A 288,358-nucleotide genomic window follows, 5' to 3' on the forward strand; every position below is an offset into this window, starting at 1 on the left:
CCATGGGCGCTCCCCGGTGGCTATGGGTTGCAGAAGGCCCAACGGAAGGTGCCGAGGGGACTTACTCTGGGCACAAACGGAGCATGCCGCTACATATGCGGCGATGTCGGAACGTAGGGAAGGCCACCAGAACAGACGTGAAACAGCCCAGGACAGCTGATTCTTTCCAGGATGCCCCGCGGTCTTGGAGTTATGGTAGGTTCGCAACAACCGAGTGCGCAACTCCTCAGGCACAAAACATCTGCCGTTGGGTCTCCCAGAGGGAGCACCAGATTGAGCCGCCAAAATCTGCTCACCCAGGGGAGAGGTCAGGCTGGTGCGAATGGCGGCCAGGATCTGATTCGGAGGTATGACCGAAGTCGGAATCGACTCCTCCCTGGACAGCTCGGAGTACTGCCGTGATAAGGCATCCGCCCTGATGTTCTTGGAACCGGGTAGGTAGGAGACCACGTAATTAAAACGTGACAAGAACAGAGCCCATCTGGCCTGACGTGGTGTCAATCTCTTGGCCTCAGAAAGGTAGGTCAGATTCTTGTGGTCCGTCAGGATGAGAACCGGAACCACCGAACCCTCGAGCAAGTGCCTCCATTCTTTAAGGGCCTGCACGATGGCCAATAACTCCCTGTCACCAATCTGATAGTTGCACTCCGCGGAAGACAGTTTCCGGGAGTAAAACCCACAAGGAAGCAGAGGACCCTCTGGTGTTCTACGCTGAGACAGAAGGGCGCCTACTCCCGTCTCAGACGCGTCCACCTCGAGGACAAAGGGCAACCCAGGGTTGGGATGCGACAGAATCGGAGCCGACACAAAGGCGGACTTTAGGGCCTCAAAAGCTCGGATGGCCTCGAGCGGCCAGACCTGGGAATTACTGCCCTTCCTGGTCAGATCCGTGAGAGGCTTGGCCAGCATGGAAAAGTCCCTGATGAACTTCCGATAATAATTGGCGAAGCCCAAAAAGCGCTGCAGGGAACGAAGACCACTGGGCTGGGGCCACTGTAAGACAGCCGAAACCTTCTCAGGATCCATGGAGAACCCCTCAGCGGAAATGATGTAACCTAAGAAGGTTACCTGGGATCGGTGAAATTCGCATTTCTCAAGCTTACCGAACAGCTTGTTCTCTCGTAACCGTTGCAACACTCGTCTGACATCCAGAATGTGGGCCTCCATGGATTCAGAATATACCAAGATGTCATCCAAATAGACTACCACACACTGCTGCAACAGGTCACGGAAAACATCGTTGATGAATTCCTGAAAGACTGCGGGCGCATTGCACAACCCAAAGGGCATAACCAAGGATTCGTAATGACCGGTCCTGGTGTTAAACGCGGTCTTCCACTCATCGCCCGCCTTGATCCTTACCAGGTTATATGCCGCCCTCAGGTCGAGTTTGGTAAAGACCGTGGCCCCTTTAAGGCGATCGAACAGCTCGGAAATCAAGGGTATCGGGTAAGCGTTCTTGATCGTGATGCGATTGAGACCCCTGTAATCGATGCAAGGCCTCAACTCACCTCCCTTCTTTTTCACAAAGAAAAATCCAGCCCCTGCCGGGGACGAAGATTTGCGAATGTGTCCGCGTGAAAGCGCCTCCCTCACGTACTCCTCCATGGCCTCATTCTCCGCTACCGACAGTGGATAGACTTTGCCACGAGGAGGAACGGCACCAGATTGTAACTCTATGGCACAATCGTATGGGCGGTGCGGAGGTAGGGCAACCGCGCGCACCTTATCGAATACATCCCGGTACTCCTCGTATTCAGGAGGCAACAGAGAGTCCGAGGAAGTACACAGCAACTTGACAGACCCATGGATGCAACTAGCCCCACACTGCGGTGACCACGAGAGGATCTCGACCGATCTCCAATCGAAAGTCGGATTATGCTTCTGGAGCCAGGGGTACCCCAAGACCACCGAGTAGTGTGGAGACGAAATAACCTGGAGGCAGACCGACTCTCTGTGAACGGCACCAATGGCTATCCCCACTGGAAGGGTCTCATGAGTCACGTGTGGCGGCAGAAGGGGTCTGCCGTCTATCGCCTCAAGAGCCAGTGGGGAACCTCGAGCCTGCAGAGGAATGGAATTGGCGGCAGCGAACACACTATCAATGAACAAACCACCAGCACCAGAGTCCACCAACGCCTGGGTCGTCACCGAGCCCCCGACCCAGGAGAGGACAACAGTGATCAGTGGTTTGTCAACACGGGAAACCGGGGACGAGGAGACTCCACCCAAGATCTGCCCCCGACAGGATCTCAGGGTACGAGCGTTTCCCGGACGGTTCGGACATGCCAACCGAAAATGCCCACCGAGACCACAGTACATGCATCGGCCCTCGCGTCTTCGGAGTGCCCTCTCCCCCTCGGACAGGCGAGCAAACCCCAGCTGCATGGGTTCACCCCCAGACAAGTCATCCCCAGGAGGCGTGGGAGGAGAGGGAGGCACGGGTGGGACAGCAAACGTAGGCACCAATCTGTTAGAAGACCTCCGCAGGTTCTCCTTAAAGGAAGGTCTCTCCCTGAGTCTGGTGTCAATCAAAATCAGGAAAGAAATAAGAGACTCGAGCTCAACTGGTAGGTCCTTAGCTGCAACCTCATCCTTCAAGGCATCCGAGAGACCATGAGAGAAAGCAGCGACCAGAGCCTCATTATTCCAGCCCACCTCTGCTGCCAGGGTACGAAACTCAATGGCGTATTCAGCTACGGATCGTGAACCCTGTCTGATGGACATAAGGAGCTTCGCAGCAGAGGCAGCACGAGCCGGCACATCGAATACCTTCCGAAGAGAAGCAACAAAACCGGAAAACTCGGCAACCACCGGATTGTTGTTCTCCCATAAAGGGCTGGCCCAGGCCAAGGCCTTGTCCGAGAGCAGCGAGATCAAGAAGCCCACCTTTGATCTCTCAGTAGGAAAGGCATGTGGCAGCAACTCGAAATAAATGCCCACCTGGTTAAGGAAACCTCGGCACTGAGTTGGCTCTCCCCCAAAGCGCTGTGGAAGAGGGGCAGAACCGGTCATACCCCGAAACACCGCAGGCGCAACAACAGGTGTCGGGGTAGACTCTGGCGCAACAACCGGAGCGGCAGTAGGAGCGAGCCCAGGAGCGACAACCGACCCATCGGCAACGGGAGCGAAATGAGCCGTGCGTTCAAGCAGGGTTTGCAACGCCACAGCGAACCGACCCAACAGGTGATCCTGCTGATCAAGTCTGGCAACCAGCGTGGGTAGCGAGGATGGCCCTGTACCGTCAGAATTCATGGCTTGGTCCTAATGTCACGGAACCATGAACCAGACGTACAACAAGAGATAAATGAAAATAAGAAGGCTTTATTGAAAATAAAGCTGTAAAGCAAAAGTCCAAACGGATGGTGAAACCGAGCAGAGTCTTTGCGAAGCCAGAGGTCAGGAACCAGAAGGGTAGTCAGACGAAGCCAGGATCAGGAACCAGCAGGGTAGTCAGACGAAGCCAGGATCAGGAACCAGCAGGGTAGTCAGACGAAGCCAGGATCAGGAACCAGCAGGGTAGTCAGACGAAGCCAGGATCAGGAACCAGAAGCAGCAGCAGTCTTAGAAGCATGTGAACACAAGAGGACCAAGCAAGGAACTGAAGCCACAGACCTCCTATATATATGAGCTAGGCATCCAGCTCCTCCCAGGGGAAGGAGGAGCCGCAGGGTGGAAGGCTACAAGAAACCCAGGACCCAAGATGGCCGCCAGCACATGTCAAACGAAGGAGAGCAGCAAGCAGGTAAGACCATGACACTATGCCCATCAGTGAATACCTTAGGGTGTGTACTTTCAGAAATGGGGTCATTTGTGGGGTGTTTGTACTGTCTGGGCATTATAGAACCTCAGGAAACATGACAGGTGCTCAGAAAGTCAGAGCTGCTTCAAAAAGCGGAAATTCACATTTTTGTACCATAGTTTGTAAACGCTATAACTTTTACCCAAACCATTTTTTTTTTACCCAAACATTTTTTTTTTATCAAAGACATGTAGAACTATAAATTTAGAGCAAAATTTCTATATGGATGTCGTTTTTTTTGCAAAATTTTACAACTGAAAGTGAAAAATGTCATTTTTTTGCAAAAAAATCGTTAAATTTCGATTAATAACAAAAAAAGTAAAAATGTCAGCAGCAATGAAATACCACCAAATGAAAGCTCTATTAGTGAGAAGAAAAGGAGGTAAAATTCATTTGGGTGGTAAGTTGCATGACCGAGCAATAAATGGTGAAAGTAGTGTAGGTCAGAAGTGTAAAAAGTGGCCTGGTCTTTCAGGGTGTTTAAGCACTGGGGGCTGAGGTGGTTAAGTAATTAAAAAAAAAAAGTAAAATAGGAAAAAATAAATAATATAGACATATTTGGTATTGCCGCATCCGTGACGGCCGGCTCGATAAACATATCACATGATCCACCCTGTCCGATAAACACCATAAAAAATTAAAAAATAAAACTGTATAAAAAAAAGCCTTTTTTGTCACCTTACATCACATAAAATGAAACACGAAGTGATCAAAAAGGTGTGTGTCCAACAAAATGGTACCAATAAAGCAGTCACCTCATTCTGCAAAAAATGAGCCCCTACATAAGAAAATCGCTCAAAAATTTTTGAAAAATATAGCTCTCAGAACATGAAGACATTAAAACATAATTTTTTGTTTCAAAAATGCTATTATTGTGTTAAAGTGAAATAAATAAATAAATAAATTTAGACATATTAGGTATCGCCGCGTCCGTAACCACCATCTCTATAAAAATATCACATGACCTAACCCCTCAGGTGAACGACGTAAAAAAAAAAAAGTATAGAAACAGTGCTACAAAAAAGCTATTTTTTGTCACCTTACAACACAAAAAGTGTAATACCAAGCGATCAAAAAGTCATATGCATCCTAAAATAGTACCAATCAAACCGTCATCTCATACCGCAAAAAATGAGCCCCTACATAAGACATCTGCCCAAAAAAAAAATTTTAAAAAAAATATGGCTTTCAGAATGTGGAAAACAAACAAAAAAAAAAAGTTGTCATATTTGGTATTGTCGCGTCCGTAACAACCTGGTCTATAAAAAATAGCACATAATCTAACCTGTCAGATTAACATTGTAAATAACAAAAAAAAGCGGTGCCAAAACAGCTATTTTTTGTTACCTTGCCTCACAAAAAGTGTAATATAAACATAGTAACATAGCATATAAGGCCGAAAAAAGACATTTGTCCATCCAGTTCGGCCTGTTATCCTGCAAGTTGATGCAGAGGAAGGCAAAAAAAACCCTGTGAGGTAGAAGCCAATTTTCCTCACTTTAGGGGAATAAAAAATTCCTTCCCGACTCCAATCAGGCAATCAGAATAAATCCCTGGATCAACGGCTCCTCTCTAGTAGCTATAGCCTGTATTATTAAAACACTTCAGAAATACATCCAGGCCCCTCTTAAACTCTTTTAGTGAACTCACCATCACCACCTCCTCAGGCAGAGAGTTCCATAGTCTCACTGCTCTTACCGTAAAGAATCCTTTTCTATGTTTGTGTACAAACCTTCTTTCCTCCAGACGCAGAGGATGTCCCCTCGTCACAGTCACGGGGATAAATAGATGATGGGATAGATCTCTGTACTGACCCCTCATATATTTATACATAGTAATTAGATCTCCCCTCAGTCGTCTTTTTTCTAAAGTGAATAACCCTAATTTTGATAATCTTTCAGGGTACTGTAGTTGCCCCATTCCAGTTATTACTTTAGTTGCCCTCCTCTGGACCCTCTCCAGCCTGCTATGTCTGCCTTGTTCACAGGAGCCCAGAACTGTACACAGTACTCCATGTGTGGTCTGACTAGCGATTTGTAAAGTGGTAGGACTATGTTCTTATCACGGGCATCTATGCCCCTTTTGATGCAACCCATTATCTTATTGGCCTTGGCAGCAGCTGCCTGACACTGTTTTTTACAGTTTAGTTTGCTGTTCACTAAAATTCCTAGATTTTTTTCCATGTCAGTGTTACAGAGTGTTTTACCATTTAGTATGTACAGGTGACTTGCATTATTCCTTCCCATGTCCATAACTTTACATTTGTCAGTGTTAAACCTCATCTGCCACTTATCTGCCCAAGCCTCCAATCTATCCAGATCCCTCTGTAGTAGTATACTGTCCTCTTCAGTGTTAATTACTTTACACAGATTAGTGTCATCTGCGAAAATTCATATTTTACTATGCAAGCCTTCTACAAAATCATTAATAAATATATTGAAGAGAATAGGGCCCAATACTGACCCCTGAGGTACCCGACTAGTGACAGTGACCCAATCTGAGTGTGTACCATTAATAACCACCCTCTGTTTTCTATCACTCAGCCAGTTACTTACCCACATACAGACATTTTCTCCCAGTCCGAGCATTCTCATTTTATATACTAACCTTTTATGTGGTACAGTGTCAAATGCTTTGGAGAAGTCCAGATATACGACATCCATTGATTCGCCGCCGTCAAGTCTAGAACTTACCTCCTCATAGAAACTGATTAAATTAGTTTGGCATGACCGATCCCTCATGAAGCCATGTTGATATGGCGTTATTTGCTTATTTCCGTTGAGATGCTCTAAGCTAGCATCTCTTAGAAAACCTTCAAACAGTTTACCCACAACAGATTTTAATCTTACCGGCCTATAGTTTCCAGGCTCTGTTTTTGGACCCTTTTTGAATATTGGCACCACATTTGCTATGCACCAATCTCTGTCAGTATAGAGTCTGCAAATATCAGAAATGAGGATCTGTCAATGACATTACTTAATTCCCTTAGGATGTGACCAGTCCAGCAAAATCTGCCTTACAAAAAACCACTTGGCGCTCCTTTCCTTCTGCGCCCTGCCGTGTGCCCTTACAGCAGTTTACGACCACATATGGGGTGTTTCTGTAAACTACAGAATCAGGACAATAAATATTGATTTTTGTTTGGCTGTGAACCCTTGCTTTGTTACTGGAAAAATGGATTAAAATGGAAAATTTGCCAAAAAAGTTAAATTCTGAAATTTCATCTCCATTTTCCATTAATTCTTGTGGAACACCTAAAGGGTTAACAAAGTTTGTAAAATAAGTTTTGAATACTTTGAGAGGTGTAGTTTCTTAAATAGAGTCACTTTTTTGGAGTTTCTACTCCAGGGGTGCATCAGGGGGTCTTCAAAATCCGCCTTCCAAAAACCATCATGCATCAGGGGGGCTTCAAATGGGACATGGTGTCAAAAAACTAGTCCACCAAAATCTGCCTTCCAAAAACCATATGGCGTTCCTTTCCTTCTGCCCCCTGCCGTGTGGCCATACAGCAGTTTACGACCATATATGGGGTGTTTCTGTAAACTACAGAATCAGGGCAATAAATATTTACTTTTGTTTGGCTGTTAACCCTTGCTTTGTTAGCGAAAAAAATGATTAAAATGGAAAATCTGCCCCAAAAAGTGAAATTCTGAAATTTCATCTCCATTTTCCAAAGGGTTAACAACGTTTGTGAAATAAGTTTTGAATACCTCGAGGGGTGTAGTTTCTAAAATGGGGTCATTTTTGGGTGGTTTCTATTATGTAAGCCTCAAAAAAATGGACTCAATTTTACCACTATCATGAAGTACAATATGTGACGAGAAAACAATCTCATAAGGGCGTGAATAACTAAAAGCATTATAGAGATATTACCACATAAAGAGAAACATGTCAGATTTGCAAAAAATGGCTCTGTCAGGAAGGGGGAAATGGCTCGGGTGTGAAATGGTTAAAGAATTTAATTGTCTTGCACTGCTGAACATAAGAATTTGAAAACCTGAGAAACAGCAAGAATTCTGGCTCTCAAAGAACTGTTACTGTGCCTTTAAAAAGTCCACCTCTACTCCACTCATTAATCTAATTTAGTAGCACCTAACAACTGAGCTCTTTAAAGACACCTGTCCACCCCACAGTCAGACACCAACTGCTACCATGGGCAAGACCAAAGAGCTGTCAAAAGACACCAGAGACAAAATTGTGGACCTCCACAAAGCTGAAAAGGGCTACGGGGCAATTGCCAAGCAGCTTGGTGAAAATAGATCAACTGTTGGAGCAATTGTTAGAAAATGGAAGAGGCTAAAGACAACCGTCAGTCTCCCTCGGACTGGGGCTCCATGCAAGATCTCACCTCGTGGGGTATCACTGATGATATGAAAGGTGAGGAATCATGCCAGAACTACAAGGGAGGAGCTGGTCAATGACATGAAGAGGATAAAGAGATGATTCCACGGCACAAAAGACCAGCCTTTGTTGTCGAACAGGAACTTTTTTTTATTGTTATAGCAGGTGGTACCTGCTATAACACTAAAAAAAGTTCCTGTTCGACAACAAAGGCTGTTTTTTTGCGCCGTAGGATTATCTCTTTATCCTTTGGAATCATTTACCTCCTTGGGGACTCCAGGCATCCCAACGTGGAAGCGTTCATACCCCCCTGGCTGCATGACCATCCGACCTTTGGGTCTCACTACCCCTGACTAAGCCTATCATTAGCACACCCTGACAAGGTAAGCCTCCATTTCTGAGTCATCAACGTATTAGCTGCCTGACGTTATTACCCTATGGTGCGCCTGTTTAGTTTTTTCCTAGAAAAACACTGCCTGTTACACTGAATTACATGAAGAGAACTGAGTCGGTAGAACACTACGCCGTCATGGTTTTAAATCATGCATTGCCTGGAAGGTTCCCCTGCTCAAGTCATCACATGTCCAGGCCCGTCTGAAGTTTGCCAATGACCATCTGGATGATCCAGAGGAGGCATGGGAGAAAGTCATGTGTTCAGATTAGACCAAAGTAGAACTTTTTGGTCTAAGCTTCACTCGTCGTGTTTGGAGGAAAAAGAAGGATGAGTTGCATCCCAAGAACACCATCCCTACTGTGAAGCATGGGGGTGGTAACATCATGCTTTGGAGGTGCTTTTCTGCGAAGGGGACAGGACGACTGCACTGTATTAAAGGAGAGGATGAATGGGGCTATTTATTGTGAGATTTTGAGCAAAAACCTCCTTCCCTCAGTCAGAGCATTGAAGATGGGTCGTGGCTGGGTCTTCCAACATGACAACAACCCGAAGCACACAGCCAGGATAACCAAGGAGTGGCTCCGTAAGAAGCATATCAAGGTTCTGGAGTGGCCTAGCCAGTCTCCAGACCTAAATCCAATAGAACATCTTTGGAGGGAGCTGAAACTCTGTGTTGCTCAACAACAGCCCGAAACCTGACAGATCTAGTAGAGATCTGTGTGGAGGAGTGGGCCAAAATCCCTGTTGCAGTGTATGCAAACCTGGTCAAGAGCTACAGGAAACGTTTGACCTCTGTAATTGCAAACAAAGGCTTCTGTACCAAATATTAACACTGATTTTCTCAGGTGTTCAAATACTTATGTTCAGCAGTGCAAGACAAATTCTTTAAAAATCATATAATGTGATTTCCTTAATTTTTTTTATTTTTATTCTGTCTCTGAGTGGGAATGCACCTACAATGTGAATTTCAGACCCCTCCATGATTTCTAAGTGGGACAACTTGCAAAATCGCAGGGTGTTCAAATACTTCTGTTCCTCACTGTATACTTATCAATGTGGCCCAATAATGTCCACCAAGCACAATTATGTCCAGTTGCAGTCACTTCAAAAGACAGAGGATCAATAGAGATCCTCTGCCTTTTGATAACATCTCCGGCAGGTCTGGAGATGTTTAGCATTACAAAGACAGAGGAACAAATGGGTCCCCTGCCTTTGTATGCCACGGACCTCCAGCGCTGTAATTATAGCACCAGAGATTCGCAATAACTTCACAGGCAGGAGGATCAAAGCATTCCCCCGCCTGGAAGCACGCGCCGGGATGCGCGGGCTGGTGCGGTGACATCATATCACTGCGCCAGCCCACATGTACTTGTGCAGGAGCGAGAGCCACAGGGAAAAGAGAATCATCCCCAGGACGAGGAGCATTAAATGGCTGAGTAACCCTTCCCCTATACCACCACCAAGCATTAACCCCTACATTTCCCTGATATTTACCCCTGAACCACCAATCCATAATATTAACCCTCTGCTTACCATTCCCTATCTGTATGGCCCTGATCATTTACCCCTGCTGCCCTGATATTCCCACTGTCACCAATGATTAACCCCTGCAATCCCTGGTGATCCTACTATATTAATCCCCCTGCTATCCCTGCACATTCCTTGATCTCTGGCCTGCATTAACCCTTGCAGTGCCATCATCACCCTGGATTGTGTTTAACCCCTTGCTACAGTGTGTAGCCAGGTGGGTGGGCACTGCTACTTAACGCGTGCATGTAAGTGTGTTGTTTAGATTGAGTTTGGGGTGGAATTGGGATTGTGTCGTGTTAGCGTAGTTTAGGTGTATTGTAGTGTTGTTACTGTATAGCGATGTATGTCTATATGTATATATATTTATAACCATTGATATAAATATATGGATATAGCAGAATTTATAGACTGTAGACGTGTATTTGTTAAATAAATTATTTTATTGTTCAAAACACAGTTTATAGTCTGTTTGTAGTCGCCGCCGCAACATAGCACATGTAGTTCAGGAAAATAAGTATAGCAACAGGGAAGTTAGTATAGTAGTATTTATAGTATAAAAAGGTGAAGTCATCAATAGACTACTCACGCCTTTTTATGAATATTAATATTAACCAAAATATGAACAATTAATATTTCCTTTAACACACCCCAAAATAGTAAACCATCACCACACACCGAAAAAATAAAAATTATATACACTCACCTAAAGAATTATTAGGAACACCTGTTCTATTTCTCATTAATGCAATTATCTAGTCAACCAATCACATGGCAGTTGCTTCAATGCATTTAGGGGTGTGGTCCTGGTCAAGACAATCTCCTGAACTAAAAACTGAATGTCAGAATGGGAAAGAAAGGTGATTTAAGCAATTTTGAGCGTGGCATGGTTGTTGGTGCCAGACAGGCCGGTCTGAGTATTTCACAATCTGCTCAGTTACTGGGATTTTCACGCACAACCATTTCTAGGGGTTACAAAGAATGGTGTGAAAAGGGAAAAACATCCAGTATGCGGCAGTCCTGTGGGCAAAAATGCCTTGTGGATGCTAGAGGTCAGAGGAGAATGGGCCGACTGATTCAAGCTGATAGAAGAGCAACGTTGACTGAAATAACCACTCGTTACAACCGAGGTATGCAGCAAAGCATTTGTGAAGCCACAACACACACAACCTTGAGGCGGATGGGCTACAACAGCAGAAGACCCCACCGGGTACCACTCATCTCCACTACAAATAGGAAAAAGAGGCTACAATTTGCACGAGCTCACCAAAATGATACTGTTGAAGACTGGAAAAATGTTGCCTGGTGTGATGAGTCTCGATTTCTGTTGAGACATTCAAATGGTAGAGTCCGAATTTGGCGTAAACAGAATGAGAACATTGCATGGGATAGGCATAAGGCCATCCTTCATATAAGATAGGGCCGGGGGCTATCCATAGTATTCAGTATATTGGGCAGACTAGATGGGCCAAATGGTTCTTATCTGCCGACACATTCTATGTTTCTATTTTTCTATATCCATCCTCTGATGGCTACTTCCAGCAGGATAATGCACCATGTCACAAAGCTCGAATCATTTCAAATTGGTTTCTTGAACATGACAATGAGTTTACTGTACTAAAATGGCCCCACAGTCACCAGATCTCAACCCAATAGAGCATCTTTGGGATGTGGTGGAACGTGAGCTTCGTGCCCTGGATGTGCATCCCTCAAATCTCTATCAACTGCAAGATGCTATCCTATCAATATGGGCCAACATTTCTAAAGAATGCTATCAGCACCTTGTTGAATCAATGCCATGTAGAATTAAGGCAGTTCTGAAGGCAAAAGGGGGTCCAACACGTTTTGGGCCTAGCTCACTCACAGTGTCAGCAGCATCACCAGGTCCCAAAGCAGAATAAATACTGTGCCAAAATAGGCATTTTTTTTGGTCACCTTGCCCCCAAAAATGTAATATTGAATGATTAAAAACGGTACCAATAAAAACATCAGCTTTTCCTACAAAAAAAGAGCACCTACACATGACTTTTTTCCCCCCCAAAAATGCTTTATTATGTAAAACTGAAACAAAAAATTGAATAAAAGTTTTTGGTAATGTTGTGTCCGTAACAACTTACTCTTAAATTATCCCAGTGAAATCTGCAGTCCAAAATCCATATGGCGTTCTTTCCCATGCAGCAGTTTACGACCACAAAGGGGATGTTTCTGTAAACTGCAGAATCAGGGTAATAAATATGAAATTTTGTTTGGCTTTTAACCCTTGCTGCATTACAGGAATTTTTTTTTTTATAAAAATGGAAAATCTTTTATTTCACCTCCATTTTTCTTTAATACTTATGGAACACCAAAAGGGTTAAAAAAGTTTGTAAAATCAGTTTTCAATAATTTGAACAGAGTAGTTTCTAAAATGGAGACTTTTATGGGTGATTTCTACTATGTAACCCCACAAATTGACTTCATAACAAATTAGTACTTAAAAAAGCTGGTTTGGAAATTCTCTTTAAAAGTTTCAAAATTACTTTTAAAATTCAAAGCCTTTTAATATAGAGGGTGTTCTCCTTCTTGGGGGTGACTTCAATCTGACCTTGAACCCAAAACTTGACACCTCCTTGGGCAGGTCCTTAATATCGCTTTCAACGATTTCCAGGGTGTGGGCAACCCTACATAGAAAGAGACTAGTAGATGTCTGGAGGACTTTACACCTGAGAGACCGTGATTACACGAACTACTCTTTGGCCCATAACACCTACAGTAGGATTGATTTGTTTGCCATTTCTCACCATGCTTTAACTTTTCAACCTAAAGCTAACATTGGTTCTGCTTTGTGGTCTGATCACGCACCCATATCTCTTACCCTTGAACTACCTGACATGGTAGCCAAGGAGTGGACATGGCGCCTCAATGAAATCGTGCTGAGGGATGCGGTCTAGAGCCAGGCGATAAAGGAAACAATTAGAGACTTCATGACGACCTATTCTTCTGACACCACCGCTCCTCTCCTTTGCAGTGGGAAGCATTAAAATGCATGATTAGAGGCACACTCATACAACATGGGTCCAGATAGAAGAAGGAAAGGGAGGCACATACAGTACAGACCAAAAGTTTGGACACACCTTCTCATTCAAAGAGTTTTCTTTATTTTCATGACTATGAAGGCATCAAAACTATGAATTAACACATGTGGAATTATATACATACAAAAAAAGTGTGAAACAACTGAAAATATGTCATATTCTAGGTTCTTCAAAGTAGCCACCTTTTGCTTTGATTACTGCTTTGCACACTCTTGGCATTCTCTTGATGAGCTTCAAGAGGTAGTCACCTGAAATGGTCTTCCAACAGTCTTGAAGGAGTTCCCAGAGATGCTTAGCACTTGTTGGCCCTTTTGCCTTCACTCTGCGGTCCAGCTCACCCCAAACCATCTCGATTGGGTTCAGGTCCGGTGACTGTGGAGGCCAGGTCATCTGGCGCAGCACCCCATCACTCTCCTTCATGGTCAAATAGCCCTTACTTTCAAAGTTTTCCCAATTTTTCGGCTGACTGACTGACCTTCATTTCTTAAAGTAATGATGGCCACTCGTTTTTCTTTACTTAGCTGCTTTTTTCTTGCCATAATACAAATTCTAACAGTCTATTCAGTAGGACTATCAGCTGTGTATCCACCTGACTTCTCCTCAACGCCACTGATTGTCCCAAACCCATTTATAAGGCAAGAAATCCCACTTATTAAACCTGACAGGGCACACCTGTGAAGTGAAAACCATTTCAGCGGACTACCTCTTGAAGCTCATCAAGAGAATGCCAAGAGTGTGCAAAGCAGTAATCAAAGCAAAAGGTGGCTACTTTGAAGAACCTAGAATATGACATATTTTCAGTTGTTTCACACTTGTTTGTTATGTATATAATTCCACATGTGTTAATTCATAGTTTTGATGCCTTTAGTGTGAATCTACAATTTTAATAGTCATGAAAATAAAGAAAACTCTTTGAATGAGAAGGTGTGTCCAAACTTTTGGTCTGTACTGTATTTGGAGATTGTCAGATAGACTGCATGATTTGGAATCCTTGCATAAGCAATTCCTTACCCCTGCTCTCTTGGCTGAGTTGACTGAAGTGAGAGAATCTGGAAGCAGCTATAGACAAAAAATCCATTCTCTCTAAAGAACGCTTTCAAAGCTTCTTATATGACAAGGCCAATAAGTGTGGAAGCGCGCTCGCTAAACTGTTACACCCTAGGATAACACAATCCTATATCCCAGAGATCAAAGATCTTAATCGTTAACTATTGCATCATCCCACTCATATTGCAGACACTTTCCGATCTTATGAATCCCTGTATATCAAAGGGCAATTTGCTGATTTGTCTCACCAAGCGTTGGAAGAACGTATATCTTCCTACATGACTGAGACTGCGTTGCCAGTGATTTTGGTGGAGCGGAGTGATGAAATGTACCAATCCTTCACTGAATCAGAAATAGGGACAGTAGTCTCTTCCCTCAAAGGGAACAAAATTCCTGGACCAGACTGCTTTACAGACGTCTTTTTCAAAAGATACCATTATTACTCCCTTTCCTCACTAAAGTTTTCAATAGCATTTCTCCTTCATGCCCCTTTCCTAAACAGTCTTTAGAAGCTCATATAGTAGTTATACCCAAGCCAAACAAAGATGGCACTATATGCAGTAATTACAGGCCGATCGCCCTGAAAAACTGTGACATTAGGATATACTCAAAAATCCTAACAAAAAGACTAAGTAAAATCCTGCCTGGATGTATCAACAGAGACAAGTAGGTTTTGTTCCTGGCAGGGAAGCAAGGGACAACACTATTCGCACCATTACGCTGATTTCGCAGGCGCAGAAGCAACAGACCCCCATGTGCCTGATGTCAGTGGATGCTGAAAAAGCATTCGACAGGGTACATTGGCAATTTATGTTGGCTGCTTTGAAACAAGTAGGCTTGGGAAGTAGGTATGTGGAGATGGTGGCAGCATTGTATACCCACCCCACTGCTCGAATGAATGGCATCTTGGCCCCTGCATTCGAAATACAAAATGGCAGGCGCCAAGGATGCCCCCTATCCGCTCTGTTATACAACCTAACAATGGAACATTTAGCAGAGGCAATAAGGAATAACTCAGACGTTAGAGTTATACAGACCCCAAACGCTCAGCATAAGCTTGCGCTTTATGCTGACGACCTTTTTTTTTTTTTTCAATATCTTTTTTATTGAATTTTGTTAAGTTTTATATATAACAACAGGAGACAACAGTGAAGATTGTACAATAGTCTACCATTGAGGAATCGAATCAAGATCAGCATAAATGAGATTTTATGCTATCTCCAAAACATCCCTTCCCCCCAACCCCCTCCCCCCAGCTCCTTTCCCTCCCTCTCCTCCCCTCCCACCTGGTGCAGTTCCCTAACTTAGAATAATCCTGGCTACCTTGCATATCCAGCTGGAAGGCTAATAAAGAGTAGTATCAAGGCCAGATTAGACCACTTTCAGCTGACCCAGGTCGCCCTTCACATCCTCTAGCAAATACCAAGTAGTTGACTTAAAGGGATCCATTATTTGTCTATATTCTGAGCTCGGGATATAAGCCAGCAAAAATAACTTCCATGTGTGGTAAAGATGCTTTCCCAATGACTCTTTTTGCTTTATCGCTTCTAACCACTCTAGGTGAAATAAGTGACGCATTTGGGCAATCACCAGCTCCTGAGTTGGAATCTCTGGCGAGATCCATAACTGCAGCAGGCTCCTCTTGGCTACCATGATCAATCTATGCCCCACCTGAGGTAAAACGGGGAGACCAGCCCTCCTCTCTAATGACCGTTGATTAACAGTCTCCGTTTCTTTGTCAGAATGTAATATTGCCAGTGATGGTGTAATGTCACTGCAGTATTTACTAATCTTGCCTAATAGCTGGTTAATCTCTCCCCAAAACTTGACCAGCTTCGAGCATTCCCACAAGCCATGATATAAGTCGGTCTTGGGGGTTGAGCATTTTGGGCACGCCGTCAGTCTCCCAGGATTGGACTTGGATTTAGGCAAGTCGAACCCATAAATGGCATGGTGTAATATTTTTACGTGGGTCTTGTTGTGCCTTTTCATAGGTAAATGCATTGATATCCAATTCATTATTGTCAAAATGGATGTTCATTTCCTTTAAAAGCCATGATCGACTATAGTTGCAATTTTGTATTTCTTGAGTAGGCCAAATTAAGGTCACACAAAGGTTTATACTCTTCAGTGTTATCCTTCCCATGAATGTACCAGTCTGAGAAGAAGCCTCCTTGTCTACTTTTAAATTTATGACGGGAAAAAAAGATAAGCTCTATGCAGCTGGTGATTATTACCTATACAATTAGGCATTTATTAATGAAGCAAAATACATAATATGTATGTATTCATTTAATGAGCCTTAGTTAGTCCTTAGCATAAGACAATCAGTAGGACATATATATATATATATATATTTGTTTATATTATATTGTTATATGTTACGAAGACATGTATCCAGTATATTGTATATATTTCTCATTAGAAGAGTGTCTGTGAAGATGTGTGTTTTGTAACAATTAATCACATCTTTGGTATGTCAGAGGAGGTACTGATATCTCTGTGAGAAAACAATGCCATTTACGATCCATAAATTAGCAGTGTGAGAAACGTTTAAAGAGACGCCTAGAGGTCTGTCTCTAATTGCTACAAGTGTCAGAATTAATCCCTATAGCTTTGAATTAAAGCTTCTAAGGTCAAAATGTATATTCAGACTTACATAAGTTAACCCTTTATACTATGATGCAGATAGCTTATACAGCAGTGCCACCTAGGTACCAGTAGGTGACATTAAAACAAAAGTGCATTCTGGGTAGGGTTATGATGTCACATTTTATTAATGGTCACGCCCATCCGACAATGATTGGAAAGTTCCAACCTAGGAAGGTGTGTCTAACTGATAAGTTTGTCATCATAAACCATACACGGAGGGAGGAGATGAAGAAAAAGAGAGAAAAGGAGAGAGGAGACAAGTAAAGATCTCTAGAGGGGTCTATCAAGATGAAAGCCATGGTGAGGTGTGCTATGATGGACCACCCAGCTTTCCTAGGAGCAGAAGTGAGATTCCTACTAGGACTTGGTAAGAGATACAGAAAATGTATTTAGCATTCTATATTGATGTCTAGGATTAGACATGCCCATCCTGATGTCATGAGGTTTTCTCTGAACAGAAGTAATGTATATAACTTATGTTCATATTTTGATATCCTAACCTAATAATAGCTTGGTTATAATGTGACAAGTTATTTCCACTCACATGTATTGTTAAGCTTGTAATGCTTTATATTAATGCTATATATATTCATTTGCATGTATCATTATGTTTATTTACTTATATATGTTTATAACCTTGTAACCAATAAATCTGCATATTTTTATAATACCTGTGTATTATTGTATAATGCCGAACTACGTTTTATCATTAACGTCATCTCACGTCAAAAAGAACTTATTTATCTGAGGAAATAGTCGGACTCAGATGTGAATTGTATCAATTAGGTTGTCTACAATTCACCAGGTCATGATTTTAAGAATTTATGACAAATTTTATAAATTTAATTTTTTTATGGTTAATTATTTTTAGGACCATAATTAATAATTCTTAATTGAATTATTACCCCCGACAGTCTCCCTCCACTTTTCATTGATAATGGCCTTGCGCATAGCTGAGAGCCCTGTCCATACCTGGTCATGTATCTGCGCTATACCCAATTTTTGGCCCCACTTTTTGAAGATCCCTTTAGGGTCCTTGGTATTACACCTATCTCTCAACACATGGTGTAGCATAGACAAGGATCTTTTTGTTTTAATGCTCAAAAATGAATCAAAATCATTAGGATTTGGTCAAATCCCTAGCTAAATATCTGCAATAGTTCCTAACCTGGGTGTATTGAAGATATGACGATTTACCCAGCCTATCTTTTAGTTCTTGCAATGTCGCCCATCTACCCTCTGTCCCATGGAAAAGATCGCCTACTTTATTAACCCCCTTGAAAGTCCAATCCTTGAAGAGTGCGCTACTTCTACCTGGCACAAAAGAGGGATTAGCCCGAAAGGGAAGATATTTGGAAATTTGATAAGGAAGATGAAAGTGATTTCTGAGAACCTTCCAAGCTATAGTGGTATCTCTCACCACAAGAGTGTGTTTGACAGGCGCGGGTAACATAGATCTTAGAATGTAATAGAGCGACCAGGCCCCAGGGTCGCACCAACTGCCGTTCAAGAAGCAGATTTGAGTAAAACGACGTCCCATTGACCCAATCCAGGATATGTCTACTGACACAGTTCAGGTTATAGCCTCTAATATTCGGGAAGTTAAAGCCTCCCATTTCCCGTCTGAGCTTTAGTTTGTCTAATGATATTCTGGGCTTCTTCCCCTGCCAGATGAAACGGATGAACCTGCTTTCCAACTTTTTAATATCCGCATGTCGGATAAGAAGTGGGATCGTCTGAAGGGGGTAAAGAAGCTTGGACATGCTCATCATTTTGACCAGGTGACACCTGCCCGCTAAAGATAATGGTAGTCCCTGCCACCTATCCAGCTCATTTATTATTTTGGTGATAAGTGGGGGGAAATTCAGGCGGTACAGTGAATGTGGTTCTCTGCCTATTTTTATTCCTAAATATGTAATGTAACTCTGAGCCTTAGCAATACCTAAGTGAAGGGGTAGATGAAACCTTCCTTCGCCTTTCCGGGTTAAGATCAATAGCTTGCATTTTGATGTATTTATTTTATAACCCGAGTATGTCCCGAAAAGGGCCAGAGCTTACAATATTCGCTCAATGTGTTCCTGTGGCTTGGCTAAAAACAACACTACATCATCTGCAAATAGTGCAACTTTCAATTCCTTGCTTCCAATCCCTATCCCTTCATAAAGGTCCGAGTGACATAAGTACCTTGCTAACGGTTCGAGGGAAAGGTTGAACAAAAGGGGCAAAAGCGGACAACCTTGACGAGTCCCCTTCTGGAGTCTGAAGGGTCGAGATAGAAATCCCTGTGTATTAACCCTTGCATTGGGATGTTCAGTCGTGGCCAAAAGTTTTGAGAATGACACAAATATTAGTTTTCACAAAGTTTGCTGCTAAACTGCTTTTAGATCTTTGTTTCAGTGGTTTCTGTGATGTAGTGAAATATAAATTACACGCACTTCATACGTTTCAAAGGCTTTTATTGACAATTACATGACATTTATGCAAAAAGTCAGTATTTGCAGTGTTGGCCCTTCTTTTTCAGGACCTCTGCAATTCGACTGGGCATGCTCTCAATCAACTTCTGGGCCAATTCCTGACTGATAGCAACCCATTCTTTCATAATCACTTCTTGGAGTTTGTCAGAATTAGTGGGTTTTTGTTTGTCCACCCGCCTCTTGAGGATTGACCACAAGTTCTCAATGGGATTAAGATCTGGGGAGTTTCAATGTTTTGGTTCCCGAGCCACTTAGTTATCACTTTTGCCTTATGGCACGGTGCTCCATCGTGCTGGAAAATGCATTGTTCTTCACCAAACTGTTGTTGGAAGAAGTTGCTGTTGGAGGGTGTTTTGGTACCATTCTTTATTCATGGCTGTGTTTTTGGGCAAAATTGTGAGTGAGCCCACTCCCTTGGATGAGAAGCAACCCCACACATGAATGGTCTCAGGATGCTTTACTGTTGGCATGACACAGGACTGATGGTAGCGCTCACCGGACAAGCCTTTTTCCAGATGCCTCAAACAATCGGAAAGAGGCTTCATCAGAGAATATGACTTTGCCCCAGTCCTCAGCAGTCCATTCACCATACTTTCTGCAGAAGATCAATCTGTCCCTGATGTTTTTTTTTTTTTAGAGAAGTGGCTTCTTTGCTGCCCTTCTTGACACCAGGCCATCTTCCAAAAGTCTTCGCCTCACTGTGCGTGCAGATGCGCTCACACCTGCCTGCTGCCATTCCTGAGCAAGCTCTGCACTGGTGGCACTCCGATCCCGCAGCTGAATCCTCTTTAGGAGACGATCCTGGCGCTTGCTGGACTTTCTTGGACACCCTGAAGCCTTCTTAACAAGAATTGAACCTCTTTCCTTGAAGTTCTTGATGATCCTATAAATTGTTGATTGAGGTGCAATCTTAGTAGCCACAATATCCTTGCCTGTGAAGCCATTTTTATGCAACGCAATGATGGCTGCACGCGTTTCTTTGCAGGTCACCATGGTTAACAATGGAAGAACAATGATTTCAAGCATCACCCTCCTTTTAACATGTCAAGTCTGCCATTTTAACCCAATCAGCCTGACATAATGATCTCCAGCCTTGTGCTCGTCAACATTCTCACCTGAGTTAACAAGACGATTACTGAAATGATCTCAGCAGGTCCTTTAATGACAGCAATGAAATGCAGTGAAAAGGTTTTTTTGGGATTAAGTAAATTTTCATGGCAAAGAAGGACTATGCAATTCATCTGATCACTCTTCATAACATTCTGGAGTATATGCAAATTGCTATTATAAAAACTTAAGCAGCAACTTTTCCAATTTCCAATATTTATGTAATTCTCAAAACTTTTGGCCACGACTGTATTTATCTGCGATAAATAGACTCTAAATGCCCCTGAGAAGCCCATCCTGTCCAAGACTGCCTCCAGCCATGCCCACCGAACATTGTTAAATGCTTTCTCGGCATCCAGAGTGAGCATGGCTGGAGTCTCTCCCACCCTAGGCTGGTGATGCACCCTATCCAACACCGTTAGTACGTGCGGATGTTTGTTACCGCTGAACGTCCCTGCACAAAGCCGACCTGTTCTTTCCCGATCAGGGAAGGTAATATGAGTGCTAGACGGTCCGCCATAATTTTTGAAATGATCTTAGTGTCCACATTAATGAGCGAAATGGGCCTGTAAGAACCTGGTGAGAGGGGGTCTTTACCAGGTTTGGGCAATTATTTGATGTACGTGACATTCTCCTTATCTGGGGATGTGGTACCTTTTAGCACTTCGTTAAACAGTTTTAGCAAAACTGGGGAGACTTGACATATCAGGGCCTTGTAATATTCCCCGGTAAAGCCATCTGGACCAGGTGCTTTAGAATTACCGAGTTTTTTAATGACTGACTGAAGCTCTTCTAATCTGACCTCGCCATTGAGACTTTGTATTTGTTCTGAGTTAAGACGGGGTAATTTGACCCTGTCTAAGAGAGTAGTCGCTAGATCTGGTTTCGTATCATCTCGATATACAGTCAGGTCCATAAATATTGGGACATCGACACAATTCTAACATTTTTGGCTCTATACACCACCACAATGGATTTGAAATGAAACGAACAACATGTACTTTAACTGCAGACTGTCAGCTTTAATTTGAGTTTACATCCAAATCAGGTGAATGGTGAAGGAATTACAACAGTTTGCATATGTGCCTCCCACTTGTTAAGTGACTAAAAGTAATGGGACAATTGGCTTCTCAGCTATTCCTTGGCCAGGTGTGTGTTATTCCCTCATTATCCAATTATAATGAGCAGATAAAAGGTCCAGAGTTCATTTCAAGTGTGCCATTTGCATTTGGAATCTGTTTCTGTCAACTCTCAAGATGAGATCCAAAGAGCTGTCACTATCAGTGAAGCAAGCCATCATTAGGCTAAAAAAAGCAAAAAAAAAAACACACATCTGTGAGATAGCAAAAACATTAGGCGTGGCCAAAACAACTGTTTGGAGCATTCTTAAAAAGAAGGAACGCACCGGTGAGCTCAGCAACACAAAAAGACCCAGAAAACCACGGAAAATAACTGGTAGATGACCGAAGAATTCTTTCCCTGGTGAAGAAAACACCCTTCACAACAGTTGGCCAGATCAAGAATACTCTCCAGGAGGTAGGTGTATGTGTGTCAAAGTCAACAATCAAGAGAAGACTTCACCAGAGTGAATACAGAGGGTTCACCACAAGATGTAAACCATTGGTGAGCCTCAAAAACAGGAAGGCCAGATTAGAGTTTGACAAACGACATCTAAAAAAAGCCTTCACAGTTCTGGAACAACATCCTATGGACAGATGCGACCAAGATCAACTTGTACCAGAGTGTTGGGAAGAGAAGAGTATGGAGAAGGAAAAGAACTACTCATGATCCTAAGCATACCCACCTCATCAGTGAAGCATTGTGGTGGTAGTGTCATGGCGTGGGCATGTATGGCTGCCAATGGAACTGGTTCTCTTGTATTTATTGATGATGTGACTGCTGACAAAAGCAGGATGAATTCTGAAGTGTTTCAGGCAATATTATCTTCTCATATTCAGCCAAATGCTTCAGAACTCATTGGACGGCGCTTCACAGTGCAGATGGACAATTACCCAAAGCATACTGCAAAAGCAACCAAAGAGTTTTTTAAAGGGAAAGAAGTGGAATGTTATGCAATGGCCAAGTCAATCACCTGACCTGAATCCGATTGAGCATGCATTTCACTTGCTGAAGACAAAACTGAAGGGAAAATGCCCCAAGAACAAGCAGGATATGAAAACAGTTGCAGTAGAGGCCTGGCAGAGCATCACCAGGGATGAAACCCAGCGTCTGGTGATGTCTATGCGTTCCAGTCTTCAGGCTGTAATTGACTGCAGAGGATTTGCAACCAAGTATTAAAAAGTGAAAGTTTGATTTATGATTATTATGTCCCATTATTTTTGGTCCCTTAACAAGTGGGAGGCACATATGCAAACTGTTATAATTCCTACACCGTTCACCTGATTTGGATGTAAATACCCTCAAACGAAAGCTGACAGTCTGCAGTTAAAGCACATCTTGTTAGTTTTATTACAAATCCATTGTGGTGGTGTATAGAGCCAAAAATGTTAGAATTGTGTCGATGTCCCAATATTTATGGACCTGACTGTAGCTGCTCGTAATAGTCTCCTACTATTGAGTTTATGATGGCCGGATTAGTAGCGACTCCCCCTTTCGCCTCTTTTATCCCTAGTATTGACTGGGGGGCTCTTCTACCTTTTGCAAGATTAGCCATAAGCCCGACTTGTTCCTGAATTTATGTAGGGTCGCTGTGATGTTTGTGTTATGCAATAACTCCCTATCCTTCTCATTGGCCTCGAAGGCTCCCCTAGCTGTCAGCCATTTCTGATTATTCTCGGCAGTGGGAGATTGAATATAAGCTTGGTATGTTTGCCTGACTAACAAGTTGGTCTGCTCCAGGCGTACCCGGGCTTGCTTTTTCCTTCAAAATATATAGTCAGGTCCATAAATATTGGGACATGGACACAATTCTAACATTGTTGGCTCTATAAACCACCACAATGGATTTGAAATGAAACGAACAAGATGTGCTTTAACTGCAGACGGTGTAGGAATTACAACAGTTTGCATACGTGCCTCCCACTTGTTAAGGGACCAAAAGTAATGGGACAGAATAATAATCATTAATCAAACTTTCACTTTTTAATACTTGGTTGCAAATCCTTTAAAGTCAATTACAGTCTGAAGTCTGGAACACATAGACATCACCATACACTGGGTTTCATCCCTGGTGATGCTCTGCCAGGCCTCTACTGCAAATGTCTTCAGTTCCTGCTTGTTCTTGGGGCATTTTCCCTTCAGTTTTGTCTTCAGCAAGTGAAATGCCTGCTTAATCGGATTCAGGTCAGGTGATTGACTTAGCCATTGCATAACATTCCACTTCTTTCTCTTAAAAAACCCTTTGGTTGCTTTTGCAGTATGCTTTGGGTAATTGTCCATCTACACTGTGAAGCGCTGTCCAATGAGTACTGAAGCATTTGGCTGAATATGAGCAGATAATATTGCCCGAAACACTTCAGAATTCATCCTGCTGCTTTTGTCAGCAGTCACATAATCAATAAATACAAGAGAACCAGTTCCATTGGCAGCCATACATGCCCACGCCATGACACTACCACCACCATGCTTCACTGATGAGGTGGTATGCTTGGGATCATGATCAGTTCCTTTCCTTCTCCATACTCTTCTCTTCCTATCACTCTGGTACAAGTTGATCTTGGTCTCATCTGTCCATAGGATGTTGTTCCAGAACTGTGAAGGCTTTTTTAGATGTCGTTTGGCAAACTCTAATCTGGCCTTCCTGTTTTTGAGGCTCACCAATGGTTTACATCTTGTGGTGAACCCTCTGTATTCACTCTGGTGAAGTCTTTTCTTGATTGTTGACTTTGACACACATACACCTACCTCCTGGAGAGTGTTCTTGATCTGGCCAACTGTTGTGAAGGGTGTTTTCTTCACCAGGGAAAGAATTCCTCGGTCATCCACCACAGTAGTTTTCCGTGGTCTTCTGGTGTTGCTGAGCTCACCGGTGCGTTCCTTCTTTTTAAGAATGTTCCAAACTGTTGTTTTGGCCACGCCTAATGTTTTTGCTATCTCTCCGATGGGTTTGTTGTGTTTTTTCAGCCTAATGATGGCTTGCTTCACTGATAGTGACAGCTCTTTGGATCTCATCTTGAGAGTTGACAGAAACAGATTCCAAATGCGAATAGCACACTTGAAATGAACTCTGGACCTTTTATCTGCTCATTGAAGTTGGGATAATGAGGGAATAACACACACCTGGCCATGGGACAGCTGAGAAGCCAATCGTCCCATTACTTTTGGTTCCTTAACAAGTGGGAGGCACATATGCAAACTGTTGTAATTCCTACACCGTTCACCTGATTTGGATGTAAATACCCTCAAATTAAAGCTGACAGTCTGCAGTTACAGCACATCTTGCTTGTTTCATTTCAAATCCATTGTGGTGGTGTATAGAGCCAAAAATGTTAGAATTGTGTAGATGTCCCAATATTTATGGACCCGACTGTAACTCATGATCTTTCCCCTAATGACTACTTTAGAGGTATTCTAGAACAGCTCAGGTGAATCTTCATGTTCTTGATTATCACCTTTGAATTCTTCCCACCACCCTATCAGCTTATTAACGAAGTCTTCGCTGCCTACAAAATTTGAGGGGAACTTCCATAAATAATCCGAGCCTCTGGGATAAGTGTCCCTCAACTGGATCCAGACTGGGGAGTGGTCCGATATCACCATGTTGCCAATAGATGCCATTTCCACCAGGACCACTCCATCAACCTACCCATGACTCTGTCCTGCGGGTTAGAACTCGTCTGTAAGGGGTTACCCTGCTTTCTATCTTCCGCTGCCATCACAACAGAATTGAAATCTCCCCCTATAATTTTGTTTGGGCAGGGGTCAGTCAGTAATTGTACTTCTAGGTCATTAAAAAAAAAACAGCATTAATAACATTAGGGCCATAAATGCTGTAAACACTATATTGAGTGTCTTGAACTGATAGCAGAATCTGGAACCAATGGCCTCTAGTATCAGATGACGACCCCAAGACCTGGCAACTTATTGTTCAATAAGATTAGGACTCCTGCTTTCCTGTCAATCGAAGCCGACCCATGAACCTCTCTAACCCACAATTTGTTCATTCTTTCTAAATCCCCCATCGCTAGATGTGTCTCCTGAAAAAGCGCAATATCAGGATTAGCTCTCTTTAAGTGACGTAACACCATCCATCTCTTGTGGGGAGACCTCAAGCCCTTTACATTCCATGAAATCACCTTCATGTTTCAGTACCTATCAATCACCCAGAAATAGACTCAGCAAGATCCACACCAACTTTGTGATTCTGGGAGGACAGTAAAGAGAGAGGAAAAATAATAAAAGAAAACAGTCCCCAACACCTCAATGTAACCTACCCCCTCCTTCCCCTCGGTATTTAGAACGATGACCCCTCAAAGGTAAGTGTCAACCACGACGAATACCAACTCCCTTACCCCAAATTCTACCTTATTTTAGGCTTATTGCTTCCTTTTTTCTGAGTTGCAAAGACCCCTCCGCCCCCCACCTTCTACATTCTACTCATCTACTAGTTTAATTTACTTTTTGCTGCCGCCAATATCCTTGTGTCAGCGGCAGGTTTAATGCAGGTAACTATATGCTAACTGTTATATTAACACCAACCGTGGTAACTGATCGCTTAAGCGGACATAAAATCTTCCCACAAATAAGAGAAGGACAATGAGTAGCATTAAACATGAAAAAGCTAGCGTCTTTAGCTGGCGGTTTCTCTCTGCCCCTGCGACCTCGTTCCCTCTGAGGTAGGTGCTTCCATTCGGGGCTTCTAGTTCTCTCCCTCAACGGGGATTTGGCAGATCTATGATCTCCCGCGTCCCGAGGACCTTCTGATTCTAGTAGCGAATGCAACGATTCTGCAGCTGCTGATGGGTCTCGGAATGAGGTAGTTGTACCATCTGGAAGAGTCACTTTCAATGTGGCCGGGTATTGCAGTTGAAACCTGATTTGTGGTTGGAATAGAGTCGAGCATATGGCGCTAAACTCCCTTCTTTGTCTTGCGACTTGAGCTGAATAATCCGCAAAGAGTAGGATGACATGCCCTCTGATCTTCAAAGGCTTTTTCCTGGGCTCTGAAGGCCCTTAGTATGGACTCCTTGTCACTAAAGTCCAAGTAACGCATGATGACTTGACGGGGTCTCAGTATCAGGTCTTTACCACCCCTAGTAGGTGAACGCTGTAAATCTGGCGCCGGTCCGACACGGTGGGCCCTTTCTACTTTGTGCCTGCCATCTAGCCCCAGGGCCATCGGTAGTTCCCTCTCGCAGATGTCTTTGAAAAGCCTGCGGCTTGATAGATTCCGGTAGGCCTAAGAGCCTCAGGTTATTCCGTCTGGAGCGATTCTCCAAGTCCTCCAGACGGTCCTTCAATATGATGTTGTGCTTTTGTAGCTCCTGAATAGCCATACCGTTCTTAGAATTCTCCTCCTCCATCAAGGCGAGCCGCTGCCCAAGATCTTCTAGACACAAGTCATGCTGCGCTACAGTTTCATGCAGTTGTTGTAGAGACTGTGTCAGCGTTTTAAAAAGTGTCTCTTTAATATCCGGTGCCAAGTGTCTGGCTACTTCTATGGCTAGAGTTTTGTAATTTATTTTAGCAGTCTCAGGTTGGCTATCCGTCTGGGTAATGGGCAAGGCATCGGTGGCGTTATCTATGGCACTGCTCGGGGATGCCGGGCGCGAATCCGCCATCTTGCTCAGCATGGTGTTATCGGCCTGTGAAGCGCCGCTCCGGAGTAAGTATCTGTCGATGGACGACAGGACAGAATGCTCTGAGGAGTTTAGGGTTGCCAAAACTACCCCTTCTGTGCTGGTATGTTGAATCCGGAGCACGATCTTGGTGAGGGACGGCCGGAGCTCACTTACTCCGCGTCCTGCATCTCAGCGCCGGAACCGGAAGTCCGACGACCTGCTTCTTTATGTGTCTTCCCCTCACATCTCTATTCCGTCCTTGCTTCAGGAGTTTGATATATTTAGTCATCTTCGTAACTTTAAGGTGAACCTTAATAAGACGGAATTATTAAACATTTCCCTCTCCCACGAAGAGGTATCTTCCATCCAAGGCAACTTTGCTTTCAAATGGAAAGACCATAGACCATAGCACCTGTTATTCCCTCTAAATTACTTGCCACTGCAGAGGAGGACCCTGGCAGATTTACAGAGATATAAACAAACATCTTTCTTGGTTTGGCCGTACGGACACTGTTAAAATGGATATCCTGCCGAGGTTCTTATATCTCTTTCAAACTGTTCCCATTCATGTTCCCAAGAAGTATTTCCTGGAAATACAAAAAGCCCTCAACAGGTTTATTTGGCATGCTAGTAAACCAAAGCTACATAAAAAGGTACTAATTAAATATAAATCTCTAGGAGGGTTTGGTCTTCCTGATATTCGCATTTATCATAACCCAGCGGTACTTACCAGACTGATAGACTGGCTACACAAAGGCTCAAATAAACTAAGGGTTACCTTGGAACAGTCCTAGTCACCGCTCTCTCTAATTGCTGTAACCTGGATTGCATTAGTGGATAGACCTTCTAGGGAGGAATGGCCATTTTTGGTCAGGCACACCCTTGCTGTTTGGGAGGAATTGATTGCCAATTCAAAAGATTACTTGCAGGCTGGGACCCATGACCCCATTGCATAGGAACCCAGCATTCACCCCGGGTCTGATCCCCTCATCCTTCCTCATTAAAACTGTTCAGGGTGGTTTATTGAGATTCAGAGATGTCCTGACTGTGGGAAAGTTATCCTCGTTTAACTTTAAGACAGAACATGGCCTTTAGCATGACGTCATGGTTAGGTTACGCCCAAACGAACTCCTTTTTTAGGGTAACAATCCCTGAGGGGGAGGTGGGCCAGTTGATGGATTTTGACTAAATGTACCTTACACTCAGGAGAAAATAGAGGTATTTTGTCTACATTGTATAAGATTTTATTGGACCTCCATAGTGGGGGGGGAGGGCCCCTTTTTTTGATAAATGGGAATCTGATCTGCAGGTCCAATTCATCGAGGAGGAGGTAAACAAGATATGTACGTTCTCCTATGGAATCTCATTGGCGTTGCAGGTTAAAAGAGAAAAATTATAAAATTCTCTCTAGGTGGTATTACTGTCCTACCATTTTACATCAGATGTTCCCCACAGTCTTGGACCAATGTTGGAGGTGCAAAAATGATAGGGGGTCCCTACTACACACATGGTGGAGTTGCCCAACAGTTCACTCGTTCTAGGATCACATCCTGAAGATATATGCCAAATACTCTGGCAAGATGATTCCCAACACGTCTCAATTAACCCTACTGTCCCTTATTCCTGGCTCTCTTGCTCAAGTCAAGAAAGGAATTTTGAGGTATTTCCTGGCTGCTGCGCGGATGGTAATCCCTAGACACTGGAAATCCAGTTCCCCTCCTACAATGCTTGAATGGGCCAGGGAGTTACGATTCATTTTGAGAATGGAAGAATTGATAGCAGACTAGCAAGAAAGGTCCGAGACGTTCATGAAAAGATGCAATCCTTTACTAACTTTTCTTGACTCTCCAGAATTTTGGGTTCTTTGTAAGCACATAGAATTAACAGCTATTCTGATTTTCTTTGACAACATACACTTTTTCTTCCCCCTTCCCTCCTGTTTTTCCCTTAGTTTTATTTTATCTTATTTATCTCACATGCTTTATATAATAGGTTACCCGAGATTGTAGATCTTGTTAACAGCAAGCAGAATCAGAACACTGAAGACAGTTTGTAATACTCCTTACACCTTTATTGTACGTAGTAGGTTGTACTGACAGAAGGAGTAATGGAATTTGTGTATGGATCAATGTGGCTTTGCACTGCAATGTAACATACTTGTTTTGCTATCAGAAGTAACTTTGCATTTGGAGTTCTGCGTAACTTCCCTTTTTTTTTAATTTTTTTTATTGTTCATGCCACTGATGATCATTGTTAACTGTACTGATATACCTGAAAACCTTAAATATAATAATAAAAACAGAGTAAACAAGTTTGTGGCTGTTCTCAATAAGCAGCTTCTGACATTACCATTTATATCTATCGATAGTATGTGACCAACTAATTTTGCCAAAAAATGGGGTTTTGGAGGTCAGACCTCTACTTAATATACATTTATGAACTATTTAATGGTCAGTAGGAGAACCCCCTTGGAAGAATGTTCGCTCTATCTAGTCTTGACTTATGTTAGTCTCTTTCCTGGGTGACATCTATCAGCATCCATTACTAATGATCCCCACACATCTTTCTGGATGGCACATAACTCTGCCTTGAAAGTCTTCACTATGGTACCACAAAAGAAAATGAATAAAAATTATATAAAATAACTTTTATTGTGAAAAATAGTAAAACCCTTTAAACATAAACCTTTATGAAATTCAATGGCATGAAGGAGGTGGGGTTATAATAAATTAAAGGAACAGTAAGAGGTAATATATGTGCGGCAGTGCTGAAATAAAATAAAAAATTTGAATTAAAATCACAGAAAACATTTAAAAAAGTATGGTAAAATCATTGAAAAAAGTTTCTTTTCTTAATGGATCTCCAAAAGTGGAGCAAATAGGATACCAAGAAAAGGTATATTTGATATTCCACAGCTGGAATAATGGTATGGCCCGCCCTGCTTCAGGCGGAGGTACAGCTGCTTCTCAGACCTCACTAGTCTTCCTACTCTAAGAATCTCTTCCGCAGCTTTTTTTCTAAACTGTGAATGTTGGCTTCTTGTAAGGATTTCAGAAGGCGTGGGAGCAGAGGGTGTTTTGGATCAATGTTTTTGAAAGCCTTTAATAGGTTCCGAATTCTTTTCTGGCTGATGGGCTTCCTTCCTTTGTGCTTGAAAATTGTGAGTTCCAGTCGCCGGAAGGTGTGCGCTGTAATATTCAGATTCACAAAATAATCTATTACAAGATTGTCACATTCTTCATCATCTGTGGAGAAAATAGAAGACAATAATATGACAGCAAACAAAGGCTACTAAAGGGATTTTTCAGGAGCTTTATACTGATGACCAGGAGTTTCATCAGAATCTGATCGGTGGGGGTCTGACCCCCAGGACCCCGACAGATCAGCTGTTTGAAAAGGCAGCGGCGCACCTGTGAGTTCAATGGTCACATGGCCTAGGTCGGAGCATCTCAGCCCCATAGAAGTGAATGGGGCTGAGCTGCGATAACAAGCACAGCCAGTGTACGATGTATGGCGCTGTGCTTGGTAAGCTGTGAGAAGACCGCGGCACTCATAGACGCGCCGATGTCTTCTCAAACAGTTGATTGGCCAGATGTCGGACCAGAGGATAAGTCATCAATGTTAAAATCTTGAAAAACCCTTTTAAAGGGCCTGGAGAAGCTTCCTCTCCATATTGCACCCTAGACCCCTAAGTTTTGTTCATTTATTTTACAGTAATTTGGCCAGAGCTATCTTCCAAACTATTTAACGTCCCTCCACCATGTTCTACACTGCTCGGCTAAACTCTTGTGCATAAATACACTCTTCCCAATAAATTATATTATTTTTTTTCTTTATAACTCCATACTAACCTTCCTCCTGTGTATCATCTTGAAAATTGCACTGTAGATCCTTGACGCAATAGTGGCCGTTGTGGTGGTAGCCAGGCTGGCACTCGCATACTCTGTTGTGTGTGGAATTGCACTCGTGTTTCACTTGTTCTCCTTCCTGACAGAGGACGTTGCAGAATCGACATTTGTCCAGGTAATTCCAGTACTGGGTATAATGCTCTTCTGGGCACGCCAAGCATACGGTGTCACTTTCAGAAGAGCAATGTTTAGCCATGTAGGTCCCGGGTGGGCACTTCTGACACATAATAGTCTTGCCCGTCTCATCTGTCCATTGATACGTGGGTGTTAACATGTCTACCATTGCCATCGTTACAAGAAATAAACTGGCCACAAGCTGCAGGCAAGAGAATGATGGCACGTTAGTGTCAAAATCCCCCAAAATATTTCCATATTTTTCAACTGTAAAGTAAGGGCAGGAATGGGGGGCACACTTATTGGGATCTTACCCCTATTAGTAAAAGTCAGAAACATAGCAAATAGATGAAGGTCGACTGAAGTAAAAAAATAAAAATGACACCCATGATATACTATTAGACTGGAGATACATGGCTGAGTCACATATTGCACGGCTAAAAGGACACGACAGTCGCAAGCAATCCAGCAGTGTTGGATATCTTGTAGCCATCAGTTTGCTGTTGTGGCAACCCAATTCTCTTACAGCAACAATTATTTGACATGTAGGCAGTGCCACACAATTTTTGGGAGTGCGGCGGCCAAAGTCGCCATGAATCTCATTGGATCAGGAACAGAGATGAAGCTGCAAATGATTTCCACTGTTGGAGCTGGACTGCAGCTATCAGAAAAAGCTAGCTTAACTTCTCAGTGCCTTGTGAACGCCTCCTCCGACCCCCCGGTATTTTTCCTGTTTTGTTGCATTAGATCTTGGGATTAAAATTTATTTTAATTTACCGTATATACTCGAGTATAAGCCGACCCGAGTATAAGCCGAGCCCCTAATTTTACCCCAAAAAAATGGGAAAAATTATTGACTCGAGTATAAGACTAGGGTGGGAAATGCAGCTATAATGCAGAGTGTATGTGTATACAATGCACACACTCTACATTATATACACACATCTGCAAGAGGGTGACTCCCTGTATTTAATGCAGAGTGTGTGCATTATATACACACACACTCTGCATTAAATACAGGGAGCCATCCACAGATCTCCCCCCTAAACAGTGCCATCCACAGATCTCCCCCCTAAACAGTGCCATCCACAGATCTCCCCCCTAAACAGTGCCATCCACAGATCCCCCTACAGTGCCATCCACAGATCCCCCTACAGTGCCATCCACAGATCCCCCTACAGTGCCATCCACAGATCCCCCTACAGTGCCATCCACAGATCCCCCTACAGTGCCATCCACAGATCCCCCTACAGTGCCATCCACAGATCCCCCTACAGTGCCATCCACAGATCCCCCTACAGTGCCATCCACAGATCCCCCTACAGTGCCATCCACAGATCCCCCTACAGTGCCATCCACAGATCCCCCTACAGTGCCATCCACAGATCCCCCTACAGTGCCATCCACAGATCCCCCTACAGTGCCATCCACAGATCCCCCTACAGTGCCATCCACAGATCTCCCTACAGTGCCATCCACAGATCCCCCTACAGTGCCATCCACAGATCCCCCTACAGTGCCATCCACAGATCCCCCTACAGTGCAATCCACAGATCCCCCTACAGTGCCATACACAGATCCCCCTACAGTGCCATCCACAGATCCCCCTACAGTGCCATACACAGATCCCCCTACAGTGCCATACACATATCCCCCTACAGTGCCATACACAGATCCCCCTCCCCGACGCTCACAGCAGTATTCTTACTTTGTCTTTGCTCCGGTAATACAGGCAGTGCGGGGAGCGGCGCTCACTCACTGACGTCACGCGCCTTCTCCCACTAGGCGGCGCATGCGCGTGACGTCAGTGAGTGAGCGCCGCCCCCCGCACTGCCTGTATTACCGGAGCTAGACTAGACTCGAGTATAAGACGAGGAGGCTTTTTGAGCACAAAAATATGTGCCAAAAAACTCGTCTTATACTCGAGTATATACGGTAGATTTTATGTGATGGACCTCACAAAATAGTTCATATTGTTACAGTAAGAGGAAAAAAACAAAAAAAAGCAAAAAAACAAACAAAAGAAAACTGAAAAGTGCCTGTGTATTTACCCACTTTGCTATGAAACCCCTAAATATGGTTTGGTGCAATCAACTAACTCACTCTAAGGGTCCATTCACACGTCTGTAATTTGGGTCCGCATTCGTATTTGTGGACCCATTCACTTTCAATGGGGCTGGATCGGATGCAAATCCACATTTCCTGGATCCGCATCCGCATTTTCTGGATCCGCATCCGTTTTTTCGGGATCCGCAATTTAGTTCCTGGAAAAAATAGAACATGTCCTATTCTTGTCCGCAATTGCGGACCAGAAAAGGCATTTTCTATTATAGTGTCTGTGATGTGCGGATCCGCAAATTGCGGATCGCACATTGCAGGTGTCCGTGTTTTGCGGATCCGCAATTTTCGGATCCGCAAAACACTTACGGACGTGTGAATGGACCCTAACCCAGGGTTTGACAAATTTCCTTGGAATCTAGGAGCCAGCTAAAAAAGTTAGGAGCAGTTTTTTTTTTTTACCTTATAAAGCCTTATTTTCAGCGAGAAAAATAACACCTCTTAAATTAACATATAAAGAAGTCTAGAACCAAACAACATGGGCATTAACAACATATACTGCGGCAGTGTACAGAACCGCACACACATATACAGTGGCAGTGTACAGAACCGCACACACATATACAGCGGCAGTGTACAGTACCGCACACACATATACAGCGGCAGTGTACAGAATCGCACACACATATTCAGTGGCAGTGTAAAGAGTACAGTTGTTGCGATACCAAATTTTTGATTAGATTTCGATACCATAAAAAAAGTATTGCGATACTCGATACCACGCATAAAAATAAACAAAAAAAGCCACCTGCATTCCGCATTTTAAAAAAATGGCAAATCGCGCAGTTTTATTTTTATTTTTCTGTTCCGGCGTTCCCCGCATAGATTTTTAAAATATTTTAATAGTTTGGACTTTTCTGACGTGGCAATATGTGATATGTTTATTTATTTATTGTTTATATATTTTATATGTGAAATTGGGAAAGGGGGTGATTTATACTTAATATTTTGGTGTTTTTTTTTTAACTTAATTTTTTTATTTTTTACACTTTTTATTTAATAACTATTTTCCCCCTTAGGGGCCAGAACCTGGGATCTTTTAATCCCTCGTCCTATTCACCCTAATAGAGCTCTATCAGGGTGAATAGGACTTAACACTCTCCCTGCTGCCCTGGGCTTTGTGCACAGGGCAGCAGGGAGCTGACTATAGCAGCCAGGGCTTCAGTAGCGTCCTGGCTGCCATGTTAACCGATCGGAGCCCCAGGATTACACTGCTGGGGCTCCGATCAGAAGCTGCCACTGCACCACCAATGAAGAGGGGCAGAGGGGACCCTGTGGCCACTGCCACCAATGATTTTAATACTGGGGGGTTGAGAGGGGAGGACACACTGTGCCACCAATGATTTTAATTGGGGGGGGCGGGGGGCACAGGGTGCCGGCTATGTGATTCTGCTGCCGGCACCTGCCTCCTGTATTATGCGTTAAAGACGACCTTATATGGGTCCAGACTTTAAGTAGCAGGCTACACAGAGCAGCGCCCAGAGATGTCCCAGCACTTACTATTATTCCTGGGTGCAGCTCCGTTCGCCCGCCGTGCCCCATTACTGTCTCCTGCTCCATATGCTAATTACTATCGGAGCAATGGGGAGGAGAAATCAGCTTCTCTCCTGGGCGTTCCTTCTCCCTGCGCTGTGCTGTGATTGGACAGCGCTACAGCCAGGGAGAAGGAACGCCCACATGATGCGGACCCACTGCGTCCTACCTACCTCCTCCGCTCCCCCGATGCCACCCTGTCCACCCCGCTCTCGGGTCACACCACCACTCCTTCCCTGCCAGACTGTCCGAGAAGTCCACGTAGAGGCAGCAGTGTGCCGGGAGCGCCCCAGATTGTGAGGGCAAATACCCAAGCGCCAGGACAAAATTCCTGATTGCCATGGCGACCTGGGATTTGTCGAGCCCTGCTCTAACCTAAGTTATAAAATTAGTTGAATAACGCGCTTCCTGAAGTGTCACATGATCTGTCACATGACAGTATAAACACATCTGTTTTGAAAGGCTCCTGTGTCTCTAACACTACAAAGCAAGCAACATGAAGACCAAGAAGCTCTCCAAACAGGTCAGAGACAAAATTGTGGCAAAGCATAGATCAGGGTTGGGTTATAAAATAATATCCCAAGCTTTATATCCCACAGAGCAACATTAAATCCGTTAAATAAAAAGACTATGGCACAGCTACAAACCTGAGAAAGCTGTCCACCAAAACGCACAGATCGGGCAAAGAGGGCATTTATCAGATTTAACGAAGAAACCAATGGTAACACTGAAGAAGCTCCAAAGATCCAAAGTGGATCATAAGACCTTTATAAAGCTGTAAACGCCACAGACTTTATGGAGGAATAGCAAGAAAAAAAATAAAAACATTACTTGAAGAAAAATAAAACAAGTTTGGAGTTCACCAAATGGACTTGGAATAAGGTTCTCTGGTCAGATTAGACAGATATGAAACTTTTTGGCCAACATGGGAAACAACTCACTGTATCACAAAAAAACTATAATGCAGTCAAGTTCGGGTCAGGGGAGCCATGGCCAACACATGGACAGAGCACAGTCGTGTGAATCTGCACTGCGGATGCATCCATCCGACTCCCAAGCTCAGCAATATACAGTAGTAGCGCAGTCCCCTAGGACTCCTTTATTAGTATGCAGTGGATGGACATGTGCAGTCTTACAGCAGCAGAATGGAAGTGAAAGGAAACATAAAAATGACAGTCACCAGTTCCTGTAGTTGGTTCTCCCAAGTGTGAAATTCTCTTTAGTTAAAGATCTAGCATTTTACATTTACAGCTCCTGTACACAGGGTTTATCTTTAATCTCCAACCCTGGAGACACACAGGGCTGCATAAGAGTAAAACCAAAGTTGGCTATAAATGTATTTTTGCAAACTGATCACTGGCTACATAGCCATACAATAAACTGTGCATACACATGAGCAGAAGAAAAAGTTCCAGCATCCAGGATAAAATGTTGGCAACTTCTTTATTAAACTTCGTTTACAATCCAATTAAACAGAGATGATCTCCCTCCACCGTTCGGTTAACATGTTTCGAACCAACCAGGTTCTTACTCAGAACCTGATTGTAAGAAAGAACCTGGTTGGTTCGAAACATGTTAACCGAGCGGTGGAGGGAGATCATGTCGGTTTAACTGGATTGTAACCAAAGTTTAATAATCGTTTATTCTGTTTATACGCCAAGGACCGGTCTAGTCTGTTCCGTGCAGAGGGATTTCATGGTGAGCTGGAATACTCTGAAATATTTCTTTATTTGTTCAAAACACATGAGCATCTCATAGTGGCAATAAAGATACATGTGACAGTCAATAGGCAATAGACAAGTCATAGGAGTGATGTGACCTCCTTACCTGGGCTTTGCTAGAGTATATCATCTTGTTGTAGTCAGTTATCAGCTCCTCATTTCAGGTGACAGATGGCGGGAAGTACCTGGTGCAGAAAGCAAGAGTCATCATGAATACATGGTCCCAGAGCTTTACTACTTGAAGATCTACGTCCTACAGTACTTCTATAGCCATGTCCCACAGAACACTGCCTGACTTCCTACGTCCCTGCAGTCACAGCCCTTGTCCCCTCCTCTGTGCACAGCTCTACTCCCCCTTCAGCCACGGCTTCCCTCACCTTCTGTGCTCCTGTGTGTTTGGTGAGCCCCAGATTGTTATATACACCAGACCATTCATAGTGAGTCATCCTCAGCACGTAATTAGGGAATGCCCCAATTTGTTACTTTGAGCCACAGGGTTAGCTAAATCTTCCCCCTTTAGCTATGTGACATCCACAACTAAGGAATATTAAATGCCACCAACTTAGTCATACAAGATGCCTTAAACTAGGTAATTACCTACTCCTAGCATTCACAAGGTTACTACACCAATATACATAATACTTCTTCTGGGATTGTGAAATCGTTTAGAACACAAGAAGGCTCTTATGAAAGTGAAGTTTTAATATCTAAAAGACATCATACCGCTTTAATCCAACCTGTCAAAGTTTTGCACTTGTGCATTCCAAACATGAAGGGCTTAAAGAATGCACCCTGTACTTTCTGTAAGTACCTCCTTCTTGTAGATCCCCGATTGAGGCGACGTTCACACAGGTGACGCCAGTGGATGACCTAGTTCCAATCCTGAGCGGCACACAGCCAACTTATAAATTAGGTCCAGTATTTCTTGGATGAATCTTCATCTGTATTGTTTTTAATACCCGACTCCTACTGCAGGTCATGGTATCCTCGATGTATCCAAGGCCTCATGCACATGACTGTTCCGTTTTTTTGCGGTCCGCAAAACAAGGAAGCCGCCCGTGTGCCTTCCGCAATTTGCGGAACGGACCAGGCAGCCCATTGTAGAAATGCCTATTCTTGTCGGCAAAACGGACAAGAATAGGACATGTTATATTTTTTTTGCGGGGCCACGGAAGGGATGCGGACAGCACACGGAGTGCCGTCCGCATCTTTTGCGGCCCCATTGAAGTGAACGGGTCCGCATCCCGGATGTGGACCAAAACAACGGTGGTGTGCATGAGTTCCAAGTCTCGGAAAACATCTTTAAAGACCAAGCGTTTTTTTTTTCCTTTTTTTTTTTCCATCATCACCTTCAAAGAGCTATAAAAATTTTTTTTTACATTTTCCGTCAATGTAGCCGTGTGAGGGCATTTTTTGCGGGACAAGTAGTAATTTTTAATGGTGCCATATTGGGGTACAAATAACTTACCGTTGTTAACTCTTTCTGGGAGGGGAATGGGGAAAAAAAACAGCAATACTACCACAGAGTTTATACATTATAAATTTTTCGGCATAACTAACATGATAACCTCTACTCTCTGGGTCAGTACGATTACTGTGTACATAACACTTTGATAGCTTTTTATTCTGTTTTTTTTGGTGGCAAATAAGCAAAAACCAGCAATTCTGGCTTTTTTTTATGGCGTTCACCACGCGGGATAAATTTCATGATAATTGTGTAGTTCTGATCATTACAGACATGGCAATACCAAAAATGTGAAGGAGATATTATTTTTCAATTGAAAGAGGTGTCTTTTTTTTTTTTACTTACATTTTTTTTTAAATAAAACTTTTTCTTTTTTAACCAATAGTCCCACAAGGGCGCTATAATAGCCGATCTTTTGATCGGTTCTAAAATACATTGCTATGCTAACATCCACCAGTAGGCTGCAGCAGAAAGGCACAACCTGCTGAGACACACTGGAGGCTCTGGCCCTGCATGCACAGGAGATAGAGTCAGCAGCATCTAAGGGGTTAAACAGCCCGGATCAACTCTTCTGCCGCTCCGTTACAGCTTAGACTGGACCACCGTAAAAAGGTGTATTGGCTGTCGCTAAGAAGTTAAACCACGCCTGATGAAGTTGCCTAGGCAGGCTCAATGGCTATTATGTAGTCATCTTTTCAGTTAGCCATTGAATAGTTGAGGACTCAATTTTTCTCAACTTCCCTTAACCCCTTAGTGACCACGCACATTTTTTTTAAATCGCATTCCATGAGCTATAACTTTGGTTTCTTTTTATCAATGTACTTGTATGAGGTCTTATTTTTTGCAGGATAAGTTATAGTTTTTAATGCACCATTTTGGGTACATGTAATGATTGATTAAACCGAGCCGTTTATCTAAAACCCCCGTTGTTTACGTCAGTAAAAAGGCGTATTAGTGGTCACTAAGGGCTTAAAAAGGTTATCCGAGATCCGCCTCAATCCTGTGCAGGCGCTACTTCCAGGTTCATGTGCTGTACCCTGGGCATGTAATCCAATCGTGGAGTTTGAACCTGCAGCGCATGCGTAAGTCTGAGTCTTTCGCAAGTGCTTTGGAAAGAATAGGATTCCTGTCTGCGCTGTAGGTTGCAATCTAAGGCTGGGATCATGCACATTAGGCTACATTCACACGATTGTATGAATGAGTCCGCATCTGTTCCGCAATTTTGCGGAACGGGTGCGAACCAATTCATTTCAATGGATGCGGACAGCAAAAGACTGTGTGCTTTCCGCATCCGTAGTTCCGTTCCACGGCCCCACTTGTCCGCAATTGCAGACAAGAATAGGCATTTTCTATGATAGCTGCGGCATGTGCAGTCCGCAAATTGCGGAACGCACACGGGCCGTTATCCGTGTTTTGTAATCCGCAAAACACTACGGTCGTGTGAATGTAGCCTTAGGCTACTTTCACACCTGCGTTAGGTGCGGATCCGTCTGGTATCTGCACAGACGGATCCACAACTATAATGCAAACGCTTGTATTTTATTAATTTTTTTGTTCATGATAATGCAAACAGATCCGTTTTGACTAACACTGAAAGTCAATGGGAGGCGGATCCGTTTTCAATTGCACCATATTGTGTCTGTGAAAACGGATCCGTCCCCATTGACTTACATTGTAAGTCAGGACGGATCCGTTTGGCTCTGCATCGTCAGGCGGACACCCGAACGCTGCAAGCAGTGTTTTGGTGTCCGCCTCCAGATCCTTATTTTGAACCGCTTGTAAGAGCCCTGAAACTGATCTGAAAGTAGCCTTAGCCTGTATATCACTCCCACTGAAAAAGGCTAGTTTGGCTGACAACAGACTAAGGCCTCTTTCACACTACCGTTTGGCTATTTCAGTATTTTGCGGTCCGTTTTTCACGGATCAGTTGTTACGTTTTTTTTTGTTTCAGTTCCGTCTTTCTGTTCCGTTTTTCCGTATGGCATATACAGTAATTACTTAGAAAAAAATTGGGCTGGGCATAACATTTTCAATAGATGGTTCCGCAAAAACGGAACGGATACGGAAGACATACGGATGCATTTCCGTATGTGTTCCATTTTTTTTGCGGACCCATTGACTTCAATGGAGCCACGGAACGTGATTTGCAGGCAATAATAGGACATGTTCTATCTTTCAACGGATTGGAAAAACGGAAATACGGAAACGGAATGCATACATTCCGTTTTTTTTTTTGCGGAACCATTGAAATGAATGGTTCCGTATATGGACCGTATACAGAACGCAAAAAACGGCCCGCAAAACAAAAAAAAAACGGCAGTGTGAGAGAGGCCTAAAGGTGAATTCACATGCCCGTGTCCAATTTGTGGACCACAAACTGATCTGCAAAACAGAAACACTGGGTGTGTGCACCCCACATCATGGATTGGACCCACTGTTGTGGCCAAAGAGGTGTGCTTCCGGGTTCGTGTGTGACATGTCCTACCTTTGGCCACAACATGTAGATCGCATGAAGTCAATAAGCCCGCACCATGATGCTGGGTGCACATGCCTAGTATCCATGTTTTGAGGATCAGACAGATGGCTACTTTCACACTCGCGTTTAGTGCGGATCCGTCATGGATCTGCACCGATAATAAAACTGCATGCATCCGTTCAGAACGGATCAGTTTGTATTATCTTTAACATTGCCAAAACAGATCCATCTTGAACACCATTGAAAGTCAATGGGGGACGGATCCATTTTCTATTGTGCCAGATTGTGTGATAGAAAACGGATCCGTCCCCATTGACTTACATTGTGTGTCAGGACGGATCCGTTTGCCTCCGCATCGTCAGGCGTGTCCGCCTCCATTGCGGAATGGAGGCGGAACGGAGGCAAACTGATGCATTCTGAGCGGATCCTTTTCCATTCAGAATACATTAGGGCAAAACTGATCCGTTTTGGACCGCTTGTGAGAGCCCTGAAACTGATCTCACAAACAGAAAGGCAAAACGCCAGTGTGAACGTATCCATAGATTCGTAGATACAAAATAGAATAGATAATGTATAAGATTTATTAGCGTCTTTTAGACAGAGATAGATATGATAACAGTTTGATAGGAGATCGATAGATACTGTAGATATGAGATAGATAAGAGATAGATATCAGACAAATTATGAGAAAGATTTGATATGAGAAACATGAGACATACTGTACATATAAATGTGAGAAATAGATATATGGATATGAGGTAGATTATTATTACCGGTATATCTTGTACTACAGAAAAATAAATAAATAAATACTACACACATGAATGGGCTCTTTAAGAAACATCTAGTATAAACAAATGGGTGTGGGGGGGACATAACTAAAACATTTGGCTTTGGGTCATCTAATGTGCAAAATATTTCATATTTCAAAACTCCAAACTGTGCAATATGAAATCTCGGTACCCATGTCTGTACTTCCCAAATGTTTCCAGTATTGTGATTATTATACTGACATTTACACTTATGGTAAATCATTCTTACTGATTCCCTGCACTGACTACCCAGAACACCATTTCCTTTTGAGGGAATGTATCGTAACCAGAAAAACAGATACACCACTTATAACTAGTGCAGCGCCTGGAGGGGCGATCCATGACTAACACTGAAAGAATACCAAAAAGCCATGTCATGTTTCTCAAGGCAAAGCGGAGACAAAATGAGTCAGAATTCTAGTGTGATTTGTGAACTGCCACGTGCTTTACACCACATACACGAACGTGGTTTGTTTCCGTGTCCGTTCCGTTTTTTTCCAGATAGGATGTGGACCCATTCATTTTAATGGGTCCGCAAGAAATGCGGACAGCACACAGTGTGCTGTCCGCATCGGTATGTCCGTTCCGTAGCCCCGCAAAAAAAAAATAGAACATGTCCTATTCTTGTCCGTTTTAGACATTGTTACAATGGATCCTCCAAAAAAAAAAAAAAAACAGATGGCATACGGATGTCATCCTTTTTCTTTTACAGATCCGCAATTTGCGGATCGCAAAACACATACGGTCGTGTGCATGTAGCCCAACACTTTTCCATACTTTTTTGGCCTCAACTGAAAGGGGGCGTGCATGGAAAAAACGTGCTAAATTGGTGACTCATTTCTTAATCTGAACTAACTTGACTGATGCTGTAAAGATGAGCCATATTCATCATCCAGCTACTGTGATTAGAGATGAGCGAATTTCCGCTTATGAAATTCGTTCACACTTCGTTTGCTGGCAAAAGGTGAATTGCGTTATGGATTTCGTTACCACGGACCATAACACAATTCTATGACGGAATGCCTTTAGAGGCATAATAGAAGTCTATGGGCTGCAAAACTAATCCGTCCCGTTTCCGTTATGCACAGGACTCCCCTGCATAACGGAAACAGGATGGATCCGTTTTGCAGCCCATAAACTTCTATTACGACGGAATAAATAACGGAATGCCTCTAAAGGCATTCCGTTATAGAATTGCCTTATGGTCTGTGGTAACGGAATCCATAACGCAATTCACCTTTTACCATCAAACGAAGTGTGGACGAATTTCAAAATATGAAATTCGCTCATCTCTAACTGTGATAAATCTGGAGCAGTTTCTAACCCTTTCCCATTATCAACAATTTTCACTGGTTCATTTTTGTTCCCTGCCTTCCAAAGGTCATGACTGGTTTTTATTTCTCACTTCACAAATTTTTTTTGCTGTCCGCATCTTTTGTGGCCCCATTGAAGTGAATGGGTCCGCACCCGAGCCGCAAAAACTGCGGCTCGGATGCGGACCAAAACAACGGTCGTGTGCATGAGGCCTTATTTTTTTTCTGATCACTGGTGACTGTAATTACTTTGGGTGGTTATAGACAGACCCTTATTTATACAGGTCCATCCTGCACCTTACCTCGGGTCAGGATCAGTTTGTCCTTGCAGTTTGTGTAATTAAAAAAAAATTAATTTGTATGTATATTGTGATTTTTCCTGGAATTAAACAAATCGTATATTTTAGATATCTAGAGGTGCTACACAATTCATGTGTGTATGCTTTTGGTCTCGTTCACGCGTTCTTTAATTGTTTATTTATATATACAGAAGAGGACCGGGATTTTATATGCGGAAGGGGCGATTTGATTATTTTTTTTATATTTTTAAAAACTTTTCTTTCTTTACTTATTTTTTAAAAACTATTTTTAGCCCCCTAGGGGGCTTCAACATGCAATCATTAGATCACTTCTACTTCAGACTGCAATGGTTTACCACTGACGACAGGTATCTACTGGGCAAAACGCCAGGCACCCTCCCCCTATGGTACCCGCTCAGCTCCTGAGCTGGTGCCATATTTAAAACCCCAACCCAGGGAAGTGTTAAGACTGTATAATCTTACACCGTCTTACTTTTCGAATCAGATCTTTTTTATTAAACATTTTACAGTGTAGATACACGTTTTAACACATTGTAAACAAGGATGACATAGAAATATACTGTCCATAAGGCAAATAACAAAAAGGATATCAGCCTATGTGTAGTAATACGGTCCTCTATGTGCAAGAAAGTAACTACTATAATACTGCCTCACACACACAAATATAACTACTATAATACTGACCCTTTATGGACAGTTATATAACTACTTGAATCGGGTCACTTCTTGCCCTTTCTGGTGTGATTTTGCTCTATGACATATTACTGTAATGTTGATATTGCGGCAATTCCATCACGAGGAGATTAGTAATTAGAGGAGATTAGTAATTATTTTTTATTTCACATTGCGCAATTACATGTTTACATCAGTTTAACCTGCACAGCTCACAGGGCCGGATACTGCCTATCAGTCATGCATCATACTCTCGACAAGGTACGTGCAATATACACGTATAAGCAGCATTACAAAATTTAAAGGGTATGCTTTTTCTTTTTTCCTGAAATCTCTCGTACTGCAGCTCAGGACACAGCCCTATGGACAAGAGCGGCCTTGTTTTTGTAAGAGAAAAATAATCAGATCTTTTAACACTTCTGGACAGCCCCTTTAAAAGGGTTTTCGCTGGGCTCAATTTAAAAAAAAAAATGGGCCACAAAAAAATAAAAATTCCTACCCTCCCTGAACCCCCAATGTTGCCAATGCTGTTCCGTCTCCGTTGCTCTTTATGCTATAAAATAAAAAGAGGGGTTAATTCCCAGGCAAACACTTTTGAACGTAGTAACTTCACTAATCATTTACATGCAGCAATCTCCTCCACGGTACGCAGGGAAGAGGGATAGCTAATGCCATCACTTGTCCCCATACAGAGCTGTTTGCCGGCAGCAGAGTGTGTTTAGACGCCACGATCTGCTGGCGGCAAAAGATGATATAGGTGACCGCACAAACGAGCTTATTACCCGATAAACAAGCGTTTCGATAATATGACAATGTAAAGGGGCCTTTATGCTCTAAATCACATCCAAAGCAGTACTCAAAAATGTATTACATAGGCTTGAATCCAGACTGCTATTCAATATTGTCTCATTAGGTTTCTTACCTGCCAATGGTCTAAAAATGAGGAAATACATTTTTTTTAAAGGTGCAGTGTCCCTTTAAGATACCGTCAAAAAAACAAATCGATTGAATTGCAAAAACTGAAACTTTATCAAATAATTTATTACAAAATGTACAATTTAGTCTGCAGATAATAAAAGGTTATATACACATACATCACTTTCGGTCTGTTTGTAATAACCTGACATGCCACCTAACTCCATGTTTATGGACCCAAGAGTCCCCAGCAGCCAAAGAGCACTGAACCCGGATGACTGCCTCTGGTAAATAAACATCTTACATTTCTAAAACCGATGACGATAAATCAGCGTTATGTAACCACTTCACTGCCATAAACTGTCAGAGCCTTTAACCCTGTATCCAACAGTCCAGAAAGTCTGTCCTGACAGTCCAATAAGTTTTATACAGGCACTTAAATCTGACCCGTAATCTAATTTTACAAGGAACTTCTATATCATTTTCTAAAATCATTTGGTAATCCATGACATTTGATAATCTGGAATATAATGCCAGATTAAATTATTTTTTACTACTTAATAGTTCAAGAATACTTCCAGTTTTAAAGGAGTTTTCTGGGACTTAAATATTAAGGGCCTATTTTTAGAATGGGTCATCAATATTGGAGGGTGGTCTGACTCCGGCACCCATGTCGATCAGCTGTTTGAAGGGGCCTCAGTGCTGCAGTCTACTTGGTACACCAAGCGCAGCGCCATACACTGTATAATGGCTGTTTTTGGTATTGCAGCTCAATCCTATTTACCTGAATAGGACTGACCTTCACAAAGGCCATGTGACCAGAGGACTTGACGTCACAGGAGTGGCCTAGAGATGAGCAAAGCGAGCTTTGGATGCTACTTCCGAAACCGTTTAGCTAAACAATTCGTTATAATACTGTACGGAGATTCGTCTCCGTGCAGTTTTAGAATGCACGGGCTCCGATGAGCCGAAGTGAGTTATTCACAAAGTCGCACTAGACTTCGTTGAATAACTTCAGTAATTGACTATTACAAGGAAAAACCACTTCAAAACTTGGAACCGAACTAGGCTTCGGTTCTGAGTGATACCTTGGAACCGAAGAGGAGTTTGGTTCCAAGGTTTTTCACTGTAATAATCAATTAACAAAGTTATTCAACAAAGTCTTGCGCGACTTTATGAAAAACTTAATTCGGCTCATCGGAGCCCATACATTTTAATACTGTATAGAAGGTATCAAATGTTTTTTTTTTGTAAAATCGTTTTGTTCATCTCTAGCGTGGCCCCTTCCAACAGCTGATCTGCAGTGTCTTGGGAGTCGGACCTCACTGATCAGATATTCTTGATTTATCCTGCATAAATTTCTAAGTCCCGGAAAATCCCTCTAAAACATTTTAAACTGGTTGCAAATGATTACAAAAACATGGCTAGTTTCTTCGAACAGTGCCACACCTCTCCACAGGCTTTGTATGGAACTTCTGCAATACCACACACAATCTGTGAGCAGATGTGGCGCTGTTGCTGGAAGAAAGCAGTCATGTTTCTGTAGTCCCTTTAAAGAGGTTGTCTGCTTTTTTTAAATATTGATGACCTATCCTCGTACGAGTGCTCTTTTAAACAGCTGAGGAGTCAGCAATATAAAAAAGCGGACAGTCCCATTAAAGAATATAGGAAGAAATATCTTAAAATGCCCTTCCCCCCAAAAAAATTAAAACATCACTGGTATCTATAGAGTTGTTTTCCCACTTTGAATATGGCCATCATTACCGCCCCCTCAAATCGGATGTAACCCAGCACTCCCAGACCCCTGAAAGGCATATCGAGGATTCAGGGAACCTGGATGACATTTATGGGAGCTATACTAGCTGCCATATTGGTTGTCATCCAGCTTTCCAAGAAGTAGACATTGCCAAACGAAAATTATCTAATGGAAGAGAAGAATTCAGAGAGATGCAACATCAGTCCTGCCACCATCGGGTGAAGCTGCAATAACATGAGGAATTCCTTATTAATCAACTGTCTGATGGCTATAGCGTTGAATTACTGTATAGGAAACTCCTCCATGTAATTGTAAGGGAGGTAGAATTTCTACAGTAATGCATTTCCCACTGCAGAACCAGGATTACGGCACATTGTGTGGTCAAGTCCATGTATTCCACTGAAATACCGCCTCTGACCCTAAGAGGACAAGAAGAACATCTGCGCCAGTTGATGCTTCTTGACGTTACTTTTGCAGGCCGGACACAGCTTGGTCGTCTGAAAAAAATAAAAATCAATGTAAAAATCCCTGGAGAACATGTCCAGACATGCATGACATAGTCCTAAATATTTAAAGGCCTGCACATCCCACCCCTCCACCAACTAAGGTCGACGAACCTTTAGTAGCTGATCCCAGCATGCTTTGCAACAATAGAAGTTGCATGATGAGCATTTAAAAGGCACAGACCCTTTCATTTTGCAGTATGGGCAGGTTGGACCCTCTGGAAAAAAAAAAACACGACATTTTTTTTTAAAGCGCTCCTTTCACTCTGATAGGCACCATTATAAGCCATTGAGCCTGGATGTGGGGTTGGGGTAGGAGGTGCATGTGTCCTTGAGGATTCTGGGAAAGCTGGGTCATGGCAGCCAAGACTGAGTTCACACTTCAGTTATTTGATCAGTTATTTCCATCAGTTATTGAGAGTCAAAACCAGGAGTAAAGCCTACTCAGATCAATCTGCACCTGTTCAGTCTTTTTGACCAGCACCTGGTTTTCGCTCACAATAACTGATGGAAATAGCTGATCAAATAACTGAGGTGTGAACTCATCCTAATGTAGAAGTCACTCCAGTTTCCCAAGTTAAGAAGTTGCATAAGGGGATAGGTCAAGGGTTTTTTGGATAAAGCTTCTCCCGGTAACCAAACCGCTGGTTTCCTTTAAATCACATATCCTGTCACAGCAGGCAGGATGACGGAGCGCCTGCTGGGGGAGTAGTGTAAACTTATGTAAGTTACTTCTGCTTTCTGCTGATTTCCCTCTCCTTGTATGTAGTTCCTGCCAGACTTGGGGCTCCTTACCAGAATCACTCCACTGGGGGGTATCACCAGGCATTACAAGAATCTGTCCAGCGAGAAAATCTTTTTTTTGTTTTTTTTTTTAAGGGAAAATTTTTAGAAATCTCTCAGTTCATTCATTCCCTTGTGGTCACAACACTATGGCCCCAAAATATACTTACTGTTTACTGCAACTAGATTCAGTAACTTTTAAAGAACTTTCCAATGCAGAGACCCTTTCCTACATACCCTGTTAGGGGTTTATGGAGATAATGGAAGGGCAAAGGTACCTGTAATTGAAGACCCCCAGGCAGAAGGGTCACCCATGATCGGACTAGTCGCCAGGGAGAAGGGTTCAATCAAACGACCACAGCCATCATCAAAAGGATTTTGCTTTTGTTAGGCGCATGTCCCTTGTTGGCCCTTCTCCACTCAAGGATCCGAAAGTAAGCTAAATATAATAATTTCAGACGGCACACTAACATTTTCAACTTGCGTATCTTTATTTTATTCAGCTGTAAGTAGGTCAGACATCAGAACCGCATCGTTTCGGGCCCTTTCTCAAGCTAAAAACAGAAATACAATGAAGAGTTCCCAGCTCTGTCCGTGCCTCCTATTGTGACGTATACACAGGTGAGCACAGCCGCAATCTACTTTCTTCACATAGAGGAGTAAAACGTACAGATACATCATTCATAAGAGTATGCATTCACATGACTGTATGTATTTTACGATCCGCAAAACATATGGATGACATCCGTGTTGCATCCATTTTGTTTGCGGATCCATTGTAACAATGCCTATTCTTGTCCGCAAAAGGGACAAGAATAGGACATGTTTTATCTTTTTTTGCGGGACTACAGAACGGACATACGAATGAGGAGAGCACACGGAGTTGTCTGCATTTTTTGCGGACGCATTGAAATGAATGGGTCTGCATCCAAAAAATGCAGACCTAAAATACGGTTGTGTGAATGGGGCCTAAGTTAAATTAGCCTGATTCTATCTAGTCTATATACTAATATACCTACAGAAGAGAGCATTGCCTGGGTCAAAGAAGTCCTTGAGAGGTATCTAGATTTCACTCCAGAGGAAAATTACTTAATTAAATTTTGTTCTAAAAAGCAATTACTTTCTTTTTGAAGATAAATTTTAGGTACAGGTTTCTGGGACAGCTATGGGGTACAACATGGCATCTACCTTCGCCATTAGTTTTATGAACTCGTTCAAAGAGAATTTTGTGTACACATATTATTTAGGAAACATGCTCTACTGTGGGTACAGTTTATTATCGACTAGGTTTTGCCTTTGGCAAGGTACTTCTGATGACTTGTACAGGTTCCACCAGGATATCAACTCGAGCGTCGAATCCATATCCTTCACCATGGACATGAGGTCTCCTTCCTTGATGTGCTTCTGAAGAAGATGACACACTCCAGTTTTTATATATACACATTAAACCCACAGATAAAAACTGTTTTCTGCGCTTTGAGAGCTGCAATCCCCCCGGGCCTGGTTAATTCACTCCCTCTTTCCCAAACTAATGAGGAACAAAAGCATTATCTCGGACATTGAGACATCTGAGTTAAGATTAGAACAGACGGACACTCCCCGCCCTGTCTATTGTGATGTGGGGTAGGGCTATGATTGGCCGCCCCATACCGGTGCACATAGAGGGTTATATTTAACTTGTGCCTTTTAGACTAGCACTCGAAGCAGTCGGATCATGCCTGAAGTGCTTCAGACTTTGTAAGCTTTAAACATTACCTGCACCTACCCTGCTGGAATCTCATTTTGATATCCTCCCCTGGTCTTGTGCGTTTCTATAGGACTTCTATTGAACATACCATAAGTCTTATGCCTCATCATGGATCGCCTATTAAACATTAGTCAATAGTGATTTACTATCTATAATGACCTATACATAACATAGAAGTAGATAATATATAAATGGGCTTATTAGCAAGCGGTCTGCTACTCAAACAATAACCTATACAAGGCAGATAACTAGATCCTGGATTAATGGGCTTATATACAATCACCTATGGAATTGATGGTTATAGATTACATGCACTGACCTTGATATGTACTATCTATCCTGGCCTGTTCTTTTTCCTACCTTAATTGTCCACTGCTATGGTCACGTCCACTATCCTTCAGCTGCTCCACTTACAGCTACCAATCATGTATGTACCGGGCATGACAACTATTTGTACAATACTGATCCTGACAATTTTATTGGGACTATGTTGCCCCTACAGTAAAGCTATTGCAATTAATTTATTGTAATTCTAATTATGCTACCTGTATTAATTTACATAAGACTCATGGTCATTTAAGTTGCTCTTATGAATCACATATCTGTACATTTTACTCATCTATCAATCATTGTATTTCGGTTATTAGCTTGAGAACAGGCCATCTACTGTAAAGGCCAGAAATGTTGCTGTTCTAATGTCTGCACTACTTACGGTTGAATAAAACAACGATACACAAGTTGAAAATGTAAGGGTGCGGTCTGAAATTATATTTTGCCAGGGAGAAGGGACTACTGAAGAAGTGTTATCCAAACTGGACTATCCTTCTAAAACCAGGGTCCCCATACCAAATATCAATATGGCTTCCATAGTTCTAGTGCTGGTTCATACCCACCCATACAGGGACAGGAGAGTTAACTGGACCTCTTCTCCTCTTACCCTGCTGTTGCTGATACGGCATGTCCAAAGAAAATGTCCCCCTATCTCTTTCATGGAGAAAGGATACCCAAAGTTATTACTTCTTATATGGTCATAGGGGTTGTCCCCTGGCTTTGCACGCTCTTAGCTGCATCAAAAACTTGCAATGCTATGCCGTGTTATATACCCTTTATGTCTCTCGTACTGCACTGCTTCTGTATCACTTGGTGCCCACACTACTAGGGAGGGTGCAGACCCTTTTCTACATCTATCTGTATGAACACCCTATACCGCTGCACAAGGGGACCACAGGAAATTCCTAGGCTGAACCAAGAAGCTACGGAAATGTAGAAGTGGGTTGCACAGACGCAATGCATGGTCATCAGCAAACCCTTGTGAAGACTAAACTACTAACTCAAGAAGCCAACGTATCAGCCGCATGTCATGCCATGTTATGAAATGAAGCCATTAGCACTGGGTTTCACAAATGCACACTGAAACCGCATGCATTTATTTCCAATAAAGTATTATTGGCTAAGCCCCTTCCCCGATAAAAAAAAAAAAAGGATTGGAAGACCTGTTCAGCAGACACCAGCTGTTTTATGTCAGCCTGTTGTCCACTGATTTACTATGGCAGTTTTGCAGGATATTCCATGCAGCACTGCAGTGGGTTTTAATCGCTCTTGAAATGTCTGATAAGTGTCTCTGAGACGACAAGATCATTTACACAACCAGATGAATGGGACAATTATCGGTAAGCAGCGTTCCTAGGAACGTGTAATGGTGCCATCAATTACCCAAAGAATCAGCAAGCACTTATCCATCGAGTGAAAGCATCATTTGTTGTAGACGCCATAATCATCGTTTCCGAGCAGCAGATCGCCGTGTGTACATATGCAGCTCTTACCTCCTTTGATAAGCAGGCAATTATCAGGAACAAACTGTTCATTCCCAATAATTTCCTGCCGAATCAACCCATGCAGAGGGGCCTTTAGGGTATAGGGGTCTGCCTTACTGAAAGTTGCAGTCAATGTTAGAAAAGTTCAATTTTTCTATTCCTGTAGCTCATGCCACAATAAACATCCTTGAAGTTATGGATATGGAGTGTATTCCAGGTACATTTCTAAACCGTATTCTTCCTGCAGATTGATTACCAGGTACAATGGACACAATCATCCTGCAGTATTACTAAACATCTCTGGCTGGTAAATGAGAGTATAATATCCAGATAATCTGTCTGGCACAGCAGAAGTGGAATTTACCGGCGACATAAATGACATTCATGGATATACCCGACTGATTCTATGAGATCATATTAAAGGATTTCTATTTTAACAGTCTTCCATTAAAATACCATATTGTTCTATTGTTTAGATCTATTATTTCACGCTGATTAATATAATAATATATCCTTGTAGAGGTCAAAGCTCTGTTTTTCTGATACAGAACTCCAACTCCCCCATGTATACAAAGGGAGGAATTTACTAACTAATTTATGCCAGTTTTCTGCTGTCGGGGAGGTGAGGCTTCCCATTAACCAACACATTTACCCTTACTTACTCCAGAAGCTACACTGCTCACACTCTCAGGTGTAGATCAGCTTTTCTAGTGCAGAGACACCCATAAGATGCTCCTCTTAATAAATCTTGCAAATGGTACTCCAGCGCACCATAGCAAAAGACTGGCCTATGAAACAACAGTCTTACTACATTTCCCCCATTGAGTTATATGATAAAATTCTGTCTGCCTGCAGTCACCACTAGAGGGAGCTTAAGCTATTATTGCCTACTGTTTATACACTGGATTCAATAATAAAGCAGTATTCAGTAAGCTCCCTCTGGTGGTGGCTGCAGGCACACAGAATTATATCACATAACCATATCTATGAAGGGGATGTGGAGTTCTGATTCAGAAAGAAGAAACTGATTCACTTTTTACCATCCAGCTCAATATTCAAATCCTACCTGGGAAGAATGTATGTATGTGGATAGTGAATCAAATTCACAAGTCTCTACTACAATATAGCACCTGAAAGAAATCAATAGGGTGACGTAGTCATCAAATCCTCAGTGGTGCAGCCTCAGGGGATTCTCAGAATTGTTCTTTAAAAGGTTAGAGATACCAATAATGTTGGACCAACCTGTTTACTGCTGATGTACAGTCAACCTTACAGCATTGCTCATTCTCTCATAATTTCCAACACTGCTTTATTGGGAAATGACAAATAAGTCCTGTCTAACCAGAGCTTTATAGCATAAAAAGGCCAGACCTTCAGAGAGAACCGACCAAAAGCAGTTGTTGTCGGGGACAGTGTAGCTAATGCAGACACATACGTTATCCTGGTCTGTGGAAAGCTGGGTGACAACATCTAAAGCGGACCATATGCATTAGATCTATGTAAGCCGAACCTGACTACATCTAATGTGTATGGGAGCTCCCGAAACTCCCCCAATGGCACATAAGGATCGTGTATTTTAGATATCAACTGCCTGATCCTTCTAATTGAGGCGAGATAAGCTTCTGCCAGAGGAGTCTGACACTGGCGTTCTTCCCTTTCTCCATTACCTACATAAGTATGCTTGGCCAAGCAGAGCATGCACATGTATGGCAGGTTCAGGACAGATGGCTGTCAGCCAAATAGGAGTTTGGGCGACAGTTTTCTAATGAGTAAGGCCAGTTTAGAGGGACTGCCACATTATTATTATATTTTTTTTTTTTTACGTCTGGAAACTGCATGTGACGCCTGATAAACTAATAAAAGCCAGAACTCTCACCTTCTCAAGGCCTTATCAAGTCCTCTTCCCAGGCTGTAACCAGTGACATACCGTTATGGCTGCAGCAGTGAAGTACTGGCCTCAGTAGTATATAGATGGTGGCTGCAGGGGCCTCAGATTGCCTGCAGGTGAGCACGGAAAGGTGATTAAGTCCTTTTATTATTTTATCAGTCCTCAAGCAGTTTCCAGAAATAAAAAAAATTAATGGCTGCCATCAGTGACATCCAGCACCATGAAAGAGACCAACATCGCAGAACATCGTCTGGTAGACTCAGACTTCTGTAAGAACATCAAAGAAATGACTGGAAATCTAGGAATATGTGAGGAAACCCTTCCTTCTGCATTTCTAGTAGGCATTTCAAAAATTTCCCCTAAATTCTTCTTAAAAATGACAAGTATGTGAGATGTTATCAAATAGGGGGAAAAACAATGAACTCATGCCTCAACCTTCGAGCAAAACTTCCTATTAATTTCCCCAGAAAAAAAAACTCAGCCATTGGTTAAAGAGATCACTATTATCTACTCTATAGATTTACATAACCTTCCGAAGAACTTCTGATGAATTTCACAGGACAAGGACGTCCGTGTTGTGCTCTGAACATATTAGGTCCGAGATAACAAGAGACAAAGTTGATTTATGTAGAGGGCTAGACAGAGACAGAATCATGACCTTAAAGGGGTTGTCCGGGTTCAGAGCTGAACCCGGACATACCTCCATTTTCACCCCGGCAGCCCCCCTGACATGAGCATCGGAGCAGTTCATGCTCCGATGCTCTCCTTTGCCCCGCGCTAAATTGCACAGAGCAAAGTCATTTTTAGGAGTTCCGGTGATGTACCGGGGCTCTCCATGGGGCTGACAGGAACCCCGGTGACGTCACCGGCACTGATGGGCGGGATTTAGCTCTGCCCTAGCCAGTAAAACGGCTAGGGCAGAGCTAAAGCCCGCCCCTCAGAGCTGGTGACGTCACCGAACACACTGATGGGCGGAAGTTACCGCCCGGCAGTGTGTTATTGTAAACAAAAAAGCCTGTGCCCTGCGCGATTTAGCGCAGGGCACGGGAGCGCATCGGAGCACGAGATGCTCCAATGCTAGCCTCAGGGGGGCTGTCTGGGTGAAAAAAAGGGTATGTCCGGGTTCAGCTCTGAACCCGGACAACCCCTTTAAATACGAGTTCAAAAACTCGGAATTACTCCACATCTGCTTCTGGTGGGCAAACGGGAGTTCAAAGCCCAGATGGACAATAGTCAACCCTCTTAAAGGGCATCTGTCAGATATGTACAGTACCTATGAAACTGGCTGACCTGTTACATGTGTGCTTGGCAGCTGAAGGCATCTGTGTTGTTTCCATCTTCATATGTGCCTGTATTGCTGAGAAAAATGAAGAAGTTTTAATATATGCACATGAGCCTCTTGGAGCAGTGGAGGCCGTTACACCTAGAGGGTCTGCTCTCTCTACAACTGTTGCCCCCTCTGCACATTGATCGACAGGGCCAGGCGTGATGACATTTACACTGCCTGGCCCTTTCAATCAAAGTGCAGGGAGCACTGCAGTTGCAGAGTGATCAGAGCCTCTAGGTGCAACGGCAATGTCCCCCCCCCCCCCCCCCCCCCCACGCGTTGCTCCTAGAGGCTAATTTGCATATATTCAAATTTTATTTTTCTCAACAACGCGGCCACATATGATCATCGGACCAAAACAGGTGCCTTAAAAAGGAACTTGTCAGCAATTTTATTCTGAACTAACTGAGGACAGCATAAAGTAGTGCCAGATGCGCTGATTTCAGCGGTGGGTCACTCATGAGCTGAAAGTAAGTGGTTGCCGAAAACCAACATCATAATCATTGCCGTGCAGGCCTTGAAAAAGAGTCAAATCTACTTAAGAGTCATGGTTATTCAGAATCCCCTGCTCTCCCCGCCAATCTGCTGATGATTGGCAGTTCTTCTAGAGCGAAAAATAAGGAGAGGACTGCCAATCAGCAGCAGATGGGTGGGGGGAGCAGGAGCTTATGAATAACCATGGCTCTTCTCAGGTAGATTTGACTCTTTTCAAGGCCTGTGCTGCAATGATTATGATGCTGGTTCTCGGCAACCACTTACTTTTAGCCCACGAGTGACCCACCGCTGAAATCAGTGCATCTGCCACTTCTTTATGGTGCTCTGAGTGAAAGCAGCATAAAGTTGATGACAGGTTCCCTTTAAGCTGCCAAGGAACATGCAAAAGGTCAGCCAGTTTCATAGGTACAAATCTGCTGACAGATGCCCTTTAACCACTTGCCGTCACGGTAACGCCGATAGGCGTCCGGACGGCAGCGCTCTCAGGTCTCAGTGACGCCCATTGGCGTCATCTCGTGAGACCTGAGATTTCCTGTGAACGCGCGCTCACAGGAGCGCGCGTTCACAGGATTGCGCAGAATACAAGTTTAACTACAGCCTGCCAGCGCTGATCATTGGCTGGCAGGCTATAGATTTTTAAAAGAACCAATCAAATAGGTATATCAGATGCTATTTTGTAAATGGCGTCTGATATACCTGCTCCTCTGGTGGTCCCTTTTGCTTGGATCGACCACCAGAGGACACAGGCAGCTCTGTAAGTAGCACCAAGCACCACACATACATTACACCCCCCCTGTCACTTATTAACCCCTGATCACCCCATATAGACTGCCTGATCACCCCCCTGTAAGTGATCATCCCCCTGTAAGGGTCCCTTATCACCGCCAGTTAGTTAGCTACTTGCTAGGTAGTTAGCGCCCAGCCCACCGCACTCACTGATTAGTCGCTGATTAGCGTCATCGCTGTCGCTAATCAGCACTAGTACTATATAGTATCTGTAAGTGATCAAGACTGATCGCAATCAGATCTATATCAGTACATTAGGGTCACCTTAGGCTCTACAAAAAACGCAGTGTTCGCCCGATCAGGCCTGATCTTGTGCCCACACTTGCGTTCAGTCCACCCCACCGCAGTGACAGAAATATTTTTTTCTGATCACTGCAAAAACACCGTAAAATCGCTGCAGCGCTATAAAGATCACTTTTGAGCTTTTTGGATCTTTATTAGCGATCGCAGCTTTACTTCGCAAGCACTCCTTTTTACAAGGCGATACCACATGTGTGACACTTTTTTGCAGCCTAGGTGCGCAAAGGGGCCCAAATTCCAATGAGGGCATTTTTACGCATTTGAATTCCAAACTACTTCTCACGCTTTAGGGCCCCTAAAATACCAGGGCAGTATAAATACCCCACAAGTGACCCCATTTTGGAAAGAAGACACCCCAAGGTATTCCGTGAGGGGCATGGCGAGTTCATAGAAGATTTTTTTTTTTTTGGCACAAGTTAGCGGAAATTGATTTATTTATTTATTTTTTTCTTACAAAGTCTCATATTCCACTAACTTGTGACAAAAAATAAAATCTTACATGAACTCGCCATACCCCTCACGGAATAGCTTGGGGTGTCTTTTTTCCAAAAATGGGGTCACTTGTGGGGTATTTATACTGCCATGTCATTTTAGGGTCCCTAAAGCGTGAGAAGTAGTTTGGATTCCAAATGCGTAAAAATGCCCTGTGAAATCCTAAAGGTACTCATTGGAATTTGGGCCCCTTTGTGCACCTAGGCTGCAAAAAAGTGTCACACATGTGGTATCGCCGTACTCAGAAGAAGTAGGGCAATGTGTTTTGGGGTGTATTTTTACATATACCGATACTGTGTGTGAGAAATATCTCTGTAAATGACAACTTTTAAATTTTTTTTATACAAAGTTGTCAATTTACAGAGATATTTCTCTCACCCAGCATGGGTATATGTAAAAATACACCCCAAAACACATTGCCCTACTTCTTCTGAGTACGGCGATACCACATGTGTGACACTTTTTGCAGCCTAGGTGCGTAAAGGGGCCGAAAGTCCAACGAGTACCTTTAGGCTTTACAGGTTTGCTCACAATTTAGCCCCGCCCAAAATGCCAGAACAGTAAACACACCCCACAAATGACCCCATTTCGGAAAGTAGACACCCCAAGGTATTCACTGAGGGGCATAGTGAGTCCGTGGGAGATTTTTTATTTTTTTTGCCAGAAGTTAGCAGAAATGGAAACTTTATTTATTTATTTTTTTCCTCAGAAAGTGTCATTTTCCGCTAACTTGTGAAAAAAAATTAAATCATACATAAACTCACCATGCCCCTCCGCGAATACTTTGGGGTGTCTTCTTTCTAAAATGGGGTCATTTGGGGGGTATTTATACTATCCTGGCATTCTAGCACCTCAAGAAACATGACGACAGGTGCTCAGAAAGTCAGAGCTGCTTCAAAATGCGGAAATGCACATTTTTGTACCATAGTTTGTAAACGCTATAACTTTTGCGCAAACCAATAAATATACACTTATTGGATTTTTTTTTATTATCAAAGACATGTAGCACAATAAATTCTGACACAAACTTGTATAGAAATGTAATTATATTTGAACAATTTTACCAAAAAAAGTTAAAAATACACTTTTTTTGAGAAAATTGCGGTCTATTTTGATTAATATCAGAAAAACGAAAAATCTCAGCAGCAATCAAATACCACCAAAAGAAAGCTGTATTCGTGAGAAGAAAAGGAGGTAAAATTCATTTGGGTGCCAAGTTGCATGACCGAGCAATAAACCGTTAAAGTTGTGAAGTGCCGATTTGTAAAAAAGGGCCTGGTCACTAGGGGGGTATAAACCTGTGGTCCTTAAGTGGCTAAAAACATGCAAAGTGCATGTGATGACTTATGCGGCTGCCTGTACAGCAACCGCAAGGGGTTATGACCCAGAGTCCTGAATGGTAAATCTACATAGTCAGGTGGCGATATGGGAGCAGTATGTGGGCAGATCCGCAGTGTGAGAGGAGCTTATTTGCTCCCATAGTATTGGGATGACTATATTTAGCCTTCTGGAATGCAGACATTGTTGTAGCCTGCTGCGTTTCTGTGCGTCACATGACTTTGCATTTCCTTTTTTATCCCTTGCATTGATCTAATGAGTCACGAGACCACATCTTGCTTTGTTCTTCTATCTTTACATATCATAAGAAGATGTTTGCTGACACGCGTGAGAAATGCACGCGACTCTGACGACTGACTCATTTATTAGTTGCTATTTATATTAAACCCGCTGGATACATCTATTAATAACAGGCTGGCTTTCTATTTTGCCTATATTTATTCTAGCGATCAGACGGTCGCAGTCAATTTGCCCACACAACAGCCCCTGCTCCAGAACTGCTGACATAATCTAAAGATTTTCTATTCCAGAACTGGTGGCTTACCCCGACTGATGAGGTTCTGACAGCAGCCAGTCAGCAGAATGAAGGGGCCCTCTTCACAGTTTACACGGACACAGCGGCTTATCTGTAATGGCCCCTTTACGCTGCTAGACGGAGCAGACGATTGTCAGGAGCGTTCCTTCCTGAAAATTCGCCTGCTCGTCAGTGGAGGAGAGCACTGCTACCACAGTACGGGGAGGAGCGATCCCTAATGCCATGGCTCGTCCCCATACAGAATCATTGTTTGCCATCGGCAGAGTGCTATTTAGACCGCACAATCTGCTGCCGGTAAACGATGATTTAGGTAACGGCATTCTATTACCCGATAAATGAGAGTTTCATTCGCACATTGGATAATTGGCGGGACCTTTACACCGGCAGATTTTGACTAACGAGTGCTCCTACGAACGCATGTTAGCAATAATCTGCCCGATGTTTGGACAGTATAAATGGGTCTTTACGGTTACTGCGTCTGGTACTGCAGCTCATTCCAGTTCAGGTGGATGGGACTGGCCTGCAGTACCAGGCAGAGCCACACATGTATATGCTGCGCTGTGGCTGTGAAAATGATAAGGGGACGCACTGGAGCGTTGCGGCTGCCTCAATTTGCAGCCACAAGCTGATAGTACTGTGTATGGCATGTTGGCGACAGCCACATTGCATGGTGTCCTCATCAGCATTGTGAGGACCTCCACCCGAGGACCCTCTTTTATGAGCCAGAGTAGACAGCAATGGATCTTAATGGCCGTCAAGTGGGTTAATGCATAGCCACAGCTTCCAGTGGTAAAATCATCTGTTTGCCAATCGACGCAGCAGCTCCAATACGATAGGTTTTTGTCTGGTTTAGAAAGCCAACTCTACTAGACAATCAGCATGGTCGTCTCCCACTCCCCAGCACGATCATGTATTACCCGGGCAACACATGGATTTTAATGGGGACTGTGTCTGTGTCAACCAATATAACAGCTTTCCCAGTAACGTCCAAACAGAGGAGTGGAATCTTACCAACGTGACAGAACAGGATGACTAGAATCTTATCCCCATGTGACAAAGACACAGCGAAAATCACGTACTACTGCTCATCCTAAAAACTGAAACTGTGCTTACGGAGAAAAGATGGAGCAACTTAAGGGATTGTCCAGCCTTTCACATTGCAATTCTTCATGACGATAGCTTACAGCATACTCCTCTCCCCACATCAGCTCTCACTACAGGTCAAATGAGTGAAAAAAAATCTGCTACTTTCTAAAATACTTTGTACCAGCTTCCAAGATCTCTGCTTGCTGTTAGTGTATGGAAACATGTTTGTTTCAGAGGCTTGAAAATCTGTACAGACTTAGGGCTGCTTTAATACGTGGAATAATAGTAAGAGAGATACCACCGCACACTCAAGGTGATCATGCAAATAAAAATTATTTTATAAAAAAATTGTCCGGCAACACGTTCCCGCTGTCCCACGGGGGTCCTCCTAACTTCCTACACTCTACTTTTGTGACTTATGTGACCAAGGTTCGGAGCGACCGAAACGTCAAAGACTTGAAGTCACAATATTGGCATCTCTGTGTTATTACTTATGTACCGATTGGAGGATGTGTCAGAATAAAATAATTTTTATTTGCATGATACCCTTGAGTGTGCGGTGGGATCTCTCTTACTATTATTTAACCGGATCACATCCACTCCATGAAGCACCTCACAGACTGGACAACGAGTGCAACCCTAACAATCTACTTTAATACGTGGAATGTCTCCATCTGTTTGAGTCTAAAACAGACGGCATCTGGACCAAACACTGACCCATTAAAGTTAATTTGTACATTTCACCTCAGTTTTTTTTTGTCTGGACAGGATACAAAAGTACTCTATATTACTTGCCATAATAACAGGGTGGTCCACGAAAAAGTTGCCGCCTCCAGCTATCGTATGACAAGATGAACGAGCAAAGGGATTGTTTTTTTTAATTACCCACAAGTCAGAAAGATGCTGAAAGTGGTCCCTGTTCAGGTCTATTCATCGTTGGGAAGGTCGGATTATGTCGGCTGATACTGCTTGCAGCTCTTCAACAGTGATGCTTCAGAAGAAAGAAAATGTTCTGCTTTTTCCAATAAGATGGGGCAACATGCAGCACCTCACTGAACGGGTTCATGCACTGTTTACTGAGGAACGAACTGTGAGCGAGGGGTTATGGCCACCACGTTCCCCAGACCTGTCCACATGCGATTTATATCTGTGGGGAAATTTAAACCAGAAAGTGTCCACTAACAATACACATTCCCTGGAGGAACTCAAGGAGAACATTGCAAACACTATCTGCAGCATCACAAGCAGTATCAGCCAACATAATCCGACCTGCCCAACGATGCCAAGACCTGAACAGGGAGCACTGTCAGCATCTTCTGTGACTTGTGGGTAATTAAAAAAAAAAAAACAATCCACTTGCTCGGTCATCTTGTGATATTATTGCTGGGGGCGGGCTACTTTTTGTGGGGCACCCTGTACAATGAGTGCCCATTATGCTGCAGGGACAATGGATAAATACACAATGCAGACTGACCAGCAGTGGTATCAATGAACAGCATCAGACAGTGAGATATGTCAGGACTATTTGCTCTACGATCGGACTACTACCAACCTGACTCTGGTGTAAAAGGAAGCAGAGGAGGTGAAGCTGATCTAATCCTCATCTGTGGCTCATTAACTACGGCTGGCATTTCAGATTTTTTAGCAACTTGAAATAAAAGGAAGAAAACATGGAGAAACAAAGAAGACACATGTTATTGGCTGCTGTCCTGAGCTCCAACCATTGCATGCATCACACTGGTGATATAGCACACCTACCTTGGGACTGTTCAGTCAGTTCATCTCGGTAACAACTGGCCGGCCGCTCTGCTCCGTCTTGGTCACTGCTGCTGCTGACCACTACTGAGGGTCCAGGCTCCCCGTCACTACAAGGAGCTTGGCTTGCTGGGTTTCTGTTGCTGCAGCTTTCTCCAGTTAATTCCTCACACAGTTGCTTAAACTGCTTCTTATGAGGTACCCGAATAAACCTATAGAATTCTACACAAAGGAGAAAGATATGAGGGGGTTACACATTTAGGAAACAGACACCTTAACGCCTTAAACGGGTTGTCTGCTTTTTACTATTGATGACCCTTCATCAGGACAGAAAGCTAACAAAAGTATGGCTGCACAACATTTCACATACAAACAATAGAGCTGAGAAATGGGGATCATTCTAAATTTGAATGGTGTTATACCTACAATAAATAAAAAAATAGAAGCTTTTTGCGCACATTTGTAATCAAATGTGTGTCGGGCCCATCTACCAGGCGTCAAGGTGGCTTCCGCAGATGGGTACCTAACACTAACAGAACTGCCTCTCTTGGACTTACCTAAGCCTACAATATTCAGGGCAGTGCAGGAACCAGCTACATTTATACCCGGCTCAGAAGCCCCAGGCAGATGGGCGTTGCTCAGTCCGCTACCCTCAATATATACTACCGCAGATGGGTACGTGTATCCTGAGGATAGGTCATCAATAGTTAAAAAGCGGACAACCCCTTTAAGCATCAAGTGTATTGTTTTTGCTTTGCCACATTCGTAAGGGCATAGCTTTTTATTTTCCCGTTAAAGGGGTTTTCCAGGGGGGGCGGAGCCTAGCGGCGCATGGAGTAGGACGCATGCCGCACTAGCTCCGGCAAGTATCCTGTCTATAATACCTAAAACGGTGGAGATATATCCTTACAACACCTGAAGGAGCGGGGGACATAGCCAGCAAGCGGTCCGGTGCTGAGAAAAATCATTATGCCTGCAAAGAGAGGCAAAACGCCGAGCCGGCAGGACAGAGAGGCAAAATCCCAAGATGGCGCTGAGGAGGAAGAGTGGCCTGATCTGAGGGCGGCGGTGAGTCAGGGAGCGGCAGCGCGGCTAGAGCGCTTCGCTCACAAGTCACACCAGTCCCCCAGTCAGGTATGGGGAGAAGGAGAGGACACCCTGGCACAAGTGGAGGAAGGCTTAGGGGAACAAGATGGCCCCTGTAATGACGACCAGCAATTCCCAGCTCAGCATGAGGGGGGGGCGAGTGTCAGCGGGTGCAGCACTGAGAAGTGCCTGCCAGTGATTAATGCCCCTGAGCCCACCTTGAAAGATGTGATGGCAGCTATTGCTTGCTGCAACGCCACCCTCCAGAACATGAATATTAATATTGGAAGTCTAAAAGCGGACATGTCCATTATCCGTCATGACCTGCATAAAGTGGCTGAACGCACCTCAGAGGTAGAGAGGAGGGTCTCGGATCTGGAAGATGGGGCTGTTACCCTACAGAGAGAGAGCCGGGCTGCGTCAAAGGATATAGCGGCACTCTATGCTAAAACAGACGATCTAGAAAACCGCTCTCGCCGCAACAATATAAGGCTGGTGGGCATTCCTGAGAAATCTGAGGGCCCAGAGGCTACTGATTTTATTGAAAAATGGCTTGCGGAAAAATTCCGTGATAGAGGACTCTCTGCACTTTATGCTGTGGAACGAGCACATAGGGTCCCCACCAGGCCTTTGCCGCCAGGACGTCCGCCACGTCCAATACTGGCCAAAATCCTGCACTATCGAGACAGAGACACTATACTGAGGGCCGCAAGGTCTCATCCTGATTTAAAAATTAATGGAGTTCAGGTGTCTCTGTTCCCTGACTATTCGTCGGATGTACAGAAAAAAAGAGCTCGCTTTGTGGAGATTAAACGGAGGCTGAGAGATTTGCAAGTACAGTACTCCATGATGTTCCCGGCCAGGCTCAGGGTGGTGGCGTTTGGATCCGCGGTGTTCTTTGAGGACTCGGACGCTGCGGTCAAGTGGCTGGATCAAAATGAGCGTCGCCTTAGGATTCCATCAACAGACACCTGAGACTGTTGGACATTCCTGCTCCTGATTGAAGTTCTGATGTCCACTGGACCGTCCACCCACCGTTGTGGACATTTTCTTTTTTCTTTAGCCGGTTGCTGAAGGAATTTGTGGGTAGAGCATACGCCCGAGGCTGCTCCCCACCTTTCTAATGTGCCTGCGTACGGTATCGTGCTGGATGCTGTGCTGCTTCAGGCGCTGTTGGGCCAGGTTCACTATGTTGGCCCCAAGTTCATTACTGAATCTAATTATGCTGTATATGTTCATTGCCTGGGGAGGGATAGTTGGGTGGGGGGAGGGAGGGGGGATGGGAATAGCGGGGGTTATTATCGTTAAAGGTGCTTATGATGGCAATTCTAAAATGCTGAAACGTACAGTCCTGGTATATTTTGTCCGGGGGGGAAAAAGAGAAGAGATGGGAATCTGTAATCTGGTATTTAACATTGTTTTTCCCCGCGGCTGCTGGGAGGTGGAAAGTTGTAGATCTCAAATGTACTTTTATATATGTATGCATTCTTATGGGACCTGTTACGAGAATACTTAGCTGGAATGTGAGGGGAATGGCGGATGCTACAAAGAGACACGGTCTGTTCCGTTACCTGTCTAGATATCAGCCGGCAATAATATGCTTGCAAGAAACGCATATGACCAAACAATCTATACATGTCATGCAAAAGCCGTGGTTGGGTTATTCGGTGCATTCCGTCTTCTCCTCGCATTCCAGGGGGGTTAGTATCTTAGTTCATAAGAATATCATATTTGAATGCCTGAGGGTATGTGTGGATGAAGAGGGAAGGTTTATAGGAATGCATTGTGTGGTCCAAGGGATGAGAATGGTGTTAGCAACAATCTATATACCCCCACCATTTTCCTCGGTGCCTTTAAGGAAGCTTATAGAATTCATGGCAGAGTTTCCTGAACTTCCAATGTTAATAGTGGGAGATTTTAATAATGTACTCGACAGTTCGCTTGATAGATGCCAGATCACACCTAGTGGTAGTAGTACGGGTGAAACCTCGTTTGCAAGAATACTGAGGGAAGTAGGCCTGATGGATGTATGGAGAGAGACCCACCCCCTGGACAGGAAGTACTCGTGTTGCTCCTCGACATATGGCTCCCTGTCGCGTATAGACCTGGGTCTGGTAAATGCTCATATGTTCCCGTTTGTACAGACCTCAGAGTATCTTTCTAGGACCCTATCTGACCATTCCTTATTTAGCATCGCCCTTGATATCTCTGTGACAGCCAGGCCGGGGGTTAGATACTGGCGACTTAATGCCTTTTGGTTAAAACTGATGGGGGACCCGTCCGATATGCTTCAATCCCTTAGGGAATATTTTTGTATAAACGAAGGGACTGCGTCTTCGTTAGTCGTCTGGGATGCGATGAAGGCCTTCCTCAGAGGATCCTTTATTAAAACAGTCAGTCGGATTAAATCTAAATCTAGAGAGCTTGATCGGCAGAAACATGACAATATGAAGATAGCGGAGGAAGCTTATGTGTTAAATCCTTCTATCATGACAAGCAATACCTTGAAGACTAGGCAGGAGGAGTTGAGGTGTCACCTTTTGGAGGTAGCAGAGAGGAAACGACTGTTTTACAAGCAGCAATTTTTTACTGAAGGTGAGAGTGTAGGCCATATGCTCTCTGTTATCGCAAAAGCGCAGCAAGGATCACAATGTATATCTGGCCTGTTAGATGCTGGCGGCGTCCTCAGGCGTGATACGGATAACATTCTGAATATACTAAATAATTTTTATTCCTCCCTGTATGCTTCCAGGGTGACATGCTCAGATGAGGAGATCGACACCTTTTTGGCCACTTTAGATCTTCCTAAGCTTTCTAGGGAAGACAGTATGCGGTTAGAGGAGCCGATTGAGCTAGAAGAATTGAAGGCGGCATTGGCTGCTATGGCTAATGACAAGGCTCCGGGTTTGGATGGGCTTCCGGCGGAAGTTTATAAGTCCTTTGCGGAAGTGTTGCTCCCGGAACTTCTGAAGGTATTCAATTGTTCCAAGGAGAGGGGGGAGCTTCCTCCGTCTATGCAGGAGGCGGTAATAGTAGTCATTCCTAAACCGGACAAGGATCACTCTCTCCCTGACTCATATAGACCGATATCGTTACTCTCCACTGATGTTAAGTTGCTTGCAAAGGTCTTGGCCATGCGTCTGTCTAAAGTGATTCTGTCTATCATACACTCTGACCAGACTGGCTTCATGCCTCAGAAATCAACGTCAATTAATATTAGAAGAGTGTTTGCCAGTATTCAACTTCCAGCTGATAATGTTGGAGATAGAGCTATCCTTTCATTAGATGCGGCCAAGGCCTTTGACAGCATTGAGTGGCGATTCCTGTGGAGAGTTATGGCGTATATGGGATTTGGAGATGAGTATATATCCTGGGTTCGGGTGCTTTACTCTAAGCCCGAAGCATGTATCAGGGCGAATGGAGGGGTGTCCCCCAAGTTCTGTCTGGGTCGGGGTACTAGACAGGGGTGCCCGCTGTCGCCTCTGCTATTTGCAGTTGCGATTGAGCCATTAGCCGCAGCAATTCGTAAATCAATGGACATCCGGGGGTTCCAATATGGGAAAGTTAATAATAAAGTGGCGATGTATGCAGATGACACCTTGCTTTTTCTGGGAGATACTGGTCCATCGTTGGAAGCGGCTATGAAAATCATTGATTGCTTCGGGGATCTGTCGGGTCTGACTATTAACTGGAGTAAGTCGGCGATTATGCTGCTCGACGGGCAAGTGCAATCACAGACAGTGAGAGACAGAAATATTCCATGTGTAACGACCTTTAAGTATTTGGGTATTCATATATCTCCGAAAATCCGAGACTTTGGGCGCCTTAATTTTGACCCGTTGGTTATCAAATTTCGTAATAAGACTAAGGCATGGTGTAAACTATATCTGTCGGTGGCGGGAAGAGCTAATCTCATTAAAATGGTGTTGATGCCCCAGCTACTCTATGTTCTACATAACTCCCCGGTCTGGCTGTCAAAATCCAAATTTGTTCCTATCAATGCTACTTTCAGGGAGCTCATATGGCGGAAGGGGCAACCGAGAATTAAGCTTGAAACGTTGCAATATCCTAAAACAGAAGGGGGCCTTGCAGTGCCAAACCCCTGGGTGTACTTCCTGGCTGCACAATGCCAACATTTTAAGGGGTGGATGGAACTGGAGTCGAGTGAGATGTCGTGTCAGTTGTTTAAACATTGCTTGTCCTCTAATGACCTAATGCTGATCCTTGAGACTAGGGGGGCTGGAAAGAGTGGTCCGATGGGCGATTTGGGACATTTGATGCAGTCTGTATGGAATAAGGTCAAGCTCCTGAGGGGGGTTTTCGGCAATACGGAATATACTCCACTGTGGGGCAATCCTGTGCTGCCGGAATTCCTCTCCCTGTCTGAGTTTGGGGCATGGAAAAGGAAGGGTATTCTGAGGTTGGGCCATCTTTTGGAGGAAAAGAAGTTCATGTCATTTGCCAGATTTCAAGAGAAGTATGATCTGCCTAGAACTCACTTTTATAAGTACCTTCAGGTGAGACATGCATACAACTCCACATTTAAAGGTACGACTGTGGTGGCTGGGAGAGATGCTGCACTGCACCAGATTCTGTCCAGGGGGGCGAGGAGAGGTATGATTTCCTGTATATACAAGTTGCTGCTTGAGAAGTTTCTAATGTCACATCCTCTTACGGCTAAAAGTAAATGGGAGAAAGATGTTGGCGAATTAACCGATGACCAATGGTCTGACATACTGGAGGCGATACCTCTCTCTTCGTTGAGTGAAGGACGTAAACTCTCGCAACTGTTTATTGTCCATAGGGTCTACAAAACACCGGTTTTTTTGTTTCGTATAGGGTTCAGACCCACGGATGAATGTCCAAGATGTTCTGTGGTGTCTGCAGATCTGTTGCATATGATGTGGACGTGTGAGAGGTTAGGGAGATACTGGGAGTTGGTACGTCAGACAATACAGGATGTATACAAGGTACGAATACCCTCTGACCCGAAAGTGTGTGTGTTAGGATATGTCTCTGAATTGGCCACTAGGCAGGTGCATAAAATAGCTATAGGGAGAATGTTATATGTCGCTAGGAAGTTAATAGCCCTACATTGGATACAGACAGCGCCGCCAATCCTAGGCGAATTCCTAAGTGCGGTTGACACAATGCTGAGTTATGAACGGATGGTGTACCAGAAGCGTGGATGTCCAGCGAAATTTGAAAAATTGTGGGATCCATGGCTGTCGTTTCGATGTCTGAATAGAAATGTTTAAAAATGTGCCTTAGTATTTTGTAGGTTAGGGTGGGGTGGGATGGGGAGGGGGGGTTGGATTGGAACTGGATTAATACACATAATTTGGTGCCCTTTTTGTTATTAGTCCTTTGGACAATATGTCTCTATGTCATCCTTGTATGTATTGTGGAAAAACGTGTATTTACACTGTAAAATGTTCAATAAAAATGATCTGATTTAAAAAAAAAGGGGTTTTCCAGAGTGAAACATTATGACTAGGGATGAGCGAACCCGAACTGTACATTTTCGTAAAAGTCCGGGTTCGGGTTCGGCTCTTTCTTGGCGCTTTTTGAAAGGCTGCAAAGCAGCCAATCAACAAGCGTCATACTACTTGCCCCAAGAGGCCATCACAGCCATGCCTACTATTGGCATGGCTGTGATTGGCCAGTGCAGCATGTGACCCAGCCTCTATTTAAGCTGGAGTCACGTAGCGCCGCACGTCACTCTGCTATGATCAGTATAGGGAGAGGTTGCAGCTGCGACGTTAGGGCGAGATTAGGCAGATTAACTCCTCCAAAAGACTTCATTCTGTGATCGATCTGCAGCTGTGGATCATTGAAGTGCTATTATTGACTTGCTCACTTTTTTGAGGCTGCCCAGAGCATTTTTAGATCACTTTTTTTCTGGGGTGATCGGCGGCCATTTTGTGACTTGTGGTGCGCCAGCACAAGCTATCACCAAGTGTATTTAACCATCGATAGTGTGGTTATTTTGTGCTATATCCTACATCAGCTGCAGGCTGAGCCTGTGTAACCGAAGTGCATTTAACCATCAACAGTCTGGTTATTTTTTGGCCATATACTACATCAGCTGCAGGCTGAGCCTGTGTCACCGAAGTGCATTTAACCATCGACAGTCTGATTATTTTTTGGCCATATACTACATCTGGTGCAGGCTGAGCCTGTGTCACCCAAGTGCATTTAACCATCAACAGTGTGGTTATTTTTTGGCCATATATTACATCAGGGGCAAGTTGAGCCTGTCACCCAGCGCCTAAAAAATAGACCTGACATTTCTATTCAACCAAATCTGTACTGGTCAAGTTATTTGTAGTGACCGTAAAAGCACACTTTTTTTTCTGGGTTGAAAAACCATTCCCAAATTTGCCATTCTCAAAATAACTAGTTTCTGGTATTTGAGGCCTACTTGAAATCTATCCCAAACAGAATATCTTACATTGAAGCTAGTGATAGTGTCATTCAGAAAAACCTAAGACACACGCTAGCGTGCTGATAGAAATCTGATTCTGTGATTAAACCTATACCTGTCACACAGCGCAAAAAAAACCAGGCCTCACATCTCTATTTAACCAAATCTCTACTGTTTTAGCTGGTCAAGTTATTTGTAGTGACCGTAAAAGCACACTTTTTTTTCTGGGTTGAAAAACCATTCCCAAATTTGCCATTCTCAAAATAACTAGTTTCTGGTATTTGAGGCCTACTTGAAATCTATCCCAAACAGAATATCTTACATTGAAGCTAGTGATAGTGTCATTCAGAAAAACCTAAGACACACGCTAGCGTGCTGATAGAAATCTGATTCTGTGATTAAACCTATACCTGTCACACAGCGCAAAAAAAAACAGGCCTCACATCTCTATTTAACCAAATCTCTACTGTTTTAGCTGGTCAAGTTATTTGTAGTGACCGTAAAAGCAGACTTTTTTTTCTGGGTTGAAAAACCATTCCCAAATTTGCCATTCTCAAAATTGTGGTGAACGGGAACAATGAGGAAAACATCTAATAAGGGACGCGGACGTGGACATGGTCGTGGTGGTGTTAGTGGACCCTCTGGTGCTGGGAGAGGACGTGGCCGTTCTGCCACAGCCACACGTCCTAGTGAACCAACTACCTCAGGTCCCAGTAGCCAGCAGAATTTACAGCGATATTTGGTGGGGCCCAATGCCGTTCTAAGGATGGTAAGGCCTGAGCAGGTGTAGGCATTAGTCAATTGGGTGGCCGACAGTGGATCCAGCACGTTCACATCATCTCCCACCCAGTCTTCTGCAGAAAGCGCACAGATGGCGCATGAAAACCAAGCCCATCGGTCTGTCACATCACCCCCATGCATATCAGGGAAACTGTCTGAGCCTCAAGTTATGCAGCAGTCTCTTATGCTGTTTGAAGACTCTGCTGCCAGGGTTTCCCAAGGGCATCCACCTAGCCCTTCCCCAGGGGTGGAAGAGATAGAATGCACTAACGCACAACCACTTATTTTTCCTGATGATGAGGACATGGGAATACCACCTCAGCACGTCTCTGATGATGACGAAACACAGGTGCCAACTGCTGCATCTTTCTGCAGTGTGCAGACTGAACAGGAGGTCAGGGATCAAGACTGGGTGGAAGACGATGCAGGGGACGATGAGGTCCTAGACCCCACATGGAATGAAGGTCGTGCCACTGACTTTCACAGTTCGGAGGAAGAGGCAGTGGTGAGACCGAGCCAACAGCGTAGCAAAAGAGGGAGCAGTGGGCAAAATCAGAACACCCGCCGCCAAGAGACTCCGCCTGCTACTGACCGCCGCCATCTGGGACCGAGCACCCCAAAGGCAGCTTCAAGGAGTTCCCTGGCATGGCACTTCTTCAAACAATGTGCTGACGACAAGACCCGAGTGGTTTGCACGCTGTGCCATCAGAGCCTGAAGCGAGGCATTAACGTTCTGAACCTTAGCACAACCTGCATGACCAGGCACCTGCATGCAAAGCATGAACTGCAGTGAAGTAAACACCTTAAAAACAAAGAAGTCACTCAGGCTCCCCCTGCTACCTCTTCTGCTGCTGCTGTCTCGGCCTCTTCTGCTGCTGCCGCCGCCTCGGCCTCTTCCTCCGCCTCTGGAGGAACGTTGGCACCTGCCGCCCAGCAAACATGGGATGTACCACCAACACCACCACCTGCATCACCAAGCATCTCAACCATGTCACACGGCAGCGTTCAGCTCTCCATCTCACAAACATTTGAGAGAAAGCGTAAATTCCCACCTAGCCACCCTCGATCCCTGGCCCTGAATGCCAGCATTTCTAAACTACTGGCCTATGAAATGCTGTCATTTAGGCTGGTGAACACACACAGCTTCAAACAGCTCATGTCACTTGCTGTCCCACAGTATGTTGTTCCCAGCCGCCACTACTTCTCCAAGAGAGCCGTGCCTTCCCTGCACAAACAAGTGTCCGATAAAATCAAGTGTGCACTGCGCAACGCCATCTGTGGCAAGGTCCACCTAACCACATATACGTGGACCAGTAAGCACGGCCAGGGACGCTATATCTCCCTAACTGCACACTGGGTAAATGTAGTGGCGGCTGGGCCCCAGGCGGAGAGCTGTTTGGCGCACGTCCTTCCGCCGCCAAGGATCGCAGGGCAACATTCTTTGCCTCCTGTCTCCTCCTCCTACTCAGCTTCCTCCTCCTCTTCTTCCACCTGCTCATCCAGTCAGCCACACACCTTCACCACCAACTTCAGCACAGCACGGGGTAAACGTCAGCAGGCCATTCTGAAACTCATATGTTTGGGGGACAGGCCCCACACCGCACAGGAGTTGTGGCGGGGTATAGAACAACAGACCGACGAGTGGTTGCTGCCGGTGAGCCTCAAGCCCGGCCTGGTGGTGTGCGATAATGGGCGAAATCTTGTTGCAGCTCTGGGACTAGCCGGTTTGACGCACATCCCTTGCCTGGCGCATGTGCTGAATTTGGTGGTGCAGAAGTTCATTCGCAACTACCCCGACATGTCAGAGCTGCTGCATAAAGTGCGGGCCGTCTGTTCGCGCTTCCGGCGTTCACACCCTGCCGCTGCTCGCCTGTCTGCGCTACAGCGTAACTTCGGCCTTCCCGCTCACCGCCTCATATGCGACGTACCCACCAGGTGGAACTCCACCTTGCATATGCTGGACAGACTGTGCGAGCAGCAGCAGGCCATAGTGGAGTTTCAGCTGCAGCACGCACGGGTCAGTCGCACTGCGGATCAGACACACTTCACCACCAATGACTGGGCCTCCATGCGAGACCTGTGTGCCCTGTTGCGCTGTTTCGAGTACTCCACCAACATGGCCAGTGGCGATGACGCCGTTATCAGCGTTACAATACCACTTCTATGTCTCCTTGAGAAAACACTTAGGGCGATGATGGAAGAGGAGGTGGCCCAGGAGGAAGAGGGGTCATTTTTAGCACTTTCAGGCCAGTCTCTTCAAAGTGACTCAGAGGGAGGTTTTTTGCAACACCAGAGGCCAGGTACAAATGTGGCCAGACAGGGCCCACTACTGGAGGACGAGGAGGAGGTGGAGGAGGATGAGGATGAAGCATGTTCACAGCGGGGTGGCACCCAAAGCAGCTCGGGCCCATCACTGGTGCGTGGCTGGGGGGAAACACAGGACGATGACGATACGCCTCCCACAGAGGACAGCTTGTCCTTACCTCTGGGCAGCCTGGCACACATGAGCGACTACATGCTGCAGTGCCTGCGCAACGACAGCAGAGTTGCCCACATTTTAACGTGTGCGGAATACTGGGTTGCCACCCTGCTGGATCCCCGGTACAAAGACAATGTGCCCACCTTACTTCCTACACTGGAGCGTGATAGGAAGATGCGCGAGTACAAGCGCACGTTGGTAGACGCGCTACTGAGAGCATTCCCAAATGTCACAGGGGAACCAGTGGAAGCCCAAGGCGAAGGCAGAGGAGGAGCAAGAGGTCGCCAACGCAGCTGTGTCACGGCCAGCTCCTCTGAGGGCAGGGTTAGGATGGCAGAGATGTGGAAAAGTTTTGTCACCACGCCACAGCTAACTGCACCACTACCTGATACGGAACGTGTTAGCAGGAGGCAACATTTCACTAACATGGTGGAACAGTACCTGTGCACACCCCTCCACGTACTGACTGATGGTTCGGCCCCATTCAACTTCTGGGTCTCCAAATTGTCCACGTGGCCAGAGCTAGCCTTTTATGCCTTGGAGGTGCTGGCCTGCCCGGCGGCCAGCGTTTTGTCTGAACGTGTATTCAGCACGGCAGGGGGCGTCATTACAGACAAACGCAGCCGCCTGTCTACAGCCAATGTGGACAAGCTGACGTCCATCCCTTGTGCAGATTAGATATTAACTACCTCCCCTTAACAATATATTATTCTACTCCAGGGCACTTCCTCATTCAATACTATTTTTAATTTCATTTTACCATTATATTGCGGGGCAACCCAAAGTTGAATGAACCTCTCCTCTGTCTGGGTGCCGGGGCCTAAATGTGTGACAGTGGCCTGTTCCAGTGGTGGGTGACGTGAAGCCCGATTCTCTGCTATGACATGAAGACAGATTCTGCGCTGACATAAGGCCAGATTCTCTGTTACGGGACCTCTCTCCTCTGCCTGGGCCTAAATGTGAGACAGTGGCCTGTTCCAGTGGTGGGTGACGTGAAGCCTGATTCTCTGCTATGACATGAAGACAGATTCTGCGCTGACATAAGGCCAGATTCTCTGTTACGGGACCGCTCTCCTCTGTCTGGGTGCCGGGGCCTAAATGTGTGACAGTGGCCTGTTCCAGTGGTGGGTGACGTGAAGCCTGATTCTCTGCTATGACATGAATACAGATTCTGCGCTGACATAAGGCCAGATTCTCTGTTACGGGACCTCTCTCCTCTGCCTGGGTGCCGGGGCCTAAATGTGTGACAGTGGCCTGTTCCAGTGGTGGGTGACGTGAAGCCTGATTCTCTGCTATGACATGAAGACTGATTCTGCGCTGACATGAAGCCAGATTCTCTGCTATGGCATGAAGAAGCTGATTCTCTGCTGACATGAAGCCAGATTCTTTGCTATGGCATGAAGAGACTGATTCTCTGCTGACGTGAAGCCAGATTCTCTGCTATGGGACATCTGTCCAATTGATATTGGTTCATTTTTATTTTTTTAATTTTAATTAATTTCCCTATCCACATTTGTTTGCAGGGGATTTACCTACATGTTGCTGCCTTTTGCAGCCCTCTAGCTCTTTCCTGGGCTGTTTTACAGCCTTTTTAGTGCCCAAAAGTTCGGGTCCCTATTGACTTCAATGGGGTTCGGGACGAAGTTCGGATCGGGTTCGGATCCCGAACATTTCCGGGAAGTTCGGCCAAACTTCTCGAACCCGAACATCCAGGTGTTCGCTCAACTCTAATTATGACCTATCCTCAGGATAGGTAATTAATATCAGATCAGTGGGGGTCCGACCCCCAGTACCCCTGCCCGACGATCAGCTGCTGTCAGCTAGGCCATGTGATGTCACGTTCATAGATCATGTGGCACAGGCGCAGCTCAGCCCCATTGAAGTGAATGAGCCCGGCTGAGCAGTGATACCAAGAACAACCGCTATGGAATGTACGACACTGTGCTCGGTGAGCTGAGAGAAGATTGTGCCTCTACAGCGAGCACCTAAACAGCTGATGGATGGGGGTCCCGGGTGTCGGACCCCCACCAATCAGATGCTGAGGACCTTCTGTGGGCTATCGGGTTCGTGCCTCTGCACCACAAAAGCTAGGACATGTCCTATCTCTTGCGGATCACTGACCCATTCAAGTCAATGGGTCCGCACCGCAGTACAGCGTTCACATGGCTGGAGTTCTGCGGACCCACTATTTGATGTCGGCAACACGGGCACGGCACCCATACAGTTGTGTAAATAGGCCCTAAGTTAGGGAATAACCATGGAAGCAACTGCCTTGTTCAATCCACAAAGAGGTTTTTATTCTTGAACTTTATCTGGACCCTTCTGCTTTGTTGCCTTACCTCTCAGTAACCTGTAGTGCTCTGGCTTTTCTGTAAGCAGCGCCGCAATCTCGCTCACCATAACTTCATAATTGTCTGTCTTCTTATAGGTGGAGAGAGCTACGGAGAATCGCTGAAAGTTAGACGGACCCAAGGCTTCCTTCACCTGTTTCAGATACGCAGCAGATGCCTGCATCTGCTGCTCCTTGTTGGGAGGTGGAACGACGGGGTAATTACTTGCTGGAGAAAAATAGAAGATATTACCAATTTATGCCTTCCTGGAAAAGCTGGGTAACCACTATTAGGTAAAATTTACACTTTTCTGGATTTACAGTAGATGATATCTGCACCAAATCCACAATTAAATATGCAACACACTTGGCAACTGTAGATTTAAAATCTTTTCAAAGGGGTTGTCAATACAAGGCACTTACTAATGTATTGTGATTGTCCATATTGCCTCCTTCACTGTCTGGATTCATTTTTCCACTGCATTATACACGACTTGTATCTGGGGGTTACAACCACAATTGCAATCCAGCAGCGGTGGCCGTGCTTGCACACTATAAGAGTAACTTATGCGTAGTCTCACGGTCCCAGCCACCAGAAAGGCCAGTGCCTTTTCCTATAGTGTGCAAGCATGACCACTGCTGCTGGATAAGTATGTGCCTTGTGTTAACTTTTTCTACATGATAAATGCCATTTGCTGAAATACGACAACCTCTTAAGTAAAAAAAGAAGGGGGTCATTTATAACCAGATATATGGCTCGTGTGACGTATAGCTGGCGCAGATTCTGTTAAACACCATGCTGCGGCAGAATCTGTGACTTCTTCCCTACTAACGTCTGGTCTAAAAAATGGGGCAGGTGTGTGGTGTGGGCAGGCCCATCTCATTCATCATTTTTGCCTGGTTTAGGAGTAGAAAACAGTCTAAATGTCAGACAGCAAGGAAGCATTCTTAGATTTAGGAGAGACGGGGGGGTTAAATTCCTTAGTTGGAATGTGCGTGGGATTAAGGACACAGCCAAACGGAGAGCAATCCTGGAGAGTATTCGGTCGTTACATCCTCTCATATGCTGCCTTCAAGAGACCCATTTAGTACCGGAGCAGGTACACTTACTCAGGCCATCGTGGGTGGGGTCGGGGTTTCACTCCACGTACTCCACATATGCTAGGGGGGTTAGCATTTTAATTCATAAAAACGTCCAGTTTTGCTGTCTTTCCAGCAGGGTGGATGATGAGGGATGTTATGTATGCCTATATGGTACTCTATATAGTCGATTATGTACGCCCTAGCTTGGATAGGATGGGGATGGCGATGAGAGATCCATCGGGAGATTTTACCCCGTTCGGAAGGCTCCTACAGGAGGTGGCTCTAGTTGACATATGGAGGGAAAGGAACCCGCAGGTGCAGCAATACTCTTGTTGCTCTAGTTCATTTAGCTCGCTATCTAGAATTGACTTAGCACTAGTGAATAAGGAAATGGGGCAATTAGTACAGGATGTTGCGTACCTGGCTAGACGACTGACAGATCATTCTCCATTATTGGTGTCCGCTGCATTTAAGCCCCTTAGGGTAGGGAATGGCAAATCGTGGTCATTTAATCCTTTCTGGCTACCTCTTTTAGCGGAGGTGGATAGTATCAACGGGCAACTGGAGGAGTTCTTTCGGATCAATTTGCCGGCCACTTCACGACTAATAGTATGGGACACCATGAAAGCTTTTCTGAGAGGGTTACTTATAGCACAGGTGAATAGGAAAAAAAGTGAGACCAGAGCTAAGGTACAGGCCCTAACGCGAGCAGTGGAAGTGGCTGAGGCTGCATATGTAGAACAGCCTATAAATAGGCACAGGGAGGTATGGGAAGGGGCACAAAAAGAGTTAAACGATAGACTATTGCTTAACGCCAGAAATAAACAGTTTTTCCAGAAACAGGTCTATTACGATGAGGGAGAATGACGGGGTTTTATGCAAATTTGTATGCCTCCCGATTAATGGCCTCAGATGCAGAAATAGACTCTTTTTTTAGAGGGTCTGCAATTGCCGGTACTTACAAATGAACAGCGTGCTAAGCTAGACTCCCCTATAACAGTCAATGAGATGGAGACAGCGTTATCGAGTATGTCTAATAATAAGGCTCCAGGGAGTGATGGGTTACCGGTGGAGGTCTACAAGCGGTTCGCCTCAGTGATGCTTAGAGGTCTTAGTTATTAGAGGTCTTTAAGGAGGCAAAGACACAGAAAAAATTGCCCCCCAGCATGGCTGAGGCGATGATTGTGGTCCTTCCGAAACCGGGCAAGGATATTCTGGAGGCGGAGTCTTATAGACCTATTTCACTACTTCAGGTAGACATTAAGATTCTCGCTAAAGTTTTGGCAAATCGTTTGAATACGATTATATCTAAGCTTATTCACTCGGATCAGGCTGGCTTTATGCCAAATATGTCAACGGCGGTTAACATCAGGCGCCTTTTTCTAAACATCCAAGGGCAGGTCTGTAATCCGAATGCGGCGGTCGCATCTCTTGATGCGGCCAAAGCATTTGATAGTGTGGAATGGAGAAATTTGTGGAAGGTACTGCAGAAATTGGGGTTTGGCACTGCCTTCATATGCTGGATCCAACTCCTGTATAAAGATTTAGGAGAGACTGTGGACAAGCCGAAGTTATGAAGAGGCCCGCACCTCTACATAATTTCGGCGATCCATAGCCAGTTATAGGGCTTATCCAAGACTATAAAATGCTCCCCCCATATCCGCGGCCCCTCACGATGAAAATAGTAACGTGGCTCCCCGCGCCACTCCTGGTCCCCGCACCGCCGCTTTTCTCCGTGCAGGGAAGGGAGGGGGGCCTCCCTAGCATTGCAGGTGACACTAGTGAGGCTACACCCCCCCCCCCCCCGACACCAGATGTTTTCATCCGGGCACGGGGAGAAGCAGCAGCGGCAGTGTGGGGACCAGGAGCGGCGCAGGAAGCGGGGAGCCATGTAAGTATATTAATTGTAAGGGGCCCGGCATATGGGGGGGCATTTTATAGTCTTGGAAAACCCCTTTAAGACCGGCTTCTAAAACGCCAGTCTTAATAAATGTGCTCCGAAATCTGCAAATAATCTGCAACCAGTTCGTCAGGTAATGGGAATGCTGCAGATTTGAAAGTCCCCTCTGCATGAAGAAATCCTCATCTAAAAAATCCATATATAGCGTAGAAGGAGATTGGAAAATCCAAAAAGATTTGTATTGTACTGTAAATCCAAAACCAATAATCTGTCTAAAGTATGTCACATGTGAACTTTGCCTTACAGGTCTAAAGCCTCATTCACACATCAGTGTTTGGTCAGCGATTTCCATCAGTAAGGGTCCATTCACACGTCCGCAATTTCGTTCCGCATTTTGCGGAACGGAATTGCGGACCCATTCATTTCTATGGGGCAGCACGATGTGCTGCCCGGATCCGAAGTTGCGCAAAAAATAGAACATGTCCTATTCTTGTCCGCAATTGCGGACAAGAAAAAGCATTTTCTATTAAGTGCCGGCGATGTGCGGTCCGCAAAATGCGGAACGCACATCGCCGATGTCCGTGTTTTGCGGCTCCACAAAACACACACGGACGTGTGAATGGACCCTAATTGTGAGCCAAAACCAGGTGCGGCTCCAACCACAGAACAAGAGCAGATCTTTCCCTTATACCTTATCTCTGTGGAGGCTCCAATCCTGGATTTGGCTCACAATCAATGGAAATCACCGACCAAAACACTGACGTGTGAATGAGGCTTCACACAAATGTTCACCCAGCTTTCCAGCAATCCTGAATAGTCATTTACAGTTTCTTATTATATAAGCTTCTGGAAAAGCCTGATAATGGCAACCAAGTACACAATCGAGCTTTCCTAGTGTCCAATGTAAAAAAATCTGCCTAGTTACGCACTGATGCATCACCCTGGTAAGTGCTGACGTACTACACAGGTTTGCTACATGACGGCCATGTTAATGATAACCTGGCTTTTCCAAGAATCAATAGAACAAAAGTGAAACTTAAGAGCGGAGGGAGTAAACAGAGGCAATCCAAATATTTGCACTATGGTTTTCTGCCCTTATAAAACATGCACACCCTGCACAAGTGGGTGCTCATAAGGGTGGGAAAATTAGGTAATACTGTAAGCAAATTATGTGGGGGGGGGGGGGGGGGGGCTGGGGCAGGGTCAGAGCAGAATGTCTTTATCCAGTCATTAAGGCCTTAATAATATGGAGCACTAGACTGTATTCCATTCAATGAGCAAACTGTCATTCATCGGTAGCACCTGTCGTTCTGCCGGCACCAAAAAAAATCATGGTTTCCATGCAGTGTATGATGCTGTCTGAACAGTGATCTGCTGCCCAGGAACAATGATTTTCTACGGGGACAAGCCAGAGGTGATTGCTGCATGTAAATACAGTCCTTATCTCTGCTGACAATCAGGAAATTATCGGAAATGTTGGGTTTGTTCCCGATAATTGCCTGATCTATCGGTCCGTGTAACAGGACCTGTGCACCCCAGTGATCAAAATGTTATCTGTGGGAGAACCTCTCCCACACCATCAGCATGGGAGAACGAAAGCAGTTGTACATGCCAGGAGAGAGGAGAAGAAAGACTCCTTGTATCAGTCATTCTGGATGACCTGGCAACTGCACAACCAGCTTCGTAAGCGGCATGGAAGCTGGATGACTGCAGCGGCACATCTGGGGTAGACTAGCAGACACAGTGTATAGTCACCCATAGCCTGGCATTCTACACCTACCAATATAGCAGAATAAGTTCACCTTTATAGGGGTCTTCCCGGACTTAAAACACTGATTATATCCTTTCGGTGTTTGACAGGTGAGGTGCGACCCACTGAACTCCAGCAGAATGAAGCGGCTGGGTGCCAGGTTCCCTTCACTGTTCATGCGGGCAACATGCAGTACATACCAGTGTGGCTGTCCCTGATACTTCAGCTATTCATCTGAACTGAAATAAGCACCAGTACCAGGCACAGCCATTCCTAGGGACAAGCGAGTACCGAAACCATCAATGTTTACGTACTGGAAAACCCCTTTACGTGTGGTCCGTAACCTTTAAATAAGAAAGCCAAATCTGCCGAGATGTGTTCCAAGGACTTAATATAAACAGCAACTAATTCATAAGTGCACAGCGTAAATGATCACGTACAATTCTGACGCATGACTTCAAACAGATCTTCTTTCAATACACAGTGAAAAAAACACAAGATGCTGGCTCATGACTAATTAGATCAATGCAGGGGGAAGAAAAACAGGAAAAGTGAAGTCCAAGACATGTGACGCTCCAACACTTCAAATTCTGAATAAACCTAAATACAGTTACGCCAGTAGGGCACCGAAAGGAGGGAGTTTTTGCTATCCCTGTATTTTTTATGTAAAGTTTCACTGTCATAGCATATTCCACAACTTTCAAACATACTTTGTGTTTCAGTTGGTTGCAGTTTTCAAAGAACTCTTCTTACTGTCAGTGAATGAGAACAGTTCTTGTTTTAATCCAGGCTAAATATCCGTCCTGATCAAGGGGAACAAATACAGTAACAGGGCTTTGTTACAAAGAGAGAGCTGTGATACATTGTAACGAGTAATGTACTTGCCATAAAATGGCACAGGAATGAAATTGTTGCGTGTGATTTCTTTTCCTAATTTTTTTTTTTGCAATTTGCTAATGATTTTTGCGTTTTGCCCACAGTCCGACCCCTTTTCTTGATATTGGCAAGGGTGGCGTAAGATGCTAATTGCAAAGTCGCAACTGCATTGAAAAGTAATTTGCTAAATTTTTACGCAAAAAAACGGCGTAGGGGCAATAATGGATTTCCAAATTATCGTTTACATCCAGGGGCTGAAAATCTGTCCTGGTCATATGCGACTAGTACAGCTGCAGGGTTTGTTATAAGAGCAAGCTCAACACACTGTTACCAGCTGTGCACTGTGTCAGTGAATGAAAACTCTTATGCCCCGATTCATCGTGACAGGCGTCTGCTGAGCTGAACTTGATGGGGCCTGCGCTGCCGGAGAAAGCAGGTCATTTATAGCATGCCTCCTCCAGCAGTCTGGAGCTGCAGTCGGTTTCAGTCATCATTTACACCAGTTTCTGGTGTAAATAAGAATGAATGAGCCGATGACCTAGCCCCACACCGCGGCCCCTCTTAGTAAAATTGGCGAGGGTGGCGTTAGATGCTAATTGCAACTGGAAAAGTCGCAATTGCATTGAAAAGTAATTTACAACATTTTTACAGAAAAAAAGCGTGGGGGAATAAAGAGTTCCCCCTTATTGTTTACGTCCAGAGGCTGAAAACCTGTCCTGGTCATATGCAACTAATACAGCTGCAGGGCTTGTTACAAAAGCAGGCACGGCACACTCTATCCAGCTGTGCACTCTGTCAGTGAGTGGAAACGTGCTTCTCATGTGCAGCTAAGGCTCCGTTCACATCTGCTTCTCATGTTAGGTGCTTCCACTGCAGATTCCGTCATTTTTTGATGATGCTATTTTTCGGATCAAAACTTCAGCTGCCTTGTCAGAACCCAATAGGACATAGCTTTCGTCCAACGTGTGACAGATCCATCATTGCATTGTGGCTCCCATTATAAATGTTACAGCAGCAAGATACTGTAATTATATTGTAATATCTACATCAAAAAATTGCACTGCAGATTTCCAGGCAAATATTTGCTTGAAATATTGGATGCTGGCCATTAAGGGGGTTGTCTCACAGAGCCAATCTTTTTCCATATGCCCCATTAGCGCACATGAACATAATAAAAGGAAGTATAACGCTCCGGATCCTCCCCCCCACCCCCGCTAAAAGTGGGAAGCTCTGAAGCATGAATGGCTCCCGATCCATCCGTATATTACACGATCAGCCATTCATCGGAAACTCCGTACCACACTCGAGTGGAATTCCCATAATCCAGCATTTCTATAATCCAGAATATTTTATAAAGGTTCAAATAATACCCTCACCTACTGTGTCCTTCCCCTTCCCTTGTAGATTGTAAGCTCTCACGAGCAGGGTCCTCTCTTCTTCTGTACCAGTTTGTTAATAGTTTCATGTTTATCGTATTTGTACTTTTTTATATTACGCATGTGTAACCCTCTCTTGATGTACAGCACTATGGAATTCATGGCGCTTTTTAATAAATGGTAATAATTAGATTAATTTAATCGCATGTTTCTATATACACTTCAAGACTGCAAAATCACGAGTGTAGGATTACTAATAAATAGGTGTCAGACTGAGAATTAAAAACAAAAACAAAAAAATATAAATAATTTCACTGAAATTAATAACTTTGCCAGTTCCAAATGGCAGATTACTCAACTTCCCAGGAGTAATAATAAACCTAAAATGAGGCACGTGCACGTCCCTGCTGCAGGCCACACAGTCATAGACCTCATGTGTCTTGGATGCAGTCCAGTATCCTAGAGAGGAGGCAGAAACAGCTGAAGGGAGATTTGGCATTAAGAGACACGGTAAAGTATCACCTCGATTACAATGGTCGCCTCTCATCTTGTCACATTACACGTCAATGCAAATCAATTTCCTCCAAAGTGATGGTAAATAATAAAATAAAAATAGCAGCCAATAAAAGTGGTCTATAAAATATGGTTACTTCCCTTTTTTCTCAATTTTTGCTAATTGTTTAAAGAGCAACTCTGCCACCCACGCATATGTAAAGAAGGGAATAGAGACCACAAAAAAATTCCATGCCAGTCTCCCATTAATTATTGTATCTTAAAAAGCCCCAGCTCTCTAGGCACCTATCAAAATATCATAAAAAGAACATTAAAATGAGTTTATTGACCTAAATATATACTAATTTTACCCCCTTTATAGCAAGGGACATAATAGAGTGACAAATAAGAGTTTATCACTGAAAAATGTAAGGTTATGCACATGGGAAGGGAATATACGAGTCACCCGTATATACTAAATGGTAAATCACTGGGTAAAGTAAAACACGGATGGCGCCCGTGTGCCTTCCGCAATTTGTGAAACGGAACAGGAGGCCAATTATAGAAATGCGTATTCTTGTCCGCAAAACGGACAAGAATAGGACAGGACTCATAATTTTTGCGGGGCCACGGAACAGAGCAACGGATGCGGACAGCACACAGAGTGCTGTCTGCATCTTTTGCGGACCCATTGAAATGAATGGTTCCGTATACGGACCGTATGCAGAACGCAGAAAACAGCCCGTATGTGGAACACAAAATACGTTCGTGTGAACGAGCCCTTTCACTGACACTGAACAGCTGAAAAATAATTTTCAAAGCATCTCTTCCTAATGATCCATGAAACACGGATGCAATACGGATGGTGGTTTTCAAGGACCCATAGACTATAATGGACGTGATGCATCCGTGCTAAAAACACGGACCCAAGGACCGTGCTAAAACACTGATGTGTCTGAATACACACAATAAAATGAATGGGAACGTTTGCTGTCTGTGGAGAAGACGTACAGCACACGTCCCTAAAATACTGATATGTGAATGAGACTTAATTCCGACATGGAAAAGGACTTAGGAATTTTAGAAACCAGTGTCAGGCAGCTGCTGCTAAGGACAATAAATGTATGGGTTGCATCAAAAGGGCCATAGATGCCCGTGATGAGAACAATTGGATTTTTGTACTTACCGTAAAATCAGTCTCTCGTTCAATACATTGGGGGTCACAGCACCATGGGTATATGCCCAGCTGCCACCAGCAAAAGGTAAGTGTTGGCTCCGCCCAGGTGGGCTATACCCTCTCCACAGCCACTGGCTAATCAGTTTGTACCAAAAGCAGTAGGAAGGAGAAACCGAAACAAAGAACCAACAAGCCCTGGACCGGGGAAGAATATAACAGCCCGGTGACAGAGAGAGAAGTAAAAACAGAGGGTGGGATCTGTGTCTCCCAATGCATTGAACGAGAAACGGATTTTACGCCAAGTACAAAAATCCAATATAATGGCATTAGGGGACACAGCACCGATGGGATGTCCTAAAGCAGTTCCCGAGGGTGTGAAAAGAACAGCTATGCAACCGGTTGGGTGTACAGGTGCAGGGGAACCATGTGACCCAACAGGCGATAGGAAAACAAGGAATGGTCCAAGAGGAAAAATCACAACGAATAAGCAGTGGAAGACTGCCAGAATCCCAGGACAAATGCCTGGGAGAAAATCCCAAATGCAAGAAAAAAGGCAAAGGGAAATACCCAGCTCGACCAAAGACTGAGGAAAAAGAAAAACCTGAAGGAGAAGAAGCAGGGCAGATGTCCTGCATGGAAACAGAAGTGAACAAACACCCACTGGAGAGCCAGAGGGAGAAACTGGAAGATCCCCTATTCCCTATTGATAAACAGGAGCGCATCACCACTGGAAAGCGACTGTTGGCAGTGACCTAGCCAGACTAGATAGAGAATATGCTCAAGGACGGTGATGACCAACCCCCGGCACCGCAGCGAAACCGTGACCCACAGCCTGCCCCACCCATTTCCGTGTTGTTCAGAAAACAGCCAAGCAAGTGTGCACTCCGGGAGCCGCAGCTCCACCACAGCCGGAATGCCGGAGGCCAGCCACCACAGCTCCAGGAAAAGGATCTAGAAGAAGACAGATCCATCAAGAAGACATGATGGTCCCTAAGGGCCAGCTAGGGAACCTGTCTGAGGAGAAAATACCTGAGAAAAGAGAATTCCTGACCCAAGTAATACAACCCCCTTGAGAGCAAGCAAAAGGAAGGCCCTGATGAACACCCAGTAGCAAAGAGAAGTCAATTCCGGAAGGCCGAGAAACAAAAGGAACCCAGTCAGAAAAAAGCACTTGGCAAGGAAAACCACTCTGAATGGTCACAGACCAAGGACATGCCCTGCCGTGGCAAATGCTGTGTGAAGGCTCAGAAGCAGACGCCAGGATAGAGAGGAAGCAGGGAGGCACAGGAGGCTGAATGCTCCGAAAGAAGGAATCGCAACAGTCACCAAGGAAGAGAGCAAGCCTCCTTACACCTGAAACAGGTGAGAGGAGAGAAACACCCGATGAGAAGGGGAAGGTGGGACACTATACCACCCCAGAATGCAGCCACCCCCTTGGGAAGGAGAGAAAACTTGGCAATTGCTAAGACTAGGGCATGTCAAGGCATGCTTTCCAGAAAAAAAATGAGAAGAGAATCAATCCCCAGGAAAACGGGAATATAAGGCCAGAGGGAACCCTGACCACAAAAAGGGCCAGGAAAAACACGACTAGTTGCAAGCCCTGGAAATACGTGTAGAGGCATACTCGCCTGAAAGCTATTTAAGTAGAGAAGAGAAGACTCTGAACAGCAAAAGGAGGAAGCGTTCCCATACAGAGGAAAAGCACCATTTCCATAATGGTCATATGAAGGCAAATTCCTCTCTAGAGCAACCAGCTCCCAAGAACTGGGACCTGAAACTGAGGATTGAAGGAAAGGCTAGAAACCCAAGAAGGAAAAAAGCCTATGGGGACCCAGGAGAGAAAAAGAACCAAACTGGGTCCAAAGAAACGGCTCCCATACAGAGCATATAGAGATGCCAAGAGTAGCTTCCCCAGAGGGAATCGGCCAGCAGATGGACCTGCGATCATAGGAGCAGGGATCCCAAGTAAAATAACTCAGAAGAAACCCAGGAGTGGTCCACGGGAGTGGACCACATCCACAGAACAATAGCTGGCTGTCAAAATCACATGAAGCTAGATGGACCAGCGACCATTGGAGCAGGGACCCCAAGCAAGAGGAAACCCCGAGAGGGGCCTGCGGAAAGAATTATAGAAAAAGAATGTCAGCTATGGTTAACTAACTATGATAAGTTTGGAGACTGCAATACTGTATACTCTGCCCCCGAAGGGGCACGTACCGCATCCTGGCTGTCGTCAAGAATTGCGGACACTCATATGCAGAAAAGGATGCTGGATTTGTCAGCAGAAGTCAGAAGGGGCTACACTGACATGTAGAAACCAGCTAACGGCCGAACTCAGCGAAAACCCCCCGGAGGGGGAAAGGGATTGGCCGGGGCATACAAGAAAAAGCAAAGCCAAGTAAAAGAAGCGTCTGGCAGTAGCCAACTACTCCAAAAACAGAAGGGAGTACAGAGGATGCCCGAATATGGAAAATACCAAGGGCCTAAACACAATATGGGAGCCAACAGTGGATAGCTCACCGCACCTAGGCAGGTGTCTGGTGCTCACCAGTCCTTCCACTACCATGTCAGAGAGGACGTCCAGCGATGACCTGAGAACTGCAGTAGCAGCTGGTGCTCACATCGCGGCAAACCCCTGTCGCGTAGAGCATCCAGAGAAGATCCAGGTACTCCCCCAGGATTGGAGCCTACACGTCTGAATCCAACCGAAAGATAGCAACAACAGTGTGAATACCCCATCAAGAAATGGGGTACACCCTAGTGTTGTCAAAGAGCACATCTAGTATAATAGCTGACAACAGCCCAAGGTGGAGAAAATGTGGTTGCCTGGAGCCTTTCAAGGCCAAGAGGTCTTGTTAGATAATGCAGCATGCCACAGGGAAAAAACCCATGCCCAGGATAGGGGCAATGAGAGGAATTGCATTCCAATAGCATTGCGGCCAGCACTGACATAGTGAATTCTCAGAATGTGAAGGAGCAAGACAAAACGCAAGAGTGTAACGGACACAGGATCCCATTAATTGTGAACTCACAATGCAGGGATGACCGCTCGCACACCTACTCCCCCATACCCCCGAGAGGGGGGACCAATAGTACCAGGTACATACTGTAACTGGGATGGTTGACAGATACAACACCCGGAGATGGTACAAGTACGCCACTGGAGGGTGGTGGAAATAGGTTTCCAGGAGCATGCTGGAACCAGGAAGGATGGATGAGTACCGCAGTTGGAGTGGTACCTTGAAGAAGGAGCAGCCCGACGCCAGCCCACAGTAAACCCAGGAAGAGCCGTGCAAGGGCCGATAGACCACAGTTTTCCGAACATGGCTGGAGAAGGTAGGAAAAACTCACCTGATGAGGGAGTAAAATGTCTATGTGGTACACACTAGACCTAAGATCGTGTAATGGCGACAGGAGCTGCGAATAGAGCCCCTGCGATAGTGCCGTCACCCTGGCTGAAAATAGAAAACTAGCAACCAGAAGGGTCTGCCGGATACATCTGGAAGTGGTATGAAAGCCTCCCTCTGAGGGGGAAAGCGTACGTACCTGGGGCACCACATAGGCGCCCCGGCGTGCTAATGGCCTGGCGAGGGCACCAATACACACGGGAGAGCCAGCAAACTGGCGCACCTCAGTGGAAGGGAAGTACCCTTACAACCAGAGGAGTTCCACAAAGGATTCACTAAAGGGGGGAACCCATCACGGGGAGAAGGTGTCCCCCAGTGGACATTTGTCTCTGACCACCCAGATACTGCTGCATGATGGAAGACAGCCTCGTGCTATGCTCAGAGACAGAATCGGTGCAGATGAGTCCCCAGATGAGGCAAAAGGAACCTGAGGAGATTCCCTCAGAGCTAGTCCTGTTCTACAGGAACCAGGATGCAGAGGAAATCTGCCATGTACTTTATAATTAGGCTATTAGAGCCTGCCTTACTCCCCCCCTGCCTGTGCCGTTCATAGTGGGCCCTGCACTGAGAAATGGCAGGAAGAGTCCAAGGCATAATGGTACGCGATAGCCTTTTGTCAGGATGCGGATACCCACAGAGAGGACACAGAGTGCCGCCTCTAGCACCTGTGCCATAGATTCAGCACCCTTGCCCTGGGCCGTATGGTCGCAGACAGGATCGTGCTCCGCCTAGATCCGAAATCTGAGGTAGAGGTATCCCCCGAGGCGGTGGATGCATAGTACACTCACCACAGGAGAGGAGTCATTGCCAGCCTCAGACCTGTCTGGGAGTGACCCGAGGACACAGAAGGGGAGCAAGACCTAGCTGAGACAACCCGAGGTCGACTAGGGAACCTGGAGTCGCAGAGGCGGCCGCATTTGGGCAGGCAAGCTGTTCAAAAGCTACACCCTGGATTGGGGGAGCAAGGATAGATTTCTGATGTCCTGGGACAGGGAAGGGGCCCTGACAAGGCACTTCATACAAACAGGGTCAGGCTAACCGTGTGGCAACCTCTGTTGCAACGGGCGCACAAAGTATGTGGCAACCCCGAGGAGAGGCTGGGACTGGGAGTCTACTCCGGAAGAGGACGTGAGGGAGCCTGAAAAAAAGGAAAAACAGCCAGCCAGAGTCTGTCCTACCGGACCCCAGGTGCTGTGTCCCCAAATAGGTGCTGCAGCAGCCGCAGAAGAGCCAAGGGATGGATGTGGGGCTGCAGAAGAGATCCTGGCAAGATGGATGACCTTTTCTGGTAAAAGCAGCTTTGCTGGGATAGGAGGGGAAGAGAACACCTCCCAGAAGCCGAGAGGAGTGGGGAGAGGCCAAGGAAAAGCTCGGGAAGGGAGGAGAGGGGCGGTAGAGAATGCGGCCTAGCAGGCCCAGAAGACGGGGGCCTCGATTTATGAGGTGGCCGGAAACTGAGCGCTGTAGGCGGGGCGGATCGCAGGAGACCAGGGGCCCTCCAGAAGGAAAAACTAGGTGAGGAGGGCAGAGGGGGAGAAGCGACGCCCGGGAAGGGGCGGAACGGGGCAAATGGAGAACCTGGGGCCCGGAGACAGGCCAAGGAAAAATGCGGCCTAGTCCCGGCAGAAGCCAGGGACTAAAGTAGCGGGGAAGGGAGCAGGGAAGGCCACAGAGGAAGCGGGATAGCCAGGGAGGTGAGAAAGAACCCGAGGGGGAGAGGGAGCAGTCCTCTCCCCCCCAGGGAGAGAATTTCCTCCCCCTCTGGGAGAACAGGGGGGGGGAAGAAGGGGGTAGAAGACCACCCAGGACCCCCGACTAAAGTGGATCCCACCCCCTGGCCACGAGATGGGAACTGCAGAAGGAAGAAAAAGGAAGAAAAATAAAACAATTAAAAGCAGCAAGACCTGCGAAAAAAGAGCAGGTCATGTCTGCCTCCTACGGACACTAGACTAAAACTGATTAGCCTAGTGGCTGTGGAGAGGGTATAGCCCACCTGGGAGGAGCTAACACTTTTGCTAGTGTCAGCCTCCAAGTGGCAGCTGGGCATATACCCATGGTGCTGTGTCCCCCAATGCCATTAACGAGAAATAGTCCAGACATAGCAGAGCAGAGAGGGTTCAGAAGAGGGCAACTAAAGTAATAACTGGAATGGGTGGACTACAGTACCCAGAAAGAGTAATCACCTTAAAAAAAAACTAAGGGGAGATCTAATAACCATGTATAAATATATCAGGGGTCACTCCCATCATCCATTTATCCCCAGGACTGACTGTGATGAGGGGACATCCTCTGCGTCTGGAGGAAAGCAGGTTTGTACACAAACATAGAAGAGGATTCTTTATGGTAAGAGCAGCAAGACTATGGAACTCTCTGCTTGAGGAGGTGGTGATGGTGAATTAATTAAAAGAGTTCAAAAGGAGTCTGGATGTATTTCTGGAGTGTAAAGATTTTACAGATTATCGATACTAATTCTGGAGAGGTCGTTGATCCAGAGAGTTATTATGATTGGAGTCGGGAAGGAATTTTTTCCCCTAAAATGAAGAATATTGGCTTCTACCTTTTTTTCTCTAAATCAAACTGCAGTATAACTGAATAGAAGTATGTCTCTTTTCAGCCTTACAAACTATCTTAATGTGTTACATACTTCAGTAGTGGCCAAAAGTTATAAAAACTTACACATTTTGGTTTTCACAAAGTTTGCTGCTTCAGTGTTTTTAGATCTTTTCATCAGATGTTTCTACGGTATACTAAAGTACAAGTATAAGCATTTCATACTTTTTTTTTTACTTATGAACAAATACATATAGTTTATGACCTCTCTTTCCTAATACTTCTGCAGTTCGCCCTGGCATGCTGAATATCAGCTTTTGGGCAAAACCCTGACAATTTCTGTGTATTCGTTTGTCCATTAGGTTTTTGAGGACTAACCACAAGTTCTCAATTCAATTGAGAACTGAGGAGTTTCCATGCCATGGCCCACAATTTTAAAGTTTTGTTCACCAAGCCCCTTAGTCATCACTTTTGCCTTGTGACATGGTGCTCCATCTTGCCGGAAAAAACATTGTTCATCACCAGATTTTTCCTAGATTGTTAGAAGTTGCTCATGAAGGAAATTTTGATACCATACTTTTTTTATGGCACAGGAGTTCACTACCTTGGATGAGAAGCAACCAAACACATGATGGTCTCAGGATGCTTTACTGTTGGGAATCAGGACACAGGTAACACGGACCTTTTCTTCTCCGGAAAATAATTTTTCCAGATGTCTCAAACAGTATGATGGGAGCTTCATCAGAGAAAATAACTTTACCCCAGTCCTCTGCTGTCCCAACCTTGTACGTCCTGCAGAATGTTTTTTCTTGGTGAGAAGCAGCTTCTTTGATGCCCTTCTTGACACCAGACCATCCTCCAAAAGCCTTCGCCTCAATGTGCGTGCACATGCACCAACAGCTACCTGCTACCTACCTGAGCAAGCTCTGCACTGGTGGTGACTGATCCCTTAGCTGAATCCTCTTTAATATACAAGAGAAAAAAGACAGGAGGCAGCGCCTCATGTGTGGTGTTGTCTCAACATATGTGAAAGATAGGTAATAGATTGTTGTACAGAAACGACAGGCACTCACCATCTGAAACCACCCAGAGATAGCTGTATAGAAAATTCATATTTATTAGCACCTTATTCTAATAATCCTATAAAAACCAGAATAAAATTTAAAATACATAGACCAATATATAAAAAATGTGAATACCTTGGCTGATTACCATGTGTAAAGTGTGGATGGCAGACACAGGTCACTAAAACCCATAAGGTGGCTGACATCCACACCGTTCACATTGGCATCTACATCAACATCTGCATATATCCGCATGGATTCCCACGAGTAACACAGCTTGGAGACAAGGGAGCTCGCTCTACGCTCTGTGCAGGAAAGAGCTGTGACGTCGGGAGAGGAGCATCGGCCCACGTGAGATGCCAATCTAAGACCTCTATTACCTTGAGGTAAACTGCTACCTTTTACATACATTATATCTTATTATAAGGATTTAAACACTGTATTCAGCTCAAAAGACTTTAAAGTCTGATTAACCCTTGTCTAACTTTCTAATTATTGAGCGGATTCCAAGTTCAATTAATCTTTGCAAGTATGTTTTAGGGGAGGCCAACCAACCTTAGGAAATATACCAATACACTCTACGTGTATATCACAGTTATGAATGATTATACCTAATACTTCATTGCATGTTGACAGCATCATACACGAGGATACATATACCTAATGGTGTGATTCTAGTGATTAAGGCGTATATATACAGAGCACTGTTACGTTGGTGGATATATGCAGATGTTGATGTAGATGCCAATGCGAACGGTGTGGATGTTGGCCACCTTATGGGTTTTAGTGACCTGTGTCTGCCATCCACACTTTACACATGGTAATCAGCTAAGGTATTAACATTTTTATATATTTGTCTATGTATTTTACATTTTATTCAGGTTTTTATAGGATTATTTCAATTCAGTTTTTTTTTAGGATTGTTAGAATAAGGTGCTTATAAATATTTTTTTATACAGCTATCTCTGGGTGGTCTCAGATGGTGAGTGCCTGTCGTTTCTGTATATTTATCTTATTTTACTTTTGATTGGGTGAGCCAATACGACACGAGCACCGTATCCCTACCAATAGACGGGTTAGCTTCCAAATGGTTATTTCTTTCTCAGGTAATAGATTGTGCTTACCAAATGCTGTTGTGAGGAGTCACAACAGCTACATGGACCTCGCTGGTTTCCCCGGAACAGCAGTCGAGATTCCTGGACTGCTGCCAGGGTTCCTGCAGACCCATGAAATGCACACCGGGATAAAATCAAGAGTAGAGAAGAAGGAATAAACGGCACCGCTGTTCAGGCGCTGTCTGCAGGGACTCTAGTCGTGGCAAGTATGGATAAAACATATTTATTCATTATATTAGTCCATATATAATGCTTGCATCTATTGTGTTAGTGCAATATTATCTGTTTTCTGTGATTGTTTTTATCATAAATGTAGCCATGAACATCAGCATATTTATTTATCATATCGTGCAGGATGTTTTTATCTTTGTTTTTTATTTTTTCTCTGTGATTTTGGCTTAGTTTGTAATATATACTTGAGGGGGTGGCACCTTCAAGTGGGAATGCGCTTCTATTTTATCCATTCCTTTGCACTTTTGCCCCTCCTATCAAACAGGCAGCCTTGATTAGGTAGTACATATGGGTGTGCGGGCTAGGGATCGACCGATATTGATTTTTTAGGGCCGATACCGATAATTTGTGAATTTTCAGGCCGATAGCCGATAATTTATACCGATATTCTGGGAATTTTCATTTTTGAGAAAAAAAAAATTTCCTACACAAATCTGCTGAAAATGAATGTTTATTGTTAACGTGCATTTTTTTTTTTGTAAATCTTTTTCATTTATACTTAATATTTTTGTATTTTTTTTTTTTGTTGTTTTACTAACTTTTAGCCCTCTTAGGGACTAGAACCCTTGTCCCATTCACCCTGATAGAGATCTATCAGGGTGAATAGGATCTCACACTGTCCCTGCTGCTCTGTGCTTTGTGCACACAGCAGTATGGAGCTGAACATGGCAGCCAGGGCTTCAATAGCGTCCTGGCTGCCATGGTAACCGATCGGAGCCCCAGGATTACACAGCTGGGGCTCCGATCGGAGGAGCAGGAGAGAGGGGATCCTGTGGCCACTGCCACCAATGATTAATACTAGGTGGGGGGGCGCACTGCGCCACCAATGTTTTTACTATTGGGATGGGGGTGGGGGGCGCACTGCGCCACCAATGATTAATACTGGGGGGCTTGGGGGGGGGGGGGCGCACTGCGCCACCAATGAAGAGGAGTCTTTCATTAATTCATATACAGGAGGCGGGAGCTGGCTGCAGAATCACATAGCCGGCTCCCGACCTCTATGACCGGTAGCTGCGATCCGCGGCACCTAAGGGGTTAACTACTGCAGATCGCAGCTACCGTTCATAGAGGTCGGGAGCCGGCTATGTGATTCTGCAGCCAGCTCCCGCCTCCTGTATATGAATTAATGAAAGACTCATCTTCATTGGTGGCGCAGCGGCCACAGCCCCGCCCCTTCTCTTGTCTTCTCTCCTGTTATTGGCGGCAGCGGCATCACAGGGGGAGGGAGACACTGCTTCCTTCTCCCCTGTGCTGCGGAGGGAACACAGAGAGCGCTGAGAGCAGCACGTTCTGTGTTCCCAATATGTTATCGGAATATCGGCAAAATAGATGCCGATACCGATAACGTTCTAAATCCTGAATATCGGCCGATAATATCGGTAAAACCGATAATCGGTCGATCCCTAGTGCGAGCTTCCTCCTCTCATCGGTTACTGCATGCACACAGAGGTGACTAGGAGCAGCACACTATGGGCCAAATTTATCATTAGCTAAAGTCAAATTTATGGCGTGAAAAAGTTGCAAATTTTTGCGCAATCGGTAAAACTGTGCAAAAATTTGCGACTTTTTCTGGCTTTGCGCTATGCTCGCCGGTTTTCTGAAAGTGGGCGTGTTTTCTTATGTAAATCAATCTCTAGACAGATTTACTATTGCAACAATTTTAAAAAAGTCACCAAAAATTGCGCAATTTCACACCAGTGAGGACCATGCTTATGTTGGGAACGTTATATATATATAAATATATATATATGTCTTGCGCTTATAACACTGGCATCAAAACAAAAGACTCTTTTTACCGTTTTTTTTTTATCTTTTAACCCTTAAAAATGTTGAATGTTAAACGTAAAAATGTTCATCAAAATAAATTACGTTAAATAAATGTTTTCATTATTTTACTGGTTAAATATATTGTAAAGTATAACGTGTATTTTTTTTTTTTTTAAGAAAGCAAGTTTTTTTTTTGTTTCATAAAAATAAAATATATTCAAAATTATTATTCCCAAAAAATAATAAAAAAAGGTGTTTTCTCTAAATGTGGACAGTCGGACAGACCACATTTAATGAATGGGTCCTATATCTGCACGCGGCAGTCCCACGAACAGATTACACAATGGATGTTAAAAAGAGACATAAAAAAAAAATGCACTTCACATTCAAATATTACACTATACACACTTATTACACTTTAACTAGTTCCTTTTTTTTTTTTTTTTTTTACTTTTCAACTAATATTTTTTCTTCTTCTGTAAAATTCTTCTTTTTTCATCATCAAAAAACTCTGACATGTTCTATCACGTACAACTGATAATGAAGTAAATCTTGCGACTTTTCAGTCAGAAACCTATAAACATGCGACTTTTTCGTAAAGATGTGCAACTTTTTTAAACCCACTTACTGAAGGATAAACTGCTACCGTCAAACCACATTTATCACAGTATTAAAGGACCATTAATAAATCTGACTTAGCCAAAAGTGACTTTGGACATATGTAAAAGTGGAGTAAGATGTAAGTGTAATGATAAATCTGGCCCTATACTGTATGTGCAGGTTCTGCTCTCCCAAATATAGATGCCCAACTGCATAGGTAGGTTTAAAGTAGAACCTGCCTCACTGAGACCACGTTGGCGCAGGTAGGTGGGCACAGATGTGTTTTGATCAAAATATATTGGCGGAGAGTGTCAGATTTTATCATAGAGTGAGGGCTTAGTCCATATATAATGCTCGCATCTATTATGCATTATTATGTTTTCTGTGATTTTTTTTCCCCCATAACTGTAGCTATGGACATTTGCATATTTATTTATCATATCGTGCAGGATGTTTTTATCTTGTTTTTTTTTAATCTTTTCTCTGATTTTTGCTAAAAAAAAGCGTGTCTCCAAACTTTTGGCCGCGACTGTATATATAGTGTGAAATTAAACAGTTTATTTACAGTTCTGATATATACTATGTTCCGTCTACTCAGTCTCCTGTGGTTATGTTGCACAATGAGAAGAAAAGTGCCTGTTGGTTTGACCTGACCACTCCCTGGTCTTTTTGAAGTCTGTGCGCTTGCCTTGTAGGACAGTAGGTGTTACTGGGGCCTATACCCACTGGTCAATAGGACCCTCCCCACAGTCAAAGCGAGGCAAGTGGAAACACATGATTATAATGTTTATAGGCCATGGACTCCAAATGAGCTGCTGGCTATGTGTAACACTTTACCAGACCCCCGTACTGTCCCCAGTACTTTCCTTCGTAAATTGGAAAGTATCCAGACGGCATATAAAGTCACTTGGGCTGATCTGGAGAGTCTTCTAGAGACAAAAGGAGGAGAGGTACTTAAGAATCAAATGTTGGCAAAGGCCCCTGGTACTGTCCCTGAAGATAAGGCCACAGACCAGTCAGGCCAGGAATTTATCGTGGCCCTTAAACCCTGGGTAAAAGAGCAACAGGACAATCAGACTGACACTTTTATGATGCAAACACAAGACGCTAAGCAGACTGTAGCTGACTATGCCACAGCTTTAGAACAGCTCTGGCTTTACTATGGGTATGAGACAGGAGATAGTAAGGACATGAGACGACTAAAACATACACTCATGTCTGGATTAAAAGCACCCATACAGGATGCTGTAAAGAAGGCTCGCCCAGATTGGCGGACCTGCCAGTTCCCTGACCTAGTGGCCATAGCAAAGGGAGCTCAGCTAGACTTGCAGAATAAAAAGAAGCCAATAACGGCTAACCAACCCTTTAAACCTAAGGGCAGGTTCCAGGAAAGGGTACCAGGTGGGGATCAGTCTCCACATAACTGGGACCAAGTAACATGCTGGAATTGTGGGAAAAAGGGGCATTATTTAGGTCAAATGTCCCTGGAGAGGTCAGGCTACTGCCCAGACCTCTCAATGAAGTGACGGCAATCCTGTGAGTTCCCTCAACGTTAAAGGGCTTCTGTCACCCCACAAAAGTAATATTTTTTTTTGGGATAGTTACATTCCTTATAGCGCTATATAGGAGAATATAATCTTGTCACTTACTTTCATGCGGCCTTTTCTTTAGAAAACGAAGTTTTATAATATGTAAATCCGGTCTCTACCAGCAAGTAGGGCGTCTACTTGCTGGTAGCCGCAGCAGAAAACCGCCCCCTCGCCGTGTTGATTGACAGGGCCAGCCGTGATCTCCTCCTCCGGCCGGCCCTGTCAGTATTTCAAAAATCGCGCGCCTCTGTTCATTCGGCGCAGGCGCTCTGAGATGAGGAGGCTCGTCTCCTCAGAACTCCCTCAGTGCGCCTGCGCCGATGACGTTTTCTCTTTCGGTGATGTCATCGGCGCAGGCGCACTGAGGGAGTTCTGAGGAGACGAGCCTCCTCATCTCAGAGCGCCTGCGCCGAATGAACACAGGCGCACGATTTTTGAAATACTGACAGGGCCGGCCGGAGGAGGAGATCACGGCTGGCCCTGTCAATCAACACGGCGAGGGGGCGGTTTTCTGCTGCGGCTACCAGCAAGTAGACGCCCTACTTGCTGGTAGAGACCGGATTTACATATTATAAAACTTTGTTTTCTAAAGAAACGGCCGCATGAAAGTAAGTGACAAGATTATATTCTCCTATATCGCGCTATAAGGAATGTAACTATCCAAAAAAAAAAAAAAAAAAAAAAAGACTTTTCTGGGGTGACAGAAACCCTTTAACTACCCCCTTGACACAACCCCAGGTCCACAACTAATCATTACATCCACATGTGAGGACACAGGGAATTCAATAGATTTTTTGGTAGACACTAGGCCTGCACAATATATCGCCAAAGCAATCGCAATTAAATCGCCATATCGCAATCGCTAATTGGCCGACCCAAAAATGCTGCAATTGTATTACCATATTTTTCGCTTTATAAGACAAACTTTTTTTCCCTCAAAAGTGGGGGGAAAATGGCAGTGCGTCTTATAAAGCGATGGTTGCCTTTTTCCGTGGCTGACACGGATGTATCGCCGGCCGCTTTGTTGCACAGTGCGGCCGGCGATACATCAGTTACAGTGCGGGGAGGGAGGAGGGGTTGGAGGCAAGTCGTTATTTTAATGAACAAATGTTCTTCTATTTATTCTGTTTATCTGTTCTGTGCAGTGCCATTAAGAAAATGGCAAGTTTTGTATTTTGTACTTTTGCAGTAATGCAAATATGTTATTTAATTTAGTAAAAGATATTTTATTTTGAAAAACACTGTGCATTTCAGTTCTTGAGTTAAGCATAACTACATTTCAGCATTATCAGTAATTTCGGTGTGCTTTTGCCTTGAAAATCCAAGCAAATAGACCTCTAGCACAATTCCCTTAAAATATCGCATCGCATATCGTTATCGCAATTTTTAGGGCCCTAATCGCAATCGCACAAAATTCCCATATCATGCAGCCCTAGTAGACACAGGAGCAGCCCATACCCTAATACAAGAAAAATATGTGCCTGAGGAGCTTATCTCCCTAGATTACATTTATTGTCAAGGGGTTGAGGGAACGTGTGTTAGACTCCCACTAACAAAGCCTGTTAAACTTAACATTCATGATGCTGCATCTATTGTCACGCGTGTGTTGGTAAGCTCAGATAGTCCATATAATTTGCTGGGGACTGACGTGCTTAGTGCTATAAAAGCATCTGTGCCTGAAGAGACTCTGTGTGCACTTATGTCCTTAATGACATTTAGTGCCTCCTCTACCTCTAAATTTACACCCCCAGATTGGCTGTCTGGAGCCCCATCACATTTGTGGGCGACTTCCAAGACAGACGTAGACAGACGTGGGCAGACTACCAGTAACTCCGGTGGTTGTGCAGCTGAAACCTGACATTAAGCCGCCATGTGTACGTCAGTACCCACTAAATTCTTCACAAGAAGATGCTATTGCAAATGATCTAAAAGATCTGTTGGGGGAAAGGGTTAATAATCCCTATAAAAAGCCCCTTTAATACACCCCTATTTCCTGTGAAGAAGAGACAGACTGTGAAGGGTCAGCCTCCAGTCTATCGTATGGTGCATGATTTGAGGGCAGTGAATGCTGTAACTGTCAAACACACCACAAGTGCCCAATCCATACACGCTGTTAAACCAAGTGCCTATGGATGCCACATCTTTTACTGTCATTGATCTTGCAAATGCTTTCTTCTCTGTCCCTTTAGACGAAGAATGCTGGCTCTCTTTTGCTTTCACTTTCCGGCACAAGCAATATGCATGGGTCGTTTTACCACAAGGGGCTGCCAATTCCCCTGATATTTTTTCTACTGCTCTACATTCTGTGTTGCAGTCCTGGCAGCCGGCCTATCCGGACACTGTTCTTTTATAATATATTGATGATCTGTTGCTTTGTTGCCACAGTCCTGAAAAGTGTAAAGAGGAAACTTTATCTTTGAAATATTTCCTTGCTGAAAATGGTTGTAAGGCCTCCAAAGAGAAGCTGCAACTTCGTAAATCTACTGTGATTTTCCAACGTCACTGTATTTCTCCAGGTACTAAACACCTTACATCTGAGAGGGTTACTGCTATACAGCAGCACCCCCTGCCAAGTACTCCAAGGGCTCTGCGTGCCTTTATTGGACTTGTCAGTTACTGTCGCCCCTGGATTAAGGATTGCTCTCAGATGATGCAGCCACTATATGACTGCCTCAAAGGAACGACTTTTGAACTCACACCAGAAGCTGTGAGTGCATTTCATGCATTAAAACTCACTCTCACCACAACACCAGCATTGGGCATCCCCAATTACAAACAAACTTTCACATTGTATTGTCATGAGCAAGGGCGATTTGCCTCAGGTGTACTGACGCAGAAACACGGGGACCGTATGCGGCCCATTGCATACTATTCTACCAGTTTGGATAGTATTGCTAGAGCACTACCCACGTGTTTCAGAGCCGTCGCTGCAGCCTCTGAATTAGTGCTGAAAACAGAAGACCTGGTACTACAACACCCTCTCACATTACAAGTACCACATTCAGTTGCTGAACTACTACACACCACCAAGCTGAAACATTTGTCTCAAGCCAGAATCACAAAATATGAGATGACACTATTCAGTCCACACATTACCTTACAGCGATGTACTGTTCTAAATCCAGCTACTTTGTTGCCAGTGGATTTAGAAGAGAGGGAAGTGGGAGTAGTAGTAGTGTCTGATCCAGTTGCAAATCATAACTGTCATGAATTGATAATTGCAGAAACAAAAGGGTTACCAAATGTTACTGAAACACCATTAACTAACCCTGATGCTGAGTATTTTGTAGATGGCTCCAGATGGTGGAATGATGAACAAGGACACTTTGTCACCGGGTATGCGGTAATCCAAGATGACAAGGTAATCATACAAAAAACACTGCCATTCTGGGCTTCTGCGCAGGAGGCGGAATTGAAGGCACTCGCTGATGCATGTACATTGGGTAAGGGACTGAGAATAAATTGGTAGACTGATTCCAGGTATGCTTTCGGTGTAGCACATGACTTTGGTGTTATCTGGAAAACTAGGGGATTTCTGACTTCATCGGGCAAACCAATAAACAATTCAGAAGCCGTACAGAGTCTCATAGAAGCCCTAGAGCTGCCCACAGAGGTAGCCATTATTAAAGTACCAGCCCATGTGAAGCAAGATGATCCGCTAGCTGTGGGAAATGCTCAGGCAGCCAAACAAGCAGCCGGTCTGCCGCTCCTGACATTGTTTTTTCCAACTATGCCAGATTTGTTGCTCTTGCAGGAATTACAGGCTCAGATAACGCCTCAAGACAAAAAGGTATGGATGGAGGCGGGGGCCACAAAGATAGGAGAGCTCTGGCAGGTAAATGGCAGAACATGTTTGCCTCAGAGTTTGAATCCATTGATGGCCAATTTAGCACATGGCCCTACTCATTTGCTATGAGCGCACTAGTGTTAGAACATTGGCTTGCACCTGGAATTCAGACCCTCTTTGAAAAGTTTGTTCAGGGTTGTCTTACATGTGCCAGACATAACCCTGGGAGGTTTGTAAAGACCCCAAAGAAACACAGTCCCAAACCTTTGTACCCGTTTCAAAGAGTGCAGGTGGATTACATACAGCTACCCAAGGTGGGCACATATGAGTATGTCCTTGTAGCCATTGATGTATTCTCAGGCTGGCCAGTAACTACGGCTACGGCCAAAAACACTGCTAAGAAAATATTGTCAGAAGTAGTCTGCAGATATGGGATTCCAGAAGTGATGGAGTCAGACAGAGGTACCCACTTCACTGGGGAGATAATGGGACACATACTGAAGACCCTAGGGATCACACAAGCTCTGCACACTCTCAACAGTATGGAGACACTATAGTAGTGTTCCCAGATGGAATCACTCAGGTGGTACTGTTACTGCGTTTATCACTTTCTGTTCTGTATTAAGTAGCTCTAGGACCTAAGTGGAAGTTCAGATGGAGGCGCATCTTTGGCAGGAAGGAAGTGTCTGTCCCAGGTTTGCCATCACAGAAGTGTCCATAGCATTGACTAGAGGAGGACGGAGGTGGACTTTCAAGGCGATTCCAGGCCTACTCCACGTAGCTACACTTCTAGGTCGCACCATATTGGTCAAGGGATATGCCATGATTGACAGCACTGTCTAACCAAGGGACAGCAACGCCCAAGATGATGTTCATCTTCCTGATTCTACAACAGAGGACCACAGCTACGCAGAAACTTTTAGGCTTACTGCTGATGCTCTTAGCAGTATAGCTGACCTACCAGCTCCTAGAGATTCCAACACAGGAGCAGAAAAAGGTGTATCCAGAACTATGGACAATGATGCATGGGACAACAATAATGCACCTACATCCACTTAGATAGTGTGTGCTTGTGTTCCTTGCATGGTTTTAATAAAATGTATGTATGCTTAATCAAATGACAACTACTAGACAGACTGGAATCGATGCTTGCATCGCGTGGTCTATGCAGCTTATCTGTATACTCTGAAGTACGGGCTGTCTAAGGGGTCATTTGTTTGCTCAGGCAGGTTAGTAGTTAGCAAGACACACACACATGATACAATGAAGCCATCAGAACAAAACGTCTACCATGTGAAGAGATTCTTCAAGGCACCCACAGAAAAATTGAAAAAGAGGAGGGAAATGTTAAGGAAATTATCCAGCTTTTCTGAAAGTGGATATAAAATCTTCATTAGGTTTTAATTTCTCTGTGTGCGTGATAGAATATGGTGACAATTGGAAAAACAAAATGATAATGACATAAGCAAAAACTATAGAAGTTAGCCATGTGTGTTAAGATAAGCATATGTACGTACTAATAACCAAATATGCATTTCTTGCAAAAAAAAAAACGAACTCAGCAGTTAACACGCTATTGGGAAGGGGAAAACGTATAAAACACTAACTAATCAATAGATGGATTCAGTTCTAACTAGGGCTGCACGATAAATCGAAAAAATAATCGAATCGCGATAATCGGCAAATGCGATATGGCGATCTGGCCGACCCGAAAATGCTGCGATTATATATGAAGGGGCCCCGCGCACATAACTGGCTTTGTGTGTAAAACAATCTCTCTCCTATTGATAACAGGTCCAGCCTCTGTACTCACTGTCACGATGAATGCACTGCAGCGAACGGCAGCGAGCGGCCCGGCCGGCGCGTGACTGACGTCACTTAGTAACGCTCCTGCTTCCTGGAGTGGGAGGAGCGTTACTAAGTGACGTCAGTCACGCGCCGCTCGCTGTAGTGCATTCATAGTGACACTGACCGTGAGTACAGAGGCTGGACCTGTTATCAATAGAGAGAGATTGTTTCACACACTAGTAAAATACTTTACACACAAAGGCAGTTATGTGCACAGTTTAGGACACATGAGGGGACACATCCCCCATAACAGCGTCCTCCACAGATGCACCCCATAACAGCGTCCTCCACAGATGCACCCCATAACAGCGTCCTCCACAGATGCACCCCATAACAGCGTCCTCCACAGATGCACCCCATAACAGCGTCCTCCACAGATGCACCCCATAACAGCGTCCTCCACAGATGCACCCCATAACAGCGTCCTCCACGGATGCACCCCATAACAGCGTCCTCCACGGATGCACCCCATAACAGCGTCCTCCACAGATGCACCCCATAACAGCGTCCTCCACAGATGCACCCCATAACAGCGTCCTCCACAGATCCACCCCATAACAGCGTCATCCACAGATCCCCCACAACACAGCGTCATCCACAGATCCCCCATAACACAGCGCCATCCACAGATCCCCTCCATAACAGTGCCATCCACAGAACCCCTCCATAACAGTGCCATCCACAGATCCCCCACAACAGTGCCATCCACAGATCCCCCATAACAGTGCATCATCCACAGATCCCCCATAACCGTGCCATCCACAGATCCCCTATAACTATGTCATACCCAGCCGCGTTAGCGGCTCATATGGGAAAATCCAAGCAAATAGACCTCTAGCACAATTCCCTTAAAATATCGCATCGCATATCGTTATCGCAATTTTTAGGGCCCTAATCGCAATCGCACAAAATTCCCATATCGTGCAGCCCTAGTTCTAACCAATCAAAAGTATTATTTGTGTACCAATCAAAAGCCATTATTGAAATATCTGTAAACCAATCAGGTTTTACTTTAAGAGGTTACAGCCTTTTTGAATTGTATATAAATAAAAGGCCCAGGACCAGTGATGGCCAGCAAACACATGAAGGCTGCCATCTTAACTCACATAAGCCATTACCCGTGCCTGTGCCGCGAGCCAGTCTGAAACAAATGCGGTCATCGGGAGCAGGCAGTTCTGAGAACAGCCGCCGGGGGCCTTCATCGGGCTGTTCTCGGAACTGCCTGCTCCTGGTGACAGCATTTGTTTCAGACCAGCTCGCGGCACAGGCACGGGTAATGGCTTACCTGTGCATCGCCGGACTTGTGAGTTAAGATGGCAGCCCGCATGTGTTCGCTGGCGAACACTGCGAACTGGCCATCACTGCCCATGACACTCCCACTTTGGGTTCCTGGCAGTTTTGACACTGACTTCTGTAATTTTCAACCGTTGACGCCATTCACCTGAACACGTGGCAACGATCATCATGTGACTGACCCTTGGTCTGCCACAACAGGGATAAATATTTTTTATCGTACAGGCGTTTCTGGACACGGCGATGCTTATAATGTTTATTGAAGTGTTTATTTTTATTTGGGGGGAAAAGGAAGGGGGGGGGGGGTCAATTTAATTCTGATATTTTTTTTATATTTGAAAACGTTTTTTTATTTTTAAAAAGTTCCACTAGGTAGGGAACTTGAACATACGATCATTAGATTGCTCCTCAGACATTAGCACTGGAGTTTATGAAAACTAACTTCACTATGTTCCTATGGAGCCCTGTCACAGGTCTTCACAGGAACATAGCTGAGGCAGCCTTGTATCCTTCAGGGGGACGGAAGCTACTGCAGGGAATGAATGGCTCAGATGCTGTGGTCACATTTGACCATGGCATCTAAATGGTTGAATGTCTGGCATTTTCGCTGATCGCAGACATTAGCCCAAGGTGTCTGCTGTTTAAAACAGCATTCACCTTGTGGCTTTGGTGGCTGCTGCGTTTGTAAGAGGGCCATACTCAAAATACCTGCTGTAAATTTACAGTGGATGGTTGGGAAAGTATTAAAGGGGTATTCTGGGATACAGTGCTCTAAAAAAATAATTTACACCTACCCAGTTTCTTCTATAATTTTTTATGCATATCTTTTTTCTGTGCATTTCTGTGCATGATTACTGCAAGTCCTATTGAATCTAAACATCACTTAAAGGGGTTTTCCGGGACCCAGCAATGCAGCTTAAAAAGTAATTATTTTTTTAAATGTATTTATTTTTGCTACTGTGAAGGAACAGTGACAGGGAACATTTTTATAATATCCTTTATTTAGGGAAAACTGTCACTGTCCCTACACATTAGCCCAAAAAAATTAAATAAAAGAAACGGCAGTTACTCTTTAATCATATCTTTGCCTAAAAAAGAATTGTCTGTAAACTCTTGAATCCACCTCATATGCACATGTACGTAGGGAGACAAATTGTGCTGTGGACGGAGCCAGAACTGAGTTCCAGAAGCAACCAATCCGTGGTACTTCAAGATGGTAGTATACTGTAAAATTTCATTTGCGGGCAAAATATGAATAATTAAGGTGGGTTGCTGGATCCCTCTAAATAGAACCTGTCTGGAAGTATGAAGCAGGCTAGAAGGTCTCAAAAAGCAGCACCATGCCACATTCTAAAGTCATTAAAATACAGATGCAAAACAAAGTCATTGAAAACTACCAGCATGGAAAGGGTTACAAAGCCACTGGGGCTCCAGTGAACCACAGTTAAGCCGGTCACTCCTTTCAAGGAGTGCACGACCAACCAAAATTTCACCAAGAACGCAATGACAAACTCAGCCAGGAGGTCAAAAAAGGGCCCAGGTGAACATCTAAACTGCTGTCCTCACTTGCTTCAGTTAAGGTCAATGTACAGGATTCCACAATAAGAAAGACAATGGGGAAGATTTAGCATACCACCAAAATAGGGCTGTGGCTGTGGCACTCGCTTGCACAAACATTTAGCAACTTTTTGCAGTCTTACACCACTCACTCCAGTTTTGAAATATGGGTGGAAAACTGGGTGTGGTTAGCTACATTAATGAATTTCACTCCAGATTTATCATTGAGACTTTTTTCTTTTTTTTTTTAAGTCACAAAAAAAGTCGCAATCTTACTCCAGTAGCAGGGTGGAGTAAGAAAACTGAAGGAGCTTTTCTAGACAAAAGTGTTAGGTTTAAGGATAAGACAAAGTTATCAAGCAGCATGTAAATGTCACGATCAGTGTGGGGGGAAAACTCCACACTAAACACAGGAGGGAAGGGGAACAGTAACTGGGCCTGGAAACTAGGGAAGGAACAGGTCAACTCCTAAACAACCCTAATCCGGGCCCTAACTACCTATCTATGTAAATAGACCTTGAAAGTAGGAATATTCATATGCTGGATACCTAGGCCCTTATATCCCTACAAGGCCCTGGAATGAGGTTAGGACCAGAGACAACCCATTCTCCCCAGATGGATGAATGGAAGTCTCTGTCTCAGGCCCAGATACAACAACAGGGAATATAACAAACACAAAACAATAAGAAAAGACTAGACTTGTCTGAAAGTAGAAAACTGGCAACTCCAGAAGCACCACAGAGTACAACCGACCAGCTAGTTAGAAGGCAGGAAGAAAAACTATAAACTGCACCTCCAAGAGTGAGAAGCAGCTACTTATGGGAAAAGTAAATTACCAACAAGCAAGGTGTGTGGCATTCACCAAAACACAGACACAATAAGATCCACAGTGAACTTGTCAATTTAACCCATGAGTTGCTATTCTCTCCGATCTCCTGGTACCTGCCACGGGAACATCCGTGACATTTGATAAATGTGGCATAACGTACTCCAAATCGAGCAAAACAGACTTCAAATATTGCCTTTATGATAAATTCCCCCCAATGACTAAAAGTGGCTTGACCAAAAACAACAGAAAAGATAGTCTTGCATTTGCCAAAAAATGTAGATGACCGCCAAGGCTTTTTGGATAATAAGCTATAGACAACTCAAAAGGGGAAGTTTTTGGAAAACATGTTCCTGGCATAAAGCCAACACTGCACTTCAAAGGAACATCATACCAACAGTCTAACATATTGGTGGCTGTGTGATGGCCTTGGGCTTCTTTGCTTATGCTCTTGGGCTTCATTGCTTCATGGAACCATAAATTCTGCTCTTAGAAAATCCTGATGAAGTTCCGCCGGTCAGTTTTGTGACCTAAAGCTCAAAGTTGTGTAATGCAGCAGGACAATGATCCAAAGCACACATGCATGTCCACCTCTGAATTGCTCAAAAGAAATAAAATTAGGCCTTTGGAGTGGCAGGGTCAAAATCTTGACTTCCATTGGTCAACTGTGGAAAGATCTTAAATGGGCAATTTAAGGCAGAAGAGTTGGCCAAAACTCCTCCAGAACAAAGAAAAAAATGTTAACATAAACATTAGGTTGCAATTCTTATGGCCAAAGTTGACAAAAGTAGGTTTAGGGCAAACACTTTTTTACATGGGTGATAAGTTTGAAATAAATCTTTACTTTTAACAAATGGAAAGATCATATAAAATCTGTACTTTGTGTTTACTTGTGTAGTCTTTATCTTATTGCTGGGTCCCCCACTGCTCACAAGAACAGAGGACCTGCGCCCCCAGCTTGAAAGGAAGGAGGTTATGCAAGCACAGAACAGCACCATTCAAAGTATATGGTACTGCCAGAGACAGCAGAGCTCTGTACTCTGCCAGGCTCACAGAAATAAATGAAGAAGTGAACATTCTCGACATTCACTCCATTCAAATGGGGGACACTTCTCCCATTCCTGTGATCAATGGGAGTCCCAGGGATGAATGAGGAGATCTCTGGATTCAGGTTTGGTACAGGGCTGGTTCTGGCTTTGTTAGAAAGAGACTAATATACTATCTAAAGTCTGATTTTCATTTTTTACATTAGTCATGGCATAACCCCTTTAAGAAAGCACTATACCTACACTCATTGTTTTATAAATGGTTATATGCTGCAGGTATCCCACCCTGTCTATGACCAACTTAGGCTAATTTCACATCGTTCTGAACGGACCGGTTGTATTATCTCTAAAATGACCAATGGGCGCTGGATCGGTTTTCTTTTGTGTCCGAGAAAACGGATCCGGCACCACTGACTTACATTGTGTTTCATGCCGTATCCGTCTTGATCAGTATCCCATGACGCACACAAAAACGTTGCTTGCATTCTGGTGCATTCCGTTCAGTTTTGTCCCTACTGACAATGAATTGGGGACAAAACTGAAGAGTTTTCCCCCGGTTTGAGATCCTATGATGGATCTCAGTGCCGGAAAGGAAAACGCTGAGGTGAAAGTAGCCTTAAAGGGATTGTCAAGTTTATTTTCATGCAATCTTTTATGAAATTCTGAGTTATCCTATGCTTAGGATCCTCATCTCTTGAACAAAGTGGCAAGAGCGGTTACAAAGAGCATCTCTTGCTCTGGAGGACTTAATAAAGATTTATTTATTTTTTGATGCAGTGTTATTGACGTGCTGATTTGGATAAAGTATGATTGATTTTACTGTATTGATATCCTATTGTCATATAATGTATGGTTTATCTGAACAATTGGCTGTATGTAAAACCTTTAATAAAAATGATCTGATTCAAAAAAACAATGTATGATCATTTTAGCCCACAGATGATAGACCATTATGGTTTGAAAAGAAGTCGGCAGTGTTTAACCATTTATTAAAAATGTTACAAAAAACCACATGCTTTCAAAGGGTGTCCTAATTTTTTCACAAGACTGTACATAAAAGCTAAGTTTAGGCCAATACCCTATGCAGTGACCTCATACTCCTACCTTTCAGTGATTCAGCGCTTAAGTGCCCTCCTCCATGGTTCAGGTGCTCGGATGAGCTCTCAGAGAAGGTCACTTTGGTGTCAACGGTAGCTTGTGCTGTAGAGACCATACACAAGAAAATAAAGTCAACAAGGCTGAAGGTTTAATATTAATAAAGTAGGTTAAAAAAAAAAAAAAAAAAAAAAAAAAAAAAAAAACGGAGATGACATCCTACCCTTCTCACGTTCAGTCCGTGGTATACTGTGCTCTGGTTTGTATCCACACCCGGTTCCCGTAAACTCTTTGCATGCTGCATCAAACTCTTTTTTGTGGTGGGGTCTAATAAATTGGTAAAAACCTAAAAAAAAAAAAAATTAATAAAAGAGTGGGTAAGGGGGTAACAGAAAGGAAGGAGGACGGCGTACATGGTGCCAGATAAATGGGAATAGTTAAGGAAAGGGGCAGGGCATGCCAGTTCCGCAAAAAAAGACAGAACATTCTCGTCCTTTTTGCATTTTGATACCCGTGGGATGCACACGGCTGGTACCTGTATTTTACAGATCTGCGGTTTGTGGGCCACATATGGTTGTGTGCATGAGGCCTTATTCAGGAATTTTTACAGGAAAAAGAACACGTTTACAAATCTGTCAGTGATATTAGTATATCCAGTAAAGAAATACATGACGTAACCCTGGCAACCAGAAAACCTCAATGTTTACACTGTGGCTGCACTTCCAGAATTGGAAACAGACTAAAGAAAAAATATGGATAAATTCCAGCCACTTCCCCTGTTTTATGACTCCACAACTTTATTTATAAAGCTATTTCTAGGATTTTTAAAGGGAAGTCGCAAATAGGCCGACTCCCTATGAACTTCGCAAAACTGATTACAGGGGATGTCTCACCTCAGTAAATGGCATTTAGCATGTAGATAAACTGAACACAAGGCACTTACTAATGTACTGTCATTGTCCATATTGTCTCCTTTGCTGGCTTGATTCATTTTTCCATCACATTATACACAGCTAGTATCCAGGGGTTATGACCACCCTGTAATCCAGTAGTGGTGGCCATTCTTACACACTATAGGAAAAAACGCCGGCCTCTCTTGTGGCCGGGACCATGGGAGGCCGCACAGGAATGCGGGCGCCTTTTTCTATAGCACGTCCTACCGCTGGAGGATCGTAGGTTAGGACAATTAAAAATAATAAAAGGTACATCCAGAAACTAAAAGGTGATGTACTCAATTGCCTGAAGCTGTCACCAGATATTGCAGTAGCATGACTTATATAAACAGGATCCCTAGGTCTGAAATAAAATCAAGCAATTTCCAGAGTGGTATCTTCTAGTTAAATTTTATTAAAGTGCATACAATCACAGATTAAAGGGGTTTTCCTAGAGTAGATTAAGGATGATGAATGGAGTTCATGAGGAGACATGAAGTACAGAGAGGAGGTGTGGATATGGCTAATTAGCAGCAGCACTTGTATGTAGTGTCCATTACCACAGCCCCACATTACCAAAGTCTGTTCTGTCCGTCCTCTCTGTACTTTATGTCTCCTCATGAACACCATTCCCACAGAGATTCAGCTGAAGATGTTATCAGCTGTATTCAGGATCATCTGACAAGTAGGGCAGAGAGGACGCTGAGCAGCTCTTTACCTCAGTGTTCTTGTGTGATTAGGACAGGTTTTGTGTGTACTAATAGGACGGTGGCCAATTTATTTCTTCTATCAACTGCCCCCTAGACAAAAAGCCATTAGAACTAATGAAAAGTGTTTGGGAATATATTTACAATAAATTAATATATAAGTATTTATTTTCTTAATTCCCGGAAAACCCCTTTAAAGAGGCTGCCCAAGACTGGGAACAAATGGGCAGAGGGCCGGGTATGGTGTTAAAGTTTCCAGGTCCATTGCCAAGCTCCTGTCTCTGCTGGACCAGAAGTGGGACATGCCATCTATTATATGCACGTACAGTAACCATTGCCGGCCTGTCAATAGCCTCAGCACTTGTGCTGACGAGTGCAGCAATGGCAAGCCATTGTGTTGTAACCTGAAGAATAAGGCAGTACACCATCGAAATGTGACATTTTGCACTTTTAATAATCTGAAAGTCTCAGGAAATTGCCTGACTTTAACCCAGATGACCGTGCCAGACTAGGGATCATGTTTTTATCTATCATCATTGTACCTCAGTTGCCAGCTTATCAATATATTTCCACAAGAAATGCTCATCAGGTGTGGTGGGGTGAGCCTTGCTGTTGCACTTGCCTTCTCAGGGTCTTGATTTATGCCCTGTTGTGTATTACCTTTGGCACTGGTCTGTGTTACCATATGACTGACTTGAGTTTAGAGATTGTTTGCACTTTACATGCAGGCTCAACCTCCTTTTCTCTTTGATCTGTATTTTATGTGGCTTAATTCTGCTTTAATATGCATTTTCAATAAAGATGGTAGTTTTATCATGGCAATATTGGTCTAGTACTTTTTGTTTCGTGTTATTGCTTTGTTTGGTACAGTATGGCCAGTTATATCTATTGGGGGCTTTATTTTGGTTCATGAACATTTGAACACAGCCTACAACAGGTATGTCTGGAGAGCTCGGGTGTATTCTTTTAGGTAAATCTGAAAAATAACTGTGCTTCATAGCAAACATGTGAAGTGGCAGCAGAGGACCTCACCTCTCATTAGGGCATGCTTCCCAGGTTCCTGGCAGAAGAAGCTGCACAATTTTGTAATAAGACTCTTCAAGTCATCACTTTTCTTGTACTCTGTCAAAGCCGCCATGAAGAGATTATAGTTTTCTTGACTAAGACATTGCTTGACGGAGAGCATGAACATAGACGCGCTGCTCATCTTCTTGCTCGGGGAAGAACTGTCTTTCAGCTGTAGCATACATGATAAGAAATAATAGAACGTAAATCTGCATGTTGTAGAGCCCTGCAAAAAGACACCAACTGTGGAGTCCTGTGAACTGGGATTTATAGCCAGGTGGCATTTACCGAAAGAGGCGACTTCATTGTAATGACTGATGGGAGTCCCAGTGAAGAAACAGATACACAGGTCTCCTTTATCAAAGCATAAAAAACTGACCTTGTTGCTCACAGCAACCAACCATGGTGCAAGCCTATTTTCTTGAGACATTGAAGATGCCCTCTTTAAGGCCCCATTCATATGACCATAGAGCCCCCGTGCCCATGTTGCAGACCGCAAACCACAGCCACAGGCCGTGTGAACTCCGCATCTCCATGTGGACCCATTGTCTTAAATGGGTCTGCGATCCACAAGATACGTCAAAAGATTGGACCTTTGAGGTGATAAGTGAGGTCCTCTGCTGACATACCTTATCTTTTGCGGAGTGGAGGCACAGACCCCGAAGCCCACAGACACTCACGGAAGACCTTCTGTGGGATTTCGGGTCCGTGGCTCTACTCAACATAGTAAATTATCTATATTTTTCTGTACATTGCGGATTGTGGACCCAACCAAGTCAATGGGTCAACACCACAATGCGGAGTTCGCACATCCGGTGCCAGTGTTTCGCAGACCCACGGTTTGCAGTGCGCAATACGGGGATGGAGGCCCTACTGTCTTGTGAAAGAAGCCGTAGATAGGGCACTTGTCCCCTACCCGCAGAGGATAAGTGTCTGATCAACAGCAGTTCATCTGCTGGGGCTCCCACCGATCATGAGCCCTATGTTTCCCCATTTGAATGGACCAGGCAGTTGTGCGCATTCACTGGCGCTCCATTCAACTCCATGGGACTGCTGGTGAGAGTACAGTACTCGAATCAGCCTGCAGTCCCATAGACTTGATAAAAGAAGCAGCAGTCCAGTTCTATCCTGTGGATAGGGGATGTTTGTCATGGGACAGCCGCTTTAAAAGGGTAAGCCAACAAATCAAGTTCATATAAAAAATAAAATAAAAAGTCCATTATCCACTATTTTAAAGCACACTCCACTAATTCTTTACCAAAAATATGCCCTTTTCATTATTTTTCCCATCTGCTCCACTGATGAGTGTGCCATTGAGGGCAACTGTTGAAATCAAAACCACTTTCTAAAATTCTATATGTCTTTCACTCTCTCCTGCCTATCAACACCACCAGTCAGTCTCTTTCCTCCTCTGATAGACTTTAAATACAGTCCCCAGTAAGGCTCCTTCCTCCTCTGCCAGCTGTAAATCTATTCTACATCAAGTTCCCAATCAGTCTCCTTCCTTCTCTGGCAACTGTAAATATATTCCACACTAAGTTTCCTACCGACAAGTCAATCCTCAGAAGCAGTCTCCCCAGCTTAGTAGTGTATTGCTGTACTACTGCACAGGTTCTGGTCAGTCCCTTACAAACAGCCTACGACGTAGAGATTTGTATAGGCTGCTGTTGAGTGAACAGAGGATCAACTACATTGAGAACAGGTATCAGTAGTATATGGCAGTGGGGGGAAGTGAACATGCAGGATCACCAGCACTCAGTTCAGTAGGTGGACATGCATGTTGACCCACACCTTGAACGCCAGGTGGAGCCATACTATGTATGTATATGCTGTAACCGACCAATGGATCATTTGTAAATGTTTTTCAATTACAAATATTGTTAATTCCGCATTATCTGTACAATAAATAGAATATTTTCTAGTGGAACAAACCCTTTAGAAATGTCTGATTGGCATCTAATCCCAAGTCCATGCCATAGCGATTACAGCAATAGGAATTCAGAGACAACACCCACGCTCTCTGCTTCCCCTTTTGGACAATTGAGCTGCTCCTCACAACTTTAGAGATTGAATGATATAGTACATACCTGGTTCTGGACAATTTTTATCTTTTTCTTGCTCCCTCTCTGCTCCTCGTTTAGCCTCTTGTCATATTGCAAAGATAGTGTTGAAAGACGGGTTATCTATAACAGGAAAAGACGTCACAAAGAGGACAGAAGCCCAAAAAAATACCTTGATCCAAAAACAGTCAGCAGTGTCACCTTATTATCAGAGCTTTGCTCTCCTTGCAGTCTCTTCTCGCTGTGATCCAGTGCATCCAATAATCCGGCTGGGCGCTGAGCAGCCACATCAATGTTCTCCTCATAGCCCTCACAAAAGTCAGACTGGGCCTCCATTCTGCTCCCTATGAACAAGAAGATATATGGATTCATAGAATTATTCCAGGATTAGTTGGAGCGTGATGAGAGAATTTTTAAGTGCATGAACTAGGTTGATGACAATGTTTGTGGACATTCTAATGTTAGATGTTGTCAGCTTTGGAAATGCAGCCTCTCCTCGACGAGGACACATCAGTACCGACTGAATAGAATAATAAAGGGTTTGTTCTATTCTAGAAACTGTGTCCCTGTTGTTCATAGTTTGTGTGTTTGGTCCCACCATCGTGAATGGGGCTGAACTGCAGTAGCAGTAACAGTGAGGGTGAGTGAGAATTTTTTGCTTCATAACACGCACTCCCCAAAAGTAGGGGGAAATGGCAGTGCATCTTATAAAGTGAATACTAATCAGCGCTTTCAATATGGAAGCACTCATTAGTATGCAGGAGGCGCAGAGAGCGGCGAGTGCAGCACTGGATGTACTCACCGCTCCATGGTCTTCTTCTGGGTGCCCGGGTGTGCTTTGATTGCATATAGTCAGGACGTAGTCCACATAGGTGTGCACTTTGACCTGACGCTTTGTGACATCCGGTCACAGTGCATCGCGGCACCGGCAGACCAGGGAGAGGTGAGTGCAGAAAGAGTTCGCTGTCCAGAGCAGGAGAGGTAAATTGTTTTGTTTATTTAATTGTCTGATCAGAGGTCTGATGAAAATTGGGGATCTGATCTGAGGTCTGATAAAAAAATATTTTTTTTTCTTATTTTCCTCCTCTAAAACCTAGGGGTGTCTTTTTTTTCAGGGTTGCAATAAGGTAGCAGGCATATACTCACCTTCCTCTCTTTTCCTTTTTAAGCTGGGTACATGAGAGTCTAAGGATTTAGCTTTTTTTAAGTTTTCTCGTATTCTAGAAGCAGCATAAGAAGACTGGGAGTGAGATGGGGAATCTGAGGCTGACACACAAGAGACCTTTTCCTTCTGAGCACCTCTCGGCACAGGAGGCGGCATCTGCAAATTGATAAAAAATAAAAACATTTAAATAGAGTAAAAATCTCTAGACTCTAAAAAAAATTGGGTAAATATTGGGTCTAGAGGGTGAGGAAGTATGCAACCAAGGTCAAAAGACCATAGACTTAAATTTTTAAAGAACCTCCTAAGTCTCCCAAAAATATAGTAAGACAAGAAAGGAGTGGGGTTGTTCAGTTTAAGTTTCTCACTCAGTTTTTCAGTGAAATAGCATGCATGAGGAGGAGAAGTTTGGCTCAGAGCTCTGACATCAAATGAGGAAGAGTGCACCCAACTCTTCAAAAATTGGAAGGAAACTACGGTTGAGATCTATCATCTACCTATGTCATTTTTATGGACCAAAAGAGTGTGGCAAAATTTTGGGGCAAGTGATGTTTCTATGTCGCCCTCAACAGTTTCCAAAAAGAGGTGTTTTTTTGCATAAATGAAAACTGAAATCTACCATTTCAGTTTAGGTGCATGGACTGTCAGAGATGAAACTAAATTAAGATGAGGCCTGTGCAGGGGATATCGAAACCAGCGCAGCACAATTTGGGCTTGATTTATTTTTAACACGAGCCGCTGTTCTATGGATGTCATACTAGTTGTTTATGGTAAAAACCCCTTTAATGGCTATTGACCTTGACCGTAATGATGTAATGACTCCTGTATCATTTGCATTTTTCATGTCACTCAAGAACAATACTCACAATTTTCTGTGCCACACGGAAGAACTGTGATACATCACGTATTATATGTCCAAAATTATTATAGACTTGGAGGTAAGGACGGACCCAGGAGGGAAGCTGAGCCCGAGAGTCACTGCTACTGAACCTGTAAATTATAAAAACTAAATAAATAAAAAATCTTAAATCCCCTTTAGACTTCCTGATGTTCGGGCAGATTATCATTAACAAGTGTTTGTACAAAGGGATTATCTGCCAGTGAAAAGGTGCTGCCAATTACCAGATACCACACAACAAAAAAACTTTTAGTCTGCTACTGGGCAAAAAACATTTGTCCTATACTAAAATCGAGTGTGCGGATTAAAATGGAAAATCTGCCAAAAAAGTGAAATTCTGAAATTTCATCTCCATTTTCCTTTAATTCTTGGGTTAACAAAGTTTGTAAAATCAGTTTTGAATACCTTGAGGGGTGTAGTTTCTAAAATGGAGTCATTTTTAGGTGGTTTCTATTATGTAAACCTCACAGTGACTTCAGACCTGAACTGGTCCTTAAAAAGTGGGTTTTGGAAATTTTCAGAAAAATTTCAAGATTTGCTTCTAAACTTCTAAGCCTTCTAACGTCCCCCAAAAATAAAATGGCATTCACAAAATGATCCAAACATGAAGTAGACATATGGGGAATGTAAAGTAATAACTATTTTTGGAGGTATTTTTGTCTATTATAAAAGTAGAGAAATAGAAATTTGGAAATTTGCTAATTTTTCCACATTTTTGGTAAATTTGGTATTTTTTTTATTTAAAAAAATGAATTTGTTTTACTCAATTTCATCACTGTCTTGAAGTACAATATGGGACGAGAAAACAATCTCAGAACGGCCTGGATAAGTAAAATCGTTTTAAAGTTAATACCACATAAAGTGACATGTCAGATTTGCTAAAAATGGCCTGGTCCTGAAGGTAAAAACTAGCTTGGTCTTGAAGGGGTTAAAATAAAAATACTTAAACTATATAAAAATAAAAAAAAACACATCATGGGCGTAACGGGAAAAAAAAACAAAACAGCCAATTTGCCATTTTTTTTAATTTCAACTACCCAATAATTTTTATTTATAAAAGTGATCAAAAAAAATCACACATAACTACAAAACAGTTATAGGGGTCAGAATATGGTTATTTAAAAAAACAAAAAAAAAAAAAACAAACAACACACATTCTCAAAGGTTAATTTTTCCCCCCAGTATTTAAATGCAAGAAAAATTATACAAGTGTGGTATCGTTGTAACCGTACTGACCTGGAGAATGAAGATAACAGGTCAATTTTACCGCATAGTGTACAGTGTAAAAAAAATACCCCATTTGGAATTTCTTTCCCGCTTCCTACTACATGGTATGCAACCGTAAATGGTGCCATTAGAAAGTACAACTTGTCCCGCAAAAAAATAAGCCCTCATAAGGCTATGTGAATGGAAAAATATAAAAGTTAGGACTATGGGAAGGCGGGGAGTGAAAAACGAAAACGCAAAAATGGAAAATCCCAGGGTCCTAAAGGGGTTAAAATCTAGACGTGTCAGGCAAATTCCGAGTTCATATTTGGAAACAGCGCTCATTTTTGTATAAATCACATGTTTTTCTCTCAGTAGCAAAATCATTGTTGCGTGGTGAATTGAGCGAAACACTCGTTAATGGGCTAATAAATCATTGTTTGCCGGCAGCAGATCGTGCCGTCTAAGCAGCACTCTGCCGCAGGCAAGCAATGATTCTATATGGGGACGAGGGATGATACTGTAAACGCAGTGGTCTCCTTCATTGACAAGCAGACGATTGTCAGGAAGGAAGGCCTCCTTCCTGACAATTGTCTGCTCAACTGATCAGTGTAATCACCATTACCTAGTTATGCCTCAGGCAGCTGGTTATATTTATCATAAATGAATAGAAATCACGCAGCTTAAATTTTAGTAGAGTTCACATTCATAGTACACAAGGAGTGTCTTTTGGATATAGTTCCTCAAATATATAGCTTCGGTTCTCACATATATCGATGCTCTAGTCTCCTAAGAATGAAAGGAGAGACGGCCCGACATAGTAAAGTTCCGCTTACTGAGTGATAATGAGTGCACAGTAAAAGAAATAAGGTAGTGTTTTCTTCTTGAAACCGACTTCCAGGGAGACCTAAAGGCTTATTCACACTGCCGTGTGCATTCCGCATCATGGATATGGACCCATTTGCTGGAATGGGTCCACAAATCCAGAGATGCGGTGCGGAACTGAACGGAAGCACGGAACGGAACCCCAGGGAAGCACTACCGAGTGCTTCCGTGGGGTTCGGTTCCGTGCCTCCGCACCGCAAAAAGATAGAACTTGCTCTATCTTTTTGCGGAACGGATGGATCGCGGACACCATTTAAGTGAATGGGTCCGTGATCCGCATGCGGCTGGCCCATGGCATGTGCCCGTGCATTGCGGACCACAGCACGGGCACGGAGCCCTTACGTTCGTGTGAACAAGCTCTAAGAGAGAAGGGGGAGGTGCAGCCTCTGTGTGACCTAGTGACATAAGAAGCCAATATGGCTGCCAAAAGGCAGGAAGTCAGACACTTAGATGAATATCAAACTGACTAATCTGTTCATTTCTGGTTTCAGACCATTACTACATCGCAAGATCATTTTTTCCCGTGGTTTATTCACTGTGATAACATCCTTACTTACGGTGTTTATATAATGACTTCACCGGGGTGTGGTTGCTTATAAAGTTTGGATTTCAGTGAGTAACCTCTAATATATAGGGCGAGAAGAAGGAACATTGTAGTAGGTTACATAATGTGGGGATATTTATTAACAAAATTATGCAAGGGGAAGGAAGATCATTCATCTAACTATTGTAATGGTTCACTAATTGTGAAATGGCCAGAAATATAAAAACCATAAGACAGGCTCTCCCTGCACTGAGATCTGCACAGCCCAAGTGCCGGAGCCATCATTGCCACTTGCACAGTGCAGCTCTCAACAGAGAGCCTCCAGGCGTACATGCGCCAATTAATTTTGGCTGGCATCTAAACAGTGAGGATAATTGCCTGTTCCTATCAAACAGGCCACGAAGGGGAGTGGTGATCGGGTAGAGGAGAGGTGAAGAGGTGCTCAAAGGGGATAGGCCAGACACTTGGTGCACTGATCAATTCATTTACATAAAAATGAAAGCAATAATAATGCTGTAACAGTACATTCCTTTGCAGCACCAGAGGGCTAATTTTATTCACCATTATCAACACTGCCTGGTTTAACAGGGTTGATCATGGTGACAAATACTTTTTCAAAAAGGAGTAGTTGGCCTGGATTTCAATCCAACTCTCCAAATAATGTGAACAGAAAGGATGTACTCTCCACATTCCTACTGTGGCTGGCGTGATATTTCTTAAAAGGGAATGTGTCGTCAGAAAATGACATTATTTAAATCACGTTTATATTAAACATGTTCTAAAGAGAGGGGGGCGTGGCCGGTAGCACACATGAGCAGACGCGCTTAGAAGAACTCCGCTACTGTAACCCTAACTTCTCCATTATCCGGAACTTCCTAAGCCGCAAACATTCAGTCTACAGTGAGGAGAAGATCGGGAAAGACCCGAGAGCTGAGAATGTCACGTAACAAAGCCTTTTCTGCTGCAGAAAAGCTCCGGGAGTATGCCCGACCCGAGCAGCAAGATGGTGCCAGCTCTCAGGCGCACGTGACTGCGGCGGCTACGCAGGATGTTCCATCTACCCCTGCTATGGAACCTGAGCAGGAGCCCGAGCCTACCCTGAAACAGGTTACTGAACAGCTACTTCAGGCTATTGCCGCCTGTCGCTCCTCACTGTCTGGGAAGATGGAGGAGGTAAAGGTGGATTTAGGTCTCCAGAGACAGGATGTGCAGAACCTGCGGGAACGGGTTAGAGATACGGAGGAACGGGTGTCCATCCTAGAAGATCACACCAATCCCATTCCTGTGCAACTATCTGCCTTGGAAAAGTGCGACGACTATGAGAATCGGCTGCGCCGCAACAATTTGCGCATAATCGGACACCCGGAAAAAGTGGAGGGCAACAACCCATGTGTGTTTGTGGCCACGTGGCTGAGGTCTACCTTACCAGATGACATTTTCTCCTCCGTCTTTGCAGTTGTCACAGCCAAACCACTGCCGCCAGGGGCACCTCAAAGACCTTTATTGGCTCGCCTACTTAATTCTTCGGATAGAGATCAAATTCTACAACTAGCTCGCCGCAATAAAGAGTTAAGATTTGAAAATACCAATATAATGCTATTTCCCAATTTTTCAGCGGAACTCCAGAAGCGCAGGGCAACTTTCACCGCTGTGAAACGACGGCTGAGAGATCTGAACATACCATATTCCATGGCTTATCCTGCCAGGCTGAGAGTTGTAGATGGCGATGTTTCCCGATTCTTCAACACACCGATGGATGGCAAGGCCCGACCGGCGAGAGCTCCAAACTGAGAACTTACCCGGGATACTTTTCAATATGTTTTTATTTGTTCTCTGGTTTTCCCATAATATGCAATGTTACTCCTTATATGGGTTAGGTCATTATTGGTATACACTGTGGGTCCTAATAGGTTACTGGATGCTAAGAATACATTGGATGGTGGGATTGCGTCACTTCTCCAATGATTATTTGCTATGGCCGATATACGGATAATATCTTGTTAGGGGCCTAGGGAATGTTAGGAAACGCACCATGATGTTTTTCAGTCAGGCAATTTAATCCTCACATTCTGTGCCTGCAAGAGACACATTTAACTAAAAGACTCCATAAGCCTTGGGTTCAGTGGGCGCAACATTCGTGTCATACTAGTTTATCCCAGGGTGTGTCTGTACTAGTCCACAGGTCTCTGAGGTGGGAGATTGAAAGGCTATTCTCAATGTAGTTTTAGATAGATTCCACCCAAATGGAGTGCCTGGGGGATCAGTTGACTATGTGTCACCATTTTCCAGACCTAGATGAGGTGGGATGGATGGACATGTGGCCCATTAAACATCCAGACTCAACTGCTTACTCCTGCCAATCTGCCAGACATAATACCCCATCACGTACAGATTATGCCTTTGTAACTTAGCTATGTGTTCTGCTGACTATATTGTAAAGTATGGTAACCGGGGAATCTCTGACCACTCTCCTCTGAAATTAACTTTGGTGGCTAATACTAGACCAATTGGCCGCTCCATGAGAATTCACCCCTTTTGGCTCACTTTATTCTCACCCTCAGATCGTATCCCTGACCAATTATCAGTCTTCATGTCCATACATGATAATCATGAAGACGTGTCACTGGTGTGGGAGACCCTGAAAGCATACTTAAGGGGTTGTTTGAAGTCCTCTATTTCTTTTATTAAAAGGGCCACAGCTGAACAGGAGAAAGAAATAGCAACTGAGTGTATCAGATTGGAAGGGGTGTATGTAGCGGACCCCACAGAACAGAATAAGGAGGCATGGCTAGTGACTGGACGACAATACCTTACCCTATAAAACAGAAATTATTTTTTGTTAAACAATCATGATTTGAAATGGGTAATCAATCCAGTAGACTTTTAGCCCATATAGTACAGCAGATCCAGGCATCACCTGCAATCATCCGTGTACGAGCATGACGACAGTATGCTGTTGGAATCTGGAGACATTGCTCAAAGATTTCGAGAATTTTATAATCAGGAATTATATAAGGCACAAGGGATGTATACTTTAGAGACTTTAGAATACCTTCAGGAACTTGAGTTTCCCAAATTGCCACATGAGGCTGAGGAAATGTTGGAGGCCCCAATAACACTGAGATTACTGATGCTATTGGTATTCTGGTAGGTGTATACCAGATATGCAGATGCGTTAAATCTAGCCAGGCAAAGACCCTACTGACTGTGGCTCATATAGACTCATCTCACTGATAAATCTAGATTACAAAATTCTAGCAAAAATTTGCATGGCCGGACATATTCTAAGTGTAATCCACCCTGAACAATCCGGCTTCATGCCAGAAAAATCCACCACTGACAATATTCGACAAGTGCAGGTACTAACACAAATTAGTATTAGGCAGAAACAGCAGTGGGCACTGGCGTCGGTAGCCAAGGCCTTTGATTCAGTAGAATTGCCATACTTAATAGCTACTAGTCAGTGCTTTGGTTTTGGTCCTTATTTCATCAAATGGGTGTCTATTCTATACAAGCACCCAAGATCTAATATCCTGGTGAATGGCATCTGCTCGGCTTACTTTTATCTGGGTCGGGGGACTAGACAGGGGTGTCGGCTGTCCCCATTATATTTTGCTCTGGCAATAGAGCCCTTGGCCATACACAATAGAAGTGACCCACAATTTAGGGGTACTAGAGTGGGAGAGAGAGAAGATAGACTGGGACTTTATGCTGATTATATGGTGCTCTTCATGTCAGAGGTGGAGGACACTCTCCCCAGAGCCATCTCACTGACTGATACCTTCGGGCAATATTCTAGATTACGGATTAACTGGCCCAAATCTGCTTTATTCCCATTGTATGATTCTAGCTGGATAGGCCTGAGTGGTGAATTACCCGTGGTGTCCAGTTTTAAATACCTGGGCATGGTCATCACCAAGGACGCTTCATCCTTTCACACCCTTAACATCCAGCCTCTTCTAGATCATAGTAGGGACAAATTCCGGGTGTGGAATGGTTTGCCCCCATCCGTCTCAGGCCGCATCAACTTAATCAAGTTGATTATATTGCCCAAGTGTCTATATGTTCTGGAGCATGCCCCGTATATAGTCCCCAAAGCATTCTTCCAGCAACTTAACTCGATACTTTCTCCATTTATTTGGGGCTCTAATAGACCTAAATTGTCCAAACCCAACCTATGTCGTCTCAAAGCAAGGGTGGGGACGGGGGGGTGTGAAAGTGTCCTTACCTGATTTTCACCTATATTATTTAGAGAGTCAATTGCGGTACCTAAAGACATGGTTATCTCCCTATGATCAGATAGCTAATCCAGAGATTCACCTAGCCACATATCTAAATCTTTAGTCCTTGTGGCCAGTGTTGGAACAGCCACAGTTGTTGAACATCTAAAGCGCAGGCAGAAGAAAAACTAGCTCAGTCTATGAAAAAAGGGGATAAGACATTCTTCAGATATATAAATGAAAAAAGGAAATTAAAACAAGGAATAACTAAATTAAAAACAAAGGGACGGAAGGTATGTAGAAGAGAATAAAGGGCTAGCCGACTGCCTTAATGAATACTTCTGTTCAGTTTTTACAAAAGAAAAAGGAGAAGGACCTCCACTAGAAAGAATGACTAATAAATCGTTTGATGCATGTATCTTTACAGAGGAAGATGTTCTAAGTTTGCTGTCTAAGGTGAAGACAAATAAGTCACAGGGGCCTGATGAGATACACCCAAAATTATTAAAAGAGCTTAGTGGTGAGCTGGCAAAACCGTTAACAGATTTATTTAACCAATCATTAGTAACAGGAGTCGTCCCGGAAGATTGGAAATTGGCAAATGTCTTGCCCATTCACAAGAAAGGTAGTAGGGAGGAATCGAGCAACTATACACCAGTGAGTCTGACATCAATAGTAGGCAAATTAATGGAAACCCTATTAAAGGATAGGATTGTGGAACATCTAAAATCCCATGGATTGCAAGATGAAAAACAACATGGGTTTACTTCAGGGAGATCATGTCAAACAAATCTTATAGATTTTTTTGACTGGGTGAATAAAATAATAGACGGTGGAGGTGCAGTAGACATCACATATCTAGATTTTAGTAAGGCTTTTGACACTGTCCCACATAGAAGACTTATCAATAAACTGCAGTCATTGAGCATGGACTCCCATATTGTTGAGTGGATTAGGCAGTGGCTGAGTGACAGACAACAGAGGGTTGTAGTCAATGGAGAACATTCAAAACAAGGTCATGTTACCAGTGGGGTTCCACAGGGATCTGTACTGGGACCGATTTTGTTTAATATCTTCATAAGTGATATTGCAAAAGGCCTCGATGGTAAGGTTTGTCTTTTTGCTGATGACACAAAGATATGTAACAGGGTTGATGTTCCTGGAGGGAAACGCCAAATGGAAAAGGATTTAGGAAAACTAGAAGAATGGTCAGAACTCTGGAAACTGAAATTTAATGTGGATAAGTGCAAGATAATGCACCTGGGGCGTAAAAACCCAAGGGCAGAATATAGAATATTTGACACAGTCCTGACCTCAGTATCTGAGGAAAGGGATTTAGGAGTAATTATTTCAGAAGACTTAAAGGTGGGAAGACAATGTAATAAAGCAGCACGAAATGCCAGCAGAATGCTTGGATGTATAGGGAGAGGTATAAGCAGTAGAAAGAGTGAAGTGCTTATGCCGCTGTACAGAACACTGGTTAGACCTCACTTGGAGTATTGTGCGCAGTACTGGAGGCCATATCTCCAGAAGGATATAGATACTCTAGAGAGGGTTCAGAGAAGAGCTACTAAACTAGTACATGGATTGCAGGATAAAACTTACCAGGAAAGGTTAAAAGGACCTTAATATGTATAGCTTGGAAGAAAGAAGAGACAGAGGGGATATGATAGAAACTTTTAAATACATAAAGGGAATCAACTCGGTAAAGGAGGAGAGCATATTTAAAGAAGAAAAACTACCACAAGAGGACACAGTTTTAAATTAGAGGGGCAAAGGTTTAAAAGTAATATAAGGAAGTATTACTTTACTGAGAGAGTAGTGGATGCATGGAATAGCCTTCCTGCAGAAGTGGTAGCTGCAAATACAGTGAAGGGGTTTAAGCATGCATAGGATAGGCATAAGGCTATCCTTCATATAAGATAGGGCCAGGGGCTATCCATAGTACTCAGTATATTGGGCAGACAAGATGGGCCAAATGGTTCTTATCTGCCGACACATTCTATGTTTCTATGTAACATGGCGTTTACACTCTGAATGACGTATATCAAGATAATGTTTTTAGTACATTTGATGCCATAAGAGCACGCTTTGATTTACCCAGAACGGCATTTTATAGATACCTGCAACTTTGGCACGCCTTTAATTCTCTCTTTAGTGACACACACTAACACTTTTTGGGATATTCCGTTCCCAGGGTCCTCAAGGTTTTATCTCAGCTATATATACTTAGTAGGTACTAAATTGCAATCTGCCTAGTTACCAGTCATTAATAAGTGGAGGGCCGTGATTCCGGACTTCAGGGATGAGGACATTAGTGGTGTTTTGGAATCGCCTACGCTAGTCTCTCCTGCTATAAACAATAAGTTCATACAATTATGTATTATACACCAAAGCTATCTCTCTCCAATACGACTTTGTGGAATGGGTAGGCTGTCTCACTCCAAATGCCACAGATGTGCAATGGAGGGGGCAAATTTCTGGCACCTTATATGGGCATGTACATACATCCAGAAGTTCTGAAAGAAAGTTACAGATTTCCTTTCTAATTTACAAACTTTCCTGCTCCCATGGAACCTATGACGTGCCTATTTGGTATTCTTGACTAGGCCACCTACCCACATTACACCAGGGTCTTCCTGAGAGAGACTCTATTTTTGGCACGTAAGGTTATAGCGATTAGGTGAATGGGTGAAAGAAGCCCCTCTATGAGTCAATAGAAAACTTTGGTGAACACAATAGTCCCATTTCAATATATGGTTTTCAAGAATAGGGGATGTTCCTCCAAGTTCTTGGGGGTCTGGGGATCATGGTGCTCCTCTACACAAACTTTGTTATGACTGCATCCAGATAGACCATCATATTCAGAATGACCAATTTCATATTTCTCTGTTGTTATGTCATGATGTTGAATATCATGCACATACATGTTTATGGACCTTGGTCCAGACTAATCTCTGTATTGCTTTGTCTACTACAATTGTTCAATAACACGAATTAAAAAAAAACAACATGTTCTAAAGAATTTTTACTGATTCATCTCATTATAATCACATGCAGGGCTACAATGACAGATAAAACCTCTGTATAAGTAACACAAGATCCACCATTCACAATAGGTGATATCACAGCTTATCTTCTCCCCCGTTACCTCTGTACAAGCCACAGGGCATGCCTAGAATAATATCCCATGAATGTCAATGAGGTCGCCCCCTGTCCATTCTGTCTATGGCTAACGGTGGCTGCTGTAGAGCATCTCTGTAAATGCTGTTAACAAAAGCTCAGGCAAAATGGCCGCCCTCACCCCCCCCCCCCCCCCATACGTCTCCTGTCAGCCACACGCTTATACTTTTTGCCCATCTTTTTCAGGTTATTTTGAATTTTCCGCCAAATAGAAGACAAAGACAAGGAAAATCGTTCCTCCTCAGGAATACCGGAAGTTTGAGAACCAGAAAATGTGACAAACAGCAGATGGAACCCATATGCCCCAAAAAACAGCGACTTATTAGTGGACTCCTGTCTACGGTTATTAATAGCAAACTCTGATAACGACAAGAATGAAGACCACTCCTCCTGGTTCTCCGAAACAAAACATCTCAAGTAAGTCTCCAGATTCTGATTAGTGCGCTCAGTCTGTCCGTTCGACTGAGGATGAAAAGCCAAAGAAAAGGACAATTGTACCCCCAGCCGAGTACAGAACGCTTTCCAGAATCTGGAAACAAACTGAGTCACCCGATCAGACACCACATCAGAGGGAATGCCATGTAGTTTCACAATGTTATCGACAAACACCTGTGCAAGAGTTTTGGCATTAGGTAGAGTAGATAAATAATGCTATAAAATGTCCCATCTTACTAAAAACGATCAACTACCACCAGAATCACGTTTTTTCCCGCAGAATTCGGTAAATCCATGATAAAATCCATGGACAAATGAGTCCAAGGTCTGGACGGGATGGGTAATGGAAGAAGGGATCTGGAAGGCCGAGTATGTGTCACCTTAGCACGTGCACAGGTACAACAGGCTGACACATAGTCCTCAACACACTTACGCAACCCCGGCCACCAAAATCTACGAGAGATGAGATAGACAGTGTATCTGCTCTCAGGGTGTCCAGCAAGCACCGTACAGTGATGTTCCTCGAACACTTTGTGATGTAATTCGGAGGGAACAAACAATTTCCCCGGAGGAAAGAGTCCGGTGCATCCTCCTGGGCCTCTAACACCTTTGTCTCAAGATCAGAATATAGGGCGGATATGACTACCCCTTCAGACAAAATAGGACTAGGATCTTTAGAATCACCACCCTCAGGAAAACTGTGCGACAAAGCATCCGCCTTGACGTTCTTAACCCCAGGGCGGTAAGATAATGGCACGGATGAGGTATAGGAGAAAATACCACACCGACAACCAGGAGGGAAAGGGAAAGCCACTAGGCCTCAACACTAGGGAAAGGAAAAGGTCACCTCCTAGAGAATCCTACTCCTGGCCCTGACTCCTAACCGTATGGGCACCCCTTGAAGGTCGAAATGCCCATACCCTGGAACCCTGGAGACCTTAATGATCACTATGGATATTGGCAGGGATGAGACAACCCGTTCCTTCTCAGATGAAGAAACAAGCATCTCCCTGAGGCCTAGTAACAACCAACAAGGAAGGGAAAACAAAACACAAACGATAGGGGAAAAAAAAGGGGGCTCAGTCAGCACATCCCAAAGCGCAGGGGCACGTTGCTATGGCTGAGAACAAGACTGTTAAACATAACAAGCAATGCAACAGCCCACTGCAAACCAAATAAAGTACAAAATTGCATCATAATAGCAAATGCTGAACTAATAAGTTAGAGATACTTGGCAAATCGTTTTGTACAAAATTATTTGAGCCAGTCTGCCGAACGTCAAGGCAATCTCTAGTTAGACGGGTTCCTAACACTAAATATACCTGTTATGTGCTATAGCGGCTATCATATAATTCAGAAAGTGCAGGTTCCAATTACATGCTGGATTCAAAACAAACATTTGGTGAACGTTCCCTTCGCAGACACGGTCAATCATTTTAGTCAATATTGGACTTTACAGTTATTCAATGTGGCCAAACACATTCAATAAATCCGAGTGATGAATGAAAGATCTGGGAACGTTCTCTCAAAGAAAGATCTTTCGGCCGACTATCAGATGAAAATACAAAGACGGCCAACTTCTTTTCAGACGATAATGGTCTGCCATTGGTAGAGCAGCATAACGTAGTGACAGACGATCAGATTTCAGAGGTGTGCCACTCACGAGCTAAAATCATCTCCCAGCAGACATAACTCTTTTCCTGTCTCGGGCTGCAATGATTATGATGCTGGTTCTCATTAACCGCTTACTTTCAGCACAGGAGTGACACTGGTGAAATCCGCCTGTTTGTCACTAGGTTATGCTGCTATCAATAAGGGCAATATAAAGCGGATGACAGATTCCCTTTAACTCAGTCACAGGAAGTCTTTTAAATATAAAAAGTGCATAAACAGATAACAAGCCACCATTAAACTCTTAGTAGTGACATTGTGCCAACAATAACCCACTCATTGGTACCCATAAAAAGTAGTTGAATGTCAAAGGGATGGTGACTAGGCACTTGTACTGCCTCAGGATCTCCAGTCCCAAGATACCCACTGGTCAGACTCCGCTGTTAGGGAGAAAATTGCTAGTCTCTGTCTACGATTCTGAGGCTGGACAGGGACGCAATTGAGTATGAGATTTGAAGCTCGTGGATCACTTGAGGGATACAAAGCTGGTTCTTTGGCCCCTTTTTGTGAAGGTTGTCACGCCATTTGTAGTACTGTGTACCAGTCACAACTGAGCAAATGAGTATGCATGGTTCTTGGAGGAGCAGCAGGTATAGGTTTTCCTGGCACTCTGTGGGCCGGTTCCACAACAAATGGAAAGAGTTAGACAAACACAGCGTTTAGCTCAGATAGATTTTCTGCCTCAGATTTACCACCCACCACTTCTGGTGCACCGTTTCTGGGATGCATGTGATGGATGAGGTAAATGCCCTCCAGAGGTCTGTGTACTCATTGGATCTTCTGCACGTTGCAGCAGGGGACTTGGGCCGATGCTTGAGGCCAGACTAGGCAAGCACTGTTGGTACTTGTCGTTTTGACGCCCCCAACAACATGCACCTTAATGAACCCTGGGTGAGTTGGGGGGAGACATATTTAACACTGATTGGAAGATTTAGCATGGATTTTTGTTGGATTCTTGCCCTGTTGGATCAGGAGACACCAGAGGAAAGTCTTCATGTGCACTCAACCCACACTCCCAGTTCCCAGTAGGAGATTTCCCAATGAGAGGTCTTGATAGCTGGGTGACAACTCTATAGCTGGTACTATGGTGGCTATATTGATTTTCTCAGGAACAGATGTAACAAATAAGATGGCTCAAAGTTGATGGCAACTTGGGGGCGCATGGCCTGCAGCTCGACGGTGATGGCTGCACTGTGAAAGAGCTCCGGTACAGTTCCCTCTAAAGCGACCCCAAAGCAACCCTAGAGGACCTACCCCAACTCAAAACTTCTCAACAGCACCTGCTGGAGATATGATGACCCGAAAGAAGTCCGCTCGCCCAGGGCTCTGTCGTCTCATGGACTTTTTTGCCGCGCAAGAGATGAGGCGAGGTTCTCCGCACAGCGGGGTCCGGTCTGGTGACGGAGGAAAGAGGGCGCCTGTCCATGCGGTGATCGATCCAGCATCTAAGCCACCTGTGACAAACTGCCATTTGCCACTGGGCATTGTAGAGGACTTATGGCTAGCCTCCTGCCCTACGACTATGGCCCCGGGACCATGTTGCCCTTCAGGAACAGTGACAGAACTGTGCCGCATGTCTGGACTGTTGGTGGGACCGAACGCGGTCAGCGGTGTATGCTGGGGATTCTGTGGAGCTGGAATCGGATGCGCAGATACACGAACGCCGCTGACCCTTACCCTCTTCCATACTGAACTTTCAGCTCCAGAGACTAAGTCCCGTTCGAAGATGAAACTTAGTCGTTTTCTGCATAAAATTGACCGACCGCACAGCCCAAATCTATGGAACTGTTTCGGGCAGGAAATTGTGCTTGCGGTCGGTCATAAAGGACTTCACTTAACTTTTGATCCGCTGGAGGGATTTGTGTGATTTTTGGGAGTGTGTATGTTTGATGTATGCAAAGTTTAAATATGTAATTTTTATGGAGATGGAATGTATGGTTTTAAAGTTACAGTGTATGTTCAAAAACTGTATTTTTACTGTCTGTGATAGTTATGTTAATCCATAATTATATCACAGACAGAAGAGAGGATTTTGTGTATTCGGGTGGGGATTCCTCTCCTATTGTTCCCACATGTGTATTGGTGATCTCCCTTTGTCCTGGGAGATAATTGAATTGCATTTCGGGTGTCTCCAGGGCAGAGAGGAGGAGACCATGATGCATTGTGGCGACCTGCATAAATACGGGCGGGTAGCCCTCAATAAAGAGTTCAGCTCAGTTCATGTTTTTGCTAACCCTTCAAAACGCAGCCTTGTCTCGTTATTGGAGGGAATTGCTGTGTCACGCTGGGGATTGCTATGCTCTGCATATTCCCTGGAGGAGAGATCTTTCCCACACGGTCCTGAATGCTGGAGGTTCATTCAGGGTGGAAGGAAGACGGCGCGGCTCCAGTTAAGCTACGGCGGTTGTGGAGTCTGCGGTGCTTGTGGTGTCCAGTGCGGTGCTTGTGGTCCTCGGCGCAAGCTAGGAAGCGTCCATTAACGGAAGCGGATCCGTTACACCACCTTCTAGTCCCCCACACCAGAATCCCAGCACACCTACCAAGTCTGCCAACGCCATACTTACTGGGTTAGATATTACGGCAGATCCCCTCCAAGACTTAATCTCGGATCAAGAAGCTTCAGAGGACATTATAAAATCCATAATATTTGCCTTACATCACTCTCTCACATCCCAATTACAACATGTTGCCTCAGCCATTACTGCCTCAATAGACGATATAGGATCAAGATGGATCATATTGAAAATAAGATGGGAGAATTTCCAGAATCTCATAATGAACTGATTGATGTACACTACTCTCTTGAAGATGAAGTCACTGCCTTGAAAGCCAAGATGGCTGACTTGGAGGACAGAAGCAGGCGGAATAACTTAAAATTCAGAGGTATTCCTGAATCGGTCGCCTCTCATGATCTTACTCAATACCTCCAAGATCTATTAAAGGTAGCCCTACCTGACGCAGAACCTCAGTTTTTTTCTCATAGATCGCACCCACCGTCTTCCTAAATCAAAGAATATATCAGAATCTCTTCCTAAAGACGCTATTGCCAGGTTTTACTTTTATCATATTAAAAGAAGCCTTGGTCTCTGTAGCCAAAAAAAAGCAAAGGTTTGCCACATCCATACCAGAAAATCCAAATCTACTCTGATTTATACCAGGCGACCTTACAAGCGAGGAAAAAAAATTCTCCAATCACAAGTATACTGAGAGAGATGAAAATCCCGTATAGATGGGGATTCCCGCTTAAACTCCTAGTTTACAAGGAGGAGAAGATCCATGTTCTAAAAACCCTGGAAGACTGAAGCCCTTCTGAACTCCTGGAAGATCCTTGACTCTTCAGTGAAGAAACAGCCCAGCAAGAAAAATCTGTCACACTTACCACCGGACTAGTCCACTGTAGGCGACCGACTTTCAGCTCATGGAACAGATCCCTAGAACTTAACCTGTTTGGAGGATAGGGGCTGCACGATTGAACTGTTTCGACCCCATAAGTTATTTAGGACCCAGAGTTTACAGGTCCCCAATTTATTACCAGTAACAGCAAATGTTGTTTCCAATATGTTTTCTCAATGTTTTTATGTACATGTTCACTTATGTTCTTCCTGTTCTCCAAGCTTTTGAGACCTCTCAATCAAAAACACCAATTAGTTTATATAAGTCACTAAAAACTGTAGTCTGCGCCTGTGCGGACTACTGGCACCGACTTCGACGAGTCAACTGCGCATGCGCTGGCTCCCTCTGCGCGAGATTACGGCACTGAGAAGAACTGACGTCAGGGATAGTGGAGTGAATAAATTAAGTGGTAAGCGGTGCTGGGCTCCGGATCGATGGGTTGGGCTGGGCTCCAATATATTGTGGGACAACACCTTGGGCTCCTGACAGAGGTGATTTACATATCAATAATAAATCGCTTTTTATAAGAATCTAACACACAGAGCATAAACAGTGGGATAATTTTAAACACTGCATGGAGACTAATGGGCACATATAAATATCGCTAATCCTGGTGACAGAATCCCTTTAACTGTGACATTAAAGGGAACCTCAAAAAACAAGGGTTAAGAGCAGCACCCATAGTAGGTTTTTCCAGAGCTAGGGTTGTGGAATGCAACAGCTGAGCCGAAAGACCCCAGATCCAAGGAGGTCAAACTGAACGTAGTAGAAAGATGTGGGCTACAGCAGCATCTCCATAAACTTCTTTATTCAGGTTTCCAAAGTGCGGTACAAAAATGCAACGTTTCGGCTAGAAATAGCCTTTGTCAAGCATAAAACATCAGTGATAATGCCAACATATATATAGTGAGATACAAAATACTCCCACAGGGTCATCCATCCAATCAACTAACAAATATGATACAACAGCAAAGACATGGCCAATCAAGAGAAACTCATAATGAACGCACCTGTTTGTGTAGATACACCCCTCTAGCTCACCTGAGCTGACCTTCTATAATCACAACTGCATGTGTCTCGGCGTGCCCATGTAGTGAGTGCGCATGTCCAAGAGCGTCACAGGGAAGCGACTAACCAATTCTCGCGGACACATGAGAGCCCTGCCTTCAGCGTGGGGGTAACCATGGGGACAAGAGAGTGGCGCCATGAACCAATGGGAGGCGATCGCACAGATGACGTCATCGTCGACGTGCATGTCACGTGACCGGTAATCCCGATCACATGACCGCTGTCTGTGTTTACATGGTCATCCATCAGGCCAAATTTGCGTGATAGACTGGTAAAGGCTGACGTTGGGGGCTTGGGTGTTGGCACGCAGAAACTTTTAGCCCCACGTAGGAATGGAACTTTTCCATGCTTGTCTTGTTGCAACTGTAGTAACATCCTAAAAGGTGAACATTTTTTTCACCCCTACAGTGGCAAGAAATACAAGATTAATGGCCATTACACATGTAGATCCCGCGATGTTGTATACGTAATACAGTGTCCCTGTAGTCTCATCTATGTTGGTGAGACTACAATGGAGATTCGTGAGCGGATCAATAAACATAAAAGTACAATACGCAAAGCCAACTTAGACAAACCAGTAGCCAAACATTTTGTAGACGCAGGACACTGTCAACCAATTACGCTTTAGGGTGATCGACAGTGTGGGTGTTTTACGTAGGGGAGGAGACAGAGAGCCTGTTCTTAGGAGAAAAGAACTAAAATGTATATATACCCTGAGATCTCTGCAACCACATGGACTCAACTTGGAGTTCAATGTGGCTGGGATCAGCTAGGTACCCATCCGGCATTAGTTCGTATTGTGATTTTAATCCACATGTCTTCATGTATGTATCCCTGGGTTCATCTCAACACAGATTGATGCATTTCTGTAGAATGGCAGTTCAGCAATTTCTGTTTGTGTCACTCTAAATATGGGATTTAGGAGTTGAATATTTTCATCTCCTATAACACTGCTTTTATACACAATAAAAGCACACAGAGCTATGGGGACTGGGTATTGCAGATGTGCTAGTCGCCATCTAGCAACCCACATCCTCAGCAGCAAATAATACACAACGATCAGGTGGGGTTCACAAAGGGCAAACAGGTCCCAGACAGCACGAGACTGATTCTGGGGCTTATGCAGAGAGCCGGGGGTCTACAAACTTCTTCACTGCTCCTCACTCTGGACGCAACGAAGGCGTACGACCGTATCCATTGGGAATTTGCATTTGCGGTCTTGACTAAATTTGGCTTTCAAGGCCTTATCCTTCAAACTATACAAGCCTTATATAACTAGGCCATCTGCCCGCGTCTTAGTGAATGGCACATTCTCTGCACCATTCCACATCACCAATTACACACTCCCTTTTCCTGATGGTGATGGAGCCTTTTGCGGAAAAAATTAGGATGTCACAAGAAATCAGAGGCATCCCGGCTGGGAATAGACAACACAAGCTGGGACTTTTTGCTGATGATGTGATACTGACTTTATCAGATCCCTTGCCCGTATTAAAAGCAGCTATAAGCATTAATTATTCAAGCAGTCGGAGACGTCTCCTATTATAAGATCAATGAAAATAAATCTCAAATACTTGCTATCAAGGTGCCACTATCTTTTAGAGAGGCGATAGAGAAGGAATTCCCATTCCAATAGGCAACATCTTCCATAACTTACTTAGGAATGTTTCCCTCTCTCTAAATTACCGGTACTCTCTAGCAATTATGATATCTTATACAACTCTCTACAGGTAGAACTGGCTAGATACACTAAAACAAAACTCACTTGGCTAGGACGCATTGTGATCTACAAAATGATGGTACTTCCAAAAATTCTCTACTACTTCCGCACTTTAGCGATCCCAGTACCAAACAAGCTACTACTAAGTAAGTTCAAAAGACAAAAATGCTCACCTTCATTTGGGGAAATGATAACCATAGAGTTGCAGCATCCATTCTATACTCCTATAAAAGAAATGGAGGATTGGGAGTCCCAAATCTTCAACATTACTATGAAACAATCCTATTTAAACAACTGAGATTGTGGGGTAGACAAGACCATATAACAGGCTGGCCGTTAATAGAAAAATAACTTAATGGGGATAGATCACTCTACTTTTAGTTCATGCTATTGTTCCAAAGTTCCCTCTCCCCTAAGCTATGTCACTGAAGGCCTCCAATCACATTTGGAAATCCATACTCAAAAACATCCACAATGATAGTCCTAAGGCCCCTTGCAGACGAGCGTGTCCGGATTAGGTCCGGATGCGTCCCGGTGCATTGCGGCAAATTCGCGCGAGTAGGAACGCAATTGCAGTCAGTTTTGACTGCGATTGTGTTCCGATGTTCAGTTTTTATCGCGCGGGTGCAATGTGTTTTGCATGCGCGTGATTAAAAACTGACTGTGGTACCCAGACCCGAACTTCTTCACAGAAGTTCAGGTTTGGGTTAGTTGTAGTGTAGATTGTATTATTTCCCCTTATAACATGGTTATAAGGGAAAATAATAGCATTCTGAATACAGAATGCATAGTAAAATAGGGCTGGAGGGGTTAAAAAAATATAATTTAACTCACCTTAATCCACTTGTTCGCGCAGCCGGCATCTCTTCTGTCTTCATCTGTGAGCAAAAGGACCTTTGATGACGTCACTGCGTTCATCACATGATCCATCACCATGATGATGTGGATTAAGGCGAGTTTAATTTTTTAATATTTTTTAACCCCTCCAGCCCTATTGTACTATGCATTCTGTATTCAGAATGCTATTATTTTCCCTTATAACCATGTTATAAGGGGAAATAATAATGATCGGGTCCCCATCCCGATCGTCACCTAGCAACCGTGCGTGAAAATCGCACCGCATCCGCACTTGCTTGCGATTTTCACGCAACCCCATTAATTTCTATGGGGCCTGCATTACGTGAAAAACGCACAAAGAGGAGCATGGTGAGATTTTCACGCAACGCACAAGTGATGAGTGAAAATCACCGCTCGTGTGCACAGCCCCATAAAAATGAATGGGTCAGGATTCAGTGCGGGTGCAATGAGTTCAACTCACGCATTGCACCCGCGCGGAATACTCGCCCGTGTGAAAGGGGCCTAAGAAAGATATCCCCCCTTCCTTTAGATATGTTAGCGTTTTAGAGTTGTTGTTTTTTACCAGACATATCCTTGTCGATCTGGAAAAAAAATAGAGGTATTTATTTTCTAAGAGACTTATATGACGGCAGCACACAGAGATCTTTTTCTTCTATGCAGTTTATTTATGCAATTCCTAATTCAAAACAATTTTACCACTTTAGAATTTCCCATTTTTTTAGGAAAATCCCTCACAAGACAATTTCACTCCCGCTCTCTGTATAATTATCTCTTCTTTCCAAACGGGGACATTCAGACTCCCACTAGTTTACTATATAGAACTATTATGGAAGAGCTATCTTTTAATAAAAGAGCACATATGATATACTGAGAAAAAGATATTCAGAACGCTTATAGAAAAGAAGATTGGCAGGCTGCAATTACTTGTACTCTAAAATCCACAGCCTGGTCAGGCCTCTTCGACGGCTACCACAAATTGCTGACTAGATGGTACTAAACCCCGCCAAACGTAATCATTTCTTTCCAAATGTAGAAAATAAATGGGGCCGGCCACAAGGAGACATTACACTGTATGGGGCAGCCACAAGGAGACGTTATACTGTATGGGAATAGGAACAGCCACAAGGAGACGGTATACTGTATGGGGGCAGCCACAAGGAGACGTTACATTGTATGGGGGCAGCCACAAGGAGACGTTATACTGTATGGGGGCAGCCACAAGGAGACGTTACATTGTATGGGGCAGCCACAAGGAGACGTTACACTGTATGGGAATAGGAACAGCCACAAGGAGCCGGTATACTGTATGGGGGCAGCCTTAAGGAGACACTATACTGTATGCAGGCCACAAGGAGACGTTATACTGTATGGGGCAGCCACAAGGAGACGTTACACTGTATAGGAATAGGAACAGCCACAAGGAGACGGTATACTGTATGGGGGCAGCCACAAGGAGACATTATACTGTATGGGGGCAGCCACAAGGAGACGTTATACTGTATGGGGGCAGCCAGGCAGCCACAAGGAGACGTTATACTGTATGGGGGCAGCCAGGCAGCCACAAGGAGACGTTAATTGTTATACTTTTATATGTCATTTTTCACCATTTCGGGTATCTGTAACTAGTCGATTGACTTCTAGTAACAACAAAAACATTACAGGGTTAATTCTGTACCAAAACGAGTGGTTTTAATCTTGTGTATCATCTCCTACTAGAGGGTGCATTGCAGGCTGTAAGCATAAGTGTTGGTGGCGCTCCTGTCCTGCGCAGCCTCGCCTGTCATCTGATTCAGACGACAGACGTGAGTGGGCGGAGACTGCATTATGGGAGCCTGCATGGAGGAGCCGGGGTAGCCGGTGCGGGCAGCAATTGGTATGGAATCATGCTGGGGCAGGCGGCCGTGGACGCAAATTTTGAAGCGGTCAGCGCACATGACCACTTCTATGACATCACAAAATACCGCGGTAATTAGGAAACAGCGATATCGCCCCTTCAGCTTTGTAATGTTGCAGCGTTTCGAGTTTAATCCTAGCTTGTCCCTTACGCCACAGCAATTCCCTAAACATGGAGTTAATTCTACCAAATTTATCTGCGGACAGCCATACTGGGGCGTTATGTAGAATATATAGAAGCTGCGGCATCAAAATCATTTTAATAAGGTTAGCCCTGCCCACCACAGAAACGCCGTGCCGTTAGATAGCGCCTGCGTACACACACCAGCCTGCGATCTAACGGCACGGCGGGGCGCAGGCGCAGAAGATTGGGCATGAACGATGCCCGGAGGATTGAATTGCGCAGGCGCAGGATCGGGACTGGGGAGAGTTCTAGTTGCCGCCCAGCGAAGTGAATATTGATGAGCTGGGCGGGGCTTCAAACGGCAGTTGGGAAGGCTGGCTGGGCGCATTTTCACATGAAACGCCGCCCCTTGGGCAGATTGCTGACTGGAGAAGCAGGTTATAAAACTTTATATTTCGCTCTTTATAAGGTGGACAGGGGGGATACTTATATGCTTTTAAAAGACTGTATAAGACCTGTAATGTGATATATCTAACTATATATGCTGTTTTGGCCTGTCAGTGTCCCTTTAAGTTTAAAACGCAGCGAGATAAAGTCTCGCCCCAGAGTACATGTGACAGCGGTTACTCACGCTCCTGTGAGGACCCCCCTGAACAACAGGTCCGGGGAGTCCAGATTAAATACCGCTCAAGGAAATAGACATCCTCCCCGGAAGAGTGTTGTAGGGACCGCAGCCGCCGGTCAGTCCTCAAGTGTCCAAGTTTTGATTCCGGAGCTGCCGTTCGTTCTTATCCAGCCATTGCAGCACCGAATCCGGGTCCTCGAAGAACGTCGCAGATCCGAAGGCTACCACACGGAGTCTAGCCGGGAACAACATGGAGTATTAAACCTGCAATCCACAAAGGCGTCGCTTAATCTCCACAAAACTGGCTCTTTGCTTCTGCACGAGTAGTCCGGGAAAATAGATATTTTGACCCCGTCTATCGCTAGATCCGGATGTTCTCTGGACTGCCTCAGTATAGTGTCCAGATCTCTGTAGTGTAGCACTTTAACCAAAATTGGCCTGGGCGGGCGACTAGGTGGCAGTGGTCTAGTGGGGACGCGATGCGCTTTCTCAATAACGTACAAGGAGGAAAGGCCTTTATCTTTAAATTTAGCAGCCAGCCATTTTTCAATGTATTCTGTGGCATTTGGTCCTTCCGCCTTTTCGGGCACACCGATTAGTCGTAAGTTGTTGCGTCGCGACCTATTTTCCAGGTCGTCCGTTTTAGCGTATAATGCCGCTATATCATGTGCAGCAGCTTTGGCGGCCTTGTGCAGCGGTTTAGCACCATGCTCCAATGCAGATACCCTGCGCTCCACCTCAGAGGTACGCTCTGCCACTTTATGGAGATCATGCCTTATGATAGAAATGTCCTCCTTGAGGCTGCCAAACTGAAGATTTAAATTCTTCAAAGTGGAATTGCAGCTTGCTATGGCTGCCATTATATCTTTTAAAGTAGGCTCTGCATCTAGGTGCAGCTTGCACTGGGGTCACAGGAGTATCACATCCATTCTGAATGAGCGCAGCCTGCTGACTGAGAGTCCCATCAGAGTCCTGCATAGGCGCCTCTTCATCAGAGGAGCTGTCATTACCCCCTGAAACATTCTGGTCTCCTCCTGCGTCTCCCCATTGCTCTGGCTGGCTTCTCTGGGGCTGATGGGCATATTTCCCCAATCGCGCCGCGATGTCCTGGTGCTGCAGCATGCGCGTGACGCTCTCCTCCTCCCCGCCGGCGCCATCTTGGGATTGCAGCTCCCGCTTCGTAATCAGCCACACTTAGCGGGCCCCTGTAACAGCACCTCAGGTACGTCCGCGGGGATACTTTAGAAACAAAATACACTGGCGGTCAGGCTGAACTGGACAGATATTTGCAGGAGCTCTGAGCCGTGCGCCTTACTCCATGCTCGGTCAGGCTCCGCCTCCCTGCCCCCCTATCTTTAGGCATAGACCAGATCACACACTCTCACAGACAGCCATTATGCCATATTCAATTGACAGCTAAACTTATGATAGCCAGACTGTGGAAGTCTTCACAACTCCCAACGATAACAAGTGTGACTGAAAGGGTTTCGACCCATTGCGTGCATGAGGAACTGATAGCTCAAAGGAGAAGCGCCTTAGCCTCTTTCCAGAAGTCATGGAACCCTTGGCTAATAAAATTCCCAATACCTACTTTAGATTCACATTGAGATAATACGGTTCTGCTTGGCTTGTATTTACAATGGAGATTGATGGAATGTCATTTTTTTTCCCTCTTTTGTGTTCTGTTATTACTACATTTAACTGATATACAACGCTTCTTTGGATTATGAAAAATGTTTCACTAAACTCTGAAAACTTCAATAAAAATGTAATGAAAAAAAAAGTTTATTGCAACTTAAGCCTCATTTATACGTCAGTGTTTCACGTACGTGTGCTGTACGTGTTCTCCGCGGACAGCACACGTCTCCATTCATTTGAATGTGTGTATGTATTCACACATCAGTGTTTTAGCATTGTCCGTGTTTTTAGCACGGATGCATGTCCTATCTTGGTCCGTGTTCCTGGATCACTCACATCCATTATAGTCTATGGGTCCGTGAAAACCACGGATGCAACACGGATGCTTTGAAAATTATTTTTCAGCTGTTCAGTGCCAGTGAAACACGGATGCAACATGGACAGCAAAAAACGGACACACGGACAGCTTTACGGATGCATCACTGACCACCTGCTCATGGATTTGGAGCACGGACACAGACGTATGAATGAGGCTTTACTTTGTGACCTTAACAAAACAAAAAAAAGGCATTCATCTATTTTCAATGGTTACTCATGATTTGCCAATGAAGCCACACAAATGCTGTGGACAACACTAAGAGACTGCTTATTGGGCTTATGGATATTATAGGGGAGAGTCCCATCATAAATGGCCTCCGCCTAAGGCTAGGGCTACATGATAACATTTGTCGCAGTAAAGTCACGCAACATATTTTCTAATGCTAGTCTATGGTGTTGCACTGAAGTAAACTGACCTGTATGCAATCTTATGTACAGCAGCTGTCACTTGATTTACGACTACATTCTAAGCTGCCATAGAGTGCAATACAAAAGTCTGAAAACTGACCCCCTTTCCCTCAAGAGCATCGGTCTCCAAAACCATCATCATGCCTAACCACATTATTCTTGATATCAGCAGAAGGATTACGGGTGATATGGAAGGATGTGGGAAAAATATGATGTTGATACCACTGTGTGCGCTCATCTCCTTCGTCAGGAATATATAAATTATTATGCAAACCGCATTCGTTCTGGTATCCGTAATGACTTCCGAGGAACATGAATCACTTTAAAAAATTCTCACATCCCTGAACAGTCTGCAGGAGACACGGGCCACAAGAGGGATTAAAAGTTATGATGATTCTTAAACCAACAAGCTTATTTATGTTGAAAAATGAAGTCTGAACTGCACAATTCATCATCACGCAACTTCAGTAAACTGGAAGTCTACAAAAATAGCGGTCAAGAGCCAGAGGCAATTCAGAGGGTTGACTTGAGCAAGCACAAATATATAACATGTGAACTGAACAGACTGACACATTTGACCTGCACTGACACATTGTAACAAACCACAAGGAGAGGTGACAGATTTGTGTTGCTGATGTGTTTGCCTCACATAGAATTGTCTAGACTGGATATACAGTGGCGGAAATAATTATTTGACCCCTCACTGATTTTGTAAGTTTGTCCAATGACAAAGAAATGAAAAGTCTCAGAACAGTATCATTTCAATGGTAGGTTTATTGTAACAGTGGCAGATAGCACATCAAAAGGAAAATCGAAAAAATAACTTTAAATAAAAGATAGCAACTGATTTGCATTTCATTGAGTGAAATAAGTATTTGAACCCTCTAACAAAAAAAGACTTAATACTTGGTGGAAAAACCCTTGTTTGCAAGCACAGAGGTCAAACGTTTCTTGTAATTGATGACCAAGTTTGCGCACATTTTAGGAGGAATGTTGATCATCTCTAAATCCCTAAGGTTTCGAGGCTGTCTCTGTGCAACTCTGAGCTTGAGCTCCCTCCATAGGTTTTCGATTGGATTAAGGTCCGGAGACTGACTAGGCCACTCCATGACCTTAATGTGCTTCTTCTTGAGCCACTCCTTTGTTGCCTTTGCTGTATGTTTTGGGTCATTGTCGTGCTGGAACACCCATCCACGACCCATTTTCAGTTTCCTGGCAGAGGGAAGGAGGTTGTCGCTCAGGATTTCACGATACATGGCTCCGTCCATTTTCCCGTTTATGCGAATAAGTTGTCCTGTGCCCTTAGCAGAAAAACACCCCCAAAGCAAAATGTTTCCACCCCCATGCTTGACGGTGGGGACGGTGTTTTGGGGGTCATAGGCAGCATTTTTCTTCCTCCAAACACAGCGAGTTGAGTTAATGCCAAAGAGCTCTATTTTGGTCTCATCAGACCACAGCACCTTCTCCCAGTCACTCTCTGAATCATTCAGGTGTTCATTGGCAAACTTCAGACGGGCCTGCACATGTGCCTTCCTGAGCAGGGGGACCTTGCGAGCCCTGCAGGATTTTAATCCATTGCGGTGTAATGTGTTTCCAATGGTTTTCTTGGTGACTGTGGTCCCTGCTAATTTGAGGTCATTAACTAACTCCTCCCGTGTAGTTCTAGGATGCTTTTTCACCTTTCTCAGAACCATTGACACCCCACGAGGTGAGATCTTGCGTGGAGCCCCAGAGCGAGGTCGATTGATGGTCATTTTGTGCTTCTTCCATTTTCGAACAATCGCACCAACAGTTGTCACCTTGTCTCCCAGCTTCTTGCTAATGGTTTTGTAGCCCATTCCAGCCTTGTGCAGGTCTACAATTTTGTCTCTGACATCCTTGGACAGCTCTTTGGTCTTTCCCATGTTGGAGAGTTTGGAGTCTGCTTGATTGATTGATTCTGTGGACAGGTGTCTTTTATACAGGTGACTAGTTAAGACAGGTGTCCTTAATGAGGGTGACTAATTGAGTAGAAGTGTCTAACCACTCTGTGGGAGCCAGAACTCTTAATGGTTGGTAGGGGTTCAAATACTTATTTCACTCAATGAAATGCAAATCAGTTGCTATCTTTTATTTAAAGTTATTTTTTCGATTTTCCTTTTGATGTGCTATCTGCCACTGTTACAATAAACCTACCATTGAAATGATACTGTTCTGAGACTTTTCATTTCTTTGTCATTGGACAAACTTACAAAATCAGTGAGGGGTCAAATAATTATTTCCGCCACTGTAACTGTAGCAGCTGAGATAAATATTAGACCCAGAGTGATAGAAAGCAAAGTTTTCATTTAGGGCTCATGCACACGACCATTGCCCCTTGTGCAGTCTGCAAAACACAGATACCAGTCATGTGCTTTCAGCATTTTCCTGAACGGAACGTCCGTCCCACAATAGCGTCCTGGAGTTCAGATCTCCACTGATCACACGCTGATGGCCTATTCTAAGGACAGCTTCTGCAATGCATCAGGAATTCACTGGGGACAGCTGATCCGGCTGTGTAACATATTCAATACATTAGATCTTGCTATTCCAAGAGGGTTCTAAAATTATCTCATTTTCATTGTCTGTTCTCTTGCGTCACAAAAAACACCTTCCTTTTTTTTCAGGTCAAGTAAAGAGCAGACGTTACTCATAGGATGCATAACGCTGCTAATTCTGGACATTGGCAGTTAAACAGGTGGCGCCACTTTCACTTCCCCCTACCATATATCACCACATCCCCATATTACATACCAATGGGAGAGTCAGGAGGAACGTTTTATAATCCACCTGATGCGAAGACTTTTTTTAGATCACTATCTTTATTGTCTACAAATCACTCCAGTCATGCGTCGCACAATTACACAAGTTTTTCCATTTTCCAATACAATATGTAATTAGTTAATCTGGCTGTGCAAATAGGAATGTAATAGCTTGAAGAATTTCATGGATTTTCTAGGGAAGGAGCTGTCACCAAAGTCTCAAATATCATCTACCTTTGTTCCTCTTGTTCACCTGTTACTGTAGCCACTTTTCTTTTTTTCCCAAGAGACGCTCCATTACCCATTATCCTAGCTGTTATTATTTGGTGCTGGATTAGCACATTAGGCTATGGGTGTGATCAGTTTGTCAACTGGGTGGTCCTAGCTGTCCGCTGCCCACTGTCCCTGCTCTGACACACTAATCTTACACCACAGGAACCACTTGCGGACAGCGCAATTTTCCCAGTTTTGCATCACCATAACTTGAGACCAGTTGTATTGTTTAATGGCACCATTATATTGCATATATTCTTCAGAAAAATGCAAGTTTTTTGGGGGTGAGGGGTATGGGGAAAAATAAATAAATAAATAATAATATAAAGGAACGGCACAACATAGAGCCATAAGAAAAGATGCTCCAGAACCGTTTTTACATGGGGAATGCATAAAGCTAATAAAACAGACATGTCAGGAACGGTGAAAGGCCCCCTTTAACCTCTTGGGACACATGACGTACCAGTACGTCATGATGCCCTGGTACTTAAGGACACATGACGTACTGGTACGTCATGTGTATTTCCGATCACCGCCGCGCTGCGGGCGGCGATTGGAACAGAGTGCCTGCTGAAATCATTCAGCAGGCACTCTGTGACAATGCCGAGGGGGTTCCTGTGACTCCCCCGTATCGGCGAGTCACCTGCGGTTTGCATCGCTTTTGGAAGTTTCTGATCATCCGCCCTCCCTCTCATTTTCAGGATGGCCGAGCTTGTAAAGCAGAGTGTAAGCACATTGCTGACACTCTGCTTGAAAAGGCTGCCCCCCCTCCCTCCCCATCACCCGCTGTTCTGTTGTAGCAGCGGGTGATGGTTACCATGGCAACCGGACGCCTTCACAGACTTCCGGCTTTCCATGGTGCTGATCAGACTTCTGCTAAAGGCAGAAGTCTGATCAGACTAAGTGTAAAGTGAAAATACAGTACAGTACACAATATAGTGTACTGTATTGTATTATACAGACATCAGACCCACTGGATCTTCAAGAACCAAGTGGGTCTGGGTAAAAAAAAAAATATATATAATAATTTATCACTGATTAAAATTCCCTACACGTGTTTGATATCACCGCATCCGTAACGACCTGAGCTATAAAAACGGTAATGTTACTTTCCCCACACGGTGAACGCCATAAAAAAGAAATAAAACTATGATGAAATTGAAAATTTTGCCCACCTTACTTCCCAAAAAAGGTAATAAAAGTGATCAAAAAAGTCATATGTAAGCCAAAATAGTACCAAACAGTCACCTCATCCCGCAAAAAAATGAGCCCCTACATGAGACAATGGCCCAAAAAATAAAAAAGCTATGGTTCTCAGACTAAAACATGATTTTTTTTTTTGTTTCAAAAATGCTTTATGTTAAACGTAAAAAAAAAATAATTAAAAAAAAAAAAAAAAAAGGTATACATATTAGGTATTGCCATGTCCATAAGAACCTGCTTTATAAAAATACCACATGACCTAACCCCTCAGGTCAACACTGTAAAAAAAAAAAAAAAAAGGGTCAAAAAAGCTATTTTTTGTCACCTTACATCAAAAAAAGTGTACTAGAAAGCGATCAGAAAGTCATATGCACTACAAAATCGTGCCAATCTAACCATCATCTCAGCCCGCAAAAATGATACCCAACCTGAGACAATCGCCTAAAAACTGAAAAAACTATGGCCCTTGAAAAAGCTAACGCGAAACGTGCGTTGGGGAGTGGACTGGTGGTGGTCGTGTGCGGTATACGAGGCTGGTTGGTCAGTATTTTCTATGTGCCTATTACATTTTTGCTGCTCTATTGCCTCAGTCAGCCCTTGTGGTGTGTATCTTCACCCACATGTTTAGGTGTCTGTTGTATATATATGCATATGAGTCTTTTGTACTATGTATTTTTGAGCCATAGTGGTTTGGTTGAATAAACCTTTTTACTAGTGACCAATCATAATTTTTGCACTTGCACTTTACAAATATATACCAACAGCCCACCATCGGTCCTCTTGGTTTTTAATATTTTTATGTATTGTGACCTGTGTTAAATGTGTTTTTGTGACTTGTGCCAATTATGTCCTTTTTTTGATTCTCAATAAAATTATGTTATTTTTTGATTACCTCAGTATTATATGTGTTTTAGTACCTAATTGACCCATTTCCTTTGGTTGGTTCTCAGACTATGGAGACACTAAAACATTATTATTATTTTTTGTTTCAAAAATGATATTATTGTGTAAAACCTAAATAAATAAATAAAAAGGTATACACAAAAGGTATCGACCTAACCCTTCAGGTGAACACCGTAAAAATAAAAAAGGTGTCAAAAAAGCTATTTTTTGTCACCTTACATCACAAAAAGTGTAATAGCAAGCGATCAAAAAGGTATACGCACCCCAAAATCATACCAATCAAACAGTCATCTCATCTTGCAAAAAATGAGACCCTAACTAAGACAATCGCCCAAAATTTTTATATATATACAGTCTTGTGAAAAAATTAGGACACCCTTTGAAAGCATGTGGTTTTTTGTAACATTTTTAATAAATGGTTATTTCATCTCCGTTTCAACAATACAGAGAGATTAAAGTAATCCGACTAAACAAAGAAAACTGAAGAAAAGTCTTTTCAAGATCTTCTGTAAATGTCATTCTACAAAAATGCCTATTCTAACTGAGGAAAAAGATAGGACACCCTTGCCCCTAATAGCGAGTGTTACCTCCTTTGGCTGAAATAACTGCAGTGAGACGGTTCTTGTAGCCATCTACCAGTCTTCGACATCGGTCTGAGGAAATTTTACCCCACTCCTCAATGCAGAACTTTTTCAGCTGTGAGATGTTTGAGGGGTTTCTTGCACGTACAGCCCTTTTCAAGTCACACCACAGCATCTCAATGGGATTCAAATCTGGACTTTGACTTGGCCATTCCAGGACTCTCCATTTCTTCTTTTTCAGCCAATCTTTGGTTGATTTACTAGTATGTTTTGGGTCATTGTCATGTTGCATGGTCCAGTTCCGCTTCAGCTTTAATTTTCTAACTGATGGTCTCACATGTTCTTCAAGCACCTTCTGATACACAGTAGAATTCATCGTGGATTCTATGATGGTGAGCTGACCAGGTCCTGCTGCAGCAAAGCAGCCCCAAACCATGACACTTCCACCTCCATGCTTCACAGTTGGTATGAGGTTCTTTTCTTGGAATGCTGTGTTTGGTTTACGCCAAACATGTCCTCTGCTGTTGTGTCCAAATAATTCAATTTTGGACTCATCTGTCCAAAGAACATTATTCCAGAAGTCCTGGTCTTTGTCAACTTTATCGCTGGCAAATGTCAGTCTGGCCTCGATGTTTCTCTTGGAAAGCAAAGGTTTCCTCCTTGCACACCTCCCATGCAAGTTAAACTTGTACAGTCTCTTTCGGATTGTAGAGGCATGTACTTCTACATCAACAGTAGCCAGAGCCTGCTGTAGTTCTCGAGATGACACTTTAGGGTTTTTGGATACCTCTTTTAGCATCTTGCGGTCTGCTCTTGGGGTGAACTTGCTGGGGCGACCAGTCCTGGGCATGTTGGCAGTTGTTTTGAAAGCCCTCCACTTGTAGACTATCTTCCGGACAGTGGAATGGCTGATTTCAAAATCTTTTGAGATCTTTTTAAATCCCTTCCCAGACTCATAGGCTGCTACAATCTTTTTTCTGAAGTCCTCTGACAGCTCTTTTGCTCTCACCATGGTGCTCACTCTCACTTCAACAGTCAGGAGCACACCAAACTAAATGTCTGAGGTTTAAATAGGGCAAGCCTCATTCAACATGCAGAGTAACGATCTAGTAATTATGTGCACCTGGTGTGATATACCTGTGTGAGATCTGAGCCAATTTAAGAGGGAATACATGTGAGGGTGTCCTATCTTTTTCCTCAGTTAGAATAGGCATTTTTGTAGAATGACATTTACAGAAGATCTTGAAAAGACTTTTCTTCAGTTTTCTTTGTTTAGTTGGATTACTTTAATCTCTCTGTATTGTTGAAACGGAGATGAAATAACCATTTATTAAAAATGTTACAAAAAACCACATGCTTTCAAAGGGTGTCCTAATTTTTTCACATGACTGTATATATATATATATATATATATATATATATATATATATATATATATATATATATATTTTATGGCTCTCAGACTATGGAGACACTAAAATGATTTTTTTTGGTTTCAAAAAGGATATTATTGTGTAAAACTTAAATAAAAAAAAGTAAACATATTAGGTATCCCTGCGTCCGTAACAACCTGCTCTATAAAAATAGCACATGATCTAACCTGTCATATGAACCTTGTAAATAATAATAAAATAAAAAAAAGGTGCCAAAACAGCAATTTTTGGGCAAATTTTCCATTTTAATCAATTTTTTCCCGTAACAAAGCAAGGGTTAACAGCCAAACAAAACTCAATATTTATTGCCCTGATTCTGTAGTTTACAGAAATGCACCATATGTGGTCGTAAACTGCTGTATGGCCACACGGCAGGGCGCAGAAGGAAAGGAACGCCATATGGTTTTTGGAAGGCAGTTTTTGCTAGACTGGTTTTTTGACACCATGTCCCATTTGAAGCCTCCCTTGATGCACCCCTAGAGTAGAAACTCCAAAAAGTGACCCCAATTTAAAAACTACACCCCACAAGGTATTCAAAACAGATTTTACAAACTTTGTTAACCCTTTAAGTGTTTCATAAGAGTTAATGGAGATGAAATTTCAGCATTTCTATTTTTTGTTACTTTGCCTCACAAAAAGTGTAATATAGAGCAACCAAAAATCATAAGTACCCTAAAATAGTGCCAAAACAAATGCCACCTTATCCCGTAGTTTCCAAAATGGGGTCACTTTTTTGGAGTTTCTACTCTAGGGGTGCATCAGTGGGCTTTAAATGGGACATTGTGTCTAAAAACCAATCCAGCAAAATCTGCCTTCCAAAAACCAAATGGCGTTCCTTTCCTTTTGCACCCTGCTGTGTGCCCGTACAGCAGTTTACGACCACATATGGGGTGTTTCTGTAAACTGCAGAATCAGAGTAATAAATGTTGAGTTTTGTTAGGCTGTTGACCCTTGCTTTGTTACTGGAAAAAAAATTTTTATGGAAAATCTTACAAAAAAGTGAAATTCTGAAATTTTATCTCCATTATCCATTAAAACTTATGGAACACTTAAAGGGTTAAAAAAGCTTGTAAAATCAGTTTTGAATACCTTGAGGGGTGTAGTTTCTTAGATGTGGTCACTTTTATGGAATTTCCACTCTAGGGGTGCATCAGGGGTTCCTCAAATGGGACATTGCGTCCAAAAATAAAAAAAAGCCATCAAAATCTGCCTTCCAGAAACCATATGGCGTTCCTTTCCTTGTACGCTCTGCTGTTTGGTTATACAGCAGTTTATGACCACATATGGGGTTTTTCTAAACTACAAAATCAGGGCAATAAATATTGAGTTTTGTTTGGCTGTTAACCTTTGATTTGTTACTGGAAAAAATTGATTAAAATGGAAAATTTGCCAAAAAATTTAAATTCTGAAATTTCATCTCCATTTGCCAATAACTCTTGTGGAACACCTAAAGGGTTAAAGTTTGTAAAAATCTGTTTTGAATAGCTTGAGGGATGTAGTTTCCAAAATGGGGTCATTTTTGGGTGGTTTCTATTATGTAAGCCTCACAAAGTGACTTCAGACCTGAACTGGTCCTTAAAAAGTGGGTTTTTGAAAATTTCAAGATTTGCTTTTAAACTTCTAAGCCTTGTAACGTCCCCAAAAAAGAAAATTGCATTCCCAAAATGATCCAAACATGAAGTAGACATATGGGGAATGTAAATTAATAACTATTTTTGGAGGTATTACTATGTATTCTAGAAGTAGAGAAATTGAAACTTGTAAATTTGCTAATTTTTAAAATGTTTGGTAAATTTTGTATTTTTTATAAATAAAAATGAATTTTTTTTACTCCATTTTACCAGTGTCATGAAGTACAATATGTGATGAAAAAACAATCTCAGAATGGCCTGGATAAGTAAAAGCGTTTTAAAGTTATTCACACAAAGTGACTGGTCAGATTTGCAAAAAAGGTGAAAATGAGTCCTGTCCTTAAGGGGTTAACTTTATCTGGTGGGTCAATACAATTATGGCGACTCCAAATTTATGGTGTGTATGTTTTATTTTGCACAAAAAACAAACAAAAAAAAAAAACAACGTTTTATAGTTCTGGGAGCGATAACTTTTTTTTCGACAATAAAAAGGAGCTGTAAGAGGGCTTGTTCTTAGCAGGATGACTTGCGATTGTTTCTTTAGTTTGTAACTATTATTGCACTGTGAGGTATAAATACTGCATTAGGTTTATATAGTAAGAACTAGCAGAAGGCCCCGGCTTTGTATTGGTATATTTCATTTAAAGTGTAACTGTCATTCTTTTTTTTATTTTTGTAATTTATAGGGGCAGCGAAACTGACCATTTTTGTAATATACTTTAATTACTGAAACCATACATTTCTATTAGAAAAATAGCTTTAAAGTGGCCCATTTTGAGCCTTAGCAACGCTCCTCTGTCTTTATGTTTACATAACTGTTGAGACCTGCTCAACACAGACTATGTTATGTAAACAGAAGACAGAGGAGCGTTGCTAAGGCTCAGAATGGGCAACTTTGGAGCTATTTTACTAATAGAAATGTATGAATTCAGTAATTAAATTATATTACAAAAATGGTCATTATCACTGCCCCTATAAATAACACAAATAAAAAAAAAAAGAATAAAAGTTACACTTTAATGTTTGTGTGTCGTTAAAAGATATCGACAGTATCCACTATAACAGTGACATCAACATTACCCCGCCCCTTTAACAGTGACCTCCACAGCGGCCTGCCCCCTTAACAGTAACATCCACAGCGGCCTGCCCCCTTAACAGTGATCTCCACAGTAGCCGCCCCTTTATTAGTGACCTCAACAGCATCCCGCCCCCTTAACAGTGACCTTCACAGCAGCCAACCCCTTTAACAGTGACCTCCACAGCGGCAGGCCCTTTATTAGGGACCTCCATAGTACCCTGTCTCGTTAACAGTGATTTCCACAACCCGCCCCCTTAACAGTGACCTCCATAGAGCTCCGTTCCCTTAAAAAGTGACCTCCACAACACCCCACCCCCTTAACAGTGACCTCCATAGAGCTCCATTCCCTTAAAATGTGACCTCCACAACACCCCACCCTCTTGACAGTGACCTCTACGGCACCTTGCCCCTTAACACTGAACTCCATAGCGGACTGTCCCGTTAACTGACCTCCTCCGTTCCCTGCCCCCTTAACAGGGACCTCTACAGCATCCCGTCCCCTTATTAGGGACCTCCACAGTACACCATCTCCTTAACAGTGATTTCCACAATACCGCATCCCCTTAACAATGGCCTCTGCAGCAATCTGACCCTTAACACTGCCATCCATAGCGGACCATCCCCTTAACTGTGACCTCCCCAGCAGCCTGCCCCTAGGGTGGCCAGAGGTCCGGTTTTAGGCCGGACAGTCCAGCTTTCAGACTCCCTGTCCAGCGCAGAGTCTGGACGGACACAGGGATGTAGGGTTGTTTTGATACCAAAATTTTGATTCGGTTACGATACCATAAAAAAGTATTGCGATACTTGATACCAAGCAGAAAAAATAAAATGCCAAAAAAAATCTGCGTGCGTTCCGCATTTTATGGAACGTCCGGCCCATAATCGAACAGTCCTATCCTAGTTTTTTCTTTCACCGCATAGGAGATATTTTTTTATATTTTAATAGTTTGGACTTTTCAGACGTGGCAATATGTAATATTTTATTTATTTATTGTTTATATATTTTAGATGTAAAATTGGGAAAGAGGGTGATTAATATTTTGATGTGTTTTTTTTGTTTTTTTTTTAAGTTTATTTAATAACTATTTCTCCCATTAGGGGCTAGAACCTGGGATCTTTTAATCCCTTGTCTATTCACCCTAACAGAGCTCTATTAGGGTGAATAGGACTTCACACTCTCCCTTCAGTCCTGGCTGCCATGGTAACCGATCGGAGCCCCGGGATTACACTGCTGGGGCTCCGATCAGAAGCTTGCCACTGCCACCAATGAGAGGAGGTGAGGGGACTCTGTGGCCACTGCCACCAATAATTTTAATACTGTGGAGGGGGCGATGCAGCGCATGAATGAACATGTCGGAGGGCAATGCTACAATAGCGATCTATCTCTGACTAATATTAGAACGGCAATAACTGGCAAAGAGGGGGCAGAATAGCGGTAGTACACCTGCATCCACTCGCCAGCCAGGCATCATAGTTAGGAATCATGCACAAGAAAGTAGGCCTTCTGTGCCTTTATTGCGGACACAAATAGCAGTCTGCAATGCACGGGCAACGTCCATGTGCATGGCTTTTTGCAGACCCATTAACTTGAATAGGTCCACAATCCTCAAGAAGCGGTCCGCACCGCAAAAAAAAAGCGGTGCGGATGCACAAATCGAATTCCCATGGAAGCGCTTCGTAGTGCTTCCATGCGCTTCCGATCCATGCCTCCACTATGCAAATAAATAAAATAGAACATGTCTCATTTTATTTGCGGTGCGGATGGTATCTTGTGGATCGTAAACCCATTTAAGGCAGCCATTTGGAGTCTGAAATATGGGCACAGAGGGTCTGCGTTTGTGTGCATGAGACCCAAGTAAAAGTGCAGTCCAGTGATAGCAAGCTGGGATTTTAAAATAAGTTTTTTTTGTATTTTATAAATTTGTGCGATGGGAAATATGTAAAATAGAGTATTAGCCACTGGCTATCTGTCTAAAACGAGAAATACATGTGTGCAGTTATTTTAATACAAAGTCTCTTTTTTTAGGATGCAGTGGAACAATCAACAATATCTTACTAGTGTTATAAACTTTGTTACAGGCAACCTTTATTCTATTTTCCAACTGAAGTGGATTTATGAGCGCTTTCACAATCGACTTTTTATTGCCCCAATTTACCTGCAATAAAACTGGCAATGCTAAATGTAGCCTTGTCTCCATGGTTACAGAGCGCAAACACACCTGGTTTAGGCCTCATGCACACGACTGCATCTATTTTGGAGTCCACAAAAAATACGGATGACATCCGTATGCATTCCGTATTTTGCGAAATGGCTGGCCCCTAATAGAACAGTCCTATCCTTGTCCATAAGACGGACAATAATAGGACATGTTCTATTTCTTTGCGGAACTGACATACGGAAATGGAATGCACATGGAGTAACTTCCTTTTTTTTTTTGCGGACCCATTGAAATGAATGGTTCCGTATACGGTCCGCAAAAAAAAAAAAAAAAAGATCGGAAACAGAATGAAAATGCGTTCATGTGCATTAGGGCCTTAGAGTAATTTCAAAGCAAAGTTTTATAGCTCATGCGCAAAAAGGAGACTTTTGTATTACTTACCAGTAAAGTCTCTTTCTCGCTCTTCCTTGGGGGACACAGGAAACCATGGGTATAGCTCGGCTCCCTAGGAGGCGTGACACTAAGTGAAAGCTGTAAGCCCCTCCTCCATCAGCTATACCCTTCAGCCTGGAGAAGAGACTGCCAGTTGCGTGTCCAAGTAGTGAAAGATAACCACCAACCGGAAAAAGAACTGTCGAGCCCCAACGGGGGCAACCAAGCCGGAACCACAACTGTAACCCAAATGAAGGGCGGGTGCTGTGTCCCCCAAGGAAGAGCGAGAAAGAGACTTTACTGGTAAGTAATACAAAAGTCTCCTTTTCTCGCCCATATTCCTTGGGGGACACAGGAAACCATGGGACGTTCCAGAGCAGTCCCAGAAGGGAGGGACCAGAACAAACTCAACCAACACCAGAGGCATCAATCAACTGCCGCCTGCAACACCAGACGGCCTAAAGCAGCGTCAGCCGACGCATGAGTATGCACCCTGTAGAACTTGGTGAAGGTGTGCAAGGAGGACCAAGTGGCCGCCTTGCAAATCTGCTCCGTAGAAGCCCGATTCCTCTGAGCCCAGGAAGCCCCGACCGCTCTAGTGGAGTGAGCGGTAACACCAAGGGGCGGAACCTTGCCCTTGGCGAGATAAGCCTCAGTAACAGCCATCTTGACAAAACGGGAGATAGCAACTTTGGATGCCGCCATCCCTCTGCGCGACCCCTCCGGGACCACAAAGAGCGAGTCAGTATGCCTGAAAGAGCTGGTTACTTCCAGGTAAATCTTGAGCGCCCTGACAACGTCCAGGCGATGAAGCTTCCTCTCCCGCGGGTGGGAAGGGGAAGGACACAAAGAGGGGAGAACGATGTCCTCGTTCAGATGAAAGGCGGAGACCACCTTAGGAAGGAAGGAAGGGACCGGACGAAGAACCACCTTGTCCTGGTGGAACACTAAGAAAGGTTCCAGACAGGAGAGTGCAGCCAATTCGGACACCCTCCGAAGAGAGGTGACGGCTACAAGGAAAATAACCTTGCAGGACAGAAGTCGCAAGGAAACCGTCCGCAGAGGCTCGAAAGGGGAAGCCTGGAGCGCTGAGAGAACCAGATTCAGGTCCCAGGGCGGTACCGGAGGGCGGTACGGGGGAACCGCGTGAGCCACGCCCTGAAGGAAGGTCTTGACAGGACCAAGGGGGGCCAGTGGGCGCTGAAACAAAATGGACAGCGCAGACACCTGACCCTTCAAAGAACTAAGGCCCAGACCTTGGGCCAGTCCGCTCTGCAGGAAGGACAAAACGGTGGGGAGAGAAAAGCGGAGCGGAGGAATCCCCAGATCGGCACAGAACCCCAAAAAGGTCCTATAATAGATCCTAGAAGAGGACGGCTTACGGGCGCGGATCATGGTGCGGACGACGTCCGCAGAAAAACCCCTACGTGTCAGGACGGTGGTCTCAACAACCACGCCGTCAAACGTAGGGACCCTAAACGCGGGTGGAAGATCGGTCCCTGAGAGAGAAGATCTTCCCTGGCGGGCAGCGGCCAGGGCGCGTCTGCCAGGAGCAGCATGAGGTCGGCATACCAAGACCGGCGGGGCCAGTCCGGAGCGACCAGAATCACCGAGACGCCTTCCGCCGCGATCTTCCGAAGGACCTTGGGCAGGAGAGGGATGGGAGGGAATATGTATGGGCGCGCGAAGCCTCGCCAAGGAAGAACGAGGGCGTCGGCTCCGCAAGCTCCCGGATCCCTGGCCCTGGACAGATAGGCGGGGACCTTGTGATTGAATTTTGAGGCCATGAGGTCCATGTCCGGTATGCCCCAACGAAGGCAAATGGCCTCGAATACCTCCGGGTGAAGAGACCACTCGCCGGGGTCGACGGTGGTGCGACTGAGGAAGTCCGCCGCCCAATTGTCCACCCCTGGAATAAAAATTGCAGATAGGGCCGGGACGTGGGCTTCCGCCCAACGGAGAATGCTGGTGACCTCCCGCATTGCTGCAGCGCTGCGAGTGCCCCCCTGGTGGTTTATGTACGCCACAGCCGTGGCGTTGTCCGACTGTACACGAACTGGATGACCCTTCAGCAGATGAGTCCAGTGTCGTAGAGACAGAAGGGCCGCTCTCAGCTCCAGGACATTGATCGAGAGTTTGGACTCCGATGGAGACCAAATGCCCTGGACGGATCGGGGAGGAAACACGCCTCCCCAGCCCAAGAGACTGGCATCGGTTGTAACCACCAACCAGTTGAGTGGCAGAAAGGACCTGCCCAGAAGAGGGGACTGTAACCACCAGCGGAGAGATGACCGCACCGGAGGCGATAGATGGAAGGGATGATCCAGAGACTCCGGCGATTTGTCCCAGGAGGAGAGGATCGCCCGTTGGAGAGGGCGGGAGTGAAACTGCGCAAATGGGATCGCCTCGAAGCAGGCAACCATCTGCCCCAAGACCCGCATGCAGAAGCGGAAGGACGGTCGACGGTGGAGAAGGAGACCCCGAACCGCCCCACGGAGGATCAGACGTTTTTCCGAGGGAAGACGTACCTCCGCCGCTCCTGTGTCTAAAAGCATTCCCAGGAAGACTAGTTGTCTGGAGGGGGGAAGGGAGGACTTGGGGAAGTTGATGACCCAACCGAACCTCGCCAGAGTCTCTAGAGTGAGATCCACGCTGGCAACCGCTTGAGAAAGGGACGGAGCCTTGATGAGGATATCGTCCAAGTACGGTAGCAGAAAAACACCCCTGGAACGGAGTAAGGCCAAAACCGGGGCCAGGACCTTGGTGAACACCCGGGGGGCTGTTGCCAGCCCAAAGGGAAGGGCGACAAATTGGAAGTGGAGGTCCCCCACGGCGAATCGGAGGACGCGATGGTGACACAGGGCTACCGGAACATGGAGGTAGGCATCCTGTATATCGATGGAAGACATGAAATCTCCCTGCTCCAGGGAAGCCACCGCGGAACGGAGGGACTCCATCCGAAACCGTCGAAGGAGGAGAAAACGGTTGAGCTTTTTGAGGTCCAAAATGGGCCGCACCGAACCTCCCTTCTTGGGAACTACAAAGAGGTTCGAGTAGAACCCTTGGAACCTTTCCTCTAGAGGAACGGGGGTAATCACCCCCCTGTCCAGTAAGGCTTGAACGGCCGCGGAGAACGCAGCCGCGCTTTTCGGGTCCCGCGGCGGGCGGGAGCGAAAGAACCGATCTGGAGGGAAGGATGCAAATTCGATTTTGTATCCGGAGGACACAATTTCGAGGGCCCAGGCGTCGGAGACGTGAGCCATCCAGACGTCCCTGAAAAGGAGGAGCCGGCCCCCCACCCGGGTGGGTGGGGGCGCGCCTTCAGGCAGAGGACTGCTTTGCTGCGGGTGTGCGGGCAGCCTGCGGCTTGCGCCAGGAGGGCTGCGCCCGAAAAAACGGCTTCCTACGCTTATCCTGGGGAGGAGCCGAAGCGGCAGCTGTGGTGGGAGCCCCAGAGGCCCTGCGGGAGGACCGAAAACGAGACGCACAAGGGCGTCCGCGGGGGGCGCCCCTGGCTTGGGGTTGAGGAAGATGGGTGCTTTTACCACCCGTGGCCTCCGAAATAAGTTCATCTAGGCGGACCCCGAAAAGGCGGGAACCCGCAAACGGTAGCCCCGCCAAGGAACGTTTGGAATATAGCAGGCTAGTTTTTTAAAATCTGTAACAAAACAGATGGGCGCACCATAGGGTAATTCTGTGAGTGTATAGTAATATACGGAGAAAGATGGTAAGGCTCACCTTGTGTGGTTGTGCAAATGTAGGCACAACACTATTGCAGGTATTTTCAAACAAGCCTGGACGTCTGGATATGGCGGTCTGCAGCCACGGGACCACAAGAAATCTTCAAAAGGAGAAGCCTGGAGCCCCCAAAAAGATGATGATGCAAAAGAACAAACCACGTCCCACGGCGCGAATTACAGTCAGCCAGTCACCAGGATCAAGAAGGAATCTTTTATTGCAGCGATACAACGCGTTTCGGGGAATCACTCCCCTTCATCAGGTACAAAAAAAGCTGCACAAAGGAACGTTTGGAGGCAGCGTCCGCTTTCCAAACCTTCAGCCAGAGCTCCCTCCTGACGGAAACTGCCAGGGCGGAGGAGCGTGCAATAAGGGCTCCCGCATCAAGGGAGGCCTCACAAACAAAATTCCCGGCCCGAATAATAAGCTGGGCCAAGGAACGTAGGTCCTGGATGGGGACGTCCGAGTCCAACTCCTGTTCCAGCTGCGCACCCCAAGCAGAGATTGCTTTCCCTGCCCAAGCAGAGGCAAAAACCGGTCTGAGAGCAGAACCGGAGGCAGCAAAAATGCCCTTGGAAAGGGTCTCCATGCGACGGTCCTCCGCTGACTGAAGAGAGGACCCGTCGGGAACAGGGATGGCCGTGTTCTTTGACAGCCGGGCCACAGGGGGGTCCACTTTGGGTGGGGAAGACCATGTGGCCACAACATCGGCTGGAAAAGGATAGCAAATGTCCAGCTTCTTGGGGTTGACAAAACGGGCGTCCGGGCGAGCCCAAGCCTTAGACACCACAGAGGAGAAATCAGAGTGGATTGGAAAGACTTTTGAGGCCTGCCTGGGTCTGATAAAGGAGACGCTAGCTGCGTCAGAGCTAGGGGGGTCATCCTGCACCTTAAAGGTGTCACGAATATCAGAGATGAGTTGACCCATCGCTGAGGCTAGCTTGGACGGCAGGGCCGAGTCCATTTCCAAATCTGAAACCGCCAATTCACCTTCAGAGAGCGAATCCTTTGGAGAGGAGAGGCCCGTCTGGGTGCGCACGCGTGGCGGGGAGAGTGAGGCCTCAGAGGAGGAGGCTCGCTCTACTCTAATACGCTTCTGAGAGTGCCTAGCTCGGGAGGGGTCACTAAGAGAGAGTGAACCCGCTGCAGCGGCAGAAGCAGTGGACCCGGAGGGCGCGACAGTCAGAGAGGCGTCCTGCGGGGTAGGTGGCCTGTCTATTAGGCGGCCCACGACATGAGTGAGGCTTTCCACGGCCTGGGACAGGGATCTAGCCCAGTCAGGCGGGTCAGAGGAAGCAGGGAGCGACACAGCGGGCGACTGAGGCTGCGGTGGAGCTCGGCATGCAGTACAGTGCGGATCAGACTGCCCCCGGGGAAAGGGTTCCCTACAAGCAGTACAGGCATGGTACCAAGGCTTGGCGGCTGCAGAAGGGTCTGACATGGTGGAAAAAAGATGTTGCACTTAAAGTGGGAGACCCCAAAGAAAAGTGGTGGCACGGAGGGGGTTAACAGTCCTACCAGACCCGGATGATGCAAGCGGCAGCGGTAAGGGGAACAGACTGAGGAGGCTGTGGAGGAGAGGCAGCAGCACGGAGATGAATGGCTTCAGGATCGCACGGCAGAGAGGATTCCACGCAGCACTGAGAAGTGGAGCCCGATGAAACCGGAAGTAGCGGAGCGCATGTAGGAGGCTCCGCCCCCCCTCTGCCGCGCTGAAGAAGAAGCAGAGCCGCGCGCGCGGCAAAATGATTTTAACCCCCAAGGTGATGAAGTGCCGGCCAAGATGAAAAGGCGCCGTTCACGCCAAGTAAGCGGCCCCCGCCGCGCCTGGATGTGGCAGACGGCTTGCTTGCCTGCAGCCGTCCCCTGAAGGCAGCGTCCCTGCCAAGGACTTGCCCAGATAAACTCCCCTGCCCGGTAACGGTCCCGATATGCCCGGGGGGGGGGGGGGGGGGGGGGGGGGGGGGGGGGCGGGCAATGTAGCAGTGGCCATGTAGCAGTGGCCATGGGGGATGTAGCAGCGGCCATGGGAGGGAGGAAGGGGAGGCTGGAGCAGCCACTCTCACCATACGCTGTCTTCGCCCTCAGTCCATCCAGCGGGGGTCGCCCCTTCAGCTCCTGGCACCGCAGTGGCAGGAAGCCGGGGGAGGGACTTGGCGTGCGGGCGACCCTGAGCTGGCGGGACGCAGGGGAGCGAGGCTGCCCTGGTCCACCTTGTCTTCTGTGGGGGAGGCGGCAGTGCGGAATTACCGGCACTGGCGCAACTCAACCCCGGGAGAAACAGAGGGGTCTAATGCGCCTCTGTTGTCCCTGTAGGTAGAAAAAAATCGAATTAAAAACAACAAATAACGCAAAAATAAAAAATAAAAATCATAGGAAAACAACCCTGCATAAGCAGGGGGTGTCTTGCCTCCTTGGACACTAAGCAAAAAACTGGCAGTCTCTTCTCCAGGCTGAAGGGTATAGCTGATGGAGGAGGGGCTTACAGCTTTCACTTAGTGTCACGCCTCCTAGGGAGCAGAGCTATACCCATGGTTTCCTGTGTCCCCCAAGGAATATGGGCGAGAAAATGTATTTTATTTCCGTGTTTGTTCCGTTTTTTTTTTTTTGCAGACCGCATGCGGAACCATACGTTTCAATGGGTCCACCAAAAAAAATAAAATAAATAATGGACGTTACTGCGTGTGCATTCGGTTTCTGTATGCTCGTATTTCCGGTCCGCAAAAAAAAAAAATAGAACATTCCCTATTATTGTCTGTATTATGGACAAGGATAGTGCTGTTATATAAGGGGCTGGCTGTTCCGTTCCGCAAAATACGGAATGCACATGGACGTCAGCCATATTTTTTGCGGACCGCAAAATACATACGGTTGTGTGCATAAGCCCTTACTCTACTCCCTCGGCCCTACTTTTCCCTGACCTACTGACAGTAGAAGGTCAGAAGGTTATGCACAGTAGCTGAATACACAAGCTTTAAAGGGAATCTGTCACCCCAATTTTGTACTATTATCTACAGTAATACATAGTAGTCTTGTAGGGAGTCCAGATCACTATTTTTTATTTTTCTGCTTCCCCAGCTATCAGCACTCAAAACTCCACTGAAATACAGTCAGGACTGCTGTGCTCTTCTAACATAATGGAGAAGAGTCATGTGCGCATGTGCAGCAGTCCTGACCATGTATTTCAACACAGCTCTGACACCTGACAGCAGAGGAACAAGGAGCAGTGGCAAAATAAAAAGTTGTGATCTGGACTCCATATCTGCTGTACTACTGTAGATAATAGTCCAGAATCAGGGTGACAGATTCCCTCTAATCAATAAAAAGTACAAATTTGCTTCATTTTTTATTTTACATGCACTGCGACATTAAAATATTGTTGCAAATGTCTACATACCCTTTAAACACTCTGTGTAACATTAAGATTTTACCTGTGATCACACAAAAAGATAGCTCCATAGTCTTGCTGATGTCTTATGACTCTGCCTATGGCTTGATTGACAGCTCGAGAAGCCTGTTGTCGATACCACTCCTGTCCAGACAGAAACTAGAGGGGGGAATAAAAATACAAGTAAGGACTTTATGAAAACTGGAGCAAAGACAGTAAAAAGTAGATTTTTGTATAACTTACCAGTAAAATCTCTTTCTCGCTCTTCATTGGGGGACACAGGAACCGTGGGTATAGCTATGTCCTCTAGGAGGCGTTGACACTAGTAAAAGCTGTTAGATCCTCCCCTGGCAGCTATACCCCCTCCAGTCTGGAGAGAGAGCTTCAGTTTGTGAGAAGCAGTAGGAGAAGCAAGTAAACCAACGAAAAAACATGGAACACCAACCATGCCAAAGACCCATCAGGGTTCTAACCAGCAACTGCCACACTGTGGCCGAACAACAATACTGGGTGGGTGCGGTATCCCCCAATGAAGAGCGAGAAAGAGATTTTACTGGTAAGTTATAAAAAAATCTCCTTTTCTCGCCCATATTCATTAGGGGACACAGGAACCATGGGATGTTCAAGAGCAGTCCACGGGGAGGGAAAAACCACAGACCCATGGAAGCAAGCGTCCCTGCTGGTAGCTAAGAAACTGCCGCCTGCAAGACCTTGCGGGCTAAGCAGCTGCCGCCGATGCATAAGAATGCACCTGGAAAAACTTTGTGAATGTGTGTAATGAGGACCGGTAGTCGCGTTACACAACTGCGCAGTCAAGGGGCGATGCCTCAGAGCCCAAGAAGCGTCCACTGCTCAGCGAGCCGTGACACCTAAGGGCGGAACCCCGCACCGGTGCAGAATGGTACAGCATTTGCAGACCGAATCCATAGTGCAATTGCCACCTCGGAGACCGCCAATCCTTTGCGTGGAACCTCCGGATGACAAAAAAGGGGTTCTGTACGCCGGAAGGGACTGAAGGCTGCCAATAATGACGTAACCCCCTGCCCTAGGGAGTGAAGGAGAGGGACAGTGAAGAAAGGACAATTTCTACATTGATGTGGAAGACAGAGACCACCTTCGGGAGAAAAAGGGAATGGGCCAGAGAATGCCTTATCCTTGTGAAGACCCAGGAAGGGTTCTCTGCAAGAGAGCACCCCCAACTCGAACACCCGTCTAATGGATGTGAGAGCCACAAGAAAAAAACTACCTTCTAGGACAGGAGCAGGAGAGATATCTCCCCAAGGGCTCAAAGGGAAAAGACTGCAACGCTGAGAGAACTATATTCAGATCCCAAGGTGGTAAAGGACGGTACGGAGGAACCATATGTGCCACTCCTTGAAGTAAGGTTACCATGGGCACCAGGGGAAGCCACGCCGTCAACCAAGACCCTAACTGCCGATGTAAGACCGGAACCTAAAAAAAGGTAGTCTCTGAGTGGCAGTGACAAGGGACATCTCCAGAAGGAGAACGAGATCGGCGTACCACGCGCGACGGGGCCAATCTGGAGCTACTAGGATTTGTCGGAATTCCCTCCATCTGATCCTCCGTAGAAACCTGGGTAGGAGAGAAGAAACACGTAAGGACTCCCGCCAAGGAGACATCAGGGCATCCATGTCGTATGTTTCCAGGAATCCCGCTCGGGAGAGAAGGTGGGGAGCTTTCGTATAGATACTGTTAGCACACCCAGACCAATGGAAGGAGTCCCCATGGAAGGAGGGATGTGGAGGGGGCTACAGCCCACCTGGAATGGAAGGCCACTAAAGGAATACCCTGTGCAGATGCAGATGAGGGAAGGTAGTAACATAGGAACTACCAAGGCATGCAGGGTGTCTATGAATCAAGATCCAGAGGAGGAAAGGGACAGGGGAAGAATAGGCTAGGTCCAAGCCCATTTCCCGTAGAGACTGGCGCTATACAGAAGTAGCCAAGGATTTCAGTTGTAGAAGAGTCCATCACCTGACGAAAAAACTGAACAGACAGACCCCAAGTATGTAGTGGTATGCAATACCGCTCCCACAGTAATAGCCAGTGCTCGCCCCGTCAGCGCAAAAAGACTGAGAGGGAGGCCTGAGACTATCCGCAGAAGCCACGTACCCTAATGCCCCAGTTTAAGTAAAGCAACGTTAAAAAAACTCTACCTGGAACAGCGCTGAACAGGAGCTGGCGCCAGGGTAGGGCCACTACCTGAGGGGATGTCCCACTGCAGCGTCCACCAACTCGAGCATTAGCGAAGGGCTGCCCCTGTGGAGAAGAACACGGTGTAGCTGCTACCAGAGCGCCACCATAACCACTTCCCCAGAGAAGGAGGAGTGGTGGATAGAGAATACAGTCAGTGAAGCACTTGACTCGCTGGAACGTACTCACCATATTTGTGCAATGGTGTACGCACTACTACTGATGCGGACAATATCATGACCGACTGGAACAATGAAGAACCATGGAGATGGGAGTCTCTAGGACACAAGTGATGCTAGTAAGCCCCCTGAGAAGACAGAGGAGTTATAATCATGGCCAAAACCAGCACCAAAAGAACACAATGAGAATAGCCACTGTACCACTGGCGGCACTTATATAGCACTATAGTAAGAGTACCGGGCACCGTTGAGTACCGACTGTTGAATTGCCGTGTCTGAAGATATTCAGTTATTCCCCCGCTAGTGGATCACTTGCGAAAGGGAGTAAGGCAAGCAGGAAGCATAGTGATGTGTAACACTCCGGCTATGGGAGGATAGCGCGACAGACGGACCATATCCAATGGTGGTGCAATTACCCTACCTATGGAAGGTGGAATGCGTACGTAGTACTTAAAGAGGACCTTTCACTAGAATAGAAAATCTAAACTAAGTATACAGACATGGAGAGCGGCGCCCAGGGATCCCCCTGCACTTACTATTATCCCTGGGCGCCGCTCCGTCTCCCGGTATAGGCTCCAGTATTTTCATATGTTAGGTTGCACGGCTTTTCAGAGAGTGCCTCCCCCCACCGAATGTTGCACCGGCCGTGTCAGAGACCGGCCGGACTGACTGGGGGCGTTCACCCCGCTGGCCGGGCTGTTGATAGCGCGGGTCGGGCAGAGAAAAAACGCAGGCCGCAGCACCGATGCGGCGCACGGCCGAACGCGCTGCAGTTAACCCCTTCCAGAGTGGCGCGACGGCGCCCACTCCAAGGGGTGTAAATCTGGGAGGTGTCGTGAGCTTTGCGTGGAGCCTCCCCATCTGATCCTCCGTAGAAACCTGGGTAGGAGAGAAGAAACACGTAAGGAGGTAGAACTCCCGCCAAGGAGACATCACGGCATCCATGTCGTATGTTTCCAGGAGTCCCGCTCGGGAGAGAACGTGGGGAGCTTTCGTGTAGATACTGTTAGCACACCCAGACCAGGAGACTCCTCCGCATGACAGTATGACCTGCTGGTCGCCATAGTGAGCGGGGCGGCAAATCACGGCCGGAGCACCGAAGCGGTGCCGGCCAAACGCAGGGTGATTAACCCCCTCAGGAGCGACGCGCCCGGCGTCCGCTCCCGAATGGGTGGAGAAGGGTAGATGCTGCCTTGTAGGGTAGCGGAAGCAGCGCTCCGCTCCCTGCATGTTAATACCGAGTAGCACTAGGGAGAACCAGGTAGGGGATCCTGCTAATTCGCGCCAGTAATGCTATTAACCCCCTATGTCCTCCACTCAAAACATCAACCAAACGGCCTGTGCCAGAGGGGAATACTTTTAGGGGTGCTGGAATGTCTGCAGGTGCTGGACTATGCTGAAGCCCTATCTGTACGCAGACTATTGCCACCACGAGGGAGGGGGGACCAACCCAGAGGGTTAATTACTCACCTAATCCCGTGTACTTACCTCTCTTCTCTTTCCTGCCGCCATCTTCACCCCTCCTCTGGTCCAGCAGGGTCACCCCTTCAGCTACTGGCACCGTAGTTGCAGGATGCTGGAAAAGTGGGGCTTGGATGGGTGACCCCTTGGCTGGCGGGATGCAGGGGAGAGAGGCTGCCCTGGTCCACCTTGTCTTCTGTGGGGGATGCAGCAGTGCGGGTGACCGGCACTGGCGCAACTCGACCCCGGGAGAACAGGGAGGCGAGGCATCCACTGTTTTCCCATCTGAAAAAGAAGGAAAAAAATAAACTAAAATAAAAAAATCTTCAGGAGATCCCTGCAGAGCAGAGAGGTTTTGCCTCCTATTGACACTAGAAAAAATGTAAGCTCTCTCTCCAGGCTGGAGGGGGTATAGCTGCCAGGGGAGGAGCTAACAGCTTTTACTAGTGTCAACGCCTCCTAGAGGACATAGCTATACCCACGGTTCCCATGTCCCCCAATGAATATGGGCGAGAAATTTACACTATTCACCTAGTGCATCTGAGACACTAATACCAGCGTTGTTCATGTCCATAGCCTGCTTATAGGGCGTGCAGGGGTTGTTGTAATAATATGCAGCATATTCGAGAACTGTAAGTAGATGGGGTGGGGATGGAAGGGCTGATACAGATTGTGTGTTGCCTACAATTATAGGCATTTATTTTTCCTTTGCATTAAAGAGGTTTTATCACTTGATCACCATGGGTGCACTTCTCTAGCTATACAGTTCCCCTGCAGTGACCCCTGCAGGAAAAAAGTACAATTACATGCCAGACATTCAAATAAAGGGTCCGACATTCATATGAAGAAATGCAATTTGAAGCTATTAGGCCCCAAAACAAAATCTGTAACAGGACCCTCATACCATGTGTGATTTATAATACTGGTGTCTTCCTATGTGGCAGTAGGGGAATTTTACTCCACAAGGACCAGAATCCGGGTGCGACTGCTACTGTACCGACAGATCTAGTTGCCTTTTTGGAACTGCCCCTTTAAACCTACAGCCCTTCTTTCCTTCAACATTGAAAGATCATGAAAAAAATAAAATAAAATATTAAGGAATACCTTCCCAGTAGAGCCCTGTGTTCGTCTCATCTCATCCAGGAACTGCATCTTTAAAATCACCCTAGGATCCATTCGCGGAGGGAAAGGGAGGCCAGTAATTATCACACCTCTGCCATTGTAGTCTGCAAAATCTAACCCTTCACTAGCCTGGAGAGAAAGAGGCACTATAAAATATGCACAGTACATTTACATGCCAGGTCGTAAGACATTCAAAAACATAAAACACACACCTTGCCCCTACAAACTGCGAAGAAACTGGCACCACTGCTGCTGGGGGCTTGTATTTTCTCGTAAAATGCATCAATTGTCTACAAAAAGAAAATACATATAAACTACCGTATACTCAGTGTCTTTCAGAATATAGCACAATTGCACTGTAATATTAACCAATAGAGCTTGTGCAAACAAAACAAAAAAATAAAATAAAAAATAAAATTACGTTTCCCCCAGGTCTGTGGAGTCTAAACTAGTTTTGTGTGGGGTTAGTCAGTAGAAACGTACCGACTCCAGCTTCAAATTTCACGCAGTTCAGGACACGTCAGTTTAAAGGGTTTGTCCACTTCTCTAATATTGAAGGAGCCATTCCATTGACGTGAATGGAGAGGGAGTAGATGTAATTACACTGCTCACAGCTGCAATGTCGATGGCGAGCAGGTAAGCAGAGAAGATAACACTGCACTCGTACGAGTGATGCGTTCTCTTCAAAGAGATGATCAGCAGGGATGCCGTCAGTCGGTCCCACACGATCTGATACTGAAGACCTATCCTGAGGATAGGTCATCAATATTACAAGAGCGCACAACCCCTTTAAAGGAGAGCCAGCGGGAATTTGCATGCTAATCTGGGTGGTTTTACAGCAAGAGAGTCAGGACACTTCAGAGAAGCCCAGCGGACACTTGCTTGCATGCAATGCACAAGGTATTAAAACAGAGGTGATCGATACACTCATACTAGGCTCCACAGGACCTATGTAGCTCCGTCAGCAGAGTTAGGGCTCATGCACACGACCATATGCATTTTGCGGTCCGCAAAATACGGATCCTTAAAAACACCTACGTGATGTCAGTGCTACCTTCGTATTTTTTTGCGGATCAATTGTAACAATGCCTGTCCTTGTCCGCAAAACGAACAAGAATAGGACATGTTCTATTTTTTGCGTAAAGGATTTGCGGACATAGGGATACGGAATGCACATGGAGTAATTTCAGTTTATTTGTGGCCCCATTGAAATGAATGGTTCCTCTGCATACAGGACGCAAAAAAACAAAACAAAAAACTGAACAGACAAAAAATAAGTTTGCGTGCATGAGCTGTTAGGCTACTCTCACATCTGCGTTTCCTTTCTGGTTTTGAGATCCGGCGGAGGATCTCAAAACCGGAGGAAAACGCATCCGTTTGAATAATACAACCAGCTTGTTCCGTTCAGAACGGATGCAGTTGTATTGTATGGAAAATGAACATGTCGGATCCAGCACCAAAACCACTTTAAGTCATGGGGCGCCGGATCCGTTTTTTAGTGTCCCAAAAATGGATCTGGTACGATTGACTTACATGGTCTTTGATGCCGGATGTTCAGTTTCCTATGCCACATGGGAACACAACAAACCGGAACGGAATGCATTCTTGGCTCTGTTTTGTCCTCATTGACAATGAATGGGGACAAAACTGAAGCGTTTTCCTCCGTCAGACCTTAAAACTGGAAAGGAAAACGCAGATGTGAAAGTAGTCTTACTGTCATTAGGCAATCCATTAATCCAGCTCTTGTTTCCAGCACATTCCAAGTAAACATTGCTTGACGCTCTCTACTCTATCAAGTAACTAAGTTTTTTTTCATTGTGGTCTCATATTGCATCACCCATCTTGATCCACTGATGGCAAATTAAATGAATTTTACAATATATAATAATACTAAAAGAGCACTCAATATCTGTAACTTTACGTGTGATGACATTTTTCTGCTTTTTGCGGCAGCCAAATGCTAACAATGTCACCATTCGGCTTCCAGTCAGATTTCCTTATACAGGACGATGTTTAGAGACATGCTAAATTATGCTAAATTTCATTTCCCAGTGGTAATGAATTATTTTCCCACTGGCTCCAGAATGTCATTATTTAATCATGCTGAATTTGACTCACCTCCGTGAACGAGCCTTTTCCTCTTGGCTCCACAAACATTGGTTTCACGTCTTCAATACGTGAGGTGAGGCCATTTTCCTGCAGGTGAAAAATATAACAAGTCAGCTTGACTCTACATGTGGCATATGCCAAGGACCAACACAACTGTGCGGCACCCTCACCTTCCAGAATTCAATACTTTTATCCATGACTGGGTAAGAAGGGAAAAAGATTAGCAGGCCATGAGGAACCACACGAGCTATGTTACCTGGAAACAGAACACAGAAGTTATGAGAAAAACTAGCCAATACACAAAGTAATCCACCAAGACCAATGAATAAGTCAGGAAGATCACCCCTGCACAAAGAAGAAAGGCCATCCCTATGTGTGGAAAAACAAGGAACAGGTAGGAAGTCCACTCTCTGCACAGATAAAAAGTCCATCCCTTGCACAGGCAGGTCAAGATCAGACACTAAGTCATTTATATACACAGGAAGGTGGGACGAGACAGAAATCCATCCCCTGCACAGGCAGTTGGTGATCAGACAGTAAGCCCATCCATTGCACAGTCAGGTGGGGATTAGACAGGAGTTCCATCCATTGCACATGCAGGTGGGGATTAGACAGTAAACCTATCCATTGCACATGCAGGTGGGGATCAGACAGTATGCCATCCATTGCACAGGCAGTTGGGGATCACACAGTAAGTCGTTTATATACACAGGAAGGTGGGATGAGACAGGAGTTCCATCCCCTGCACAGGCAGTTGGGGACCAGACAGTAAGCCCATCCATTGCACAGGCAGGTGGGTCAGACAAGAAGTCCATCCACCACATTCATAAGTAGAGGGGGATTTGTGCAAGATGTTGACAACAAATATATATGAGCACATAGAAATCTATGCGTAATTATAGAATAAAAATGTAGAAATTACCAATTGTTTTCCCCAAAGATGATAAATAATCAGGCGAAAACCTGTAGCGAAAAATACCATAGATAACACACAGAGGTTGCACAAATAAAATCACGGCAATGGTACTTACTGCAAACTTTACTAAATGTCCCTGCATTATCAAATGTGTCTCAAATTTTTTTGACAGTAATGTTTCCAACAACGACATTGCTATACACTGCGTGCAGAATTATTAGGCAAATGAGTATTTTGACCACATCATCCTCTTTATGCATGTTGTCTTACTCCAAGCTGTATAGGCTCGAAAGCCTACTACCAATTAAGCATATTAGGTGATGTGCATCTCTGTAATGAGAAGGGGTGTGGTCTAATGACATCAACACCCTATATTAGGTGTGCATAATTATTAGGCAACTTCCTTTCCTTTGGCAAAATGGGTCAAAAAGGAGACTTTTGTATTACTTACCAGTAAAGTCTCTTTCTCGCTCTTCCTTGGGGGACACAGGAAACCATGGGTATAGCTCTGCTCCCTAGGAGGCGTGACACTAAGTGAAAGCTGTAAGCCCCTCCTCCATCAGCTATACCCTTCAGCCTGGAGAAGAGACTGCCAGTTGCGTGTCCAAGTAGTGAAAGATAACCACCAACCGGAAAAAAGAACTGTCGAGCCCCAACGGGGGCAACCAAGCCGGAACCACAACTGTAACCCAAATGAAGGGCGGGTGCTGTGTCCCCCAAGGAAGAGCGAGAAAGAGACTTTACTGGTAAGTAATACAAAAGTCTCCTTTTCTCGCCCATATTCCTTGGGGGACACAGGAAACCATGGGACGTTCCAGAGCAGTCCCAGAAGGGAGGGACCAGAACAACTAGACCAACACCAGAGGCATCAATCAACTGCCGCCTGCAACACCAGACGGCCTAAAGCAGCGTCAGCCGACGCATGAGTATGCACCCTGTAGAACTTGGTGAAGGTGTGCAAGGAGGACCAAGTGGCCGCCTTGCAAATCTGCTCCGTAGAAGCCCGATTCCTCTGAGCCCAGGAAGCCCCGACCGCTCTAGTGGAGTGAGCGGTAACACCGAGGGGCGGAACCTTGCCCTTAGCGAGATAAGCCTCAGTAACAGCCATCTTGACAAAACGGGCGATAGCAACTTTGGATGCCGCCATCCCTCTGCGCGACCCCTCCGGAACCACAAAGAGCGAGTCAGTACGCCTGAAAGAGCTGGTTACCTCCAGGTAAACCTTGAGCGCCCTGACAACGTCCAGGCGATGAAGCTTCCTCTCCCGCGGGTGGGAAGGGGAAGGACACAAAGAGGGGAGAACGATGTCCTCGTTCAGCTGAAAGGCGGAGACCACCTTAGGAAGGAAGGAAGGGACCGGACGAAGAACTACCTTGTCCTGGTGGAACACTAGGAAAGGTTCCAGATAGGAGAGTGCAGCCAATTCGGACACCCTCCGAAGAGAGGTGACGGCTACAAGGAAAATAACCTTGCAGGACAGAAGTCGCAAGGAAACCGTCCGCAGAGGCTCGAAAGGAGAAGCCTGGAGCGCTGAGAGAACCAGGTTCAGGTCCCAGGGCGGTACCGGAGGGCGGTACGGGGGAACCGCGTGAGCCACGCCCTGAAGGAAGGTCTTGACAGGACCAAGGGGGGCCAGTGGGCGCTGAAACAAAATGGACAGCGCAGACACCTGACCCTTCAAAGAACTAAGGCCCAGACCTTGGGCAAGTCCGCTCTGCAGGAAGGACAAAACGGTGGGGAGAGAAAAGCGGAGCGGAGGAATCCCCAGATCGGCACAGAACCCCAAATAGGTCCCCAGGTCCTATAATAGATCCTAGAAGAGGACGGCTTACGGGCGCGGATCATGGTGCGGACGACGTCCGCAGAAAAACCCCTACGTGTCAGGACGGTGGTCTCAACAACCACGCCGTCAAACGTAGGGACCTTAAACGCGGGTGGAAGATTGGTCCCTGAGAGAGAAGATCTTCCCTGGCGGGCAGCGGCCAGGGCGCGTCTGCCAGGAGCAGCATGAGGTCGGCATACCAAGACCGGCGGGGCCAGTCCGGAGCGACCAGAATCACCGAGACGCCTTCCGCCGCGATCTTCCGAAGGACCTTGGGCAGGAGTGGGATGGGAGGGAATATGTATGGACGCGCGAAGCCTCGCCAAGGAAGAACGAGGGCGTCGGCTCCGCAGGCTCCCGGATCCCTGGCCCTGGACAGATAGACGGGGACCTTGTGATTGAATTTGGAGGCCATGAGGTCCACGTCCGGTATGCCCCAACGCAGGCAAATGGCCTCGAACACCTCCGGGTGAAGAGACCACTCGCCGGGGTCGACGGTGGTGCGACTGAGGAAGTCCGCCGCCCAATTGTCCACCCCTGGAATAAAAATTGCAGATAGGGCCGGGACGTGGGCTTCCGCCCAACGGAGAATGCTGGTGACCTCCCGCATTGCTGCAGCGCTGCGAGTGCCCCCCTGGTGGTTTATGTACGCCACGGCCGTGGCGTTGTCCGATTGCACACGAACTGGATGACCCTTCAGCAGATGAGTCCAGTGTCGCAGAGACAGAAGGGCCGCTCTCAGCTCCAGGACATTGATCGAGAGTTTGGACTCCGATGGAGACCAAATGCCCTGGACGGATCGGGGAGGAAACACGCCTCCCCAGCCCAAGAGACTGGCATCGGTTGTAACCACCAACCAGTTGAGCGGCAGAAAGGACCTGCCCAGAAGAGGGGACTGCAACCACCAGCGGAGAGATGACCGCACCGGAGGCGATAGATGGAAGGGATGATCCAGAGACTCCGGCGATTTGTCCCAGGAGGAGAGGATCGCCCGTTGGAGAGGGCGGGAGTGAAACTGCGCAAATGGGATCGCCTCGAAGCAGGCAACCATCTGCCCCAAGACCCGCATGCAGAAGCGGAAGGACGGTCGACGGTGGAGAAGGAGACCCCGAATCGCCCGACGGAGGATCAGTCGTTTTTCCGAGGGAAGACGTACCTCCGCCGCTCCCGTGTCTAAAAGCATTCCCAGGAAGACCAGTTGTCTGGCGGGAGAAAGGGAGGACTTGGGGAAGTTGATGACCCAACCGAATCTCGCCAGAGTCTCTAGAGTGAGATCCACGCTGGCAACCGCTTGGGAAAGGGACGGAGCCTTGATGAGGATATCGTCCAAGTACGGTAGCAGAAAAACACCCCTGGAACGGAGTAAGGCCAAAACCGGGGCCAGGACCTTGGTGAACACCCGGGGGGCTGTTGCCAGCCCAAAGGGAAGGGCGACAAACTGGAAGTGGAGGTCCCCCACGGCGAATCGGAGGAAGCGATGGTGACACAGGGCTACCGGAACATGGAGGTAGGCATCCTGTATGTCGATGGAAGACATGAAATCTCCCTGCTCCAGGGAAGCCACCGCGGAACGGAGGGACTCCATCCGAAACCGTCGAAGGAGGAGAAAACGGTTGAGCTTTTTGAGGTCCAAAATGGGCCGCACCGAACCTCCCTTCTTGGGAACTACAAAGAGGTTCGAATAGAACCCTTGGAACCTTTCCTCTAGAGGAACGGGGGTAATCACCCCCCTGTCCAGTAAGGCTTGAACAGCCGCGGAGAACGCAGCCGCGCTTTTCGGGTCCCGCGGGGGGCGGGAGCGAAAGAACCGATCTGGAGGGAAGGACGCAAATTCGATTTTGTATCCTGAGGACACAATTTCGAGAGCCCAGGCGTCGGAGACGTGAGCCATCCAGATGTCCCTGAAAAGGAGGAGCCGGCCCCCCACCCGGGTGGGTGGGGGCGCGCCTTCAGGCAGAGGACTGCTTTGCTGCGGGTGTGCGGGCAGCCTGCGGCCTGCGCCAGGAGGGCTGCGCCCGAAAAAACGGCTTCCTACGCTTATCCTGGGGAGGGGCCGAAGCGGCAGCTGCGGGGGGAGCCCCAGAGGCCCTGCGGGAGGACCGAAAACGAGACGCACCAGGGCGTCTGCGGGGGGCGCCCCTGGCTTGGGGTTGAGGAAGATGGGTGCTTTTTACCACCCGTGGCCTCCGAAATAAGCTCGTCTAGGCGGACCCCGAAAAGGCGGGAACCCGCAAACGGTAGCCCCGCCAAGGAACGTTTGGAGGCAGCGTCCGCTTTCCAAACCTTCAGCCAGAGCTCCCTCCTGACGGAAACCGCCAGGGCGGAGGAGCGTGCAATAAGGGCTCCCGCATCAAGGGAGGCCTCACAAACAAAATTCCCGGCCCGAATAATAAGCTGGGCCAAGGAACGTAGGTCCTGGATGGGGACGTCCGAGTCCAACTCCTGTTCCAGCTGCGCACCCCAAGCAGAGATTGCTTTACCTGCCCAAGCAGAGGCAAAAACCGGTCTGAGAGCAGAACCGGAGGCAGCAAAAATGCCCTTGGAAAGGGTCTCCATGCGACGGTCCTCCGCTGACTGAAGAGAGGACCCGTCGGGAACAGGGATGGCCGTGTTCTTTGACAGACGGGCCACAGGGGGGTCCACCTTGGGTGGGGACGACCAGGTGGCCACGACATCGGCTGGAAAAGGATAGCAAATGTCCAGCTTCTTGGGATTGACAAAACGGGCGTCCGGGCGAGCCCAAGCCTTAGACACCACGGAGGAGAAATCAGAGTGGATTGGAAAGACTTTTGAGGCCTGCCTGGGTCTGATAAAGGAGACGCTAGCTGCGTCAGAGCTAGGGGGGTCATCTTGCACCTTAAAGGTGTCACGAATATCCGAGATGAGTTGACCCATCGCTGAGGCTAGCTTGGACGGCAGGGCCGAGTCCATTTCCAAATCTGAAACCGCCAATTCACCTTCAGAGAGCGAATCCTTTGGAGAGGAGAGGCTCGTCTGAGTGCGCACGCGTGGCGGGGAGAGGGAGGCATCCGAGGAGGAGGCTCGCTCTACTCTAAGACGCTTCTGAGAGTGCCTAGCTCGGGAGGGGTCACTAAGAAGGGGTGAACCCGCTGCAGCGGCAGAAGCGGTGGACCCGGAGGGCGCGACAGTAAGAGTGGCGTCCTGCGGGGTAGGCGGCCTGTCTATTAGGAAGGGGAGGCTGGAGCAGCCACTCTCACCATACGCTGTCTTCGCCCTCAATCCATCCAGCAGGGTCGCCCCTTCAGCTACTGGCACCGCAGTGGCAGGAAGCCGGGGGAGGGACTTGGCGTGCGGGCGACCCTTGAGCTGGCGGGACGCAGGGGAGCGAGGCTGCCCTGGTCCACCTTGTCTTCTGTGGGGGAGGCGGCAGTGCGGAATTACCGGCACTGGCGCAACTCAACCACGGGAGAAACAGAGGGGTCTAATGCGCCTCTGTTGTCCCTGTAAGTAGAAAAGAATCGAATTAAAACAACAAAAAACGCAAAAATAAAAATTATAGGAAAACAACCGTGCATAAGCAGGGGGTGTCTTGCCTCCTTGGACACTAAGCAAAAACTGGCAGTCTCTTCTCCAGGCTGAAGGGTATAGCTGATGGAGGAGGGGCTTACAGCTTTCACTTAGTGTCACGCCTCCTAGGGAGCAGAGCTATACCCATGGTTTCCTGTGTCCCCCAAGGAATATGGGCGAGAAAGAAGGACTTGACAGGCTCAGAAAAGTCAAAAATAGTGAGATATCTTGCAGAGGGATGCAGCACTCTTAAAATTGCAAAGCTTCTGAAGCGTGATCATCGAACAATCAAGCGTTTCATTCAAAATAGTCAACAGGGTCGCAAGAAGCGTGTGGAAAAACCAAGGCGCAAAATAACTGCCCATGAACTGAGAAAAGTCAAGCGTGCAGCTGCCAAGATGCCACTTGCCACCAGTTTGGCCATATTTCAGAGCTGCAACATCACTGGAGTGCCCAAAAGCACAAGGTGTGCAATACTCAGAGACATGGCAAAGGTAAGAAAGGCTGAAAGACGACCACCACTGAACAAGACACACAAGCTGAAACGTCAAGACTGGGCCAAGAAATATCTCAAGACTGATTTTTCTAAGGTTTTATGGACTGATGAAATGAGAGTGAGTCTTGATGGGCCAGATGGATGGGCCCGTGGCTGGATTGGTAAAGGGCAGAGAGCTCCAGTCCGACTCAGACGCCAGCAAGGTGGAGGTGGAGTACTGGTTTGGGCTGGTATCATCAAAGATGAGCTTGTGGGGCCTTTTCGGGTTGAGGATGGAGTCAAGCTCAACTCCCAGTTTCTGGAAGACACCTTCTTTAAGCAGTGGTACAGGAAGAAGTCTGCATCCTTCAAGAAAAACGAGATTTTTGTATAACTTACCAGTAAAATCTCTTTCTCGCTCTTTCCTTGGGGGACACAGAAGACCTTGGGTATAGCTCATCTCCATAGGAGGCGTGACACTAAGTGAAAGCTGTTAAGCCCCTCCTCCACAGCTATACCCTCAGCCTGGAGAGAGAGACAGCCAGTTGCGTGTCCAAGCAGTGAGAAAAGGCAAAGTCCAACAAGGAACCAACAAGCCAACTACCCAACGGGTAACACAAACTCGGAAACCGTGTAGAGAAAAACAATGAATGGGTGGGTGCTGTGTCCCCCAAGGAAAGAGCGAGAAAGAGATTTTACTGGTAAGTTATACAAAAATCTCGTTTTCTCGCCCAGTTTCCTTGGGGGACACAGAAGACCTTGGGACGTTCAAAAGCAGTCCAAAAGGGGAGGGACCACAGCTCCAAGGCGAAGCACCCGAAGGCATCAAGGAACCGCCGCCTGCAGACCCAGGCGGACCAAGGCAGCATACGCCTAAGCCAGAGTATGCACCCTGTAGAACTCTGTAAAGCGTGCAAGGAAGACCTGTGGCTGCCCTGCTCAAATGCATGGCCGAAGCCCAATGCCTCCGGCCCAGGAGGCACCGATCGCTCTGGTGAAATGAACGGTGACAGCAAAGGCAGAATCCTGCCCTCGTTGCGGTAACCTCAGCAATAGCCAATCTGATAAAGCGGAGGAGAACCACCCTGGAGTCCGTCAACTCTAAGCGCGGACCTCCAGGAACCCAAGAGACCGAACGTCGACAAGAGCCGGAGATCTCCAAGTAAAACCGGCAAGGCCCAAACAACGTCCAAATCGGTGAAGTGTTGAAGCGAAAGGCAAACACCACCTTCAGAAGGAAGGAACGGGATGTAGAACAGCCCTGTCCTGGGAAAAGACATAAGGCTCAGAACAAAAAGGGGCCATTCAGGCACCCGTCAGAGACAAGACTGATACGGAAACACAACCGTACAGGACAGACGGGGTAGAGAGAACTTCTGTAACGGCTCCAAGGACAAGATTGGAGCACCGAGAGCTCAGTATGTAGTTCCCCGGGCGATACCGAAGGACAGTACAGAGGAACCAAAGAGCCATTTCGAGTAAGAAGGTCTTGACAGGCCCAGAGGGCCGGGGAACGCTGGAAGAGGAAGAACAGCGCTGACACTTGACACTTCAAGCAAAGGAATCCCAGTCCCAGGCCGGACTGGAAAAAAGACAGAACCATGGGGAGAGAAAAGGTCAGAGTGGGGAATGCACAGCTTCCCACAGAACCCCAGACAAAAGAACCATAAGTCTTACGACAGATCCTGGACGAAATACAGCCAGGAGCGGACAGTAGCGAACCCGCTGGAGTCGCCTGGCAAGCGGGCGAAAACCCAATGTAATCAGGCGCAGACTAGTAACACGGGCAGAAGTCGACCAAACTGGTCCCGTTGGCCCCCGAGCAACGTTGTCCCGTATCCACCCTAGTGGGGGACCAGAAGGACAGACGGAAAGGAACCAAAGGGCCCGCCCAGCATCCGCCAGATGCCAGGACAAGACAGGCTAAAGTCCATGCTGATGTAGCCATGTTCTACAGTCCCGGTGTGGGAGATCAAAGGACAATCTGGACCGAAAGGCAGTCCCCCCAAGTTACCGAGAAGATAAGTCTACAGCAGGACCATTGTCTTAGAATGGACCACGCAATCTGCACTCAGCGGGAGGACAGAACGCGGTAGACTCGGTAAATAGGCACAGCTAATACAGCCAGTGTGAACAAGGGAGACAGTACGAGGCCAAAAGGAACACCGGAACCATCCACATGAACAACCATGCTCTTCCCAGAGGGGAGGACAGTGAAGGAACAGCCTCTGAAGTCTGGCGGGACAGAAGCCACATCGAAGTGATCTGTACCGAGCGGGAGCCAAACAGAGCCGGCGATATAAGGTAGTCGAAACAGAGGCCGGCATAACACCCTCCAACCGAACGGAGGAGTGGGCAACAGGGAAGCCATAGGACAGCTCAAAAGCAGAACCCTGCTACACTGTGAGATGCCCGGTTCACCGCCTCGCAGAAGGCAAATACCCTGAAGAACCCAAGGTGGAGGTCCTCTGGACCTGGGTAATCGAGCACCCAAGAGAATTTGGGTGACCTTCCCGAGAAAAGCGGCCCGCACCTGGTAGCAGATCAGACTGAAGCGTAGAGGCGCCAAGAGGAAGGACTCATACCACACTACATCCGAAGAGGAGGAAATTGCAGCAGGCAAGGGAACCGCAGTCCTGCCAGAGCCAACGAAGAATTCGAGGGGCGCTCCAGACAACAGCACTCTCGACCATGTGACCACTAGCGCAGGGAAGCAATACCGCGGAAGGACGAATGGGCACGCATCTAGGAACCACGAACACTCCCTGGGATGAAGGGCCAACTAAATGAATGAGTACCACCCAGCTCCGTGCAGCAGAGAGCAAGTAGAGCCCGTCCGGGTCCAGGTGAGGCATACGTACGAGCAGCCCGTAAGCAGTGAGAAGGCCAACCCACCTACAGGAGGAGAAGGCATAAACGGCCCAAACAACGCACAAGAACGTCCGCTCACTGCAAAAAGGTTAATTCAGCGAAAAAGGGGGGCTCGCCACAGAGTGCCACAGCATGTACGGAATTGCAAAGTGCAACCTGAAAGGGAGTTATGCACAAGCCTAGTATAGCATGCGATGGAACGCAAGCAGTCCGCCCCGAAAGGGGGGAAATTGTATCTGGCAAACTGCAGTCGGCAAGAGTGCAAAGGCCGGTCCCAAAAGGGAGTGATGCCTAAGGCCGTACCTACTTCAGAGAAGCAGGACATACCCTATAATCCAGCAGGAACGCAGGAGGTCCCCTAGTGTTTTAAAATTGTTTTTATTGTTTTTACAACATAAAGATCATACAATTATTGATATGCCCTAAGAGGGCGCCAATGAGGAAAATACAGTAAATACCGTACAATCAGGCTGGTAACAGTCAAATTATAAAAAATTATAAGATTTAAAGTAATAAAGGAAAAGGGGGAGGGAGGAAGGAAGGTCGGAGGGAGAGAAGGAGGGGGTAATGGCACCATTTCTGATGCAAAATGCTCTTTCTAGGATACAGATAATTAGTTGGACACTATCAAACGTGTTCACGAACAATATATTTAAAGTTATCACTTCGTAAATCCCCTAAAATCTTTCCAAGGTCTCCAAATTGCCTCAAATCTGTGTGGTGTTCGGGCCTCCCAGTGTGCCATCTGTTCAAGGCGAAACAATTGGTCACATCTTTGAATCCAATGTTTTAGTGGGGGTGTCTCCACTTTTTTCCAGTATACAGCAATGAGTAATCTGGCTGCTGCCAATAAAATTTGACCCAGTTTTTGTGTGTAGGAGGTCCCCTAGTGAAAGGGGAACATGCACAGGGTTATCCTAGCATTAAGTGAGTGTGCAATAATACACCCAACACTGACTTAGCGAGAGTGCTACTACTCTGCCAATGAAGGGGGACATGTACAAGTCCAGCACAGCCATACAAGGACAGCCGTGAATCTCATGAGCGTGCCAAATTCTGCCCATGGAACGAGGGGTGGTCACGCACAAGGCCAGCACCGTATCCAATGGGAGTGCAAGCGTTCCACCCATGTTAGAGGGCCATGCTCATGGCCAGCAAGGTATCCGGTGAGAGTGTAGCATGCCGCCCAGAAAAAAAGGGGGGGGTAATGCACATGGCCAGCATCTCATCCAGGGAGAGTGCGTGCACCCGCCATGTATGGGAGTCATACACATGGTCAGCAACGTACTGGTGAGAGACAAACACAGTCAGTGAGAATGTGTGTATGTCACCTGAGGAAGGAAGGCATGCCCATGGCAGGCAGCGAAACCAGCGAGAGTGCGTACACCGCCCACGGAAGAGGGGTCATGCATAAGGCCGACAGCAGATCCAGCGAGAGTGCAAGCACCCCTCCATGTATGGGGTACATACACATGGCCAGCAACGTACCTGCGAGAAAACAACCACAGACAGAGGGATGTATGTATGCTGCCTGAATCATGCCTATGGCCGGCAGCGAAACCAGTGAGAGTGCAGCATAGTAATATAGTACATAAGTTCATCATAGCACATCAGATAGAGTGCAGCGTTCCGCCTATGGAAGGGGGTCGTGCACATAGCCAGTACCGAATCCGGTGAGAGTGCAGTATTCCGCCTAAAAAGGGGGGTCATGCACACGATCGGCAACAGATCCAGTGAGAGTGTAGCGTTCCGCCTAAAGAAGGGGGTCACGCACATGGCCGGCAGTGAATCCAGTGAGAGTGCAGCGTTCCGCCTAGAGAAGGGGGTCACGCACATGGCCGGCAGCAAATCCATAGAGAGTGCAGCATTCCGCCTATGGAAGGGGGTCATGCACATGGCCAGCACCGTATCCGGTGAAGGTGCAGCATTCCGCCTAAAAGGGGGTCATGCACATGGCCAGCCGGCAGCCAGGGAGAGTGCAGTATCCCGCCTAGGAGGGGGGGGGATGCACATGGCAGGCACCATAACTGGAGAGATGATGAATGCTGCCTACGGAAGGGCCGCATGCACTTGGCCAGCGCCGTATCCTGGAAGAGGACAGGAAAAACCGCCTAAAAGGGGAAATGCCCTAGCACCGACGCAGGTTGGGAGCGCAACACTATGCCGCCTGTGGAAAGAGGGCATGCAGACATGCAGCACTACTGATGAGGCTGCAGCGTCCTGCGCAATCCAATAGAAATCTGTTATTATTTCTTTTTTTTTTTTTTTTTATATATATACATATATATATATTTTTATTAAAAACACAGCCTCACTGAGGCTAAAGGGGGCCACCATATAGGGGCACAGATAGTCAGGAAAAAGGGGGGCCAGCCATACAGGCCCATTGGGAGCCGGCCTGTACCCAAAAGGGTTAACATGGATCCGACCTGGAGGGCGGCACTGCGATCCCCTGGGGGCGGAGGAACCTCCCGGCGGGAAAAATTCGCGCCTGGAGAAGTTCCCGCCCCCTCCACCAGAGGCCGGAATTTTGCGGCCTAGTAGGCCGTGAAGCCGGGGACTAAATTTGCAGCGCCCGGCATGTACCGCCGGGACTGAGGCGGAGTGGCGCATCAAACCGGCCGCGGGTGCCCACCCTGCGGGCCGGTCGGAGTTGCGGCCCAGCAGGCCACGAAGCCTGGGCCAAAATTTGCGGAGCCCCACCGACCGGCACCGACGGTCGGCCGGGGCCTGCTGGGCATAGAAGTCAAGCCCAAAGCCGGCTGCGGGAGCCCACCCCGCCGGCCGGAAGAGTCAGGGGCCCGGAATGGCGGCTTGCCGGCCGCGGGAGCCCACCCCGCCGGCCGGAAGAGTCAGGGTCCCGGAATGGCGGCTTGCCGGCCGCGGGAGCCCACCCCGCCGGCCGGAAGAGTCAGGGACCCGGAATGGCGGCCTAGCAGGCCGCGGAGCCTGGGCTAAGATTTTTGCGGCGCCCGGCCGCACCGGAATGCCAATGTCGGCCGGAGGCGAGGCCTTACTCCACAGCCGTCAGGAGCCTCAGGCCTTGAGCAACACTCCGGTAGGAGATGGGGGGGGGACCCAGAGACCGGGTGCCTGTGGTAGAATAAACTATATTGCCGCTTCTGTAGCTGGCTGTGGGGACAGCCACTGGCTGCATGTCTATGGGAGCCAGGCAGGGGGGTGTAAGGCAGAAGGAGATTGCCGCTCTGCAGGTGCCAGCATAGATCCAGCAGGGGACTAGAGGCCCAGTATGGGGGTCAGTCACGCAGGAGACCAGGGGGGACGTAGGGCTGGAGAAGCCTCTCTCTTACCACAGCCGTCTTCACCCTCGGTCCATTCCAGCAGGGTCGCCCCTTCAGCTACTGGCACCGTAGTGGCAGGACGCTGGAAGAGGGACTTGGCGTGCGGGCGACCCTTGCGCTGGCGGGATGCAGGGGAGCTAGGCTGCCCTGGTCCACCTTGCCTTCTGTGGGGGAGGCAGCAGTGCGGGTAACCGGCACTGGCGCAGCTCAACCCCGGGAGAACAGAGAGGTCTAGTGCGTCTCTGTTGTCCCTGATGATCTGGAACAAAAAGAAAATAAAAAAGTAAAAATCTAAAATTTAAACAAGGAGAATACAGCCCTGCAGAGCAGGGAGTGTCTTGCCTCCTTGGACACTAAGCAAAAACTGGCTGTCTCTCTCTCCAGGCTGAGGGTATAGCTCTGGAGGAGGGGCTTAACAGCTTTCACTTAGTGTCACGCCTCCTATGGAGATGAGCTATACCCAAGGTCTTCTGTGTCCCCCAAGGAAACTGGGCGAGAAAACATGATTTTCATGCAGGACAATGCTCCATCACACGCGTCCAAGTACTCCACAGCGTGGCTGGCAAGAAAGGGTATAAAAGAAGAAAATCTAATGACATGGTCTCCTTGTTCACCTGATCTGAACCCCATTGAGAACCTGTGGTCCATCATCAGATGTGAAATTTACAAGGAGGGAAAACAGTACACCTCTCTGAACAGTGTCTGGGAGGCTGTGGTTGCTGCTGCACGCAATGTTGATGGTGAACAGATCAAAACACTGACAGAATCCATGGATGGCAGGCTTTTGAGTGTCCTTGCAAAGAAAGGTGGCTATATTGGTCACTGATTTGTTTTTGTTTTGTTTTTGAATGTCAGAAATGTATATTTGTGAATGTTGAGATGTTATATTGGTTTCACTGGTAAAAATAAATAATTGAAATGGGTATATATTTGTTTTTTGTTAAGTTGCCTAATAATTATGCACAGTAATAGTCACCTGCACACACAGATATCCCCCTAAAATAGCTAAAACTAAAAACAAACTAAAAACTACTTCCAAAAATATTCAGCTTTGATATTAATGAGTTTTTTGGGTTCATTGAGAAAATGGTTGTTGTTCAATAATAAAATTAATCCTCAAAAATACAACTTGCCTAATAATTCTGCACTCGCTGTATATGCATAACGTCAAAATTCGGGAGCATCTTTTCTCTGCTGTTCCTGTTATTGTGTGAATAAATTAAAACCTGGGTGTCAATGTGCACAGTCCCTTCACATTCAGACACTGTTCAGCCAGGGTTAGTAGGGTCACACTGTATACCTATTGACAAGGCGAATGGTAACAACCATTTGTCACTTAATTTACACAATTCCAGTAGAATTCACAGAGAAACTACAGAATGAAAAGATTCCCCCTTATGTTCAAGCTCATCTTATAGGTGATCTGATTCCCCTATTTAGGGGCACAAGCGTCAAAGAGTAAGGCCCATGTCAGAGCACTCTCCTCCTGGTGATCCTTGCCCATCCATTTATTAGAGAGGGGTCCCTAACGATGGGCAGTGAAACACAGAATTTTGTGATGTTTGATTGAAATGACTTTTACCTTCTATCGAATGCAGAGCTGAGCTGTGCTCCATCAGGCCCCTGAGGAACAACTCCGACCCAAATCTGATGCTTTTCAATGACGTGTGGGTTTTCCAGCGTTACTGGAAAAGGGCTGAAATTCAGAAAGCACAAATGGCCACTGGGTAATAATAAGCAATAGCAGCAGTTTGAAGTGTGGGAAGCTATGAAAAACATATGATCATGCAAGTGTCATGGTAAGAGATTCAACCACCAGTGGTGTCCACCATAAAGCACTCCCGTTGTTGTAAAACTACAACTCCCAGCATGTGTTGTGTGACTTACATCTGCATTTCCATGGTGAAGGAGCTGAGGGGGCACAAGGTCCCACTGGTAAGAATAATACTCCGTACTCCTTGTCTCACTAGGTCATGCATCGTGTAGCCAGGACTGAAGCACCAGTAGCTGAGCACCTTCCCTGCAAAATGGAGGTAAAGAAAGGTAGAAAACGTGAAGCTGGTATAATCAAGACCGTTTAATGAGCAACACTCTGGCGCCACCTATGATCAGGAAAATGCTAAATGAAACCCAAAAGTTGTATGCCAAGCAGAAGACATACATTCAGTTTTCAGTTGATTCTGATATAAGCTTAAAGTAACATTATAAGCAAACCTTGCACATTGCGCTAAGCCTAGTGCGGGGCCTGAGATCACGGGGCATGGCAAAGTGATTCTCTCTCTGGTGCTTAGATTACAAGTGGTAAGTCTATAAAGAGAGTCAGACATAGAGCAACAGACTAATAAAAAGGTCAGCAAGAGGAATGAGGGCCCTGCTCACAAGAGCTTACGCTCTACAGGGAAATAGAGGTGACACAAGAGATAAAAGTGCTGGCTTTGTACAATGGCTGAGCCATCTTTTCAACAGGATAGTACACTTACAGCTGCACGAGATAGTCACTCAGGAATAATGTTGAACAATGGGATGAGGTTCTGCCTAAAAAGAGCTGTTTCAGGGCAAACCTAAAGGGGTTTTCTGACAGTTTTTTATTGATGAGCTATCCTCAGGATAGGTCATCAGTATCTGATCATTGGGGGTCCGACAACCGGGACCCCCGCCAATCAGCTGTTTGAGAAGGCACCGGCGCTCCCAGTAGTTCCACGGCCTTCTCTCAGCTCACTAAGCACAGCGTTGTACATTGTTCTTGCCCACACATCCGATCATGTGACATTGTCACATGACTGCTTCATTGAGCCCCAATTGTAATATGAGGGATGTCGCCTGTAATTCTGTATTGATGTTTCCCAAACAACCGATCACATGACACATACATGTGACTGCTCGCCTCGCTGTCCTCCAGTGTTAGCTCCATAGATCTGAATCACAAAATCTGGTCATGTGACTGATCACATGACTGCCTGGCATAGCTGTCAATACACAGCTGCTATCGTATTAAAAGGGGTTGTTCGGGTTCAGAGCTGAACCCGGACATACCCTTATTTTCACCCAGGCAGCCCCCCTAAGGCTAGCATCGGAGCATCTCCTACACCGATGCGCTCCCTTGCCCTGCGCTAAATCGCACAGGGCACAGGCTCTTGTAGTCAATAACACACAGCCGGGCGGAAACTTCCGCCCGGCAGTGTGTTCGGTGACGTCACCGACTCTGATGGGCGGGCTTTAGCGCTGCCCTAGCCGGTTTACTGGCTAGGGCAGCGCGCTAAATCCCGCTCATCAGTGCTGGTGATGTCACCGGGGTTCTTGGCAGCTCCATGGAGAGCTCCGGGATGTCACTGGATCTTCAAAAAATGCATTTGCCCTGCGCAATTTAGCGCAGGGCAAAGGAGAGCATCGGAGTATGAACTGCTCTGATGCTCCTGTCAGGGGGGCTGCCTGGGTCAAAATGGAGGTATGTCCGGGTTCAACTCTGAACCCGTAAAACCCCTTTAAATACTAAATCATTATTGGAAGTTTGTTTTAAAAAAAATGTATCTATTTTTATGTACTAATTCTGGTGCGTATCGCTTTTTATTAAAAATGATTGTGGTTTTAGTGACAGGCAGACCCAGAGGTGGCACTCTGGGAGGCCTGTATTTTCTCTCTCTCTAACTGTTTATATATTTATTACACACATACATGGTACCTTTTCTGTATAATACATATATTACACACATTTCTATATACCCACTCTCATCTTGTCCTAACTGCGAGTTGCATTGGTTAATTGGCACCAAGCAGTGAATCCACTATTGTACATTGTACAGCGGCTGTGCTTGGCATCGTGCTCCATTCACATCAATGGGGCTGAGCTGCGCCTAGGTCATATGACCAATGAACGTGAAATCACATGGCCTGGGCTAAGCTGGAGAAGGCCGCTGCATTGCTGAGAGTGCTGGTGCTCTCTCAAACAGCAGATCAGTGGGGGTCCCAGGAGTCGGACTTCCAATGATCCAGAGGATAGGTCATCAGTAAAAAAAAAAATCTTGGAAAACCCCATTAATACTGTGGATGTCTGGAATTATTCTGATTTCTGGGATATTGCATACCTGAGAACTGATGCAGAAAGAGAAAAGTTCTGCGGGTGGGAGGATTGGATTATAGCTGATGTTTCATCTTCAGTCATTAACAGAACATAGAGCATGGACAGGGGAGTAGACAAAGAGGAGAAAGAAGATGTAGGGGGTGCAGCACTGTGGAAAGGTTTGTGGGCGAGAGTGCTGAATCTTAATTGAAATCTAAAGTGAGCAGGAAACCTGTGCAGTGACTGGTCAGGACAGAGGCATCGGTGTAGCTGCTGGCCAGAAAGAGGAGCCTGGCGGCTGCATTCAGCATGTAATGGAGAGTTTGGAGACAAGAAGACAGATCAGTAATCAAGAGATGAATTAATCAGAGCAACAATGAGCGTTTGAGGGTGAGAAGCTTATGTGTAAGTGGAGGCAGAGCTCTCACCCCCTTGCTTTCGGCTGTTACTCCAGATGTCTCCACGAGGCCTCTTCCTCTGGCTGGTGTCTGGATGGATATGGACCTGAAGGTTAAAGAGACAGGTTTGATAAATACCTTACATACTATCCTACAGTCATCTTACAAGTAAAGTGAAGCAAGTTTCAAAGCTGAACTCTCCCAACATTCCCAGCTCGTGAACCTAGACTCTGAACAGAACAGGAGCTATGCTGTTAGGGAGGTGTCTGTCAACCAGCTGCTTGTGAGTGCAGCTCTGAAGTACAATACAGCATATAACTCAGGATTAATACATGATACATGGGCAGATTTTGCCCCAATTATCAGGTAGAAACACTCGTTACTAATCATTTCCCCATAGTGTTGCTGATCAACTGACATGCTCATTTGTCGGGTGATTCCTCGTTTATGTGGCACAAAGTAATGACCGTGATTTATCATGCCTTCACTCAAGATTTCTGGCTTCAAAAAGTTTTCGGCCTCACTTGTGTAAACATTTTGTGCCTTTTGGCATTTTTACACCACTCACTCCAGTTTTGAAATATGGGTGGGAAAGTGGGCCTGCTTAGCAATGTGAATGAGTTTCCTTCCAGATTTATCATTAAAAAAAAAAGTCTCAAAGTTGCAAAAAATAAAAAGTAGGGCTGCAACAAAATAATCCTCAATGCAGTTTTCCTGCATCAAGGATGTAACCACGGAGCAAGAGTGAAGTCTATCACTCACCACTCCGCGGTCTCCTGTCGGCACCATGCTGCACTGTCCTGGGCCTGGCGTGCGCACATCGCCATCATGCGCTCCCTGATGTTGTGTGATGTCAGGTCCCACAAAATGTTGGGAGGAAGAAGGAGCTGCGGTCCTTCTCCTGCAGACACTATATCGGCCAGCCGCGTACCTTGCCAGGAAAGGTTAGTATTACAGTTGTCATTTATCAAGCAGCGGCCCGAATCTGCTGGAGGGGGCCATGATGGCATGGAGGGGCTGAAGGCACAAAGGACTGATGGTACGGGGGTGTTTTTATAAAAGAAAATGTTCTTTTAATTAGTTTTTTTTCTTATTAGAGTACTCTATTAAATCGATAGAATACTTTATTACTAAAATAAATCGAAAGCTGCAGCCCTAGCTGCCAGCAAATAATGAATGTCTATGGGAATGAATAAGAGTCATGGGCTGTCTGAGAATGACAAGTTTTTCTCCCAGAAAGTAAACTAAGGAAAAACACCTTCACACGCAGCTGTAACTCAAGACCAGTACAGCTTAAGTATTGTCATGTATGTACACAATGGGGCAGATTTATCGTAAGAGGAATTCTTTAACCCTTTCAGTACAGTTACTTTTCACCTTAAATCCCATGCCGATTTTTGCAAATCTGACATGTGTCACTTTATGTAGTAATAACTTTGGAGCGCTTTTACTTATCCAAGCCATTCTGAGAAAGTTTTCTCGTGACACATTGTACTTCATGACAGTGGTAAGTTTGAGTCAATATATTTAACCTTTATTTATAAAATAATCCAAAATATACCCAAAATTTGGAAAAATTCTCAATTTTCTAAATTGGAATTTCTCTACTTTTAAGGGTACTCCGGCAGGCTGTTCTGGCGGGTGAACAGCCTGTCGGATCCGTGCTGCCGCTAGTGCACGCGTGCCCCCGGACTACCGCTCTGGCCCCATTGACTATAAAGGCGGGCGGGCCGGAGTTCCGGCGGCAGCACGGCAAACATGCCGAGAGGCAGCCGGAATAAAACTACTACATTCTTTAGGTGTTCCACAAGAATTAAAGTAAAATGGAGGCGAAATCTCAAATTTTCATTTCTTTGTAGATTTTTTTATGTTAAATCATTTTTTTCTTGAACACAGCAAGGGTAAACAGCAAAATAAACCTCAATATACATTACTCTGATTCTGCAGTTTACAGAAATACCCCATATGTGGTGGTAAATTGCTCTATGGGCACGTGGAAGTGGTCAAAAGGAAAGGAGTGCCATATGGATTTTGGAGGCAGATTTTGCTAGAATGGTTTTTAGGCACCATTTTGTATTTAAAGAGACCCTGACCTATCCCTACAGTGGAAACCATCAAAAGGTGACCCCATTTTGGAAACTACACCCTTAAAGAATATATTAAGAGGGGTACTGAGCACTTTGACCCCCTAAGCGTTTTACAGAATTTGGAAACTTAGCTGTGAAAATGAAAAGCTTTGTTTCTTCCAATAAAATAATGCTTTAGCCCCAAATTTTTCATTTTCACAAGGGGTAACAGAAGAAAAAGCACCCCATAATTTGTTTCCTATTTTCTCCTGAATACCGCAACACCCCATATGTAGTAGTAAATTGCTGTGGGGGCACATGGCAGGACTCAAAACAGAAGGAGCGCCATATGGCTTTTGCAGCACAGATTTTGATGGATTGATTTATGGGTGCAATTGGTTTTATTTTTTAAGTGATTGTCTTATGTGGGTTCATTTTTTGCAGGATGAGGTGACGTTTTCATTGGTACCATTTTGGGGTACATAAGAACTTTTTGATTGCTTAGTATTACACTTTTTGTGGGGCAAGGTGACAAAAAAAAATGGCCCTTTTGGAACTATTTTTTTTTTTACGGCGTTCACTTGACGGGGTGGATCAAGTGATATTTTTATAGAGCCAGTCGATATGGATGCGCCGATACTTAAGCCCTTCAGGACCCTGCCATTTTTTACCTCAAGGACTAGGCCATTTTTTGCAAATATGACAGTTGTCATTTATGTGGTGATAATTTTAAAACGCTTTTACTTATCCAAACCATTCTGAGATTGTTTTCTCGTCACATATTGTACTTCATGACAGTGGTACATTTGAGTCAAAATTTCATTTATTTATTAAAAAAAATACCAAAGTTACAAAAATCTTTGAAAAAAAATGCAATTTTCAAAATGTCTATTTCTCTGCTTTTAAAACAGATAGCGATACCTCCTAAAATAGTTATTACTTTAAATTTCCCATATGTCTACTTCATGCTTGGGTCATTTTGTAAATGACACTTTCTTTTTTTGGGACGTTAGAAGGCTTACAAGTTAACATTTTTTAGAAAATTTCCAAAACTCAATATTTAACCCCTTAAGGACTCAGCCCTATTTCACCTTAAGGACTTGGCCATTTTTTGCAAATCTGACCAGTGTCACTTTAAGTGCTGATAACTTTAAAACGCTTTGACTTATCCAGGCCATTCTGAGACAGTTTTTTCGTCACATATTGTACTTCATGACACTAATAAAATGAAGTCAAAAATTTATTTTTATTTATAAAAAAAATTACCAAATTTACCAAACATTTTTAAAAAATTGCAAAATTTCCAAGTTTCAATTTCTCTACTTCTATAATACATAGTAATACCTCCAAAAATAGTTATTACTTTACATTCCCCATATGTCTACTTCTTGTTTGGATCATTTTGGGAATGATATTTTATTTTTTGGGGATGTTACAAGGCTTAGAAGTTTAGAAGCAAATCTTGAAATTTTTCAGAAATTTTCAAAAACCAAATTTTTAGGGACCAGTTCAGGTCTGAAGTCACTTTGCGAGGCTTACATAATAGAAACCACCCAAAAATGACCCTATTCTATAAACTACACCCCTCAAGGTATTCAAAGCAGATTTTACAAACGTCGTTAACCCTATAGGTGTTCCACAAGAGTTATTGGCAAATGGAGATGAAATTTCAGAATTTCAATTTTTTTGCAAATTTTCCATTTTAATCCATTTTTCCCAGTAACAAAGCAAGGGTTAACAGCCAAACATAACTCAATATTTATGGCCCTGATTCTGTAGTTTACAGAAACACCCCATATGTGGACGTAAACAGCTGTACGGGCACACGGCAGGGCGCAGAAGGAAAGGAATGCCATGCGGTTTTTGGAAGGCAGATTTTGCTGGACAGTTTTTTTTGACACCATGTCCCATTTGAAGCCGCCCCTGATGCACCCCTATAGTAGAAACTCCAAAAAAGTGGCCCCATTTTAGAAACTACAGGATAGGGTGGCAGTATTGTTGGTACTAGTTTAGGGTACATATGATTTTTGGTTGCTCTATATTACACTTTTTGTGAGGCAAGAAACAAGAAATAGCTGTTTTGGCACCGTTTTTATTTTTTGTTATTTACAACATTCATCTGAGGGGTTAGGTCATGTGATATTTTTATAGAGCCGGTCGATACGGACGCGGCGATACCTAATATGTATACTTTTTTTTATTTATGTAAGTTTTACACAATAATATAATTTTTGAAACAAAAAAATAAAATCATGTTTTAGTGTCTCCATATTCTGAGAGCCATAGTTTTTTCAGTTTTTGGGCGATTATCTTAGGTAGGGTCTCATTTTTTGCGGGATGAGATGACGGTTTGATTGGCACTATTTTGGGTTGCATATGACTTTTTGATCACTTGCTATTACACTTTTTGTGATGTAAGGTGACAAAAAATGGTTTATTTAGCACAGTTTTTATTTTTTACGGTGTTCATCTGAGGGGTGATATTTTTCTAGAGCCGGTCAATACGAACGTGGCGATACCAAATATGCATACTTTTTTTTATTTATGTAAGTTTTATACTATAACAGCTTTTTTCAAACAAAAAAATGATGTTTTAGTGTCTCCGTATTCTGAGCCATAGTTTTTTTATTTTTTGGGCGATTGTCTCAGGTAGGGGCTCATTTTTTTTGCGGGATGAGGTGACAGATTGGTAGTATTTTGGTGGGCAAACGCCTTTTTGATCGCTTGCTGTTGTACTTTTTGTGATGTAAGGTGACAAAAAAATGGTTTATTTAGCACAGTTTTTATTTTTTACGGTGTTCATCTGAGGGGTTAGGTCATGTGATATGTTTATAGAGCCGGTCGATACGGACGCGGCGATACCTTATATGTATACTTTTTTTCCCCCCTATTTTTTACCAATTTTTTTTTACTTTATTTGGGGAAAATTACATTTTTGTTTATTTTTACTAGAAACTTTAATTTTTTGGGGGGGAAAAACTTTATTTTTTTCAACTTTTTTTTTCACTTTATTTTCTGTCCCACTTTGGGACTTGAACTTTGGGGGGTATATTCCTTTACAATGCATTCCAATACTTCTGTATTGGAATGCATTGGCTGTATGAGTAATACTATGTGTATTACTCATAGTATTACTCATACAGCTTCCTGCCTGTGAGATCCAGGGGGTTGTGACAGGATGCCGGCTGAATGATTTCAGCCGGCATCCTGTTTGGATTAACCCCCGCGGCGCCGCAATCGCGATTTAAACTTAGGACGTACCGGTACGCCCTGAGTCCTTAAGGATTCGGGAAATAGGGCGTACCGATACGCCCTAAGTCCTTAAGGGGTTAAGGACCAGTTCAGGTCTGAATTCACTTTGTGGGGCTTACATAATAGAAACCCATAGGCCTCTTTCACACGGGCGTTGCGGGAAAATGTGCGGGTGCGTTACGGGAACCCCCGCGATTTTTCCGCGCGAGTGCAAAACATTGTAATGCGTTTTGCACTCGCGTGAGAAAAATCGCGCATGTCATCAAAGGTCCTGTTCCTGTAACTAATGCTCACCACAGGTCCTATTGAACAAAGGAGACAGAAGGAGATGCCGGGCTACGCGATCAAGTGGACTAAGGCGAGTTAAATTTTAATTTTTTTATTTTTTTTAACCCCTCCAGCGCTATTTTACTATGCATTCTGTATTCAGAATGCTATTATTTTCCCTTATAACCATGTTATAAGGGAAAATAATAATGATCGGGTCTCCATCCCGATCGTCTCCTAGCAACCGTGCGTGAAAAACGCACCGCATCCGCACTTGCTTGCGGATGCTTGCGATTTTCACGCAACCCCATTCACTTCTATGGGGCCTGCGTTGCATGAAAAACGCAGAATATAGAGCATGCTGCGATTTTCACGCAACGCACAAGTGATGCGTGAAAATCACCGCTCATGTGAACAGCCCCATAGAAATGAATGGCTCGGTATTCAGTGCGGGTGCAATGCGTTCACCTCACGCATTGCATCCGCGCGGAATACTCGCCCGTGTGAAAGGGGCCATAAATGGTCCCATTTTAATAAATACACCCCCTTCAAGGTATTCAATACTGATTTTACAAACTTTGTTAACCCTTTCGGTGTTACACAAGAATTAAAGGAAAATGTAGATAAGATTTCAGAATCTCACTTTTTTGGCAGATATTCCATTTTAATCGATTTTTTTCCAGTAACAAAGCAAGGGTTAACACCCAAACCAAATTCAATATGTATTGCCCCGATTCTAGTTTACAGAAGCACCCCATATGTGGTCTTAAACTGCTGTACGGGCATACGGAAGGGCGCAGAAGGAAAGTAACGCCATATGGTTTTTGGAGGGCAGATAATTTTAAGTTGCCATGTTAAAATTTGAAGACCGCCTGATGCACCCCTAGAGTAGAAACTCCAAAAAAGGGACCCCATTTTGGAAACTACGGGATAAGGAGGCAGTTTTGTTGGTACTATTTTAGGCTACGTATTTTTGGTTGCTCTATATTACACTTTTTTTTTAGTGTCTCCATATTCTGAAAGCCATAGTTTTTTTTATGTTTTTCAGTATAAAATGACGGTTTGTTTGGTACTATTTTAGGGTGCATACGACTTTTTAATCGCTTGGTATTACACTTTTTGATGTAAGGTGACAAAAAATAAATAAATTATGTTTTAGTGTCTCCATATTTTGAGGGCCATAGTTTTTTTTATTTTTTGGGCGATTGTTTCATGTAGAGGCAAATTTTTTGCAAGATAAGGTGACGATTTGATTGGTACTATTTTGGGGGGCATACGCCTCTTTGATCGCTTGGTGTTGCACTTTGTGTGATGTAAGGTGACAAAAAAATATAATTGTTTTAGCACAGTTTTTTTTATAAATTTTTCTGCGGTGTTCAGGTGAGGGGTGGATCATGTCATATTTTCATAGAGCCAGTCGCGGCAATACCCAATATGCCTGGTTTTCGTTTTGTTTCTATTTTTTTTTTACAATTTTATGTGTTTTATTTTGGGAATTTTTTTATTTTATTTTTACTTGAAACTTTATTTCTTTTATTATGAAAAACACTTTTTTTCCCCCACTCTGGGACTTTAACTTCTGGGGTCTGATCTCCTCTGCAATGTATTACAATACATCCTGTATTGTAATACATTGCACGTCAGCATTGCATCGGGCTGCATTCCCAGCCATTGGGTCCCCGTCACAGCAGCGTGGGGACCGGATGGACACCCGGGACCCGTCAGGATACCGCGGTCAGCGCCACTGCGAAGGTTAATGCGCCAGCATAGTTGTTTTCACCGATGCCAGCGCATACAGCATTGGTCCCGCTATCAACGACTGCCAGACCCCCGCAGCTGATCTGCGCCCGCCTGATCAGTGTGCCGTAGCTATACGGCGCTGGGATTTCAGACACTTCCCAGCGCCTTATATGTACCCTACAGGTTAAAGTCAGTTTTGCTTGAAACTGTCCTGCTGTAATTTGTGCCAAATTTATAAAAGGATGCATGATGTGTGATAAATTTGGTATATCCTTAAATCTGTCTTGAGATGTTACTCCACCTTCTACGCCAACCCTTTATTGGAGTGTGATTGCTCTAATCTTTGCAGTCAATAAATATGGCTTAAATCAGCCTGACAGAATACCCAAGCCCACTTTCCTACCCAGTTTTTAAAACTGGAAGAAGTGGTGTAAAAATTAACAAATGTCGCTAAGTATTTGCATAAGTAAGCCTAAAATTCACAAAGTATCATTCTAAGACTATTTGACACCAGAATTCTGGAGTCTATGTCATTCCCGCCAAATTTCCCCCCAAAGACTCCACCAGCAGCATAGTAAGTGCAGCGCTAGAGTATAATACAGGATGATCAGTACAGATAAGTAATGTATGTACACAGTGACTTCACTAGCAGAATAGTGAGTGCAGCTCAGAAGTATAAGGCCTCATGCACACAACTGTATTTTTGGTGGATGGAATGCGGAACCATTCATTTCAAAGAGGCTGCAAAAGATGCAGACAGCACACCATATGCTGTCCGAATCCGAATTTTCGTTCCATGGCCCCACAAAAAAACGAGATTTTTGTATAACTTACCAGTAAAATCTCTTTCTCGCTCTTTCCTTGGGGGACACAGAAGACCTTGGGTATAGCTCATCTCCCTAGGAGGCGTGACACTAAGTGAAGACTGTTAAGCCCCTCCTCCACAGCTATACCCTCAGCCTGGAGAGAGAGACTGCCAGTTGCGTGTCCAAGTAGTGAGAAAAGGCAAAGTCCAAAAAGTGGAACCAACAAGCCAACTACCCAAAGGGTAAAACAAACTCGGAAACAGTCAGAGAAGAACAAAGAATGGGTGGGTGCTGTGTCCCCCAAGGAAAGAGCGAGAAAGAGATTTTACTGGTAAGTTATACAAAAATCTCGTTTTCTCGCCCAGTTTCCTTGGGGGACACAGAAGACCTTGGGACGTTCAAAAGCAGTCCAAAGGGGGAGGGACCACAGCACCAAGGCGAAGCACCCGAAGGCAACAAAAAACCGCCGCCTGCAGACCAGGCGGCCCAAGGCAGCATACGCCGAAGGCCGAGTATGCACCCTGTAGAACTCGGTAAGGTGTGCAAGGAAGACCAGTGACCACCTTACAAATGCATGGCCGAAGCCTAATGCCTCCGGCCCAGGAAAAACCGACAGCTCTGGCAAAATGAATGGTGACACCAAAAGCAGAACCCTGCCCTTGGTGCGACAACCACAGCAAGAGCCACACTGAGAAAGCGGAGGAAAGCCACCCTGGAGGCCCTCAACCCTTTGCGCGGACCTCCTGGGAACACAAGAGACCGAACGTCGACAAGAGTCGGAGATCTCCAAGTAAAAAACTGCAAGGCCCAAACAACGTCCAAATCGGTGAAGTGTCCGTTCCCGGGGGTGGGAAGGGGAGGACGACTGCCTCAATGAAATGAAGGACAAACACCACCTTCAGAAGGAAGGAAGAGACGGAATGGAGAACAGCCCTGTCCTGGGGGAAGACAGAAGGCTCGGAACAAGAAGGGCCGCCACTCAGGCACCAGTCAGAGACACGATGGCTACAGAAACCCAACCGTACAGGACAGAAGGAGTAGAGAGGACTTCTGTAACGGCTCCAAGGAAAAATTGGAGCGCCAAGAGCCCAGTATGTAGTTCCCAGGACGGTAACGGAGGGCAGTACAAAGGAACCCAAGAGCCGCTCCATGGAAGAAGTTCCTGACAGGCCCAGAGGGTCGGGGAACGCTGAAAGAGGAAGGACAGGAACGACACTTGATACCTCAAGCAACGGAGTCCCAGCCCCAGGTCCAGGCCGGGCTGGAGAAAGACAGAACCATGGAGAGAGAAAGGCAGAGTGGGGGAACGCCCAGCTTCCCACAGAACCCCAGGTAAAGCCCTAAGTCCTACCACAGATCCTGGACGAAAACTCGGCTAGAAGCGAACACTAGCGAGCTCACTAGAGTCGCCTGGGCAAGCGAGCGAAAACCCAATGATCAGTAACACGGGCAGAACGGTCGGTAGAACTGGTCCCGTTGGCCCCGAACAATGTTGTCCCGTATCCTCCCGGAGTGGGGGAGCAGACGGACAGGAACCGAAGGGTCCGCCCAGCAACTGCCCGATGCCAGGACAAGACAGGCTAAAGCCCAAGCCGATGTAGCCACCACAGGAAGACGGACTAAATGGTAGTCCTCCCAAGTTACCGAGAAGGTAAATCCATAGCAGAAACATTGCCTAGAATGGAAAAAACGCAATCTGCACCCAGCGGGAGGACAGAACGCGGTAGACCCGTTAGATAGGTACACAGCTAGCACAGTCAGTGTGGACAAGACACCAGAACCATCCACCTGAACAACCATGCTCTTCCCAGAGGGGAGGGCAGAGAAGGAACATCCTCTGAAGCGTGGCCGGAACAGAAGCCACATCGGAGAGATCCGTACCGAGTGGGAGCCAAACAGAACCGGCGAGAAAAGGCAGTCGAGACAGAGGCCGGGATAACACCCTCCAAAAGAAAGGAGGAGTGGGCATAGAGAAGCCATAGGACAGCTCAAAAGCAGAACCCCGCTACACTGAGACACCCGGTTCACCGCTTCGCAGAAGGCGAATATCCTGAAGAACTCAAGGTGGATGTCCTCCGGACCTGGGTAAGCGAGCACCCAAGAGAAGTTGGGTGACCTTCCCAAGAAGAGCGGCCCGAACCTGGTAGAAGGAAATAGTAGTAGGCGAGGGCACCGTAGTCCCGCCAGAGCCAACATAGAATGCGAAGGGCGCTGCAGACAGCACTCTCGACCATGTGACCACTAGCGCAGGGAAACAATGCTGCGGGAAGACGAATGGGTACGTGTCTAGGAACCACGAACACTCCCCGGCGGAAGGGCCAACGAAATGAATGACCACCGCCCAGCTCGGAGCAGTAGCGAGCAGGTAGAGGCCGTCTACTTATATATAAGGCATTCATTTATTGTTTGTTGGACAACACCTTAGGCTTACACAGGTGGACAGAATGATCTCTTTAGAGAATAGTGCAAGGCTTGCTGCAAACACTGTCTCCCAAGAGAAAAAAAAAATATGTCGCAGGAGGAAAGGAGGGATACGTACGAGTAGCCCCGTAAGCAGTGAGAAGGCCAACCCACCTACGGGACGAGAAGGTATACACAGCCCAAACAACGCACAAAAACGTCCACTCACTGCAAAAATATCACTCAGCGAAGGCCAGCCAGAGTGCCACAGTATCTACGGAAGTGCAAAGTGCAAACTGAAAAGGAGTTATGCACAAGACTAGTATGGTATGCGATGGAACGCAAAACTGACCGCCCCGAAAGGGGGGAAATGTACCTGGCAAATTGCAGTCGGCAAGGGTGCAAAAGCCCGCCCCAAAAAAAAGGGGGGAATGCCCAAGGCCGTACCTACGTCAGAGAAGTAGGGCATACCATACTTCGCCCCGAAGGGCGCCATGCACATAGCCACACAGTATCCAGCAGGAATGCAGGAGGTCCACCTAGTGAAAGGGGGACATGCACAGGGCTATCCTAGCATTAAGTGAGTGTGCAACAACTCACCCAACACCGAAACTTCGTGAGAGTGTAACTACTCCCAATGAAGGGGAACATGTGCAAGTCCAATACGGCACATACAAGGACAGCCTTGGATCTCGTGAGCGTGCAAAATTCCGCCCATGGAATGAGGGGTGGTCACGCACAAGGCCAGCACGGTATCCAATGGGAGCGCAAGCGTTCCACCCATGTTAGAGGGCCATGCTCAAGGCCAGCAACGTATCCGGTGAGAGTGTAGTATGCCGCCCAGAAAAGAGGGGGGGGGGGGTCATGCACACGGTCAGCATCGCATCCAGGGAGAGTGCGATCAGTCGGTGAGAATGTGTGCATGTCACCTGAAGGAGGCGTGCCCATGGCCGGCAGCGAATCCAGTGAGAGTGCGTACACCGCCCACGGAAGAGGGGTCATGCATATGGCCGGCAGCGGATCCAGTGAGAGTGCAAGCACCCCGCCATGTATGGGGTTCATGCACATGGCCAACAACGTACCGGCGAGAGAACATCACCGACCGAGGGAGTGTATGTATGCCGCCACAGGGAAAATCCAATGAGAGTGCATCATACCACCTATGGAAAGTGGTCATGCACATGGCTGGCAGTGAATCCAGTGAGAGTGCCGAATGCCGTCCACGGAAGGGAGTCATGCCTATGGGCGTCAGCGAATTCAGAGAGTGCAGCATTCCGCCTATGGAAGGGGGTCACGCACATGATCGGCAACGAATCCAGTGAGAGTGCAGCGTTCCACCAATAGAAAGGGATCGTGCACATGGCCAGCACCGTATCTGGTGAGAGTGCAGTATTCCGCCTAAGAAAAAAGGGGTCATGCACAGATCGCAACGAATCTAGTGAGAGTGTAGCGTTCCGCCTATGGAAGGAGGTCGTGCACATGGCCAGCACCGTATCCGGTGAAACTGCAGTAGTCCGCCAATGAAAGGGGGATCATGCACAAGGCCAAACCGTAGCCAGGGAGAGTACAGTATCCCGCCCAGGAGGGGGGTCCCGCACATGGCAGTACCATAACTGAAGAGGGTGACGAATGCCGCCTACAGAAAGGGCCGCATGCACTTGACCAGCGCCGTATCGTGAGAGAGGGCTAGGAGGGTAAAATGACCCTGGCAGCGCCGCAGCCGGGGAGTGCGACATGCCGCCTAGGGAAGGGGGGCATGTACTGACATGAGGCTGCAGCGTCCTGCGCAGCCCACAAGTTATATATATAAAAATATATATTTTTATATATATATATATATATATATATATATATATATATATATATATATATATATATATATATATAACAGAAAGGGGAGCCACCTACAGGAGCACTGGGGGGTTGGCAGCCATACAGGCCCATCTGAAGCCGGCCTGTACCCAAAGGGTTAAACAGGGATCCGGCCAGGAGGGCGGCGCTGCGATCCCCTGGGGGCAGCCATACAGGCCCATCTGAAGCCGGCCTGTACCACGGCGCTGCGATCCCCTGGGGGCACCCATACAGGCCATCTGAAGCCGGCCTGTACCCAAAGGGTTAACAGGGATCCGGCCTGGAGGGCGGCGCTGCGATCCCCTGGGGGCGGGGGAACCTCCCGGCGGGAAGAATTCCCGCCTGGAGAAGTTCCAGCCCCCTCCAACAGAGGCCGGAATTTTGCGGCCTAGTAATTGTAGGCCGTGAAGCCGGGGCCTAAATTATTAGCGGCGCCCGGCTGACCGGGGCCGCACAGTATTCAAGTACCGGCCGGGGAACGAAGCGGCGCATGCACATGCCGGCCGCGGGTGCCCACCCCGCGGGCCGGAAGAGCCGGGGACCCGGATAGAGCGCCGGGATCGCGGCCGTAAAGCCTGCGGTGCCCGGCCGACCGGAATGTTCCGACGGTCGGCCTGGGGCTGTTGAAGCATAGCGCTCATATTGCAGGCCGCGGGTGCCCACCCCGCTGCCCAGAAGCGAGGACCCTGCGCTCGGCAGCCATTTTACCCATGGAGCGGGCCCTGGCTTATAACAGCGCACCATGTGGCCAACAGCCACAACCACCTTGCCCTTGGGCCGGTGCCCGTGAGGGCAGAGGAGGGTCAGGAGCAGCAAGGCTCTGGCCCTGAAGCAGTAGCCGGTAAGAGGGAGGGGGACCCTGAGACCGGGTGCCTGTGAGGGTGGGACGCCTGCATAACCCCTCCGTCAGGGGCAGCTAGTTGCGGACCTCTGCAGCTCCCCAGGCATTCTTCTTGTAGGGAGAAGGGTGCCAATGACCTATGGAGGCCAGGAGAGAGGGAGCAGAATGTCGCCCTGCGGCAGCCCAGGGGCCAGCCAACGTCCAACGGGGACGTTGGGCTGGAGAAGCCAATCTCTCACCATAGACGTCTTCACCCTCGGTCCGTTCCAGCAGGGTCGCCCCTTCAGCTACTGGCACCGTAGTGGCAGGACGCTGGAAGGGGGACTTGGCGTGCGGGCGACCCTTGCGCTGGCGGGATGTAGGGGAGCTGGGATGCCCTGATCCACCTTGCCTTCTGTGGGGGAGGCAGCCGTGCGGGTGACCGGCACTGGCGCAGCTCAACCCCGGGAGAAACAGAGAGGTCTAGTGCGTCTCTGTTGTCCCTGATGATCTGGAACAAAAAGAAAAGAAAAAAGTAAAAATCTAAAATTTAAACAAGGAGAAACCAGCCCTGCAGAGCAGGGAGTGTCTTGCCTCCTTGGACACTAAGCAAAAACTGGCAGTATCTCTCTCCAGGCTGAGGGTATAGCTGTGGAGGAGGGGCTTAACAGTCTTCACTTAGTGTCACGCCTCCTAGGGAGATGAGCTATACCCAAGGTCTTCTGTGTCCCCCAAGGAAACTGGGCGAGAAAACAGAACATGTTATATTCTTGTCTGTGTTGCTGACAAGAATAGGCAATTGTAAGAGAGCAGGACTGTGGACTGCAAAAACGGATATGGTCGTGTGCAGGCGGCCTAATACAGGATTTAACTCAGGATCATAAAGGATAAGTTATCTACAGTATGTACACAGTGATTCCATCAGCAGAAGAGTGAGTGCAGCTCTGAAGTATAATACAGGACATAGCTCAGAATCAGTACAGGATAAGTAATGTATGTACACATTTAATCCACCAGCAGAACAGTGAGTCCAGCTGTGGAGTATAATACAGGATATAACTTAGGATCAGTACAGGATAAAGAATGTAATGTATGATGTACACAGTGACTCCACCAGCAGAATAGCGAGTGTAGCTCTGGAGTATAATACAGGATGTAACTCAGGATCAGCACAGGATAAGTAATGTAATGAATGTACACAGTGACTCCACCAGCAGAATAGTGGGGGTGTGATACAGGATGTAACTCACTACAGGATAAGTAATGTAAAGCATTAAAGTAATTCAACTATGTAGATTCTATCTATATCTAAACTTGAAAACTGTGCTCAGAGGAGAACATATGTTATGTTAGAACGGTGGAAGGTTTGTCAAGTTTCATCACCGACCTTGTACGATTTCGAAATCTGCGGATTCCTAGTCGGAGGAACTGAGCCCTCAGGGACCTCAATATTAAATACAATCTGCAGTAAACATAAAATAATATGTTATATGAAATCTGCCTAGTTATACAGCAAAAATATAACAAAAAAACAAAAAACACTGCTCAAATATCTATACACATTTAGGAAGATCAGGAATGTAGAAAAGCTGGGTGAGAAAGCTTTCAAAATCCACTATAGAGGCACTATTGGCTTGTATAGTCACTTAGCTTTACTATCTCTGAGGCAAGAGAACGGCTTAAATGGGTTCCCCAGATTTTATCCTATGATAGGTCATCCGTATCCGATCGGTGAGGGTCCGAGACCTGGACCCCTGCCAATCATCTGTTTGAGAAGGCAGTGGCTCTCCTGTAAGTGCCTTCTCACATCTTTTCCTAGGCCAGTGACAACACTTTCATCAGTCACGTGGCCGGGGGCTGCTCAGCTCCATAGAAGTTGCTGTGATACCAAGCACAGCAACTATACTATGTATAGCGCTTTGCTTGGAAAGTACTGAGAAGGCCTTGGCGCTCACAAAAGTGCTGGTGCCTTCTCAACAGCTAATTGGTTGGGGTCCTGGGTGTTGGACCCCCACCGATCAGATACTGATGACCTATCCAGAGGAAAGTATTAAAGGGGTTGTCTCACTTCAGCAAATGTAATTTAACATGCAGAGAAAGTTAACACAAGGCACTTACTAATGTATTGTGATTGTCCATATTGCTTCCTTTACTGGCTTCAGCAGTTTTTCCATCACATTATACACGGCTCATTTCCATGTTTATAACCACCCTGTAATCTAGAAGCGGTGGCCGTTCTTGCACAATATAGGGAAAAAAAGCAGGCCTCTCTGGTGACTGGGGCAGCGGTAGTGCGCATAGTCCAGCACTTTTTTTTCTGTAGTGTGCAAGCATAACCACCGCTACTGGTTTACAAAGTGGTCGGAACCATGGAAAGGAGCCGTGTATAATGTGATTGAAAAATTTATCTAGTCAGGAAAGGAAGCAATATGGAGATTCACAATACATTAGTAAGTGCCTTGTGTTAACTTGCTCTACATAATAAATGCTATTTGCTGAAGTGAGACAACCCCTTTAAAATCTTGGAAAACCCTTTTAAGAATTTTTTTTATTGGTAACAAGAAATGTTTCTAACCTGGATGATGTCAGACAACTTCTGAAGTCCAAGCGTATTTGTGAAGACCCCAGAACCTAAAAAACGCAGATGGTTACAAGCTCAGGAAGACCTTTTTATGGTACACTCAAGTACGTAAGACTCCTTACTTCCACCCACGTGCTGTATGATCTGATCAAGAAACTCCAGTAGACTGGTCTTTGTTTCGTATGTGATCCCCGCAGAAGCAAAGAGCTCAAAGATGTAACTGTACAAAGAAGAGAAGGATCTTTAACACAACATATCTTAAAGGGGTTGGACTGGCAGTAGATACTGATGACCCATCCTCAGAACAGGTCATCAATATAAGACTGGTGGGGATCCAACTCCCGGCCCTCCCACAATCAACAGTTTAAAGGAATTGTGGTGCTCATGCGAGTGTTGCCTCCTCTTCAATGTTTACCTGCACACATGCATACGCATGAACATGCATACGAGCCTCCCTAGCGTAACCAGCGATGCTGGGGCTGCTCTTACCCCCGGATGTTTTCATCCGCGCACGAGAAGAAGCAGCTGCGGCGGTGCGGGGACCAGGAGCGGCGCAGGGAGTCAGGTAAGTATATTCAATGTGAGGGGCCCGGCATATGAGGAGGCAGCTTATACCCTTGGATAACCCCTTTAACATTGAAGAGGACGAAGCTCTCACCCAAGCGCCATGGCCCCTTCAAATAGCTGATCGACAAGGGTGCTGGGAGAGGAATCCCTGGTGATCCAATACCGATGGCCTGTCCTGAGGATTGGCCATCAATATCTGTAGCCCACACAACCACTTTGAAGGGGTTCTCCAGTTCCAATTTCATAGTTACATATATTTTTTTTAATCTGTTCAGAGTACTCCAAACACAGCATATTTTTGCCCCATATAACAGTTTTTCATGTAAGCATGTCCCTTTCCCTGCTCTATGCATCAATGCTCCCTGGCAGGATGTTTACATGCAGAACTTCCTGCTGGGTCTTCTAACCAAAGCCGCATGCTTTGTTCTGCAGTGTTTCACAGCACTTGATCCACCTACCACACTCTTCTCTTTGCAGTAGTCATGCCCCCTACACCTCCGCTCTATATAAAATAGCCAGGCACGTGAAACAATACAGAGAAAAGCATGCCTGGAGGAAGTTGTGTATGCAAGCTCACTGCTAGGATGGTGTCATGCTGAGAAAGGGGGAAGGAAAGTGCGAAGATTAAAAACATGCGGTAAAAATATGCTGTGCTTGCGGAACTATCTATACTAATAAAAGCCCTGTGTACGTGCTCAGGGCTGTTGTCCGTGTGTGTGTGCCGATTAGTGAAGTGCGCATGCGCAGCACACAAACCAATCAGCACACACGCAGCGCACAAACCAATCAGCAACACTCCACACACACAGCAGGGTGAGTGTGTGCCGATTATATACCATCAGATCGGAGTTTTCTCCAATCCTATGGTATATTTTAACTTGAAGCGTCCCCATCACCATGGGAACGCCTCTATGTTAGAATATACCATCGGATTTGAGTTAGAACGTGAAAACTCCGATCCGCCAGTATATTCTAACACAGAAGCGTTCCCATGGTGATGGGGACGCTTCAAGTTAGAATATACTAAGAACTGTGGACATAACGGCCCCCTGCTGCCTGGCAGCACCCGATCTCTTACAGGGGGCTGTGATCCGCACAATTAACCCCTCAGGTGCCGCACCTGAGGGGTTAATTGTGCGTATCATAGCCCCCTGCAAGAGATCAGGTGCTGCCAGGCAGCAGGGGCCAGACCCCCCTCCCTCCCCAGTTTTAAATTCATTGGTGGCCAGTGCGGCCCCCCCTCCCTCCCTCCCCAGTATTAAATTCATTGGTGGCCAGTGCGGCCCCCCCCCCCTCCCTCACCAGTATTAAATTCATTGGTGGCCAGTGCGGCCTCCCCTCTCCCCCCCCCTAATTAAAATCCCCCCCCATCATTGGTGGCAGCGGAGAGTTTTGATCGGAGTCCCAGTTTAATCGCTGGGGCTCCGATCGGTTACCATGGCAGCCAAGACACTACTGCAGTCCTGGCTGCCATGGTTACTTAGCAATTTTAGAAGCATTATACTTACCTGCGCTGTCTGTGGCCGGCCGGGCGCTCCTCCTACTGGTAAGTGAAAGGTCTGTGCGGCGCATTGCTTATAGCACAGACCTTTCACTTACCAGTAGGAGGAGCGCCCGGCCGGCCACAGACAGCGAAGGTAAGTATAATGCTTCTAAAATTGCTAAGTAACCATGGCAGCCAGGACTGCAGTAGCGTTTGCAGTAGATGTGAAAACTCAGATCTGAAAAAGCTGTTTATGCAGACGGATCCGTTCTGAACGGATGCAAGCGTTTGCATTATAGGTGCGGATCCGTCTGTGCCGATACCAAACGGATCCACACCGAACGCAAGTGTAAAAGTATCCTAAGCAAAAATTCTGGCAATTTTTTTTTTTTTTATGGTGTTTCCCATACGGGATAAATTACATGAAAATTGCCTAGTGCAGCGGCCCAGCCTACGGCCCCTTAGTGACCTCTGTAAAAAAGCATGTTGGCGGTCACTAAGGGGTTAAAAAAAAGCTACATATTGGATCAATAGATGGGTGCAACTAAGACAAAGTGACATTATATATATTAGATATATAAGATTAATACAAACTTATAAGAACAGTAGAAAGATACAAGGTAGAGCGAAAGATGAAGCAATACAAGATAGAGAGATAGATATGGAATGACTAATAGATTAGATAAATATATGGCAGATAAGAGATAGATATGAGAGACTGATTAAATATACAAAAGATATGGGATAGACATAAGGTTGATAGATTAGATAGATTTCGATCAGTGACGTGCTATGTGGGTGTGTAACCACATTTTATCTAAAAAACACATCGAGCAGATGGAATCTTTCCACGTTTTTTGAGAAATGCTACTTAAAAACTGACTGGGGTGATAAGATTTCTAAGATCTCCCCCGTGTATTGTATGTCAGCATCAAGATCGTTATAAACACCTCTCATGTTATCTACAGCTATCTATATAAAAAAAAAAAAAAAAAAAAAAAAAAAAAAAAAATTCTCAGTAATTTCAAAGCGGTCTTCTGTAAAGTTGCCCAAAAGCAGTAACCTGGTGACCAACGTGCATGAGTAGCGCCCAACTCTCTCCTTACAGAAGATATTAGGGGAGAGGAGGATTGCAAGTGCGGATGCGATGCGTTTTTTAATGATGGTTGCTAAGAGATGGTATTTGTATACCTTCAGTTTTTAATCACGCGCATGCAAAACGCATTAAATCGCATTGCAACCGCACGATAAAAACTGAACAACTGAACGCGATGGCATACAAAACTGACTGAAACTTGCTTGCGAAATCCCTCATTTTTCACTGAATGCATTCGGACCTAATCCGCTCAAGCTCGTCTGCAAGGGGCCATACAGCCTGTTAGGAAACGTGGACATCATGGAATGGGGAACCCCTTCTTCTATGAACCTAAACAGAAAGTCAGAAGCAAAACGTGCCTCATGCTCTGGCAAACTTGGCCCATCTATGTATTACAAAGACGGCCATTCATCCACCAATTCTCACATCAATGAGAACAGATAGTTGGCAGATTATCAGATATTGTGGAGCACCAGACAATCATAAAACATTTCTAAAGTCTGTATTGTGAAATGCACATCATGTTGCAACTCTGTGTAGAATATATATCACACACACACATTGTGTATATACACTGCTCAAAAAAATAAAGGGAACACTTAAACAACACAATGTAACTCCAAGTCAATCACACTTCTGTGAAATCAATCTGTCCACTTAGGAAGCAACACTGAGTGACAATCAATTTCACATGCTGTTGTGCAAATGGGATAGACAACAGGTGGAAATTATAGGCAATTAGCAAGACACCCCCAATAAAGGAGTGGTTCTGCAGGTGGTGATCACAGACCACTTCTCAGTTCCTATGCTTCCTGGCTGATGTTTTGGTCACTTTTGAATGCTGGCGGTGCTTTCACTCTAGTGGTAGCATGAGACGGAGTCTACAACCCACACAAGTGGCTCAGGTAGTGCAGCTTATCCAGGATGGCACATCAATGCGAGCTGTGGCAAGAAGGTTTGCCGTGTCTGTCAGTGTAGTGTCCAGAGCATGGAGGCGCTACCAGGAGACAGGCCAGTACATCAGGAGACGTGGAGGAGGCCGTAGGAGGGCAACAACCCAGCAGCAGGACCGCTACCTCCGCCTTTGTGCAAGGAGGAACAGGAGGAGCACTGCCAGAGCCCTGCAAAATTACCTCCAGCAGGCCACAAATGTGCATGTGTCTGCTCAAACGGTCAGAAACAGACTCCATGAGGGTGATATGAGGGCCCCACGTCCACAGGTGGGGGTTGTGCTTACAGCCCAACACCGTGCAGGACGTTTGGCTTTTGCCAGAGAACACCAAGATTGGCAAATTCGCCACTGGCACCCTGTGCTCTTCACAGAATGCAGGTTCACACTGAGCACATGTGACAGACGTGACAGAGTCTTGAGACGCCGTGGAGAACGTTCTGCTGCCTGCAACATCCTCCAGCATGACCGGTTTGGCATTGGGTCAGTAATGGTGTGGGGTGGCATTTCTTTGGAGGGCCGCACAGCCCTCCATGTGCTCGCCAGAGGTAGCCTGATTGCCATTAGGTACCGAGATGAGATCCTCAGACCCCTTGTGAGACCATATGCTGGTGCGGTTAGCCCTGGGTTCCTCATAATGCAAGACAATGCTAGACCTCATGTGGCTGGAGTGAGTCAGCAGTTCCTGCAAGACGAAGGCATTGATGCTATGGACTGGCCCGCCCGTTCCCCAGACCTGAATCCAATTCAGCACATCTGGGACATCATGTCTCGCTCTATCCACCAACGTCACGTTGCACCACAGACTGTCCAGGAGTTGGCAGATGCTTTAGTCCAGGTCTGGGAGGAGATCCCTCAGGAGACCGTCCGCCACCTCATCAGGAGCATGCACAGGCGTTGTAGGGAGGTCATACAGGCACGTGGAGGCCACACACACTACTGAGCCTCATTTTGACTTGTTTTAAGGACATTACATCAAAGTTGGATCAGCCTGTAGTATGTTTTTCCACTTTAATTTTGAGTGTGACTCCAAATCCAGACCTCATGGGTTGAAAAATTTGATTTCCATTTTTAAATTTTTGTGTGATTTTGTTGTCAGCACATTCAACTATGTAAAGAACAAAGTATTTCAGAAAAATATTTAATTAATTCAGATCTAGGATGTTTTATTTTTGTGTTCCCTTTATTTTTTTGAGCAGTATATATATTATATATATATATATATATATATATATATACACACACACACATATACATATACATACACACATATATACACATACACAGTCAGGTCACATTATTATGGCTACCAGCTAATATCCAGAGTAACCGCCGTGTGCAGCACGGACAGCACCTAGACGGGGTGGGAGTGACTCAGTAAGGTCCTGGTAGGTTGTCACAAGTATCTGGAGCCTTCAAACTGCAGTGTATCCCACAGCTGCTGGAGGGTCCATTGGAGAGGAGCCATCGAGCAAACACAACGGGTGAAGGCTACCACAACATGATAGAAGTGGAGGCTCCACTTCTATCATGTTGTGGTAGCCTTCACCCGATCACGTATAGCCATCTTTGTTATTGTTTGGTACGAATATGTGCGAACACTACCTTGATCCTGTGTGTATCCGATGGGACTGGTACTAATACGCATGCGCCCGTTAACTAAGGTGTGATTCCCGCATCCAATATGGTTGACCAAACATCAGAGCCGTAGTGCGCAGCTGCGCAGTGATGAGTGCAGCTGAAGCCGGAAGTATGAAACATACGTCATCTGGACATGCGCAGATGCGCCCCAGGCACGCTGGACTGCACACGACATCATGGATGGTAGCCATTCGTCCTCTTACTCCTCCTTCATCCTCCGTTTGCAATACCTTCTAGTAAGCACTTGGCACTTTAGATTATTAATCACACATGGCAATGATGATTATGATAAGGATTCTAATTATGTATGTATGGATGGTTGTCTCATACATGTTGGGATTATGATCACAATTCTTTTCTGATATACACAATATGATCATGAGATATCAATATTTTTAATTACAGTTAATTATTATGTGGTTACACTATTTTTTTGTGATTTTTTATTAATTGTCATGAATTGATCACACATGTTTTGTTAATTACTATGAATCAGCACATTGCTATATATATTTGGCACTTTGTCTGTATACACTGCTTGAGAAAGGCTCCTGTATAGAGCCGAAACGTCGCATGTCCTGCTTGGGTAAATAAAGTATTTTTGTAATTTTTTTACTTCTTGGAGTGCTGCCCATCTTTTTTTTCCTGTATTTGTTGGATTTTATCCACATTGGGCCAGTTGCACCCTTCTGCTTTCACCAGGGACGGTGCTGCCACTCTTTCCCTTTTTTCTATGGCAATATTTTGTGATGGACTGTGGTATTTGGCTCTTTTGAGGTGCCATAACGTGCCTCAATACGGTATTTTTGGCCCTGCCTTTCATCAATTTGGACCCAACTACAAAATGGGGCCACTTTTAGTATTTTTTCCAGGGCCACTTTAAGTTCCCAGTCCGCCCCTGTGATGGGTAATATGGCGTGCTCAACTGACATACTGTTAGCTTGCTCCCGCCATCATTCATAAAATGATGTAACTTGTGGTACAACTGGATGACCACACCACATACATACATGTCAGCAAGACCTTCCTAAATATCGGGTTTGGAAAAGAATGTCAATGTAAATGGTTGGCAGCGTCACATACCTCCCTTCTTTCGTAATACCGTTCCCATTGGCTGGAAGTGTTACAGCATCAATGGAGCTCTCAAGCTGCAGGAGGGCGCCTGGAGGATGAAACCCATAACATTATACTAGGATATTTTATGCATGTTATAACATTATCTTACACAACATACAGTATATGCAGCTGGCACCATCTACAGGCAGAAGGGTAAAAAAGCATATTGTGCAGTAAACATCATTGGCCACCTAGGCTGTGCAACCTGGTACATCCAGGTTTACTGAAAGTTTCTGTGCCTAGGCTGAAATAGTGGAGCAGCTTACTGGAAAAGGATTGTAGCTTGAAAGTGGTGATGACCTAATATGTGATGTCTTGCGCCAAAATTGTGCAACAATTCTGGTGTAAAATTCTGTTGCAAAGTAAGATAGTTGGTATAGAGTTAGACGAAAAAAAAAGGGTCTGTCCCTGCACCAGATTTATCATCCAGCCTGAGCCCCTGTGATAAATCTGGGGTAGGACTAGACAGCCTGTCCACGTTTACTCCATCTATAGTATTAACCTGCCTAAGTGTACCATTCCTTCTAAAAAATAATATGTTGGGCAGTGTACAGGTTCTCCACTTGTGATCACTAAAGGCAAGCAAAGCTCTTATAAATGAGATGATACACTAAGGGGCACATTTATTAAGACCGGCCACTTCTAAATGTAAGACAGTTTCCTAGTTGTCTTACATTTAGACCATTTTCTACGCCTAAAACAGGAATAGAAAATGGTAAATGAGACAGGCCTCCCGGCCCATCCCCTTTCCCGCTCACACCATGCCCACTTGACCTTCTACAAAACAAGCTCTCATACAGCAAAAATGATGGAAAAATTAAAAAAGTTGTGGCTTTTGCAATGTAAAAATGAAAAAATAAATTTAAAAATAAGTTCATTAAATAGTTAAAAAATAAACATTTGTTTTTGTGTCCTCATAATCTGAGAGGAATTCTGGCACTAATTTCCGTGGCATTTGCAGTGCAGGTTAGGGTCCATTCACACGTCTGTAGTGCATTGCGGATCCGCAATACACCCGGCCGCTCCCCCCCCCAATAGAAATGCCTATTCTTGTCCGACAAGTTCTATTTTTTTCCAGAGCTGCAAACCGGAAGATCGGCAGCGCGGTCCAGAAATGCGGATGCGGACAGCACACTGTGTGCTGTCCGCATCCATTCCGTCCCCATAAAGAATAAATGGGTCCGCACCAGTTCCGCACAATTGCGGACCCATTATTACGGAGTAGCCTTAAATAGCGTGGCCATTTTATAGTTCCTGTCATTACAGATGCGACATTACCAATTATATGGCCTTTTTTATTCTTAATATTTTTTTACACCGATCTTTAATTTTCTTCTAGTTCCACGTAATGTATGCTAATCCATACCATCGGTACAGAGAGGAGGAGACGGCCGGGTTTCTCAAGGGGGCGTCTCCATCTCCCTGGCTGTGAGCAATCTAATCACAGCGGATCGCGTCACATCTAGGGAGAAGCTGAGCTGGTTTTTTTCTCAATGGCTGTGACGTGTTCCGCTGAGATTGGGCAGCTCACAGCCAGTTAGAAGGAGAAGCCCCCTGAGAAACACGGCCATCTCCTCCTCCTCCCTGTACCGATGGTATGGATTAGTATGCATGGCGGGAAACCAGAACAGGGGGCACAGCAGGGGAACAGAGCAGCCCATCGGGAAAAAAATAAATAAGACATATCCCATCTCCTAAATATGCCCTACACTGCCAGGTACTTATATTGTAATGTCAGGACCGGTGAAAGGTCCTCTAAGCAAGCTATATGCTTGCTTTGAGATAGGTAGGTTTATTTCTGAGTTAAAAGCAGAGTAAATCCTGAATGGACTCCTAGGAGGCACGTGAGTGCTGATTACGCTGCCCACACAGGATGATTGACAGCTTTCTCTATGATACAAGGACAGCTGTCAATCATCATGTGTGGGCGCAGTAATCAGGACTCTCGCTGTCTCTTCTAAGAGTCCAGTGCTTTTGACTCAGAAATCCTGTGTCAAATCATATAAACCTATATTATCACAGAGCTCAAAAGGCCCGAAATAGACTGGTCTTGAAGGGGGTTTATAAAAAAACAAACAAACACAAAACCCTGTTAATATGATTTTCTCATCCGTGTCATTGGGGGACACAGGCTTGACTGTGGGTATAGCTGCTGCCACTAGGAGGCAACACTAAGCACAAAAGTGTGAGCTCCTCCCTTTAACTATACCCTTCCTACAGGGACTAAGGTAAAACAGTTTTAGCTTAGTGTCTGTAGGAGGCAGACCTCCCTTCTTTGCAGGTCTGCTGATTTTTTTCCTTTTTTTGATTTTTTCTTTTCCTTTAGCGGGATTACAGGCAGGAGACCAGGGGGTCCCCAAGCCCACTGTCTCCAGAAGACAAGGAAGACCAGAGGTTCCTAAAGCCTCTGCATCCCGCCAGCCTTCGGGCCATCACGGCCGCCCACGACAAGCTCCCTCTGTTCCTGTGTAGCAGCCCTCCCCAAGGGGCCGAGCACCGAAGGTGGTGATCCGCCTGGAATCAGGGGAACAGAACACGTCAGATGGGTAAGTATTCCTGGCTCCAACCCCGCCTCTCCCACCTCCCCTTCTCAGGTTACTTGCTGTGGATGGCCCCCACGAAGCCTTGTCCTCCCCCAGGCAGGGATATGGTTAACAGCTGCGGGGCGGCTCTTCTGTGGGGGGCGGTGGGGTGAAGGGTAGCCTTCTGTGCTTCCCAAACTTCTTTCTGTCGCAAAATCCTCATGTGCTTCTTGTCGCTCAAAATTCCCATCCGGTCAGTTGGATCCCCTCTGCTCCACCGCCAAGTGGCTCTGACCCTGTCCCAGTCGCCCCCCCCTATGGTAGAGCCGGAGTGGGTGCGCTCTCTAAGATGGTGCAGGACGTTTCCCAGCCCAACAGGGCCATTGTGGAAATGCTGGGGAATTTGGCCGCGCGGCCACCCTCTGACCAGTCAGACTCTGGGGACCCCTCTGCTACTCCCCATCGCAGCTGTCCTGCAAAACGGACCAGACCAGCCTCTCCTCGAAAGGCATCTGGTTCCCCTCTTCTTCCATCTCCCAGGGAGTCTCATTAGAAGAGGTGTGTTCTGAGGATATGTTGTCAGACGCTGACTTTTTCTACCATAGTGGACAGTTTGGAAGACTGGTGAGACAATCTCATTGCAGCGGGCATAGAAACCTTACATGTTGAGGACCCTACGCCCTCATCTGCCGGTTCTAGTTTTTCCTTCAGGCGATCCAGTCGCTCGCCAAAAGTTTTCCCCAACCACCCAGGGTTTGATTTCTCCCTTTCCAAGGAATGGTTATATGTGAAGTGGACGTGCCTTGGGCTCAAGAAAATAGCGCACAATAGGGTAGTATGTCCTAGATTGTATATAGGACTGAGGTATTTTGAGATTAAATAACACAGAGGAGCAGGCGACACCACCTTCTGGAATAAGAGTGGAACACTGGAAATACTCTATTGAAAAATTTATTGTGAGATATCACACATAAAAATGGCCAATATATACACTACTCAATACAATAAAATAAAATACACTGGATAAAATTAATATTAAAACGGATGACACAGATGAATGGCCAGACTGTCTTACAGTCTCCTGGAATAAAGTCTTTATTCCAGGAGACTGTAAGACAGTCTGGCCATTCATCTGTGTCATCCGTTTTAATATTAATTTTATCCAGTGTATTTTATTTTATTGTATTGAGTAGTGTATATATTGGCCATTTTTATGTGTGATATCTCACAATAAATTTTTCAATAGAGTATTTCCAGTGTTCCACTCTTATTCCAGAAGGTGGTGTCGCCTGCTCCTCTGTGTTATATATTTTCATTTCATTATTGGGTGAGTGACCCAATCAGCAGTGAACCCACCGCAATCCGTTCATTTGAAGTGTTGAGCCTCCCTACCTTGTTAGTTTTTGCAATTTTGAGATTAAAGGCTCACCTTTTTGGGTTGTGCTATAATAGGCACAACCCTATTGTAGGAATATCAAATGAAGCAACGATCCCTTCGGGTGTGCAGCCGCAGGTACAAGTTCCAATGCTGAAGGATGTCCAGTCCCTCCTCACTGGTCGTTAGATAAAGACGAGAGAAGAGTCTGCTTTTTTTATTCCAATTTAGAATTTAGATATAAAAGGGGATCTTAATTCCCCAAAACGTGTTGTTTTTATCCAAATTATTTTAAATTGGAATGAAAAATAAAGTCTGAAATCAAAGATTGCCGTGTCCGGGTTTTGGAGCGCCAAAAGCAGACTCTTCTCTTCTCTTTATATTTTTTACAAGGAATGGAACTTCCTTGACCGGCGTTTTGCTTTGCCAAAAACGCTTAGACGTCTTATATCCCTTTCCAGAGGATTTGACAAAGAAGTGGTCATCCTCTCCTATTGTTGACCCTCCGGTATCCCACCTGGCTAAGAATACCACCTTGCGGATGGGGCTTCCTTTTCGGACCCCAGAGATAAGAATTTGGAATATTTTGCCAAATCTGCTTTTGAAGCAGTTGGCACTGGCCTACGCCCGGTTTTTACCTCTACATGGGTTAGCAAGGCTATGACTGAGTGGGCAAACAAGCTACGTCAGGGCCTCGTGGGACTCCTCGGAGGAACTTTCGGATATTGCAGTGCAACTTTCCCACGCCTCGCCCACCCTGGCGTCCTCGTCAGCAGGACCCCAAGCCCTTCTCTGCATGACGTGTGGTCTCTGGCGCCCCCCCCAGTCAAGTGAGAGGTCGTCTTCATCTGTTCCAGCATGTCTGGTTAGCTCACATCTCGTATGCCTGGGTACGAGAAGTCATCTCGGACGGTTACAAACTGGAGATCCGGTCCCCACCTCTTCCCCGTTTTTTTTTTTTTTCGCTCGTCCCCCCGACCTCTTCCTCCACCGCCCATTCCTTTTTTCAGGCTATTCTCACCCTTCTGCAGCAGGGAGTGATTGTTCCAGTTCCACTTCAAGACCGTTTTCGCAGATTCTACTCCAATCTCTTTGTCCCCAAAAAGGAGGGTACGGTCCGTCCCATTCTAGACCTCAAAGCCCTCAACTGCTTCCTTCGGCTCCGCTGTTTCCGGATGGAGTCCCTGCGATCGGTCATTGCATCCATGCACCCAGGGAAGTACCTGTCCTTAATAGACATCAAGGACGCTTACTTCCATGTTCCCATCTGCGTCAGTCACCAGAAATATCTTCGGTTCGCAGTGGGACCCTTTTCATTACCAGTTTGTTGTCTTGCCACAGCTCCCAGGGTCTTTACCAAGCTTCTCGCCTCAGTCATGGCTCTGCTTCATGCCAGGGGGATAGTGGCGATTCCGTACTTGGACGATATCCCGATCAAGTCTGTCATTCCGGACAATAGGGGACAGTCTACACATCGTCCGGGGCACCCTGTACAGCTTTGGGTGGGTTCTGAACCTATCAAAGTCATGTGTTCACCCATCTCGACAGCTGATGTTTCTGGGCATGCTATTCGACACCGATCGGGCCAAGATATTCTTGCCCCCGGACAAACTCTCCGTCGTCAGATTCTCTCCTTGTTGGGGCCTCAGCCTCTTCCCATTTGTCAGTGCATGAGGGCTCTGGGCTACATGGTCTCTTCCTTTGAAGCAGTGCCCTACGCTCAGTTCCATACCAGGGCTCTTCAGCGGCACATTCAGACCATTTCCCAGCCTCCCCTCAACCGTCTCCCTGCTCCCTTCGGTGGTGGTTGATGGGGGGGGGGGGAAAGAGTTCTGGACAATCTCTCGGTCCAGGGCACCTGGTCCCGCGAGGAATTCTCCCTTCCGATCAATATTCTAGAATTGCGGGCGATTCACCTCTCTCTGGTTCATTGTACGGACCAGGGGGGTCCAGTTCGGGTTCAATCCGACAACTCCACGGCAGTCGCATATCTAAAACACCAGGGCGGCACGCGGAGCCCCGCAGTCATGTTGGAAGCAGCCCTCATCCTCTCCTGGGCGTAGAGCCATGTTCCAGCCCTGTCGGCAGTTCATATCCCCGACATCGACAACTGTATCGCCGACTTTCTCAGCTGAGAGAGACTCGATCCTGGCGAATAAGCTCTGCATCCACAGGTCTTTCTGAGAGCGATGGGGTCGACCGGATGTGGTTCTCATAGCCTCCCGCTTCAACCGCAAGGTAGAAAGCTTCGACGCAAGGTCCAAGGATCCTCTGGCTCGGGCGTTAGACGCCCTTATGATCTCGTGGACGTAGTTTACGTTTCCTTACGTGTTCCCATCTCTTCCGTGTCTTCTCCGGAAAAATCAGGTCCGAAGGTCTGCCAGGTCATTCTCGTGGCCCCGGACTGGCCACGCAGAGTATGGCAAGCATCCCTAGTCTCCCTCCTTGCCGACGAACCCTGGTGTCTTCCCCTTCGGGAGGACCTCTGGTTGCAGGGTCTGATCTTCCACCTGAATTTAGGGTTGCTACATTTAATGGCCTGGCTGTTGAAGCCGCTGTACTAAGGACTCGGGCTTTCTCGGATGCGGTTGTCCAGACCATGATTCGGGCTAGGAAGCAGTCGTCCTCCCGGATCTATCACCAAACTTGGAAGTCCTACTTTAGTTGGTGCAAACGCCACCAGTTGTCTCCCATTCGGTTCTCGTTGTCTTTCCTGCCACGACTCTAGTCTTTCCTGCAGTCGGGCATGGACTTGGGGCTGGCTCTCAGTTCCCTCAAAGGGCAAGTTTCAGCCCTTTCCATTCTTTTTCAGCGGAACCTGGCTTCACTTTCTGCGGTTCTGACCTTTCTGCAGGGGGTGTCGCACGCTGCGCCCCCTTACCGGCCTCCGTCAAATCCTTGGGACCTTAACCTGGTGCTCAGCGCTCTCCAGTCCTCTCCGTTTGAGCCTTTGCAGCAGGTGTCCCTTCGCTTCTTGTCCTATAAGGTGGCTTTTAATCGTGGCAATCACTTCCATTCGTAGGGTGTCAGAACTAGCGGCTTTTTTACTGTCGGCCCTTCCGTATCCTCCATCAGGACAAGGTAGTCCTTTGCCCTGTCCAGTCTTTCCGAAGGTCATGTCGGCATTCCATCTCAATGAAGTGACCATTCTCCATTCCTTTTGTCTTGCCCCGTCTAATCCTCGTGAGCAGTCGCTCCACACTCTGGAATTGGTTCAGGCCGCTCGCATCTACAGTCCTGGATCAAAAGTTTAAGACCACTTGAAAAATGGCAAAAAAATCATATTTAGCATGGCTGGATCTTAACAAGGTTCTAAGTAGAGCTTCAACATGCAACAAGAAGAAATGGGAGTGAGACAAAACATTTTTTGAGCATTCAATTTAATCAAAACAACGAATAAACTGAAACAGGCTGTTTTTCAGCTGAACAAAAGTTTAGGACCACACCTCCAAAAAAAAACTAAACCCCCCCAAAACAGAAATCCAACTTCCAAACATGAACTCAGTAATGAGTAGCTCCGCCGTTATTGTTGATCACTTCAAAAATTAGTTTTGGCATGCTTGATGCAAGCGTTTCCATGAGGTGAGTGGGAACATTTCTCCAAGTAGTGAAGATGGCCGCACGAAGGCCATCTACTGTCTGGAACTGTTGTCCATTTTTGTAAACTTCCCTTGCCATCCATCCCCAAAGGTTCTCAATTGGATTTAGATCAGGGGAACACGCAGGATGGGCCAAAAGAGTGATGTTATTCTCCTGGAAGAAGTCCCTCGTCCTGCGGGCATTGTGTACTGTAGCATTGTCCTGTTGAAAAACCCAGTCGTTACCACACAGACGAGGGCCCTCAGTCATGAGGAATGCTCTCTGCAACATCTGGACATAGCCAGCGGCCGTTTGACGCCCCTGCACTTCCTGAAGCTCCATTGTTCCACTGAAGGAAAAAGCACTCCAGACCATTATGGCGCCCCCTCCACTGTGGCACATAGAAAACATATCAGGTGGGATCTGCTTGTCATGCCAGTAACGTTGGAAACCATCAGGACCATCAAGGTAAAAAGAAATCTTATCAGATAATAAAACTTTCTTCCACCTTTGAATGTTGAAGCTCTACTTGGAACCTTGTTGAGATCCAACAATGTAAAATATGATTTTTTGCCATTTTTCAAGTGGTCTTAAACTTTTGATCAGGACTGTATCGGTCTCAGACGTTAACTTTCCGACGGACGGATTTACTATTCGTCATTCCAGAGGGACCGAGACGAGGGCTGGCTGCGTCCAAAGCATCCATTTCCTGATGGATTCATTTGTCCATTGTGGAAACGTAACGCATCAGTGACCGGGCTCCGCCCTTCCGGGTTACTGCTCATTCTGCTTGGGCAGTAGGGGCCTTTTGGGCAGTACATCATGGGGCTTTGGCCCTTCAGGTGTACAAGGCAGCGAACTGGTCGTCTTTGCACACCTTTTCCAAATTTTACAGGGTACACACCTTTGCATCTTCTGAATCTTCTCTGGGGCGTAGAGTTTTGCAGACGGCAGGCTGTGTCCCCAATGATACGAATGAGAAAACTAGATTTTTGTATTTACCGAAAAATCTGTTTCTCTTTCGTTCATTGGGGGGACACAGCTCCCACCCATTTTCTCTTGTTACGGGCCTCGTTGTGGCCTGCGTGGTTCTGGGTTTGTACATTGTTTGGTTTTCCTGTTTTTTCTTTTGCTTCTCCTACTGCTTTTGCACAAACTTTTTTAGCTTAGTCCCTGTAGGAAGGGTATAGCTGGAGGGAGCAGCTCACACTTTTGTGCTTAGTGTCGCCTCCTAGTGCCAGCAGCTATACCCACGGTCAAGCCTATGTCCCCCAATGAACGGAACAGAAACAGATTTTACGGTAAGTACAAAAATATAGTTTTTTTTGTCCCTTTACATTTTATACAAAATGCTGTTTAAGAAAAAAACAGTAGCCAGGTAATAAGCCTCACCCTTTATCTTGGCCAGGTCTTCAAGTTCTACATTCATATCTGGAAATAGAACAAAATTGCAGTTTTGGCAAAATGAGAAGGTAAATCATTTATTCATAAAAAATAAAAAACACTAATATGCCTCTACTCTAATGGAAGGTGAACACAGCCACTTCAGCAGTTGGTTATGATTTTTCCTTAGGACATGTCAAACTCTTAAAGGGATTTATGAGATAACTGTTGAAGCAAATCACCGCCCACAGCGGTATAGCATTGAGGGCAGTAACTGGCTGCAGTGGTCACATGCTGTATACGTGCATGCCACCGCTGCAGTCTGTAAACAAAACTGCAGGACCAAAGTCGCAGCACAGAGCATGGCACCAGAGAAGAGAGCATTAGTAAACGTTCTGTTTCGGACAACCCTTTCAAATGGGTTCTCCACTTTTTTCTTATATTGCTGACCTATCCTCAGGATAGGTTATCAACATCAGATTGGTGGGGGAAGCCAACTGCGGGCACCCATGCCAATCAGCTGTTTGAAGAGAACACAGTGCTCGTACGAGTGCAGTGCTCTCCTCACTATTTATCTGCGTGCCATCGACATCGTATGAGCACTGAGTTCTCTTCAAACAGCTGATTGGCAGGGGTGCCCACAGTAGGTTAATATAATGTGGTCCGGACCCGGTAACAATGTGTGACCGCTGTTTTTCCTGAACAGACTACAGCTTATCTACCAAACTCAATGCTCAAGTGATCTCTAATGCTGTGCGTTCCCGGCAAACCAGGGGTCTACTACCCAAACTCACAGCATCATGTGGGTACTAGATCTATGGACACTAGCGGGAGATTACTGAAGACAAATGTATTAATTAGTTAAATAGGAACAGTATACGCCATATGCCGTGAACTCGCACTAGTGGTGACTGCAGGCAGAAACTACTATACAATTCTACGGCTGTTGGAAGAGAGGCTGCACATTTGCAGCTTTTCATCAGGAAAATGGAACTCTTCCGAAGCTGTGCACAGCCATGGCATCCAGACTGAAAATCTCCATTCTTTAAACTGCATGTTGAAACATACTTGAACTGGGCGCTTCCATGTTAAATTCTGCACTAATATGCTTCTGCTCCAGGTTGTCTGTGGCCTCCTTGATGACCAGATCCAAAGCATCGATCCCAGATGCCAAATCATACGGCGTTAGATCAAAAGAAGCAGACTCCTCACACATTCTCTCCTGGGAGGAAGACGACAAAAGAGTCATGGAAAAATTATGATCTATGACCCTTATGGCACTAGATGGATGCCAATGACGTACCACATTGTGGGCTTCATCAAATATGACAACTGTGCCCTTCAGATCAATGTTATGCGCCTTACGACTCTGGAAAACAAGAATCATGTGTTTTTACTTAAAGGGGTTCTCCGGGAATTAAGAAAATTAAATAATGAATTTCACCTCAGCTGAGCCCGTACATTTGAATACTGCATGGAGACAGATCTCCCTACAGCAAACACAGTTTTGAGCTAAGCGACTTCGCTCAACGTCAATCATAATCTCTGACAAGTAGAGTAGAGAGGAGGATGAGGCAGCACTTTATCTCAGTGCTGTGAATTAACGTGTTCTACTGTGTGATTAGGACAGGTTTATTGTGTACTAATAGGATGGCAGCCATTTTATTTCTCCTAATGATTGCTCCCCAGACAAAACTAGCCATTATATCTAATGAAAGGTATTTTGGAATATATTTATAATAAAGTAAAATTTCAGTATTTTAATTTTTTTTAATTCTTTGAGAACCCCTTTAAATAAGCTTCAGCTTTAAACATTAGGTCTGCACAGGTGTTTAGACTCTGGATATAAACAATAATGTTTCCATTGACTGACTGACAGCATAAATCTTCTAAATATTCAAAAACGATTCATTAGACAAAATCATTCATCATTTTCATAAATTTCTATGGCCATCTGATGATCCGGTAAATGTATTAAGTCCCATTAATGCCATATGAAAAAGGGTTGTCTCATCTGAGACATCGGTGCCATATAGCTAGAATATGCCACCATTGTCAGATAGGTGCATCTCCAGAAAGAGACCCCCAAAGTGAGCAAAGAGTAGCCGCACAAGCGAAGCCACGCTTGATTCACAGCTATGCGAGTTCTGAAAATAGCAGAGCGCTGGCTCGACTATCTCTGGTAGTTTTATAGAAGAGAATGGTGTGGTGGCCGTGCTTGCACAGTGTACTCTACATTCATTTCTAATAGACTTCAGAAAATACCCAGCGTGCCAAATCTGCTTTTTTCAGAACTCCCGTAGAAATGAAAGTAGAGCACGCTGAGCATGCACGGTGCATTCTCCTTCACCTTCGCAGGCCCGTTTTAGAGATAGATGCAGGTCTCAGAGGTGGGACCTGAACCTATCTTACTTTGATGGCATATCTTAGAGATATGACATCAATGTCCCAGTTGCCACAGCCCCTTTAACCACCTGTTTTGCTCGAGTCCAGCTCGGGCAGTGGGAAAAGTAGCTAACTGGAGCGGGAGGGCTGCTTTAGATGCTGCCATCTCCTGAATGGCTGACAGTCCAGGCTTTCATACAAGACCAAAAATGACAGCTAAAGTCCAAGCAAAAGAGGAGAAATCACGGTTAGAAATCGAGTCAGGAATATCGCTGGTAAAACCTGTTTTTACTTTCACTTTCAGCTGCATTCACAGCATCCCAATTTCTATCAGTGATATCTTCCCCTGTACTGAACGTATTGCTGTCATTCTGGTATTGTCTGAAAGCCTGGAATGTCATGTTTCTAGCTGCTACCATTCAGGAGATAGCAGCATCTAAAGCAGCCCTCACCCCTCCAGTTAGCTACTTTTCCCACTGCTGGAGCTGGACTGTGGCAAAACAGTTAGGGGGTTAAATAAATATACTGTATGATATATTGTGCAGCTGCACCCACAACAATACCTTGCTGTCCAAACCAGATTAGAGGACCAAAAGAGATGAGCTCAAGCTTTAAGCATAGCAAATCCATTTTAGCTCTATAGAGGCAGGAGATGTGCGGCAGCCAGACATATCTAATAGCAGGTGCCATGAGTGAACTCAATAGTGTCATCCACAAAAATCCATCCTGTCCCATGATATAAGGTCCAGTATGACTGTGCAGTTCCCATAGACATTATATGGCTAAGGGTTTTCACTGAATTCAACAAAATCATAAATGTTGATGAGCAGCACAATATACGTGTCAGCAGAGGTCACTGCAGTAGAAATGCTAATACCTTTGGGTCTAGCAGATAATTATAGGGCATAAATATGATGTCCGCTTGCTGCTTCAGATTCCTGGAGAGGTAGTAGGGGCAGGCCCTGCAACACAAGAATTGGACACTTAGAATATAATGCATTTCAAAGAGTTGTCTAAGCTGGAAAATCCTTCTCAAACAGAAACTGCATAGCAATGAGCTGATGTTTGCAGATTATGAAATAATCAGAGATAGCAACTGACCATCGCGGATTTCAGTAGCAACGACCCTGCAGTAGAAGAAATCATTAGAGTGGGTCTCCGCTCTACAAGCGGAATATCCTTCTCCTTGATGCGATATGCCATAATAGGTCATGTGGACAAGGGCTGGCCAGTTAGGACAAATGCAGGTCTGAAGGCTACTGGACTACTGCAGTACCTGTGTTTGGTGCCGTTCTTCACCAGGTCCTCAATGTCCAATATTTGAGTGGTGAGGTCTTTCTCAGTGCTCTTCTCTAAGGAAAAAAATCTGTTTTAGCCTGTAAGAGTTTGCATTATACTGTCCCAATAAACGCTACTTTCCTTTCTAGGATAAAAGGTTTTGGGTTATTACAGGTGAAGCTGAGTTCACACTTCACACAGTTATTTTGTGAGTTATTTCCATCAGTTAGGGTCCATTCACACGTCCGTAGAATGGGTCCACATCTGTTCAGCAAGTTGCGGAACGGGTGCGGACCCATTCATTCTCTATGGGGCAGGAATGGATGCATCCGCATTTCCGGAGCACGCCCCTGATCTTCCGGTCCGCGGCTCCGGAAAAAAATAGAACATGTCCCATTCTTGTTTGCGGACAAGAATAGGCAGTTCTATGGGGGTGCCGGCCGGGTGTATTGCGGATCCGCAATACACTAGAGACGTGTGAATGGACCCTTATTGTGAACCAAAACCAGTTGTTGGTCAAAAACACAGGACAGGTGCAGATCTTTCCATTACTGATCTCTGATTAGGCTTCACTCCTGGTTTTGGCTCACAACAAGGGCTCATGCACACGACGTGTGCATTCCGTATTTAGCGGAACGGAACAGCTGGCCCTTCATAGAACAGTACTATCCTTGTCCGTAATGCTATTCTTGTCCACGATTACGGAAAAAGAATAGGACATGCTCTATCTTTTTTGTGGGGCCGCAATGCAGACCCAGATATACGGTCGTGTGAATGGACCCTAACTGATAGAGATAACTGACCAAATAACTGAAGTGTGAACTCAGCCTTAACCTTTACAAATTAGGGATTCCTTAGAGATGGTCTTAGACCCTTGCAAAAACTAAAAGTCCCAGCGTGTCTATGGTTTTTCAGGGCGTGCTGGCATTTTTAGTTTCGTAACAGCAGGAGAAGCTGGGAGGCCTCTGATAATGTGTGGCCAAGAAAACAGAAGGTATGATATGGCATCTAGAAGTGTGTACAAGGATGAAAGGGGGGATATGGGCAAGCAGTAGACAATTTTTAAAACTTGGTTCCTACTGATGCCAACTAGACTTGTCATAATGGATGGCATTTCTTCACAACCATTCTCTAGAACGTACCCTCCACATTATTATAGTAGTGACAGGAACGGGTAGACGTCTTGGAGCGACACATATGGACCTGAAAGAACAGTATGAGACATTTTAATCTGTAAGCAAAACAAGTTGACAGCGATACAGACTCAGTATTTGTACCTTCACATGGTTATTTTCCTGCTTCTTTACATCCGGGTGTATACACAGCTGATCCCGAGAGCCCAGGACGCTGACTTTAGGCCTGGAAAAAAAGCATAGTGAAGAAAAACAAAAAGGAGTCGCTCACTCCTGACTGTTCCTTATACCCAAAAGAAACAAAAAAAAGTTCACAAGTATATAAGCTATGTCTCAAGACACCAAATTCAATGCAAATACAGTAATATAATTTTAACTTAATGCTAAAAAAAAACAAAAAACGATTAATCGACTTTATCGATAACGGGATTAGTTGTTGACGAATCCAGTTATCGAATAATCGCCGATTCGTTGCTATGCGGGCGGTTTACTTTAAACCAGCGCATCTTTATTTTACCTTACAATGAAGCTCCAGTAACAGGCAGAGCGGACGGCGGCGTAACGTCACTTACTCACGTGACGCGCCTGCTCCGCCTCCTTCATTCATAAAGTGGGCGGAGCAGGTGCGTCACATGAGTGAGTGATGTTACGCTGCCGCCCGCTCTGCCTGTTACCTGAGCTTCATTGTAAGGTAATAAAGATGCGCTGAGTAAAAGTTACTGCCAGAATAGTATGCTGTGAGCAGCGGGGCCGGGGCCATTATGGGGAAGGGGGATCTGTGTATGGGGCCGTTATGGGGCAGGGGGATCTGTATATGGGGCCGTTATGGGGAAGGGGGATCTGTGCACTGTTATGGGAGGGGGATCTGTGCACTGTTATTGGGAAGGGGGATCTGTGCACTGTTATGGGGAAGGGGGATCTGTGCACTGTTATGGGGAAGGGGGATCTGTGCACTGTTATGGGGAAGGGGGATCTGTGCACTGTTATGGGGAAGGGGGATCTGTGCACTGTTATGGGGAAGGGGGATCTGTGCACTGTTATGGGGAAGGGGGATCTGTGCACTGTTATGGGGAAGGGGGATCTGTGCACTGTTATGGGGAAGGGGGATCTGTGCACTGTTATGGGGAAGGGGGATCTGTGCACTGTTATGGGGAAGGGGGATCTGTGGATGACACATATAGCATAAGATGCTATATAGTGCCATCCACAGATCCCCCTCCCCATAACAGTGCCATCCACAGATCCCCCCCATAACAGTGCCATCCACAGATCGCCCCCATAACAGCGCCATCCACAGATCCCCCATAATAACAGTGCCATCCACAGATCCCCCCCATAACAGCGTCATCCACAGATCCCCCATAATAACAGTGCCATCCACAGATCCCCTCCATAACAGTGCCATCCACAATTTGTTTTAATATGGCCTTTGAACATAATTTTTCAAGTAAAATCATATAAACCTCTTTGTTTTGTAATTTTGGTGTTTTTGCAGATTAATCTATTAAATTATCGACAACTAATCGATTATTCAAATTAGGGATCGACCGATATTGATTTTTTAGGGCCGATACCGATAATTTGTGAACTTTCAGGCCGATAGCCGATAATTTATACCGATATTCTGGGAATTTTCATTTTTGGAGGAAAAAAAAAATTCCTACACAAATCTGCTGAAAATTAATATGTTTATTGTTAATGTGTATTTTTTTGTTTATTGTTAATGTGTATTTTTTTTTATAAGTCTTTTTCATTTATACTTAATATTTTTGTGGGGTTTTTTTTACTAACTTTTAGCCCCCTTAGGGACTAGAACCCTTGTCCTATTCCCCCTGATAGATCTCTATCAGGGTGAATAGGATCTCACACTGTCCCTGCTGCTCTGTGCTTTGTGCACACAGCAGCATGGAGCTTACCATGGCAGCCAGGGCTTCAATAGCGTCCTGGCTGCCATGGTAACCGATCGGAGCCCCAGGCTTACACAGCTGGGGCTCCGATCGGAGAAGCAGGGGAGAGGGGATCCTGTGGCCACTGCCACCAATGAGTAATACTGGGTGGGGGGGGGGGGGGGCGCACTGCGCCACCAATGTTTTTACTATTGGCCGGGATTGGGGTGGGGGCGCACTGCGCCACCAGTGATTAATACTGGGGGGCTTGGGGGGGGGGGGGGGGCGCACTGCACCACCAATGAAGATAAGTCTCTCAATCATTCATATACAGGAGGCGGGAGCTGGCTGCAGAATCACATAGCCGGCTCCCGACCTCTATGAGCGGTAGCTGGGATCGGCGGCACCTGAGGAGTTAACTACCGCGGATCGCAGCTATCGCTCATAGAGGCCGGGAGCCGGCTATGTGATTCTGCAGCCAGCTCCCGCCTCCTGTATATGAATGAATGGCTTATCTTCATTGGTGGCGCAGCGGCCACAGCCCCTCCCCTCCTCTTTTCTTCTCTTCTGTCATTGGCGGCAGCGGCAACAGCAGCAGCACAGGGGGAGGAGACACTGCTTCCTTCTCCCCTGTGCTGCGGAGGGAACACAGAACGCGCTGAGAGCAGCGCGTTCTGTGTTCCCCATACGTTATCGGTATATCGGCAAAATAGATGCCGATAACGTTCAAAATCCTCAATATCGGCCGATAATATCAGCCAAACCGATAATCGGTCGATCCCTAATTCAAATAATCGTTAGCTGCAGCCCTACAAAAAAAAAAAAAAACACCACACAAATGGCAGTGTAATATGTGAACCATAATTATCAAATAAGATCATGAACTATACACAATATATTTAAATCTAAATATTGAAGTGGTTTTGTGAGATTTTTTTTTACTGATGACCAATCCTCCAGACAGTTCACGAAGAATAAGACCGGCACTCGCTTGATGAATAATCTTGTTGATTTATTCAGTCACATATTTCATCATAGTGACGCGTTTCAGCAACTATGTGCTTTCATCAGACATGTGTATACATCTTACCACTAGCTCTGATATATATATAGGAAATGACATCACATTGTTACAATAAACTCCTCCCACAACCAAGTGTCTGGGGAGTGTGTGAATCAACTTAATCTGACAGGTGAAATGTATTAATCAGAAACATCTAGTTTCGCTAGAAAGAAACAAAAAGGAAACATAACAGATAATCGCATCACATGAAGCTACTGACATTGTAATCTCGATTGAGGCCTTTCGGATCCATGGTTTGTAACCGATGGATCCAATATGCCTCTCTTTTTAAGAGCAATTTGTTTCTATCAGCACCGCGTCGAGGTAATGTAACACCTTCTATGACCTGACAGCGTAGTTGTGATATAGTATGTCCCTTTTGGTGAAAGCGGTATGGTAGTGGGAGTAGCAGATTCTCCTTTCTAATTGTCGATTTGTGCTTGCTCAATCGATCTTTTATTCTCATGGAGGTTTCCCCCACATATAATAAACCACAGGGGCATTTGAGGATATACACTACAAACCGACTATCGCAGGTAAAGACCCCTCTAATAGGGATTTGTTCGCCAGAATGCGGGTGTGAAAAATAACCACCCTTAATAACATTCGAACAATTCACACAATTTAAGCATGGGAATGTGCCTTGTCTGGGGGTGGATAATGTAGTCTGTCTAGGGCCAATCTTGTTACTGCCTATATCTGCTCTAACAATCTTATCGCGCAGATTGTCTGCTCTTTTGAAACACATCATCGGGGGTCTCTGAAATTCGTCAATTTGGGGATAGGATCTCGAAACTATCTGCCAATGCTTGTTGACTATGCTTTTAACCCTTTGGATCCAAGGGTGATATTTAACCACCAATGGGATCCGTGATGATTTAATGGGTTTAACCTCTTGTAGACCTTCCAGTCTATTCCTCTGTTCATCCAGTAGTTGACTGGGGTAACCCCTCTAGTCATTTCTTCTAATCGTGTTTTCAGGGTACCTGGATAAGGCTACTTTCACACCTGCGTTCGGGTGTCCGCTCGTGAGCTCCGTTTGAAGGGGCTCACAAGCGGCCCCGAACGCATCCGTCCAGCCCCAATGCATTCTGAGTGGACGCGGATCCGCTCAGAATGCATCAGTCTGCCAGCGTTCAGCCTCCGCTCAGTGAGCGGACACCTGAACGCTGCTTGCAGTGTTCAGGTGTCCGCCTGGCCGTGCGGAGGCAAGCGGATCCGTCCAGACTTACAATGGAAGTCAATGGGGACGGATCCGCTTGAAGATGACACCATATGGCTCAATCTTCAAACGGATCCGTCCCCCATTGACTTTCAATGTAAAGTCTGGACGGATCCGTTCAGGCTACTTTCAGACTTAGTTTTTTTTTCAAACTATAATGCAGACGGATCCGTTCTGAACGGATACAAACGTCTGCATTTTAGGAGCGGATCCGTCTGAGCAGACATCAGACGGACCCGCTCTGAACGCTAGCCTTACTCACAATCCACTTAACCCGCTGATACTGTGAAAAGGGAATGGATTTTTTGTAGACTCTGGATGACTACTGGTGAAGGAGAGTAGACTGTTCCGATCAGTATTTTTGATGAAAAGGTCAGTTTGAATAAGCCCATCGTCCCCTAGTAAAACCCAGGTATCCAAGAATGAGATTTTAATTTTTTTTGTCAAAATGTATAGTGAACTGTAATTCCTCCCAAATGGAATTAATGTCTGCGGTGAAAGCCGGGGGATCCTTCAGGAACCGCGATCCCGTCCTCACGTGCAAGGAATCGCAGAACTGGCTCAGCGTTATCCGGCTCTGGCAGCGACATCTCCGGTGGGTCACAGCCTTCTTTTTTAGGCCAACGCCGGGACAGAAAAAAGCCAACACGAGGAGAGCCGGGAGCTATCACAAGCGAAATAGAGGCACCAAGGAAGACGCGATCCCAGGTAGGACACAAAACCTAATATTTAATTTGTCATCTAAAAGTCTAAGTCCGGCCCAGATGAACTTGTTAGCGAGAGGTTTATCCTTCAGTCCAACTGGGAACTTTGATACATTTACTTTAGATATGGACTTACAACGTTTTTTTCGCAATATGCGACTTAAGGTGCATTTTCATCAAGAAGAACAATCGCAAGTTTGCACATCGATAGACTCAAGTCATGAAACGTTAACTCTGGGGCGTTTTGGTTTGAGAATGAAGAGCGAGTTATGCCGCCTAAATCTCACCATCCAGTTGAGACCTTCATTAATTTAGTTCAACGCGATATAGAAATGTTGTTGCAACAATGTAAACAAGGCAAACTTAATATCCGACACAATTTAAGCATAGAGGAAAAAACATGCCCTCAATCACATTCTGGATGTGAGAGGTATGTGGTGCTGTTTTCTCCTATATGTAGTGCTGGCTCACTACTGTGACCTGCGTCTCATTTTCTCAAAGTCCTTTTTTTTAATTATATGCATTTAAAATTTGGCGACTAAAAAATTTAATTTGGCTCCTAAATTTTTTAGTTTAGGAGCCAATGGCTCCTGGTCATTTTTTTTTTGTCTGGAGCACTGTAGTCGGTTTGTAGTGTATATCTTCAAATGCCCCTGTGGTTTATTATATGTGGGGGAAACCTCCATGAGAATAAAAGATCGAAAGGGACATACTATATCACAACTACGCTATCAGGTCATAGAAGGTGTTACATTACCTCGACACGGTGGTGATAGAAACAAATTGCTCTTAAAAAGAGAGGCATATTGGATCCATCGGTTACAAACCATGGATCCGAAAGGCCTCAAATCGAGATTACAATGTCAGTAGCTTCATGTGATGCGATTATCTGTACAATGTTTCCTTTTTGTTTCTTTCTAGCGAAACTAGATGTTTCCGATAATACACTGCTCAAAAAAATAAAGGGAACACAAAAATAACACATCCTAGATCTGAATTAATAAAAATATTCTTCTGAAATACTTTGTTCTTTACATAGTTGAATGTGCTGACAACAAAATCACACAAAAATAAAAAAAATGGAAATCAAACTTTTCAAACCATGGAGGTCTGGATTTGGAGTCACACTCAAAATTAAAGTCGAAAAACACACTACAGGCTGATCCAACTTTGATGTAATGTCCTTAAAACAAGTCAAAATGAGGCTCAGTAGTGTGTGTGGCCTCCACGTGCCTGTATGACCTCCCTACAACGCCTGTGCATGCTTCTGATGAGGTGGCGGACGGTCTCCTGAGGGATCTCCTCCCTGACCTGGACTAAAGCATCTGCCAACTCCTGGACAGTCTGTGGTGCAACGTGACGTTGGTGGATAGAGCGAGACATGATGTCCCAGATGTGCTCCATTGGATTCAGGTCTGGGGAACAGGCGGGCCAGTCCATAGCATCAATGCCTTCATCTTGCAGGAACTGCTGACACACTCCAGCCACATGAGGTCTAGCATTGTCTTGCATTAGGAGGAACCCAGGGCCAACCGCACCAGCATATGGTCTCACAAGGAGTCTGAGGATCTCATCTTGGTACCTAATGGCAGTCAGGCTACCTCTGGCGAGCACATGGAAGGCTGTGCGGCCCTCCAAAGAAATGCCACCCCACACCATTACTGACCCAATACCAAACCGGTCATGCTGGAGGATGTTGCAGGCAGCAGAACGTTCTCTGCGGTGTCTCAAGACTCTGTCACGTCTGTCACATGTGCTCAGTGTGACCCTGCTTTCATCTGTGAAGAGCACAGGGCGCCAGTGGCAAATTTGCCAATCTTGGTGTTCTCTGGCAAATGCCAAACATCCTGCATGGTGTTGGGCTGTAAGCACAACCCCCACCTGTGGACATCGGGCCCTCATATCACCCTCATGGAGTCTGTTTCTGACCGTTTGAGCAGACACATGCACATTTGTGGCCTGCTGGAGGTCATTTTGCAGGGCTCTGGCAGTGCTCCTCCTGTTCCTCCTTGCACAAAGGCGGAGGTAGCGGTCCTGCTGCTGGGTTGTTGCCCTCCTACGGCCTCCTCCACGTCTCCTGATGTACTGGCCTGTCTCCTGGTAGTGCCTCCATGCTCTGGACACTACGCTGACAGACACAGCAAACCTTCTTGCCACAGCTCGCATTGATGTGCCATCCTGGATAAGCTGCACTACCTGAGCCACTTGTGTGGGTTGTAGACTCCGTCTCATGCTACCACTAGAGTGAAAGCACCGACAGCATTCAAAAGTGACCAAAACATCAGCCAGGAAGCATAGGAACTGAGAATTGGTCTGTGGTCACCACCTGCAGAACCACTTCTTTACTCCTTTGCTGAAACGCGTCACTATGATGAAATACGTGACTGAATAAATCAACAAGATTATTCATCAAGCGAGTGCCAGTCCTATTCTTCGTGAATTATCTATTGGGATCCCTGCCCGCAGACACGTGCACCACCAAATTCTTCGAGCAGTGCCGACCTTATTTGGATTACAATCCTCCAGACAGGTCATCAGTATCTGATCGGCGCCGATCAGCTGTTTGAGAAGGCAGAGTGCCAACACATTCATCGGTCACGTGGCCTGGGAGCATAGAAGTGGATGGGGCTGAGCACGATACCAAGCACAGCCACTAACTATACTAATGTACAGAGCAAGGAAAAGGCCGCAGCGCTCACAGAAGTGCCCGTGCCTTCTCAAACAGCTGATCAGCAGGGGTCCCTTTTAAAATATGTCTGTTTTACCAATAACAAACCACAGGGGGGCAGATTTACTACTGAAAAAGCATCAGAATACTGGGGAAGGTTGGGGCAAAAAAATTGCGTAATTGCCTTGGACCATATTTATAGTTTTATACACTTTTTACATCCTGTCCTACAAGGGGTGTGGCTTAGCTAAAAGGGATTTGGATTTATGGGAAAGGGGGTGTGGCCTAAATGAGCCAATTAACTGGTGAATATTTGGCAGACACTAAGCCAACAAATAGGTGGTGTAAAGTTAGACTGGACAGTCTATAGGTGACCCAGATTAATCATCCAGTACCAGCTACAATGATAAATCTGGCACAGTTTAGGACGGTCTACGTTTGCACTCTATTTCTATTAGACAGTACTAGTAAATCTCCCCCAGAGTCCTCAAAGAATAAAAATAATAAAAATTTGTTCATATTACAGAATCATAGAACATGTCCTATACTTGGCCACAAAATGCGGTTCACAGACCCATTGAAGTCAATGGGTCCAAAAAAATAAAAAAAACTGATGCAACACAGACGTCATCCATATCTTGTGGATCTGCATTTTGCGGACTGCAAAATATATATGGTCGTGTGAATGTACCCTATACTGATGAAAAATACTGACCAAATCCTGACTTTGTGAAAAGGATAGGTTATGAATATCAGTTCAGTGGGGGGGTGTTGGTCAGACACTGGCATCCCCAGCGATCAGCTGGCAGCAAAAGCCACAGCCTCCAGAACTGACAGTGTATGGAGCCAGAAGCACAGTCCTATACATTGTGTAGCAGTCACGTCAGGTTACTGCAGCCCATTCAGCAGTGTATGGGTCTCCCCTATATCCAATAAAGCAGGCATGCACAACCTGCGACCCTCCAGCTGTTGTAAAACTACAACTCCCACAATGCCTTGCTGTAGGCTGTTCGGGCATGCTGGGAGTTGCAGTTTTGAAACAGCTGGAGGGCCGCAGGTTGAGAATGCCTGCAATAAAGCATACATGTAGGAAAAAAGGCAGTACAACCATATATAAGTGGATACATATATTCGAATATCAGGGGCAGACATATCGCCTGTGCAGCCGGTTCAGCTGAACAGGCGCCCGGCGTGTGAGGGGGCCTATTTATACTAGTGAGCGCTTCTGGAAGCGCTCACTAGTATCATACTAGTGAGCGCATCCAGAAGCGCTCACTAGTATGAATGGGCCCCCTCTAGTATGCAAGAGAGGCGGTGGCGGTGGAGAGAAGCGCTTACTTACCACTCCGGCTCCGTTTCCTCCCTGGTCTCCTCCAGCCTGACTGCGTACAGCGCGCACTATGACCTGACGCTGTATGCAGTCAGGTCATGTGACTGTGCAGCGAGGGCTGTTGGAGACACATCAGGACACCCCGACGGACATGGAGAGCAGCGGAGCAGGAGAGGTAAGTTTTCATTATTTATTTTTAGTCTGATCTGAGATCTGATGGGGGTCTTTCACATCGATATGGGGGTGCCTGAATAAATAATTAACAACTGATATTAAGAGGGGGGTTCTGAGCAAGTGACATATGGGGGGGGGGGGGCTGAGCAATTGACATATGGGGGGCCTGTCCATTTTATATACTGGCAGACATGGGGGCACTATGGAGGGGGAGGAGCACTATGGGGGGCCCTATCTTGTATACTGGCACACATGGGGGGGGGCACTATGGAAAAGGGGGGGAAAGGAGCACTATGGGGGCATTTTCTGGGGCCCTATCTTATATACTGACAGACATGGGGGCACTATGGAGGGGAGGAGCACTTTGGGGACCCTATCTTATATACTAGGACACATGGGGGGCACTATGGAAAAGGGGGATCACTATGGAGAAGGGAGCACTATTGGGGTCATTATATAGGGGAATTATACTGGCACACATTATGGGGGCATTTTATACTGGCACATTTTTAGGCACCATGGGGACAAGGGGAGGCGCACTATTGCGGCACGATATAGTAGTATTTTATACTGGCGCAAATTATAGGGCACTATGGGGATCTCGTCTCAACCGGGGGCACTAAGAGGAGGTCTTTTTTATACTGCCACACAACAGGGCATTTTTATTTTTACTGTAACACATTATAAAGAGAATTATTACTACCGTGGGCATTATGGTGGGCTTTATTACAGTTTAAGGACTATGAGGAACTAATATGAGCACTATGGGAGCATTATTACTTCTGGGAAACAGTGGGGACATTATAACTGTAGGGGCACTATTGCTACTACGTGTTGTCTGGTAGATAATTATTTCTATTGGTGGGACTTTGGGGAGCAGTATTACTGTGGGGGGCACCCTGGCACAGCATCAGCTTAACACAATTATTTTTGGGGAACATTATGTTTACACTATTAGTGTCAGGGACACTTTCCTGGGCCCAGTTATTTTTTAGGACACTGTGTGCCAATAATTATTGAAGGGGAACTATCTGTGTGTAACTTGTATAGGGAGCACAGCAGGCACAGTATTGGGGGTGGCAGGATGGGGTGTTCAGAAGGTGGAAGGATGATGAAAGGTAGGAAACTAAGAGGTCTGTCAAACTCTGCAGAGAGAAGAGATGGCTGAAAGAAATCATCATGGCGGTCTGGTCTGAAAGGAGAAGATGAGGAAAGAGAACATCTACATCAAAGGAGACGTCACTGGACGGAAGAGGTATGTGTACCTGTATTAGGCTACTTTCACATCTGCGTTAGTGATTCTGGCAGGCTATGGCAGCCTTCTGGAATTCACTGGATCAAGCACTGCTGGATGCAGACAGAATGCCCGCCGGCCCCATTGACTATAATGGGGTACGGCAGAGAACCGGCCACAATCTGGCAAAAATGCTGAGAATCAGCGGGACACAAACCGCTGCATGCTGCGGTTTGTGTCCGGCCGATTACTTGCATTTTCTGCTGGATCAGGTGGCCGGAGCGTAGTGCCGCAGGTGTGAAAGTAGCCTTAGGCCTCATGCACATGACCGTTTTTGTACTCCGTTCAGCAAAATGGGGTTCCGTTGTTCCGTGATCCGTTTTTGTTTCCGTGTGTCTTCCTTTATTTTTGGAGGATCACCAGACATAAAGGAAGGTAAAAAAAAATTCTAAGACAGGTTTGCCATGCAAATGATAGGAATAAAACGGACGCGGACAACAATCTTGTGTGCCTCCGCGTTTTTTAGCGGTCCCATTGACTTGAAAGGGTCCGGGAACAGTTTCCCGCGGACAAGAATAGGACAGGTTATATTTTTTGGACGGACTGGAACCACGGACGCGGATGGCAAACGATGCACTATCCGCATTTTCAACGGCTCCATAGAAATGAATGGGTCTGCACCTGAAACACTAAAATCGGCAGAACGGACGTGGAAGCAAACAACGGTCGTGTGCATGAGGCCTTACCCTGTATGTTTTGTATTGCTAAAAGTAATGTTAGGACGGAATAGGTTAGGTTGCGAATTTGGATTGGGGGGTGGGCCAGACACATTCTTTGCACAGGGGCCCTCTGCTGTCTGTGTCCGCCCCTGATGAATATGTTGCCTTTTTTCCTACATATATGCTTTATTGCAGGCATGCTTAACCTGCGGCCCTCCAGCTATTGCAAAACTACAACTCCCATCATTCCCGGACAGCCTACAGCAGGGCATGGTGGGAGTTGTAGTTTTACAACAGCTGGAAGGCCACAGGTTGAGCACCCCTGCTTTATTGGATTTATAGGTGTTGCACATTACACACGCAGGCATGCACTCCTAATTTATTGGTGGTGCCCACTGTAAATTGCTTAGTTCACAGTGTATGGCCCTTTCTGCTTCCATAAACCGTTATTTCCTGTGGAAGCGCCTCCTACTAACAGCTAATTGGTGGAGATGATGGGTGTCAGACCCCCACAATCTGATATTGATCATTAGGTCATTAATACTGAAGTCCCAGTATACCACTTCATTCAGAACCATAAACAATGTTGTAGCACTTACTTTTGACAACCAGATGATACTATCGTGGTTACACAGACAGTTAGGCCCCTTTCACACGGGCGAGTATTCCGCGCGGATGCAATGCGTGAGTTGAACGCATTGCACCCGCACTGAATCCGGACCCATTCATTTCTATGGGGCTGTGCACACGAGCGGTGATTTTCACGCATCACTTGTGCGTTGCGTGAAAATCGCAGCATGTTCTATATTCTGCGTTTTTCACGCAACGCAGGCCCCATAGAAGTGAATGGGGTTGGGTGAAAATCGCAAGCATCCGCAAGCAAGTGCGGATGCGGTGCTATTTTCATGCACGGTTGCTAGGTGACGATCGGGATGGGGACCCGATCATTATTATTTCCCCTTATAACATGGTTATAAGGGAAAATAATAGCATTCTGAATACAGAATGCTAAGTAAAATAGGGCTAGAGGGGTTAAAAAAAAAATAATTAACCCACCTTAATCCACTTGTTCGCGCAGCCGGCATCTCTTCTGTCTTTAACTGTGAGCAATAGGACCTTTGATGATGTCACTACGCTCATCACATGATCCATCACCATGGTGATGGACCATGTGATGAACACAGTGACATCAAAGGTCCTATTGCTCACAGTTAAAGACTGGATTAAGGTGAGTTAAAAAAAATATATATATTTTTTTAACCACTTAAGGACCACAGGTTTATACCCCCCTAAAGACCAGGCCCTTTTTTACAAATCGGCACTCCACAACTTTAGCGGTTTATTGCTCGGTCATGCAACTTACCACCCAAATGAATTTTACCTCCTTTTCTTCTCACTAATAGAGCTTTCATTTGGTGGTATTTCATTGCTGCTGACATTTTTACTTTTTTTGTTATTAATCGAAATTTAACGATTTTTTTGCAAAAAAAATGACATTTTTCACTTTCAGTTGCAAAACTTAGCAAAAAAAACGACATCCATATATAAATTTTTCTCTAAATTTATTGTTCTACATGTCTTTGATAAAAAAAAAATGTTTGGGTAAAAAAAAAATGGTTTGGGTAAAAGTTATAGCGTTTACAAACTATGGTACAAAAATGTGAATTTCCGCTTTTTGAAGCAGCTCTGACTTTCTGAGCACCTGTCATGTTTCCTGAGGTTCTACAATGCCCAGACAGTACAAACACCCCACAAATGACCCCATTTCAGAAAGTAGACACCCTAAGGTATTCGCTGATGGGCATAGTGAGTTCATAGAACTTTTTATTTTTTGTCACAAGTTAGCGGAAAATGATGATTTTTTTTTTTTTTCTTACAAAGTCTCATATTCCACTAACTTGTGACAAAAAATAAAAACTTCCATGAACTCACTATGCCCATCAGCGAATACCTTGGGGTGTCTTCTTTCCAAAATGGGGTCACTTGTGGGGTAGTTATACTGCCCTGGCATTCTAGGGGCCCAAATGTGTGGTAAGGAGTTTGAAATCAAATTCTGTAAAAAATGACCAGTGAAATCCGAAAGGTGCTCTTTGGAATATGGGCCCCTTTGCCCACCTAGGCTGCAAAAAAGTGTCACACATCTGGTATCTCCGTATTCAGGAGAAGTTGGGGAATGTGTTTTGGGGTGTCATTTTACATATACCCATGCTGGGTGAGATAAATATCTTGGTCAAATGCCAACTTTGTATAAAAAAAATGGGAAAAGTTGTCTTTTGCCAAGATATTTCTCTCACCCAGCATGGGTATATGTAAAATGACACCCCAAAACACATTCCCCAACTTCTCCTGAGTACGGAGATACCAGATGTGTGACACTTTTTTGCAGCCTAGGTGGGCAAAGGGGCCCATATTCCAAAGAGCACCTTTCGGATTTCACTGGTCATTTTTTACACATTTTGATTTCAAACTTCTTACCACACATTTGGGCCCCTAGAATGCCAGGGCACTATAACTACCCCACAAGTGACCCCATTTTGGAAAGAAGACACCCCAAGGTATTCGCTGATGGGCATAGTGAGTTCATGGAAGTTTTTATTTTTTGTCACAAGTTAGTGGAATATGAGACTTTGTAAGGAAAAAAAAAAATATATCATCATTTTCCGCTAACTTGTGGTGAGCTATCCACAAACTTTGCCATTTCCATTTTCCAGGGGCCCTAATGTGTGGTAAGTAGGTAAATGACCTGTGAAATCCTAAAGGTGCTCTTTGGAATGTGGGCCCCTTTTCCCACCTAGGCTGCAAAAAAGTGTCACACATGTGGTATCGCCGTATTCAGGAGAAGTTGGGCAATGTGTTTTGGGGTGTCTTTTTACATATACTCATGCTGGGTGAAAGAAATATCTCAGCAAAAGACAACTTTTCCCATTTTTTTATACAAAGTTGGCATTTGACCAAGATATTTATCTCACCCAGCATGGGTATATGTAAAATGACACCCCAAAACACATTGCCCAACTTCTCCTGAGTACGGCGATACCAGATGTGTGACACTTTTTTGCAGCCTAGATGCGCAAAGGGGCCCACATTCCTTTTATGAGGGCATTTTTAGACATTTGGATCCCAGACTTCTTCTCACGCTTTAGGGCCCCTAGAATGCCAGGGCAGTATAAATACCCCACGTGACCCCATTTTGGAAAGAAGACACCCCAAGGTATTCAATGAGGGGCATGGCGAGTTCATAGAAAACGAGATTTTTGTATAACTTACCAGTAAAATCTCTTTCTCGCTCTTTCCTTGGGGGACACAGAAGACCTTGGGTATAGCTCATCTCCCTAGGAGGCGTGACACTAAGTGAAGACTGTTAAGCCCCTCCTCCACAGCTATACCCTCAGCCTGGAGAGAGAGACTGCCAGTTGCGTGTCCAAGTAGTGAGAAAAGGCAAAGTCCAAAAAGTGGAACCAACAAGCCAACTACCCAAAGGGTAAAACAAACTCGGAAACAGTCAGAGAAGAACAAAGAATGGGTGGGTGCTGTGTCCCCCAAGGAAAGAGCGAGAAAGAGATTTTACTGGTAAGTTATACAAAAATCTCGTTTTCTCGCCCAGTTTCCTTGGGGGACACAGAAGACCTTGGGACGTTCAAAAGCAGTCCAAAGGGGGAGGGACCACAGCACCAAGGCGAAGCACCCGAAGGCAACAAAAAACCGCCGCCTGCAGACCAGGCGGCCCAAGGCAGCATACGCCGAAGGCCGAGTATGCACCCTGTAGAACTCGGTAAGGTGTGCAAGGAAGACCAGTGACCACCTTACAAATGCATGGCCGAAGCCTAATGCCTCCGGCCCAGGAAAAAACCGACAGCTCTGGCAAAATGAATGGTGACACCAAAAGCAGAACCCTGCCCTTGGTGCGACAACCACAGCAAGAGCCACACTGAGAAAGCGGAGGAAAGCCACCCTGGAGGCCCTCAACCCTTTGCGCGGACCTCCTGGGAACACAAGAGACCGAACGTCGACAAGAGTCGGAGATCTCCAAGTAAAAAACTGCAAGGCCCAAACAACGTCCAAATCGGTGAAGTGTCCGTTCCCGGGGGTGGGAAGGGGAGGACGACTGCCTCAATGAAATGAAGGACAAACACCACCTTCAGAAGGAAGGAAGAGACGGAATGGAGAACAGCCCTGTCCTGGGGGAAGACAGAAGGCTCGGAACAAGAAGGGCCGCCACTCAGGCACCAGTCAGAGACACGATGGCTACAGAAACCCAACCGTACAGGACAGAAGGAGTAGAGAGGACTTCTGTAATGGCTCCAAGGAAAAATTGGAGCGCCAAGAGTCCAGTATGTAGTTCCCAGGACGGTAACGGAGGGCAGTACAAAGGAACCCAAGAGCCGCTCCATGGAAGAAGTTCCTGACAGGCCCAGAGGGTCGGGGAACGCTGAAAGAGGAAGGACAGGAACGACACTTGATACCTCAAGCAACGGAGCCCCAGCCCCAGGTCCAGGCCGGACTGGAGAAAGACAGAACCATGGAGAGAGAAAGGCAGAGTGGGGGAACGCCCAGCTTCCCACAGAACCCCAGGTAAAGCCCTAAGTCCTACCACAGATCCTGGACGAAAACTCGGCTAGAAGCGAACACTAGCGAGCTCACTAGAGTCGCCTGGGCAAGCGGGCGAAAACCCAATGATCAGTAACACGGGCAGAACGGTCGGTAGAACTGGTCCCGTCGGCCCCGAACAATGTTGTCCCGTATCCACCCGGAGTGGGGGAGCAGACGGACAGGAACCGAAGGGTCCGCCCAGCAACCGCCCGATGCCAGGACAAGACAGGCTAAAGCCCAAGCCGATGTAGCCACCACAGGAAGACGGACTAAATGGTAGTCCTCCCAAGTTACCGAGAAGGTAAATCCATAGCAGAAACATTGCCTAGAATGGAAAAAACGCAATCTGCACCCAGCGGGAGGACAGAACGCGGTAGACCCGTTAGATAGGTACACAGCTAGCACAGTCAGTGTGGACAAGACACCAGAACCATCCACCTGAACAACCATGCTCTTCCCAGAGGGGAGGGCAGAGAAGGAACATCCTCTGAAGCGTGGCCGGAACCGAAGCCACATCGGAGAGATCCGTACCGAGTGGGAGCCAAACAGAACTGGCGAGAAAAGGCAGTCGAGACAGAGGCCGGGATAACACCCTCCAAAAGAAAGGAGGAGTGGGCATAGAGAAGCCATAGGACAGCTCAAAAGCAGAACCCCGCTACACTGAGACGCCCGGTTCACCGCTTCGCAGAAGGCGAATATCCTGAAGAACTCAAGGTGGATGTCCTCCGGACCTGGGTAAGCGAGCACCCAAGAGAAGTTGGGTGACCTTCCCAAGAAGAGCGGCCCGAACCTGGTAGAAGGAAATAGTAGTAGGCGAGGGGACCGTAGTCCCGCCAGAGCCAACATAGACTGCGAAGGGCGCTGCAGACAGCACTCTCGACCATGTGACCACTAGCGCAGGGAAACAATGCTGCGGGAAGACGAATGGGTACGTGTCTAGGAACCACGAACACTCCCCGGCGGAAGGGCCAACGAAATGAATGAGCACCGCCCAGCTCGGAGCAGTAGCGAGCAGGTAGAGGCAGTCTACTTATATATAAGGCATTCATTTATTGTTTGTTGGACAACACCTTAGGCTTACACAGGTGGACAGAATGATCTCTTTAGAGAATAGTGCAAGGCTTGCTGCAAACACCGTCTCCCAAGAGAAAAAAATATGTCGCAGGAGGAAAGGAGGGATACGTACGAGTAGCCCCGTAAGCAGTGAGAAGGCCAACCCACCTACGGGACGAGAAGGTATACACGGCCCAAACAACACACAAAAACGTCCACTCACTGCAAAAATATCACTCAGCGAAGGCCAGCCAGAGTGCAACAGTATCTACGGAAGTGCAAAGTGCAAACTGAAAAGGAGTTATGCACAAGACTAGTATGGTATGCGATGGAACGCAAAACTGACCGCCCCGAAAGGGGGGAAATGTACCTGGCAAATTGCAGTCGGCAAGGGTGCAAAAGCCCGCCCCAAAAAAGGGGGGAATGCCCAAGGCCGTACCTACGTCAGAGAAGTAGGGCATACCATACTTCGCCCCGAAGGGCGCCATGCACATAGCCACACAGTATCCAGCAGGAATGCAGGAGGTCCACCTAGTGAAAGGGGGACATGCACAGGGCTATCCTAGCATTAAGTGAGTGTGCAACAACTCACCCAACACCGAAACTTCGTGAGAGTGTAACTACTCCCAATGAAGGGGAACATGTGCAAGTCCAATACGGCACATACAAGGACAGCCTTGAATCTCGTGAGCGTGCAAAATTCCGCCCATGGAATGAGGGGTGGTCACGCACAAGGCCAGCACGGTATCCAATGGGAGCGCGAGCGTTCCACCCATGTTAGAGGGCCATGCTCAAGGCCAGCAACGTATCCGGTGAGAGTGTAGTATGCCGCCCAGAAAAGAGGGGGGGGGGGGGGTCATGCACACGGTCAGCATCGCATCCAGGGAGAGTGCGATCAGTCGGTGAGAATGTGTGCATGTCACCTGAAGGAGGCGTGCCCATGGCCGGCAGCGAGTCCAGTGAGAGTGCGTACACCGCCCACGGAAGAGGGTGCAAGCACCCCGCCATGTATGGGGTTCATGCACATGGCCAACAACGTACCGGCGAGAGAACATCACCGACCGAGGGAGTGTATGTATGCCGCCACAGGGAAAATCCAATGAGAGTGCATCATACCACCTATGGAAAGTGGTCATGCACATGGCTGGCAGTGAATCCAGTGAGAGTGCCGAATGCCGTCCACGGAAGGGAGTCATGCCTATGGGCGTCAGCGAATTCAGAGAGTGCAGCGGTCTGCCTATGGAAGGGGGTCACGCACATGATCGGCAACGAATCCAGTGAGAGTGCAGCGTTCCACCAATGGAAAGGGATCGTGCACATGGCCAGCACCGTATCTGGTGAGAGTGCAGTATTCCACCTAAGAAAGGGGGTCATGCACAGATCGCAATGAATCTAGTGAGAGTGTAGCGTTCCGGCTATGGAAGGAGGTCGTGCACATGGCCAGCACCGTATCCGGTGAAACTGCAGTAGTCCGCCAAAGAAAGGGGGATCATGCACAAGGCCAACCCGCAGCCAGGGAGAGTACAGTATCCCGCCCAGGAGGGGGCTCCCGCACATGGCAGCACCATAACTGAAGAGGGTGACGAATGCTGCCTACAGAAAGGGCCGCATGCACTTGACCAGCGCCGTATCGTGAGAGAGGGCTAGGAGGGTAAAATGACCCTGGCAGCGCCGCAGCCGGGGAGCGCGACATGCCCCTAGGGAAGGGGGGCATGTACTGACATGAGGCTGCAGCGTCCTGCGCAGCCCACAAGTTATATATATAAAAAATAATTTTTTTTTTTTTTATTTTTTTTTTTTTTTTTATATATATAACATAAAGGGGTGCCACCTACACGCGCACGGGGGGGGGGGGGGGGGGCGGGGGATGGGTTGGCAGCCATACAGGCCCATCTGAAGCCGGCCTGTACCCAAAGGGTTAAACAGGGATCCGGCCAGGAGGGCGGCACTGCGATCCTCTGGGGGCAGCCATACAGGCCCATCTGAAACCGGCCTGTACCGCGGCGCTGCGATCCCCTGGGGGCACCCATACAGGCCATCTGAAGCCGGCCTGTACCCAAAGGGTTAACAGGGATCCGGCCTGGAGGGCGGCGCTGCGATCCCCTGGGGGCGGGGGAACCTCCCGGCGGGAAGAATTCCCGCCTGGAGAAGTTCCAGCCCCCTCCAACAGAGGCCGGAATTTTGCGGCCTAGTAACTGTAGGCCGTGAAGCCGGGGCCTAAATTTTTAGCGGCGCCCGGCTGACCGGGGCCGCACAGTATTCAAGTACCGGCCGGGGAACGAAGCGGCGCATGCACATGCCGGCCACGGGTGCCCACCCCGCGGGCCGGAAGAGCCGGGGACCCGGATAGAGTGCCGGGATCGCGGCCGTAAAGCCTGCGGTGCCCGGCCGACCGGAATGTTCCGACGGTCGGCCTGGGGCTGTTGAAGCATAGCGCTCATAGTGCAGGGCGCGGGTGCCCACCCCGCTGCCCAGAAGCGAGGACCCTGCACTCGGCAGCCATTTTACCCATGGAGCGGGCCCTGGCTTATAACAGCGCACCATGTGGCCAACAGCCACAACCACCTTGCCCTTGGGCCGGTGCCCGTGAGGGCAGAGGAGGGTCAGGAGCAGCAAGGCTCTGGCCCTGAAGCAGTAGCCGGTAAGAGGGAGGGGGACCCTGAGACCGGGTGCCTGTGAGGGTGGGACGCCTGCATAACCCCTCCGTCAGGGGCAGCTAGTTGCGGACCTCTGCAGCTCCCCAGGCATTCTTCTTGTAGGGAGAAGGGTGCCAATGACCTATGGAGGCCAGGAGAGAGGGAGCAGAATGTCGCCCTGTGGCAGCCCAGGGGCCAGCCTAGGTCTAGCAGGGACAGAAGGGTCCATAGGCCCAGTATAGGGTCAGGCACGCAGGAGACCGGGGGGGACGGGGACGTTGGGCTGGAGAAGCCAATCTCTCACCATAGACGTCTTCACCCTCGGTCCGTTCCAGCAGGGTCGCCCCTTCAGCTACTGGCACCGTAGTGGCAGGACGCTGGAAGGGGGACTTGGCGTGCGGGCGACCCTTGCGCTGGCGGGATGTAGGGGAGCTGGGCTGCCCTGATCCACCTTGCCTTCTGTGGGGGAGGCAGCAGTGCGGGTGACCGGCACTGGCGCAGCTCAACCCCGGGAGAAACAGAGAGGTCTAGTGCGTCTCTGTTGTCCCTGATGATCTGGAACAAAAAGAAAAGAAAAAAGTAAAAATCTAAAATTTAAACAAGGAGAAACCAGCCCTGCAGAGCAGGGAGTGTTTTGCCTCCTTGGACACTAAGCAAAAAACTGGCAGTCTCTCTCTCCAGGCTGAGGGTATAGCTGTGGAGGAGGGGCTTAACAGTCTTCACTTAGTGTCACGCCTCCTAGGGAGATGAGCTATACCCAAGGTCTTCTGTGTCCCCCAAGGAAACTGGGCGAGAAATTATTTTTTTTTGGCACAAGTTAGCAGAAATTGATTTTATTTATTTTTTTCTCACAAAGTCTCCCTTTCCGCTAACTTGGGACAAAAATTTCAATCGTTCATGGACTCAATATGCCCCTCACGGAATACCTTGGGGTGTCTTCTTTCCGAAATGGGGTCACATGTGGGGTATTTATACTGCCCTGGCATTCTAGGGGCCCTAAAGCGTGAGAAGAAGTCTGGAATATAAATCTCTAAATATTTTTACGCATTTGGATTCCGTGAGGGGTATGGTGAGTTCATGTGAGATTTTATTTTTTGACACAAGTTAGTGGAATATGAGACTTTGTAAGAAAAAAAAAATAATTTCCGCTAACTTGGGCCAAAAAAATGTCTGAATGGAGCCTTACAGGGGGGTGATCAATGACAGGGGGGTGATCAATGACAGAGGGGTGATCAGGGAGTCTATATGGGGTGATCACCCCCCTGTCATTGATCACCCCCCTATAAGGCTCCATTCAGATGTCCGTATGTGTTTTGCGGATCCGATCCATGTATCCGTGGATCCGTAAAAATCATACGGACATCTGAATGCAGCCTGACAGGGAAGGTGAGGGGGTGATCAGGGAGTCTATATGGGGTGATCACCCCCCCTGGAAGGCTCCAGGGAGACGCCTGTATGCGTTTTGCGGATCCGATCCATCTATCAGTGGATCCGTAAAAATCATGCGGACATCTGAATGGAGCTTTACAGGAAGGTGATCAATGACAGGGGGGTAATCAATGACAGGGGGGTGATCAGGGAGTCTATATGGGGTGATCACCACAGTCATTGATCACGCCCCTGTAAGGCTCCATTCAGACGTCCATATGCGTTTTGCGGATCCGATCCATCTATCAGTGGATCCGTAAAAATCATGCGGACGTCTGAATGGAGCTTTACAGGGGGGTGATCAATGACAGGGGGGTGATCAGGGAGTCTATATGGGGTGATCACCACAGTCATTGATCACGCCCCTGTAGGGCTCCATTCAGACGTCCGTATGCGTTTTGCGGATCCGATCCATCTATCAGTGGATCCGTAAAAATCATGCGGACATCTGAATGGAGCTTTACAGGGGGGTAATCAATGACAGGGGGGTGATCAGGGAGTCTATATGGGGTGATCACCACAGTCATTGATCACGCCCCTGTAAGGCTCCATTCAGACGTCCGTATGCGTTTTGCGGATCCGATCCATCTATCAGTGGATCCGTAAAAATCATGCGGACGTCTGAATAGAGCTTTACAGGGGGGTAATCAATGACAAGGGGGGTGATCAGGGAGTCTATATGGGGTGATCAAGGGTGAATAAGGGGTTAATAAGTGACGGGGGGGGTGTAGTGTAGTGGTGCTTGGTGCAACATATTACTGAGCTACCTGTGTCCTCTGGTGGTCGATCCAAAGAAAGGGGACCACCAGAGGACCAGGTATATTAGACGCTGTTATCAAAACAGCGTCTGATATACCTTTCAGGGGTTAAAAAAAACACATCTCCAGCCTGCCAGCGAACGATCGCCGCTGGCAGGCTGGAGATCCACTCTCTTACCTTCCGTTCCTGTGAGCGTGCGCGCCTGTGTGCGCGCGTTCACAGGAAATCTCGGCTCACGCGAGATGACGCCAATCGGTGTTAGCGTAGCCTGGGGGAGCCGCCGCGATGACGCCTTTCGGCATTACAGTTGCGGCAAGTGGTTAACCCCTCCAGCCCTATTTTACTTAGAATTCTGTATTCAGAATGCTATTATTTTCCCTTATAACCATTGGGTACCAAACATGCGCGATTTTTCTCATGCGAGCGCAAAACGCATTACAATGTTTTGCACTCGCGCGGAAAAATCGTGCATGTTCCCGCAACGCACCCGCACTTTTTCCCGCAACGCCCGTGTGAAACCAGCCTTAAAGGGGTTGTGCACTTTTTGGTGGCGGGGGTGTCAGACGTGTGAGGGGAAGCACACTTACTGGCTTCCCAACTCCTTCACTCTATGGCCTCAGCTGCTCCGCTGGGCTCTCTGGATGTAATCTCTGGCCGCAGCGGTGACCTGCTCCCCTTGCATCACTTGACCACGTCATGACGCAAGGGGAACAGGTCACCACTGCGTCGTCAAACAGCCTAGCGGAGCAGCCAAGGCCAGTGAGCGAACATATGGAAACCAGTGCTGGGAAGCAGGTAAGCAAGCTTCCCTTTGCAGGTCTGCCAAACCCCCCACAACAGTGCACAACCCCTTTGAGGACAATTGTGGTTTCTAACCTGCCTCCACCCCACAGTGACCCTTTTCATAAACTTACCTGTAAGTGGTCTGCTTCAATTCACTTATGACCTGAGTCAGCTGAGAGTGTGTTCTGGATGCGTAAATAATCTTGGGGATATCACTGTAGTAAGCTGTAAAATTAAATAGTTACTTTTTAAAAAGGGTGCCAGACATGGAGACAAAAAATAATAATAATGAAGTCGGTAAAAAAAAAATTGAGAAAAAGTAATGGAAAAAACTGCTGACATTCCTCTTTTGTCCTTGGTGTTAATTGATCATGTTTGTTCCCTAGACCCCAGTGACATCTCCATGCAGATGACTACCTCCATTGTACCCCCTGTCTTCTTCATTGTTCTTAAAGGGGTTCTCCGGGCTTTAAGTATTGATGGCCTATCCTCAGGATCAATCATCAATATCAGACCGGTGAGGGTCCGACACCCGGCACCCCCGCCGATCAGCTGTATGAAGGGAAGGCGCGCTCAGTCTTTCTATGTCTATGGCAAAGCAGCAGCGAGCAGGAAAACGGCACGTGCGCACTGCGCGTGCCTTCCCTTCATACAGCTGATCGGCGGATCGCCAGGTGTCAAGACCCCTGCTGATCTTATATTGATGGCCTATCCTCAGGATAGGCCATCAATATTAAATGCCCGGGAGAACCCCTTTAAGCCACATAATAATATTGTGGTCTGGGGTCTTGTGCCATCAACCAAGTCTGTGCATTGTATGGAATGATCAGATAAACCCTGTAAAGAACTAATATTTCTAACAGCTGGGTGTTTGTTACATATGCATCCTAGACAATGCTCTGCGATGTACACACACGTCTCTCCCCTGTCCTAGTACTTTGTTACAATGTATTGGGCCTGGAGCCTAGATGTTTAGTGCACAAAGGACTGCCTTAATTGGACGCACTGTAACAAACCTTCAGTTGTGAGAATATTTAGGCCCATACAGGACTTCTGACCCACTATCTCACGGCAATCCTAGAGTGAATACAATTATAACAAAACATAAATCTGTCAAAATGACAAGGTCACGGTGGAATACGGATGAGAAGGTTTCATTCAGACGCTGGAAATCCTGCCCTATCCCGTGCCCGCCCAGCTGTTGGGATGGCTTTAAGAAACTTTTTGAATATGCTGTAAAGTGTCCTGAGGCTATAGCTGACTGCAGTGAATCTTTACATTCACTGCCAGCAAGCAGAGACTTTGGAAACGCTGAGGAATTGAAACAAAGTATACCAGTAAGTTCTATAATGAGAAGGGGCTGGCCCATGCATATTTATCCCCTACCCAAAGTAGATGCCAAATGCATGATTGCGGAGGGTCCAGCTGCCCAGCATCCCCCCCCCCCCCACTGATAACAAAAACGAGCAACCCTGACTCCCCAGTGTGAATACATGACCACCATCACTCCATTCATCTCAGGGCAAACATAAGCTGTGGTTTGCTTCCATGAACATCACCCCATACCTGATCCCTGTCCACTCGGCTCTCCGCTCCCCCAGTCTGCGGCCGGTCGGTCTGGGAACATCTCTGCTCCATGCATGCGCTCTTGGATTTTACGTGCAGTGATGTTATCTTTAAAATGCTGGCGCCATGCTAGTGTGGCACAGAGTAAGCATAAGGTTTTTCCAGTGCCAGTGGGACTCTCCAGAACACCATTGACTCCCTGACAACGACAAAAAAAAAAAAGGATTAATAGCAGATGGGAGAAAAGACTGCCGAATTCTAGCACCAAAACAAGTCCCTTCTCCTAGCGCAAGCCCCTCCTAGTAGTAGCCTGCTCCTAGCGCAAGCCCCTCCTAGTAGTAGCCTGCTCCTAGCGCAAGCCCCTCCTAGTAGTAGCCTGCTCCTAGCGCAAGCCCCTCCTAGTAGTAGCCTGCTCCTAGCGCAAGCCCCTCCTAGTAGTAGCCTGCTCCTAGCGCAAGCCCCTCCTAGTAGTAGCCTGCTCCTAGCGCAAGCCCCTCCTAGTAGTAGCCTGCTCCTAGCGCAAGCCCCTCCTAGTAGTAGCCTGCTCCTAGCACAAGCCCCTCCTAGCATTAGCCTGCTCCTAGCACAAGCCCCTCCTAGTAGTAGCCTGCTCCTAGCACAAGCCCCTCCTAGTAGAAGCCTGCTCCTAGCACAAGCCCCTCCTAGCAGTAGCCTGCTCCTAGCACAAGCCCCTCCTAGTAGAAGCCTGCTCCTAGCACAAGCCCCTCCTAGTAGAAGCCTGCTCCTAGCACAAGCCCCTCCTAGTAGAAGCCTGCTCCTAGCACAAGCCCCTCCTAGTAGAAGCCTGCTCCTAGCACAAGCCCCTCCTAGTCTGCCTCTAGTGTGCTTTATGTCCAAGTGCAAGCCCCTCCCACTTGTGTCCAGCTAACGTGAAGCCTGTAGGAGCTCGTGGTGTGAGTTGGAGGAGCTGCTGTCACTCATGGCGCCTCCATGCTGAACGCACCTTCTGTAGACACTCCAGCACTCTGGACATATAATCCTCCTGACATTTGTACGGAGTGAACGGGAAGTCCAGGGTGACCCCGCAAAGCTGCAGCTGAGGCATGTCGGGGCCCGGTCAGCCGCCGCAATCTTCCAGGACCTGCTCCAAGCTTCACAACTCCCGCCCGTACGTCATGACGTCACGCAGAACGGCTGACGTCACCTGAGACTTTTTTTTATTTGAGACCGGGCTGCATGTTTTTGCGGCGCTTTGACCCACAAGGGCCCAGCTGTGGTAATAATAACGTGTTTCGTGGTGACAGACCGGTCATAGTGCCGTGGAGTCAAAAAAATGGTTCCCACAACAGAGATGGAAATCGTTTAGGATGCGTGCGGCATGCTGGGAGTTGTAGTTTCTCATTATTTTATGGTTAGGTGACTAGGACAGGGATCAGCAACCTTGGGCACTTCAGCTGCTGTGAAACTACAACTCCCAGCATGCACACGTACTTGGCTGTTCTTGTAACTTCTATAGGGGATTCTGGGAGTTGTGGTTTCAGAACAGGGGGCCTGAGGTTGTTGATCCCTGCTGTAAGAGATCTGCAGGAGTTGCCCCTAGCAAACAGTTAGGACTTTGCTGCAGTAAATGGGGCCAGCAATCAGATTGGTCATACCTCCCAGCCTTTGAGAAGCCTAAGGCCCCATTCACACGTCCGCAAAAGGGTCCGCACCTGTTTCGCAATTTTGCGGAATGGGTGCGGACCCATTTATTCTCTATGGGCCCGGACGTGAAGCAGAGAGCACACTATGTGCTCTCCGCTTCCGTATTTGCCGAGCACGGCCCCGAACTTCCGATCCGCAACTCAGCCAAAAAAAGCCACGGACGTGTGAATGCACCCTAAGGCTGGTTTCACACAGGCGTTGCGGGAAATGGTGCAGGTGCGTTGCGGGAACATGCACGATTTTTCCACGCGAGTGCAAAACATTGTAATGCGTTTTCCACGCACATGTTTGGTACCCAAACCCGAACTTCTTCACAGAAGTTTGGGTTAGGTGTTCTGTAGATTGTATTATTTTCCCTTATAACATGGTTATAAGGGAAAATAATAGCATTCTGAATACAGAATGCATAGTAAAACAGCGCTGGAGGGGTTAAAAAATATAATTTAACTCACCTTAATCCACTTGATCGCGCAGCCGACATTTCTTCTGTCTTCTTTGCTGTGCACAGGAATGGGACCTTTGATGACGTCACTGTGCTCATCACATGGTTCACCATGGTGAGGGACCATGTGATTGGATCATGTGTTGTGACGTCATCACAGGTCCTTAGCCGGCAGCTCAACATTACAGAAGAAGACAGAGATCTGCAACTACGCGATCAAGTGGACTCGGTGAGTTAATTATTTTTTATTTTTAACCCCTCCATCACTATTTTACTTTGCATTCTGTATTCAGAATGCTATTATTTTCCCTTATAACCATGTTATAAGGGAAAATAATACAGATCGGGTCCCCAGCCCGATCGTCTCCTAGCAACCATGTGTGAAAATCGCACCGCATCCGCACTTGCTTGCGGATGCTTGCGATTTTCACACGGCCCCATTCATTTCTATGGAGCCTGCGTTGTGTGAAAAACGCTGAATATAGAACATGCTGCGATTTTCACGCAACGCACAAGTGATGCTTGAAAATCACCGCTCATGTGCACAGCCCCATAGAAATGAATGGGTCAGGATTCAGTGCGGGTGCAATGCGTTCACATCACGCATCGCATCCGCACGGAATACTCGCCCGTGTGAAAGGGGCCTAAGGAGTAGTGGGGCAGCAGTATCTATCTGTACACATCCAGTCCCCTTTGTGCGTCTTTACTGTAGTTATGACCACCTACTGCTCCCTCAGTGCCCACTTCACAGTAGAACGTCCCCTTAGGCTACTTTCACACTAGCGTTTTTACTGGATCTGGCAGGGTTCAGCAAAAACGCTTCCGTTATGAACCGATCCGGTTGAATCTTTAACATAACCAAGACGGATCCGTCTTGAACTCCATTGTGGCAAAGAAAACAGATCCGTCCCCATTGACTTGCATTGGGGTTCATTCCGGATCCGTCTTGCTCTGCATCTGTTGGGGCAAAACCCCCATCTCTGTGATTGTCGGGATTCCAAATTGAAGTTTTGTTTATGAGCGCTCAGAGAGCTGACACAGACACACTGCTGAATCAACCACTCTACTTTATTCCATAAAAACATACATTTTTATAACACTATAGATAACAGAGAAATCTGGCACACCACCAAAGGGGTGAAAAGCGAAACTAATGATTTGATAGGTTATTCATAAAAGGTAATAATTCCGCATCATACTAATACAATTCTACTAATTAAAAAGGTTCTGCAGAATCTTATCTCAAAGTTAGTATTCGTTAGCAGCGCATCCCAAACTTAGGCTACTTTCACACTGGCGTTTGGGCTTTCCGTTTCTGAGATCTGTTCAGGGCTCTCACAAGCGGTCCAAAACGGATCAGTTTGGCCCTAATGCATTCTGAATGGAAAAGGATCCGCTCAGAATGCATCAGTTTGGCTCCGTTCAGCCTCCATTCTGCTTTGGAGGCGGATAACACTGCGTGCAACGTTTTGGTGTCCTTCTGAAACTGAGCCAAACGGATCCGTCCTGACACACAATGTAAGTCAATGGGGACGGATCTGTTTTCTATGACACAATCTTCGTCTTGGCTATGTTACAGATAATATTGCAGCTAGGAGCATTTGATTTATATACACAGACTCCCTACGTCCTGCCAGCTGGTTCATTAATTTTTCCACATATGTACAAGATGCAGAACATGTTCATACAAAATGGATTCCCATCCCAGGACGGAAAGCAAACTATAACATGCTGTGGTTTGCTCTCCGGTATGGGAACGCAACTAAACGGAACACATTTTGGAGCATTTTTGTCCCCATTGATAATGAATGGGGACAAAACAGAAGCGTTTTTTTTCCAGTATTGAGCCCCTATGACAGATCTTAATACCAGAAAACTAAAAAGCTAGTGTGAAAGCAGCCTTAATTAGTAAGAGTACATTCACACTAGCGTTATTCTTTTCCGGCATTGAGTTCCGTCCTAGGGGCTCAATACCGGAAAAGAACTGATCAGTTTTAGGCCTCATGCACGCGGCCGTTCCGCGCATTGGGGACCGCAATTGTGGTCCCCAATGCACGGGCAACATCCGTGCTGCGGGCCAGACCGATTCAACTTGAATGGGTCCATGGTCTGTCCGCTCCGCAAAAATATATGACATGTCATATTTATTTGCGGTGCGGAACAACGGAAAGAAACACCAATGCACCTTAAAATTTGCAGATGGTGACAAGACTTTTTAGTCTTGTCGCCATTTGCGACTGGACCGCCGCGCTGCTGCGCAGTCTAGTATCAGTTAAAGAACATGGCACGCGCCATGTTCTCTTCACTAGCACAGTGGGGAAGGAGGGAGTACCTCTCCACTGTGACGCGGCCGACACTGCCACCATTGGGGAGATAGCAGGGAGGACCTGTGGCCACTGCGCCACCAATGAATGTAAAACATATTAATACAAGTATAGGCAGCGGTATCACAGACCCGGCCTCAATAACAGGGCATGCGATACGCAGCAATTAACCCCTCAGGTGCCACATCTGAGGGGTTAATTGCCGCGGATTGCATGCCCTGTTATTGTGGCTGGGTCTGTGATACCGCTGCCGACACTTGTATAAATGAGTTAAAGAGGACCTTTCATGGGTCCAAAAAATATGAACTTAGTAGCAGGCTACATAGAGCGGCGCCCAGGGATCTCTCTAAGAGAGACACTGGTGTCTCCTCCTTGCTCTGAATGTTGAAAATACCTGAGGCCACAGCGGGCGAACGGAGCGGCACTTAGGAATAATAGTAAGTGCACTTAGATCCCTGGGCGCCGCTCTATGTAGCCTGCTACTTAGTTAATATTCTTTGGACCCATGAAAGGTCCTCTTTAATTACATTCATTGGTGGCGCAGTGCACCCCCCTAGTGTTAGTATCATTGGTGGTGCAGTGTGCCCTCCCCCCCATTATTAGTGGCGCAGTGGCCACAGCCCCCCAGCCCCCACCTCATTGTTTTATGGTGGCCACAGGGTCCCCTCCCCTCCATTGGTGCCAGTGGCAGATGACACTGCTGGGGCTCCGATCGGTTACCATGGCAGCCAGGATGCTACTGAAGCCCTGGCTGCCATGGTAACATCCCTGATGCTGTGTGTACTGTGCACAGGGCAGCAGGGAGAGTGTGAAGTCCTAGTCACCCTAATAGAGCTCTATCGGGGTGAATAGGACAAGGGATGAAAAGATCCAGGGCATAGCCCCTAATTGGGGAAATGGTTATTAAATAAAAAGTAAAAAAAAACACCAAAATACTAAAAGCTTAAATCGCCCAATTTCCCAATTTTACATATAAAATTTACAAACAATAAAAATAAACATATTACATATCGCCACATCCGAAAAAGTGTGAGCTATTAAAATATTAAAAAATATTTCCGCTCTGGTGAATGCCGTAACAGAAAAAAAAATTAAAACCGCGCAATTTGCCATTTTTAGTCACCTTGTCCCCCAAAAGATGTAACTGGATGTGAGAGGTATGTGGTGCTGTATTCTCCTATATGTAGTGCTGGCTCACTACTATGACCTGCGTCTCATCTTCTCCGTCAAGTCCTTTTTTAAATTATATGCATTTTAAAAAATTTCCTACTTTTTCCAAATTTTTTATTACTTAATTACTGGAAAATAACGCTTTTTTTTACTTGAAACATTATTTTTTTTTATTAATCAAGACTTTATTTTAACTTTTATTTTTTACTTTTTTTTCCCCCACAACTTTTGGGGGTCTGATCCCCTGCACAATGCATTACAATACTTCTGTATTTTGCGATAGCAAAAATATTCCCACGATAACGATATTAAGAAATTTATCGCGATGACGATATATATCGCGACAAATGCCCATTTAGAAAAAAAAAACACTCAAAACATGTACTCGTGTTTCCTTGTTGCCCCCATACATTATAATGTCTCCTTGATGCAGTAATATCTCTTAGCTGCCCACCAAGAACGGGGTCACCGTTCCCCCAAAATCTGATGAAGCGGCCGTGCCCCCTGCTGCTCTATTCATTCTCTATGGGAGTGCTGGAGATAGCAGTGATCAGCCATCTTCACCGCTCCCACAGAAAATGGGACATCCTAGCGGAAAACCCTAAAAAGTGGGTTGTTCAGAGTGTGCCCATCATAGGTGCACATTGTCAGGAAGGGCACCTTGGCATTATAAAGATGCCTTTCAGTCAAATAAAACATTGGTGGTCATTTACTAAAGACTGGCACTTCCCATGTGGGTCTTAGTCCCTACACACTACAGCCATATTACTGCAGCCCCCTGAGTGCAGCGACTGTTCTCAGCCCCAGCCTCTCTGTGCAGCAGCCCCCAGAGTGCAGCGACTGTTCTCAGCCCCGGCCTCTCTGTGCAGCAGCCCCCAGAGTGCAGCGACTGTCCTCAGCCCCGGTCTCTCTGTGCAGCAGCCTCCAGAGTGCAGCGACTGTTCTCAGCTCCGGCCTCTCTGTGCAGCAGCCTCCAGAGTGCAGTGACTGTTCTCAGCCCCGGCCTCTCTGTGCAGCAGCCCCCAGAGTGCAGTGACTGTTCTCAGCCCCGGCCTCTCTGTGCAGCAGCCCCCAGAGTGCAGCGACTGTTCTCAGCCCAGGTCTGTCTGTGCAGCGACTGTTCTCATCCCCGGCCTCTGTGTGCAGCAGCCCCCAGAGTGCAGTTACTGTTCTCAGCCCCGGCCTCTCTGTGCAGCAGCCCCTAGAGTGCAGTGACTGTTCTCAGCCCCAGCCTCTCTGTGCAGCAGCCCCCAGAGTGCAGCGACTGTTCTCAGCCCCGGCCTCTCTGTGCAGCAGCCCCCAGAGTGCAGCGACTGTTCTCAGCCCCAGCCTCTCTGTGCAGCAGCCCCCAGAGTGCAGCGACTGTTCTCAGCCCCGGACTCTCTGTGCAGCAGCCCCCAGAGTGCAGCGACTGTTCTCAGCCCAGGTCTGTCTGTGCAGCAGCCCCCAGAGTGCAGCGACTGACTGTTCTCAGCCCCGGCCTCTCTGTGCAGCAGCCCCCAGAGTGCAGCAACTGTTATCCAGCGCCGGTCTTCATTGTGACCTAAAGGACTTATACCCCCGTGACTACGGTTTACACAATACCAAAATTTTGATTCAATTTCGGTCCCATAAAAAAGTTATGCAATACTCGATACCACGCAAAAAAAAAATTAAATGCCCAAAAAAAGTGTGCATTTCGCAATTTATGGAACGTGCGGCCGATAATAGAACAGTCCTATCCTATTTTTTAGGGGAGAAGGAGACTAAAAAAAATAGAGAATCGTGTGTTTTTTAAAAAAATTTCTGTTATGGCATTCACCAGATATTTTTTAATAGTTTGGACTGTTTCGGACGTGGCAATACCTAATTCGTTTTTTTTATGTTTATATATTTTTTAATGTAAATTGGGAAAGGGGGTGATTTAAAATTTTAATGTTTTGTTTTGTTTTTACTTTTTTTTTACTTTTTATTTAATAACTATTAGCCCCCTTATGGGGCTAGAACTTGGGATCTTTTCATCCCTTGTCCTGTGCACCCTAATAGCCCTTATGGGGCTAGAACTTGGGATCTTTTCATCCCTTGTCCTGTGCACCCTAATAGAGATCTGTTAGGGTGCATAGGATATCACATTGTCCCTGCTGCACTGTGCTTTGTGCACACGGCAGCAGGGAGATTACCATGGCAGCCATGGATGGCTTCAGTAGCGTCCTGGCTACCATGGTAACCGATCGGAGCCCTGAGATTTCACTGCTGGGGCTCCGATCAGAAGCTACCACTGCACCACCAATGAAGAGAGGAGGGGACCCTGTGGCCACTGCCACTAATGATTATAATTCTGGGGGGCTTGGGTGCGCCACCAATGAATATAATTAACCCCATAATACAAATATAGACTGTGGGTGCCAGCCATATCACACAGCTGGCACTCGGCCTCAATGACAGGGATCCCACCGAACCGTGCCAATTAACTTCTCAGGTGCCGCATTTGAGGGGTAAATTGCCTCGGTTCGCGGGATCACCGCTTCCTGTCATTGAGACCGGGTATAAAATGGGGAAAAAATAAACAAACCAGCACCTCCACAATAAGTGAATATAAGAACGCAGGTGCACGCTACCTTGGCTAAAACACACTTGGATTAGTAGAACTACAGGTAACAGCACTCTGCTAGTCAATTGCACAAAGATATAAGCAAACACTGAAAGAATAAATGCTTGGTGGTCATACTTACTGCAAATGCAGCTAGAAGCTCTTTGCAAATATAATTGATCAAAAATATTTCGGGCCCATCTACCGGTCGTCAAGGTCGCTTCTAATCAGATGGTTCCTACTCTGACATGCCTCTCCTAGGCTTACAGCCTACAATCTGGGCAAAGTAGTACCAAGCTGTATCCTACGCATGCCTATCCCAGGCTGTGAACCTGCAGTATGGGCTGTGTAGAATACAGCTGTACAAGCTATCTAATTAAAAGCCTGGGAGAGGCATGTGTAGGATACAGCTTGTTCTTTCAGTGTTTGCTTATATCTTTGTGCAATTGACTAGCAGAGTGCTGTTACCTGTAGTTCTACTAATCCAATTGAGACCGGGTATGTGATACGGCCGGCATCGGCAGTCTATATTTGTATTGAGGGTAATTCTCATTGGTGGCGCAGCGGCCACAGCCCCTCCCCTCCTCCTCACTATTACCTTCTCATGGGTGGCGCAGCGGCAGCCGGATCACAGTGGGGAGGGACTCTCTCCTTCTCCACTGTGCCGGCTGTAATGTGCGCCGGACGTTTTAGAGGCATTCAGCACTGTGAAGCGTGTCTGCCCCTATGACATCACTAAAACATAGCGGTAATTAAGAAATGGCGATATCGCTGTTTCCTAATACCGTGGTATATCGTTAATATCGGTTTATTGCCCAACCATAAGTGTATTACACACTGTAGTACATTTACAGCCTTCCTGCCTGTGAGATCCAGGGGGCTGGATATTACAGGCTTACATGGAAGGCAGCCCCGATGCTGCTTTCCCTGCCATTGGGTCCCCGTCACGGCAGTGCGGGGACCCGATGTGGAAGAAGAGAGAGCTCCCTCCCTCCACACACGCCGCGGTCAGCGACGACCGCGGCATAGTGAGGGTTAATGCGCCAGCATCTGTGTTTTCACCGATGCCGGCGCATACAGCAGGAGTCTGGCTAACGGGAACAGCCGGTCCCCTGCAGCTGATCGGGCAGGCGCAGCTCCTTCCCGCAGCGCCATACTATTACGAAGCTGGTCGGGAAGGGGTCAACTATTGAAAACTTTTCTACGCCAGCCATGTGTCTTAAAATTGTCACATGGGCGGTCAAAAAGGAGACTTGCAGCTATTTTTACGCCAAAAGCTGGTGTACAAATATTTGTAAATGATCCCCCCGTGCCTCAGATTAAGTCAGGCACACAGCAGTGTCTAGACTCCATGAAGCACACACCTGTCACCTGCTCGTGAGTAGTGTTGAGCGAAATTGTGGTTTCAAGTTCGGCGTACAAGTTTCGGTTTATCTGAGAATTCCGTTATGGATTCCGCTACCACGGACTATAAGTTGTGGAATCCATAACGGAATTCTTAGATAACCCGAACCTTGTACACCGAACTTGAAAACACAAGTTTGCTCATTTGCGGAAGCCACCTTGACGCCTGGTAGATGGACCCGACACACGTTTGATCAAAAATGTGCGCAAAGAGCTTCTATTTTTTCATTTCTTGTAGATATAATACCACATTAATTTTGAATGACCCCTATTTCTCAGTTCTATTGTTTGCTGTGCAGCCATGCCTTTATTAGTTCTCTATATGCTTGCTTGATGGATATGCACCTATGACCATGATTGTGTTAGTCTAAATTTTCTTGTACTAGAAAAAAGTTTGTTATATACTCTACTGAAAATCCAGCTTCTGCTGAAGTACTTCCTTTGCCCGGTTTCGGCGCTATGGACAGGGCATCACTTCCGTTGTGGATGGAACTATTCCTCTCTCTGGTGCATGTACTGATGAGGTAGATTCAGGAGTCACATGTCGTAGTTTTATTCCGGCCACCTCTCTGCATGTTTGCCGTGCTGCCGCCGGAACTCCTGCCCTCCTCCATTACAGTCAATGGGGCCGGAGCGGACCTCCGGCGGCATGCATGCACTAGCGGCAGCACGGATCCGGCAGGCTGTTCACCCGCCGGAAAAGCCTGCCGGAGAAGGCTGCCGCTATTGTGAAACTAGCCTAAAGAAAGTACATCGGTGGAGGCAGATTTTTCATAAAAGAGGCGTCACATGACCAGGTGCCCGGAAGGCCAGTCTACACAACTTCACAACCATAAGTATATTACAGATGCTCTCCTACAGGCATGTTATATGTAATTACAGTAGGTATGAGAGATCCACTGTGTCCTGGAAAACACCTTTAAAGGGCATCTGTCAGCAGATTTGTACCAATGAAACTGGCTGACCTGTTACATGTAGTCTTGGTAGCTGGAAGAATCTGTGTTGGTCCTATGTTCATATGTGGCCGCATTGCTGAGAAAAATGATGTTTTTATATATGCAAATGAGCCTCTAGGAGCAACAGGGGAGTTGCCATTACACCTAGACTCTCTGCTCTCTGTGCAACTGCCGGACCCTCTGCACTTTGATTGACAGGACCAGTCATATGTGATAACATTTTCATTGCCTGGCCCTATCAAAGTGCAGAGGACGCAGAAGTGGCAGAAAGAGCTGAGCCTCTAGGTGTAATGGCAATGCCCCCGTTGCTCCTAGAGGCTAATTTGCATATTTAAAAACATCATTTTTTCCCCTTCCCCCACGACAGCACCACAGGGAGCGGATCCACCCCCAAGGATAGGAAACCTGCAGAATAAAAAGGTGGAGCCTCTCTCCCACCTCAGTGGTTTCCTGTCTCTGGAGTGGGAGACCTGCAGTTTATTTTTCAGGTCACTACCACTAGTCTAGAAGTCCCAGATATGTTCTAGAGAGCTAGTTGGTAACATACCTGCTGGGGTCTATCGCCCAGAGGATGGGCTGGCAGGACCCTCGGAGCCTGTGCTTGTCGGGGGCTTCCACATGGCTCTTGCGGCAGGTGCTTGTGCTCCTCCAGGGGAGTGAGGCCACGCGATTCTGGAGTTGAAGGGGAAGCATCCCCAGGAGGGGGTGTTGCCTTCCACCACATGCGACCCGGATTCATTAGGAGAACATGTCTTCAAGGTGTGGTTTCCTGTCCTCCAGACAGAGGTGCCTGGAGCATGCAGCCTTCAGGGCTGTGAAACAAGGAACACCTTATGATGGATTGAACGTAGGTTATACAGTGAATATTTGTGTTATGTGGTTGGTATGAATCTGGTTAACTGCCTCATGGCTTCGAGGCCTGGTTGACTGCCTCATGGCTTCAGGGCCTGGTTGGCTGCCTCATGGTTTTGGGGCCTGGTTGGCTGCCTCATGGCTTCGGGGCCTGGTTGGCTGCCTCATGGCTTCGGGGCCTGGTTAGCTGCGGTTATCGCAATTCATGCGATTCTCATCTACTTTGTGTGGTGCCAAATCAATTAGAAGTATAAGTATGTGTGCACCATACTGCTTTCATAATGAGACCAGTCACACAAGTTGGTTTCATGAAAGCATCTTCTCATCCCCCTGAGCAAGAGCAAGTTAGATTCACTTAAATAGCAGACATGACATCACAAAAGGGGTGTTCCTTAAGAAAAGACTATTGGCTCCTTAACTTGATAGGAGTGGTTTCAACAACTTCAACTCTGAGTTTCATTGGCACATTCAAAAATGGCAACCTAACTCCCTCTCCCCCAGTGACCTTAAGACAAAGAAATGCACATGAGGCTCAGACATTTAGTTTGCTGCCATCTTGTGAACAGAAAAGAGTAATACAGTACATATATATATATATATATATATATATATATATAGAGAGAGAGAGAAATAAAACCTATCTCTCACAAATCCCTCGTTTTGCGGGAAATAGACCAAAGGTGAACAGGCAAAGTGAGGTACTCTCCCAATGCCCTAAACAGCGAAAAGCTGGAATTTCCTTATTGCTTCACCAGGTCCCCTCAACTCCCTTTCGGGTTTGTCTTTACCTTGTCCTATTTACCACGCAACCATCAACAAGGTTTTATTTACTTCAGGATGGAGTAATCTTTGTCTTTGACAGGGCACAGCACATATACTGTGCATAGTGTGGGAATGGATGTATTAAACATTTTTAAAAAACATTTTACTAAAATGGAGAACTATATAACAGCCTGTTAATTAAAGCCAAATGCTAAAAACATTGTAGTCACTGAACCAGTGAGCAAAAAATTGCTCTGGCCATGATGTGATTATTTTCAGAATTTTTCCTGTCAGTTCATTTGATAAAGTCCATCAGTTTCTTCAGATCCTTGGTGATCCTTCCATCAGGGGCAGTGTTGTCCGGAATGTAGATGCAGCAGGAACTTAGAAACTATTTTGTAGACTACTCCTTTTTCTGCTGTCAAGGACCAGGTTCTGTAGAGTCATCACCGGAAAAGAGCTCAGTTCCACCATTCCCTTCGCAGCATCACAGGTGTAATTCACAAATCTCTGTTGATGACAATAGAGATATTAATCCAATCTATATTTTTTTTTTATTACTACTAATCATGGGAATTAATGACTCAAATCCTGCAGCTATCTGACTTTTAGCTTTAATTTCGTCAGAAACTCTTCTACAGACTCCTATGGTATCCATATATACATGTGAGTCAAAGGATGTAGGGAGTGACCTCCTTAGTCGTGACCGGACATTGTGTTGCTTACTGATTTGATCTCACTCAGGAGGTGAGAATAGAACAAATGGCATCAGTACTTGATCAGGATACATTGACCACTTCATTCTAACTGCATCCTGGGTCGGAGTTTCAAATCTCCACACAATCACCAGATATCTGTGTTTTGATCATTTTGGTTGATAAACCAACTGTCAGGAACTATCAGAGACACTACTTGTCTTATTCAGCTGAATTATAGAACAATATCCTGGAGGGAAAACACCAAAGGGCTTTTCTGTATAAATCCTGTCTCTAAGGCCAGTTTGTCTTCATATTTTTAAATTGGCCAAATATTTAATGCCAATTATAGATAAGGATGTAGGAGCCGCAGAGGCAACTGAACTTTGAGGTTTTTCCCTTACCAACATTCTATATTTGCCTAGGAGATCTTTGTCACTTACACATGCTCCTAAAACATATATCCCCGAATCCTGTTGGATAGGATTTCCAATGGACAGGAACAGAGGATTACACTCATTATGTTTACAACTGTTTGGGGGTGTTCCCTTCAGGACAGTCATTCTTTGCGACAAACCTTCACCTTTACTGACTCTAGAGGTAGTTTCCACTGGTTTATATTCCCAACACTTCAGACTAGTGCTCCATTCTGTTAATCTCCAATATCTACAGTTGGTATGGTCATATCTAAACACAATTACCATAGACTGGGTCAGTTCTAGTCACACAAATGTACTTATCAGACCAAAACCAAGTGTGCTATCTGTCATCTGTCTTACAGTCCACTATACTGCAAATGTCAATTTAGTTGTTCTTGACTCAGCATGATAATATAACACCGTTGGAATTAGATTTGACTTTGATTTCCCCCTTGTTCAATATGAAACAAACAATACGACATGCAAAAACATTATGGCTCTTATAGACCTGGCACTTGATTGCCATATGACACGTAGATCCAATCAGGCTCTTCTTCCAATTCGACAGCAGTGGCGGTGGTTATCAGGATTTGATGTAAATCTTCAAACTGTAGCTCTTGGACTTTCCCCATGTCTCTCATTTCACCACTAGCCAATCTACTGATTGTAAAGAATAAATTGCTTCTATACAGTCTGGATTCTAGAAAACAACTTGGAAAATACACATTAGACAATCAATTTGTGCAACAGACAACATAATTAGAAAAACTACTATCCTGCATCTGGAGCTGTTGGGGAAATAGAGACCTAATCTAGGGGCATTCCCAAAGAGTACTTCAATAGGACTTAGGCCTATCTTCCGGTTAGGTGTGTACCAGATGGAGAAAAGCCCCAGGGGTAGGTACTCTTACCTCAGTCAGTATCTTTTAGGGTGTTTTCACACTAGCGTTTCTGTTTTCCGGTATTGAGTTCCTTCCTAGGGGCTCAATACCGGGGAAAACACTGATCAGTTTTATCCTAATGTACTCTGAATAGAGAGGATTCCATTCAGGATGCATCAGTTCAGTCCCTCTTACGTTTTTTGGCCCGAGAAAATACCGCAGCATGCTGCAGTTTTCTCTCCGGCCAAAAATCCTGAACACTTGCCAGAATGCCGGATCCGGCATTAATTTCCATTGAACTGCATTAATGCCGGATCCGGCCCCAAGTGTTCCAGCAAAACGGATCCGTTCTTTCCGTCCGCACATGCGCAGACCATTAAATATGTGAAGAAAAAAAATACCAGATACGTTTTTCCGGATGACAACCGGAAAGACGGATCCGGTATTGCCATGCATTTGTGAGACGGATCCGTCTCACAAATGCATCCGTTTGCGTCCAGATTGCCGGATCCAGCAGGTAGTTCCGGCGATGGAACTGCCTGCTGGAATCCTCTGCCGCAAGTGGGAAAGTACCCTTAGCTGTAGCCTTTGCTACAGGCCAAATCTCTGAATATCCTGGAAAGAGATCAACACAGACATATTCACACTGTTCCACCTTTGTTCTGAATGTAGTCAATCCGTAGTCTCTTAAATGGGTAAGATGACCTTGGCATATTCCTTCCTGGAACTCCTATAGTTCTCCTATCATTATTGCAGCATTCACCTTCAACTAACCTAGTGGCAGCATTGTTGAACCCAGGAGCCATCCACCACAGAACCCAATCACACCTCTCTCTTGATTTGCCCATATTCTAAATCCATCCTCTTTAGGTAGAGTGCCCTTTGAAGGAAGAGTTTCTTACCAACCCTCCAGAGTCCATTCTCAATCATCACGTCTACCTTTATCCTTTGATGTTTCCTTTCAGCCTCTGTAGCCTGTATCTGAAAAAGACAAAAACTTTTGGAAGTCTACTGGCCCTTAGCCATCCCGTATCACACAGACTTCCACTTAACATTGACTTCAGGTAATAGTTTAGCCTTTACCTTCTTAGGCAGCATCAGGGAATCAAACATCTTTCATACACTCAGCATTCATTATTGATGGGCTTACCCATGGATCAAACAAAATCTCTGCTTCACCAGATTAGACCATAATAATGAGTGATACCGAAGGCATACCTAGATGGAAGTAGTCTTACCCTCAGCCATCTTCCCAACCTCAGGGAGTGTCTTCAGCTCTGTCTCCTGCACTAACATTGCTGGAGGGAGTGGTTCTTACTTGACAACATCAGATTAAGTAGGAACTGCATCTCCTGTCCAAGATGATCCATCTTCCAAGAACCTGAAATTATCTATCAGAAACTCAGAAATGTGGTTATTAATTGGAGACAGTCATGTGAATTTTTTTTTTTTTATTATTATTTTTAGAGGTGGGAAGGCACTACTACTCCCTCTCCCCTCCAGAGGCAGCAGAGTAGTCAGATCTAAATTTGTACTATAGATCCTAAGGATTGTATAGATAATAGGAATCCAGCATTTCATTCTGGATTGTTAATTCCCTATGGGCGTTGCACTTGAAGGGCTGAACATTTGTAGCTCCTCCCACCGGTGAGAAAGTGGGCAAGTACTTACAAAGTCTTCCTTCCCCCTTCTTGTGGGGAGGACTGATAGGCAGCCACGCCCGCCTTAGGCCTTTGTTCAATTCAACTTCTACAAAATGGAGGGCTATAGTGAACTTCACTCAGGCCTAGCTAATACTAGACCTTTCCAGATGATCCTTAAGACCATCCACAAAGGCAGCACTTAAGATATTCTCATGCATATCTAAGATATGCTCAAAGCCCAACTCCACCCAGCTTTCCTGGAGTCTAGTGAAAACTTTCTCCACACTCTCTGCCCTGTCCTGATGTATATTCAGACAATGTAACAGACTGATCACCTAATCACATTCTCCCCCACCCACTGTTGAAGCTACAATCTTGAGAGAAAGAATCCCCAGCTCTATATTGGACTAAACCTTCTAAATCTCACTAACAACATGAGAAAACTATCCATATTTTAACTAATTCTCTACAAAACAGCATAGGTAAGTCCTCTGAATTGGGAATTTTACTCATCGGATAAAATGAATATTACTACTGGGGATACTGGGTACAGCAGATTTCATACATCATAAAATTATGCTAGAAATATCACATTTTCCTGTAACTGAAATCCACTCATAACTGAATAAGGACTTAGAATGGGTGCAACCTTAGATTGACTAGATTGGTCAGGGACACTTCCAGTTGGCATCATAGGAATAATCTCTGCAGGCACATCTTAAAATAGTGGAACATACAATTGGGAAAGGTTATTTGCAGACATCATTGAATCTAATCCAATACTGGTACCCATAACATGAATGGAGCCCTGTCTGGAAGATCTATAGATAAAACACATGTTAGTATCTTCACAGTCTGCAGAAGCATTACCAATTATCAGCCCCCACCATATGGAGGGTTGAATTCCTGTGGGGGGGGGGGGGACTTCAGTAGAGCACAATAGGGGGATGGAAAAGAAAGGAGCAGAATACACGATGGGAGGGGTTCCCTCTGGAGGAGCACATTCCAGGGGACAAAGAAAATAGGAAAAACCAGTGTGGGTTACAGCAGATTTTGAGAAAGGGGGATGGGATGCCACATGGTTACTTCTTTGTTCTCTATAGAATTCAAAATCCTCCATCTTGCAATAGAAATGCTGCTCATTTCTTCAACTTCTATCAATCACTTTCATAGACAATTTTCACCATAACTCAGCTTTCACCAGCCTATTTTTTTATCAACTTTCCTTTATACTTATCCACAAACTTTCATTTAATCTATCTCCTACTGCACTTTCCTTCTTATGATATGAAGCCTCTAGGGGAACTCTTACACAATGCTACGTATTTCTGGATAATACCGGATATCTCTGCTTACACAGTATCACAAAATTCTTTCAACTTTCTAACTGGAACATTTTCCTCTCTTTCTTGCATTAGCTGAGTTGCTGTTAACATCTCATCATTATATCCTGTAACATTAGAATTGCCTAGGTTTCTTTCCTAGCTTCTTCCTAATCGGGAAACCACCAAAATATTTAACCTAGATTCTTCCTAACCGGGAAACCACAAACATTTTTAACCTAGATACTTCCTAATTGGAAAACCACAAAATAAAAATAAAACAAAATAAAAATTCAAACATAAATTCATCCAATTAGGGGAACTCAAAACTACATTATCTAGATTCTTCCGATTAGGGTAGGTCAAAAACTACATAATCTAGATTCTTCCGATTAGGGAATACAATCTCACTCTACTAAGAACTCTTGTCAGAGTCTGGCTGGGATCCAATTCTACGTTACAAATCTCCGACTGAGCTGTCTATCAATTCCCGCTTAGTTCCAGCACGTCCTACCACACAAAGAAGGAATATTCAAATGGGTTCTTTCGTTCTAAAGGACAGATCAGCTATAATTTGAACCCTTCTATCGCAATAACACCAATTAAACTTTTGAGAATCTACTTGGGCAAAAGGTTTAGAGAAATTATGTAAGAAATAAAGCTTTCTTACCTTTGCTGCAGCATGTGACCTCGTCTGATGGTTTTGCGCAAGTCCTCTCATGGCATTTGAATCGGAAGTTATGCAAGCTGTCCGCCCACCCAGGGATGTCAAATTATTATCGCAATTTATGTGATTCTTATCTTCTTTGTGTGGTGCCAAATCAATTAGAAGTATAAGTATGTGTGCACCATACTGCTTTCATAATGAGACCAGACACACAATTTGGTTTCATGAAAGCATCTTCTCATCCCCCCTGAGCAAGAGCAAGCTACATTCACTTAAATAGTAGACATGACATCACAAAACGGGTATTCCTTAAGAAAAGACTATTGGCTCCTTAACTTGATAGGAGTGGTTTCAACAACTTCAACTCTGAGTTTCATTGGCACATTCAAAAATGGCAACCTAACTCCCCCTCCCCCAGTGACCTTAACACAAAGAAATGCACATGAGGCTCAGACATCTGGTATGCTGCCATCTTGTGGACAGAAAAGAGTAATACAGTACATATATATAGAGAAATAAAACCTCTCTCTCACACTGCCTCATGGCTTCGGGGCCTGGTTGGCTGCCTCATGGCTGGATGACTCTCTTCAGGCCTTCCTGGCTGAATGCCTTTGATGTTATATTGGTTTGGCTGAATACTGATGCCTATATGGCTGAAAGCCTTTGCATCTATGCCTGCTTGGTTGAATGTCTTGCTTCTATACCTCCTTTGTTGAACGCCTGGTCGGCTAAACGCCTGTGCGTCTATGTGTGGTCGGCTGAACATCTGCATCTATGCATGGTCGGCTGAATGCCTGTAGCATCTATGCCTGGTCGGCTGAACGCCTGTAGCGTCTATGCCTGGTCGGCTGAACGCCTATAGTGTCTATGCCTGGTCGGCTGAATGCCTGTAGCGTCTGTGCCTTGTCGGCTGGACGCCTGTAGCGTCTATGCCTGGTTGGCTGAACGCCTGTAGCTTCTATGCCTGGTCGGCTGAACGCCTTTAGCTTCTATGCCTGGTAGGCTGAACGCCTGTAGCGTCTATGCCTGGTCGGCTGAACGCCTGTAGCGTATATGCCTGGGCGGTTGAACGTCTGTAGCGTTTATGCCTGGTCGGCTAAATGCCTGTAGTGTCTATGCCTGGTCGGCTAAACACCTGTAGCTTCAGCACCTGGTCGGCTGAACGCCTGTAGTGTCTATGCGTGGTCGGCTGAACACCTGGAGTGTCTAAGCCTGGTCAACTGAATGCCTGTACTTCTATGCCTGGTCGGCTGAATGCCTGTAGTGTCTATGCATGGTCGACTGAAGGCCTGTGCCTCTATGCCTGGTCGGCTGACTGCCTGTAAGACTATGCCTGTCTGACTGACTGCTTTTGAGTCTGTGGTTGGCTGCCTTTGAGTCTGTGCCTAACTGGCTGCCTTTGAGTCTATGCCTGTCTGGCTGGCTGCCGTTGAGTCTGTGCCTGGCTGGCTGACTGCTTTTTAGTATATGCCTGGATGGCCTCATGTGCCTATGGAGCTGATTGCTTCTGTGTTTATGCTTGCTGGGATGACTGCTCCAGCAGCCTCACATTGTAGCTGTCTGTCTCTGCTGCTGGGCTTATCTAGTGCAGTTGTGTTTGATCGGCTGGCAGCTTCTACGGCAGTGTCTGCATGGCCGGTGTCTTTTGTTACCATGTCTTGATGTCTGACCGCTCATGCAGCATGGTCTGGATGACTGTACTTGGCTCTGAGTGGATGTCTATGTAACCAGCTGTGCCTGAAGTGCCGCCATGTCTCGGTGGCGGTCTACCTTTGTGGCTATGCAGGCACAGTGAACTAGTTCTGTGGCTATGTCTGGTTGTCAATTTGTAGTTTAATGGTCTACAATATGCATAGCACTCCAACAAAGTCCTATAATGCTTTTGGTGGGGAGTGAGAAGATGGGCTGGACCATATTGCTTGGATGGCCTACAGGATGTATGGTGTACCAGCAAAGCCCTATAAGCCTCCTGGTTGGGAATGAGGATATGGGTTGGACCATATTTGTCAGGAATCATCCTGCTATGCCGGTTTAGTTCAGATTGTCTTGCCCTCAAGTTTTCCCTCAGTTAAGATGGTGGATTGTGTCTCAGCTGGGTGCCATCTTACTTCCTGTTTCACATTTAAACCTCTCAAGCCTGTTACTAATTACTTGAGTATTGTGTTTGAGCCCCTGCATGTTCAGTTATCTTGCTTGTAACTTGCTCTCCGGTTTGCTCCTCCTTCTTGCGGTTTACCCTGCTACCTCCGGTTGTTGACCCGGATTTCCTGACTACGTTCCTGTGCCACCTGCTCTGACCCATTGCTCGTCTGACCTCGGCTCTGCTTCATCCTTCAATCCTGCATCATTGCTACTGGTAACAGCTTTGCCTGCCTGGTTCTGCTTCATCCTTCAATCCTGCATCGTTGCTACTGGTAACGGCTCCGTCTGACTGGCTCTGCTTCATCCTTCTATCCTGCTACCTCCTGTTCAAGACTCCGGTGCTTCCTGTGTTCAGACCTTGTCCCTGCCATTGGATTCCAGCAGTATTCCACTAGTATCGTGACAATATTGTTTCGATGGCCTACAGGACATATGGCGTACCAACAAAGCACTATATGGCTCCTGGTTGGGAGTAAGAAGATGGGCTGGAACATTTAGTCTAGATGGCATACAGAAGGTATGGCGCACCAGCAAAACCCCATAAGTTCTTGCCGCCGATCTAGAACTTCCCAGGGAGGCCCTGGAGGGTCAGCGGTTATCTGTGGGGTCGTTCGTTCGGTAGTTACGGTGGTGGGGACCCTAGGGGGTATGAAGGTTCCAGGAGGCTCTTTGGACCTCTTGCAGCAGATCTGTGAGCTCCCCCAAGGGATGGATGCCACGGTAGAGTTCCATCATGTATGCCAGATTGCAAGGAAATTTGGAGATTTTGATGTCTAAAGTTCTTCTGGTAATATAACAAAGGGCCTTTAGTGGATCTTGGATCAAAGCATCTGTCTCGCAATATATTCTGCACCAAAGGAATCGGTGTTCAGCAATCATCTTCAGTTTTGATCATTTTTTGTCAAGATAAGTACTTCTCTAAGGGTACTTTCACACTAGCGGCAGGACGGATCCGACAGGCTGTTCACCCTGTCGGATCCGTCCTGCCGCTATTTCGCCATGCCGCTCCATCCCCATTGACTATAATGGGGATGGGGGCGGAGCTCTGGCACAGCACAGCAGTGCGCGTTGAGAGGCCGCCGGACTAAAAAGTCAGACATGCAGTACTTTTAGTCCGGAGGCCTCTCGCCGTGCACTGCCGTGCTGTGCTGGAGCTCCGTCCCCATTATAGTCAATGGGGACGCAGCGGCAGTCTAGCGGCAGGACGGATCCGACAGGGTGAACAGCCTGTCGGATCCATCCTGCCGCTAGTGTGAAAGTAGCCTAAGATGTTTTGTTAAATCTGTTATGATTATCTTGATAAACACTTGATGAGAAACCCATATGAGATATCTTTTATAAGATTATGCTGGGTTTTAAGTATATAGTGCCTAGTACTAAAATTTTCAAAGTTTTGGGATATTTATTGATCCGACTTTTGTTTTTAGTTCGGACCTCTTGTTAGCCTTTGGGTTCCCTATGCTTCCATCTGGATATTCTTAGCTTAGATTACCTTTCAAGCACTTTTGATAAGCCCAGGGATCAGAAGGAATACGTTTACCACTGCCTGGATGTCAGGAGATGCATTATACGTTACCTAGGGGTAACCAAGAATTGAAGAAAGTCCTCTGCGCTTTTTGTTCTCTTTTTGGCATAATTAAGGGTAAGCTGGCCTCAAAGAGTTCACTAGCCAGATGTATTAGGATGGTTATTTCTCTGGCTTGGACCTCTTCTGGAAGTTCTCCTGAGAGCACATTCTACTCGCACAGTCTCTACCTCTTGGGCTGAAAGGGCTAATGTTTCTATTGAGCAAATCTGTAGGGCTGCCACGTGGTCTCCTTATACCTTTTACCGTCACTATCGGCTCCAACTAAATTCTGCCTCTGATCTTCTGTTCGTAAGAAAGTTCTGCAAGTAATGAAATGAAGAGAAGCACCGTAATATCGCACAGGCACACTGGCAGACAGGTGCATGCGCACTCCGATGCCTCTGCCAGTGCGCCTGTGCGAGATTACGGCGCTTCTCTTCAATTTCACAGAGGCAAGTGCAGTGAATAAATTAGCTAGGAAGCAGCTCTGGGTGGGGAGATTGCAGGCACAGGCAGCATCGCTTTGCTGCCAGTGCTGTTCTCAGCGCGCCCTGCGCTGATAAAGTCCGGTCACTGCGTGGGCCGCATGACACGACACTGCGCGGGCCGTAGGTTGGGCATCACTGCTGTAAACCACTGAGGTGGGAGAGGGGCTCCACCTTTTTATTCTGCAGGTTTCCTGTGCCTGGGGGCGGATCCTTTCTCTCTCTGTGGTGCTGTCGTGGGGGAAGGGATAAAATGATGTTTTAAAATATGAAAATTAGCCTCTAGGAGCAACGGGGGTGTTGCCATTACACCTAGAGGCTCAGCTCTCTCTGCCACTGCTGCGTGCTCTGCACTTTGATTGACAGGGCCAGGCAATGAAAATGTCATCACATATGACTGGTCCTGTCAATCAAAGTGCAGAGGGCATGGCAGTTGCATAGAGAGCAAAGACTCTAGGTGTAATGGCAACTCCCCTGTTGCTCCTAGAGGCTCATTTGCATATATTAAAACATAATTTTTCTCAGCAATGTGGCCACATATGAACATAGGACCAACACAGATTCTTCCAGCTGCCAAGACTACATGTAATAGGTCAGCCAGTTTTATAGGTACAAATCTGCTGACAGATGCCCTTTTTAAAACTCAGAAGTCTAAACTATAAGTGAAAAAGGGAGATCCAGCTTCCAATCAACCATATAAATGCTTTAATGAAAAAACGTGCTAAAATCCAGACATGTACATCAGGTCTACGCGTTTCAGATCAACAGATTCAGATCCTTACTCATGACAACATGATGATGTGAGACACTGGCCTTAAATAAGGGGCAGGTCAAACATATCAGGTGGACACAATCAACACATGGCTCCACCTCTAACACATAAAAACATTTGCTAAAAATAGAAAGAAAAGGAAGAAAATCTTCAAGGGAAACAAAAAAGTACCACGGTCAGTAATGCAATATGAAATCGTGCCTACGATTCAGACCCGTTGGTACACAAGTACCCATGGTAAAGTGTAACGGTCACGTCCACACACACACAGGGGGAAGGATAGTGACCACTGCGCTCCACCCTCACCCCTGGCCCTGCCTACTTGCCTCACGAGTCCTGATGACAGGGGACAACTGGACGACAGTCCCTAACTTAGGATACGTGCAGGGAAGACAGACAAGACAAAATACGGAACATGAACGGACCGGGTCAGAACCAAGAGAGCTACGCAGTACAAAGGGTTAAGCAAAGAATGGTCAGGAGAAGCCGGGGTCAAATACCAGGATAGTAGAGAAGTACAAGAGGAGTCCTAAGAGAGTAGTCAGGTGGGATCCGAGGTGACAATACCAGGACGGATGCGCAGTACAGGAGGAGCAGGCAAAGGATCGTCAGGGAGCGGAATCAGGTGAGTATTCAGTAGTCCAACAAATAGCCAGGAACCTAGAAATTAACAGGCAACCTGTGGCTAACAGGCTGCCTGTATTTATAGTGGGGAGTGAGGGTCATGTGACGTGGCCAGCGTCACATGAATGACCGAGTGATCAGCTCGGCGCTCAAGGCAGACTTAGGAGCAGGGAGCCACCCAGCAGTAAAGCCGCCCTGGGAATGAGGTCAAACACAGATCCTCATTCCCAAAGCTAAGCAACAGCTCTGCGGGCAATGGGGGACCGAGTGCACCGGACCCAAGACTTCAGGCGATGGCTTTTCAGGGTGTTCTAAATGAAATTTACGAACCAGTCTAGGAGCATGAACCGCCCTGGCAGGTACCCAAGATCTCTCTTCAAGTCCATACCCCTTCCAGTGAATCAGGTACTGCAAGGAGTTACGCACCCTCCTGACATCCACTATTTTAGACACGACATACTCGACAGCATCATTAACAAGAACCGGCGGAGGCGAGGCTTTCGATGGTACTACCGGTTCAAAATATTTTTTAAGTAGAGATTTATGGAACACATTATGAATGTGGAATGACTCGGCAGCTCCAACCTAAATGATACCGGGTTAATCACCTCCGTGATCTTATATGGTCCAATAAAACGAGGAGCAAATTTTCTAGAAGCTACCTTGAGAGATAGATTCTTGGAGGACAACCATACTTTATGGACACAAACTGCACACCCCTGTCCGAAACAATATTTTCCGGGATGCCATGTAAACGAACAATCTCTCTCACAAAAATAGACGCCAGGGTTTTAGCATTCCGAAGTTTAGACAGGGGAATGAAATGAACCATCTTGCTAAACCTATCGACCACTACCCAAACCACAGTCTTACCCTCCGCCAGCGGTAGGTCAGTTATAAAGTCCATCGAGATATGGGACCAGGGTCTACTGGGAATGGGTAGGGGTCGTAGGTTACCAGCAGGGCGAGTCCTAGGTGTCTTAGACCTGGCACAAACCTCACAGGCTGACACGTAGAACTTGACATCCCTGGTCAGAGTGGGCCACCAATAAGATCTAGAAACCAGATCCTTAGTACCCTCAACACCCGGATGTCCACAAAAGGCAGAATCGTGACACTCACCCAACAGCTGGAGACGAAATTGTACGGGAACAAACAACTTATCTGTTGGGGTGGATGCCGGTGCCAGATGTTGTTCAGACCTAATGCGAGCCGAGATATCCTGGGTTAGAGCCGCTAAGAGTTTGCTGGTAGGATGGATTCAGGCGGCGTCTCAGTGGGTTGAAAAGCATGGAAGCTCCGAGATAATGCGTCTGCCTTCACATTTTTACCTTCCGGCCTGGAGAAATCAAAACGGGTAAAAAACAGAGCCCATCGGGCTTGTAGGGGATTCAAACTCTTAGCAGACTCGAGAAACATTAGGTTTTTATGATCCGTGACAACAGTTACTCGATGCCTTGCCCCCTCCAAAAAATGTCTCCACTCCTCAAATGCCCATTTAATAGCCAGCAGCTCCCTATTCCCTATGTCGTAGTTTCTCTCCATGGGAGAGAATTTCCTAGAGAAGAAGGCACACGGTCTCAGGTTAGTGAGGCTAGCAGGACCTTGTGAAAGGACTGCTCCTGCGCCGTCCTCGGACGCATCCACCTCCACAATAAAGGGTCTCTCCTGATCAGGCTGGATCAGAATAGGAGCGCTACTAAATGCCTTTTTTAATGTTTCAAATGAAGAAATGGCCTTGGTAGACCAATTCTCCAAATCCGCCCCTTTCTTAGTAAGGTCGGTCAATGGCTTAGCAATTACAGAAAAATTCATGATAAATTTACGGTAGTAATTAGCGAAACCCAAAAACCGTTGTAAAGCCTTTAAGGATGAAGGCCTTACCCATTCCTTAATTGCTAAAACCTTACCAGGATCCATCTTAAAGGCGTGAGGAGTCAAAACATGCCCTAGAAACAGTATCTCCTGTACACCAAAGACACATTTCTCTTGCTTAGCGGATAGCTGGTTCCCCCTCAACACCTCTAATACTTGTTTGACATGAGACACATGAGATTCGAAATCAGGAGAGAATATCAAAATGTCTTCAAGATAGACAATAATAAATTTACCTAAGAACTCCCTAAGAATATCATTCATTAAGTTTTGGAACACAGCTGGGGCATTGCTGAGTCCAAAAGGCATCACCTGATATTCAAAGTGTCCTATCGGAGTATTGAACGCTGTCTTCCATTCGTCTCCCTCCTTGATTCGGATTAGATTGTATGCCCCTTTCAGGTCAATCTTGGAAAACCAGGTTGCCCCCAAAACCTGGTTAAATAAATCCGGAATCAATGGGAGAGAGTATCTATTTTGAACAGTGATTTTATTTAATCTCCGGTAATCAATACAAGGCCTAAGACCACCATCCTTCTTTTTAACAAAGAAAAACCCTGCTCCCATAGGAGATACTGAAGGTCTGATATGCCCTTTAGCAAGGCTCTCCTTAATATAATCTTCCATAGCCTTGCGTTCGGGCCCTGAAAGATTATAAATTCGACCTTTAGGAAATTCGGCACCCTCAATTAGCTCTTTGGCGCAATCATAAGGTCTATGGGGGGGTAGAACCTCTGGAGTAAGGGACGAGAACACATCAGAATATTCCTTAATAACAGAGGGTAATGTATTAGAGCTTACTGAAACCCCATCCTGGACCACGGACAAGCATGAGTCACACTTAGGTCCCCATTTCACCAACTTTCCTTTGGACCAATCAATTGTGGGGTTATGTAAACTGAGCCAAGGCAACCCTAGTACCACCTCAAACGGTAGGTTCTCCAGGACTAGAAGAGAACATCTCTCAGAGTGGCACACACCCACGGACAGAGAAATTTCAGAGGTACATGACCTCACCGTACCACCAATCAGGGGAGTAGCATCAATAGCCATGACATGGATATGTGTAGGTAAACCAAACATTGGAATACCCAATTTCCTAGCAAACTCAAAGTCAATAAAGCTGGCCGCTGAACCGGAATCAATAAAGGCCTTACCCGGCCACTTATTAACCCCCAGAGAAATTGTTATAGGTACCAAAAGCTTACCTTTAGAAAAATCAGGGTGTACCTGATCTTTAGGTTGTCTTGCCTTAGGAGACTTGTCAGAGAGGACCCTCATAGGACACTTGTTGATCCAATGGCCAGGATCTCCACAGTAGAAGCACTCTCCGCGTCCACGACGAAGATTACCCCGGGTCATGACAACCTGCATGGGTCCCTCGGTGGAGACCTCAGTGTTGTCCCTGGAAAAGGCCTCTGGCTGGACCACCATCTGAGAACATAACTGTCGTTCTTGTCGTCTCTCTCTAACTCGTCTGTCAAGTCGGACAACTAGGGTCATCATCTCCTCTAAGGTCTCAGGAATTTGGTAATTGACTAATAGATCTTTTAAATTATCAGATAGACCAGACCTAAACTGACTCTTCAGGGCTGGTTCATTCCATCCTGAGGGGACACACCACCGTCTGAATTGGGTGCAATACTCCTCCGCAGGGAGATGGCCCTGAACTAGTGCCCTAAGAGCCGTCCCGGCTACCAGGGCCTTGTCTGGTTCGTCATAGAGGGTACCCAGGGCCTGAAAAAAACCCTCCACAGAAGTTAGACAACTGGCCCCAGGAGGTAACGAAAATGCCCAGTCCTGGGGATCACCCTGTAGTAGAGAAATGATAATCCCCACGCGTTGGCTCTCGGGACCGGAGGAGACGGGGCACAAACGGAAGTAGAGTTTGCAATTCTCCTTAAAGGAGAGAAACCTCTTCCGGTCTCCAGAAAAGGGTTCTGGGAGCTTGATCTGGGGTTCAAAATGTGGACTGGAGGACAGAGGAGTGGAAGAACCTTGCCCTAACTCACAAGAACTGAGTTTCTCTCCTAGCTCCTGCACCATCTGTGTCAAGTTAGAGACATGGTCAGTCAGGGTAGTAAGAGGATTCATGATACAGTGGTTATTGGGCCTGTTAATCTGTAATGGTCACGTCCACACACACACAGGGGGAAGGATAGTGACCACTGCGCTCACCCCTGGCCCTGCCTACTTGCCTCACGAGTCCTGATGACAGGGGACAACTGGACGACAGTCCCTAACTTAGGATACGTGCAGGGAAGATAGACAAGACAAAATACGGAACATGAATGGACCGGGTCAGAACCAAGAGAGCTACGCAGTACAAAGGGTTAAGCAAAGAATGGTCAGGAGAAGCCGGGGTCAAATACCAGGATAGTAGAGAAGTACAAGAGGAGTCCTAAGAGAGTAGTCAGGTGGGAGCCGAGGTCACAATACCAGGACGGATGCGCAGTACAGGAGGAGCAGGCAAAGGATCGTCAGGGAGCGGAATCAGGTGAGTATTCAGTAGTCCAACAAATAGCCAGGAACCTAGAAATTAACAGGCAACCTGTGGCTAGCAGGCTGCCTGTATTTATAGTGGGGAGTGAGGGTCATGTGACGTGGCCAGCATCACATGACCGACAGACCAACCAGTTGAGCACCGAGTGATCAGCTCGGCGCTCAAGGCAGACTTAGGAGCAGGGAGCCACCCAGCAGTAAAGCCACCCTGGGAATGAGGTCAAACACAGATTCTCATTCCCAAAAGTAAGCAACAGTTCTGCAGGCAATGGGGGACCGAGTGCACCTTCGGAACCCCGTGACATAAAGATCCAATAAGATTCTCTATTTAAAAGAACTCTCCTATGGTCTCCTCCACGTTTGGGAAATTTAACCCGTTCCATACCCTACTGGTATCACCTGCATGACAAGCCGCATAGTGTGAACTGACCGCAGAAACATTCCGGGTCAGTGCATGCGGAATGTCAGAAATATGTCGGCGGATTCTAGTTTTGAGCCTGTTAGAAGTACAGCCTATGTACTGTAGGCGGCATGTCATGCAGGTGATACAGTATACCACAAAACTGGTGTTACAATTAATGTATTGTTTCAAAGTGAAGGTTTTTTGGTTGGATACAGAGACCACAGTTTGGCCAATAGAAAGGTGCTTACAACAAGTGCAGATACGATGTCCGCACTTATAGTGGCCTTTAAAGCGTAGCCAAGTCTGCTGTGTCTGGGAATCATCCATAAACAGACTAGGACTAATATGTTGACCCAAGGTTGGGGCTCGACGAGCAATGCATTTGATGTTTGAACTGAAAACATCAGACCACTGGGGACTTCACTAATGAAGTTAGATCGACTGCTAGCCCTGTTTTTTGGGAAGACTAGATCTATCCGTGACACTATGCGGCTTGTCATGCAGGTGATACCAGTAGTCTTGTGGTGCAGGGGGTGGAACGGGTTAAATTTCCCAAACGTGGAGGAGACCATAGGAGAGTTCTTTTAAATAGAGAATCTTATTGGATCTTTACCATGGGTACTTGTGTACCAACGGGTCTGAATCGTAGGCACGATTTCATATTGCATTACTGACCGTGGTACTTTTTTGTTTCCCTTGAAGATTTTCTTCCTTTTCTTTCTATTTTTAGCAAATGTTTTTATGTGTTAGAGGTGGAGCCATGTGTTGATTGTGTCCACCTGATATGTTTGACCTGCCCCTTATTTAAGGCCAGTGTCTCACATCATCATGTTGTCATGAGTAAGGATCTGAATTTGTTAATCTGAAACGCGTAGACCTGATGTACATGTCTGGATTTTAGCACGTTTTTCATTAAAGCATTTATATGGTTGATTGGAAGCTGGATCTCCCTTTTTCACTTATATTTCTACTATCGCTGAGTTCCTGGCGAATATCCGTGCCTCCACGTCAAACTGGGACCAGGTGAGCCTCGACTATTGCTTTTTCTCAGAAGTTTAAACTACACTGAACAAAAATATAAACGCAACACTTTAGGTTTTGCTCCCATTTTGCATGAGCTGAACTCAAAGATCTGAAACATTTTCTACATACACAAAAGACCCATTACTCTCAAATATTGTTCACAAATCTGTCTAAATCTGTGTTAGTGATCACTTCTCCTTTGCTGAGATAATCCATCCCACCTCACAGGTGTGGCATATCAAGGTGCTGATTAGGCAGCATGAATTTTGCACAGGTGTGCCTTAGACTTCCCACAATAAAAGGTCACTTTGAAATGTGCAGTTTGATCACACAGCACAATGCCACAGATGTTGCAATAAATGTTCATTTCTCTACCATAAGCCATCTCCAAAGGCGTTTCAGAGAATTTGGCAGTACATCCAACTGGCCTCACAACTGCAGACCACGTGTAACCACACAAGCCCAGGACCTCCACATCCAGCATGTTCACCTCCATGATCGTCTGAGACCAGCCACCTGGACAGCTGCAGCAACAATCGGTTTGCATAACCAAAGAATTTCTGCACAAACTGTCAGAAACTGTCTCAGGGAAGCTCATCTGCATGCTCGTCGTCCTCATCGGGGTCTGGACCTGACTGCAGTTCGTCGTCGTAACCGACTTGAGTGGGCAAATGCTCTCATTCGGTGGCGTCTGGCACGTTGGAGAGGCGTTCTGTTCACGGATGAGTCCCGGTTTTCACAGTTCAGGGCAGATGGCAGACAGTGTGGGTGAGCGGTTTGCTGACGTCAACGTTGTGGATCGAGTGGCCCATGGTGGCGGTGGGGTTATGGTATGGGCAGGCGTATGTTATGGACAACGAACACAGGTGCATTTTATTAATAGCATTTTGAATGCACAGTGATACCGTGACGAGATCCTGAGGCCCACTGTTGTGCCATTCATCCACGACCATCACCTCATGTTGCAGCATGATAATGCACGAATAATAATTCAAAGTCCCTTTTAGAGACCCTCGGGATATTTTTATAAATGCAACAAAGGTCTGGCAAGACCTTGAATCCCTGTAGGGGTCCCTAACTAATGTTAAAATTTGGTACTTTATTAGTTACTTGAAAAACACACACTACAAGAAGAAAAACTATTAAAATTGTCAGTGTCGCAGTATAATCTAGGATGATCTCGGAATGGTGTGATGGCTTTCACAGGGTTGGTTGTATGCACAGTAATTATGTACGGATCCCTTTATTTGGGCATTCCACCACTATATGAGGGATGGTGTTCACGCTGACAGTAATTGGACAGATTAGTAACAGTGGGTCACAAGAGTGTACTGGTGGGAATCTCTCTGCCACCACGTGTCTCTATCATTGGTCGCTATATAAGGTTACCAGCAGCTAACATTGTTGCTATTGAATGTTTGTAGCTGTTTGTATAACTGTGGGGGCTGCATTAGTTCACCAGTCTCCTTGTCCACTGTCTGCCCTCCCTTCTGAACTCTGTCAGCGCTCAACTACATCTACTATAGCTTTCTCATAGGCGGTATGTTTGACCGCTGCATACGACACTCCTGTAACCACACACACTCTCCTAATATGCTCAACTGCTCATCCGCAGTATATTCACAATGTTTGGCCTATAACTGCTCACTGTTTAAAAGAATCGCTCTATACCACCCCTCCCGACATGTTTCGCCACACCTGTGAGGAATGGAGGGGGAGGAGATTGGTGACGATCCAACTACCTTAGATAGAACGTAGGCGTCCCTCCATTCATGCCCCACGTCATGTTTACCTGCTGGTGGAGATGAGGAGGAGGCATAGGGAGGCGTATAGGATATGGCGTGAGTGTATCCAGCTGGCTGGAAAGCGGGGGGCGTAGTAGAGGAAGCGACTGTGATTGGTCGCCGGGGGTTGGCTCCGATACCTGGGCGGGATCTGTAGAAGTACAAAAGAAGGTCCTATGAAGCGCGCGCGCTCATATACCCCGCATCCCCTGACGAAGCCACAGGTGTGGCGAAACATGTCGGGAGGGGTGGTATAGAGCGATTCTTTTAAACAGTGAGCAGTTATAGGCCAAACATTGTGAATATACTGCGGATGAGCAGTTGAGCATATTAGGAGAGTGTGTGTGGTTACAGGAGTGTCGTATGCAGCGGTCAAACATACCGCCTATGAGAAAGCTATAGTAGATGTAGTTGAGCGCTGACAGAGTTCAGAAGGGAGGGCAGACAGTGGACAAGGAGACTGGTGAACTAATGCAGCCCCCACAGTTATACAAACAGCTACAAACATTCAATAGCAACAATGTTAGCTGCTGGTAACCTTATATAGCGACCAATGATAGAGACACGTGGTGGCAGAGAGATTCCCACCAGTACACTCTTGTGACCCACTGTTACTAATCTGTCCAATTACTGTCAGCGTGAACACCATCCCTCATATAGTGGTGGAATGCCCAAATAAAGGGATCCGTACATAATTACTGTGCATACAACCAACCCTGTGAAAGCCATCACACCATTCCGAGATCATCCTAGATTATACTGCGACACTGACAATTTTAATAGTTTTTCTTCTTGTAGTGTGTGTTTTTCAAGTAACTAATAAAGTACCAAATTTTAACATTAGTTAGGGACCCCTACAGGGATTCAAGGTCTTGCCAGACCTTTGTTGCATTTATGATAATGCACGGCCCCATATTGCAAGGATCTACACAATTCCTGGAAGCTCAAAACATCCCAGTTCTTGCATGGCCAGCATACTGACCGGACATGTCACCCATTAAGCATATTTGGGCTGCTTTGGATCGGCGTATACGACAGTGTGTTCCAGTTCCTGCCAATATTCTGCAACTTCGCACAGCTATTGAAGAGGAGTGGACCAACATTCCACAGGCCACAATCAACAACCTGATTAACTCTATGCGACGGAGATGTGTTGCACTGCATAAGGCTACTTTCACACTAGTGGCACGGACCTCCGGCAGGCTGTTCCGTCAGGTGAACAGCCTGTCGGTTCCGTCCTGACGCTAGTGAACGTGTGCCCCCAGACTGCCGCTCTGTTCCGACGGAACAGCCTGCAGGAGGTCCGTGCCGCTAGTGTGAAAGTAGCCTAAGGCAAATGGTGGACACACCAGATACTGACTGGTTTTCTGAACCCCCCCCCCCCCCCCCCCCCCCACTAAGGCAAAACTGTGCAGGTTTCAGAGTGGTCTTTTATTGGGGGCAGTCTAAGGCACACCTGTGCAATATTCATGCTGTCTAATCAGCACCTTGATATGCCACATCTGTGAGATGGGATGGATTATCTCGGCAAAGGAGAAGTGCTCACTAACACATATTTAGATAGATTTGTGAACAATATTTGAGAGTAATGGGTCTTTTGTGTATGTAGGAAATGTTTCAGATCTTTGAGTTCAGCTCATGCAAAATGGGAGCAAAACCGAAAGTGTTGCATTTATATTTTTGTTCAGTGTACATAAATCACAAAGACACCTTAAAATCATAAAAAGTAAGAGATTACCATGTTATTATTACTTTAAAATATTTATTTTACTATGCGATGTTTGATCTCAACATATATGCAATATTGCCATAATGAATGCAATGGCATTGCAGTATATACTAACACATCTATAATAAAAAATCAACAAAGAGAACTGGTACCACAAAATACCCAAATATCAAAGTTTATTAATGAGACATTAAAAACATACATACACATGTACAGACATGTGGAAACAATATAAAGTCCCTGCACCGGCAGCTCATGGACAATCCCATACGATCATTTATAACATAAGATGTGGGCTATCTAGTACTAAACAACATATGCATACGGACTATAAAGACAATCATGAAATCCCAGATGTATAGTATGGCTCTAGCAGGTAAGGTGACTTGCGCTATATCCTTCGATACATGGAGTCAGGTGCGCGCACATATACACAATATAAAGCCAAGATCGTGCTGAGCAAGTCTAAATCTCTCTTACCCGATGCCCCAGGATGTATGGATGATGGGTCGCTGCTTGGATAAAGCAGCAGATAAGAAGAAAGGATTTCCTTCTGAGGCAAGATTCTACCAACAGCGCTGTTCCTTTCGAAGTCAAAGGAAAGCTATACTGGATCAGAAGAGAAAGGAGGGTTCCTTAGCCCTTTACCTCGCAGAAATCTCAGATGTCGGATCTTCAGATGGAACCTGACTCTGATGAGGGAGAGATAATATCAGACGAGGGTTCTGGATCCTCTGAAGATGATTCAGGGAAGCCCTTCTGCACCCCGGAGGATACAGAGAGGTTGTTACTATGAAAATTGAGTAAGTTAAAAGATCCTCAGTCCATGCAGGACAGAATGTACCAGGCACTAGTAGAAAAAAAGGGGCTCCATTCCATGTGAGGGGGATAGATTGTTCGGTTCAGTCCTTGAAGATATATTGGATAAAGCATCAGATAAGAAGAAAGGATTTCCTTCTGAGGCAAGATTCTACCAACAGCGCCGTTCCTTTCGAAGTCAAAGGAAAGCTAGACTGGATCAGAAGAGAAAGGAGGGTTCTGGAAGATGGCAACCCTCTAGAGGAAGAGGGAAAGGATTCTTATTCAACCCTGAATCAACTACAAAACTTGCACAATGACGCCAGGCTTCAGGTAGGAGGCAGACTAAGGATGTTTTCCTCGGCCTGGGAAAAAAGTTCAACCTCTCCATGGGTAAAAAATACTATAAGCATGGGGTACAAGCTCGAATTCGACACACCTCCGCCAGATTACTTCACTTTCAACAGACCATTACGCCGAATAGAAAAACGGCAGGCCCTAGAATCAGAGATACTATCTCTCTTGCAAAAACGGGTCATCGTTCCAGTTCCAAAGGAGCAAGAAGGAAAGGGGTTTTATTTGCCCATCTTCCTAATCAAGAAACCAAACAAGACCTTCAGATTAATAATCAATCTAAAGAAACGAAACAGATACATGGCCTACACGAAATTCAGAATGGCGACAATCAGATCTACAGTAAACCTCCTGTCTCGTGACTGTTACATGGTAACGATGGATCTTTCAGATGCGTACTACCATGTTCCCATACACAGAGAATATCAACGATTTCTCAGAATCGCGATATTTCTAAAAGGTCAAAGATGTCACTTTCTGTTCCAGGCACTACCCTTCGGGCTGTCGCCAGCCCCCAGAATATTTTCAAAGATCATGGCCGAAGTAACCGGGTTTTCACATCTCCAAGAAATAGTAATTGTCCCATATTTGGACGATCTGTTGATAGCAGTCCCATCCCTTCAAGATCTTCAGATACAGCTAAAGATCGTCCAGGAGAAAATGGTGGAACTAGGCTGGTTAATAAATATACAGAAATCAGATCTAGTCCCCAGCCAACAAAATAAATTTTTAGGAATCCTACTAGACTCCCACAACCTTATGTCTTTTCTCCCTCAGGAGAAACAGATTTCCTTGTGTCAGAAGATCTCGCTATTCTGCGAGTCCAGAAGAGTGTCGATCAGAGACATCATGACACTATTGGGTTATTTGACATCCACAATTCCTGCGGTCAGATGGGCCCAACACCACACAAGGATCCTACAGAGCTTTCTCTTAGAGTTCTGGGACGGAAATCAGGACTCTTTAGACAGAAGATGAAAAATTCCATTAAAGGTAAAACTGTCTCTCTTCTGGTGGAAGATAAGAAAGAATCTTCAAAGAGGAGTCTTTTGGCGACCAACAGATCAGGTCGTCATAACAACCCACGTCAGCAGCCGAGGTGGGGAAGGCCACACAGAAGATCAGGTGGTACAGGGCACTTGGAGTCCAGAGATGGCCTCAGCTTCTTCAAATATAAGAGAATTGATGGCGGTTTTCAAAGTTCTTCTGTCTCTACATCTATCGATAAGGTCCCATTACATAAAGATACTATCAGACAATGCCACCACAGTGGCCTACCTAAATTGGCAAGGAGGGACAAGAAGCAAAAAACTGCAGGATCTGGCAGGAAAGATTTTCTGTTGGACAGAAAAAAATCTAAAATCATTAGTAGCCATCTATCTAAAGGGCGAGGAGAACATAGTGGCAGATTTTCTCAGCAGAGAGAATCTAAGAGCGGGAAAGTGGTCTCTAGACCCCAGTATGTTCAAAGAAATATCAAAGAAATGGGGGATTCCGAAATTTGATCTTTTTGCAAGTCGAAAAAACAGACAGCTAGAGTTATTCTGTTCCCTGTCCAACCGGGACCAGCCACTAATGGTGGATGCCTTGTCAGGCCCATGGCCAAAAGCTCTCCTTTATGCCTTTCCACCTTGCAATCTGATTCTGAGAGTATTGTTAAAGGTGATTGAGGAAGAGGCGCAAATGATACTAATTGCGACTTTCTGGCCAAAGAGGTCTTGGTTTCCTCTCCTGTTCAATCTGGCAGCGTGACAATTCTGGCTTCTCCCAGCATATCCAGGCCTACTACGGCAGGGTCCGGTGTTCCATCCAAATGTGGCAAGATTGCACCTAACAGCCTGGAGAGTGAGCAAACTCGATTAAAGCAGAGAGGTCTGATTGAGGCGTAATCTCCACTCTCTTGTTCAGCAAAAAGGAAACAACTTCCAGGATCTATACAAGAACATCAAAGGCCTTTTTTGATTTTGCAGGAAACAGTTTGTACCACATTCAAGATCTGCTGATACTGGACTTTCTACAAGCAGGCCTCGATAAGGGACTCAAACCAAGCACCCTTAGGGTACAGGTATCGGCATTGAGCAACCTTTTAGAGGTAAGACTGGCAGACTTGCCGTTAATAAAACGGTTTATAAGAGGCGCATCTAGACGATGCCCATTTATACATTCCACCCTGGGACCTAAATCTAGTGTTGGAAGTCTTAATGAACACACCTTTTGAACCTCTAGATGAGATCTCACTTAAACTCTTAACTCAAAAAAACACCTTTTTACTAGCAATAACATCAGCCAGAAGAGTAGGAGAAATCCAAGCCTTCTCCTGTAGAGCGCCTTACCTCAGTGTTAGAAGATAGCATTATCCTTAAACCCACTCCTATGTTCCTACCTAAGGTTGCCTCTACGTTCCATCGACAGCAGGAAGTATCTGTCACCGTCAGATCTCTGAGAAGTTCTGATAGACGTTCTTCAGTACCTCCTGCATGATGTTCTTTTGTTTTGGTTTCGCTTTGACATCTCTTCTCCCTCTCCCAGCTGTCATCTATTAGCAGTGATTGCCTCCCTATATATCTCCTCCCATACTGCTTCACTTTGCGATTTATACTACTTCCTGGATTCTGTTCACTGCTTGAAGTTGCTATTGCTGGTTCCTCAGATAAGTCTATTTCTTTATTTGTGTTTTCCTGTTGGCTTGATCCTAGGTGACCCTGACTCCCTCCGTATTAAGTGTAGGGAGCTGGTGGTCGTGTCCCCTCACTATTATAGGGTGTTCAGGTGTCACACAGTCGAGGTACGTGGACATGCAACTTTCTATCATTGAGATTTTTGCATGGGCTGAGCAGCCAGGGAGAGCTCTAGGGCTTTAATAGGGCTCACCATTTTGTTCCTTTGGGATCAAGTCAGTCGGATTTGTTACTTCTTGTTTTCTGCAACACCATCCATGACAGTATCTCTTCCATCCTTTTGCGAAAATCCATCATCCGAACTTGAGAGGAAATATCATAATTTGGACGTCGGAACATGCCTACTAATTTAGCTGAGTATCTCCAAAGAATTAAGAAACTCTGATCATCTCCTTCTTCAATATCAGGGCCAGCATAAGGGATCAGCAGCAAGCAAAAGTACCATCGCAAGATGGATAAGAGGCACCATAGAGTTTGGTTATCATCAAAAGAACCTGACTCCTCCATAAGGGATAAAAGCTCATTCTACCAGAGCTGTCTCAGCCTCATGGGCAGAAAATGCCTCTGCCTCGGTAGAACAAATATGTAGAGCAGCTACATGGGCAAATCCAAATACCTTTTTTAGGCATTATAAGTAGGACGTTCTTCAAAATCATAATTTATCATATGGCAGAAAAGTATTGCCTGCAGTAGTCCCACCCTAACAAATTTTAGTTTCTCTGTTAATCCTCCTGGAGTGCCGTTGTGGAGGCGCCGGGGAAAAGGGTAAATTACTCTTACCGGTAATTGGTTTTTCCAATAGCCTCCACAACTGCACTGGATTTCCCTACCCATGTTATTATATTTATTTTCTTGCATTACTACACAAGTCCTATCTCATTAACTGAAGCAGGTAAAGGGAGGGGGCCTTTTTAACTTGAGCTGCTACGTTATTTCCTGTCCTGGGGAGGCGGGGACACCCTCCTGGAGTGCCGTTGTGGAGGCTATTGGAAAAACCAACTACGGGTAAGAGTAATTTACCCTTTCTTTATCACTTTCTGTATATAATAATCTTGCAAAATTTAGCTAAATACCACTTTACTGTTGGTGTGTTAGTATATACTGCAATACCATTGCATTAATTGTGGTCATCATAGGTATATAACTAAATACCAGATAGTGAAATGTATATTTTACAGTTATGATAACACTGTATGAAAAAAATCACAGAAAAAATAATAATAATGCACTAACAAAATAGATGCAAGCATTATATATGGACTAAGCCCTAACTCTGATGTAATAGAATCTGAGACTCTTAGCCAATATATTTTGATCAAAACACATCGGTGCCCACCTACCCCCACCAAGGTGTAATCTGGGAGGATAAAATATGTATTTTAGATTTATGTGGAATTATATATTTTCATAGGATTGTGGTAGGAGTCTTTCCTTGCCGTTTTATAGGTAGTTGCTTGTTGTGAGAACTTTTGGAAAGTTTGTACGTTTGTTACCTAGTGGGTATCCTATTCATATATAGGTGAACAGGGCACTCAAGGATAGCTGCGACCGTGTATTTAAGGCAAAGATGAGCTTTATTGATAATATAAATATATTTGATGCATATAACAATCAAGAATGCAGTAGAATAAATAGGTTATTAACAAATAAATATAATGAATATTCGACAGAGCAAAGGCTATTATTTGATTAATCAGCAAATATTCAATAGTCCAATATTGTAAATCTTGGATCCAATGATTGTGAACATCCAAAGACTTGTTTGCAATAAGTCTATTCGTTTTTTACTTTCATATTGAGACAACAGTCATATGCTTTGCAGTTATTCAAATAGTCGCGGCGGCGTCCCGCCAAAGCGACGTGAATGGCAGCAACTCACTGCTGAAAAGCTTGCAAGCGAATTAAGTCCATTACCTTTGTATCGACCAAGTGTTCGTCCGAAATAATCACAAGAGCCTTCAAGTGTACTTACTCCCAGGATCTGCCTTTAGATATTTGTAGCAGTATTCAATCAGGAGATTAAAGCCGGCTCTCTGTTCGGTTATGGTCGATTTAATGGTAAGGTAGGTTTTTCAGTACAAAGATGGGGTGTAGCACCAGACGCGTTTCGGGGTCCAACCCCTTCCTCAGTGGTATGCTTCACCCCATCTATAACCCCTCTTTTATACTGGATGTTACTTGTTTAACTTGGTCTCAATCCAATCTTCATTTCCTGTCTGTCGGTACTCAGGTGTTCCACATTGTATCACAATCACAAAGAGAGATGTCAGATGTGGAAACTAAAAAATACTTTTGCTGACTTTTGCAATGCATCATATTTCTGCAATTTCACCCAGTTATATACTTTAAATTTCTACATCCATTGATGCAAAAAACGCATCTGGACACCATGCGTTTTTAATGCGGTTTCCATGCGTTTTTCGCATTTTCACTTAAATAAAGGTACATATTGCCCATCAACAATATATATTAATTTTAAAACATTGAGAACAATATCAAATACCATTTCTGTCTGTGATACTCTGGCATTCCACATTATATCACAATCACAAAAAGAAATGTCATATATGGAAGATAAAAAATAAAATGTCATATGTGGAACCTAAAAAATGCTTTTGCTGGCTTTTGCAATTCATCACATTTCTGCAATTTCACCCAGTTATATACTTTAAATTTCTGCATCTATTGATGCAAAAAACGCATATGGACACCATGCGTTTTTGATGCGTTTTTTGATGCGGTTTCCATGCGTTTTTTTTTTTTTTTTGCATTTTCACTTAAATAAAGGCACATATTGCCCATCCACAATATATCTTAGTTTTAAAACATTAAGAACAATATCAAATACCACTAAAAGTCTCTATTACAACTTTAAAAGGGAAATATAGACAGGATGATAATCTACCAAATGACTCCTAAATAAATATGTTAAAATGCACAAATTCTATAAAACTGTCAATATAGACATAAAAGATATAAAAATGATTCATGTTAATACGAGGGATGTGTTAGGGGGGGCGCCCACGTCTAGAGGAAAAACCGACTGTAATATAAACAGTCAGTTAAACGTCGAAACGTCGGCGCCCACCAATTACTTATAAGAATCCAAAGAGTTCAAACTCTGCATTAAGTCCTCTTGGTATCAGAGTATCGAATTCAAAGATTCGCTTGGTTTCAAGTCTCGACATCCTTTCAATATGGTTGCCACCTCTCCATTCTTTCTCCACTTTATCAATGGCTAAAAACCTCAAACCTGAGGGATCCTGATTATGTGTAATTTTAAAGTGGTATGATAGCGAATGGTTCTCAAATCCCTTCCGTATATTATTTATATGCTCCGAAATACGTTTTTTTAAAGATCTTTTAGTTCTGCCTATGTATAATAATTTACACGGGCATTCCATAGCGTAAATAACATTCTCTGAATTGCACGTTAGACAATCCTTTATTAGATGACGATGATTGTTATTAATGGACACCAATTCGTTGGTTCTTTTTTGGAAAGATGTTAGTTTGCAGTTCCTACAGGTACCACACCTAAAAAAGCCCTGTAGACCTATCCAACTTGAAATGGTGGATTCCCTATTTAATTGTTTTTTCACCGTAGGGGCCACTTTTATACTTAAATTAGGTGCCTTTGTAAAGGTGATTTTTGGATTAACCGGCATTAAGGTTCCTATAATCTTGTCCTTTTGTAACAAATGCCAATGTTTGGTCACAATTTGGCGTATTTTTTTATAATCGTCACTAAAGGGCAAGATTAAACGTAATATTTCTTGGGGAGGGTCCACAGATTGTGTCTTCTCCCCAAAAAAGGATTTCCTATCCATATTGTTAACTTGCTCCAATGCTTTATCCAAAATTCCTGTGGGGTAGTTCTTCTCCAAAAATTTATCTCTCATCTCGTCAACCTCCAACTTATATTGGGTTTCCAATGTGCAATTCCTCTTAATTCTTCGGAACAATTAAGAGGAATTGCACATTGGAAACCCAATATAAGTTGGAGGTTGACGAGATGAGAGATAAATTTTTGGAGAAGAACTACCCCACAGGAATTTTGGATAAAGCATTGGAGCAAGTTAACAATATGGATAGGAAATCCTTTTTTGGGGAGAAGACACAATCTGTGGACCCTCCCCAAGAAATATTACGTTTAATCTTGCCCTTTAGTGACGATTATAAAAAAATACGCCAAATTGTGACCAAACATTGGCATTTGTTACAAAAGGACAAGATTATAGGAACCTTAATGCCGGTTAATCCAAAAATCACCTTTACAAAGGCACCTAATTTAAGTATAAAAGTGGCCCCTACGGTGAAAAAACAATTAAATAGGGAATCCACCATTTCAAGTTGGATAGGTCTACAGGGCTTTTTTAGGTGTGGTACCTGTAGGAACTGCAAACTAACATCTTTCCAAAAAAGAACCAACGAATTGGTGTCCATTAATAACAATCATCGTCATCTAATAAAGGATTGTCTAACGTGCAATTCAGAGAATGTTATTTACGCTATGGAATGCCCGTGTAAATTATTATACATAGGCAGAACTAAAAGATCTTTAAAAAAACGTATTTCGGAGCATATAAATAATATACGGAAGGGATTTGAGAACCATTCGCTATCATACCACTTTAAAATTACACATAATCAGGATCCCTCAGGTTTGAGGTTTTTAGCCATTGATAAAGTGGAGAAAGAATGGAGAGGTGGCAACCATATTGAAAGGATGTCGAGACTTGAAACCAAGCGAATCTTTGAATTCGATACTCTGATACCAAGAGGACTTAATGCAGAGTTTGAACTCTTTGGATTCTTATAAGTAATTGGTGGGCGCCGACGTTTCGACGTTTAACTGACTGTTTATATTACAGTCGGTTTTTCCTCTAGACGTGGGCGCCCCCCCTAACACATCCCTCGTATTAACATGAATCATTTTTATATCTTTTATGTCTATATTGACAGTTTTATAGAATTTGTGCATTTTAACATATTTATTTAGGAGTCATTTGGTAGATTATCATCCTGTCTATATTTCCCTTTTAAAGTTGTAATAGAGACTTTTAGTGGTATTTGATATTGTTCTTAATGTTTTAAAACTAAGATATATTGTGGATGGGCAATATGTGCCTTTATTTAAGTGAAAATGCAAAAAAAAAAAAAAAACGCATGGAAACCGCATCAAAAAACGCATCAAAAACGCATGGTGTCCATATGCGTTTTTTGCATCAATAGATGCAGAAATTTAAAGTATATAACTGGGTGAAATTGCAGAAATGTGATGAATTGCAAAAGCCAGCAAAAGCATTTTTTAGGTTCCACATATGACATTTTATTTTTTATCTTCCATATATGACATTTCTTTTTGTGATTGTGATATAATGTGGAATGCCAGAGTATCACAGACAGAAATGGTATTTGATATTGTTCTCAATGTTTTAAAATTAATATATATTGTTGATGGGCAATATGTACCTTTATTTAAGTGAAAATGCGAAAAACGCATGGAAACCGCATTAAAAACGCATGGTGTCCAGATGCGTTTTTTGCATCAATGGATGTAGAAATTTAAAGTATATAACTGGGTGAAATTGCAGAAATATGATGCATTGCAAAAGTCAGCAAAAGTATTTTTTAGTTTCCACATCTGACATCTCTCTTTGTGATTGTGATACAATGTGGAACACCTGAGTACCGACAGACAGGAAATGAAGATTGGATTGAGACCAAGTTAAACAAGTAACATCCAGTATAAAAGAGGGGTTATAGATGGGGTGAAGCATACCACTGAGGAAGGGGTTGGACCCCGAAACGCGTCTGGTGCTACACCCCATCTTTGTACTGAAAAACCTACCTTACCATTAAATCGACCATAACCGAACAGAGAGCCGGCTTTAATCTCCTGATTGAATACTGCTACAAATATCTAAAGGCAGATCCTGGGAATAAGTACACTTGAAGGCTCTTGTGATTATTTCGGACGAACACTTGGTCGATACAAAGGTAATGGACTTAATTCGCTTGCAAGCTTTTCAGCAGTGAGTTGCTGCCATTCACGTCGCTTTGGCGGGACGCCGCCGCGACTATTTGAATAACTGCAAAGCATATGACTGTTGTCTCAATATGAAAGTAAAAAACGAATAGACTTATTGCAAACAAGTCTTTGGATGTTCACAATCATTGGATCCAAGATTTACAATATTGGACTATTTAATATTTGCTGATTAATCAAATAATAGCCTTTGCTCTGTCGAATATTCATTATATTTATTTGTTAATAACCTATTTATTCTACTGCATTCTTGATTGTTATATGCATCAAATATATTTATATTATCAATAAAGCTCATCTTTGCCTTAAATACACGGTCGCAGCTATCCTTGAGTGCCCTGTTCACCTATATACGTATATGCTTTTCTAAATTGAGTGAGTGGCCTCAATTTACAGGAGCACCTGGTGTCGTTTGAGTGTTCTTAGTGCGACATCTTACTCAATTTTACAGGTATCCTATTCATGTTGACAGTAGGCACTCTCCAGCCCTCCTGTGAACTCAGACGTGGCCACCATTAGTAGGCAGAACCTGCTTTCATCACTGAAGACTACTGTTTGTCATTGATGGCCACATCAGAGTTCATAGGAGGTTTGGAGAGCACCTACTGATATCATTCATAGTATGGAGAACTACAAGACATACACCAGGTGTCATGGTGTGAGGCGCAATTAGCTACCGTGACAGTTACTGTCTGGTATTTGTGGAGAAAAGTATTGACCAGCCTTTCGTATATCCAGGACATTGTGGAACCAGTCCTACTGCCTTTTTTTTTTTACTCATTTAGGAGATGTGGTGTTTCAACAAGAAGACTCCTGTCAACACACTGCCCGGTGTGGTGCACACATCATGCTCTTCAGGATGTCCAGCAGCTCCCCTGGCCAGCTCCATCACCAAATCTTTCCCTCGAAAATGTCTGGGACTGGATGGGGTGACAGATCTCGCATGCACAGCAGCCACCAACCACCTGGCTGAACTAAGGCTCAACGTTGAAAGAGCTTGAAATGACATACCACAGGAGGAAACCCATCATCTGTATGACCATTACCATGTCAGAGTGGCAGCCTGTATAGCAGCATGGGACGATGCCACCTAGTATTAATGTGACCTTGCCTCAACATATACCCTGCTGCAGAACCCAAAATAAAGGTGCACCACCTTAGTTATGTGATCATTGACCAATAACCACTAGCAGTTTATACTTTATTGTCAGCTCAATCACATTAAGTTTTCCAGGTGTTCTTTCTCATACTGAGAATTACACCCAGTATACGGGACAAGAGAAGTGGTACTGTGCAGTGTCCATATATACAGAATAACACCAGATACTGAGTTTTACACCAAGTATACAAGATAAGAGAAGTGGTACTGTGCAGTGTCTATGTATGCAGAATAAGAGCAGATACTGAGAATTACACTCAGTATACAGGACAGGAGAAGTGGTACTGTGCAGTGTCCATATATACAGAATAAGAGCGGATACACTGAGAATTACACCCAGTATACTGGACTGGAGAAGTGGTACTGTGCAATGCCTATGTATATAGAAAAAGAGCAGATACTCTGGATTACACCCAGTATACAGGACTAGAAAAGTGGTACTTTGCAGTGTCTATGTATACAGAATAAGAGCAGATACTGAGAATTACACTCAGTATACGGGACAAGAGAAGTGGTACTGTGCAGTGTCCATATATACAGAATAAGAGCAGATACTCTGGATTACACCCAGTATACAGGACTGGAAAAGTGGTACTGTGCAGTGTCTATGTATACAGAATAAGAGCAGATACTGAGAATTACATTCAGTATACGGGACAAGAGAAGTGGTACTGTGCAGTGTCCATATATACAGAATAAGAGCACATACTCTGGATTACACCCAGTATACAGGACAGGAGAAGTGGTGGGAGGAGTTGCTGTTCCTTCCTGTTCCTGTTTCCTGTTTCCTGTTGTTTGTGGGTGTGTGAGGTCCGGGAGGCTTACCAGCGCTTTGTTTGCCGGGGGAATTGCTACCCTTTCCCCAGGGGGTGGCGGTTTCTCCCGGTATGGATCCCCGGGCCTCCGGCTGCCGGCGTTCATCACCACGTGTCGGCAGCCGTGGCGGAGATGCGCGAGCGGAGAGGAGGGCCTCCAGGACTGGAGACCTGGGCTTAGATACCTTTGCGCTACTGGAGGTGGACGACGACGCGGATGTGAAGACTCCGCAGCAAGCGGCCGCAAGGTCGCAGGTAATGGAGGGCAACCCCGCAAGTGCCGCGGGCAGGAGGGGCCCCGCTACTAGGAGCGGCCGCGATCCCTGCAGTGAGCCCAATGGAGTGCCAGGTGAGGTCCGGAGGGGTCCCAGGAGAGCAGCCAGCTTGGAATCCTCTCTGGACATTTTGAGTCATCACCCAAGAAAACAAGATGCTGTGGAAAGGCCCGCTGCTGCACAAGCAGCGGGTGGAAACATGAAAAGTACAGTGGCTGGACAAGCTGCCGGACGGACCGTTGGACGGGATACAGGGAAGGCCGTGGAGAAGGTGACGAGGCCAGAGGCTGAGGTAGGTGATTCAGTTACTGTAAAGAAGCCTGGTGTCGGGGGTTCTTCCTGCCCAGCGGTTGAGAGACTGCATAATTGGGGTACTTTGGGCCCTAAGGAGTCTTCAAAAACCTTTTCCTCCCCGGTAGCATATTTCCTGAACATGCATGAGGAGGTCATGAGGGAATTAAAAAAGACTTAATGTGGAATATAAAAATGTACAAATGCAAGTTAAAATGGTGCCTAAGACAAAGAAGGCAATCCTCTCCTCCAGACTGGTGAGGTTGGAGGAGATAATCGCGGTTTTTGAGGAGAAGAGGGCCGCTATTGTGGAAAATGGCGGCCCATTCTTGGAGAAATTCAGGAATGTCTGCAGGTTTCAGGGTATGTCTGGACTGTCCGGTACGCCTGGCCCCAGTCTGTCAGGGGAGCAGGCTGGAAGCCAGGGGAAGGTGGTACCTGGAACACAGGATTCGGAGGCGGACTCTCTGCCTTGTGGCCAGGGGGACCCCTCAGACCTGATTGCGGCCGCCTCCGGGGATGAAAGCGGGTCTGGGGGAAGGCTAATGCTGGAAGTCAGGCAGCTGGAGTCCCCGGTGGGCAGACTGTATTTTGGGGATGAGGAGGTCCCTGAGGATGAGCTGGTGAAAATCAGAAAGGAGAAAAATAAAACTGTAACGGAAGAAGAGCTTCGATTTGTGCCTTTTGAATCCGCTGCTGTGCCCAGCCCGGTTCCTGTAGTGGAATCGGGTCAAACAGTGCGGGAGATTAATTCTAAGATGGTGACGGGAGGTGCCCCCCCTTCCTGTAGTGGTAGGGTGGTCACAAGAAGCGCAGGGGGTAAAACCCCAAACAGTGTGGCGGACAAGGATGTGATGATTGTGGACAAGGTTCAAGGTGGTGGTGCTGAGAAAGAGGATGTAAAGACTTTGGAACCTGGGGAGAACACTATGGTCGATTATCCCAGGACTGTGCGGGCCGTGGGGGGTGCGGGAGATGGGGAGTCCCCTGCGGGTTTTGCGGGGGGCTCCTCAGGGCCCGCCCCCAGTGATTCTCCGGTCTCTTTAGGGAACCCGACCAGTCCAGGGGGAGTGACAGGTGATGCAAAAACAAATATGGATGCAAATATGGTTGTTAATGGGATTGTGGGTAATAATGTGCAGGTGGCTGTGGGGGTGAATGAGAACGTAGACGAGGTTATAAATGAGGATACAAATGAATTGGTGAATGGGATTGTGGATGAGGAAGAAATTGAGATGGATGAGGAAGCTTTGATTGAGGAGTATATTGCGGATACGGAAGTGGATGAAGAGGAGGAAGTTATGCGGAAGGAAGCAATGAGGAAGGATGTGAGAGAGAGGATGGCAAAAACAAAGACGTATGCGGGTG

General features: G+C 45.6%; 2 protein-coding genes across 5 annotated transcripts; both read right to left on the bottom strand.

Moving 5' to 3' along the window:
• Positions 1-29,790: 29,790 nt before the first annotated feature.
• TNFRSF6B (TNF receptor superfamily member 6b) lies at positions 29,791-44,225 on the bottom strand. 2 transcript variants are annotated; one of them, XM_040439117.1, is made up of 4 exons: positions 44,211-44,225; positions 36,659-36,786; positions 31,010-31,382; positions 29,791-30,403 (listed from the first exon to the last, which is right to left on the bottom strand). In XM_040439117.1, the coding sequence occupies exons 2-4, from the start codon at positions 36,680-36,682 to the stop codon at positions 30,144-30,146; spliced, it is 657 nt and encodes a 218-aa protein (XP_040295051.1). In that variant the 5' UTR covers positions 36,683-36,786; positions 44,211-44,225; the 3' UTR covers positions 29,791-30,143. The 2 variants fall into 2 exon arrangements, with proteins under 2 accessions (XP_040295051.1, XP_040295052.1); XM_040439118.1 differs by lacking the exon at positions 44,211-44,225 and having other exon boundaries at positions 29,791-30,346; positions 36,659-36,941.
• A 1,598-nt stretch (positions 44,226-45,823) lies between these two features.
• Positions 45,824-243,126, bottom strand: RTEL1 (regulator of telomere elongation helicase 1). 3 transcript variants are annotated; one of them, XM_040439095.1, is made up of 35 exons: positions 242,856-243,124; positions 241,892-242,090; positions 240,457-240,550; positions 218,221-218,302; positions 218,086-218,146; positions 216,942-217,017; positions 216,543-216,627; positions 214,584-214,649; positions 214,349-214,502; positions 213,290-213,328; positions 204,389-204,467; positions 197,692-197,789; positions 197,564-197,619; positions 196,376-196,450; positions 181,817-181,892; positions 179,219-179,351; positions 178,914-179,027; positions 165,340-165,380; positions 164,588-164,673; positions 164,427-164,504; positions 162,521-162,598; positions 162,291-162,437; positions 157,376-157,491; positions 113,453-113,576; positions 112,571-112,745; positions 111,626-111,768; positions 111,452-111,547; positions 109,332-109,536; positions 106,884-107,006; positions 106,670-106,765; positions 74,242-74,460; positions 61,134-61,352; positions 60,928-61,023; positions 46,899-47,002; positions 45,824-46,778 (listed from the first exon to the last, which is right to left on the bottom strand). In XM_040439095.1, exons 1-35 carry the CDS (start codon positions 242,955-242,957, stop codon positions 46,701-46,703), a joined length of 3,813 nt encoding a protein of 1,270 aa, XP_040295029.1. In that variant the 5' UTR covers positions 242,958-243,124; the 3' UTR covers positions 45,824-46,700. The 3 variants fall into 3 exon arrangements, with proteins under 3 accessions (XP_040295029.1, XP_040295030.1, XP_040295031.1); XM_040439096.1 differs by lacking the exon at positions 106,884-107,006 and having other exon boundaries at positions 242,856-243,126; XM_040439097.1 differs by lacking the exon at positions 46,899-47,002 and having other exon boundaries at positions 46,627-46,778; positions 242,856-243,123.
• Positions 243,127-288,358: the final 45,232 nt, after the last annotated feature.

The sequence above is a fragment of the Bufo bufo genome, chromosome 6, assembly GCF_905171765.1.
Source record: "Bufo bufo chromosome 6, aBufBuf1.1, whole genome shotgun sequence".
Lineage (NCBI taxonomy): Eukaryota > Metazoa > Chordata > Amphibia > Anura > Bufonidae > Bufo > Bufo bufo.

What these genes read in the sequence shown, in the direction of transcription:
- TNFRSF6B (XM_040439117.1), bottom strand. Translation starts at nt 36,682, where the DNA reads ATGATATACTCTAGCAAAGCCCAG. An exon ending in TATACTCTAGCAAAGCCCAG is followed by an intron (nt 31,383 to 36,658) that starts GTAAGGAGGTCA and finishes TCTTGCCTGCAG; the next exon opens with CTTGTGGCCAGTTTATTTCT. An exon ending in AGATGATACACAGGAGGAAG is followed by an intron (nt 30,404 to 31,009) that starts GTTAGTATGGAG and finishes TTTTCTCCACAG; the next exon opens with ATGATGAAGAATGTGACAAT.
- RTEL1 (XM_040439095.1), bottom strand. Translation starts at nt 242,957, where the DNA reads ATGCCTCAGCTGCAGCTTTGCGGGGTCACCCTGGACTTCCCGTTCACT. An exon ending in TGCTGGAGTGTCTACAGAAG is followed by an intron (nt 242,091 to 242,855) that starts GTGCGTTCAGCA and finishes TGTCGTTGTCAG; the next exon opens with GGAGTCAATGGTGTTCTGGA. An exon ending in TTGATGAAGCCCACAATGTG is followed by an intron (nt 214,503 to 214,583) that starts GTACGTCATTGG and finishes TCTTCCTCCCAG; the next exon opens with GAGAGAATGTGTGAGGAGTC.